The sequence below is a fragment of the Xenia sp. Carnegie-2017 genome, unplaced genomic scaffold, assembly GCF_021976095.1.
Source record: "Xenia sp. Carnegie-2017 unplaced genomic scaffold, XeniaSp_v1 HiC_scaffold_2, whole genome shotgun sequence".
Lineage (NCBI taxonomy): Eukaryota > Metazoa > Cnidaria > Anthozoa > Malacalcyonacea > Xeniidae > Xenia > Xenia sp. Carnegie-2017.
Window position 1 is genome coordinate 6,719,564 of NW_025813482.1, and position 232,540 is coordinate 6,952,103.

At 34.2% G+C, this 232,540-nt stretch overlaps 21 protein-coding genes, 6 long non-coding RNA genes and 1 pseudogene across 32 annotated transcripts; 16 read left to right on the top strand and 12 right to left on the bottom strand.

Moving 5' to 3' along the window:
• Positions 1-6,631: 6,631 nt before the first annotated feature.
• LOC124440835 (peroxisomal carnitine O-octanoyltransferase-like) lies at positions 6,632-37,469 on the bottom strand. Its single transcript, XM_046991277.1, has 18 exons — positions 37,222-37,469; positions 35,670-35,794; positions 27,715-27,896; positions 26,908-27,029; positions 26,520-26,628; positions 26,042-26,135; positions 25,835-25,948; positions 24,149-24,250; positions 18,298-18,393; positions 17,436-17,552; positions 16,837-16,967; positions 16,156-16,216; positions 15,727-15,789; positions 15,064-15,142; positions 14,928-14,975; positions 14,782-14,827; positions 14,363-14,482; positions 6,632-6,847 (listed from the first exon to the last, which is right to left on the bottom strand). The coding sequence occupies exons 1-18, from the start codon at positions 37,331-37,333 to the stop codon at positions 6,727-6,729; spliced, it is 1,842 nt and encodes a 613-aa protein (XP_046847233.1). The 5' UTR covers positions 37,334-37,469; the 3' UTR covers positions 6,632-6,726.
• A 25-nt stretch (positions 37,470-37,494) lies between these two features.
• LOC124440836 (exosome complex component RRP41-like) lies at positions 37,495-39,278 on the top strand. The gene is made up of 2 exons (XM_046991278.1): positions 37,495-37,869; positions 38,289-39,278. Exons 1-2 carry the CDS (start codon positions 37,495-37,497, stop codon positions 38,646-38,648), a joined length of 735 nt encoding a protein of 244 aa, XP_046847234.1. The 3' UTR covers positions 38,649-39,278.
• A 406-nt stretch (positions 39,279-39,684) lies between these two features.
• Positions 39,685-42,484, bottom strand: LOC124440840. Its single transcript, XR_006946779.1, has 2 exons — positions 41,733-42,484; positions 39,685-40,262 (listed from the first exon to the last, which is right to left on the bottom strand). It is a non-coding gene; the product is annotated as an uncharacterized LOC124440840 (long non-coding RNA).
• Positions 42,485-43,001: 517 nt separating this feature from the next.
• LOC124440837 lies at positions 43,002-44,437 on the top strand. The gene is made up of 2 exons (XR_006946776.1): positions 43,002-43,281; positions 44,214-44,437. It is a non-coding gene; the product is annotated as an uncharacterized LOC124440837 (long non-coding RNA).
• Positions 44,438-45,058: 621 nt separating this feature from the next.
• Positions 45,059-46,739, top strand: LOC124440839. Its single transcript, XR_006946778.1, has 2 exons — positions 45,059-46,325; positions 46,413-46,739. It is a non-coding gene; the product is annotated as an uncharacterized LOC124440839 (long non-coding RNA).
• Positions 46,740-47,289: 550 nt separating this feature from the next.
• On the top strand, positions 47,290-49,052 carry LOC124440838. Its single transcript, XR_006946777.1, has 2 exons — positions 47,290-47,331; positions 48,541-49,052. It is a non-coding gene; the product is annotated as an uncharacterized LOC124440838 (long non-coding RNA).
• Positions 49,053-49,748: 696 nt separating this feature from the next.
• On the top strand, positions 49,749-50,435 carry LOC124440539 (senescence-associated carboxylesterase 101-like). The gene has a single exon (XM_046990935.1). It carries the CDS (start codon positions 49,749-49,751, stop codon positions 50,433-50,435), a length of 687 nt encoding a protein of 228 aa, XP_046846891.1.
• A 3,150-nt stretch (positions 50,436-53,585) lies between these two features.
• On the bottom strand, positions 53,586-55,348 carry LOC124439991 (isopentenyl-diphosphate Delta-isomerase 1-like). The gene is made up of 3 exons (XM_046990300.1): positions 54,998-55,348; positions 54,483-54,847; positions 53,586-54,151 (listed from the first exon to the last, which is right to left on the bottom strand). The coding sequence occupies exons 1-3, from the start codon at positions 55,095-55,097 to the stop codon at positions 53,825-53,827; spliced, it is 792 nt and encodes a 263-aa protein (XP_046846256.1). The 5' UTR covers positions 55,098-55,348; the 3' UTR covers positions 53,586-53,824.
• A 359-nt stretch (positions 55,349-55,707) lies between these two features.
• Positions 55,708-72,567, bottom strand: LOC124439990 (sorting nexin-13-like). The gene is given in 33 exon segments (XM_046990299.1): positions 55,708-56,280; positions 56,633-56,684; positions 57,175-57,287; positions 57,865-57,933; positions 58,098-58,175; positions 58,289-58,356; positions 58,902-58,973; positions 59,092-59,199; positions 59,368-59,478; positions 59,650-59,754; positions 60,072-60,211; positions 61,228-61,309; positions 62,336-62,364; positions 63,273-63,299; positions 64,317-64,354; positions 64,435-64,499; positions 64,779-64,883; positions 65,163-65,231; positions 65,319-65,396; positions 65,681-65,703; positions 65,706-65,735; positions 65,828-65,933; positions 66,360-66,478; positions 66,893-66,984; positions 67,090-67,136; positions 67,244-67,327; positions 67,642-67,730; positions 68,757-68,867; positions 68,992-69,119; positions 69,685-69,806; positions 70,125-70,320; positions 70,879-70,984; positions 72,382-72,567. Coding segments are annotated over 32 exon segments (2,820 nt in total). The 5' UTR covers positions 70,983-70,984; positions 72,382-72,567; the 3' UTR covers positions 55,708-56,120.
• Positions 72,568-72,938: 371 nt separating this feature from the next.
• Positions 72,939-80,668, bottom strand: LOC124440540. Its single transcript, XM_046990936.1, is given in 10 exon segments — positions 72,939-73,462; positions 73,791-73,900; positions 75,878-75,967; positions 76,261-76,412; positions 78,392-78,537; positions 78,539-78,595; positions 79,112-79,218; positions 79,661-79,726; positions 79,837-79,926; positions 80,382-80,668. Coding segments are annotated over 10 exon segments (1,095 nt in total). The 5' UTR covers positions 80,461-80,668; the 3' UTR covers positions 72,939-73,264.
• Positions 80,669-80,747: 79 nt separating this feature from the next.
• Positions 80,748-82,026, top strand: LOC124439828. Its single transcript, XR_006946482.1, has 2 exons — positions 80,748-81,114; positions 81,642-82,026. It is a non-coding gene; the product is annotated as an uncharacterized LOC124439828 (long non-coding RNA).
• Positions 82,027-82,794: 768 nt separating this feature from the next.
• Positions 82,795-84,893, bottom strand: LOC124440541 (universal stress protein in QAH/OAS sulfhydrylase 3'region-like). Its single transcript, XM_046990937.1, has 4 exons — positions 84,724-84,893; positions 83,856-83,944; positions 83,391-83,494; positions 82,795-83,070 (listed from the first exon to the last, which is right to left on the bottom strand). Exons 1-4 carry the CDS (start codon positions 84,786-84,788, stop codon positions 82,873-82,875), a joined length of 456 nt encoding a protein of 151 aa, XP_046846893.1. The 5' UTR covers positions 84,789-84,893; the 3' UTR covers positions 82,795-82,872.
• Positions 84,894-88,029: 3,136 nt separating this feature from the next.
• Positions 88,030-93,639, bottom strand: LOC124439826 (kinetochore protein Spc25-like). Of its 2 annotated transcripts, none has more exons than XM_046990084.1 (8): positions 93,418-93,639; positions 93,276-93,341; positions 92,333-92,479; positions 91,438-91,542; positions 91,217-91,318; positions 90,833-90,959; positions 89,143-89,187; positions 88,030-88,230 (listed from the first exon to the last, which is right to left on the bottom strand). In XM_046990084.1, coding segments are annotated over exons 1-7 (717 nt in total). In that variant the 5' UTR covers positions 93,587-93,639; the 3' UTR covers positions 88,030-88,230; positions 89,143-89,186. The 2 variants fall into 2 exon arrangements, with proteins under 2 accessions (XP_046846040.1, XP_046846041.1); XM_046990085.1 differs by having other exon boundaries at positions 90,829-90,959.
• A 529-nt stretch (positions 93,640-94,168) lies between these two features.
• Positions 94,169-104,371, bottom strand: LOC124439870 (activin receptor type-2A-like). Its single transcript, XM_046990145.1, is given in 9 exon segments — positions 94,169-96,156; positions 96,978-97,111; positions 97,351-97,492; positions 97,584-97,671; positions 97,673-97,762; positions 97,764-98,230; positions 98,233-98,303; positions 99,130-99,396; positions 104,252-104,371. Coding segments are annotated over 9 exon segments (1,500 nt in total). The 5' UTR covers positions 104,310-104,371; the 3' UTR covers positions 94,169-95,973.
• A 5,218-nt stretch (positions 104,372-109,589) lies between these two features.
• LOC124439869 (cyclin-dependent kinase 2-like) lies at positions 109,590-123,769 on the bottom strand. Its single transcript, XM_046990144.1, has 8 exons — positions 123,759-123,769; positions 115,981-116,565; positions 114,385-114,462; positions 114,177-114,297; positions 111,310-111,582; positions 110,895-110,956; positions 110,008-110,149; positions 109,590-109,866 (listed from the first exon to the last, which is right to left on the bottom strand). The coding sequence occupies exons 2-8, from the start codon at positions 116,100-116,102 to the stop codon at positions 109,771-109,773; spliced, it is 894 nt and encodes a 297-aa protein (XP_046846100.1). The 5' UTR covers positions 116,103-116,565; positions 123,759-123,769; the 3' UTR covers positions 109,590-109,770.
• Positions 116,321-122,309, bottom strand: LOC124439867 (origin recognition complex subunit 4-like). Of its 2 annotated transcripts, XM_046990139.1 has the most exons (13): positions 122,083-122,309; positions 120,779-120,869; positions 119,763-119,835; positions 119,580-119,665; positions 119,353-119,401; positions 118,903-119,051; positions 118,629-118,732; positions 118,446-118,515; positions 118,261-118,347; positions 117,638-117,746; positions 117,060-117,155; positions 116,871-116,938; positions 116,321-116,785 (listed from the first exon to the last, which is right to left on the bottom strand). In XM_046990139.1, exons 1-13 carry the CDS (start codon positions 122,184-122,186, stop codon positions 116,603-116,605), a joined length of 1,269 nt encoding a protein of 422 aa, XP_046846095.1. In that variant the 5' UTR covers positions 122,187-122,309; the 3' UTR covers positions 116,321-116,602. The 2 variants fall into 2 exon arrangements, with proteins under 2 accessions (XP_046846095.1, XP_046846096.1); XM_046990140.1 differs by lacking the exon at positions 116,321-116,785 and having other exon boundaries at positions 116,884-116,938; positions 117,006-117,155.
• A 4,062-nt stretch (positions 123,770-127,831) lies between the features above and the next one.
• On the top strand, positions 127,832-131,736 carry LOC124439868 (probable methyltransferase-like protein 24). 2 transcript variants are annotated; one of them, XM_046990142.1, is made up of 7 exons: positions 127,832-127,944; positions 128,105-128,250; positions 128,508-128,598; positions 128,726-128,765; positions 128,865-129,177; positions 129,818-130,046; positions 131,369-131,736. In XM_046990142.1, exons 3-7 carry the CDS (start codon positions 128,515-128,517, stop codon positions 131,648-131,650), a joined length of 948 nt encoding a protein of 315 aa, XP_046846098.1. In that variant the 5' UTR covers positions 127,832-127,944; positions 128,105-128,250; positions 128,508-128,514; the 3' UTR covers positions 131,651-131,736. The 2 variants fall into 2 exon arrangements, with proteins under 2 accessions (XP_046846098.1, XP_046846099.1); XM_046990143.1 differs by lacking the exons at positions 127,832-127,944; positions 128,105-128,250 and having other exon boundaries at positions 128,336-128,598.
• Positions 131,737-133,511: 1,775 nt separating this feature from the next.
• On the bottom strand, positions 133,512-133,841 carry LOC124439871. Its single transcript, XR_006946489.1, has 2 exons — positions 133,770-133,841; positions 133,512-133,670 (listed from the first exon to the last, which is right to left on the bottom strand). It is a non-coding gene; the product is annotated as an uncharacterized LOC124439871 (long non-coding RNA).
• A 2,710-nt stretch (positions 133,842-136,551) lies between these two features.
• On the top strand, positions 136,552-147,910 carry LOC124440542 (ultraviolet-B receptor UVR8-like). The gene is made up of 19 exons (XM_046990938.1): positions 136,552-136,665; positions 137,189-137,325; positions 137,922-137,958; positions 138,416-138,469; positions 138,539-138,627; positions 139,221-139,325; positions 140,624-140,740; positions 141,082-141,145; positions 141,317-141,475; positions 141,544-141,623; positions 142,382-142,535; positions 142,667-142,813; positions 143,156-143,326; positions 144,013-144,121; positions 144,705-144,763; positions 145,508-145,672; positions 146,290-146,359; positions 147,067-147,226; positions 147,609-147,910. Exons 2-19 carry the CDS (start codon positions 137,221-137,223, stop codon positions 147,717-147,719), a joined length of 1,956 nt encoding a protein of 651 aa, XP_046846894.1. The 5' UTR covers positions 136,552-136,665; positions 137,189-137,220; the 3' UTR covers positions 147,720-147,910.
• Positions 147,911-149,488: 1,578 nt separating this feature from the next.
• Positions 149,489-151,995, top strand: LOC124440665 (uncharacterized protein C17orf98-like). Of its 2 annotated transcripts, XM_046991078.1 has the most exons (5): positions 149,493-149,534; positions 149,720-149,874; positions 150,600-150,702; positions 150,887-151,018; positions 151,675-151,995. In XM_046991078.1, exons 1-5 carry the CDS (start codon positions 149,504-149,506, stop codon positions 151,704-151,706), a joined length of 453 nt encoding a protein of 150 aa, XP_046847034.1. In that variant the 5' UTR covers positions 149,493-149,503; the 3' UTR covers positions 151,707-151,995. The 2 variants fall into 2 exon arrangements, with proteins under 2 accessions (XP_046847033.1, XP_046847034.1); XM_046991077.1 differs by having other exon boundaries at positions 149,489-149,874.
• A 622-nt stretch (positions 151,996-152,617) lies between these two features.
• LOC124440667 (transcriptional activator GLI3-like) lies at positions 152,618-162,115 on the bottom strand. Its single transcript, XM_046991080.1, is given in 7 exon segments — positions 152,618-154,587; positions 154,895-155,005; positions 155,380-155,544; positions 155,898-156,173; positions 160,351-160,620; positions 160,623-161,634; positions 161,986-162,115. Coding segments are annotated over 6 exon segments (3,462 nt in total). The 5' UTR covers positions 161,511-161,634; positions 161,986-162,115; the 3' UTR covers positions 152,618-152,835.
• A 3,915-nt stretch (positions 162,116-166,030) lies between these two features.
• Positions 166,031-172,196, top strand: LOC124440662 (little elongation complex subunit 2-like). The gene is made up of 9 exons (XM_046991073.1): positions 166,031-166,104; positions 166,176-166,300; positions 166,826-166,989; positions 167,145-167,264; positions 168,250-168,294; positions 168,366-168,464; positions 168,958-169,047; positions 169,314-169,464; positions 170,789-172,196. Exons 1-9 carry the CDS (start codon positions 166,076-166,078, stop codon positions 171,970-171,972), a joined length of 2,007 nt encoding a protein of 668 aa, XP_046847029.1. The 5' UTR covers positions 166,031-166,075; the 3' UTR covers positions 171,973-172,196.
• A 986-nt stretch (positions 172,197-173,182) lies between these two features.
• LOC124440660 (sterile alpha motif domain-containing protein 9-like) lies at positions 173,183-196,848 on the top strand. Its single transcript, XM_046991070.1, has 4 exons — positions 173,183-173,269; positions 173,469-173,505; positions 192,239-192,660; positions 192,850-196,848. The coding sequence occupies exons 1-4, from the start codon at positions 173,209-173,211 to the stop codon at positions 196,335-196,337; spliced, it is 4,008 nt and encodes a 1,335-aa protein (XP_046847026.1). The 5' UTR covers positions 173,183-173,208; the 3' UTR covers positions 196,338-196,848.
• A 1,222-nt stretch (positions 196,849-198,070) lies between these two features.
• LOC124440666 lies at positions 198,071-198,600 on the top strand. Its single transcript, XM_046991079.1, has one exon. The coding sequence runs from the start codon at positions 198,150-198,152 to the stop codon at positions 198,591-198,593; it is 444 nt and encodes a 147-aa protein (XP_046847035.1). The 5' UTR covers positions 198,071-198,149; the 3' UTR covers positions 198,594-198,600.
• Positions 198,601-200,347: 1,747 nt separating this feature from the next.
• LOC124440661 (sterile alpha motif domain-containing protein 9-like) lies at positions 200,348-213,833 on the top strand. Of its 2 annotated transcripts, XM_046991072.1 has the most exons (6): positions 200,348-200,584; positions 201,008-201,094; positions 201,699-201,798; positions 202,019-202,055; positions 211,447-211,868; positions 212,059-213,833. In XM_046991072.1, exons 3-6 carry the CDS (start codon positions 201,741-201,743, stop codon positions 213,711-213,713), a joined length of 2,172 nt encoding a protein of 723 aa, XP_046847028.1. In that variant the 5' UTR covers positions 200,348-200,584; positions 201,008-201,094; positions 201,699-201,740; the 3' UTR covers positions 213,714-213,833. The 2 variants fall into 2 exon arrangements, with proteins under 2 accessions (XP_046847028.1, XP_046847027.1); XM_046991071.1 differs by having other exon boundaries at positions 200,348-201,094.
• Positions 213,834-216,142: 2,309 nt separating this feature from the next.
• Positions 216,143-217,435, top strand: LOC124440664. The gene is given in 3 exon segments (XM_046991075.1): positions 216,143-216,841; positions 216,843-216,882; positions 216,885-217,435. Coding segments are annotated over 3 exon segments (801 nt in total). The 5' UTR covers positions 216,143-216,631.
• A 48-nt stretch (positions 217,436-217,483) lies between these two features.
• LOC124440663 lies at positions 217,484-219,642 on the top strand. The gene is made up of 3 exons (XM_046991074.1): positions 217,484-217,664; positions 217,997-219,237; positions 219,529-219,642. Exons 1-3 carry the CDS (start codon positions 217,592-217,594, stop codon positions 219,592-219,594), a joined length of 1,380 nt encoding a protein of 459 aa, XP_046847030.1. The 5' UTR covers positions 217,484-217,591; the 3' UTR covers positions 219,595-219,642.
• A 2,526-nt stretch (positions 219,643-222,168) lies between these two features.
• LOC124440544 lies at positions 222,169-227,564 on the top strand (annotated as a pseudogene).
• Positions 227,565-232,540: the final 4,976 nt, after the last annotated feature.

Below are 232,540 nucleotides of genomic sequence, written 5' to 3' on the forward strand. Positions count from 1 at the left end.
TTTATAGACACTAACACTCAGATATATGAATACTATAATCAAAGGCACGCAAAGAACGTCTGTGCGTCCCGCCATGTTATTTGCCTTTACCTTGAACTGTTGTTCCCGCGATTTCGTCCAAAATCGTTTAATTGTTTAGATTAATTAGATAAATGCCAAAGTGGTTTGAGTCACCATGTTAAATGCTATTTGCCAACAACTTAGGGTACATAGTGCTTCATATCACCAAACTAGAGCTAGCAAGTTACAAATGTATATAAAGACTTATTTAACATGTGATTTGGTCATAGTAACATCAAATTGTCTGTTTCAATCATAAACGTGGAGCAATACCCTTGATCAGAACATTTGAGCCTGATATAAATATCATATATTGGACATTGAACGTTATTAGCCTAAAAGTTCAAGAATTGTGCAAATGACAAATGATTTACGAGCCTTCCTAACCTTTCTTTCACAAAATATAGAAATTCTACTGCAGTGCAACGAAAATATTGTAGGATATACACCGACGGTCAAACAGAGCTATATTGAGACATATCATTACGCTCAATGAAAGTAATGGGTAAAATTAATCTAAGAAACAATAAATTAAAACGTATGTATAGCTTTTGTAAAGTTTAGTAATTTGTAGGCCATTCGCTCGACGTAATAACTTTATATTTCGAGGTTTTTCGATTATCAGGTGAGAATTTTTCCCAAGCATTGTGAACACTGTCCCACATATCATTCAAGAGATTTTTTTCTGAACCATGGTTTTAACAAGTCACTGACACTTTTTGGCTGCAACCTATCCTACTTTTGACAAAACTAACACCACTTCATTAAGTTTGCAAATTACAAGATCAAACCAGGCCCGGATTAACCACATGGTTGAAGGGGCATATACGACCAGGGTCTGTGTACTTTAAGGGGTCCCGCGCTTGACACGGGTAAAATTTGTTATTTTATAGTCAATCAAGTTACAATTGAGCTTCGGTTGAGAAACAAACAGTGCCAAGTTTCAGGCTTGAACAAATACAAGGCCTCTAAATTCGTACGGCTCCTAAAAGCGCGAGGCCCCTACAAACTTGAAGCTGTTAAAAGCGCAAGGGTCCAACAAGTGATGGCCGTTAAATCGCAAATTTATACTAGATAAAGTGGGGACCCTTTTAAAGATTGAACGAATTGGGCAATTGTGACAGGAAAAGTAAAACTCCAAGAGCTATTATGAAATCACTTGAATTTACTGAATATAATGAATTTACTAACGAAACTGAGGCCATGAAGTTTTATTATGAAATCAATGACTCATTGCCAGAAATGGCAGATAAAGAAGATGGAAACCTGAAACCGAGAGATGAAGCTCGTGAGCTAGCAGCTACAATGAACTAACTCGAAACAGAAATTCTGGCAGTTGTGACATCACGTAATGCATCGTTTTCATATAAACAGACAAATACTGCAGTATAGATTTCCACAGCGTTGTTGCAATCTATGAATCACTAATAGATTTTAAAGGTCAGTATTGCAAAATGCAAAACTGGCAAAGTCAGAGCCTTGGGATAAGAAGCTCAGTCAATGTAACCAATACGTTAGCAAAGACAAACGAAAGCATAAGAGAAGTTGCAGTTATAATGAGCCAGAATCAGTGTGGGATGTACTGCAGATTCCTGTCAATAATTTAAGCACAAATATACGTTCTTTGTCATAATTAAAAGAGGCGGTTGGCGCTGAGTTGCTAGAATGACAGGTGCATACACTAGGATTGCTGCAAGGTTTGGTTTTTGTCAAAAGCCCAAGAATCTTTTAGTTGAAGAAGTGATCGAGAGTGCAAAGATTGACTACAAGAGGCATGCCCAACAGATCTAGAGCAGTTTTCTGGTTCTCTGTAGATTTTGCTTTGAAGCATTAACTGTAATCACTTGTCACATTGAGTGTACATGCATTGGAATTGTTTATGGAAAGGCCTTTTGTGGAGAACAATCTAAAAACTGTCTTTCCAATTGTTATGCATTGCAGATATATCCAAGTCCTAAGAGTTTCCTCTTTAAATGTAAGAACAACGTTAACAAAATCTCCACAGAATGACATTTTAATAAATGATACGCTGCATCCTTTACTTGTGATATTTCCTGACATGCAGAGCATCGTCGCATCGAGAGGGGCCACACGCTGAAAAAAAGCCCCTTACCCCGGGAAAGGTAAACCGGCCCTGTCTCAAACTTCTACCACAATAAAATAAGCAATATTAATTACAGCATTTTTATTTGACCGCCAGTTTATTAAGCATGGTGGTCAACATTGAAATAGATATGATGCAGGAACAGCAGTTAGGGAAGTCAATATGCAAGTATTTTTGTAAATTGCTACCAACCAAACAATTCTTAAAAAGGATCGTGACATTAGCCATATGTTCTGCTGTCGTACGTTTTTCAGTGAAATCCTTTGTTACTGCGTTAATAAATATTATTGTTATATTTATATTTCACTAACAACTATAGATCACATGGGTAAACTAACAAACATTTGAGGAATATTTTCGAATTATACGTGACATATTTACACGATTCTTTGGTGTAGTGGAACTTGTAAAATAATCGTTTGGTATGGCACTTACGTAATACTTTTGTTGACTTTTAATGGAAAACGTGCAATGTAGGATTATTTCGTGTACGAATCGTTTGGTATGGCACTTACGTAATACTTTTGTTGACCTTTTAATGGAAACGTGCAATGTAGGATTATTTCCTGTACGAATCGTTTGGTATCTTTGTCGACGTCAATTATAGTCGACGATATAATCTTTATTACGATAAAATTTTTAAAATTTTTTAATGAACAGTGATAACAGTAAAAGTACATGATTGAATTCTTTACTTAATTCTTGACGTGAGTTTCATTATCCAGTCGAACAGAATTGATCCGTTTGAAATAAATCGCCTACGTTACTAACATATTCCAGCATTTGTGAAAAAAAGACGGCGTTTTTGAGACGCAAATCTTAAAAACATAGACGAGCAAACTTCCTGATGTGAAATTCGAGATTCTAGAAACAATGCAATTTTTAAGAGCATTGCGTAAACGTTGCAAATGCGTATTACGTCACATGAATTATTTATTCAAATTTTCACAAAAAAGCGGATATACCTGCATATACCATACACTTTCATTTTCAATCAATTTTCAATTTTCAACGACAAAGCTATCGTGACAACTCACGACAGTAAAAATCTATCTTTATAAAATGTTCTAGTCAACGGTGGCATTTTGGATCCATGGAGTATTTCTATGTAAACTTCGTTAATATAATGCTGTATCACCAATATGAATAATACAACAACAACGGAATTTTGAAAGCATATATTCAAAAACATATATACAAGCTTTTGACTTTGGCGAAGAAGTCTGTACAGAAATTCAGCTCGCTTCAAGAAAAGACTTATCTAATCGACAGATGTGGTGTTATCACTATTTGAACTCATCATTTTCAAACAGTGATTAGGCGTCGTCTTTGTACTTCCGTCGGATGCATACCAAATATATGATGATAGATAAAACCGATTGAGCGGTACTTTGATTACACAAAGATTTCTTAGAACCCCTTCCATCTGAAGTTGACCGCACTCATTGTAATGGTATGCCATTATACCAATAAAAACATTTATGACTTTTCTTGATGATCAGCAAGATTTATTTAAAGTCACAATCTGCATGATAATTGACATCATGTATGTGACTTTTTTTATTTTTCATTAAATATGGGAAACAAGCACCAATATTTGAAAAAAATACAATAAATAGCACGTAGTTTATTGAAAAATATCTCAAAACAATAGAAATCATCTACTACGCCATGACTATGCTCTCATAGGTGAAGTTGCATTTCTATAATTTGACATGAAGTATTGCGAACGCAGCTTTCTTGTTATGTCTTTCGTCAAATCAACATCACTCTTAAGTCTTAACTCCTAACTAAACACGTGAGTGATGAGTCATGAGATGTTTGTGTTCGCTCTGAGCAAGAGAAACGATATACTTGACTTGCAAATATCTTTCTGGAATGTATCAAAAAATGTTGCTCAACCACAACAGCATTGATAAATTCATTCTCTTGTTTGAGTTCACCAAGATGGCAGATTTTCAGCAAATATCATATTTTTTATGACATAAATACAAATAAATATATACAGTCAGTGTATAATAGACAAATATGATATTCGTGTGCCTTTCGGGTTTCACAAGACACGATAGACATCATCATATGAATAGTTGTTAACGAACTCTAACCTCAACACAAACTGCTTCAGATATACGTCAACGTAGTGTTGATGAAAGATGCAGATTCACGAGTAATCGCGTGAGTGCAATGATGACACATTTTCTTGACTGGTTAGTGTACTGTTAGTTTTCAAACGTCTATTCAATGAAAATGCTAGGTCTTTGAACAATGCACCAGCTTGTTTAGCCAAACATTTTGCCTCTTTCTTGCTTCGACACTTCATGACATGACATTGTAGTACGTCCGCTGTCTTACCGAATTGATAAGTCAAAAAAAATATCTTGGGATCAATTTCGTATACTGCACAGAACAAAATTCTTCTAGTGCGAAATACCAACTTTGAATTATCATCAACAAAAACATTCTGACTACCATCACTTTCAAGAATACACTCTTCACTTGAGAGAGTAAAATAACCTTTGGAAATGCTGTTCTGCTTGGACTTTCTCGATGCTTTTATTGTGGATTGAACAAATTTACACATGTCCTCTAATCCCGGTTTTTGTAGTTCTCCGTAACCAAGATATTTCACTAGAAATTCGTTGCTCCCTCTATTCTCGCGTGCTGAATTCAGTGGTCTCCAACAATTCAAACGTATCGCCTGCATGATAGTTGGCTATATTGTCGACAACATGCAATTGAACAAATTATTTCTCATTCAACTTTACGGAGGAAATTTCACCGCTCTTAAATATCATCGATTATATGTTAATTGTTCATACGTAGCAATTAGTCCGATAATTTATGATAAATCCCCCGACACGCCTTGCCAACGTATATCTTGCCGTAAATCTTTCACGTTAGTTGTTCATCATTTACTATTGTACGTATAAACGGTATAATCCTATCAACGTGATATTGACAATATTATATTTCACTTAACGACGAAAGGTCACTTAAAAGAGAAGAAATATCACTTGCCGTGCTGTAGGTCATTATCATAAGAATTTCTTAGATAAACAAAGACATGTAAATGAAAGAATATAGGTAGGGAGGGTTAGGAAATCACACAAATTATGGATTGTATAATATAAACTCGTGCAGTTTTGATATGAAAAGAAATCAGTCGGCGTTGATCAATATCATGATCAAAATAATTACAATATATATTAACTGCATACATTGCTTTATTCTCGGCTTTATTTTGTATTGTGTGTACTTAAACATACAAAACAATGAACTTTTATACAATTGCAATAAAATACATGCAATTATACAAAACTAACAAATGTTTTCTTTCGAGAAGTCTTTGTTGATACAACTAAAAATAATGTGATGAGTTTTAAAATTGTCCAAATAAAATAGGAATACCAGCTCAATGAATAACTTCTCTGTAGCAAGTACCACAAATATAAGTCTCAAAATTGTTAAAACACTAATTTCGCCTAACGCAGTAAAAAATAGAGCTAAAAACAGCGGAGTGAAAGTAAATTGTGTTTTGAATGAAGAGAGTAAAATGAATATTGGCGTCCAGATAAAATGGTATAACAAACAAATAATGGACTGTAAATTTGAATTTTAATGTTTGAGAAAGTACAGTTAACAATCACTCCACAATGATCACATCAATTGATCACGTTTTGTGATCACTGAATGTTTTTTACTGTTACTATCAGTAAAACAAGCAGCTACACATAAGTCTTGATGATTTTATTCGGACAACTCATCTTGTTTATCAATTTTACTGACATTTTGTAAATATTTCGATGAAAACACAATTTTCCCTTCTGTAGTTTAATGTATAATTTTAACAATGAAGATTCACTGAACATAACTAACTAAACTCTACTCTTCTGCTTTTCCCCACTTATCACTTCGCTTTATCTTCCGTTCTGGTTGCCGACTGTCCCATTTCATTTCCTTCAAAGACAAGATTCCCAAACTCCTGAGATCTCGTTTGGTTTAGAAACTTACGTGTCAAAGCAGAGCATTGTATGTAGGCCAAACATGGCACCACATTCATTCACGAGTCTCAGAACATTTGGGAGTTTCGCCTTAGACGGGAGAAAAATGCAAAACAGCTCCGTTATGCACAACGTGAAAAACAGCTCCGTTATCTCACAACGTGAGATAATATCTTATAGAGTAATACCAAAGTACCAAACACAGAATTTTTGGTCATTTCTGCATCTAGCTATGTATGAAGCATCAAAATTACGTCTTGTAGAATAACTTATAGGATATATGGTGCGACTCTGTTGGTAGTTTGAAAAAACGATTAACCTTTAATATGTTTATTTGAAAGTGGTGTTCCACGTTTAAATTTGAGAAAAATTTCCCAACAGGTTGGTATTTTAATTTTGGGTGGAGAGCTACCATAACCCCTCCCCCAAATGCCCCAGACTCAAAAATAAATATTTGTTTTCATGATGATAACTGTATAAAAATATATAATCATTATGATGTATTAAATAACTTTCAAAACTCTATTAAATAAAAATCCAAAGTATACATGACTCTATAGATCACAGTTTACTACCCGTCAAAATCATTTGAATATCGGTTAAGCTTTCTTCCAAACTCTTTAAAAATCTTTCACAATTTGTTACCTTTGAATTTTTGTACCCAGAGCTGGAGATATAAATGCTGTAAAAATAAAGAATTATCTTTGATGTAAATAAATTCATATATACATTTATTGTATTCATAAATATATATAAATATGTTTAAAGATTGGTAATCCAGGCATTATATTGTTTAAAAATAAAAGTTTCTCCGGATTTTATAAATAATTTTATTGAGCTTTCGACTCGTTGCTTCGAGCCTTCATCAGAATGAGCCCTCAGAATGAAATAAAATCGACAAGTTCTTGCTGTTGCTACTCGGAGTTTTACGACGTCGGGCGATCTTCAGGCAACTGACAGATTATTTATTATTCGCTGACTATATACAATTGATCAAAAGGTGTTAGGTTACATGACGACATGTACTAAAGATGTCGGAACGTTTATTTAAAATGTTCTTTTTACGTCCTTTTAGGATAAGTAGTCTTTCTCCAAGGCAAAGACGGCAGGTTAAGCCATAAGTACGCGGTCTTTGTGTGCGAATGGCGTCGTCAGTGTGGCGGAGAAAGAAGTAGGCTTTCCATCTTATACGTTGTACGAGGTCGTGGGTTTTGGTGATGAGGTTTCTGAGATAACTGTCTTTAGTTGGTAGGGCAATGTTTTTCAGCGAATAGTTAAAGTTAATCTGTTGCATAATTGTCTCGAGTTTTCTGGTTTATAACAGCGCTCAACTTCAGAAAGGAGCGAATATATTAATGAAGAATATTCCTGGATAAAAGAGCGCTCGATATCCTATATATTAGAAGAGCGTAAGATAAAATGAAATAAAATCGACAAGTTTTAGAGTCAATAATCTGTCAGTTGCCTTAAGATCGCCCTACGGCGTGAAACTCCGAGTAGCGACAGCAAAACTTGTAGATTTTATTTCATTATATATATATATATATATATAGGAAGTTTATAATTTATGATTTTCCGTATAAAACAGTGCTCGATGCCCGAGAGCAGAGCGTAAATATTGGTAAGGAGAAGAAAATACACAAAACTACAATTTCATCCCGACAAGCCTGTTTCGTGATTGCTCACTCTTCAGGGATTTAATGAATAAAATACTTAAATGCTTAAATATATATACAAGATGATGACGGAAGCTAGTGTATTAATCAAGGTGTATAGTTTCAAGTTAGATGACGGAAGTTAGAGTATTAATTACGGTGTATGGTTACAAATTACATAGGAGTGTTTTGGATCTATGGCGACAAGAGGAAATAAGTTCGTTGCGTTTATTGAGGGATGATTTGGATGGTTGGTACAGGATGAAGAATTTTTCTTTAAGGCAAAGGTTGCATCTTTACTGGTGCTGTTGTATGGTTTGCTGTGTGTGATGATGTTCCATGAGATGTCGTGGTCGATATTGCTGTCTTTAAGGGTCCAAATGTGCTTACTGAGCTCGGTCGAGTTTCGTAGTTTTTGTGGCGGAAAGAGGCAGTGTGATTTCTATGTCTAGTCTTAAATTCGTTTTCTGTAAGTCCAATGTACGTCTCAGTTGTGTTATTGTCTTTGCGTTTTACAGTAGCTTGGTAAACAACGGATGACTGCAGGCAATTTCCGTTAAGTGGGCAGTTTTGTTTTGTCGGCAGTTGCATGTTTTGTAAGTGTCTTTTGTTCGCGGTGTTGTCGTTAGTTTTGTCTGATGTTCTCAGTATATGTTTGTTATGGTTGTTGATTATTTGTTCGATATTGTTCATGCAGCTGTAGCTGAGTTTGATGGTGTTACGGTTGAATATTTTCCTGAGTTTATGGTCTATGGGGAAGTGTTTGTCGATTAATGAAAGGAATTTGTGGCCGATGTTCGTGTAGACGTTTTGCTGAATGGAGGGTTGTACCAAAGTATATTTTGTCGAAGTCTGTTTTTCCGTTTGGTAGTAGCGTCTGAGTCGAATTTTAGTGTGTATCGGTATCCGTTTTCGTCGAGTGCTTTTTGGTATGGTGCAGTTATTTGGTCAAATGATGCTTTGTCGGATGATAGTGAAGATAGACGTTTGTTGATGGCGTCGGGTATGTTCTTCGTTATGGTTGGTGGATGGTTGCTTTCGCTGTGGACGTATTGCAGAGAAGAGTTGGGTTTTGTGTAAGGGCGATATGAAAATTGTTAAGATTGAAGGTGATGTCGAGGAAGTTGATGATTTTTGTTTGCTTCAATAGTTATGCGTAGTCCATTGTTGTTGAATATCCGGCATATTTCCTTTTTAATGTTCTCTGTTTCTCGTGGTGTGGTGTTTGAAATGGCAAGTCCGTCGTCTCGATAAAGTCCTATGTCTGTTGTGATGTTTTGTAGTTGAGAAAGGAGGTAGCTTCCTACGAGTTCGCATGTCTCAGCTCCGTCGAAGCTACCCATTGTGACGTCGAATGTAGAGTTATGTTTTTTTTGCCAGGGTTGTTTGTTGTGTATAAGGAATGAATTCTTAGCGTGTATAATGATGTTTTTTTCGGCGTTTGTGATGTTGTCGTAGGTTGAGGCGAAATCCAGTGCTTTGTTTAGTAGGTCTTGATTAATGGATGGATAAAAGTCTACGATGTCGAAGGATATGAAGGTGACGTTTTTTTTGTGTTTGATAGATTTGAACCACTGGATCACAGATGATGAGTTTTTCCATTGGTTGTATGAGGTTGTTTTTATGATGTTGCTGTTAATTCTGTCCAGTATTTTCTTGCTAATTTTACCAACTTCAGATTTTGTTGGGTTGATAAGTCGGCAGGTTGGTTTATTCGTAAAGTTTGGTTTATGGTCTTTGAGTGTTATGAATGCATTTTTATGGGCAGTGGCTTCTACTCTGTCAGATATACCAAGTCGTGATGTGATGTTTTTGTCTTCGGTGTGGATGGCTTTTATTGTGTCGGCGTTCGATTTCTTGTATGATTTTGTGATGTTTTGTTCAAGGAGGTCGTAGTATGCTGGCTTGTCTAGTTTGTAGAAATTTGTTGTTTTGTCGGCAGCGATTAGAAGCTTCGTTTCGTGTTTCATGGTAGTGGTGTGGTCTTTCATTTTGTTAAGGAATGTGCTGTTCACGTCTTTAAACTTTATCGATTGTATCATTTTCGTCATGTCTTTCTCGAAATCTTTTAGGTCGTCGATCGGTGGAGGGTTTTTAGTACTCTTTGAAGCCATAGGTATCTTTATAATCGGTGGTAGTATTCGGGTTGAGGAAGAAGTAAGCTTTCCAGCGCATATTACGAAGGAAGGTCTCAGATTTTTCAATAAGTCGTTGTAAGTATTCATTCGGTGATGGTAGAGGAATGTTCTTGATGCTGTAGTTGAAGTTGAATTTCTCCATTGCGGATTATCGTAGAGTGCTCAACAAAAAATTATCTTGGAGCGTAATAGAACAATATCGAACAAATAATCAACAACCATAACAAACATATACTGAGAACATCAGACAAAACTAACGACAACACCGCGAACAAAAAGACACTTACAAAAGCTGCATGAACAATATCGAACAAATAATCAACAACCATAACAAACATATACTGAGAACATCAGACAAAACTAACGACAACACCGCGAACAAAAGACACTTACAAAACATGCAACTGCCGACAAAACAAAACTGCCCACTTAACGGAAATTGCCTGCAGTCATCCGTTGTTTACCAAGCTACTGTAAAACGCAAAGACAATAACACAACTGAGACGTACATTGGACTTACAGAAAACGAATTTAAGACTAGACATAGAAATCACACTGCCTCTTTCCGCCACAAAAAACTACGAAACTCGACCGAGCTCAGTAAGCACATTTGGACCCTTAAAGACAGCAATATCGACCACGACATCTCATGGAACATCATTACACACAGCAAACCATACAACAGCACCAGTAAAAGATGCAACCTTTGCCTTAAAGAAAAATTCTTCATCCTGTACCAACCATCCAAATCATCCCTCAATAAACGCAACGAACTTATTTCCTCTTGTCGCCATAGATCCAAAACACTCCTATGTAATTTGTAACCATACACCGTAATTAATACTCTAACTTCCGTCATCTAACTTGAAACTATACACCTTGATTAATACACTAGCTTCCGTCATCATCTTGTATATATATTTAAGCATTTAAGTATTTTATTCATTAAATCCCCTGAAGAGTGAGCAATCACGAAACAGGCTTGTCGGGATGAAATTGTAGTTTTTGTGTATTTTCTTCTCCTTACCAATATTTACGCTCTGCTCTCGGGCATCGAGCACTGTTTTATACGGAAAATCATAAATTATAAACTTCCTATTACGCTCCAAGATAATTTTTTGTTGAGCACTCTACGATAATCCGCAATGGAGAAATTCAACTTCAACTACAGCATCAAGAACATTCCTCTACCATCACCGAATGAATACTTACAACGACTTATTGAAAAATCTGAGACCTTCCTTCGTAATATGCGCTGGAAAGCTTACTTCTTCCTCAACCCGAATACTACCACCGATTATAAAGATACCTATGGCTTCAAGAGTACTAAAAACCCTCCACCGATCGACGACCTAAAAGATTTCGAGAAAGACATGACGAAAATGATACAATCGATAAAGTTTAAAGACGTGAACAGCACATTCCTTAACAAAATGAAAGACCACACCACTACCATGAAACACGAAACGAAGCTTCTAATCGCTGCCGACAAAACAACAAATTTCTACAAACTAGACAAGCCAGCATACTACGACCTCCTTGAACAAAACATCACAAAATCATACAAGAAATCGAACGCCGACACAATAAAAGCCATCCACACCGAAGACAAAACATCACATCACGACTTGGTATATCTGACAGAGTAGAAGCCACTGCCCATAAAAATGCATTCATAACACTCAAAGACCATAAACCAAACTTTACGAATAAACCAACCTGCCGACTTATCAACCCAACAAAATCTGAAGTTGGTAAAATTAGCAAGAAAATACTGGACAGAATTAACAGCAACATCATAAAAACAACCTCATACAACCAATGGAAAAACTCATCATCTGTGATCCAGTGGTTCAAATCTATCAAACACAAAAACGTCACCTTCATATCCTTCGACATCGTAGACTTTATCCATCCATTAATCAAGACCTACTAAACAAAGCACTGGATTTCGCCTCAACCTACGACAACATCACAAACGCCGAAAAACATCATTATACACGCTAAGAATTCATTCCTTATACACAACAAACAACCCTGGCAAAAAATAACTCTACATTCGACGTCACAATGGGTAGCTTCGACGGAGCTGAGACATGCGAACTCGTAGGAAGCTACCTCCTTTCTCAACTACAAAACATCACAACAGACATAGGACTTTATCGAGACGACGGACTTGCCATTTCAAACACCACACCACGAGAAACAGAGAACATTAAAAGAAATATGCCGGATATTCAACAACAATGGACTACGCATAACTATTGAAGCAAACAAAAAAATCATCAACTTCCTCGACATCACCTTCAATCTTAACAATTTTTCATATCGCCCTTACACAAAACCCAACTCTTCTCTGCAATACGTCCACAGCGAAAGCAACCATCCACCAACCATAACGAAGAACATACCCGACGCCATCAACAAACGTCTATCTTCACTATCATCCGACAAAGCATCATTTGACCAAATAACTGCACCATACCAAAAAGCACTCGACGAAAACGGATACCGATACACACTAAAATTCGACTCAGACGCTACTACCAAACGGAAAACAGACTTCGACAAAATATACTTTGGTACAACCCTCCATTCAGCAAAACGTCTACACGAACATCGGCCACAAATTCCTTTCATTAATCGACAAACACTTCCCCATAGACCATAAACTCAGGAAAATATTCAACCGTAACACCATCAAACTCAGCTACAGCTGCATGAACAATATCGAACAAATAATCAACAACCATAACAAACATATACTGAGAACATCAGACAAAACTAACGACAACACCGCGAACAAAAGACACTTACAAAACATGCAACTGCCGACAAAACAAAACTGCCCACTTAACGGAAATTGCCTGCAGTCATCCGTTGTTTACCAAGCTACTGTAAAACGCAAAGACAATAACACAACTGAGACGTACATTGGACTTACAGAAAACGAATTTAAGACTAGACATAGAAATCACACTGCCTCTTTCCGCCACAAAAAACTACGAAACTCGACCGAGCTCAGTAAGCACATTTGGACCCTTAAAGACAGCAATATCGACCACGACATCTCATGGAACATCATTACACACAGCAAACCATACAACAGCACCAGTAAAGATGCAACCTTTGCCTTAAAGAAAAATTCTTCATCCTGTACCAACCATCCAAATCATCCCTCAATAAACGCAACGAACTTATTTCCTCTTGTCGCCATAGATCCAAAACACTCCTATGTAATTTGTAACCATACACCGTAATTAATACTCTAACTTCCGTCATCTAACTTGAAACTATACACCTTGATTAATACACTAGCTTCCGTCATCATCTTGTATATATATTTAAGCATTTAAGTATTTTATTCATTAAATCCCTGAAGAGTGAGCAATCACGAAACAGGCTTGTCGGGATGAAATTGTAGTTTTGTGTATTTTCTTCTCCTTACCAATATATATATATATATATATATATATATATATAGGAAGTTTATAATTTATGATTTTCCGTATAAAACAGTGCTCGATGCCCGAGAGCAGAGCGTAAATATTGGTAAGGAGAAAATACACAAAACTACAATTTCATCCCGACAAGCCTGTTTCGTGATTGCTCACTCTTCAGGGGATTTAAATATATATATAGGAAGTTTTGTTTATTTGAATCTCCGTAAGTACAGTGCTCGATGCTTAAGAGCAGAGCGTAAATATTGATGAGAAGAAGAAAATACACAAAAACTACAATTTCATCCCGACAAGCCTGTTTCGTGATTGCTCACTCTTCAGGGGATAATATTATCTCACTCTTCAGGGGATAACATTAGGATGAAATTGTAGTTTTGTGTATTTTCTTCTTCTCATCAATATATATATATATATATATATATAAAAGTTTCTCTGGATTTATATAAAGAGGTTTATAATTTAATAATTTAATAAATTTATTGTATTTTTATTTTTTATTTTTAAAAACAACACTTGTTTCATGCCTATTGACGATCTTCAGGTGAATGAAGACAAAAAAATTTTATCTAATTTAATTTATTTTAATTTAATTCCACTTAATTAACATATATAATCATACATATGTACATAGTTATTTTCATGAAAGGTTTCTAAGGTTGTGCGTTAAGTTTTGAAAAGATAACACGACATACAGCACGTTGTTTCCTTGACATTTATCACATTTACCACATGATCATTAACTATCACACATAAATAAATGTAAATCATATTTCTACTAAATGTAAGGTAGAACTTCACATTGTAGACTTCCTTATGCAAAACCCAAAGCCTCTAGTCGTTCCTCCTTTCCAAAAAAATCACGTCATGGACTTCGTTTAAGCCCCTTCACACTTATAACAAAAACTATGTAATAAAAAAGTGCAGTGATTATATTATTACGTACCTATCCTTTTTTATGGTATAAAAAGCACCATAACCATCTTCAACCATTGGCCAGGCGAGAGCAAAGACTGAGTTATATCCAAGACAGCTCGTTGAAAGTATAAAATTACCATCACTGCCACTATAAAGGATTGTGTTATCAATAATTGCTTAAGTTTGACGAGTGAGCTGGTTTAGCAATGATCAGCAAGGTTTTGTTCACAATCAATGTCATGCAGTGTTTGATCTTTTGTCGAAAATTCCTTTTTACATTTATAATTAGAAGCGTCAAAGATGAACTTCCATTGATTTACACATTTGACGCTCACAACTTATGGACATATTGAATGAAATCGTTATTGTGACCATTCATATTGAATAAGCAGAAGCATCACAAAAAATGAAAAAAGATAACTTATAGCATCTTGTAAGTCCACAAACCTTTTTTTCCAGGCAGCATCAGTAAAAATTTTGGGCATTGGAATTCCTAGAAAAAAGAGCCATTAGAGTCATTATCACTGGCCTTGGACGAAAATCCACCAAAATGGTACTTTCACATTATCAAAGGGTAAAATAGCATTGAATACCTGCATCTTCTGCAAGTATTTTTAAGCCAAAAAGATGACGATCTATACCTATCAACATACATTTCTTTCAGCAAATTTTGTTTCAATGAAATATCACTAAACTAAAGATTATCTTCAAGTTCATACTGCAAAATACCTAAACCGTTTGAAGCTTCCTTCATTAGTTCGTCATGCTTTACACAAGCAACTCTGAAAAGTTTTTCTTTACTTTGTCTCTACATTAATGACAGAAATTATATTTCGTTGTACCATTATACAATTTCCAAACTTCAAAACACCATTGGCCGGTTGTACGAAGCCTGGACGACGTTATCCGGGCTTTGCGCAAACGGTCCCATGTCTTCAAAGCAGAATCATCGATGAAATAATATAATAACAGTGATTAAAGTCCAAAAACAGAAAGGTATAAAATGTGAAAAAAAATAGGTTAAAACGACCCATGGTTATAGGTCGTAAACCAGTTTAAATAAGAGAAATGAGATATTTTGGGGGGTTATTTCACCTAACTGTTTTTAAGAGTGATTCACAATGCTAATGTACATATTAAAGTCACATAAGCCTAATTTCTCAATGAACACCAACACGACATTGATGAAAATTTTGCGTGAAGGAAAAGTGAAGACCATTTGAAAAGAATGAATGAAACAATCAGTTAAATCTTTTATTGTTTGCTTTATCGTTGCGCTTACGTCGTTGAACTGAAACCAAATATCTCAACAAACTTTTTCTTTAAAAAAGTATAGAGACGAAAAAAGTTGATCGAATTCATTTCATGATTGTCACAATTTCCATGCATTACCGTGGATAAAGAATGCTCCATTGTTTTACACCATCTCTGAACTTCGCATGTGTGTGAACGAACCTAAATAATTAAAGGAAGAAATGAAATGCAACTTGACAGACAAAATTAAAGACATTCTTATGATTAAAGCATATTTTAACATCTATACTAAGGGGGGCTGCAGTTGGCCTCCCAGGCCATCTTGCTGGTCCCGCATCGTTTCGTGTTTTTTGTAATTGGTATTTCAAATAGTAAGAATGCTTATTTCATAACAGATCTGTAACATTGTTATTAAATTGTTCTACAAATGCATTAAATAGCATTTACAAAATTGTAGTTTTTATAAAATTTCACTGCCAAATGGTATTTCCGGACCATCCGCCAAAATATCTCTTGCATAGGATCAATTGAAAAAGTAAAAGTTAAGAAACTTTGAGCAAAAATTACCGTTTCTGTACGACCATGATAAAATTGCCTTACTGAAGCACTTTCATAAGTTGAACTTGCTCTGTAATTAATGTGAATAGTCAAAAATATGTTTCATTAAACAAAGACAAATGTAAATCAGTTCAAAAAAACTACAAAAAAGAAAATTTTACACCAGCAACACTGATTAACTTTTCACCACAGCTCGTACAGTGATGCAGCAAAAGATAAAAAATAACATCAAGAAAAGTTACATGTAGAAAAGTTATATACGTTTACAGAATATAGTCGACATTTCTTTTATGCGTAAATATAAATATTGACCACGATGTATAGTTAAGTTGTAAAGAAAGTTTGATTCTTCCAAGTAGAAAATATAGGTAGGAAAAAGTTTGATATATTACACTCAATTGATTTTTTGCATCAAGATTAAACAATTGGATTCCTGAAATCATGATTGAAGACTTTTGGTAATAATTCATTTCTGCATGAGCGCGTCTGTGATATATGTTTTAACTTCTGTTGCTGCATGGTTTAAAAAATTCATCGAACATTAAGGCTCAAGTGAACAACAAGGCTTAAACATTCGAGCATAAAAATTTTTTGAAGATATAATGAGGACATAAATTTACGATCGCCATTAAAGAATAAAAGCAGGATCTCAAGAGGAATAAAGCAAAGAACGTAAAATTTAGAGCCTACCTTCTGTGTAATTTGTAATCAGCAAGTTGAATAGCCATTTGAACGTATGTGTCAGGATTTAATCTATGCTTTTTGATGAATGCTTTACCGTATTTCGTCCATAAAAAGCATCTGATTACGATTAGGGAAGACTAAAAAATTTAGATCAAACTTTCTATAATCAAACAGCCATTAACAGTTTTGATCTTGGCATGAACAATGACTGATCAACAAAAGCTGTCAAAAATTGTCTTTTTTGCTGAAATTACTATAAACTAAACCAAAACTTCTATATGTTTTGAAATTTATATTGCTGAATCAACTCAGGCCCTTCTCAGAATGATAATTCGACTGTTTTCATTGCAGCCTACATATGCAATATCCATTTTGATAGACTGATTCAAAGGATGCACATGCACATCTGTATATTCTTAAATTGATTCTTAAATTGATTAAATTGATTCAAAGGATGCACATGCACATCTGTATATTCTTAAATTGATTCTTAAATTGATTAAATTGATTCAAAGTATGCACATTCACATCTGTATTTTAATATAAAATAATAAATATGAAGAAAATAATTGAAACAAGAAATCAAGTACCCTTAAGCATCTTACCATTTTCTGAAAATAAAGTGAAGCACTCTCGATAGAAAGACGAATACGATCATCAATTTTGAAATCAAGCTCAACAGGAGTAGGAACAGTAATGTTGAAAGTATTCATTTCTACACTCTACAAAGTTCACCACATATATATACATTTGTTTATCATACCGATACAAATAAAACAAGTCGTAAAATTTTACAGTCATCTAATCATACTTTTCTAAATTTTACTGTAACTCACCATGCAGCCCAAACATAAGTTATAGTTTTAATAATTTCATGTTTGAGGAAAAATAAATACGCTTGTTTTTAATTTGTTTGTTTTCGCATTTGTCGGTTATTTCAAAGAAATAAAAGCAGTTTTTCGTGTTTTCACTGGCTTATGCAAGTCTCTGAGACATTTGTGAGAAATCTCTAGCAGGTGCAACCTCGAACTTTGGTCTCGGGTTTCTCAATTTCTCCCAAAGGTCTCCTGGGTTTGCATAGACCCCATAAGCCTGTGCCAACACAGTAAACACCTTTTATTAATATTAAATGTTTACAACATAAACAGTCATAGTCTGATCGACTCATCAAAAAGTTTTGTTGTCAAAAAATAATGTAAAACAATATGAACTGAACAAAGACATAAAATGTTGTATAAAGATGTTATATAAATCTAAATGTCTCATGAAAAAAATACTAAAATATAAAATCTACAGAAAAACTCTTAGATTAACCAACGAGAGATAGACTACATGGAAGAGTAGCTACATCGCTATAATTATAGCTATATGCGAAAATCATGGAATAATGAACATGTATATTGCTAATTTACTTGTACATTCTTAAATAATACATTCTATACCCTCAATAACGTAGCCATCATTTACCTTTTCTTCATTTAGTTGATTACTCCAGTACTTTCGAACATTTTCTACGGCTCCAGCAACGTAAGTTATGTGAACAATTCCATCAAATGCTAAATGCTAAAAAATAAAGTAGAGTGAATTTTCTACCAGATGTAAGTCATTAAATTTATAAAAAATATTTTTAAAAAGGTGATGACGTAATACTTGTAGAACATGACATAACGTATTGACACAGAATAATGATTTTACAGAAGGGTGACTCAGGTGTACAACCTGTCCTCATGTCGGCCATTATTCCAGCCAGGAAGATCAAGATTTCTCACTTGTTTCCAACCATTAAAATTACATGACGTCAATACTTAATAATGAATTCAAGTATATTTTGACTTAAGAAATGTCTTCGGATCATTTTAAAGGTTTGGAAACAGTCAAAAACCCTCATCATCTGGCTGGAATAATGGCAGCCACCATGCGCGGCACGGCATGCGCGAGAACAAAACATCAAAGGCTCCGACATGAGTGACTCTTCTGTATATTCTTATTCTGTCGTAAAAAACATCATGACGCAATGATGACGTAGTGGTCGCAACAGGCGTTAAAACGTCCATAGTTATAGATCTCACATATGATTATTTGTGAATAAGAAACACTGAAGGCGAAAGGTTTTTTTAAAAATAAACATGTTTCAACATCCCATGATGCCATCTTCATTATAAGTGACAATATTATGTATATGATAAATTTATATAGTGATAATATGATAAAGTGATAGTTTATACAAATACGAGTAGGTTTTTTACAATGAATGATTGGTTTGAATTAATGATGAGTGTGTTTACAGAATGAATATAGTGTTAAAACAAAAAACTTGAACGTTGAGATGAGGGTTAGTGTTGTTAATGTGAAGTGCTTCTTTGATTTTAAGTGCGAATGTAGTTCGTGCAGTGTCAACGATTTTAAAGCAAGAGGGCGAAAGTTAGTTTTGCATGAAGGTGATTTTAAAAGGTGTCGATAGATATGTGAGTTTTTGTCAGTTGTGGTGTGTTCCCTGATTCTGATGGACAAATGACTGGAAATTTCACACAAGAAACGTGAAGCAGAACAACCACCTCCACTACGACCAATAATCTCATCCACAAACTCCTTTACAATTATATAATCTATAGCTAAGTATCTCAGTTCACCCACAAACAATGCTTAAACAAGACGACCAATCTACTAGATATTGGGGTTAGTTTTGTGAAAGTGACTGAATCTTAACGTTCAAGTTTTTCCTTCAAACACCATATTCAGCCTGTAAATACACTCGTCCATAATTCAAATCAATATTTCATGGTAAATTATCTACTCATATTTGTATAAACTCTCACTTTATCTTATTACTACTACATATATTTATCATATACGTAATATTCTCGCTTATACTGAAAATGCAATCATCAGATGTTGAATTGTTGAAACATGTTCATTTTTAAAAAACTTGTCGTATTTATTAAATGCGCATTATCAAAAGAGTTTAACGCAGTTACGGAAGCGCTGAATGGTTATAAAAATAAAGTATATTTGAAATTTCTTGTAATTCATCCTTGTCACGCAATAGATAATGGTGAAACAAAACTTGTTGACCATTTTTACAAACAAAATTCCATTCTTTGTTTTTTTTTCAGTAACTTCATAAAACTCTTAAACTTTAGAAATTCAATTTCATACAACATAAAAGTGTTTAGAGTTTACATAATCTCTTACAGTAAAACACTATGTACACCATCTACCACAGTAAAATACCACAACATCTATTATTGTATTTTATAAAATAAACACAATGAAACGCGTGCGCTGATTGGTCTAAAGCTGTGTTTGCATTAGCCTGTGCAAAACACATCTGAACTCAACCAATCAAATCAATTAAAACAATCAACCAGTCAAAGAGAATTTGCAAATCGATCATGAATACATTTCAGAGAAAAAATTAAAATTTTTGTCTTTTTCGCATTATTGTTATTTTATAAAAGAAATAAAAGATGTTTCTCGTGTTTGCACTGGCTTATGCAAACCTCGGAGACGTTTGTGAGAACTCTCGAGCATGTGCAACCCTCAACCTTCGGGTCTCAGGCTTGCACTGATCTGCTCTCGAGTTCTCCCAAAGGTCTCATCGGTTTGCATAAGCCCGTGCAAACACAGTAAACATCTTTTATTTCTTAAAAATAAAGTAGTGCACTCTAGTGGCACTGCGGTATATGTTCACTGTAGACACTACGGTATAAAGTAGTGCACTCTAGTGGCACTGCGGTATATGTTCACTGTAGACACTACGGTATAAAGCAGTGCACTCTAGTGGCACTGCGGTATATGTTCACTGTAGACACTACGGTATAAAGTCGTGCACTCTAGCGGCACTGCGGTATATGTTCACTGTAGACACTACGGTATATGTTCATTGTAGACACTACGGTATAAAGTAGTGCACTCTAGTGGCACTGCGGTATATGTTCACTGTAGACACTACGGTATACATTCACTGGTCATTCAGCACACAATCTAGTACAGTACAACTTACACGATACCATATATTATAGTTCTACATTGCCTTACACCATCATATACAGTGATAAAGTACACCATCTATCACAGTAAAACTTTATACCATCATCTTAAACTACTATTCAATACAATGTTTTGCCAATCGTGATAAAATCAACGGTGTCAAGTGTTTATATAGAATAATATAGTACTGATTCCATGTAGTTTTGTTTGGTTTCAACTTTCAATCTCAAACAGCGAGCCAGCATAGGTTTTAAAAACTACGTTTATTTACGTTATTTGTGGCGGCTGACATGCAATGAATAAACAATAAAATTACTTCTTCTAGAAAAATTAACTTGAAACTTGAAAAAAGTAATTTAAGACAAAATAGAACTTAATTTACATGACAATTAAATGATGACGCATGCATAAATGCGCAGGAATGAAGAAGTGTAATGGTGAAAAATAATGTTTTGTAGAGAATATTTTAGGCAGCAATAGACATAGATAAACATAGAGACAACAACATTTACACTGCTATTTGATCTACAAGGTTTAATGAAAAAAATGCATTGAAAATTCATAGTTGAATTATCAGTGAAGTCTTGAAAACGTTTAGGGTGCCATTTCAAACAGCTTTTTATATGAGCACAAGTACAATTAGTCTTGAGGAAATGGAGGATCGACTACACGAAACAACAGGTCAGGATCCACTCGATCGTTGCTGTTTGGAGGAGGTGGCACCTTTGGGTTCCAGGTTTTCAACTTCATTTTCCCTTTACCATTACTGCTCAGATATAATGGAGTTTTATCATCTGGATATGTTCTGAACACAAAATATGGACGGTTTGGGGAACGCATTTGTATTGATTCAAACAATGATGGTCTTTCCAGCTCAGGAACGGCAACAGCCTCTTCTGGTGTAACCTTGAGATAGTACTGAAATAAATCACCTAACACAAGCGCAAATGCTTTTGGATGGGCCACCATCTGCACAAACTTAATGTCAACGTTATCCTGCCCGCTTCCAGACGAATTCACAAGAAACTCCTCATTTCTTACTTTATGATTTGTTAGACGCAGGTATTTTCCTGTATTTACACAACCCACAGACCAAAGTCTAACAACTTCTCCATGTTGTATGTTATACAGGTTAAGATCGTCGCCAGAACCAAAGTGAAGATGTATTCCTGCCATTTTTGAACTTTCGTTTATCGATGAGATGATGTAAGAATAACAAACAAAGGTTTTTTATACCTTTGCGAAGAATTTATATACAATGTGAGGAACAAACAAAACGTAATTTTATGAAACAATGCTCTTTATGTTAAAATAATCTTAATGTAGCGATAAGTTATTGCCATGTTTTCCGTATAACATAAAATCACATAGGAAGATATTGAAAGGAAGACAAAAATTAAATTTTGTTGATAAAATAACGACTTCCTGTGAAGAATTGTGAAGAATGATGAAATACTTTAAAAATGCATTCGATGTTTCAGCATGCTTTAGAGATCAAGGAATGCAAATTATGCCTGTAATTGCCAATTTTATTAGTTAATTCAAATTCAAATGGCACAAATAAAGCAATTATATTTTTTTGGACAAAATGTGTTTGAAAATATGATTCAAATAGACGATAAACATACGACCGAAAAATATCAATAGCAACATAAGTGTCCTGGTATTTACATGACAGCCGGGAAAATTTGGGTGAGAAGGAACTACAAAAACGGAAGAAATTTGAATGTACTATGTATCTTCCAGAGAATATTCCGTGAGGCAGAGCCAAGTTTCGTGTGTTAAAGAGCTGTTTCAAAAAGCAATTTTACGATTCCAGTTATTAGCTTGCAATATTTTGGTCATATTTTGTATCTCAATTATTCATTCGTGCTTTGTGATCGAAATGTTACATATCACACAGATATTATTTACAATCGGAACAAAATCGTCGGAGGCATAGTCTCTAGTGCATAGTCAAAATGTTATTTACAAAAAATATTAACTGCAAAACAACACCTATGTGTTATTGTCCGTTGCCATTTATTTATTCATACTGAAGTAAAGAGCAAGCTTAATTTGTCAGTTTGGCTAATGAATTATCGTAGTCTTAACAAAACTTTGTTATACTTCAACATTTTTATTCGCATTGTTTACATATTACTCAGTTTACAACTAGTCATATCAGAAGTCACCATTGCCAAACACTAGATATTATTGTTAGTGAGAAAATCTGATGCTTATAAAGTTCTTGGTTCTGACTAGTTGTTAAAAACTATTTTCGTGACTTTATAAGTGAGGAAGATGATACAAAACAATGCCTGAACATTGTCTTGTAACTTGACGGATGTCTTACTAAAATAGATCAATTTGATGAACATAAAAGAAGAAAGACAATATATAAACAAGAGGCTTTTGAAGCGTTTAGTCGTTTACCAATTAGAAGAAACAAAGGCCTTTTTTACGATTTACGTATAACTTAGCCAGGAAGACAAAACAAATCTCACCAGGAAAATGTCAACGGACGTTTTACAATAAATTTAATCTTGTCCATCATGGGATATAAGAAATTAAAAAAATCTTAAAAGAAATATTAAAAGCAGATAAGACAATACCTATTTTTCACGAAAATAAAATTTTCCAGCTAGTTCAACGCTAAATAATTCAACTACACAAAAACAAGAATTATGAACCCAAGGTCGTGGGGTTGTGACACTCTAAATGACATCTCAGAGCATGCGCATTAAGCATATGATGAATTTCAAAATATTTGCGAACATTAGGATGAAAATGTCTTATATTTATATTATTTTCTAATCAGTTCGTCATCAAGGTCAAGTTCACAACATTAATATAACTACAAGTACATCATATCTATGAAACCAAGATGTTTTTGTTATTACAATGGGAGCGTTTTCGCATAAAAAGCATCAAACTGAAATGCTTCTCTACAAGAGTCTAACAGAGCTTTATCAACACTGCTTTGGTTAAATAGACTAAGCAAAATCGAGGTAAACATGACGTGTCATGGATAAGATCGACCCAGGCTTTGTTCCAGAATAATCTAATATTTACACATAATTGCGAAGCATTACTCATGAAACCCATCTCAGTCAGTTAAGCGCAAAGTAGCCCCCTGCTCTATGTGAAGCACACAAAGTAGCCTCCTTGCTCTATGTGAAACACGGAAATGAATGCTCCTATACGTGTCACCCCAATGCTTTATGTGAAGCGCACAAATTATTTCGCTCGGACTATTTTCGGCTCAACGATTTGCATATAAGCGTGAACTTCAAAATTTTCATAATTAAATCGTCATTCGTGGTAATGATAAAAATTATTGACATACTTCAGTATTGAATCCAATTAAGCCATTTTTGAAGACGATCAATTGGGAGGATTTGTCGAACCATCTGTTCTTGAAGTCACCACAGTTCAAAGCTAACATCAACTAAAATGATGAAATCAATTTTTTAAGTAGCTATATATATATATCAGAATAAATACAATATAATATTTTAGTTGTATGACAAAATTGATGAAACTTTTCGTTAAACAACTTGAACCAACTCACCTCATACGCAGTAAAATAAAATACACTTTGACTTAACAATAAAAAATTCACTTTATAAAGATACAAAAAGCAGCAGCAGCAGAAGCAGAGTTTAGATTCAATGGTAAAGCACATCACAACACATAACCGATATTGTTGTTAAGATTTAGATGGCCTCCTTATTCAGGGTGTATCAAAAAAAACTGAAGGTTAAGAAAACGTCGCTGCGCTGCGTCGCTGTTGTCATGCATGGATGATCTGAAAAAACCTTTGATTGAAGAGGCAGTTGATCTTCCATTGGTTCATGTGGAAATTGTGTTTCCGAGATCTCATTCTAGGAAATTTGGCCAAACCAAGCACGAACGCTGGGCATCCAAATTGCGGACTATTTGCATTTTCCCTTTTTTATTGCCATTTTCGTAAAACCTTCACCAATCGTTCAAAATTGGATCAATTTAAGCTCAACATTACGCATAATTGAAGAGGATTATAACAAGATGGCATTTAAAAAAGAAAATTCAAAACAATCCGCAATTTGAAAGCTAAACGTTCGTCAACGTATCACTGAGTCAAATTTCATAAAACATTGTCAGCTGGAACAACATGTGCCATAATTTAACCCTATGTTTTCCAATTGCTTTTCAGCTGCGTTATGTTTTTGCGCAAGCTATTTTTAAAGTGCCTCTCGGTAACACAATTTTACTCTAAAAATTTTACTGTTTGCAAAAATTTTACTGTTAGATGAACCATTTGAGGTCCAACTAACTATTTCCACCAAAGGTTTTTGCATTGCTCGCTAACGACTTTAACGGCGTTTTCTAAACTGTTCAGTTTTCTTATAAACCCTATATGTCATAGTGACGAAAATAGAAAGACTGGTAATGTCCACTGGAATAATTTATTTCACGGGTAACTTAACGAGCAGAGTTCTCAGACGACATACGGAGATTGGGACGTATACATAGAAGAAAGAAATGGTTAAATTTTCATGGTTGCATGTCAATCATATTAAGTCTGTTTGTATTGTTTGAAGTTGTAAGGATAACGAAACGATGACTTAATAATAAGCAAGGAAGACCATACGTAAATTTTATTAAAATGCACAATATTCTCCATTTCCCATTTGCACTTGCCCGCAAGTTCAGGTTCTGCTGTACAGATCTCAGAGATTGTCAATATTCACCTCTTCAGAAATCTTTTGCTTTTGAAGTGAGTGAACACAGAAAAATTTGCATTGCTGGAGCAGGTTGTCTACGCTACAGTTGCTCGTTTGTGTCAACATATGCATAAAACTACTTCTTCATTTCAACTTGCAGAATCAAGCGGTTTTAAGTGTTCTTTTAAGGTTGTCTATACTCGTTTGAATTAGTACAGAATCATGTTTAATTTTTTCTAAAATTTTAATAAAGCCGACATCCTTGAAATTTTGGTCATTCTTAATATTTTGTCGCGGTTTAATCAATATAGTTGAAAAAATCAAACCTCGTCAACATGCTTTGGACTGCTATCATCGAGAACAAGAGTCAAAAGACTTTCTTCTATTGTCGTAAATATTCTTGAATTATTGGGATGAATTAACAGCATATGATCACGTTCCTGCAAAAAATAAAATTTTCACAACAGTACGAATGACAACGTTTTATCAATTTGTAGCTTAATTCTTCGGCTCAAATTAAATCGCACGCTGACCTTAGCCCATACATCTCTATTGAGACTTGTCAAACTTCCAACAGCAGAACCATAGGGCTTTCCCCCTACATCTTCAACGATCCATCGCAGTTGCCTTCAGTAAGAAGTAAACTGCATGAAGAACACATTTTTCAATTGCCTTTAAATGTAAGCTTAAATTAAAAATTATTTGACTGAAATGTCACAGAAAACAATACAAGAGATAATGAATTAGCCGAGTCGAAAATTGCTTTAAAATAACGTTATATAACCCGCTGAGCGCTTAATTTTAAGATTGCTTTGTTATAGCATGTAACTTGAAGGCTGAAGAATTACTTTTTTAAAGCAAAAGTGGCAAAATCAGCATCAATTCTTACTCCTGCAAAATAATTTTTAAGTTAAAATCAAAGTAATCTGAAGCCTTGTTTACTCGTGTATAGCAAGTAGCCTGAACATAAGACTGCCCTGCCATCACGGTTTGTTTTTATAATCAACTCACGTGATCATGTCCGGAATAGGAATGGGTTCCAAGTTTGAATTCAGCACATCACATTTGTAAATTCTTCCTTTTATCATAACTGTTATAAATGTTTTACACAGGTTTGGAGCTGCAAAATGTTCATTCATTAATGTGCATAAAGATTCACTAATGTGACAGCACACCATACTTCAAGATCAAAATTTCTTATTTTTGCAAATGCATAACTTTCTACGTAAATACATATCAACTCCAGCAAATAATTCCTTTATCTAATCTCCCTTCTATGAGCATGGTAACATATGACAATTCCACATGCAGATAATAACATCATTACATGATAACAAACAAAATGATTCTACATTTAAAACAAGTAAAAACGAAACAGAAAAATCAAATAGCTCCATACCAGGTTTAAAATATGCAACATAACAGTCAGCATCATTTTGAGGTATCCGACACCATGAAACGATATTGTAGTACTGTGACATACTTATGGGGTCATGTTTACCATCAATAGGAAATTCCTGTCTACATAATAGAATACGAGCTTACAAAAATAGTTCAATTGAACGGTGAAAAGTATCGTCAACCTCCAATTATAAACCTTCGCCGAAATACGTTCGGAAGTATTCTTTGGCATTTACAAAAAACAGATTATGTGCTGGACGGGGGGAGGTTATACAATTGCAATCGTTTGTGCTGTTAATGAACAAGTTAATCAAAACAGAAAAATGAATATATATAATAATAAAACGTTTGCTAACATGACAAAAACTTCTCATTGTGAGGGAACGAGGTTATTATTAATGGAAAGTGGACATATTTACAGAGGCTTGTGTTTGGAGGTGTGTGGAGTGTGTGAAAACTAAAATCCACAAAATTTTGGAAATATAATAGCGTGCGAATTAGTTCAGAAAAAAAGATGTGCAATTTTTTGACAAAAGTGTTTCTTTAGAGGCATAATCAAATCGATACTACGTTAATTATTATATAGCGCTAATTGCTAAATTAATATTTTTAAGCGTGAACAAATTCATATGATTTACGACAGTGTTTTTCGTTAAAACCGCTGATTTTTGCACATCGTTTGAAAAAGTGATGTGCAATTGTTTTCATTTTAGCTAAAACGATGTGCAAATTGCACATTGCACACCGTTAATTCGAGCATTGTATAATTTTTTCTAGATAAATAAAAAGATAAAATACTAAATACCTATACAGTAAAGTCCATTGTTTCAGAAAAAAATATAAAATAATAGCAGAACGGCTAATCTGTGAACCTTCCAATGGTGGCCAGATGTCTTCAAAGGTATTTACTGAACCACACGTGTTAACTAAGGGTGCTATGGGATATCGAGGCTTTAGATATCTATACATCTCCCACCATTTTTCAACCTAAAAATATGAAAGAAAAGTTGACAAAATCAGTGAATTAAAAGTACGCAGGCTATCAATCAGTAGGGAAGAAAGCCCATTTTTTACTCCTACAATGCAAATCTTTTTGTATTTAATCACTGAAAAAACAATAAATGGAATTAATTTTCCAAAGAAATGAATAATAATTTTGCTGAAAACTTTGCATCGTAGAAGTAAATAGTCGGGCTGTTTTCGCCACTACTATCAATATATTACGAGGATTACGATTCTTTGATGCTTCAAATATGTACGCTAAAATGATAAATATGTCTTACAGAAAGCCTGAATAATGTGTTGACCAGTAGAGTAAGAATAGATGGTGAGTATAGTCACTATAGTATGTGTAACATGTATAATGTGTTAGCTAGTGGAGTGTGTATAGTCTGTAAAATGGGTATTACTCGTATGGTGAGTATAGTCAGTATAGTATGTGTAGCATGTATAATGTGTTAGCTAGTGGAGTGTGTGTATAGTCTGTAAAATGGGTATTGCTTGTATGGTGAGTATAGTCAGTATAGTGTGTGTAACATGTATAATGTGTTAGCTAGTGGAGTGTGTATAGTCTGTAAAATGGGTAATGCTTGTATGGTGTGTATAGTCAGTATAGTGTGTGTAGCATGTTGTAGTGATTATTACATGAAGTATACCCACCTTAGTAACCGCGCCTAGTTTAAGATAATTACTTATAAAGAGCAGAAGTTTGAATTCAAGTAAACACCAAAGGACAACCTTTCAAAATAAGGCTTTGCTCAACACTAAATTAAAATTTACAAAATGTCTCTTTATAAGTAATTATCTTAAACTAGGCGCGGTTACTAAGGTGGGTGCACTTCATGTAATAATCACTACAATCACCCTCTCCTATTTGAAATAACTATATAATCTATACTAAATAATCTAAATTAGACTGGTCCTGCCCGATTGTCTTTTTTTCTTTTAGTTTAATGTCATGTATATGTCAGGCGGTCGGGTTGTTTCTTTTCTCTCTGCGAGCGGCGTAACGGTAGTGTCTGTTGTGAAGACGACTGATCAGGTAGAGCGGGATCCTCTAGTAGTGAGTTCCCTTCTCTTTCCTTCTTTGGCGAACTATTATTTAGTTTCCTAGCGTCTTTTGTGGCCAAAGGAGATTGACGTGGGTCGTCTACAGTATTATCTTTATAAGGCGATAGTGGTAGCGGTTTCTCGCATAACTTCTCTTTTTCCTCAGCTTGTGGAGCGAGGAACTTAGTGGCTACGGTATCTTCTCTTCCATCAGGAAATTTTACATGCGCATACTGAGGATTTGCTTCGATTAGCTCTACTTCATCGACGGATGGATCATACTTAGATTGTTTTACTTGACGCTTCAACAGTACCAGTCCAGGTTTGGATAGCCACGTTGGTATGGAAGTTCCACTCGTCGATCTTCGTTGGTGAATAAAGAGGCGTTCATGCGGTGTTACATTAGTAGCAGTGCACAACAGAGATCTGATGGAATGAAGAGCATCATGCAAAACTTCTTGCCAGCAGCTGACCGGTAGTCCTCGCGTCTTCATCGCGAGGGAAATAGTCTTCCATAGAGTGCCGTTCAAACGTTCTACTTGGCCGTTCCCTTCTGGGTTATATGGTGTGGTTCGGCTTGACGAGATTCCTTTCTGGAGGAGAAAGTCGTTAACTTTTGCACTCATAAAGCCAGAACCTCTATCCGAATGTATGTAAGCAGGCATACCGAAAATCGAAAACAATTCGCAGAGACAACTTATAATTGACTCCGCGCTAACGTCTTTACAAGCGAAAGCAAAAGGAAATCTAGAATATTCATCTATTATAGTAAGAAGAAACTTATTATGATTAATCGTCGGCAATGGTCCTCTGAAGTCCAAACTAAGTCTCTCGAAGGGTTGAGTCGCTTTTACTAAATGGAAATTTTCTGCTTTGTAATATTGAGGTTTACTTTCCCTGCATATCTTGCAGGACTGTGTCATGAGCTTAATTTCATCCATAGAGAAAGGGAGATTACGGTTTTTAACAAAATGTGCCATCCGCGTTATTCCTGGGTGACACAAAGATTCATGAAGCTCTATCAGCTTATCGGAGGTCATGCTCATTGCTCTTATCCTAGAAAATGTATCCGCTGGTACATTCTCTTCTCCTGCTCTGTAGATTATATCAAAATCATAAGTGGATAGTTCCATCCTCCATCTCATTATCTTATCGTTCTTAATTTTGCTCTTTTTAAGTGGAGACACTACCTTACCCGTAAGGTAGTGTCTCCACTTCCTCACGGCTTCTACAATAGCCGCTGCTTCTTTCTCCACTGAAGCGTGCTTAAGTTCTGATCCGCTTAACGTCCTCGAAAAGAACGCAACTGGGCGACCGTTTTGGTTGAGAGTGGCTGAAAGAGCAAACTCGGAAGCGTCTGTTTCCACCTGAAAGGGCTGTGCTTCGTCAACAGCTTGGACCACAGATTTTTCGACATCGGACTTAAGTAGATTAAACGAAGTAAGAGCATCGCCTACCATTGGAAATACAGTACTCTGTGTCAGTGGTCTTACTTTTGCTGCAAAGTCTTTGATCCATTGAGAATAGTAGGAAAAGAGACCCACAATCCGTTTCTGTTCTTTTAAATCACGGGGGACAGGTAACTCGCAATCGTGCCGGGTCCGGCTTTATTTCTCCATTAGCGATTATACTACCGAGGATGCAAATACTGGTTGTTGAGAAGGAGCATTTGTCTTGATTAAACGTCAAATTTCGCTTTCTAGCTGCTTGAAGGAACTTTTCGAGATTTATGTCATGCTGGGCTTGGTCCCGGCCACAAATCGTGATGTTGTCAAGATACACAAACGTGTCTTCTAGACATTCTTTAGCGATAAAGTTGTCCATCATTCTTTGGAAAGCTGCTGCTCCATTTGTTACTCCAAATGGTACTCGACGGAATTGGTACAAACGCTGGTTAGCTTCGAAAGCAGTATATTTCTTTTCTTCTTTTTGAATTGGGACTTGGTGATACGCACTTTTCAAATCAACGGTGCTGAAAACTTTGTACTGAGCGATTTTAGAGACGATATCATCTATTCTAGGCAAAGGATAAGCATTCAGGTGTGTGAATCTATTTATAGTTTGCGAATTGTCAATCACTAATCTTTTTTTTTGTCGATCGTTTCTAGTTACGACCACTTGTGCTCTCCTCGGTGATTCACTCGGTTCAATTATACCTTCATCTAGAAGCCTTTGTACTTCAGTTGTAATAAATTCTTTGTCTTCTCGGCTATATTTCCTTGATTTAATAGCTATCGGTTTACAACCCTCTGTTAAATGTTGGAACAAGAGTGGGGGGTCTAGGTTCAAAGCTGTTAAACTGCAAAGTTTCAAAGGAGGGGCAGAACCACCGTACTGGATAGTGACACTTTCGTGCAGGGCTTGCCAAGTTTGCCCTAGAATAACATGAGTACACAGATTGGGCAGAATATATAGCTTAACCTGAGAATACAACCGGCCTTTTAACGTTATATCACTAAGACAATATCCTTGCATTTTTGTGGAATAATTACATGTAGCCATCGTAACTTTTTCTTTGGTCTGATGAACTGTCAATGAGAGTTGCTCAACCAAATCAGGATGTATGAAGCAATGAATACTTCCTGAATCTACCAGAGCTGTAACAGTTCTTTCTTTTAAACGAATGTCAATACATGAACTTAGCAATGACTCCCCCATTGCAGCTAGAGTTATGTAAGCTGATTGCGTTAAATTAGAGACTACTGCTGAAGAACGGCAAACTCTTTGGTAGTGCCCTCTTTTTTTACATTTATTACAAATAGCTTCTTTCGCAGGGCATAATGACCGGGGATGTTGCTTATTACCACAAAAGAAGCACTTAGCGGAACGTGAAGTGGAGGCTAAATACCTCTCGCTTAGTCCTTCTTCATTATTTTCGTCATGTCCGTTAGATGCCGTAACAGCAGCGCTTGTGAAGGGATTCGAATTGTATGTCTCCAATGATTTTTGTGCCAAATCCCAAGCTCGAGCTTGATCAAATGCCGTTTGTAAATCCAACTGTTTATTGGTCAGTGAGTATAGTCAGTATAGTGTGTGTAACATGTATAATGTGTTAGCTAGTGGAGTGTGTATAGTCTGTAAAGTGGGTATTGCTTGTATGGTGAGTATAGTCAGTATAGTGTGTGTAGCATGTATAATGTGTTAGCTAGTGGAGTGTGTATAGTCTGTAAAATGGGTAATGCTTGTATGGTGAGTATAGTCAGTATAGTGTGTGTAACATGTATAATGTGTTAGCTAGTGGAGTGTGTATAGTCTGTAAAATGGGTATTGCTTGTATGGTGAGTATAGTCACTATAGTGTGTGTAACATGTATAATGTGTTAGCTAGTGGAGTGTGTATAGTCTGTAAAATGGATATTGCTTGCATGGTGAGTATAGTCACTATAGTAAGTGTAGCATGTATAATGTGTTAGCTAGTGGAGTGTGTATAACCTGTAAAATGGGTATTGCTTGTATGGTGAGTATAGTCAGCATAGTGTGTGTAGCATGTATAATGTGTTAGCTAGTGGAGTGTGTATAGTCTGTAAAATGGGTATTGCTTGTATGGTGAGTATAGTCAGTATAGTGTGTGCAGCATGTATAATGTGTTAGCTAGTGGAGTGTGTATAGTCTGTAAAATGGGTATTGCATGTATGGTGAGTATAGTCAGTATAGTGTGTGTAGCATGTATAATGTGTTAGCTAGTGGAGTGTGTATAGTCTGTAAAATGGGTAATGCTTGTATGGTGAGTATAGTCAGTATAGTGTGTGTAACATGTATAATGTGTTAGCTAGTGGAGTGTGTATAGTCTGTAAAATGGATATTGCTTGTATGGTGAGTATAGTCACTATAGTGTGTGTAACATGTATAATGTGTTAGCTAGTGGAGTGTGTGTAGTCTGTAAAATGGGTAATGCTTGTATGGTGAGTATAGTCAGTATAGTGTGTGTAACATGTATAATGTGTTAGCTAGTGGAGTGTGTACAGTCTGTAAAATGGATATTGCTTGTATGGTGAGTATAGTCAGTATAGTGTGTGTAGCATGTATAATGTGTTAGCTAGTGGAGTGTGTATAGTCTGTAAAATGGGTATTGCTTGTATGGTGAGTATAGTCAGTATAGTGTGTAACATGTATAATATGTTAGCTAGTGGAGTGTGTATAGTCTGTAAAATGGGTATTGCTTGCATGGTGAGTATAGTCACTACAGTGTGTGTAGCATGTATAATGTGTTAGCTAGTGGAGTGTGTATAGTCTGTAAAATGGGTATTGCTTGTAAGGTGAGTATAGTCAGTATAGTGTGTGTAGCATGTATAATGTGTTAGCTAGTGGAGTGTGTATAGTCTGTAAAATGGGTATTGCTTGTATGGTGAGTATAGTCAGTATAGTGTGTGTAGCATGTATAATGTGTTAGCTAGTGGAGTGTGTATAGTCTGTAAAATGGATATTGCTTGTATGGTGAGTATAGTCACTATAGTGTGTGTAGCATGTATAATATGTTAGCTAGTGGAGTGTGTATAGTCTGTAAAATGGGTATTGCTTGCATGGTGAGTATAGTCACTACAGTGTGTGTAGCATGTATAATGTGTTAGCTAGTGGAGTGTGTATAACCTGTAAAATGGGTATTGCTTGTATGGTGAGTATAGTCAGCATAGTGTGTGTAGCATGTATAATGTGTTAGCTAGTGGAGTGTGTATAGTCTGTAAAATGGGTATTGCTTGTATGGTGAGTATAGTCAGTATAGTGTGTGTAGCATGTATAATGTGTTAGCTAGTGGAGTGTGTATAGTCTGTAAAATGGGTATTGCTTGTATGGTGAGTATAGTCAGTATAGTGTGTGTAGCATGTATAATGTGTTAGCTAGTGGAGTGTGTATAGTCTGTAAAATGGGTATTGCATGTATGGTGAGTATAGTCAGCATAGTGTGTGCAGCATGTATAATGTGTTAGCTAGTGGAGTGTGTGTATAGTCTGTAAAATGGGTATTGCTTGTATGGTGAGTATAGTCACTACAGTGTGTGTAACATGTATAATGTGTTAGCTAGTGGAGTGTCTATAGTCTGTAAAATGGGTATTGCTTGCATGGTGAGTATAGTCACTACAGTGTGTGTAACATGTATAATGTGTTAGCTAGTGGAGTGTGTATAGTCTGTAAAATGGGTATTGCTTGCATGGTGAGTATAGTCACTACAGTATGTGTAACATGTATAATGTGTTAGCTAGTGGAGTGTGTATAGTCTGTAAAATGGGTATTGCTTGTATGGTGAGTATAGTCACTACAGTGTGTGTAGCATGTATAATGTGTTAGCTAGTGGAGTGTGTATAGTCTGTAAAATGGATATTGCTTGTATGGTGAGTATAGTCAGTATAGTATGTGTAGCATGTATAATGTGTTAGCTAGTGGAGTGTGTATAACCTGTAAAATGGGTATTGCTTGCATGGTGAGTTAAGTGTGTATATTGTGTATAAAGAGTCAGGTTAGTATCCAAATGAACATTTGAATCTTCAAATAAACGTTCAAAACTTTTTTTGTAAAAGCAAGCTGAAATGAGGTAAAAGCTCTCACAAATTCATCTTAAAGCTATTTGTTTGGCTCTCGTTTTTGTTGTGTCTATTCGAAAAATAAAGGCGTAGCGTTAAAGTAGAGCAAAATATTATTGATGATAACAGTGACAATTCTGTAGTGAAGCAAAATATTATTGATGATAGCAGTGACAATTCTGTAGTGAAGCAAAATATTATTGATGATAGCAGTGACAATTCTGTAGTGAAGCAAAATATTATTGATGATAGCAGTGACAATTCTGTAGTGAAGCAAAATATTATTGATGATAGCAGTGACAATTCTGTAGTGAAGCAAAATATTATTGATGATAGCAGTGACAATTCTGTAGTGAAGCAAAATATTATTGATGATAGCAGTGACAATTCTGTAGTGAAGCAAAATATTATTGATGATAGCAGTGACAATTCTCTAGTGAAGCAAAATATTATTGATGATAGCAGTGACAATTCTGTAGTGAAGCAAAATATTATTGATGATAGCAGTGACAGTTCTGTAGTGAGGCAAAATATTATTGATGATAGCAGTGACAGTTCTGTAGTGAGGCAAAATATTATTGATGATAGCAGTGATAATTCTGTAGTGAAGCAAAATATTATTGATGATAGCAGTGACAGTTCTCTAGTGAAGCAAAATATTATTGATGATAGCAGTGACAATTCTCTAGTGAAGCAAAATATTATTGATGATAGCAGTGACAGTTCTGTAGTGAGGCAAAATATTATTGATGATAGCAGTGACAGTTCTGTAGTGAAGCAAAATATTATTGATGATAGCAGGGACAATTCTGTAGTGAAGCCAGAATGTTTATTTAGTCCTGTTCCACGCTGCTAAAGCTACCAATTTATGTGTATTCACTCACGGTAAAAATAAAGAATACCAAAAAAAATGAATGATGCTAGTATTCTTAAATTTAAATAAATGGACTAAAACATGCTTCCAAGCTACTCCATTATTTCTTCGTAAAAAAAAACATTAAGTTAGTGACTTCAAATGTCCCAAATGTTACCCAGATAGTAATGGAAACACAAAATACATACAAGACACAAATTTTTTAGCCAAAAAAATTATTATCTCTGCACACAGTCTTTCAATTCTTAACTCTGCAACTACAAGATTCCGCTAAAAATTGACAATTTTTAATTCATACAGCATACAATGTGCAGTTAACATACCCAGTTTTTGGACTGAGATGCCCTTTCTTCCAGTTTTTTCTGTAGATCAGGTCCCACTACTCGACAAAATTCTTTAACATTTCTCTGGGCAACTGCAAATTCCTCATCACTCACACATGGTCTCACTATGAAAAAAATGGAATCATTATGAAAGAATCGAACACAAATCAACAAAAATTAAATGAACATAAGCTACAACATTAATATATCATTCAAAATATGTCAATCATGCTTTTCTTTCGATAGTTTTTTTCTGAGATCATATCTACAGTGGTGAGTCATAAAATAAAAAGATGCAAAGAGTAGGAAAAGCTAGAGCAGAAGTGGGCAAATATGATCAGCATGCTGCTATTGAATATGGAGGATTAGCCAAGGAAAGAATACATGTGTGTTGTTGGGGGCAGTGAGATTACAAAAAAAGATAAAGGTGGAGAATTTCAGTTGCTTAATACAGTTGATGGTTTAAAGACAAAGCTAGAGGTCAGGTTACATGTCCAATGTACAATGAAAGGATTGTGATTGTGTTTATAGAAAGATGTTAAATTTGAAGATGCCAAATAAGATGCAAGGAGAAATCTGCTTTGCTGAACCCTGAGAAAAAATTATTCTGGTGAGCCAGGTTACATATCCAATGTTCAGTGAAAAGAATTGTAATTATATCGGTACAAAGATGCTGAATTTGGAAATACCAAGCAAGCTGAGGAAAAAATAATTAGCTGAGCAAACCAAGAGATAAATATTATCTAAGGAACCATTAATATTGATATAAGTCATTGTGCTATGTTTAATGCTAAATTGTTGTGTACCTAGACAATGACATGTGAATCATCAAAATTGACTGCAATGGTTTTTTTTGTAATGATTTAATTTATTTTATTAGTTTGATAAATTTATGTAAATTATTTGGAATTATTGGCTCATTATAAGACATATGTTCAGATCGTGAGGTGCCTTAGCATGGGTAGTTTGTATTTCAAAAATCTCTTTCATACTTCTACAGTTTGGGATTTGGTAGTATTGTTATTTTTTTGTTATGATTCAGTGATTGACCTTAATGTTTCTTCAGATTTGCAATAACATATTAAAAATTTGAAAGATAACAATGGGGAGCAAAGTACAAAAATGACAAGTAAATTCATATAAAACCTGTAAAATTGTCAAAAATACATTACAAATGGAGAAAATCTAAAACATACACCACCTTTTAAATTCATTAATTCTATGGTTTTAAGCTATTTTAATTCTATTTGATGTTTATAAAACTTATCACGCAAATTTTTGTTTTGATTACTTCCAACAGTTTGTGGTTGAACCTATAACCTAGACTGGAACTCAGCGCCATAAATACAATATAAAAATGTATAAACAAATTATAACCTACAAAAACGAATTATAACCTACAAACACTTTTTAAACTGCAACAAACTAGGAAATTTAGCCTTAAACATGTAAATTGTCATAATCTTGTATTCTGAAATGTTTGTAATGATAATATCACATCAACAACAATGTTACAAGTATAAAGAGTGAATATTGATATTTTTCAACCCACCAGAGTCAAGATATTTAGCACAAGTTTCTTCAATCTTTGGTACCGGCAAACTTGGCAATTTATCTTCGTACTGAAAAGTCTTTCCAGCAATTCTTCTAGACATTATAGGCATTGATCACTGCCATGTAGACAAGTTATCTTTATCAATCATTTTATAGATTTTAGTCTGATATGCATATTTTAATGGTAGACAACAACACCAACACCAACACATGATTACATGAAGTAAAACATTGCTCATTGCCGTCTGGCAGTGTCTTTATTGCTTTTATCATGGCTGGACTTGAAATTCTCTCACCAGAAGGATTTCGGTTGGATGGCCGTCGACCAGGTGAATTGCGTCGTTTTGTGTGTCGTATGGGTGTTTTTGGACAGGCTGATGGATCAGCCTACGTTGAAATGGGAAACACAAAAACCTTGGCAGCAGTGTATGGTCCACACGAGGTCACAAACAAAGCGAAGGCACTTCATGACAAAGTTTTATTGAACTGCGAGTTTAGCATGGCAACATTTAGTACTTCTGAGAGAAAGACTAGAGCTAAAGGAGATAGAAAGTCTTTAGAAATATCAATGGCAATTAGACGAACTTTCGAATCATGTATTATGACCTCATTATATCCAAGATCACAAATTGACATTTTTGTTCAGGTACGTTTTTCCACAATCCAACATGTTATTCAGAGATCTTTACTCTTACTTGTTCGGTACTTGAAAAGTATGAATAATAGCACAATTTTGTATCTGTTTGTGTATATATTGTTTTGCATTTTATTATAGTATTTCGTTCATTATAACTGAGATGTTTTCTTTGAGCTACATTATTGAAATTAAACTATTTACTTATTAAACTTATTCCAAAATACATGAAAATCAAATCTGATGTGAATCTTTACACATTTTTAAACATTTTTGCAAGCACTCAAAATTTCAAAACTTGTTGCTTAACTTGAGATTGTCTTACATTGAAATGCATTGTAACCTAGTCGTTTTTCAAGGTGTTTAACAGTTGAGAATATGTATCTTGCAGAAAATGAAATAAATATACATCTATCATTTACATATTTTAGATCCTACAAGCAGATGGTGGAACATACAGTGCTTGTATAAATGCTGCAACTCTTGCTTTGCTAGATGCTGGCATTCCTATGAAAGATTATGTTTGTTCATGTGCCGTAAGCTTGATTGATGATTCGCCCCTTTTGGATGTTAACTATATTGAAGAATCAACAAGTGCTCCTCAGTTGACCATGGCAATTTTACCTAAAACAGATAAAATTGTGCTGTTCAGGCTTGATTCAAAGTTACATGAAGATAATTTAGAAAAAGTCATTGACCTTGCTAAACAGGGCTGCAAAGATGTCTATGCACTTTTGCGAAGACATGTTCATGAATTTGCAAAAGAATCTTTAGCTGCCATGTATACCTGAGATAAAAAAACAACCTTTGGTTGAACATAAATTTGCTGCTAAATCCACCATAGACCAATCCATTTATTATTTGACAGTCTTCGCCTCACTATCGTGTTTTAAGGGAATCCTCTCATAAGGCAAATTTGGCTTACACACAAAACAATTTAGGTGTTGATGGATGGGCCAAAGTGCCAAACATTAAATCTGAACACTTTATGAAAACGAAATCAATTTTGAGCCATCTGTCCAAGTTCACCCAGAACAAAACCAAACACGGTTTTTGAGCAAAACCAGCAAAAGTTGATGTTCAATATTTCAAAGTAGCATTGAAAGAAAAACCGATTTATAAGTGCTGTGGAGAATGTGGAAATGTTGAAAATGACCGGCAAAGTAAAAGGAATTCTGGTCAATAAGCATTTTTGGCTGATCATTGTTCGTTCACCATTATTTTGAGCCCTGTTTAAGTATGCAAAATATCACTAGTCATAGGCTTTACTATACATTGCATTTGTATTCAAAGTTGTGTAAGGGATACTCTAAAAAATCATAGAACGTTTTTGAAATATGAAAACTGGAAAGTAGTTTTTAGTTAGTTACCTCATTTTGAATGATAATATAAGTTAATTAAAGCAACAAAACTTGTTTTAAGTGAGTCACTAATCTGTGTAAAGAAACACAACGTTCATGGTTTGTTTGTTTTCTACAACTGGCAAACTTTATTTTGGAATTTTTTGCCATCCACTCTGACCGCGAAGATTGATAATTGGGAGGGAGGGGGGATGATATTAATTTATTTATAATCTGTATCTAATCACAATTGATTTATAAAAGGAACTGAAAAAGTACAACATTCATGTATGAACATTTGCCCTCGCAATTATCAGTCAGACGCCGTGCCTTTAGCATTTATCTATTGTCGTCGTTGTAAAGTAGAACGGAACAGTAAAAATTCTCTCTATATCACAATTGTTCGACTTAGCCTAAAGTACTTAAGCACATCGAAAAACTGAATGGAGTCTTAAATCTTTTTCTGAATGAATGCTATATCTGAATGTATGAAAAATAAATGAAGGAACTTTATTTACACACGCTATTGTTATCCAAGAATAACAGTGATATACTATAGAAAAATTGAAATTATTTACATGACTTTAGAAGTTTTTATGAATAGAAATTTGAATATAACATTAACTACAAGCTAGAAAATACTACACTTTTTAGAAAACACGAGAGGCATTTTAGTCCGAAAGCTCACCATGGATAATATTGCCTCTCCTGTATTTGGTTTCGAATAAGATTCCAGAATTAAGTACCAACGTACGTGAAAGTGATGAAACTATTTTTTTATGCCATTGATCCGCTATTATTTTACTATTCAACAAAACATAACATCTACCATACTACGTTTGCCAGAAGCTAATGTTGTCAAGCCTGATAATCTTTTTGAAGATGAATGTCTTGTTTTTATTGTATCCAAAGGTATCCAGTAACATATTGTATTTATATTTCTTATGAGGATCTGATAAATCGACAGGATACCTGTTGAACACATGAAGTAGTCTTCCAGAAACTGTCAACAACACTGCCAAATCACTACAAATCCATACCAGTTCTTTTTTCATGATTCTTCGTCTGAAAAGTGAAAATGACAAGTGCCATTTTACTTCATGTCGGACACTGAATTCGAGCTGCAGAGCCATTTATGGCGTCATTTTTTCATGGTGAATTACGCAATGCAGTGACTTAATTTAAGTCATTATGGTAAAATATTGACTATGTATACATATTTGTGGAAGTTTATTTTTATCCCAAAATACTGTGCTTATGTATCTCTGCCTCGTTGAGAATATTTTTTTCAGCTGCGGACAGCGATCTTGGAAAGATTTCAAAAGCTGTTGGTGCTCTTTAGTCCACATTCTAACATTGGTGCAGCGGTAATAAGATAGTTGACAAATTTGATAACTACTTTTAGGCAATAGTTGTGATCGAACACTCTACAGCTCATACGTATTCCCTTTATCCTTGACTCAGTTGACTGATCAACTTCTGAATGTTAAGAAAGAGCGCTTTTTCAGACGTAAGCCGTTCATAAACAGCCGTTTTAGATCATTTAAATTTACCATTTACTTCTAATTAAAATGTCACACACTCGCACAAGGGAGGAGATTTTTGTTAAAATTATATTTTAACGAACTGCTAATAAATTATTGCAAACACTGCCGTATATAGTAACTTATATCATAAAAAATTTCCAATTTGCCATAATTTATTACTATCATTTTTGTGAATTGGTAAATAGTAATTTATATTCTTGCCAATTATAGTAATTGCAACTCGTTTTCACGCGTTATTTTCAAACCATGGCATTGAGCTTTAATCTAACCAATCGTTTTGATATAGTGAATACTTTAAGATAAATTAATGAAATTATTATATAATAGAGAGATATATAGGTTTAACACATTTACTGTTTTACTACACAATTGAACCTTGAAGTTACTCAGTCAGCATTACTCAGCGAAATTTTCTCTCAGTGAGACGTGTTATTGTAATATTATTGTGAACCGCGTCCTCGTAAATCAATCTTACGTAACATCACAAGCGGCGGTGACCGGATAACCTTTGGAATGAATAAGACATCATGAACATCGCGATAATTTATTCCTTGAGATTCCTAGTTTATTTTTTAAATTATATTTTTCTAGAACATGTACAAATGTACTTTACTGAAATACGTTATTGAAATAACATTATTCACAGTGAACTCATAATCTATGACGCAACTTTTAGTCATGGTTTAAACCTTGCATGTATAAAATGAGTTTATTTGATACTCCTGTCATGAAACGTCTCATATTTCAAGTAACGTTTGTCCACATTATTATGCCCGTTATCAGGAAAATTAATCGATCATACTATCCTATTCCTATGCTAAAGTTCCTAATTCGTAAAGTCAACATTAATAAATACTGCTTTCATTTTCAGACTTCAACGAATCGAGATTTAAACAGTTAGAAAGGTTTTATCTATCATTAGGGCAAAGTCCATCTAGTCTTGACTCTTGGCACAACATTCGGACAGAGTTAAAGAAATAATGCATACCAAAATCAGTCTATTGATCAGTTCTTATGTAACCACCAATGACAGTTTTCCTTGTTATTTTTCAAAACCATAACGTGCCTTGCTGTTCCGTGTAATTTAAATAAAAATGTTATGTGTTTGAAAACACGTTACAACTTTCATACTTGGATTAAGCGATCAAAAATATAGTTATTATTTTCCAGTCGAAAGTGCCAGAAGAAAGCCGGCCCTGCAATGAAATACATAAGATGCACGTGTTTCATCACAGGACGCTCCCACCACGACTATACACGTTACTATCACCACAGTGCCATAACTCATGTCTGATTGTTCACAGGCTTTGCCAACGTAGAGGGTAAACTTTTCTACGATGAATATGAATAAATTTTAAATCGAAAAAAACTCGGTTCATCGATCGTTCCCGTACCATTGCTTCAAATGATTGGCATCGTTTAAAGCCTTTCTATATTGATTAAAAAATAAATTTGTAAATCATAAGATAAAATGTGTAAATATTTTGGTATTTTAACTACTTTGCAAGGCTGTGTCATGATTAAAAATCATGATGTAATTCAAGACATGTACACTTGCCTCATTGTTTACTACTTTTTATACAAATATACAAATATTATAATTAATGTGGGTCTACAAGTTTAATGTGGCTATCAATTTATAAAGTGAATCTTTGTTAACAATTTTTTGTCAAATCTAAAAGATACAACAATTACTATGAAAAAAGTGAGTTATATATCGCTTTGCAGAACATATATTGCCTTAATAGCTATTCTCGAGGAAATTTTCCAAGCAAGCTGCATAATTCAGCCCTGTTGAAATTTTAATCACACAGCCTCTTCAGTGTTCTCAAGCAGGTTAAATAAGATCAAGCTGCAATCATTTTCAGTATTCATCGTGATGGAAAAACATTTTACTTTAAAATTAAAGAAAATTCTTACTGAGCAGATAATTATTACATTTAAGGATTTTGTAATAAAAAAATCAATTTCAGAAAATTTACGATGAAAAATACTCATACAAAGACATCTTCCAAACTGAAGATATAAATTATATCGAATAGAAAACAAGACTCAGTTATTAAATTACTGATGTTTTGACTCCATTCAGAATCATTGCCAATACGATAGGAGGTTGCAAGTTATTATTCCACAGGACAGTATTATACAAAACAACAAAACAAGAGCATGAGAATAGATATAAGTAAGAAAATTAAGTATTGATATCTTTTGAATAATGCATGCATGTTTGATTTATTCGTGTCCAGCACGTGTACAGTCCGCGTGACTTAAACTGTACAAAAATGCATGTGTTTTTTAATGGCCCGTCCACACTTTAAAGTTACCTTATGGAGCGGATATGAGTAAGTTTTTGTCTATTATCGCTTAGCACACAAACAAGAAACACCGTCCATTTTTCGCCTACCTTAGAGAGCTATACCATTGCTCTAGAAACATTGATACAAGTGGCAAGTTTTACATTACCTTCCTAAGAGACCGGTGACCGAGAGACCTTTATGGTTAACTCTTCCGAGAAAATTTTAATAAACACACTGAGCGTAAGTATATTTTGAAATTTCATTTACGTTGTTTTTTAATGTTTTGGTTGTGTATGATGCTTATGGCAATTGACTTTAAATGGCTATAAGCACCCTTGCGTTTAGTATGTGTAGCGCATTACCATTCGAGCAATAAATTCACGGGGCATTTACACGCTTTTATCGTTATTGTTAAAAGATATTTATATGTGCATGAACATTTATGGTTTTTACACTCAATTATTTTTTATATCGAACGCTTATTTAAACATAAACTAGGCAGTTTTGTTCTATATGCAGACTTGTTAGTTTGAGCTGATATTGCAATTTGAGAAATTTACTGAAATTTATATAAAAATATAAAAAAAATTGTGAGATATGCACTTTAATAGCTAAATTGGTTACAAAAACACCTAAATAGACAAAACCATATTAAAATTGTGGTCTATTGAGTCATTTCTACGTTCAAAAATTAGAATTTAAATCGATTTGCATCGGTCTTGTTACTACTTTCAAGAGGAAAGAAATTTATAATTATTATTTAAAAGTTCAAACCACTTCTGTCAGCATATGAGCTTTGGTTTGTGCAAGCTTCAACATTTGATTATGCGCTAACAGCGCTGTAAGGTTATGTTTGGATTTAAAGTTGCAAACGTAGCTGCGAAAATGAGAAATATTGCAAATATTATCGAGTAGATATAGGCATGTATGCAAGTAAGCAAAGTTAGACTGTTTGAGCTTTATCATCTGACAGACACAGCTAAAAAAGTTTGTGTAAATCTTTGCTAGTATCTTTACATGATGCTTCCCTGGACTGAAGCTCCTTGCGTTTGTCAAATATAAATAAAGTTTACTGGAGAGTGTCACAAAGAATTTAACTTTAACATTACAAACATGCTAGGGTGTAAAGGAACATTCAAAATTTTAACACGTCAAATGTCTTTTTTATTTAGTAAATTATGGAAGATAGTATATTTGACAATCAACCCAATGTTCTACATGGGTTTGGCAGGAATGTCTTAATGAACGAAGAGTTGCTTGGTATTCAAGATAATAGTACAGTCGGGGAAGAAGAAATGCAATATGTTAATGATTTGCTGCAGTTTAGTTACAAAGAACACGACAACAATCCTAAAAGTTTACTTGAATCAATTTATTGTTCAGCGTTAGGTGAAAATCAAAATAGCGTTATAGAAAGCGACGAAAGTACAGAAAGTACGGAATCAAAACCTACACAAGATCTCGATGAAGTTACTTGAAAATTTGCAGAAAAACAATTTGAACTTGTTACTGCTGGCAACTTCGCTGAGCGAAGATTTGATACGTAAAAAACTCCATGAAAGTTTGGATTCTGATTCGTTTAGTCTTATTCCCATACCATTAGACAATAACTCAAAATCGAAGACCAATAGCAAAATAGATGTTTGTCTCAACTTAGCATCTTTAATTGATGGAAAGTGTAAAAGCAAAAGTAACAGTCGATTTTTAAATTTATGTGCCAAGCAGCTTAAATCAAAACGAAAATCAGAATCTGAAAAAGATGAAAAATATTGGAAGCGAAGAAGAAGTAATAACGAAGCAGCGAGGCGGTCACGTGAAGCAAAACGCGCTCGATTGTGTTGGATTCAAGATAGACAAAAGAACTTGAAGTTGAGAACGAATTATTGAGAAGAGCTTCTGAAGTTGGAAGAAAAAGTGTTGGCTGTAGAAAACAAAAAAGTTCGTAGTTTCCTCGTAGTTAGGCACTGATATATCTTTTATTAAACTCTTGATTTTTTAATGAAATTGAACAGTTAAATGAATGTCGAAAAGCCAGGGCATTGTCTATGTTTCGTAAATAGTTGAAACTTGTGTATGTAATACAGGTATTAATAAATATGCTAGCTACGACTGAAGACTATTCAGTATTCTCTTTTTCTCTCTTGAATTTATCTACACCCATTTTAAAATATCTCTATTCTAGATATGTCATGCACACATAATTATTGCTACCATGTAATTATTTTAGGAAATAAGAACATATTCTCACTCTATTTCATATGACGTCCAATAACTACGATGGACATTAATCATCAAAAGAAAATCAATTTATTACATTCGTCGGCTAAAAATAGTATTGGTATTTGTGTCTATTTCTGTATTTTGAAATGGTTTTGACGTTTTGTATCAGGACTATAGATAAATGTGTATGCATTTGCATCGTACTTTCGAAATATTAAACGTTTGAATCTGCTAAAGGTGGCCGGGAAAGTGGGATGAATATATATGTACCGTTGGATCGTGCTAACGTCATGTGCTATTAAACAAAATAGGAAGAACATAACATTACGTAATTCATGGAGAGTGAGCGAGCAAAATAGCACATCTTAAATGTAAAGTCTAGGTACACCGCCTTGTTACGTCAACGAATACTTCTAAGGCGCCACGTGACTTGTTATGCAATCACATTCACAATACACGCTTCACGCTTTTTCCTTTGAATGGAGAATTCTTGAAACTGTCACCGGCGTATCCAGTCATTTATAAATGTACTGTGAAATTTTTTATGTTTCTCTTCACTTTCAAAACACAGTAGATTTCTAAGTAAATTAATTTATAATGATTGTAATCGGAGATCTACAAAACATGCCTAAAACTTTTCGGCCTTGCTACGCAACTAGGAATTACTGAAAAGAAATACGTCATCCAATTGATATAATATGTTTTAGACGATAGTTTAAATTTGAAGAAAGAAGTTTCATATCAATGTTGATGAAGTAATTTGTGAGTGTTCACTTAAAATAGAAATGGAGAGGCAGCAGCTCCTAGCATTAGTAAGTCTAGTAAAGGATATATATTTCATTCTCTCGAAGAAGTTCAACAAACTTGAGCCAAATTAAAGTTGCATCTTGCGTATGTAAATTATGAAAAAACCATATGAGGTAGCCACATAACATAAATTTTTACATGAACGACATATGTAGGAATAAAGAGTGATTTTCAGATTTTGTCGTGTAAGCTTGATTGCACATCAGATACAAGGATTTTTAACTACATAGAACTACTGGAGCATTTCTCATGAGCAGGTACTAAGCTTAATAGAATGGCACCTATTGCAAATGTGAAGGTCTTGGCTTTCGATTCTTGACTTACCATCTGTCATATGTTTGTAGTTTTATAGAAAAGAACAATTTATGAGTGTTAGTATGAGCACCAATCGACGTGATGGTGCAAGAGAATTGTTACATTCAAGAATATGAGAGAGCGAGTTTTTCTTAACAAATGCGAGTTCAATGTAAACAAAAGATGTTTGGCTCTGGGATTTGAGAAGCAAGCATTTGTCATTTTTAATTAGCACTTCAACTTTACGAATACGATAACAAGCATTTTAAATTCCTGGAGAACTAAAATCTCTTGTATTTAAGAGCAATATATACACTATAAAATATTAATTAAAATCTCTTGTATTTAAGAGCAATATATACACTATAAAATATTAATTGATTGCCTTCTATGATACACTCTCCCCTAAATACTGCAATCTTTGACAAAACCAAACGTTTAGAATTTGCATGAACCGTGGTAATTGATCTTCAGGTTTTCTACAAGTAATTGAAAATAACTTTATGTTTAGGATTTCATGTTCACGTTCTTCTATTGTTAATTGAGCCATTTGTATAAAACGTTACACAGGTAATGTTACATTAACTATTGGCAGTAGCTGCTATAAAATCGAGTTGCAGTTTTTTATACACTCCGATAGAAATTGTCTTAAAGTGAATGAACTCGGGAGTATCTTTACATGTTGGTAGATGTAGATCGTCCATGTTAGTAGAGTCCCGAGAAGGACTGTTGATGTTGATGTTGAGTGTTGACTGACGTTTCGTCAACCTTAGCGGTAGTCATCTTAAGAGTCAAAAACAAAACGTCAGTCAACATCAACACCAACAGTCCTTCTCAGGACTCTACTAACCTTCAAGATCTACTTCTACTTGCAAACATGTAGAAATTATCTTATTGTTCATGAGCCACTGTCAAACACACGTGAGACACGAGGGCTATTTAGAAGCTATTTTTCTAAAATTTATACAAGTACGTAAAGGTTATTGAATTCCTTGTATTTATTCTCACGCCTTTAACAACGGTTTGTGAGAATGAAAACAATATTTGTATTCAAAATGCATGTTATAATTGTTGTTTAAAGTGTTTGTATGTATCAATGAATTATTTTTTAAGAAAAAGACTATAATATATTTCTTCCAAGATTTATATTCATCCAGTTAATATCATTTCACGGGTAATAAAATGGAATTTGGAAGGGGATTTTTTATTTTCGAAATATTTCACGTGCTTTCGTGCGACCAGGTATCATGCAAAAATTCTGTAAGACTGATAGCTTCGTAGAAATAACTATCTAGTGAAGACAGAGAACCAGATGTTTTTCCTGTGCATGACATTAATGATATGTAAGAGGTCAGAGGAAGTTTAACGTAATGCATGGTAGGAAAATAATACTATAAAACAAAGTTCATGTTTGCTCGAGAGATTGTCTCAACTAATTCACTTATCCTGCGGTCTGTTGGTTATGATCAGCGATATTATTTGAACCACTTCTCTGAAAACATTTAGTACTAACGCATTTGCGCAATAAAGTTATTGAGGATATTATAACTATGTCCCATTATGTCTCATGGATATTTTGTTACGCAACCTATTGCGTAATAATCACAAGACATACAATAATTAATACATAGAAATTTAGTTTACTAATAAATAATTTAAGTTGTGTATTTATAGAAATTAGATGTTCTCATTTGAAATTGAAGTATATGTACAAAATCATTCGACAACTTTGAGTCATTAATAAGCTTACAATTTGCGTCGTGCAATAAGACTATGTGCTTTGGTTGGAAAGTGCATTTTAACTTATTTAACCGTAGGCTATTTTCAAATTTTTCAACCACATAAAAAGAATTTTTTATTATTGTCTGTAAGAGAAAACTTTCTTTATTATCTCTATTTATGTCTGGGTTTGAAGTATTTGCATAAAATTCATGTCAGTGTTATTCAACAATAAATTTTGAATGTCTTCACAAGCTGATAATAACACTTGTCTCGAGCATGAGGCCAACAATTTACATCGGTATAATAATTGTCAAAACAAATTTTTCAGTTTTTTCTGCAGAATTATTTTTTAAATAGGTCTTGCTAAGAATTCCTGCGCGGTTTGCCAGGCTAAAATATGAAGAAATTAAATGTCATTTATGTCAAGCTGGCGTTTTATTGTTGTTTGTATTTCAGATATGTTGGAAATCGAATGTAAATCAATATTACATCAAAGATAATTTAATCACCTGCCAATATGCGAGGTCGACGTAGGCAAACAACATTGTATCATACAACTCTAGCTGTAGGTTGGTTGCTAACAAAGAATATGGCATTGATCCCAGCCTGTGTAATAGCTTTGTGTTTTACAAACTTCTTCGATGCTCCCATAACACTCACGTTCACCAGTATATGTTACTATATAGTATATATGAATATAATATTATATCCTTATATTTAGAAATATTGAATTGTTGATCAAATTTATAGAGCTCCTGCTTACCAACCTCTATCATGTTTTAAGTTATATTGGAACCAACTCATCGGATACATGATTAATACTCTCGTCTGCTGAAAAATTATTGTTGTGTAATTCCGTGTTCTCTTTTCAAACAAAAGCTATAAAATAAGCTTTAAAGCTGATAGAAACAATGTGAAATTTATTTATTTAAACGAAACAGTAATAGCGATTAAAGAAACTGCACGAATGCTTTGCGTATGGTGATTATAAATTTCTAAATCATAAACTTCGGCCTTTTTGTGGATCAGATGAGATATTTAATCGTTCGTTCACGGCCACGGTAATCAATGGTTGATGACGTGTTAAACACATTTGCATTGCTGTACATAATGTCCCAAAAAACCAAAACGTCAGAAGTCCTTGACAGCGATTCCATTGTCGAAATTTGAAAACCTCGGAAGAAAACTTTTACTTCCATAAAATGCTCTGTGAATTAATTTTATAACTTTGTCAATATTATCAGACGTCCATTCTTTTCGCAGTGAGTGAAGATGATTAAATTTGCAAAGCTTCAGATGAAAAATGCTACATCGTTTCATAAATGCTTTAAGCTAAGGAGTCAAGAATGATGAATGGAATTCCTCGATCACAGTTATTTGATATCAATGTAATCAAATTATATGACGTTTTTCCACTGCATGACCTTTGTTAGCAGCAGTTAACGGGTTTAAAGTCTAATAAACAGCTAACCTGTGACATTCGTCCACTGCATCTTGTTGATTTGGTCAACAATCTAAAAACGACTATGAAAAATCTCGTTTTTTTCACATTACTCTGCGCAATCTTAAAAGTCAATATAATAGAAGAAACTTATGGAAGCCGTGTGGTAACACCACTGACAAAACTAATCAAATTGTCACTCGCAGTGTCTAAAGCTTCATACATGCCTATACCAGGAAAACGCTATCTTCAAAACACTACAATCATGGAAAATCCAACGACAGTTTTACCCAGGCGAATTTTTGGATTTATCCTTTTAAATCCAAAGTACGATTCTACTTATGACCGTGCAGCTTGCAAAATCAGGAGATGGGAAACTATTTATCACCAAATAGAAACCACTGAAATATTTCTCTTTGTGCATAAAGAACAGAAGATTGCTGTCTTTGGATTTCGCGGCACTGAGGCGCTAAATATTCGAGACTGGATACAAAATTTAAACATATTTCCAATTCAAAAAAATATAAATGGCAGCGCATTTAAAATACACAAGGGATTCATGGAACGTTATTTGAGTATTTCATCCTGGTTTGAAAATCAATATCTTAACATACCAAAGAATTTTACTATAATCATAACAGGCTACAGTTTAGGCGGTTCAATGGCTCAAATTGCTGCAATTTTTGCCGCTGGAAAGTTGAATAAAAAACCAGATGCTGTTGTTACATTTGGTTCACCTTTGGTTGGTGATGACAGTTTCAAATCATACTTCAGTACAGTGGTTGGTTGTGATCGAACTTTAAGATTTGTCGCTAAACGAGATCTATTCACTCAAATCCCTGCGTTCTTAGGGTACAAACATCCTTGTCTAGAGATGAAAGTAGATGGGAAACAGGATTTGATCTTTTGAACGCTCATGGTCTTTATATCGCTTACGAAAAAGGAATTGAAAGACGATACAATAAAGATAATGTGGATTTTGGCTGTGACCAAATCTTGTCATAACACAAAAAAATGTATTTTAATTGGATAAACTTACACGAGACTTAAAAACATGCAAATGTATTGAAGGGAAATATGCGATCAATTTACGCAATGCATGAAAATAACATACCTATCAAGGCTATCATAATAGACCTTTTCAAGGTTATCGCAGCCATATTGCTGGGGTGCAAAAACATTGGGCCGAGCGCGCGGTCACGCATGGCGTCCATATAAATAACTAATAAATGCGCAAAAATTACCCTTATACATATTGGCCATTTCTTTCAAATATATTTCTCAAACTCGTCCATTTTAATAGTCGAATTATTATTTGCGACTTTTTATACACGTGACTCCAATTTTGTGGTAATCAAAAAGCGGATAGTTAAAGAAAACATTTGTTTTCTTTGAACAACTTGAACGTCATTTGAGCGATGTTCTTGAGTTCGTAACACACGCACATGTCTACAGCAAAGTCAGCAAGTATCACGAGGAACTATTCTACGGCAAACTCTTATTAGTATTTCCAATTATTTGTAAAGTGACATTGCTATTTTTATTATTATGTATGGCGACTAAACAGCCAGAAGAAGAAACAGCCAAGTATTCAAATACACACTTAAAACTGTTAGTCGATGGCAGGCCGGTGTGAAACCTTACATCATACTCTCTCGTCAACTGTTCAAATTCCTAAGGGGCAGGGAGTAAAGATGCCTCAGATTTTGCTGGATTTCCATCAAAACTTAAATCAGAATCCTCGGTGTCATAGGCTTGATGAGGACGCTTTGATGTCGTCCATGTTTCTCTTCCTTTACGTTTAAGCGGAGTCCTCGATTGCTCGTACTCTGATAGCGTAATAAAAACCGAAGGATAATCCGTTCCGCAGTTATTTGGGGTTCTTCTTCTCAAGGGAAAATAATTTGAGCAAACGAAAGTACCTTGTGCACCAGGCTTTGGGTTAAAGTCATCGGCTCTGCTGTTTGCAATTTGTTTTCGCCAAATCTTTGGGCCACTTATGAAAAACTAACTTTTCTACGTGAGACCTCTTAACTTGATAATCAGGATAGCGTTTATCATTATCGCAATATCCAACTGCACAACGCGCATTTTTTACCATTTCGGCTATGATTGCTCACGGCTACTCGGCTAGTTTAGGGTTTAGTTCGTTTGACTTGGCTTATGAGTTCCGCACATTTGCGAACTCAAGAACATCGCTCAAACGACGGTCAAGTTGTTCAAAGAAAACAAATGTTTTCTTTAACTTTTCGCTTTTTGATTACCACAAAGTTGGACTCACGTGTATAAAAAATCGCAAATAATAATTCGACTATTAAAATGGACGAGTTTGAGAAATATATTTGAAAGAAATGGCCAATATGTATAAGGGTAATTTTTGCGCAATTATTAGTTATTTATATGGACGCCATGCGTGACCGCGCGCTCGACCCAATGTTTTTGCACCCCCTGCAATATGGCTGCGATAACCTTGAAAAGTCTATTATTCGCAAGGAAGATTTTTAGATATGTTTATTATTCGTTATTTATGTACACAACCACTATATTAATAGGACAAATGATTGATTTAAATTTTGAACATGTCATTTATTCAACAAGCCATTCAAAATGCAGCGTCTTCAAACCGAAATCCCGCTTTGTTTTTAGAGTTAGATTGAACTATTAAACGATGCTTCAGCACCCAAACTATAGCACAAATCTAGAAGATGCTTTGCTAAATTTATAGCCTTGTAGAATTTCAATCTTGTGGAATCTACTTTCATTTAATCTTCATTGAAATCCTAAACAACGTCGTTCACTAGGAGTCCCATCACTATTTGCTCAGATGTTTTCACCATACACAAGATACATAATTTTCATTATTTCACGGCTCATCTTGCAGAGAGAACCCTCAGCTGTTCAGAAGTTCATCAAGTCGGTAGCAATACTGACAATATAAGCATCAGCTATATCTCAAATACCTGATTGATTCTTCAAAAAAGACCATCAAGTTTTCTCAAAAAGTCCATCAAAAAGATATATATAGTTCTTATCATCTTTGTCATGCAGTGGTAATGCTAATCCATCTGGATGCACATGTAACTTTAACAGTGCCTACGATGTGATACATTTGTTCAGCCCACATTTATTGAACAACTTTAGTCTCTTTAAAGTCTCAAGTCGTTGATTTGCAATCAAATGCAATGCTAAATTCTCTTGGGTCAATTTTGTCATGACAAGGATCGGTTGACTCTTCGAAAATAACACGATAAAAAGTTTAAAAATCGGCTGCAATGTCCAGTAAATTACAAGACGAAATATAAATTTAGAGCGGTGCAAGATGAAGAAATCATCGAGTAAGGAACTGTTTTGGACACCACGAAAACGAGTATGAGATGTTCAAACATCACCCTATTCACGTCAAATTCACGAATCTCAATGTCGTCAACGAGTTTATTCTTCTTTAAGTCAGAAACATGATTGCTAAAATCAATGTTACATACTATCGTATTTGTACAAAAAATGATAAATATTTTACTCCAGGTTTTATTATACCTTTCCCTGCATCTCTCGAACACAAGCACAGTAAAGTATCATTTTTTACTAAGTCATTCTATTATTGACTCATGACTCCTGGATCAACAACATTATGATAAAATTTTGACTTGATTTACCATGTCCTATCAACAATAACGTGACACGAAACTATTCAACTCGGGCAATGGGCTGGATAAATATTGTCTCCAGAGTTTGTACTTACTAGTCGCTATACTTGGCCTTTTTTGAGATCAAATCATTTGTGCATGTTGTACTTTGTCAGTTTCTATTGAAATCAATTTCTGCTCTCCAAATGTCCTCTATTTAAGAAACATGTGATGGTAACTACGTTAGTTACCTTTCCTAAATCTTCCATTACAGTAACCACCCATTCATTACATATCATAGCTAATGCAGGCTCAAGAACAAGTTTGGTTAAATGGTTTGGCATTTGGCCAGCTGGCCTTAGCCTCTATAGTAGAAACTTTAAACTTGAGTTACTTGACCACTTTTAAACGATAGTTTTAGAGCTATACAACACATGTACAAGAGAATACTGGAGCCAAACAAACTTGCCTGGCAACCACATCGCCATACGTTTATTTAAAACTATGCTTTTACTTCCCTAGGTCATATGTTCATCAAATTTAAAGTTGTGAGATTTTTTAAAATAGTAATCATAAATAACTACTACAATGTTTACCTTAAAAGTTTACAATTACTGACATTTTATAAGACTACAACATTAATTACTCAAAAATATAAACACAAAATTGTCAGTTTTTACTCTTTTATCATCTTATGAATGGTTTCCACATCTTTGATTTTGTCCAAGTTACCTAAATAATTCCACCATTTAAACAGAAAGTTTTTGCATAGTAATTCAAACCATGGAGTTATTTCTATCTTCTTCTCATTAGCATCTTGAAGAATTTTTTTCATTTCTTTTTGATCAACAAAACAAAAACTTTTTACTTCATTTGGATTTGCATTGATATTCACATCTTTCTGAATGAACAAAACATAATCAATCTCATGTTCTCCCCACTTATCATCTGATGGAGCTTTGTAATGGATTCTTGTTATAAAATGGATGTTCTCCAAAGGGACCTTAAAAATGTCAGAGACAAATTCTTTAATTAATGCACACAAAGCAAACACATAAGACAAATAGTCTCTTAAAGACATACTTCAATAAACACAAAGAAATAACCATCTTTTTTTACACTTATTCAAAAATTTCCTGAAATAATTGGGCAACTAACTAGCAATCTTAACAGAAAAGTCACAATAGTTATGAAACACAGAAACTTTTCATTTATAGAACTGGTTCATATATAGAAATCATTCTTAAATGCCACAACTTTTTAAAATATCATTTAAACAACTAGTTTATATTAAAATGGCAATTTGTACAAGCGTGGAAGAGAAATGGTCATACCTCATGTGCTTTTATTCCTAATTCATGATCAAGTTTACGTTGGGCTGCTTTCCTCACTCCAATAGATTCTTTTTCTTCGATCTCTTGAGGAAAATTCAAAGGATGGCTACAACAAGTATTGGTAAAGCAACCTGGGAATGTTATTTTGGCATCAGATCTCTGTTGAAGCAGCAACTCATTTTTACTATTAAACAAAAAGACACTGAATGCTCGATGTAGCATTCCAGATTTAATGTTGTCATTTAAATGGCATTCTCTCTTTGTTGCCTCCCCAATAGCTTTATCCATTTCATCAACTAAAATGCATTTTTCTTCCAAAAGTTGCTCTTGAACTTTGTCTAAAACCATAGTTGCTTCTTTTTTACCTTGAAAAATATTCAAATTTGATAGTTTTATTACAAAACAGAAAAAAATTAAAATGCAGTTAATTCATAGTGTATGAAATATAATGAAAAAAATATTTTTTATTGACTGTATTGTTTGGATGGTAAATTAACTAACGAAATCAAACATACCTGTAAGAGTTGAGTATGAAATTACGTTAGCAAAGCTTGTGAATGAGCGACGTAGAGGAAAAGTAAAGGTCCTTAGCAATGAAGCATTCAACACAGCCATACACTACTCTTCTTGCTCAATATTGACGTACATGCACCGCTTGCAAAGTTCAATGGAACCAGTTTGTACCAGGTACGATAGAATACAACTTTATCCCGAAAAATATCACGTAATGTAATGATTTTATTTCATCCATACAGTAAAAGAAGGCAATTACTACCATCGCTGTGCTGAACCATTTTTCTAAGAAGAATCTGAAGTCGAAACTGCAAATGCTCAACTCAACTAATAATTAATTATGATTAATTCATTAGATCATCAAAGTACACAGGAAGCGTCAATCTTTTCAAAATTTCTTTATTAGGACTTCAGAGAAGTTTCAAAACCGTTCAATTAAAGCATGCGCGCTCAATTTTACAAAATCATGCAATCTTTCTCTCACAGATTTGATCAGGACGCTTGTTTGTAGAATGGTTTGTTGTAGAAATGGAATCAAGACAATCAACTAGTGTAAAACTGGTACGCATGCGTACATACATCTAATACAACATTGGTGTTGGGCTTTCCGGGATGAATTGAATGATGCATTGTTTTCAGGTCTATTGACTGACCTGTGCAACTAATACATGATTATAGTTTTTCAATGAGATTATGATTACATGAAACAATATATCAAGAAAAAAATTTAATCTCGTTAAGTTATGCATATTATAGCATAAAGATGATGAGTTGAACTTTTTGAGCTCATTTGCCATTCAACCCCGATAACATAATAAGCTCGCCTTGTGTAATTAGACGAATAGACCACTTGCATCAGCTGCATGAATCAGTACCAACTTTTCACGAGTTTGAGCTTTGCCAAACAAAAACATGGATACTGTCATACCATTAATGGCAAATTTGCAGTGAATATTTTGAACAATTTGTTCAGAACCCCATTTGATACATGTCATTGTCGTACCAACAATGGAAATTTTGTATTAAACATTTTAACAACTTCTTGAACTTCAGCTAAAACCAACATAAAAATTGTTAATTTTTCGTGCTGAGACTTGCTGAGACCGAGAGTTTACCTCGTGCAAATTATGGGGAATTCTTTTTGGTGTTCATACGACTCTTGGCATGGAGCTTGGAAAATATTTGGGGAAATTCATTATTAGGAAACAAATGTTCAAGGAAACCTTCCATGACAACATACAACAATCTTTTATTCAATTCAGGATATTGAAAGGTGTAAAACACTCTAAAATGTAATAATAAAAAGAAAGCAAATGTAAAAAAATAGTCATTTTCATTTCTCTTTAACAAAGTTCCTAAAATTTGTCCCTTCATATCACTTTAAACTGTCATCACAAATTTTATATGATCAAACTTTATTGTCAAGTCAATTTTTTTGTATTTTGCAAAAAAACCAAAGACTACTTTCATTCTTGAAAAGTGAAAAATATTTTTAAAATAGGAGTAAAAACATTGGCTGTCTTTACAAGTGTTTATTTTACATGACTTAACTATAACTCATTCATTTCAATTAAACTCTATCTTGTACTCCACTCAACGATAAAATTTCAGATCATAAATCAAAAACAAATTAATACCTGAAAACACCATCCCTGCTTACTTCATTTCCAAGAAATCTCTTCAAGTCATCTAAAAATAAAATCAGACAACATGCTTTATCGAGTCGCCTGACATAATTTCAAGTAAATAGCAAGTAACTTTTCTTTGCATTTTAGATAAAATTTGAGTCGAATGTTAAAATTCAAATTGAATGTTACCCGTTGCTTAAACTTAAAATTCATGCAAAATCTGGATGAATTCCAGTCTACAGTTACAAATACATAACAATACAATAATGTCAATACAATGCATATAGTGTGAATCATAAGCAGAAAACGATGGAAAGCATTCACAAATGACCAAGTCGATTTTCTTTTTATAGCAGGATGAGAAATTATTTTCCCTCAGGTCTCAAAAAGAGCACGAGGAGGGATATTTTTCAATCCGAACATACGAACCGACATAAACGGTAAAAAAGTATTTATTTTTTTACCAAGGCAACAATCTTATTGGATAAATGAAATCACGTGAGATAATGTCGGTATTCTACAGATCTATAAAGAAAAATCGTTGCTATAACCTGGAAGGCTACCAAACAACATGGTTTTTGCTGTCACACGAGTGCGTGATTTTACAGATTCAGATCTCTCAGGGTACTCCTCAGCAAGAACACCACCAGGCCAATATGCATCTCTATATGAGTATCAAATTCATAGTTAATTTATAGAAGAATTGACGGAATGAGGTCCGTACATACAACTGACGAATCAGCAAGCGTTAAGAGGATCACGTGACTATGCTTCAATAATTGTTTCATTATTTGAAACAATGAACATGAGTTTCATTAAAGCATTAAAGCTTTTCGCTATTTTATGGACCATCTCTATTCTTTCTAGTTTAGGCTCGGCTTTTGTGCTTTTGTAGCTCTGGAAACCTTTCCCTCAAGGAGACATAACTGGCATTTGATATTGGTGTTGTTTCAACTTCATAATATGAAGTATTAGCACGTAGAAAAAGTCGGATCGTTACATTACAATATTGACTATACACTTAAACACCAATTGACCTTAAGCCTTGACTTATTATTCCACAATTGTCAAGCAACTGGGTAAAAGATTTGCCTTTTATAAAATCACTTCTCATTCTTTCGACATGTGACGTGGTGCACTAAAGCATCGCGACGCTAACCACAGAAAAACCAATTCATGGATTGTTTTAAAGGGCAGCAAAAAAAACCAAACAAATGAGAGAAATTATTTTTTGAATGCACCTGAAAATACGAACATATTCTGCAAGCTGCTCAGTGGAAGTCATCAGTTCTATCGAATCAACAATCTTGCTAAAAAAAATGAAAGGAATGACATATTTTGTCAATCACAACTTATACAAGTCTTGGGATGTAAGAGGCGTGTTTAAACGTTTTATAAAATATATAACTTGACAGTGGGTTTACTGAACTCTTTGGAGAAATTTTTTGTTTAAGAATTGTGAAAAAATACTTACCGATTGATCCGGTCTCCAAATGTTGTCTTTATAATTTGCTTGAGCAAAATAATTATCCTTCTTCTGAGCCACAAATTTCTATAAGAAGAATCAAACAGATCAACAGATCATAGAAATCAAAAGTTAGAGAACAAAACTGGTATGTAAGATTCGAAAAAATGAAATATAAATGGCATTTTTTCATTACAAACCTATGTTTGAGATCAAAAACTTCATCCATCAGTAAGAGAAGAATTCGAAGAGGTATATTGTCATCGTCCTACAAAACAAAGATATAAGTAATATGTATGTCTAAATACATAAATAATGGTCTTGTATGATGGTTTATGCATATGTTGAACAAATCCTTGAATAATGGTTCTTGCGTTCAAGCAGTTCTTGCATGGTACATGTAACGTTGAACTAATGGAATTGTATATTATTGTAAAATCACTATGACTAGTCACATTAGATACTCATGTTTAACTATAATCAAAGGAGTTATAAAACGTACTATAACAAGACCAAATCAACCTAAGAACTTCTTTCATGCGAGATGAAGAGGTTTACAGCTCTGAACTTTGGTGTATAAAAAATTGGGGGAAAAGTCGAACTACAAGTATATACCATGTTTATCGCCAACCACAGTTCTTAGATAATGTTCGTGTTAGACACGTGGAAAAGCTTGTTTGCTTACTTGAGCTCATATAAATAATGCATTTAAAGCAAGATACACACGCGAAGAATTTCTACTTTCTCGAACGGAAAGTAAATCTTGTAAGCACTACATTTCTACAATATATTCATCTTCGTAAGTATAACTACCTCATTATCAAAGTTTGCAGAAATTTTACTATATTCTTCAGAAGAGCGATCCGATTTCACAGCAGACTTACTCTGAGAATTCGAAACAAGAAAATCCAAAAGTCAAACTGTTAGCCAATATGGCAAATTGAATAAGCAAATGAAATCATAGATGGCTTGTTGAACACTATTGCGATATTATATTTCTTACTATAGCCCGAACTTTTTGTAATCCCTTTTGAAAACCTTCTGAAATACCATCAGGAACATTTCGAATGACATTAGAAACATTATGGACGGAAGATCGAAGCGGAGCAGTCTATAAATGATAAACAAATATACTTATGAATGAAAACTATATTTTGAAAAAGCACTTTAAGCTCCAGGTATGGAGACGAGGCTAATGTGTTGAGCGAAATAAATCTCCACACAAGTTGTTATTTTTATTTATATTATATTTCATTAAATCATCTATTATAATTTGAACCTTTCTAGCAAATTGTCCTTTTTCCTGTGTGTATTTTCCAGCTTCCAAAAAGTGGGACACAATTTCGAACATCCCAGGTTTGGAATCAAGAAGCTCTGGTTTTAACAGTCCCTAAAATTTAGAAATAACAACATCAAAAAACAATAAGAACAAAGTCACCCAAAAAAGAAAAAATACATTATACAATGGGAAAAAAGATTGATTATTTTATAAAGCAATACTTCCTAAACAATATCTAACAATCATTGACAATACATATGAAGTAATCCACTTTAAAATTACTTGTAAATAAACGTTTAAATCTTGTTTGCGTCTTTTTAAAAAACTTTTATCTGTATTTCGGAATGATTTTTTTCTTGGCAAATGCAAATCTCCCAAGGACCCATACTATAAAGAAAAATATCACAGGACAATGTTAGTGAATGAAAAACGAAATGAGTATGAAATGAGAAGTCAAGGGACTGATGATATTGCTGTTAATTACCAACATCCTTATCTTTTGCTTTGGTCAAACCTTTTCATGCAAACAGTCAGTCGAAAGTTCTTTCATGTATCAAGCACAATGTTCTCATTTATTCCTACATGTATCAAGCACAATGTTCCCATTTATTCCTGTGTTACAATGTTAAATGTAGAAAGTACATGTTCCTTTCGTGAGTACGATCTAAAAGCAAAATGTTACAACTATGGCCAGTGATGCAAACCTTTTCTATTAGCTTCACATGAAGATCGTCAAAATCACTGTATCTTCGGAGGACCGTCCATAAAACTGTGCCTTGAGTAGTCGCACGATAAACTGTTATTTTATAAATACCGTAAGATTTATTATCCTCGTGACAAACACCTACAAACAGCACAATGTAAACCAGAAAATTATCAATGTGTTGTTTTCTATTCAAAATTTACAGTTGCATAGTTATTTTCTCTTGGCCTTTTCACACTCGTTTTAAGTGAGATGCTAAGGGAAAACCATAATAAATATTTGTAATCGTTCTTACATCAGTTGGATTCTTCCTAATGATCTATAAAACGGGTTTGCGTTCATGACTTTCAAACCAGTTACAAGAATTTCTTTTTAAATCACACAGGAAAATACTTTTTTATGAACACATGCAGTATAGCACAAAAACGCGAAGCATAGTATAAAAAAGATGTTTGGCAGTTGGCACTTCTTTCGGCATACGGCCGGAGAAGCTTCAAAAAAAGGAGACAGAAGAAAAGATGGTGACGTAGGGAAGCAAAAATCGATAACATCACCATTATTCTCACGTCTAGCCCCAGCCTTTCGTCTGCCATATTGGGATGGCAATTATTTACAACAAGGAACCATTTTATATACTGTGTTCACTTGCATGCAACCTGTAGCAGAAATTACATGACATGCTCACACTCTCAGGAGGAAATGTGCGTGAATAGTGTGAACAATTAAATACAAAATTAACACTGCTTCGTGACGTGTCAACGAAGTAAAACTAGAATTTGACGTAGAATTTGTCTTTTTGTAGAAACAAATAGCAAACCAAAAGTCGTTGGTCTAACTTCTCTGAGCAGTCATGATTGACTAAATTCTTTAATACCCCCTCTTATCAACTCATGCACGAAACAATCTAAAAAGGAATATTTGCCAAGGAAAACTGTTTTTGACCAACAAAAAATGAAGAGGAGTTTGTACTTTTCATTGATATCGCAGTTGGCAAATTGATGATCAGGGGCTCTCATCTAGTGTGAATGTGTGAATTTTATCGTTACGACAAACCTGTACGTCATATAACATTGGTAAACCTGTTCGTAATATATCATGAACAAACCTGTTCGTAATATATCATGAACAAACCTGTTCGTAATATAACATTGGCAAACCTGTACGCGATATATTGGCTGTAAGTCGAATTTCCTCATCACGACTCCACAATGAATTTAAACTGTCCACACTTGAATGGCTCTAAAACAAAGTTAAATTCTTATCAGTGATTCATTCATTCATTCATTTTTAATACTTAACAAATGAAGAAAAATGCTGCAACATTGCAAAAGAAGTCCATACTATTTAAAGTCTCATTTATTGTGCTTTCAATCTGACTGTTTTTGAGATGAGTTCTAATAAAAAAGTGCACCACGCACATGTTCGGTTAAAATGGGCTTCCTCGTTTTTAATTCTTTATCATATTTATTATTTTTTCGCTTTGATCCTACCATGTAGTCAGTTTTATTTTTCCTTACAGTCAAGCCTTTAAGCAGCAAAAAAATAATAAACTCCTTCTACCCAAATTTTGCCACAAATTCATGAGTAAAATTACAACTTGAAGTTATGTTTGTACCTTTGGAAACTATGCAAAAAGTCGAATATCCCTCGGGAAATCGACCTCTAAGGTGAACTAATTATGATAAGATCTGTTCTGCTCAATGAAAATTTGAATACAATCATTGCAAAGTCATTGTTACCGTTGAGCTAGCAATCTGAATAAACAACCTAGTTTGGCTCACCAGTAACAACTATGTTGTTCGTACAAACAACTGCTTCAGCTATAACAAATACGTTGTTCATACAAACAACTGGTTCATCTAAAACTACGTTTTTCATTCAGACTGTTGGCTCAGGGCTAACAACTAAGTTGTTAAATATCCAGTTATCCAGTACATTGCCGTTGAGTAAGCAGTCTGAAAGAACAACGTAGTTTTTATCGTGAAGTAAGGAGTCAAAATATTGCCGTTTTTCATTCAGACTGCTGGCTCAGGGTTAACAACTAAGTTGTTAAATAACCAGTACATTACCGCTGAGCAAGCAGTCTGAAAGAACAACGTAGTTTTTATCGTGAAGTAAGGAGACAAAATACTGCCGTTGTAGTAATTTCACATTTAGTAATTCAAGTTTTTTGATGTAGGAAAAATGTTTTAAAATGAACTTATTCAATAAATGATATACCACTGAAGAACCAAAGCCAATAAAATTACAATGTTCCTTACTTACATTTGATCTGGTCAGAGAATCTTGAGATCCTATCGTAAAATATAAATGACAGTTATAAATTAACTAAAAGACGTTTAAAAGAAGTAATGCGTGCTGAAAATAATTGATTTTTTATATTTTTGTTTATGTACTGTTTGAAAGAAGCACCGAAGTTATGTCTCCTAAATGGAAATTTATGACAAAAATTTCCTCACTAGTTTCCTCGAAATTTTCGGGCATGTGCTCCAAGTTTAAACAACTGAATCATTTCCTTGCAACAACAATTCACTATATGTACTTGCATAAAATGTTGGTCAAGTTATATAAAAAGTGATATTAACAGGTAAAACAATTAAACAGTAAAATAGAGACTATGCCGTGGTGACAAATCTAAAGATTCTCCCCTTTTTGGAGATGACGTACACTCTTTCTTGACATTACAAATATCGGTAAATTGTAAATTTTTATTTAGCAGACGTTGACACCTGAGGAGTAGTCTGCCGAAATGCATCGTGTCGTTTAATTTAGAACTATTGGGTTAGTGCTCTTTACTTAAAACAGTTCTTTTAAGAACTATCAACTTATTATATTACTTTTACCATTCACTATGGTATTTGCGATATTTAGAACTATTTTCAGATTTGTCACTACGACAAAGTCTCTAATTTATTAATCTAAAGATTGTGTTAAAAATAGCAATTCCCACGGTGAATGGCCAAAATAACCTAATACTTCGAAAAAGACCTGTCTTGTAAACAAAAAGACACGTTGTATTTTTTTAGTTTTTCTTCACAGTTTTTCATTTCATAACTATTTAGTTGGTGTTTAAGTTGACAGTTCCGTTTAGATAACGGCTATTCACAATGGCAGTTGCTGATTTCGGAACATTTTTTAAAACATTGCACATTTATAAAGTTATAGGTGTCACATGTAATTCGTCATGTTTAGTGAGACTCACCTGGTCGCACTAATGACTCACTATCGTCTAAAAAAAAAGAAAATACATCCTATGTTTAACAAACATTGTGCGTACTACTTGTACGTGAGTAAATAGAACATTATCAATAAAACAATTACCTGTTTACGTAAACATAATTTGAATACACTAGGCATTGAAATAAAAATTGTTTATCTATGGCTTGTTTCAAATAGCTTCTGCCTTTTTGACTTACATAAATCTTTTTCGAAGAAACTATGCTCTGAAAACTTTTTACTTTGTGACTATATAGAAATACCGAACGACTTCATTTTCAAATTTACCGAACGGATTTTCATTTTACGACAGGACGTTTCGACAGTGTCGATGGTGTCGTTAATTCGCGAGGATCAAATCTCTTTTTCACACTCGCATCGACAGTTTTGAGGCTTCACTCAGAGTATGTAAATAACAATATTGAAACAGTTAGGAAAAGGGGTGTTCTATGTGAAATATTATTGAACGTAATCACCCAACATAAACAATATTGAAACAGTTAGGAAAAGGGGTGTTCTATGTGAAATATTATTGAACGTAATCACCCAACATAAACAATATTGAAACAGTTAGGAAAAGGGGGTGTTCTATGTGAAATATGATTGAACGTAATCACCCAACATAAACAATATTGAAACAGTTAGGAAAAGGGGGTGTTCTATGTGAAATATTATTGAACGTAATCACCCAACATAAACAATATTGAAACAGTTAGGAAAAGGGGGATGTTCTATGTGAAATATGATTGAACGTAATCACCCAACATAAACAATATTGAAACAGTTAGGAAAAGGGGGATGTTCTATGTGAAATATGATTGAACGTAATCACCCAACATAAACAATATTGAAACAGTTAGGAAAAGGGGGGGATGTTCTATGTGAAATATTATTGAACGTAATCACCCAACATAAACAATATTGAAACAGTTAGGAAAAGGGGGGGATGTTCTATGTGAAATATTATTGAACGTAATCACCCAACATAAGACTCGAAACATGTCTAAGATTGATGGTGGCTTCTACTAACCTGATTTTTCTTTAAAAAAACCTAAATCAATGAGGCATCTACCACAGAAATGAAAAAATACAAATTTAGAAAACTTGTACTTGTGAAAGTTACAGGACATTCAAAATAAAAGTCTTACTTTATGTAAGTGTGACTTTGAAGAAAGCAGCCATATATTTTTTTTTCTGCTAGTTTATTGAAGGACTATGAAAAATAGAATTGTGATGAAAATTTCAGTAAATATTTCTTCAGTGATATTCAAACGAGAATATAACATTTGTAGAAATCATCGAATCGAAATGACTTTTATAGCTAATGGTGGTTTGTTCAATACTCAAATGTTAAACATAATATGCACAGAACTAAATACTTGATGACGTATAAATAGCCCGGATTTTTGTTTATTCAACTTATCACATCATTGTAATTGTTTTTGTTAAAAGTTGATGCAAATGGACGATCAAAATGAAGACTTGTACGAACCAGTTTCTGTAAAGAGTCAAAGCAATCAGCTGATGGTGCTTGGCTTTTTATCTGCGATAAGGTTTGTTTCACGACTTTTTCGTCAAGATCTACTCTTGGATCCGCCTAAGGAAAAAAATAGCTATTTTTTCGTTTAAAGACAACTACATATACTTATTATGTTTAACACATGCAGTTCGAATCAAAAATCAGAATTATTAATAAACGTATGGAATTGGTTTAGGCAAACTTACGAAGTTGCAACTATTTGAATCAGATTCCAGTCGAATGATTGTTAGTTTTGGTGAATATTTGTTAAATAGCCAGTACATTACCAAAAAACGATATTATTATGTAGCGACATTATCAAAATACAAGACAACATAAATATTTATTATTATTTGCCTTTGGCGAGAGATATTGATCATAAATACAAAGGGCTGCCTCTCGAACTGATTCAACATCTGAGAACCTCTATAGACAGAACACAATCAATTGATCACTGCATTTCCTAGACGTTCGACGCTTGTATTTATAGAAAGTTATTATCTAAACATTTACCAGTTGTCCTAAGCCTTTGCTACGCAATTCTTTTTCAGCATGAATCGATAACTGCTGTTCAGCAGTGACACGGAAACTCTGAAGATATCAATGAAAAACAAACTTATCGACAGAATATACTTCTTACATTGAACCCTTACAATTTTACCTGTTTTTATGCATTAATATATTTCTACATCATTGATATCATTGTCTTAAGCTGATCAAGTGCAGTAAGTGTGATCAAAAATACACTAACCAAATACTCTATACTATACTCTATTGTTACTTGCAATATACGTAGAAAGCTTTATCAATGATTAATGCATTTAATGATATTCAAAAAAGGAAACAAGGAAAAGGAAACCATGAACAATACATACTTCAATTGCTAACCAGAAAAACAATAATTCTTGCCTCCAATCGATCCAATAAATTCTATAGAAGAATATTTTTAGCCAGAATACATCAAATCCACCCCAGATACGAATTTCATATAATTTTCCATGATTATTTTGAGCTCAACTTACCAATAAAATAAGATAAAGCTTTGTTGTTGTCCAAAATACCCTGCAATGGCAAGACTGGGATGTTTTGATCGATAGGGACAAAACGATGTGGTATCTCTGGGTTTTCCTGTGAACAAATTAAATGTGTGTTCAAAAATGGAAACACACAAACCAGCCATTTTTTTTATTTATTTACTTTATTTTTTCAACTATGCAAAGGAAGAATGAAAGTACATGCAAATTACAAAAACCAAGTACAATTTTATGTTTTCTAGCTAATACGAATATGAAGTGGACAGGAAAGTAACTTCTCATAATGTGTTTCTTGTGATTAACAACAATTCAAAAATGTAGTTAAAAAACAAAATTGAAGACAAACTAGAAGAAACTATCAGTATTTACGCACATTTAACTATAAACAACATTAAGAGCTTTTAATTCGTACAAAGACTACATAAAGAGTTCTTAATTCTATATAAGCTTGTAAATTGTGGAATATTTGAAGGTAAAGGTAAGAGAAGTTTAGAAATATAATAATGTCAAGTGTAAGGACCTGGTTGAGTACGGAAATATCCACGTCTCCAGAGTTAAGACTTTCAATTCGAGCTTCACAAATCTTGTTTAAAAACAGCATGCTACTAAGTTGTTGTTGAACAGTCACAGTGGCTTCATCTGAATTAAAATAAAAAAAAACCCCAAAAAAGTTATCTAAATTAAAATTCTTACATAAATAAATCAACAAAGGAGTTAAACAAACGAATTTTTACAAATGAAGCGATGTATATGACTGAAGGAAAGAAAGCAATAACATAGTTATGTTACATAAAATATCTAGAAAGCATGAACCCGACTACGAAAAAGTTAATGTAGTCTGACATGTACGTATCCTTCACACACTAATCGCTGTACCATAACAATAGTAGAAAGTTGCATTTGCACCAAAAAGACAAGAAACTTAAAATACTGAAAACTGTTGTTGCAGACAAAGCTTATGGCTTGAAATGTAGTCGTCTCTCACAACAATACTCCCACAAGATGAACATTATTCTCTAGAAAACCGCGGCAAAAGTGTTCTACAGCCCAAACCTGTTGATTCGGAATCATGAGAACGAAGTTTTACAATTTCTTCACGAACACGAGCCTCGATTTCTTCGAGATCATTAACATCATCAGTGGATCTATAATGAAAATTAATAATTAATAACGATAAGATACACGTCAATTATTTTACATAACGGAACATATATGGACAATAATTAAAACAAATAATAACAATTCTATACCTTATGATTGTGAGAAATGATTCAACGTTGAATGCATTTTCTTGACACTACAATAAAAAAAAACCACTTAAGTGATGCAAAAACCATGCTCAAGACACGCTATGTACTTGAAGATCTATTTCTCAGCTTCTGTAACATCCATTTTGTTACTCACCCACACAATTATTGTTTGATTAATGTAATCCGGATCGCAAACCATCTCAATAGTAGGGAGAAAAACATTACAAGCGATAACTTCCTATAAACAATGTACTTAAATACTAGTTAACTTTTCATTAGTCATTTTAATTACGTAGGTACACAAATGAAACTTGATAAGGATGATCATTGTCAGGTCATCTAGCTAGAAATGATTTCTAAAAATTAAAAAAATATTATTTTATATCTGTGCAGCACGACCATTTAAAATCAACTTAAAGACAGATATTCTTTAATATAGAATTTATTTAAGTTTACATATGCTAAGACACGTGTTTAATATTCAATTTTATTCATGACATAAGCTATGAACGTCGTAAAAAACCCCCCAAAACAAGATAATTTCAGACTTACCCTAAGGAAATAGCGAAAAGGTTTATTATGAAAGTCACCGGCCGGTAACAGAATATAGAGCAATATATCACTGACTGTCCTCAAATATTCTAGGATAAAAAACATGTAGAGACACTGATGTAAAGTTTTGAACTTTTGATGGGTGGGGTGAGTTTTGAAGTGGTAAGTGAGGGGTTTTGACTAGATTCACGCTTTGTAATGTAAATGAGTGTTTACTATAGTTCCACAGTATTGGTACGTAAATGTGCAGTATTGACTACGTAGTTTCATACTTTGGTATGATGGTGAATGATGTTGACTAGTTTCATACTTTGGTATGATGATGAATGATGTTGACTAGTTTCATACTTTAGTATGTTGGTGAATGATGTTGACTAGTTTCATATTTTGGTACATTGGTGAATGGTGTTGACTAGTTTCATACTTTAGTACATTGGTGAATGGTGTTGACTAGTTTCATACTTTGGTACATTGGTGAATGGTGTTGACTAGTTTCATATTTTGGTATGTTGGTGAATGGTGTTAACTAGTTTCATATTTTGGTACATTGGTGAATGGTGTAGACTAGTTTCATACTTTGGTACATTGGTGAATGGTGTTGACTAGTTTCATATTTTGGTATGTTGGTGAATGGTGTTAACTAGTTTCATACTTTAGTATGTTGGTGAATGGTGTTGACTAGTTTCATATTTTGGTACATTGGTGAATGGTGTAGACTAGTTTCATATTTTGGTACATTGGTGAATGGTGTTGACTAGTTTCATATTTTGGTACATTGGTGAATGGTGTTGACTAGTTTCATACTTTGGTACATTGGTGAATGGTGTTGACTAGTTTCATACTTTGGTACATTGGTGAATGGTGTTGACTAGTTTCATACTTCGGTACATTGGTGAATGGTGTTGACTAGTTTCATACTTTGGTACATTGGTGAATGGTGTTGACTAGTTTCATACTTTGGTATGTTGGTGAATGGTGTTGACTAGTTTCATACTTTGGTACATTGGTGAATGGTGTTGACTAGTTTCATACTTTGGTATGTTGGTGAATGGTGTTGACTAGTTTCATACTTCACTTTGAGGTATATTACTAAACATTTGTATCTCAATTGACACCTTTTTCTTTTATTTGATCCAAACAAATATCCTTATGACATGTACTCCGCAGCATTTCATGTTCTTTTTGAAAAAACACAGACTTCATCTGTTGAAGATCTTCAACCTTATCTGGAAAAAATTTTTAGTTTTTAAATGAATGAAATTATTTCGATCAATAAACCGTGAAATAAGAGCTATAGTAAAATGGTTCTTCAAAGTCCTACAAAGCAGGACCGAATCGGTTTGAAATCACCTTTATTATTACCCTCTTCATTAAATTTTTGACATTGTTCTGTAGCTAGACCAAAAAGTTTTAAATGCGCAGCGAAATCATCTACTAGTTTTACAGTCAAAAACGACATCCAATCAACATCTTTTGACCTGAAACAATTCAACAAAGTAAATAAAAATTAAAATTATCTTTTAATGGAAAAAATTCGTTAAACGTATTTCTATCTTCTCAAATATTTTACTGGCTGCAATTCATAATTTAACACAAATTTACAAATAACGTAATTTCACGCAAAATTTGTTTCGTTCCAACAAAAATTTTCGAAAATTTTTTCACCATAACTTAAGTACCAGAATTCAAAACTTTTATGAAAAATTAATGAAAATACTTCTATAGATACAGGTCTATTCTTGAGTAGTGTCATGCAATGCAATTTAGTAATTTACAGTTATTCAAGTTTAACCAGGCTTTGCAGTGTGGGACGTAAATTTTGCGGAACAGTTCATATGAGAAAAACAAACTATTCATAACTTATTGCGATTTTCACGTGACAAATCATTCGTTTCTACTCATCTAGAGCTTCATGCAAAATTATCAGACTAAAGGTCATGCGTACGGAGTACATGTAGTGTAAGTTGTAACTATAGAAACTAGCTACGCTTCACACTAGTTTTACATCAAAAGTATTCGGTAAAGTTTTGTTGTTGTACGAACCTGCTAAATAAAGAAACCAGAACTTTTTGCAAAGTTTGTCGGATATCATACAAAAATTCTTCATGCGTACTGATGTCATTGTACCAATATCGTATATAATCACGAAAAAAATACTCAATCACCTAAAATAAGTATAAAATACTTTCACGACCAAGTCGTAATTTCTAAAAAAAGAAACTATATTAGATTCATTAAAATACTAAAAACAAAGAATGGACAATTTTGACGTTCAATTCTTAGTTTTGAAGTCAATTATACGAATATTTTAGGAGGTATATACAGCAGCTGTTGAGTTTTAAATATCTACTTTATCACGCCAGTGTATGAATTTACGGCTGTAGCTTTTTACTAATAAAATATTTATTTGAATAAATTAATCGTTTACGTCCATAGTACTAAAATCAAATGCATCAATTTTTTTACGTTTATAGTAACGCTACCTTTTGTAATGGTTCATCTATAATACTAGATCCCGTCAAACGCTTGTCCATTTTATAACTTCGAAATTGCTCTTTTTCAACTTTTTGAATTATTGATGGCAGGCCATTTCTAGGTGAACCCAAATCACCTTTCGATGTTCGTGCTAAACAACGTTTGGCCGCTCGTGAACCAACATACCACAAGACAAAGCAAAACCTTCAATGGAAAAACAACCTTCAACAAAAGAACAGCATCGAAATACAGTTTGGTAAATTTGCTTCTGGCCTTCTACAATCATCAACCATAACTTTAAGATGCTAGCTAATTACAGGGTGTATAAAAATACAAAAGGAAATCTAACCTATAGATACCTAAACATTATCAGCTATTCCGCTAAGTGCATATAATTCATAACTTTGTACAAAATCTTTTCCACTTTTGAACATTCCACAAAACGTCTTATAGCAAAACATGTAAAAAAATGCATCCTTGGTAATAGCACAGTGATCAGGCATTGAAATTTAGGTAAAAAAAAATGGCCATAAAAATGGCCAATAGGCAGCTAGCAACCCTTCATCAAGAAGTCAAAGGACAAAGAGATTTTCACCATCTTGGTTGAAATTTAGTTAAATTCAACCAACTTGACATAAAAAACAACAAAACTATTTGTGACGGTCTTCTTTGATACACTGACTGGTTACAAATAAACCTCATAATACAACATTTAAATGTATCATGAAAAAAGTGTGATCACTACTATCAGCTCGTCCTTACCCAACTAGACAGAAAAATATGTTCATAAAATTAGGAAAGACCACCATACTCCAAATGTTCCAATGGTCAAAATGATGACCAAACCAATCCATCCAAGAATCCATAACTATATAAACATAAAATTTCAATACAAGTCAGTTAACACTAAGTCTTTGTTTTTCTTGGTCTCCAGCAGTGTGCGAATTAGTTCAGAAAAAACAATTTTTTTGACAAAAGTGTTTCTTTAGAGGCATAATCAAATCGATATAACGTTAATTATTATATAGCGCTAATTGCTAAATTAATATTTTTAAACGTGAACAAATTCATATGATTTACGACAGTGTTTTTCATTAAGACCGCTGATTTTTGCTCATCGTTTGAAAAAGTGATGTGCAATTGTTTTCATTCTAGCTAAAATGATGTGCAAATTGCACATTGCACACCGTTAATTCGCACACTGGTCTCCAGTATTCAAACTTTATGGTTTAGGTTGCTATGTAGCTACATACAAAAATTTAACATTAACTACACATATAACTTTTATCAAATAGACTTATTTTTATTAAACTAATCCAGAAACTAAGGTTAATGAAAAGGTATGATGGATTAAATTTATTGTTATGAGTTGTAGTAGATGCTGATTGTTGAGTCAAATCCTGAGAAAGACGGACAAGATGTACGATGACAGTGGTATACCAGCATGCAAGTTTGGTTGTGCACATGTAAAAATTGATTGCTTTTACAGTGAGTGTATGCTGAAGTATTTACATAGCACAAGCAAACTTGCAGACTGGCTACATCACTGGAAGATCACAACTGATAAATATGTGGATATGCATTTGTCAACATCAACATCAACAATTCCTTGAAGGATTTCACTACTTTGGAGGACCTACATCTATGAATATGTTATAATACTCCCAGGTTCAAAAATTTACTTCCCTATTACATAATTATCATTTGAATCAAACAATGAATTAATTTTAATTGTTATTAATCAACAGACAAAATCTATTGTCATGAAGGGCTTTAGAAGTTCCATACAATGAAAAATGTGGTTCATAGATAAAAGGATTCCAATGAGTTTATTATCATCTTGCTTCTAGATACAATTGTGGGCAGAAAATTTATTTTTAAATGTTTCAATTGAAATGTATTTAGAGAAAGGTTACTTGTTGTACAAAAAATTGTATAGTGTTAGTGTTAGGAGAATATTTGAACGATAGAAAATCACCATTAACTTTCATGAATTTAGGCAAACTCGTTATTCATAAATTTCTGCAATGTAAAGTTTGCGTTTAAATATGTGTAAAAATCTAGCTAAAATTTTGAACAGTAACAAGGATGAATGAATAATGCAAATATGAAACAAGCAGAAAGTGAATATTTTGGCAATAGATGGTCAAAAATATTTAAATCAAGTTCTTTTTCCTCTTTCAAAATCAAAATTGGTTTTTTGACAGACGACAGGTTAACTGGTTAATTACACAAATTAGGCAAGTAAGGACTAACAAACCTTACCGTGATATCGTTGTCCATAACCATTATCTCATGATTTTCACTAAATCAGAAAATCTTCTTGTTTCAATGAAAATTGGAATCATACTTGCGATCTGCAAGGTGATAGGACACAAACCACTGAAATGAATATAACACAAATCAATGACTTAAACTATAAACTACAAAAGTGTAAGTGTGTCCGCCATACTGTTACGCACAACTTATTTCCATTCACTAAAATGAGCTTCATGTCCTTCATGTGCTATACAAGACAAAAAGAATGAAAAGAAAAGGACAAATCTGTCAATAAACTGAATTTTCAATTAAAAGAAACTTTATCATTGTGAAGTAAATTTAGGCTTTAGGCCTTAAACACGCTTGAAAAGACAACTATATTATCCAGTGTTTGTGCTACTGGCCCCTGGTCTTCATTGAATTACGTTATTTGAATATAGGGATTTACTCTGGAATAATCTCCGTCATCACTGCTGTTCCAACCGTTTTTCGCTAAATTATATCTGGCTATTAGGCGGTAATAGGACCAAGGCGGCACTAAGGCAAACACAAACAAGACAACATTCAAAGATTACATGATACACCATTACTTTCTACAGGCATTGAGAATACTCTTTACTTTCAAATTGCTTGATTTTTTTATTAGTTTGTAAATAGTTTTTAGTTAGTCTTTAGTCAAGGCCATGGTCATGCCAGGTGCGCAAAGTTATAGGTGCTATTTGTAATCTATGTGCTTTGCAAATAATGAATGAATGAATGAACGAACGAACGAACGATCGAGCAAACGAACGAACGAACGATCGAGCAAACGAACGAACGAACGAATGAATAATGAAATCGTATTTTCAGGATTAAAACAAATATTAAAGTTGAATTGCAAAACGGAAAACTATGGAACCACGAGTGTTGCACTGATTATGGAATGTCTCACGACATAGTTCGACACGCTGCCCATTATTGTACGACAAAGAAGGGATCGACCACGGATTCCCAAAACTATTAGAATTGCCTTTTGTTGCTGAGCAACTGAGCAAATTGCCTTTCCTGGTTCTTTGGCATGTTCAAGAAATTCCTTCACATGTCGAACCTAAAAATGGAACTGACATACATGAGAGTGGTGATATCTATGAAAACAAACGAAAGAAAAAATTGATATAGACCGGGCTTTATTTATCTTTACAAATTCTAACAAAAATGTTCAAGTTCTTTCTCAATGATACAATGATACAAGTGACAAAAAACAGTATTTTACCGCAATAGCTTCATAAATTTAATACTCGATTGATTCTTTAACGTTATTTAACAAAGAAATCATTTTATCTGCGTGAAATAAATGTTATAGCTGCTAAATTTTAAAAATGTGTTACTAAAACTTGTACTTTATGATTATTATTTGCTAAATAACCTTAACTTACTTCATATTCTTCACAGATTTTTTTGGACTGCTCCATTACATAATCGGCTCTATCCCAAGAACGTCTAAAAGCCTTTTCAATTTCATCCATATCCCATTTCGCGCTGTTCACTGTGTGAAAGTAGAATTTTTACGAATATTATCTTAAACTTTGAGCTTTTGGCAGAATTACAAAAACCAAAGAAGAGTTGCACTAATAAGGAAATTTTATGGTTTTCGTGGAGAATTAGTCAACAGTTTTTTGGTAGAAACAAGAGTCCCCCACAATTATATAATAAACCTATGCATTTTGTAATTTCAACTTTCCATCTATGAAAGTCTTCTAATCTCGATGACTCGTTGATCAACTTTCCATCTATGAAAGTTTTCTAATCTCGATGATCAACTTTCCATTTATAAAAGTCTTCTAACTCCAAGCTCAATTTCAGTGTCAACATCCAGAGCAGGTCCGTCACAATAAGCCTCATCTAACTCTATAGCGCATCAAATTCAACCGCACTGTCATCAATATATCTTGTAACTTTGCACCAAGAAAATATCTTAATGATAAAATGTCTGTATTTCAGACTTCCTAAAAAATTATTTCGTCTGAAAATGTCATTGGTGATAATAATTATTGTTAACAACGTCGAATAATAAAATAATGTCTGTTAACGTTAATATAAAATTTGATAATAACGTTGCATTCAATAAAAATTTTATTCAAAGTTTTATGTTGGATGTTTGTAGTCTTTATAAAATAAAGATATTTTGTCGAGGTTTCAGTTCAAAATTGTAGGCAAGCACCCCCCTTAACGCCCGTATCGAATGCATTTTTGAAGTCAGCCTTCCCAAATTAACTGAAAAGTTGGTCTCATATATATTGTCCTTATAGGCTACCTTCTTCCCTTGCGTCCTGTGGTATATTACTGGTTTAATTATTAACAACGTACGTTATGTTTCATTTACACTGCGTAATGATAAAAATGAATACAATATTATACAAGCAACCTTCGTCGACCAGGTTTGTGACTCAGTTAAGGCAGATTTCCATTCAGTGCGAATTGTCGCGCGATCGACTTTTTGAGATCACTTTCTTTACAATTGAAAGCTCTGAACCGGAACAGTTTGCCCTGAATGGAAATCAGCCTTAAAAAAACAATTTTTTAATTACTTTGTCAACGTCAGTAAATTTTCTAATTACAAATTGCTTTCGTCTAACAAATAAAAAAAAGGTCTTCACACAACACGGGGTCGTCAGAAGCAAATAATGATAGTGGAAGCTGAATGTCCAAACATGTAACTACGTTTACAGGGAATAGGAAAGAAAATAAGAATGTTAGATTTCATGCAGTGGCGTCACCCCTTAAAATTTTTTTGTGCACCCCACCAAAATGCTCTCCCATTTGAATTTTAAGAAAAAGGCCCAAAAAGGGTCATAAGATGCAGCATTGGTTGCATTGCATTAACGCTTTCTGTGTCGTAAGCCGGGTGGGTGCTGAAGTTTATTATCGCTTAAAATGCAAAACAAAAATATTTCTTTAGAAATTAAGTTGGGGGAGGAAGAACAAGTAAAATAGTGGTATTCCTTGCCATAAATCATATTATACCATTATTTGATTAGAATGAATAATCAATTCCCACAACGTTATAACATGGAGAATGTTTGGCAAATTTTGATGTGCCTCCCACCAAAAACTAGCATTTAGCTTGTGCCACCCTCCCCCACACACACAAAATCCTGGCGACTCCGCTAATTCTAAAACTGAGCAGTTTTGATATATTATTTGTGTAACTGCAACCTGCTCACCTGCGTAACATAAAGTTAAATGTCATCAATCAATATTTAAACTCGAAATATTTTTTTCGCCTCGTTGTGTCATTGGCTCATGAAATTATGATTTAACAACCAATGCATAATTAGCACCTGCAATATCAGTCTATGGCTCGTTTCAAACTTCGTACTTTATATGAGCCGAATGCATTTAAAACAAAAGATGACGAGGAAGTCTATCTCATTTTCTTTAGTCTTTAATGCATTCGGCGCATGTAATGTTCGACGATCATAACAGGCCTATCATTATTAGTCAAGTTGTCGGACATACTCACATGAAGACGCACGGATGACAATATCTGGATTTTCATAACAATGAACCAAACCAACTGTATAAGTTTCCTTGTGTAAAGAACTCAAGTAAACTAAAAAAATAGAATCATGCGTCATTGAGGAGATGCACATGAATGCTCATGATATATTGTCTTTATCTGTCAACATCGTCAAGTCCTTGACAACGTAAGTTTTGACGTTGTAATTTCGATCCACATAAGCCTGCATTTATATTTAAATAAGGTCATATTTTACCAATTTACCTTTACATTGTTAAAGTTAACAACTTTGAGTGTATATACATTGTGTTATACTAATGTTGAACTAAAATGTAGCCTAGCAACTGAAATTACACGCACATTTATTGATCAACAACTATTCTTACATCGCAAAACTCGATCACTATATTCACTTCCATCGATAGCCACTAGCACAAGGGAGCTGGGTTCCCTTCTGGACGCCATTGCTGAGAGTGAATAATGAATTAAATGATAATGAGTATATTTATTATGATTATGCCTCGTCCCCAGGCACGTGCTCATAAAAGTGGATAAAAAAGATTAAATCCATAAGTAATAGTAATCAACAACTCTATGAAAACCAAAATTGATAAAAACGTTTACAAACCCATCTCTCTTAGCGCGCTTACAATGTCGCTGGAGTTATGTTTTATTCGTGAATTTATTCTTCTTATGTACTTTTTATGAGCAAGGGCCCGGGGACGAGGCAGTATTATTTGTACTTTGGTAACTGGCATGAATGACGAATGTTTCATATCTCGGGGTAGCACATGATGTGGAAACAGATGTTCCTGAAAACGCGGTTACTCGGAGACTAGAAACATGGACAAGAAACAAAGTTCTAAAATGAGTCGTCTGTACTTCGTAGAATTGGCGACATCATAATATTTCAATGGTTTACCCTAAAAACTCATCACATACAACCAGTGCTGTAGAACTAAATTTATCAGATGGGGGCTCTTGACGTTTTTGTCAATAGTGCCCTTTAAAATTACCCATTTCAAAGGTAGAAGGAGGGCTCCTCCCCGAGTGCCCACCCCCACTTTACATCACTGCATACAACTTTGGTGAGCCACGTACCTTCTATAAGTACACATGTTGGATATCGTTAGGTTTGATGGGAAGTTTTATCTTATTGTTCAATTATTGGCATCACAAAGCGCTATAAGAAACTGAATATGAAGCCATTGGCGTATATTTTATTGGACAATAGATTGATCATACATTAAAGCACAGAGGATATGAAACATTTATTTTAAAATTAGTTAAATGTATGTGCTTTTTCACGTTTTATAGATGTTTGAAAGGATTAAAATTACATTGCAGTGCAGGCACCTCTCTAAATCCCACAATATTCGAGAGTACCCCATTTGCAGTAATTTCAACTCTGCTATTGTCTTGTTATTCAACTTCTGCACAATCTTGTTATTATGACAAAATAGATCTAAGCACACTTCTGTGCAGAATTGGGAGTAATGAGCAATTGGCCAGATTTTCCAGTAAAGTACAATCTACCAAACATTTCACACTATAGAATAGTTGAGATTACAGAACTAAAAGATGGTTATGGAATCAATTATTTCAATCAGACAATCGTCAGTGTCTCATATAATTAATATCGGGCGTTAATAAAACAACAACAAAAGATAAATTTTGCTGTATTTCTTTAGTAAAAGACTTTTCATTAGTACATATTCAAGATTTCAACATCTTACTTTTAAAGTAATTTTTAAAAAATGCCATGGTTTGACACATGACAATCTTGAATAACAGAGACTTTATGGATCTCTTCTCGTTGCACAATTCAGGTTTTTGGGAGAGATTGAAAGAAAGAAAATGTCTGCATGTTTGAGTCCAATATAATTACACAGAAGACAGTACTTCATGAGAAGCTAACATTCTTAACAACGCTATCTGATTTGACGTGTAAATCAACGCGCGTTACTGGGTCTAAAAAGGCCAAATTCAGCATAATGAAGTAGCATTATATCGAGATAAAGCCAATAAAGAGCCAAATTTAACCAAAATTTCCAGCATGTTCTATTCAATCTCTTGCCCCAAGCATTGTATCGATCAAACAGAAAAAATTCTCACTGATTGGATTGGATGTCAACATAACTAGTTTTTCTATTGACAAGGAATTACACATCACAATGACGTAATAAGGTGCGTTTTCCCATTTCTGGATGCATCCACACGGCAGTATTACGTCATCATCAATGGTCGATTTGGTTTAGTAACAAACATTACAGTCAAAATGAAAAAAACCAAAATGAAGCCAAAGGCCAAACGAAAAAAAAACAAAAGCCAAAAATCAAGTCCCCACTATCATTTATTGAATTCAAAACAAATTGCTCATCTCAAGCAAAGAACAGTTGTAGCAATTATTGTCTAATGTCCGTGCGGATATTACCAAAATTATTGTATTGTACGAGTTTAAATTAATAGTAATATACGTATACATGCTTTAATTCATTGTGATATACGTTCGTATGTTAATGACGCTTTTCAGGTGGAACAACACAAATAGCACAATGAGCATGATGAGCAACGTAATCGCTGACACTTCCAAGAAACGTGCGGCGGACAGCACCTTGACCACGTGACCCTAATACAATCATACGAGCATTCTCATCTTCAGCATTTTTTTACAATTAGCTCTCCTGGTTTTCCACCTTCCTTCACCAACTTGAATTTGATCTGAAACATATTAAAGAGACAAAGTACATAAGAACACTTAGTGAGCACAACCATCAGGTTTATAAGTTTCACAGGACAGTTATAGAAAGTAAAAATGTGTCGTGTGTTACTACAACAAAATTTTGTTAAACTACTGACATTAAGTTTTCAAACCAGTCTTGCATGTTAAAAACATTTTTTGTAGTTCCATAAGAAAAAGTATATAATTTAAAAATACAAACACTATAAATGTATAAATGGAAATGTATAAAATGTTTAAAAAAAATAATGGATGCCAAATACTAGATGTCCAGAGATCTCATCGATATTAAGGGAAAATGGTACCTAACCTAGTTAAAAGAAATATGAAGCAGGCAAAAAAAAATGCTAAACAAATGTGCCTGCATCAAGTAGATGATCATGTTAATCCAAACTAACATAGAACAATATTTTGCTCCACAAGCAATAGAACAACACATACATCTCACACATTTCATTACAACTATCAAAACGATTAATTTTTGCCACTTTACATACATCCTCTCTTTTTTTCAGGACATCACCATAATGGCGAAGTAGAGCCTTAGCCTCTTCATCAACTTTTTTCATTACATCCTGCCATTCTTCATAATATGCAAAACCATCTGTTGAGTGCATAAATAATACATCAAAGTGTGTCATAACAGTAAATAAAGACAAAAAGGTTTAGAAGCCAATTGATTGAATGATTTTCAAAGATTGTAGGGCAAGATGTACACAATTTCTTATTATTTAGTTTTGTTTCTTGTTATTTAAATTATTATTATAATTATTTTAACTCTGAAAACAAACCTGTTAAAAATGTTGTGTTATGAAATCATGAACTCACTAACAATGACTCATGAAAACACTAACAACAAATGCCAGACAATCACATACAAAAACTACTTTTAATTTGGAAATACACATTGAAAATCAGCCTTCAAAATTCATTGTCTTGGATCATTAATAAAAATCAAATTTTTGTACACAAAGAATCAACAGGTAAAATTAGGTTGCAAAGGAAATAGATGTTGAGGATTTGTTTTCATCCACCCTTGAACAAACCTATATCGACTGATGGGTCATTTTGTGATGAGCTGAAACCTGAAGGCTGTACACTCATGCTAAAATCTATAATTTTAACATCAAATTGTCAGTATAGTCATTTCAAACAAATTCAAGCTTGGAAGACTGATTTTCTTTATCATAAATTGGCAACATGAAGGTATAGTTCAACTTACAAGGATATGGAGCTGCAGGAAGAGTAGGCATTTCTTGGGCATGAAATACAATCAAATGGTCACCACTTTTGCAGAGATCACTGAGATAAACTATTGAATAAAATCAAGATTAATGGCAAAAAAACACTTTAATTAACTGATGTGAAAAATAGGATTTTAATTATGAAGGAAGCTAATTGTTATCTCCTTCAGTCGTAGGGAACGCTGACTCCACCCACAGATATGATGCAATTAAGGTACTTTTCATGAGCAGGTTAACAGGAGCAATAAAAAATTACTGCATTAAAAAACCCATTTCATTGTAAAACTATGTATTAATGATACAGATTAAATTTATTTTCAAAACTTGCAAGCTAAAATAACAAATATTAATTTTTCACAGTCAATACGATCGTAAATTATCTTTCATATTGATATTTCAGAGATCATTAAGCAAGTCACTTTAAACTTATTACTAACAAATAATTACTTTTTTATAAATGACCATTGGAATTTCACAAGTACAATAAAGCTAGAAGTAAAAAATATAGCACAAATTTACTTACAATCAAAAGCTCTCTGAGAGTGTTCACTGCCGTCCACAGCAAGTAAAACATTCCTTTCGGCACTCGCTTGTTCGCTCATGATAAAATGTTTGACAAACTACGCTCAACTTCTTACGGTTTCTGCGTTATAACTTATAAGTGATAGGAAAACTACTTATATGAGCTCCAACAAGTTCAATAAACAATCCAATGCAGGAAAAACGTGCAGTTTTTCACGCTTTTGATAGTGCCTCATTAGTCATATGACGTCATCAAGTTTCGATCGAATGTTTTCCCCATAACAAATGACGTAAAATAAGATGTGCAGGCTTTGGTCATGAGACACAGATACAAACCAGAAACAAGTCACATTTCGTGACAGGTATTCATTGAATGACATATGTCATCTCCACTGGCGTTCATATACTTCAATGCAAAAACAAACGATTTCTGCAGATATTTATAACGACCATGTCATTGTACAATTTGCATAGCAGGTAGCTAAATTTGCGGGCTTGCTATGCAAAAGGAGAGCTTCGAATGACTTGATATGTCGTGCTTTTAAACTATTCTTGACTGAACTTGAACTTACAAGAAATGACTTGTCACTCATGAGGGCCGCCATCAAAACGGAAAAACAATGTGTTTTTTTTTGAAAACACACATATTATAAATATTTGGCACCCAAGCAATCGGTTAGCAAGGGCGACACCCTGAACGGTGCTATTTATGACAATACAGATAAGATAATAAAGTAAGTTAAATGTATTTTTTGAACAAGTTGATATGCACTGAATATTTCTCATTGAAAGTCATTCGTGTTCCAGGTAGTAAATTGATAGCCCTATTTTGTATTTTTCGGTTTATACATTGAGAACCAGCTAATATTGTGGTTTATTAACGATTTTTAAGAATATGTTTATGTTGTCCGATTTCGGTGGAGGGGCCACCCGATCCTTGAAGGACCACGAGCAGCCTGCCCGGTTTAAACTTACGTAACTGCTTTGTCATAAATAAAACTATAATCCTTGGATACTGCAAAGGTTCGATCCACTATTGTTTCTTGACGTATAATTTAAGCCAATTTTAAACATTTTTATACGTTTAAAATATATATCTTTACATTATACAACTCTGAGCGTTATACATTCATAGGGAGGGCTTCGTGGCAAAAAAGGGCTATCTACATTCGTTTTGTTTTTTAATGTTGAAATAAATAATCGAGTTCATGAATTTAAAGTATTACGATGATAACCTTTAATAAGGCAACTCATTGTATAGTCAAAATTGAGTCGACTTATGTCATGAAAATTTACATCTCTGGTGCAAGATCTACGATGTTATACAAAGTGGAACGTATTGTTTGAGGGAATATGAAATGGGATTTCTGAGAAAAGCCGAAAAACCATGGTATGAGAAATGTTTGTTGCGAAAATGGAGAAACAGAGAATAGACGTGCGATCTGGTGGGGAGAAGTTGGGATTCAAGGAAACGTTTGTTCATATGACACATGGCAACGTTCTAAGAATATTTTGAAGGTTATTGCTTTGACTTGTTATATAGATAGTTCAGTTTTACTCTGTCAGTCAGTCTTCTATTAAAACGACGATTTTCCCATTATTACAGTTATATTTGCCCATTAAATTTAGCTGCATCAGAATAGAAACTATAGATTTTGTCTACATTGGACTTATCTGAAGCTATAATTTCGAACTTTTGAAATAAACGTTTCTCTTTGAAAAACGCCTCTCAAATAAGCGTTTTATCCCTCAAAGAATTTAAAAAACTTCCCAAGCTTGCAGAGTTTGCTACATACACAAGTTACACTAAATACCATTACTTAATTGGAAAAGGCAACGAAGTCTGTACGATTTATTTGAATTGGTAACTGACCACAGAAACTAACAAGCAGAACTCAATCTTGAAATAATTCATCAAACTTTTAAATAACTTATTTATTTGTTTAAATGATGATCGTCCGAGTTGAGAAGGATTGTTGTTGTTGATTATGGTAGTCATCTTCAGAGTCAAATGAATTTAGTCATTTGACTCTGAAGATGACTACCGCTAAGGTTGTCGAAACGTCAGTCAACAACAACAAAAACAGTCCTTCTCAGGACTTTATTAACCTGGACGATCATCATTTACAAACATATAACGATACTCCCGGGTTCAAACCATTTACTTTATAACTTATTTACCGTAACTAAAAAAGGATTTATTGGACTTTGTAACATAAAATGAACAAAGCAATAATACAAAAAGACAGAATATTATTTGCAATTTTCACAATTATTTTAATTGATTACCAGTCGAGATACTCTAATCAGAATCTCTTCAAATAGAAAAGTAGCTAGATATCACTTATACTTAAAGATCTTGTTGTTGAATGCTGCTGGTATGTGCGGTTGTTTTGTAAGAAATTTCAGAACAATTTTACTTGGAAACTTGTAACATTATAGTTAAGTAGCTGATACAAAAGTAGAAGAAAGAAATAACAAAAAAAAGTGATCTAGTGTGTGGGAACTACCGATACAGGACGTTCAGCATGATGAAGAACATAATCACTAACACTACCAAGTACTGTGCGACGTAATGAACCAAGTCCTCGAGTTCCCATCAGAATCAAGTCAACCTCTTGAGCTTTAGCACACTTGCAAATTGCCTCACCAGGCTTGTTGCAATTCTCTGAGATGAACTTAGGCTTAACCTAAAATGTACATAAGTAGGACAATAAAACAGTACGAGTTAAAATATCCAAGAAATTTTGATATAAATGCATGTTAGATCAACAATACTAAAAGTCAAGAACATTTCACAATTGATATATAAACAAAATTCATGCATAAATTGTAAATGTGCAAAGCAGTTGCTATGTAGTGTAATATGTCAAGCTAAATTAAATTTGCAACATCTCTGTTTGTAAAAAAACTTTTTATATCTATGATCATGATGCTGTAATTCATTTTAGTTTTGAAAAACACTGTCACAGGTCAAAAGCAGTGAAAGCAAGAATAAAAATGAAATTACTTTGCTTTGGTATTTAGTTATATAGTGATTTTCCAATTTTTGCACTTCTTTCACACTGGCCTCCATTTTTTGCTGCCATTCTTCAGCAGGGACATGCATGAAATCTGTGAAATTTTTAAAACAAAATAGTAAATTAATAATTATGAGTGATAGAATTTTTTAAGTGACTATAAACATTCCTTGTACATAGCTTAGCTAAATGCACGCAAAGTATTGTTTTAATCATGAATTATAGAATGATAACATTTTTTACAAAATTGAAAAATTTTAAAACACTAGACAGAAATGCCCATTACTTGTAACAAATATTTTCTCACCATGAAAGTGCCTAAGACAATGAGTCATTTCCATGTATGCAAGCATGCAAGCTTGTAAATTTGAGAAAGTACAAACTCTAAACTAAGATGGAAGTAAGTCCATCTATATCATGGATACTGAGATACAAAGAAGTAAATCATAAATAACCTTTAAAAGAAAATGTAGACAGATGTGGGGGCACATGAGCATGGAAAATTATCACTTCATGACTTGGCTGATACATATTTTTACATACCCTATAAAAAGAAATATGACATTGATTGCAAAAATGATTATTGCATAAAATAAAGAATAAATATTTAATATTAGTTATGTATAGCAGTTCATACGAAAAGATAATCCATACTGCAGAAATATTTTAAGATCATATTGTAGCTCGATATTATTCATGAGCAATGAAAGGTGTAATCTAAAACAATCAATGAAGTTTTTTTCCTCCTTATCTTTTACTTAATTCACTAGCATAACGTTTACATGGGAATGCAAGCATATGAAAAGCAATGCACAAGTTGCTGACTGTTATTACCATTATTTATCTACATATTGCGCAAGCAGGTCATATTGATTAATAAATATAGCGCAAGCGAAAATGTTAAAATGTTCAAGGCAACTAGTCACAAATTCGTCATTAAAATCCGGGCGAGCGGAGTGGACAGCCATACAAAAAGCTCATCAAAGATGAAATTTATGTAGCGGATTATTTTTAACACATACATATTAGCTAAGAATGAATCAACTTTCAACATATCGCATCCCTCGTCTTTTAGATATCTATAAATGATTTCACTATGGTATAAGACAGGAAGTATCCTATGAAATAGTCACAAAATCTCCACAATCAAAGTTGTCTTTTGAAGAAAGTAAGGAATTATTTGACGTTATTTTGCGCTGAATGTAAAAAGTACAATCAATTCAATCAACTCAATAACATTCTGTCATTTCATTATCATGCGCAATCTTTATTTCCAAAGCTGTTATCGTCAGCATTCATAGCAGCAATAGATGATCGTTTTACTTACAATCGTAGGCTTTCTCGCTATTTTCGCTGCCATCAACGGGAATCAATACTTTGAAAGACATGTTGACTTTTCAAGCACTTTTTAAGCTCGTTGAGTAAACGCTATGAAATAATGCTTTATCTGTGAGGCTGAGAAAGCGGCAACACAATAAAACATTAATAAAATCAATATATAATATACGCCCACTCTCTGCTTTCCGTAAACAAAAAATGGATTTATATATTCCCCTCCCGCCGGGGGATTAATAAGTTTCGACCAAACTTTACGGATTGATTTTAACTAAAACATTCGTTGTTGTAAATAAATATAATATAAAATACAACTGTAAGTAACAACGAATAAATTAATAATACAATAAAGCTAAATATCTGCTTAGTTAGACTTTGAAAGAATTAGACAACACGGGGGAGAAAAGGAAAAAACCAAAATAGTACTTGGCTTTCGAAATAATATACAAATCAGACCGATTACAAATATGTCATTATTGTGAAATATGTTGAATTTACATGTTATGAAAGATGATGAATATTTTTGCGATCTTTTTCAGAACGCCAACGCTTTATATAAAATCAATGAATAAAACATTTGCCCAACCACTTTTCATACCACTTATATAGATGTTCTTAATTAGTCGCTAGGTGCAACATAAATAGAGCTGTCAACGTTATAATAACTTTGCTCACTTTACATTGCAATTTTTATTACCTTTCTCTCTTATAAGCAGCGGGCGCCGCGAATCAAATTTTTTGGCGTATAACTTGAAATTGCCTGTCGACTAACCAATTGAAAATCTTGATATCTGCCTAAAAAGATGGCTGCAGAAGAAAACAAGCCTACGGAGCGTGTGGTATTGATTGCCGTTGATGGAAGTCAAAACAGTGAAAAAGCATTTGAATGTAAGTTTACATACTTTTATGTAATACGTATAAACAAACCGAAAGTTTGATTTATTAAAATCTAGGAATAGGATATTTAGAAGAAGTACTGGTTTCCAGATGACGATGAGCATAGTAGAAATGAGACTATACTCGTTAATTTATACGCATTTTCATTATTGCGGTGGATACGTTCACGCTCATTATTAAACTTTGTAAAGTAGACTTTTGTATGACATTATCTGGACACTTTTACAACAATATGGAAACCATGCTTTTGCTTCTGTCAACTAAGATTTAATAATATTCGTCTTAAGTATTTTTCTTCGTCAGTACTTCTATTACCCTTGCAAGCATGCTTGTCAAGAAGGAAATAGCAAAATTAGGTAAATTTAGCAGGGCTTGCTTTATTTCAAAATAAGCTCTAAAAAATTCTGGGGCATTAATATATGGGGTGTTGGGGGTGTTACAATCCCCCCATCCCCCTGCAATATAACACAGTAGGTTCAAAAAACCTGTGTCATAGTGAAGATTTACATAGACCCAACAGTGAAAACTACATAGTTATACATAGTGTCAGTTTCAAAGTAAAATTTACAAATAACCACCACTCTCAACTATATATAGTTGTACATAGTGTCAGTGTCAAAGTAAAGTTGCCAAATAAACACCACTCTCAACTATATATAGTTATACATAGTGTCAGTGTCAAAGTAAAGTTGCCAAATAAACACCACTCTCAAGTACATATGCTCTAAGAAAGAAATTTTAATTGTTTAAAGTTAGCTTCGCAAATGCCATATTTGACATTGTTTGAGGTTCATGACTCAAGACTATGTTTGTTTTGGTACTGTTGAATTTTTGTAGGCAATTAGTCTGTCTCATTTGGGACTACACACCACAACAAAATTGATATGTACCCTGCTGCTAATTGGTAAATAACCTACATTTACTTGGTGTTACATCAATAATTGTTCAAAATAAACCATGTTAATTGTTTAAAGATTAGAGGAAAATTTCTCTCGTGAGTCATTGAAAGGAATGGTGGTGGGGGCTTTATATTTTAAGATTTACTAAAGCATGATTCCTGAACTTTGTCCTGGATCCATTAATAGCTACCAACTTCCGCATCTTTGGGGGTTTGTAGCCCACTCCCCCCCCCAGTCAAAAGCTTCACAACAATCTATAAGGAAGACAGCATTGGTAGATCATACAGATAATGCAAAGAGACATGGTATATTCCGAGGATATTAGTAATTATAGTTTTTATATGTAATTTCAATTAATTGTTGAAATTTACAAAAATTACTTGTACATAAACAGTATGCAGGAGTGGATTTAGAGAGAGGTTTAAAGGGTGCAAACACCTCTTCAGTTAGGATAATTTGATTGATAATTCATCAATTAAAATGTTATTACGTTTTGACATCTCAAAAAAAACAGCCTTACCTGGATGAAATCATGGATTTGCCTGTGTTGTGGTTGAAACTTTCCATTTTCAAAACAATTGGGTTTTATATACACTATTTTAATGGTTTCATGGCAACTAAGTTCATTTATGGGAAATACAGTTGTTTTATCAGTAATGCAACCTTATGACTATGTTAGAATTTGTACTATTTGAAACATTCTGCAAGTTGGATTGATTTAAAGTCTTCATGCATGCTAACTGTTGTGTATCAAAATAAAATACACATCATATGTGCTGCTGTTCTTGCTGTGCATGTGTACAACTCATATTAAAATAGCTACAAAGTTCTTTTGCTTTTCAACAAGTAAATTTCTAAGTGCTACTTACTGACGATTTTCTTTACATCAACATGTTTAGTGGTTACTTTTCTGAAGTAACTCAGCCATAACTGGTAAACAAGTTGTTGGAATTTAGTTCACGTGCGACAAAAATCAACATGTGTTGTTTGATTGTTTGTTCAACGTGCAGTGTTCCGGCAATGGGTTTTTTCAACGTTTATTGACATGTGTTGTTGCGTGTATTTTTCAAAGTATATTGTTCAATATGTGTTCTTCAATATGTACTGTTATACTTTTTATTAATAAGTCCAATGTTTTTAGGTTAAGCCAAATAATTTTCGGGTTGAGTAAAGGACTTCGGTCGTTTCACAAAGTGTAAATTTTAATATCTTTTAATCGCATAGATGAAACCCTGATTGTTATCGGCAATATATATTGAAATTAGAAATCACTACAAATGCCAGATGAAAACATTTGCAGATACAGGTGCAGACTCTATAGGCAGTCCAGTATTTTTTGTGATGAGAGTGTTTTGTGTAAAGTGGTACATCATTCATTTATATACGGCGAAATCTTGTTTATACACCCTCAAAAAATATTTACTCTCGTTGCAAACACTACCATTTGCTGAACAAACACGTTCTATACGTTTTTATATTAAATACATATTCTGAATGCACAGGTTAAGCAACTTTTTTTTTTTACCTCAAAGAAAAATATAAATGCACGCAGGTCATATGTAAGTACAATAATTATCAAAAGCAATCAATAGAGCTATACATGAAACGAAACTTCAACTACCTACCTACTGATTTACATACTCAAAACATCGAATAATGTTTTTCATGACAGTGATTAATGGCGTTCTCTTTACGAGTCCTACAAGACAAACAAATCGATGTTGTTCATTTGCTTTATTTCTACAGGGTATGTAACGCATATACACACAAGAGAAACTAAAGTTATTCTTGTTCATGTATTTGAAGTACCAACTTTACAAAGTGGTCGATACCAAGGTGAGCTGTCTGTTGAACAGTATGCGTTTTTCACAATAACATATTATTATTATTGTCATTATGAATTAATGACTACAAATACACTGCTTCGGACAGGAAGGAACGACTAGACATAATGGCTATGAATAGTAGTTTCGGGAATTTTATCAGCTTTCCCTGTTTTTCATTGTTTCCTTAAATACTAAGTGGCTCAAAAAATGTGTACAGAGTATTATTAAAAAAAACATTTACATTCACGAGTACTTAGATTATCAAATACCAGTAAATACTAATACAAATCTATACGTTGAACTATATACGTTGTTATAGAGTTCACTGTCAAATACTCACTGGGCGTAGCATGATGTCAAAGTCAATATGTTTTAAATAGTTAATAATTTTGTAAGTACACTATTACGGCTGTGCAAAAGATGCTAAAATGCTTGAATCGTTGTGAATGAAAAATAAATTGTTTAAAATGGGACTTGCTTGTGATGTCAAGATTTTGGTATTTGATTAAATATATGAATCGCTTTTTTATATGAATACTTATACCCTGAATTATTTTTAGTTGAGCCTGAATCAGACTTTTATCATGGAAAGCTAGCATGACTGAAGCAAAATTGGGAGCTGAAATAGTTATGCAGAGATTTCTAGATAAATGCGCTGCATACGAGGTAAAAATTACTATAATGAAGACTGACAAACAGTTTGTTTGAAATTATAAATTACGATGTTTCAAGGTGTAATGAATGAGACAGTTAAACTAAGTGCTATTTACTATGTTTAAACCCACCTATAAATATAGTCTTGGTGAAAGATAGTAGATATTTTGGTTCGTCTAAAATAAGAGAAAAATCAATTACAAGTGTGCTTATACTCACAGTCTGATAATGAAAGTTATTTTAAGGAGTGTAGAAGAATGGTATTGTTCTGTTAAAGAATGAGAAGGTTCAACAAAAGTTATTGTACTTTCTTTTTGAAGATTCTAGAGCATTATACGCCAGTTACAGTACCGGGACGCGCTGGACAAACAATCTGCGATGAGGCACTCAAACGCAACGTAAACTTTATTATAATTGGCACTCGTGGTTTGGGGAAAATTTCTCGGTCATTATTCGGCAGCGTTAGTGATTATGTTGTTCGTCGAGCGAATATTCCAGTTATTGTTGTTCCAAAAGAAAAGTAAAAATTTTAAGTAATTTAGTATGTAAAAATAAATGAACCTTCGTATTGTTGAGTTCTGATGTATTGTTTTATTTGTAGAATATCGAATTTCAATATTTATGAAATTTTTTAGAATCAATTTGCGTAATGTGAAAACGTTTTATTTTAGCATATCATAGCTAATGATTTTAATACCCATACTATTTTTTACTGACACTGATCCAATATCCTATCTTAATACTAGATTTAATTACGTAAACCTTTACAGCTCAAACTAAGCAAATATTTACAATTCAAGTATTCTTAGTAGGGTTTGCAATTGAGACAACCTTGTCGTTTCATGCTTCTGTTAAGATTGGGTTTTTAATGTACAATTTACATCGTTACAACGAAATGATTTTAGAAATATAGTAATACAAAACACGTAATATCCTATTCAGTTATGTCAAAGAACTAAGATTTAAGTAGCAACGTCAACAACGACGACCTCAAGCATTTCTACAGTTCTTTCGTGAGCATTGGAGTGGTACTTAAAGTAAAATAGATTTAGACAAGCTTATTATATGTATTTCAATAAGTTTTAAGCTATCATTATTAGATTGATGAAGTTTCATTGACCAACTTAGTGAGCTTGTATAAATAGTTTTCAACTTATTTTAAGATTGCTTTAATGCTTGCTTGTCTCCCTTTATCTAGTGCCTTTTTTTATCAAAATCTCGTGGTTTACACACTCTTTCTACCTAAACACACAAATACGTACAAACTAGTGAAAATCAATATTATAGTTATTCGATTGATACCACTGGTTTATACCAGGTCTCTGGTAAAAAGAAAAAGAGCCCACGATCAATGCGTGACGTGTACAACAAATACAACGATTGTAATTTGATTGGAAATGCAATTTGTGCAATGACTAATTTTCACACAATTTGTATTTGCATTGCACTTGATTTTGCAATTGGACTGTTTGTTTCCACGGAGTTGCTCGTATCTTTATGAACTTGGGCACAGAAATTATGGCCAATCCAAGATGGCTTTGGGCCAGCATGAAAGCTCTTGTACAATGATAATTAATATTTTGGCAACAAAGTATTATTTTACATTTTGGACGTTTCAGCCTAATTGCAACGTCACATTTTGTCAAAAGGCAGTGGAAAGATAATTTTTTTGCCAATAGCAACTTGCAAATACGTAGTGCATATATCAGCTAACATTAAAGCATACATATTGCACCGTGATTACCTACTGAGACTATATACGTTATGCACAAAAGCAATATTCAATAATTCTTTAAATACGTATGAAAAAATCATACATACTACACTTTGCATGCCATTTGCTTGAAGCTTTGACGTATTCTGACGATAAAAAGTGAAAAATCGTTTGTTTTATTCAGTTTTCCAACGAAATCGTCCAGTTGGTCAATCATGGGAGAGCAATCAGTGACTACCAAAAATAGAATGCAAAATCAATGGATGTGATAATGTTTGATAAAATATATATGACGTAAGGAAAACGATGATGTTGACAGACGTTTTGACATCCTTAGCGATAGTCATCTTCAGAGTAAAGTGAAACGTCACTCAACATCAATATCAACAGTCATTCTCAGGATTGCATTATAAACTAAAAAGTCAACATCTACGAACAATATTTCCCTACTTCTATCAAACAGCAAAGCATTATAAAGAGCAAACACAAACCGCTATACACTCCTGTTATTTCATCCACGTGAACCGTGAACGAATAAGGCGCTTCAGGATCGTCGGGATTGATAAATTTGAAAATAAACTTTAGCAAGTCTTCTGAAGGAAACAAAAAGGGCATAGTCTTATCAACACGAATAATAGATAACACGTGGACTTATGTTTTAGAGATCTTTATAACAAGCAAAATGCGTGTAAATATATCTTTTTTTACTTACTTTCAATTTTTTCAAATGTAAAACCAAGATATTTTTGAAACAGTGTTAAGCCCTTGCTAAATTGATTCATCTTTAACTGCATTTTTTCAGATGCTTTTCGACATGCTATAAGATCAAATGAACTACACTTGGCAATGATTTCGATAGTAAAAACACATTGGAACATCAGAAACATGTTTAGGTGAAAGCAACAACACAACGACGCATAAAGAAAAAATAGTAGTAATTCTTGCGTTCCCTCTACTAAACTGTTACCCGAAACACAATCATCGCACTCTATGTTGTTTTCTTTTGTTTCGTAAAAAAAATAATGCGCTTGTCAACCCGAACATCTTACTGCGTTTTTGCTTTAATCGGGAGAAAATCTTTGGTGATCAATTGATGCTGATCTTATATTTTCAGCAAGATTTACTCCTGCGTATAGAGATAAAAAAAGCAACGCGTTGGTTTGGTGAATGTGATAATAGTGAGCTTGATTGCTCAGCTAATGCACCATATCTCAATCCCAGTAAGAACATTTAGTCCTAAGGGAAGAAAAAGGTAAAACTCGTACATCTCAACAATGTTGATGAGTTAAAAACAACATCCAAAGATAAACTGCATGGGATTCAATAAGAAGTGGACCTACCATGTACTTTCTATCTGAATGTGGCTTGTTTTTTGTATAGCTTGAATTCTAACTATTCCTTGATTGTACCATTTATGTAATCATACATAGTGTCAACATATTGATTAAAGTACTAAAATTAAATCAGATCAAATGTGTTACAGTTGTTTGTTCTTCATTAGCATCATTTCTAAAATGTATTTGACTCGATTCCTAAGTAAGCAACATTTTTGAGTTTTACAAGCATTTATGTTGCAAATTACAAACCAAAACATCACATGACTTCACCTTGTTGTTCTTGAATATTTTGCTGTTTGGAATCATTCAAATGCTTCTCTTTCAAAACTCTTTTCTCCGAGAGTTCCTTAGTCTGAACAGTTAACTTCTCAAACTCTTTGTTCACAGACACCAAAGTAGCTTCTTGCTCTTTTTTAGCTATCAAAAAAATTAAGAGCAGTTTTATTGGTTATATTTTCATGGAAGGAGAGGGGGGTGGTCAATAAAATTTTCCTTCAGTTAGGATTGTGCAGAACAACTATTTATGTGCAATTACATGGTTATGAGTGTGCTCAAAAAATGACACTTTGAAAATAATATACAGTGAGTTGATTGCATTGAGCATTTTTTTATAAGTGCAATGCACTTGGCAACATTGGAGCAAGGCATCAAATGATACACAGCTTGTTAGGATTAAGCACAAAACTTAGATTGCGAAATGCCCTCACTTTTAATGTGTTTTGTTTGAACAAATATCCCCAGGAATCTGATGAATAAATACCTTTGGTGTTTACTGGTTGAATAAAAGTAAAATAAGGTATCTTAAGTCGTCATAGTAAGCAAGTCTCAAAAAAAATCATAAGCAATCATAAATTGTCTTTTTCAAAGATGATTTCAAAAGATCACAAATCATTTGCAAATCTTAAATAGTATGTTCTAGTAGTTACGGGAAATAAGGTCAGGATAAAGAAAAATTTTTGTGCCCAAACTATCAACATGATTGTTAGTTAATGATAAGCAATTTCTCAATTATGAGTTCAAACATTTTTATTGAATATGATTCAAATTTAATAATATGTGTAAATACTATACTACAGCATCACATCTTTTGAATTTCCCTTCCTTAATCTGCATCAAAAAGTTGTGCCCTCTCTTCCAATAAAATCCTTAAATCAAATTGCTGACGAATTGAAGAAAATGCTACAAAAACAGTGCTATGTAACGATTTTTGTACCTGAACAAATTTGTTCAACCTTAGCGCGATCTTGCAGAATCTTGTTATTAATTTCCTCGATTCTTGCTTTAAAACACAAATTAAAAGACTCTTAGTCTGAGATGTTTCATCTTTTATAAGAACAAATTGACTATGAATTCACCTTTCCGACTTTCAAAGTTTGCTTCCACATTCTCATGTGAAAGTTTATTTAGATTATGAAGCGTTTCGCCTGTCCATTCGTTTAAAAACTTTTCCTCAATTTGATCGAGCTTACAAATAAACACGTCCAGTTCTTCTTGACGCTTTTGCTGGGAATTATTTTGTTCCATAATGACAGAAATTTTCTTTTGAATATCTTTAAAACAATTTTATAAATGGCGCGTCGAATATCACTGACCTGACATATATCTGGAGCGATATTTGAGTTAATTTTCAAGCTGTCTCAATTATCGAAGTGGTGTCACAAACACAGTGGTCAGTGGTCACACCAGGTCAAAACATGGTCACAGCTGGCAAACTTCAAAAACAGACCACCGTCATTGAGTCGATTATAAGATGAACAAAATTAAAAATGCACATTTAGCACAGGCCATAAAATGAGCACGGCCTCAGCAGCACAGTTCAATTCCGGGAACAGACAACAGTTTTTCCACGTCACGCAAGTCCCATTACGTAAAGGCCGCCAACAATTGCACTTTTTGAAAAATAGAAAAAGCAGCAAGGTACCTCTGTTTATTTATTATAAGGTATTGTTATTCTCAATAGCTCAACAAAATGCATTTATTTAAAAAAGAGGTAGTCGCGCTTTTGATGGTGTGAAAAATTTCCAGAAATAGCATGCCATAGTTCTAGAAAGTAAACCAGGGAAATGCTGACATTAGCACTTACTTAGACAATCACTAACTTCAATATACATGTAATTTATATTTATTCAATGAACACATAAAAGTTATTACAATGATGAAATTTGTTAAAACATCAAAAATTCGTAATGATATAATAAAACAGACTAATCTACAAATAATTATAATATTTTATATATTTTAAGAAACAATCCCTCACATATTCATTTTATCATTCCCGAGAAATATTGGCGATTGCGTATGCGATATATACCCATCAATTAGCTTGTAGTTGATTTATCGACTAATATATGATAGGCTAAGTGATCAAATTGTATACGTCTATTTTCACTTCATGAATAGACAGGAAACGCTAACTTAAATAACTTTCGTAGGCTCACAAAGCTTTCCTTCCAAATGCTTTTTGTATTTTGCGTTGGTATCTTTAATTGCTTTGATGGTCAAGCGGTATGAGTACCACCTACACAAGTTGAACTAGTCGTAAAATAGTATAACATTGTAAACTCTCGTTTAATCTGGCATTTACGTCCATACCACGAAGAGATATTTTACTTATTAATAAACACAATTTTTTGCCTCAGATGCAAAAGTTTGCAGCAAGCTATGAGCAACCTTTAAATGATCGATATATTACTTAAAATAGTAGACAAATACAAGAAAACGATCATGGCAATTTTCTATTCATTTTCAATGTGTAAGAGATGCATTTTTTTTTAAAATCTAGGATGTGTTTTAATGATTGCACCAGAGCTTGCGTATATCACCTGTATCATCGGTAACGAAGAATTTGCTATGAAATAGCTTTGATTGACTATGGTACTAAAATAATTATAAGTAATGCAACTAAAAATGTACATACTATGTACATACTGTGTACATCATCTGGGAAGAAACAATATACTTCCCTGTAACAGTTAGCTTAGTTGATCAGCAGTTTTTGACTTTTTTTGCAGTCAAACCAGATGTTCTGTTATGCTGTAAGCAACACCGGAGTTGCGATGATGATTAAAGACTTGTAGATCAGTTTTGGTGGGAAAAAATATCCGGTTAAAATGTAACGACTTAGTAAACTCGATAAACTATGTTCATTTTGGTTTACGAAGTACGAATTCGTTTTCACGAACTTTGTTCATGACATATACAGTTATGCGCATATGTGAATGACACACACACATAAAGCTTAAATTTCTATGCTTGGCAGATTTGCCTTAACTATATACATGACACCTAGACCACAGTATAGAAATAAAATGTAGTCCCACTCTACTTAATTTTTTATGAGTAGGGCATATCTTGCGCATGGGATTACCATAGTGGCAGCTAGTTGATTGATTATTGATTGATTAAACTTTATTAAAAGAGGGTAACACGTGACACAACAAGTGTGAAAAACTTGTGGCCCTCAATTGCATGTTCTGACCAATAGGAACGCTGAGGTGACCAGCCGTAGCCAGTAATCAAATTAAATATGCAGCACTACGTCGTACAGCGAAGTGGGACTATTGTTTGTTTCCATACTGTGCCTAGACCTAGGAGAATAACTAAATAAAATTTTCATGAAAAAAATGGTACCCAGTAGCATTGACAGCTTGAGAAACGTTCATTGTCGAACAAACCAATCAAAAATGTTCTAAAAGAACATTTAAAGGGCAAGAGAAATAAAAATTGCGTTTCCTGCGCAACAGTTAGCCTGTTTCAAACGTCGCGTTTTACATGAGCCGAACACTTTAAAGACAAAAGAAAATGAGATAAAATGCCTCATCATCTTTTGTGTTAATTGCACTCAGCTCATGTAAAATGCAACGTTTGAAACAGGCCTTTATTCATAATATAAAATCAAGATCTGTGTTTTACTATGCCAACAGTTCGTTCTCTTTCTCAAGCTGTATATGCATGCCAGTAAAAATAGTGTTAGCCTGCCGTTTTCCATTTTCGAAGTACTGTTTTATTCTTTCAGCCACACAATCAGCAGTAAGACGAGCGTCGGCATCGTGATCCCAGCATTCTTCTATTGTGACTAACATGCCATCAATAGCCTTAAAAAAAATAAGTTGAAATTCTTGTTGAGACATTTGCTAATAAAGATATAAAATGGGTAAAATGCAGGCTCGGGCTGGCCTATGTGCCAATGTGTTGTACGCAATGGTCAAAAACAAGGGCAGATTTATTGCAAAATATTAATATACAAAGAAATCAAGCATAAAAGCAATTATGATTCGTGTGCCCCAACCCCAACTAGAAGATCAAAATGAGCCCTTTATTAAGGTGACACATCTATATGATATCAAATATAACTGAAATTGAAGGAATAATTTAATTATCGTACTTGTGAAATGAGTTACAATTATAGCAAACAGTAAAACAATTTTAAAGCAAGACAAAGTACAGGTAGTAAAAACAATATTTAAAACGACGAAGAACAAAGGAATGTATAGTAATTTGGACCATCGTTAAAGTAATCGGAAATGGAACTTCTGTTTTGTAAAACACTTTAGTAGAACTATTTTACTCAATAAGCAACGGCTCTGAAACGTAAATTGTTGCATGTTGATGATATAAATCCTTCAATAATTTATGCTTCAGAATTACAATAAAAACTTTTATCTTAAATGTGAGAAATGCCTTTCAGAGAATCTGAAGTCTAAATTTCAAATTGTGCAGGGTTAGTTTTCAGGGCCTTCTAAGAGTTGAAATGTCAAGGCCTCTAAATTGGAGCCAGTCCAAGCATGGCAAAATGCATCATTTATGCATCCATAGTTTGCATAATTTATTAAACGAATACCCTTACAATGTCTCTATTTAAGGGCCATATGTCGATTTTTTCAAAAAGGATTTAATATTGCACTTTTAGACTTACTTGATCTTTGTTCTTCATTTCATACGAAATACTAGGTCGTAATTTTTTATTAACGACATAATCTTGAAGTTCCTCCAACGTAGGATGGATGCCTACTTCTTCTTCAAACGGCAATTTATACTCAGGCGTTCGATCTAAAAACATATGTTGTATAATAATAATATACTATCGAAACTAATTGCACGAAATAAATAAAATCAACCCAAAAATAATAAAAAGATTTTGACATCAGTACAACAGACGTTGCTTTATAAAAAAAGGAAAAAATAATTCTAATTTTTTATAATTTCAATGTAAAATAAACTTTTAATAATTTTTCCTCAGCCATTGATCTCACTAAACGAGTTGAAAGCTTACTATAAAACAAACAAACCTCCTTGCAATGCGGTACATCTTGTGAGTAGCTCCCAAAGGCAAAGTGCAAATGCATACATATCAATACGAAGAAACGCTTCTCGTGAAAAATTGATTGCACCTTCAAGGACTTCTGGGGCCATATACCTGCGAGTTCCAACCTTAGGAGAATAAAAATATGCATTTTGATGATAAGAACCACTGCCAATATAAAATTAATCGAATATAGCATCGAAAGAAAAAAATACTTACCTGACCGTGAGTATCACCGGGTCCATCTTTGTTATCAAACTTCATTGAAAGACCAAAGTCAGATATACAACATGTAAGATTATTTTTACAAGGATGTTTTGCTCTTTATATCACGATGAGCTATGGAAGGCTTTACTTTTGGAATTTCAGAGTGCAAATACGCCATACCCAAGGCCATGAGCCATGTGAAACAGGTTTTCCCAGTTGATTGTGTTGCGCTTCAGGAAATCAGACAAAGAGCCTTGTTCGATGTATTCTGTGACAAGCCAAAGCTCTTGCTGGTTTGCTTCCTCATGAACGCGTCTTCCAACAAATTTAAGAATATTTTCATGATTAAGTTTACACACGACGTATATATCTTCTTCTGTCAAAGCCGATGGTGTTGGTTTGGAGAATTGGGCAAAGGGAAAGATTTTGACAGCGACATCTTTGTATCCCATGCGACCTTTTCTCACAGTGCAAAATTGACCCTGAGATAATACTTCCTTTGGATCAATCGGAGGTAAGTCGGCAAAATCCGGCGACATCAAGGTTTCAATCTCACTGGCTTTGCTGATGTTTTCTGTTTCTGGTTTTCTAAGAACACGTCTTTTCAAGAAAATAATAAAGAACAAAATACCAAAATTGCAAGAACAACAACAGCCAATACGACGTATATGATATGATCATTGCTTTTGGAGGGCTGTCCAACTGTGGAAGAAATGTTCGTGATGGTGGAAGCTGAAACACAGGAAACAATATAAATAATAACCGCTGACCAATAGTAAGAATTAAAAATTTGACGCATGCTCAGTGCGAGAATATTTAGTAATATTTCCTGAACTCGAGAGCAAACTATCGTTCTGCTGACATAAAATAAGTCAAAATTAAGCATGAAGTCAGCGTTTTAATAAGCCCTTTATAGCCGAGCGCGAGATCTTTACGGAGAAATATCGGACGGAAGTTTTCTTGTACAGACCGAGCCTGTAGGTCGAGGTTTGTACAAAAAGACAGAGGTCCGATATTTCTCAGTAAAGACCGAGAAAGCGAGGTTATTAAAAGGTTTATTATAAGGCATTGTTTGACCTGAAACGAAGCTAGCTTTCTGTCTCGTCCTTTGCTGTGTTTTTTTACAGGTTGGCTTTCACTTTACTAGTTGTCGTCCATAAAAAATAAATCGTTTCAAATTGTATCGTCTGGATAGTTAAACTGTTTTCCAAGTGTTTTTCCTTTGAATCACATTTGTAAATGATTTCGTTTATTTTGCGTTTTGCTGTTTGCTTTACGAAGTTTGTTTACATTAGACAGTAAAATTACGCGTTTTGGACCGTGGTCGATTACGGGAAAATAATTGACAGGCAAAACTGTTTCTGAGCCAATCAAAGCGCGCCATTTTTCCGGAAGTGACGCTTGCCATATAATAATTTATATTAATGTGCCTGCAAACATCGTCATGAGATAAATGAAGAAATTTAAAAGAGCGGTATGATTATGTGTTGACGAGTTTAACTTAAACACCGAGGTTAATGGTAAAGTACTGTAAAAATCATCTCATTAATACACTAACCTCTTTTTCTTCCATCCCAAGATAAATTTCTATTACAAAAATCGGTGCCACAGTCGCAGAATATTAAATTAGACGATTGAGACATGCCTTGACATTTATCTGGCATTTTTTCATTTCCCTTCGTCCAGCAACCTTTGTGGTGTACTGTTATATTTCCACTGACATTTTTCCATAAAGCAAAACAACCACCACGATCACACTTGATTTGAGTAAGTGGATTTTTGTTAAGTGTAAACTCTTCACATAGAGTTGCGTTAACGCTCATACCTAGAGACAATGAATAACATGATGTTAATTAAGAATCATTTCTTTGCTGCATGTTTCTGGATCGTCACCAAAATTGATTGTTTTAGAAATTCTGGCTTTTGGTTTTCCTAGTCCCGTTGACCAGTGTGACCAGACTTGGTGATTTTAATTACTTTCACGAATTTGTGACTTTTTTGGTATGTTTTTGGTAATTAGAAAGTTTTAGTAATTACTTAAGTAATTTTTTTGAAATAGTAACTTTCGCAACTTTTAAACTTTTTGTTTTTCACGACGATGAAGTTTTGATATTTCCATAGGTCAAAGTTGCACGTTTTGAGAACAGTGTCGCTATTTATAAATAATAGTAAAAAAATTCTGTTCGTACGGAAAAACAGAAGGCTTATTTTTAAGCTATGGAAGCACAAAACCAAAACCAATAAAATATCTCGATATCTGGTTAGGTTATGGGTGGTTGTAGTTGTTCAACATTTCGCATTATTTAGCTATGTTAGTAATTTGTTATACCGAAAATGACGTTTATTGATAGGAGGCGTTTATTAGAGAGAGACGTTTATGTCATTCCATCACCTTGGTGTGAGCAAATGAAGAAAAACCTAAGTCTTGTTTCATTCTGAGCCAAATCGAAAAATAAGTGTAATCATGATATTATCGTAATGATTTATTAGATGGTGGTCAGTGGTGCAATTTCCATTTTAAGGGGGCGTTTTAGATATGAGGCGTTTATTTGATTGAAGGCATGGGAACGAATTTGGGTAACTTTTTGTAATTTTGGGGGCTTGGTTTGGGAATTAACTCTCAGAAAGTCTGGTCACACTGTGTGTCCCATTCTCCACTTTGTTCTTCACAAAATTGTCGCCTACCTATATGTATGAAAAACTTTTCGCGTTTCACCATGGTTTAACGCAACAATGGAGTCTATCTTCAAAAACTTAGCGTCTTGACAATAGGAAAAATCGAGAAAAAACAAGCCAGCGATTGAACGATCGCTAAAATTACAACGCCGAATGCAAGTAAGATGCTATATTCATTAAAGTTTACTATTAAAGTGATTGTATTATCAACACGCCCGATATCCAATAGTGTAATAAGCATTGTACGTCGTAAAACTATGTTTTTAAACATGTGTTATGAATAACAAAACAACGTTCCTTGACATGTTAATTCTTTAGGTATGGACAAATACTACATGTCAACAATACATTGAAAAACATGATTATACTTTAAACACAGGCACGTCGACATTACTTCAAAGTTAGATGTAGGAAAGTTTTATAATAATTAACAATATATCAATAAGTTATTTTTGAAAACCATTTCATAAATATGAAAGTTTTTATCGCAGTCGAATATTCCACGTACAGAAAACAGTCAAAAAAAAATTCGCTTCGGTAATCCCTTTTTTAAAAAACAATTCAAAACTTTTTCTACGACACAATAGGACTGCTTTTAGAAGTGTTAAAGTTGATTTATAAATGAAATCTTACATTAACATATTCGAGCTGCGAAAATAGGCGCTGTAACACAATGCAACTTGTCTTACAACTTTTTTTGTAATTACTTTACTAAACAAATTACACGCAAGATTGAGAGATGTAAATCCTTCGCAACAATAAAGTAAGGCATTATTTTTCTACTATATTATTTTTCGGAATCTGTTTCTACTTTTCGCAGTGATTGCCGCAGCGTTGTAGTAGAAATTAATGGTGCGGCACTCCTTGGCATCCTAACTTTTAGTCTTTTACTGCAATATTTCTTTCAGCTGGCAATAGAAACTCGCCATCTGGCACTCGCCAAGTGCCTATGGTAACAATTAACTCCACAACAAAAAAAAGCTCATTACAAGAAAGTATTGCATTGCGTAGCATTCCTGATCAGGCAGCCAACAATAATGAGTAAAAAGCCATTTTAGGACAAGTAGCAAGACAAGCCGTGTGGGGTAATAGCTCTTTAATTGTGATGACATTTAATCTGAAAAAACATTGTATCTCTGATATGTCATAAATGGTGATCAATTTTTATATATAATAGCATGGTTTCGAGTGCAATTTAGGAAAAACATTGCACGAGTAGCTACGCTATTACTTATTAATAATATGCATAAAAGAATTTCTCAATTCTATTGATTATTAACTTCAGCGTACGTACATTTCAGCGGGCGAGTTATTAATATCTATCCACCGGCTCGTATTTCAATTCCTTCAGATATTTTTTTTCACAACACCATAGCTTCCACACACTTGTAGCAGTGTTCATATTTTCATCCACAAACATCTTGCAAACGGTGAACTGTAAACTTGTTTGCCAAAGAAAATCTACATAAACTTACGCCAGCCATTGTAATTGCTTTGTTTACAATAATTTAACTTTCCCGCCTTCAAAATGTTGCATTTTGATTGGCTCTTATATCACTTCTTTGTTTGACTAACCAATCAGGAGCATATTTTCCAAAAGTAAATTGCACTGTATTTCCTTTTTTTGCACTGTGTTTCGATATTATTTATGATAAATTGCACTGCTCTTAACCAATCAAAATTGAGAAATTTTTTCATGTATATTATTTTTTCATGTATATTATTTTTTCATGTATATTACTAAACAAACTAACACACTGGGAGCTCGAAGGCCTTGACAAATTAAGTTGACTCCTTTGACATCTCTTTCTTACTCTTACTCACAACAACAGCTGAAACCTGTCTGATCATATTCAATATGTTTACTAAACTCAACTCCATTGTGTTGAGTTTATGGCAATAATTTGCAGAAATATTTAAATGTTCAGTGATAGTGAGGAGTGAAAGTGTAAATTTAGAACAAAGCAAACTAAATGAAAGAGTAGATTTCTCTTTATACACTAACTAAACACATGTTTGAATGGCGCTCAAAATGAAAAGGTTTAAGATCATTAAATTTTGTAACATTTAGGTGCAGGGACATACCAAAATTAATGATTGGGATCATGATCTGTCTTATTGAGTTCCTTTGAAATTTAATTTGAATATACTAATATAGCTGCCCCCCAACTATCGTATTCCCGAAGTACATGTTCGTGACCTTAGGTGCAATGTCAATATGTTACATTAAAACACTACATGAAAATGTTGAGAATATGCAATATTTTTAGTTAGCACTAAAGATGGTTTGGAGGAAGACAAGTACAGGATTAAAGGCTACAATGAGAAACCTGTTGTTAGCTGTTCTAAGAATGTGGTCAATTTAAAAATCAATCATGATGGTAAGTTAAGTTAGTACAAGTGTAAACAATACGATTCTCCTGAAAATATTGACATCATTATTTAAGTGAATGATTTCATTACAAAATTGCTGAGACAAAGTAATGGACTCTTGTGGCAAAATCGTAAGTGGAAATTTTCAGACAAAATGATGGACACCATTTAAGAAACATGGCATATTAATTGTGTGAGACACTTAGTATTTTAGCAATTGTTTTGTGATTTTGTTATCATACATGACCATGGAAAAATTGTTCATACTGAACAAATAATGAGCCAGTACATGACAAGTAGAGTGGCATTTGGTCAAAAACAGCACATTTTCATTAAGAACTTTGTTCAATCTTTGCTCCTGACATAGCATACACAGGTCTTGTAGTGACATTATTAACTTACTGTCACCATTTTCATTGTGTTGAAGCTCGCTCATACTCATTTAGTGGAGCCTTGAAATAACCTCATAACAATTTAAAGATGGTTTTCTTGTTTCACTGATTGCTTGATGTAAAATATAGTTGTATAAATCTTGCCATTCATGAAGTAATGACTTTGCCATTGATTAGAGAGTGCGATTTTTGTGCTGCACTCAGTGAGCATGAGTGTTAGTGAGCTTATAGAATACAGGTGTTATAGTGTTAAGCTAAAGCAAGGATTTAAAAAATACTTCTTGTAGTTAACAACCACAAATTAGATTGTGGTAAAATTTTACCATGTTTGTTGTTAGTCTTACATGACTTATGTCAATAATTGTTTACATCATATACTGAGAATAAAATGGACATTTTATTCTTGTACTTAAACAGACAAAGTATATTTCTTGTTTTACAATTTAATGTTTACTTCAAAACATGGAGAAAATTTACAATTTCAGGCATCAACCTACAATAAATTCCATTTTATGCTACACAACATAAAGTATGTGAAACAACATGGTACAAAAATATTGCCTAAGTACAGCTATTACTTTGTTCTTAATTCAATACAGTATGTTCACTATTATCATTTAAGACTATGAAAGCAAGCATGCCTTTCTTAGGTCATATAAATACAATGATGAAACTACAATGAACTATTGTTGATAATGTTGATATAACATTTCCACAAAGTATTGTAGGTTTCTACAATCTTATTTGTAGGGCATTATTAACTAATATCATAATGAATTTATACATTGGTGTAGATAGAAGACGTTGTTGTGAATTGCACACGAGATTGCACTGGGAGTTTTTCAAAAATTTCTTGAACAACCAAAAATTATCAATCACTTCTTTACAACACGATTTTTTAACAAGACAAGCACTGATTTTATTAACGATTTTTATCGAATAACTTTAAACGTGGTTTGTTGTTTCTTTGAAATAACACGTTAAAAGGACATTTTGATTTCATGTATATATCTCAACATGTAGAAAATCGTATTGGGTTCGGATTATATTTATGTTTTATTTAGGAAAAATGGAAACATACACTCAACGAAAGCGCATAAATGTACGTTGTTCCAACTACATAAATAATAAACCTAGAAGTTGACGGCTTGAACATTGTACTACAATGGAACTTGTACCCCCCAAGATATATGTGAATCTTATAGTCTATTAGTCGTTTATTACGTGTTTGCTACTCACCATTATGACAGAGAAAAAGTATAGCGATCACAATGCAGCAAGAATATATATTCAACATCTTCTAAGCGCCAGATTGTCGCGTCTGTTGCGTCTCTCTTTATGGAAGAGCTAAGAGAAAATGGAAATACGAAATTACCCGGATAATTAAGTGTCACAGTTAAAACGTGTCACGTGATTGATTAAAAGCCACTCTGACTCTTTAATATGCTCGTTATTAACACCGCACTCTGAAATCTGGATCAGAAAAAAGTTTAATAAACACCGCTCATTGATTAAGAAATGTTCTTGTTATATGTATGATTACTTTGTCGCATACAAGATCTATCCCTTGGGCGAAAAGTTAATCTTGTAAATCGTGTGACTTGCTCACCATTCTTATTTTCATCATGTGACATTATGACCATTTTCATAATGGTCATTTAGCAATGATCGCTGAGCCTGTTCAAAAGCATAGCATGATGAGAGCATAATCTTAGATAGAAAGCTTAATTCTACCCGATAAATTACTTCTCCATGGAAATATTGGGGTCCATGCCTTCGTCCCCCGTCTTCGCGATCTCCGCGGTTTGGTGAGAATGTTGCTCACAACCGCCACACACGGGAAGAGTTCTTCAAGAGGCGAAAAATGTCAAGTATGTTTAATATTGAGGGGTGCTAAGCAATGGGAACGAGTAACTTATTGGTTGGGAATAGCTCTAGGTGAGAGTAGAATCGTAGACACTATGCATCATGTCAAATTGTAAATTTTATGAAAATATTTTGTTATCAAAACATCGATATAAGCACTCAAAAACTAACAGAATTAATTTCATACAAGCGTAGAATGAAAAAATTCCGTGTTGCAACATTTCGAAACACGTTTTTCAGTAAGATTGTTGAGTATTCTTTCTCGTGGTCATGTATCGTGAGAAACAACTAACACTGTTGTGGTTAGCAATATTTGATACTCGACCAGTACAAATCACATTCAAATGTTTGTGATCTTAGATTATTACGCAAAATACGATTAGTAGGCTGGACCTTGCGACTAAATCTCTTTAGATATCATCTTCACCAATCAGTAACGTACCTTAGTGCAAGTGCATAATATACAACGCGTGCCTATTTTTAAGCACGATGCTTGTGTTGACGTTAACATGAAGTTGGCGAATAGAAATTTTAATTATTTTATACTACGTATATTTTCCAACACGTTCTCATGCAAAGACATTTTTACGTCAATGAATAAATCTTTATAACTAGGCGAGTCATACCCAGGCGATCCGTAACCATGCAATACATACGCAGAGCTTTGATGATAACATAGGACGGGTTTCAAATTTGGGCATGGTCTAGTCTTTGCCCACTCTATCATTTTACCTATTGTGACCGTCTGCTTGCACTATTGTACATTTGTAGTCGAATGAAAGGAATAGAAACTATCGTCAAATACCTAATCGTTCAATGAATATTGCTGATAGCTCTAAGCTGTTACTTCTTGCAGGATGAGCACCTAGTTGGTACCATAGAGTTCTATAAAAACTGGAGCGGCTAAGCGGACTGGGACCTGACGCCAAAAAATGGCGGCCAATGCACCTATTTCCGCTGAAATGATCGCTTTGCAGGAAAATTATATTCTCGACCTCCTCCTGCTTGTTGTTAGATTGATTTTCCCGCCTTTAATGCAAATGCAGTTTGAATTGTTCATAAGCAAAGCTATATTTTTTCCAACGCGAAACAATATTTCTTTTAAAATGCCAACTCGTTGTGCAATTGTTGGATGTCCAAATATTCACAAAAAGAGCACATCGCTTTTCACTGGTGAGGTTTTTTTATTTTGTATGTTCGTGAAACATGGAAAAGTGAGTACAATTGAAAGCCGAAAAATCTTTAAGGCTGTACTTGTTAAAAACATTGTATTGAATATTGCATATACCGATGTTTTCTTTCTACTTATTTGTTGAGTCAACGAAACCATATGAAACCATAAATTTACTAATCTATTTGTACAATAGTTTTCCCGACCAAAAAAAAGATCCAGCAGTTTTCACTGACTGGATAGAGAATATAAAGAAATGGTCGCCTCTTACAGTGCCAACGATGTGGAGCAGAATTTGCTCATATCACTTTGCTGATAATGTGAAGAGAATATCAGGTGAAAAAGTGTATCTAGACTTTGGTGCAGTGCCAACATTATTTCAACAGGTGCAGGATATTGAATGTACGGAGAGCACTGAAAAGGAGGTGAGTGGTCATTTTTTTTTCATGATCACTCATATTGATATAAGTTCTCATTCATATATGATATACACCCGTCAGCTCTCTCATGATACTTTTATCTTTTCACCTGAATCTTTTCACCATGAGTCTTTTAACCTGAAATTTAATCATACACCCAACAAATCAAACAGCACCTAACAAACTATTTGTTTATATAGAAAGCAATGTCAAAGCAAAAAATTCATTTAAAGGTGAGGTATAGTGTATACATGTAATAATTGCCTTTGATGCCAGGCTGATAATTGCTTTTGATGCCAGGCTGATATTTGCCATTGTTTTTTTAATGAAGGAAGATGCTATAATTGTGGCCACAAAGGCCACAAAATGAATGAATGTGAAAAAAGTAATGACAAATAACATACTTTTCATGAACATTGAAATTGACAATTATGTATCTTTTTTTTGTATAGAGTTTAATCGTATGAGAAGAAGTAAGTTTGATTGACCTAGTGATAAAACATCAGCTTGATTAGATGGTTGAAAACTTCAAGTTGCATGCATTATTGTTAACAGAAATAAGCTAATGACACAAACAAATAAAAAGTGTTATGAACTACAACTTTCTTATGAATATTTAACAGGAAGACGTTGCTACATATGCAAAAGAATGGGCCATGTTGCCAAGCAATGTAGGGAAGCAAACCTACCAGTCAAAAACGTGCTGAACAATTGCAGCAACTGTACGATAAACCTTACAAGAAAATAAATTTTAAATATTTGGTTTTTTTGTCATTTAGTTATCTTTATCAGAAATACGAAAAGATTATATATTGTTTTTTTCTCAAAACTTAATTAAAAGAAAATTCTTATTGCAAATATGTTGTGTAACTTAGTCTGATTGCACTAACATACAATACCACATTGACATAGATCGTGACTAAAACACCACACGAGTACATACGAGTACATACAAGTACATACGAGTGACATATGAGTACATACGACTAACATACGAGTACATACGAGTGACATATGAGTACATACGACTAACATACGAGTACATACGAGTGACATATGAGTACATACGACTAACATACGAGTGACATACGACTACATACTGGTCACAAGTATATATATATATATATATAACCCTAACCCTATATAGTCGTATGTCAGTTGTATGTACTTGTATGTACTCGTATGTACTCGTGTGGTGTTTTAGTCACGATCCATTGACATAAATACGACTATAGAGTACTCTATAAGACTTTAGTAAAAAACAAATTCCGAAGGAACAAGACATCTTGAGATGTAAAAATGTGAATCAGAACAAGAAACGAAGTGAACTGTAAATTTTCGACTTTATTTCAAAGTCATCCTCAGACAGAATGATAATAATCAAACCATACATAAACTTATATACTTACAATTCATGAATTAATTAACGGAAGTCACGCAATAGAAATTAAATAGTGTGATATTTCTGAAAGCGGAGTTGGAAGAGCTGTCATATTTTAAAAGGATGAATTGAAACAACAGACCAGACTGGTGGAATGAGTTTATTGTAATTTAAGAGAAGAGTTGTAATTCTTTGCTAGCCTTAGGTCCCGAGTTAACAAATCTTAACAGTTAAGGGGGGAGATAGAAATTGTGAGATTTTCGGAAAAGCAGTCAATTTCGGTAAATCTCAGCGGTAATGGAACAAATCCTCCATCTTTTTGGTGCCAGCCGCTAATTAAAGCCGTGTTGGAGATAGCCGCTCCAGTTATTATAGAACTCAATGGTTGGTACCGTTTGATTTTATCAGTACAGTTGGGCCAAGGGATGGAAAAAACCGACCACAAAAAAAGAATAATTTCTGCTCCTTGTAATGAAATTAATTTTTCCTAGTACATCTGACACCTGTAATATGTATTTAAGGCTAACGATAGTAATTTTCAATTTTTTAACCGCTATAAGGTAATATATTTACTGTGTCGGAACTTATGTAAATAAGTAATAGATAAGTGTTATTTGATACTAGGAAATTATGAAAGAACGGAAATAGGAACTTATGATAATACTTTATAAGTTCTGACTGGTGATGGGCGATACCGCTAGTATCGAATCGATACGATACCGATTACTTTTTCTTAAAAGTATCGAGGTATCGATTACTAAAGCGATTACTTTCTCCAATTTCGAAAATAAACGTCTGAGTCACTTGATAAATATCTGATAATGAAATTGCCAAAGTGTGGCCTTATATACTTCAACAATACGACGAAATTTTTATTTTTCTTGTCTTAAATTACAAGCTGTCATAACATTATTAAGAGTAACGATAAATTTTCAGAAGCTGTATAAATTCGAATAAAAAATTGGTTACATGTTATTATTCTGAAGGCGAGATCTCAAAGTGTATTATTTAGTAAAAGTGAGTAAAATATTAAAATAATAAAACAGAAAAAACAACAACATGTTTGTCAAAACCAATAATGAAAAGAAAGACAAACTTACATAATAATAAAATTTAAAAGTAATCGAAGTCCTTTTGGATACCACGCAGTATTGACTACCGGATTTGGCTCGGTATCGGGCGGTATCGATACCAAGTAATCGGTAATCGCCCATCACTAGTTGTGACACGTTGAAAGTCAGGCTTCTTCTGTCGCTGGCTGTGAATGTAAAAGCTTGAAATGTTTAAGATTATCTGTGATGTGGAATAGTTATATTGAGTAAAATTGAGAATTTTGTGTCGACTGCGCGTAGAGTAGGATAGTATACAGTCCCAAAAACGAATCGACAGACGCAATACTGCTTTGTGCTAACGGGCAAAGGAGAAAATTGCTACATCCTAAAAGCTAAAAACCTGAACTTTCTCCTAGTTGTGTCTCATATTTCTGGGATGGTCCGATACATTTTCAACCCTTGAGTACGCCATTGAATTTCAAATATATTCCTCATAAGTTTCTCTGAAGAAAGTTTCTCTGGGAAGGTGAACATAGTGACTAGTATAACAATGGCTTTGTAAACATGACGATCTAGAAATTTATTGTTTCGAAAATTCATGATCTCGTAATGGTGCGTGTACCTTCCTGCTAACGTTGAACATTTAAGAGTGATGTAATTTAATGAAGAATTAATTTATAACTGCCAATTTTATACGATCAGTAATTATTTCGATTTTCTATATAGCAATTAATAAATATAGAGAAAATCTGTAGAAGCTGAAACATAAGAGGAAACAATTTACGTAAGGAAAGATGTCCTTAAAATGGTGAATCATGTACTTTTAAATAGTAACAAACTGTATGTGCCTTTAAGTAATAAATTTCTTTTTACGACGGACTTTGAATAGCAACATCGTTGAACAGTGGATGCGCCATCGCCATTTTGGCTGAAATTCTTGACTTTGGTTCATATGTCAACATTTTCTATATAAACAAACCGAATTCTTAATATTCAAATATAATGACGAACAACGATAACCACAGCACAACCGCAGGAGACAAGACAACTACAACAACCATAGGACAACTATAGCAACCCTCAAAATATGAAACACATTCACACACCTTCAGTAAATCGATGGCATCGTGTGAAAGTGTTGGAAAAACTTTACTTAAGCCTTGCTCCTTCCACTTTGGAAATGTAGATTTGAAATTTGATAAATTGGTTACACCCGGCCATGTGGTTTCATTAGGCGTACCCAAAGTTCTAAAAAGACAAAAATATTCTTAATTAAATCTTAAGGTACATGTTGGCCTCTCGGACAATATCCCTATTAAAACACATTCACATTCGGGTATCATTAACAAAAGCTGGTGTCTAGTATAGGCAACAAAGATAAAGCAAAATCAACAACAGGATTTGCCGATTGTTATGTGTGCAGGGGCGTAAATGTTGGGGGTGTTACCTCCCCTGAGGTATACGCAGTCGGTCTCAACATTAGTACAGTCGAAAAATCTTCAGAATACCAAAGAATTACAAAGATCCAACAGTGAAAAGTACATAGTTATACATAGTGTCAGTGTCAAAGTAAAGTTGCCAAATAACCACCACTCTCAACTATATATAGTTATACGTAGTGTCAATGTCAAAGTAAAATTGCCAAATAACAAACATTCTCAACTATAGATAGTAATACATAGTGTCAATGTCAAAGTAAAGTTGCCACCACTCTCAACTATATATAGTATACATAATGTCAATGTCAAAGTAAAATTTCCAAATAACCACCACTCTCAACTATATATAGTTATACATAGTGTCAGTGTCAAAGTAAAATTTCCAAATAAGCACCACTCTCAATTATATATGTTTATTACAAATACGTAACGATACTCCGGATTCAAATCATTTACTTTAAAAGTACATATGTATATGGGGTTAATTGTTGACTAATTGTCGACTATAGTGAGTGTGTACTGTACATGTATTTCCTGCAATGATTGCTCCTTACCTGAACACTCTGAACAACTGGTCAATCTCTGAATCCCCTGGAAACAATGCTCGTCGAGTAATCTGAAAAAGTAATAAAGAATAAGCCACAGATTTCTCAAATTGCTTCCCAATCAAATGTAAGTAAATAACAGTAGCGTTGGAAAGAACTAATTTTTGAGTGGGTTTCAATGAATCAATGTAACATCACAACATAATATGGCAAGTATTTCACTTAAAACTTCCTAAGTACTTGTAATAGTATATATATTTAATCTGTGGCAAATTATTACAGGGCAGCCCCTACACCCCCTTCCTGTTCTACGCTTCTGTATAAAAGATAACAGAAAATACAACAAGAAATGACCGAATATTTGATAATTCGTCTTTCTTTACATTAAACTTTACTCGAAGTAAATGACGATTCATACACCTACCAATTCAGAGAAAATACACCCAATGCTCCAGATATCCACAGGAGTTGAATAATAACGGCATCCTAAAAGAATCTCTGGAGCACGATACCACAACGTGACCACTTCATGCGTGTATGTCCTTACTGGCACGCCAAAAGCACGAGCCAAACCGAAATCGGCAAGTTTAATTGCTCCATCGTGACTAACGAGTAAATTCTGAGGTTTTAAATCTCGATGTAAAACTCTGTGTGAGTGACAATAGGCAATGCCACATAAAACTTGGTAGATGTAACTCTAAATTATCATTGAAAATTTCATATTAGGCAAGTAACTGACACTACATTTTTACAAGTAAGATTTTTCGGTCAGTATTGAAAATTTGAATTTAAAATTCTCATGACGCAAATTTTTGTTCTAAATACATGATCCTCTAAACCAGGGGTCTCCAAACTTTACAGCCAGAGGGCCACATGAACTTTCATCCAGCATGTTGAGGGCCGAAGAATATAAAAAATTTCCACGTTATCCTTCAGCTTTTTAAATTTCGCAATGTGCTTGAAACGGAAGTAGGAAGCTGGGAGAAAAATTGACGTAAGCCACTCTTGCTAGTTGGCTTGCGACATAACGTGAACTTTCTGCACAAAGTTTATTTTGTTTAATAATATTATTATTTTTTGCTTAAGTATCTCTGCGGGCCGGATTGAGAGGCCCAACGGGCCGCATCTGGCCCGCGGGCCGTAGTTTGGAGACCCCTGCTCTAAACCTATAATGGTCTTTGGACAATAATCTTTATATCTGAAACTAGAGATTTCTAGTTATTTCATTTCAAACAAACCATTCGTTAATCATGTATTTATTTTCTCTCATTTTAAATAAATCTGACTCATTTTTCAAAACAACTACATATTTTAGATAAAACACCAGCGCAAGTTTGTAGTGCAACAACGAAATAAAACATATTTAAAGTTTGTAAATTAGAAAACGGCAGATCCTAAATTCTTCAATTTACGTATTACAAAAAGTTCCAGAGCTCAAGGGATATAAGTCTGCAAACATTAATGTTAAAAAAGGTCCATTACATTTTTCGGGAGAGCTTTACAGCCATTTGCAATTGACCGTGAGGCGTGCATAAATTAAACGTTTGTTATTGGTTCAAAACTTGACGTTACTATACAGTTAACTTGGCGTTACTATACATCTAACTTGATGTTACTATACAGCTATCTTGACGTTACTATACAGCTATCTTGACGTTACTATACATCTAACTTGACGTTACTATACAGCTATCTTGACGTTACTATACAGCTATCTTGATGTTACTATACAGCTATCTTGACGTTACTATACAGCTATCTTGACGTTACTATACATCTAACTTGACGTTACTATACAGCTATCTTGACGTTACTATACAGCTATCTTGACGTTACTATACAGCTATCTTGACGTTACTATACATCTAACTTGACGTTACTATACAGCTATCTTGACGTTACTATACAGCTATCTTGACGTTACGACAAAGACACACTGTATCTCACCAATACCAATTTAAAGTCTTATATCTAACGACAGAGTTTAACGTTTTCAAACGTCTTTCTATACTTGCTAAATTTTAACACGCCACAGTTGTTTATTAAATAAAAACAACATTTTCCATAACATCACGCGTACGCCTTAGAAAGAATGAGTTAGCCGTTAGTAACGTCAAGTTTTGAAACTATAACAAACGTTTTATTTATGCACGCCGCACGGTCAGTTGCAAATGGCTGTATTTAACTACGACAATATAGAATTCATGTCGTAAGCCCCTTGAAATATGCCAAGTCTAAAATGTGCCGCAATATAAGGAAACACCTGTTAATTTATCAACTGCCAAGAGAGAAATTGAAACAAATGACAAATGAAAATCATTGTTATCACTCACATAAAATCTATTGTCCATTGCTTAAACGTTAAACAGCAATACATCTCAGCCACATTGCTCCCATTTTAAGCAAAGGTTTTTCTGTACAGTAAAATAACTTCCAAGACAAGTTCAAAGAACAAAACTCATATTATATATGAACAGTGCATTGGAATAAGTCCAATCCTTTGGAACTTTCTCAACGGCAGTGCTGTCGCTCTATTTTATTCTTTCTGGTTTTTTCTTTCTCCATTTTTTTCACCAAAAGACATCTTTGAACTTATACTTAGAATTTATAATCACTAAGGCTTGCTGATGCTTTTTGTGCCTGTTAATTTGACTAAATTGCTAGTACATAATTTACTTTAGTGATACTATATTTTGTGCCAAAAACTGTACCAATACTGTAAAGTACACTCAATGTTTGTGAAATAAATTAAAAATCAAAATTTTGGTAAATATGATCTTCATATGTCTCATATATGTACTATATTTTTAATGTTAAGGATTCATAATCAAGCTAATAAAAACCAAACAGAACCTTTCAATGGGCCAAGTGAATGTACTAGCAGGAAAATCACAATCTAGTTGAATTTAGCCTAACGCCCTTTTCAAATGTAAAACTTTACATGTGCTGAATACATTTAAAACAAAAAATAATGAGGAATTTATTCTCATTATGTCAATTATATCAATTAATGACAAATTTTAGTTGACCAGAAAAAGCAGACCGGTTGCTTTCTTTGAAGACATTATCAAAGTTTACTGGTCAAACTACACACTAGCCTAACGCCAGTCCACTTATTTAGTCCTGCTATGTTAATTTTCCTGTGACTATGCCAACAAAACTACTTTCTAAGGAGTACATACATTTAAAAGTGAAACTACTGCCAAAAGGAATACATACCTCTACAAGTGAAACTACTGCCTAAGTGGTACATACCTCTACAAGTGAAACTACTGCCTAAGGGGTACATACCTTTATAAGTGGAAATGATATTCCAGAGGGTGGTGCAGTGTCCATGTATTTCTTAAGATCTTGGTTTAAATATTCGAAAACCAAGAAAAGTTTTTGTTCACCATGAATCACATCCAACAATCTAATTATAAACTTAAATTTACTGACAATTCAGGGGAATGCAAGAATTTCCTTCAATGGTTGTGTAAAGAAATTTTCATATATATACCTGACAACATTAGCATGGTTCATTTCTTTCAACAATGATATTTCCCTTATTGCTGTGCTTGGTACACCCTCTGATTCACTATGAAGTAAAATGTGTGGACATTAGATCAAATCGTTGAGTTTGCATTTCATTCTGCCAATTGCCTAGTTTAACTTGTTTAACGTGTTCATGCATTCTAAGAGATTTTTGAATCCAGTTGATAGCATATCCAGGCTTATTTTAATACAAAGTACGTTTTCTAAAACTTTCAGCCAAAATATGTTTTTCAAAGAGATCTCTAGTAGACAAGTTTGATACTACTTAACTAGTATAGGTGCCAGCCTTTATAAATTTCAATCAAGGCATAACAGATTCAACTGACAAAATGCTCAATAAGACTCAATAAGACACCTTCAGCTAGCAATGCAAATTTAAGTATATAATCAAATAGTTGGAAGTATGTCTTAGCTTTTGTCAGTCTGTAAAATTTTCTAAGGAGAGAACTGCATGCTTATTGTGCCATCAAATGGAACTGTATAAATGTTAAATAACAAATGCTAAATGTAAAATGAGTGATTTGTTCATACATATGTATTATTGTTCTGCAGCAGATTTGAAAAGTGGATTAAACAGTTTGGGCTGAGAAGGAAAAATTCTTAAAAAGAATTAAAAAGGGACTTAAAAAGAATTTTTCCTCCATCATTTTATACTGATCATGTTGAAAACACCAATTACATGGAGTAACCTTGACTTGGTGATTATTTAAATACATGGAAAAAAATAAAAAAAAATTCTTGTTTAAGGGTGATAATGTACCAACTACTCATTTGACTCTGAAGATGACTACCGCCATCTTCAGAGTCAAATGAGTAGTTGGTACATTATCACCCCTTAAGGTTGTCGAAACGTCAGTCAACAACAACAAAAACAGTCCTTCTCAGGACTATACCAACCTGGACGATCTACATTTACAAACATGTAACGATACTCCCGGGTTCAAACCATTTACTTTACAAGTTGGCTTATCAGCCAAGAAATTTTAATTCACACAAATGAGAATGAACTCATTTGGGGATGTGTCAACGCATTGTTCTGTGTTCAACTTAAATAATGGAAAAAATAGCACAGAACATAGATTTTAAAGGGAAATCTTCAAAAAAATGTTGTAAACAAACATAAACAACAACATGCAACAACAAGCAAGACATACAATCACTTATAGTCAATCTTTTATTTAATACTGTACATAACAGGTAAACTAAAGAACAACACAGCAACAAGCAGTTGCTTCTATCCAGAGGATAAATGCTTCAAGCTTGCACGTGGTGCGACATTCAGCATTATGAAAGGCATAAATCAAGTGGTAGCATAAAATAAACCATTACAACCAAAGGTTTGAAATCAAATAATAAACTAATGCCACTCATTGACATTATTGGCATTATTGCGTTAGCTGGACTACATGGTAAGTTAAAATAAAAATGACGACTCATTCGGTCATTCCCAGTTTTTAAACTGAAGAATACTGAAGCTTTAGACAACATATGCAACAAGGAGGGTTATGGCTAGCAAATGAATGATAACCTTGCCACAATAAGAATGATAAAACACACATACGTGTCAAGTCGGATTTTCTTCAAGGCGACCATTTCATTGCTTTCTTTATTTCTTGCTTTATAAACAACACCGTATGTTCCTTCCCCAACTTTTTCAATTTTTTCAAAGTCGTTGATATCCATCTTAATTTTAAACGGTCACTTGACAATCAACATGCTTTCATAACGATGGGAGGAGACAGCAACGGCAACCAAACAATAATGAAGACACTAGTTAGGCAGGAAATATATCCACTATCATTCCCGCGGTTTCATGCAAGTATATTGTTAATTGGTTCATTTTACCGCCAAATTACAGAACTTAACAATGAAAAAATGCCACTGGGACAAAACAAAGCTCATTCAACAAACTGACAATTGATACCAGCGGATGGTTACCTAATTCCATAAACTTCAATTTACGTGAAATATTACGTATAATCTAAATACATGACTATGCATAATGCAATTGCTCCAAAATGCCCTGAAAATAGGAGATGAAATGTAGAAATGATCAACTACCAAAAGGAGGTGGTTGATGCCGTTGAAAACATCTTTCAAGCATTGAAAATGCTTTCAATACGACGGAATAATTCTTTGCCACAGTCTATTTCTGTCGTTAGCTTTTTAACTATATAACTATCCTAATTCTTCCCACTTGTTGCCCATTGAACCAACTCAGTCGGACATTCAGGATACTTTTTTACGACTTCCATTATTTGATATGGCTCGACAAGCAAACTCAAAGGACGGTACTCTTTCGGTGTATTTTTGGCACCACTGTCGACGTTTTTAACAATTTCCAGTGCTAATAAGTGTTCAAACGCCTACAAATAATCAAAGAGCACAAATAAATAAAAACATGTGTAACTATTAATTATATCAATAAATTCGCTATGAAATCTTAAACACCTTCAAAACGACGTTTTTTTCAAAACATTGTAGAGAATGGCCTCTTGTTCTTACAAATTTCTGATATTCTATAAATTGAATAAATCCACCAAAATTATTCAAGTGATGAACGATTTCTTGAAGAAACACAATTACCAATGAAAGCCTCTTTTTAGGTCTCACAAGTCATGAAATGGCAGATCTACGAACCATTAAATACAGTCTGAAAGTTGAAGGTATCATCATCAAACGTTTCAACCAAATATTTCATCGTGACAAGTAAACATAGTTCAAGAACGGACAATCCTTAAAGGCAAAACAAGAAAAAAATTTCTTTTTATAATTGAGTTGTATAGTAAACAAACACAACCGATGCAGTTATTGGGAGAAGTCTTTCCAACGTAAATAGAAAACATAAAATTTCTATTCATTTTATATTCAAAGTCAATGTCACACCTCCACGACCACGTTCACTGTTCACAACGACTTTGATAACAAATACACATCAACACAAACATTAAATATTGTGAAGTGAAACTTTTTACATATATTTTCAACTGAAAACTGTTATTAATACGGTCATAAAGGGTGTACAAAAGTCTACACACGCGATGTGTAAGGGGATTTTGTGCCAAGCCAAACACGTCTTCTGTACACGTGATATCGCGTGTGCCTCGCTGTCATTGATTGGCGATTGAAGAAAACTTGTTGTGTATACGCTCAACTTTATAACCATTTTCAATAAGGCTTGTACTGTCGGATGAAAAACAAATAACAATTTGACTTACCAAGTAGCATGACACATTTGTGATCCACGTTCAAACCCTTTCTTGCCTCTTCAAAGTCTTCCGTCAGCAGGATAGGGTTTTCACGAGAGAGAAACAAAACTGGCGAATTCTAAGAAATATGTTATCGCTCATTTACTTTCACAGAAATGATTAATTATAATTCAGCGTAGAAATCGATGTCTCATAATTGCCTTAATAACGCCTCAATGATGCCTCATGGGTGCCATAAGGACGCTCATGGATGCCTTATGGATGCCTTAAAGACGCTCATGGATGCCTTATGGATCTTCATAAATTAAGACTCAGGTTTGTTTTTTTTTACATAGAAGGTTTAACATTCACTATGGCAAAATATATAAGCCAAAGTCATAATTGATTTGCAAAACACGTGATAGAATAGCAAAATAAAATAGTGCTAGAAACAAGGTCCCTTTGCTGTTTCGTTGTATAGATGTCCCTATTCCGAGTTCAGGGAAGCAAAGATCCGCTTATCCATTTTCATAAAGCACAATATCCTTGTTTTACCCCCTTTTCCTAGTCTTTTAACGCCCCTGTCCCTATAACACTTATTTTGTCAATGACATGAGACAATATGACATTAAATATGAAGGAATTGCTGTTACCATCAACAAATGTAATCCTTGAATGCTTTTGTCGTAAGTATAATTTTCGTATAATACATCACGAAAACGACTGTCTGTACACAGAGTCTACAAAACATACAAAATATTCAACACAATAGCTAAGTCAGTGTGACAATAAAAAAAGAATTATAACACAACACATATAAGAGTTTGAAAACGAGAACCTCGATGCTTTTGTTCCAAGCTTTAGCAGTTGCTTTATTAGAAAAATTTGGAGGCACAGCAACGATCGACCTTACAAACACATAAGATGATACTTCATGTAAGTCAATATTGATGAATCAAAATCTACTTTTCATAATAAGTATGGAAGAGTGTAAATTGACGGTAAAGAATAAAATTAAAACCTAAATATATCAATGTAGTCACCAAACATAAAATCGTTGAAAAACTGTATTTGTCGATGAGAAAATCTCGATTTTACTCTTTTTTCCAGATGTTCAACAACATCCTACAAAAATCCAGAAAGCAACGTACAACAAATGTCGTTATTATAGTTCACTGACATAGTCCACATAAAATAACAACATATAAATATATGCGCACGCGCAGTCATTGTGAAACTCCACATGGCTAATCATTTCATGATGCGAACGAAGGTTTTCTGAAGTGATAACTTACCAAACGACAAGTGAGTCCAATGACAAGAACCGGGTTTTGAGCGGATTGAGAAATATCAAATAAATTATACAATAATGTTTGATTTTTATGAAAAACGAAAAGATCAAATTCATCCAGTATAAACAAAATGGGTTGACATTCCTTGTCGCCTAAAAGTAGAAAAAAATTTACACTGCAAATGAGTTGGTCATGAGGCAGAGACGAACAACTTTAAAATGACCAGAAATTAGAACAAAAACCTTTTAATTTACATAACTAAAATTGTATAATCATAGTAAAGTTAGAACATTTTAAATACATAGGCTCAAAATGATCGCTGTTCACTTTTGCGATGTTCACTTTTAAACATGTGACAACTAATTTCTTCCAAGGTAAGATAGATAAAAAATTAATGTGGCTACGTTTGTACATTTATAAAAATCAAAGATGTCTTATTTTCTACGTGCTCACCAGTTTTTAAAGCTTCGAGAAGAAAAGACAAATTTTCCGCGAACGATCCCTGAAAAAATAATTCATTTCCATGGATTTTTTATAATATATATCAAAGGCATTCGCGTTTTCATCGTTCTACGTTTGTGAATTACATGATACATAAATAAATACAACATTGTTTTGCACAAGCAAGATATTTAACTATTTTCGTTCATACAAAAAATAAAATGAAGGATGTAGCTTACGAATATCTTATCACCAACAGTATTTTCAAGCTTCAGCTGAATAGTTATCTCTTTTAAAGCCAGCTTATCATCAGTTTGAAGGAGACCTGGCAAATGTGAGGACAGAACCATGCATGAAATACACGAATGTCTACAATACTTGGATAAATTTACCATACATGTTAAGGGCTTGTATAAAATTACCATTTAAATGAACTTGCAAGAGATTTTTCAATTTCTTTTTTTCATCCAAAACTTTGAAAACATGATTTAAGGCCTGAAGAAAGAAATTCAAATGAATGCGTAACACTAGAAGTACCTAAGTACATTAAAAAATATACGACCAACTATGATAGTGCAAAGTTTGGGCCGATCAGCTTTAGATTATACGTACTGCATGCATACGAACGAATACAAACTTAGTTTATGGCAAAAAGTTCTTTGGGTTGGTGCAGGGTGCACTATGTTGGTGCAGGGTGCATTATATTGGTGCAGGATCCATTGTGTTGGTGTAGAGTACATTGTGTTGGTGGAGGGGCATTGTGTTGGTGGAGGGTGCATTGTGTTGGTGGAGGGTGCATTATGTTGGCGTAGAGTACACTGTGTTGGTTCAGGGTACACTATGTTGGTGCAGGGTGCATTGTGTTGGTGCAGGGTGCACTGTGTTGGAGCAGGGTGCATTGTGTTGGTGGAGGGTGCACTGTGTTGGTGCAGGGTGCATTGTGTTGGTGTAGAGTACACTGTGTTGGTTCAGGGTACACTATGTTGGTGCAGGGTGCATTATATTGGTGCAGGATCCATTGTGTTGGTGTAGAGTACATTGTGTTGGTGGAGGGTGCATTGCGTTGGTGTAGAGTACATTGTGTTGGTGGAGGTGCATTGCGTTGGTGGAGGGTGCATTGTGTTGGTGGAGGGTACAATATGTTGTTGCAAAGTGCATAATTTGCATAGAAATAATGGAAGACCCAAAACATAACACAACAGCTTAAACTTGATATTAAGTTTACAAAACTCTGCAGCATTTTAGGTAAGGCCACTCCTGAAATACCCACTTCATGACAAAAACATTTGACAATCAAAAGACTTTATGTTCTGCAGTTATATACCCAACATAATATGACTATTCTACACTTTTATTATTGATCAGCAACTGGTCAATAAAGAATAAAAAATAATTTACATTCACAAGAATATTACTTATACAAAACATACTGACATACGCATGACTTCCCACTTCCTCTTGCTCCAACCAATAAAACAGAATTACTTTCTCCAAACTGACAGCATCTCAGAATTAGTTCTTGCAGCTCTCTATGTTGAAAACATACATACAACATTGGATGCCATTGAAAAATTAACAAAAGCAAATTTTAATGGGGAAACTTATCCAGAGTGAAGTTTCTTTTCAGTGATTGCTTATTGTACTAAAATTGTATCATTATCACAGTTGAAACATTTCAACAATACCAGGTTTATTTCAAAAATCATGAAATGTTATTACTATACAAAAATTTGACCCAATGGTCATTAGTCTGTTGTTGTATGGATTGATTTATAAAGCAATCATTACATGATAACTCTTCATATGGTATATCCATTGATTTTTCAACGTAAAGTCTTTTTAACACAAAAGTTATGTAATATATTAGTCAAAATGAAATATTCCTTGAAATATATCATTGCTGCTTATGTGACAATGAAATATGTGTTGTATAATAGAACATATTCTACAACAATTTCTGTAGCAGATCCATGGTTAAGCCAAATAAATTATAACTGCTCATTTTAAATTTAAAATACTATTGGTTGTTGCTTTCCAAAGAATAAAAATTAACCAATCGATAGGCTGTATCAAATTATTTTGCCAATAGCCAGATCCGCTCGTGAAAAAAATATAATGGAAATTTGAAAAGTCACAGAAAACTTTTCACCATTCAATGGGAAAGGGTATGTATTCTCACTCATGTAATGGCCATTGGTGCCAAAAATGGAGAGGAAAGGGGGGGAAGCATGTTTTCCAGACCATAATCTTTACTTGCACCCATAGCAATTATAATATGTAAGAGCGTTTTTGCTCACCCCCACCCAACAATAAAATCTTGCCGCTACAGCTCTTGATGGAGAGTGGTGTAATTAGCAGTGGTACATCACTTGTTATATTTTGTGAAAATTACAAGTCGAAAAATATAATGATATTTGCTATAAAACATACGTACTAAAAAAAGAAAATTTATACTCTAGATCAAAATACATATTGGAACACATGATTTCTTGCAATGCTAATTTTAAATTGTGATAAATGTGTGCCCTAGACAGGTATCCACCTAAACTTTGGTGTTTTCATAATACGCACACTGCACACATGACCCAAGCTGAAATGTTAACTATTACAAATATTAACTATTTTTAAGTTAAATAAATTATAAAAGAATTTGAGTCTTGAATAGTACATGTAATATAATTTATCAAAATATGTTCGACCGACATAAGACTAACAACAACCTTTTTGACGCATACTAGCTACCTGATTTGATTGTCAAGGCCAAATAATTTTGGTACACATTCATCAAAGAATACTCTTCGCTTTAGAGCAGCATGAATCGTCTCGATGGACTTGTCTTTAGCCATTATATTTTTGACTTATAATAAACTAAATGTACCATAAAGCAATAAAAGCATGATGTATTATAATTATTTAACGATCATTCAATGAGCCTTTCCATTATGTCCTCATACTTCATGGTGGCCATAGTGAAGAATTGGTGATGGTTAGATATATAAAAATAGGTGCGCAGTGCGTACATCTAGAAGGGAAGTCAGAAGGACAAATTTCAAATAATGATTTTATACTTGAAAGATTTAATTTCAGAAACATAAGACTTTCATAAAATATCTATGTAAAGACTTTTTTAGAAATATTATGTCACAGACTAAATACGTCCCAGTCCTGAGAAAGGTCAAATTGGCATATTTATCTAGACATGACGTATTAGTTATTACAACGTAAATACGAATTTTTCCCGCCCGTTTATAACTGAACGCATTATGATAAACGCAGCATGTCGTAAGCAAGGGTGAAGCCAGCAATTTTTTCACAAATATTTTTTAGTTTATTATCGGAAGACATTGAATAAAATTTTTAAGGAAATGAATAATAAGTTTGCTGAAAAAAGACAAAGTTTTTGAGTAAAAGCTCAGACTGGCTTCGCTGGTAATGACTAGACACTTTTTATCTCAAATTAATCTCACTTGGACATCTTTTGATTTAAATGATAGCCGTAAAAACTAAGCTCGTTTAACCTACTGATGTAAAAACATAAAAATTGTTGCCATTTTTCAATAATTCAGCATAAAAAAATATTGAATGTCAATTAAAAAAGTGGAAATGAGACTGAACTATTTATGCATTATGTATATTCAACCGAATTGTATGAAAACATATGAAAGCATTGTTTTTCTATTTTCTCAATGATGCCATTATTTTACAATATAGTACTGTTGTTTATTTATCAATTTGCTATCGAAAAACTGCTATATTAAAGTGAAAGTGCATTTGATACAATTCCCTTATTTCAGCAACTTGCCATTTTTAAGCATAATAAAATCTATGTTTTTATTATTCTAAGCATTTTAAGGCATTGTTTTCTTATGTGAAACATTTTTATTATTGAGAATTGACTATTATCTTTATATAAAATATTCTTTAGTGTTTACAGTCGGCTTACAAAAAAAGGTCCTTAAATAAATACTTTTACACTTCAATCAAGATATTTGTCTTACACGAGTATCTGAACATGTTGCATGTAATCCGTTCTTCAGTTTCCGATATTTAAAAACCATACCTATAAATTTCTGAATTCCATGCTAGTTTACCTACTGGGCTTTCACACTCAGTATTTTATGTGTGTAGATTGGAAGATACATATATTTTCATTTATTTCAAATGAAGTGAAGACTTCCATGATTTTGTAAAAATGTGAATATAAACTCACTGTCTCTTTCAATCTCAAGTACGAGTTTTATTTACATGGATAGACGGTCGTGAGTATAGTTTTTCCCGCTTATTTAATTTGAGCCTAGTTGCAACAGTTTTCCCTCCAGCTTTTTCTTTTTGGTTCTACGGTTTTGAAACCAGATTTTCACTTGTTCTTCGCTTATTCCTGTTGCCATGGCAATATGGTAACGTTCTCCTTTCGTTACGTACTCGCGTTCTTGATAATGAAGTTCCAGTATATTTCGTTGGACATGAGAAAACACTGAACGCGTTCCATTTTTTCTACGCACTTTTCCAACACTCTTTGGCAAATTGTGCTCATACTTTTGGTCTATTTCAGAAACCATTGTTTGTTCTAAATATAATTCAAAACTTGAAGTATGACAATATGCTTTGGAAACTACGCAAAAATAATTACAAAAAAATGACACCATTATACACTAAATTTGACAAATCGAATGCGTTGTATTCATTATTTGAATTCGTTCAATAACTCCAACAACTCAAACTTTAAAGGAAAACAGAAAGTTAATCAAGCTAGCGAGAGTTTTTTTCAATTTCGTTTGAAAAATCTGAGGTTCTTATAATTACTAACTGCATTAGCTAAATCATTAACATCAAGTTTGTAACGCTATTGAGTATTGAGATAAATTGCTATAAACACCATTAAAGCTAAGTATAATGCATCGTGCATGTATAAATGAGCTAATTTCTTGTTGTATGAGCAACATTTACTTTGAGTTTCGATTTATAAAATTCAAGCCTTTGAGGCTATCGTTTAGCGTCAGGAAATGATCCGGACAAATTTGATGGAGGGAAAATGAAATTTTCACGTTTGCAAGGCATTCGTGTTAAGGAAGTTAGAGGTATTGGCGTTATACAGTAGCTGTTTGTGAATGTAAAATGCAACAAATCTTAAATGCATTGCACCTTACATAGTTTTTGCAGATGTAATCTTGCTTAGAAATTGGAGCAATTAAGCACATTACAAATAGGATAATTGTTGCTATATCATGAGTCTAGAAGGCGTGCACTATCTATCAATTTAAAGAATGCCACCGATTCAGTAGAAAACCATTTCAGGATTTTTTTATTGTTTCTTTATTTCAGCAAACAGTCTTTAACATTTTTTGTGGTCAATGAAGCTTATCTTTAACATAGACGCCCTATACTATACACATTTTTAAAAAATGTAACAGTAAAATGACTGGAATTCGATTTGAAACTCTGAAGCTTATTAATTTATAATTAATACGACAAAAAATCTAAATGCTTATTGATATAATAAAGTCTGGTAAACAAAGCAGTTAATAATATTTGTTTGAAGGAACTTTTACCTTGATATTTTTCCTTGTCGTCTGGTTCTTTTAAAATCCGGTCAATTCCAAATGTTAAATTGTTGCTGGTTGATGAAGCGCTTTTTCATGCAGCCTGGAAACTTTGTCTTTGAAGATGGGTTCTTGTCGGACTTTGTAGAAATTTTGCTGCAGTTAACATCTTCAATAATTCGGTTATCAAAACACGAACAATACTGAATATGGGCAGGGTACGTCAGATTACAAAACGGTAAATACGACCACGGTGACGCCATTGACTCTGTATGCATACACTTTGAATTCATCACCTAATGTTAGCTATTTGTAAACTTGATTGAACCAATAAAGTAGCAAAGACTTTCGTAATGATCAAAGGCTACCCATATGAATTTGAATTGCCTCACCTCTCAAAACAAACTCTAGCGATTACAAACTCTAGCAATTGTAAAGTTGCTTGAGACAAATTTCAGAAAACGGTGGCCAAATTTGTATATCACTTGAGCTCAGGCGTTATTACGACTGCTGAAAAACTATCTAAAGACTACATTACTTGCTCTCGTCGGTCTCGTGTCCGCAACAGCTTTTAACGACTGAATTAATTGCCAAAATGGTTCGATGTCAATTATGATAAAACATTTCAGTGTGGGTTTATCATGACACCTATATCACAGTCTTTTCCATTCTATGTTTTTGTTTTAAGTGCAAATTGATACATAATTGCAGCCATAAAATTTAAAATATCGTTGTCAATAATTGTTTGAAACCAAAGACACGAAATTTTAAAGGAATAGTTGTTAATTTTCTGTCTCTTTTTTAGATATTTTTACATTAGTATTATTTGGTATATTTATGGAAGATGTGTATCAAAAGTCAATGGTTATGTCAATAGAATTCATTAAAGTAAACAAGCCAACTTGCTTTACACATCTGCCTTGTTAATAAACAATTATAACACTGATTCTTTAATCCCCAGATGTGTTAGACAACATGAACTAATATTTAAAAAAATTTTACGAGCATTCGGTTTCAATTAATGCAAAATAACAATTTCTGAAGAGCAAAAACGCTTCAAACTATTGTTAATTGTCCTTGATGAAACTCTCTTGTGCTATCACTGCTTATCAGTGCTTGAAGAATGTGTAAGCCCACCATGAAAGTTACTATAAAGTGTCAAAATGGTTCGAAACGAAAATACGTATATTTGTCTACTTTATGTTGAATAGAACACTTTATAAGTTATAAATCTTTCAACGAACTCAAGTGCCGTCTCGCATGCTCGTTTAGTGTAGTCGTACATCTTTTCGATTTTGTCTTCACAGAATGCTGTCATTTTCTCATTTTTTCTTTGAGCTCACAGATATATCTGCAGGCAGAGGTTTCATTTCAATCTGGGACATTTTGACTGATATGTTTTTGCAAAGTATGTCAAGGAAAGCTTTATCAAAATTGCTGCTATATTTTCTCAGCTGTTTTACTGATGTCTGATAAAACTACATTATGTCTCGAATGATTTCCCTCAGATATTAGTAAAAGATAGCGTCACGCTGTGTTATATGACTAAAAGATGTGAGTCGTCAAGTTTAACTTCATAATTGATGTATATCATAGTTTTTATCTTGAAATCATTTTTTCCAAAAAATATATTCTTTCGACAACTAATGCAAGGAAGGTACAATCTTGGTCTTACCGTGTGGGAAAATGTGTATAGGATGAAAGAGAAGTCAATATAAGATCTATTAATAGGAGAACGCTTATCACTTGGCGTACAATTTTGGGTTTTTTTGTGGCTTTTTGAATTAAACATTCTTGGCTTTATCTTTTTTGTTAGTGTCACCATGATAAATGTATCCGTGGTGCTGGTGGTACCATAGCTTTCGTTCTGTTGAAGATAGAACAAACATGGTGCTGCATTACACGTTCAATCTAACCATTGACAATTACAGCATACATGCATTAGAGCATAGTAGGTGAATGAGATTAGGTAAGGTGTATATTATATATAGGTAGGAAAAGATAATTTTACATACAAAGTAGAACTATAAAACGGAATTATTATTCTTTTTACTTTTAAGCAAAACGTTATGAGTTATAGCTAAACATGAGTAGTTCGTTTTGTGTTGAAGTTACCATACAAGACACAATAGACACATTGAATCGTTGATATGTACTTACTTTTGTGCTTTCAAAGTGAAAAAATCGACTGTATCAATAATTCGTATCGTGTGTCATGACTGTCATCTTTATCGATCCGATAAATTACATCCTGTCGCAGCTCTTGTGCATTTTATCAATTTATACTATGGCTTCTTTCTTTCAATGACAGAGAAAATGGTGTCTTCCATTTATTTCTTGGTATTTAAGTTGAGAGATAAAGCCAAAATACAATGTTTGTTTGAATATGTTAACCGTATCAACGTAACCACTTTTTTATCGAAATAGAAAGAACTAATTCTGTTATTCGTAAAGCAAACGCTGATGTACACATTGATATTTTTATTGTTGGACAAAAAAATCTGTTCGCTTCCCATGTTCTTCGCATTTATTTTTTGTTTTATTATTTTTCATTGCACATCTTTGTTGTCTAGGCTGCAAAAATGTAAAGTGCAATTGCAACGGAAGACGGTCTTAATTGGTTCAATGAGTTGATCAATTTCCTTTATATATACATGTAGCTACAAGACATTTAATTTGTTGGATCTTGCTTCAAAATGTTATTTATAGATTTATGAACAAAACAGCAGGATATGGTAGTTGTGTACGCACAAAATATATAGGTTTACGATGATGACGTTCTCTGGTTGGCACATATAGGAAAAAAATGACAAGCGACTATTGAGTCATCTTTCAGTAATGTGAAAAGTGATTGATAAATGTGTGATGTCCACGATACGAAACTAATTGTCACTCAGCTTATCCTACAAAAATATCTTTAAAAGGTTTTAATAATCATAATGATAGTAATAATAATAATAATGATATGTAGGAACAAAAACTGAATGCAAACATTAGACTTCAAGCCACAAAGCAGCTAGAGCCCAGCTGCAAGAGACCAGAAGCGCTCAAAAACAAAGAACAGGTATCCTTAACTATTATTGTTATGTCAATGCAATCATCAGACGGGTACCGTGCATAATCTTGACAGGGACGTAAATGAAAGTCTCTCATTCCAAATAAATATTATATAATTGTATGCATTTTGCATGATACATATCGTAAATTTGATTAAATTTCGATAGCACGTGCAAGGTGCAAGTTATGGTACAATTATTTACCAGCTACAATAATGGTCATATAATCATTAAACTTGAGTCAATTACGAAGATAAAAGTTGCAAATTGTATTTGAAGCCGTCTTATTGTTGCAAATCAAAATCAACAGACAGGTAAGTTGAGATCATGTGATTTGCATTGCATGGGGGCAAATCTTACAGCTTTTTAGACTTAGTTTGTACACTGGACAGACAATGATAACAGCATATTACATTTGTTAAATTCCATTTTAAATTTTGATGTATAGATATGTATGCTAGGGACATTGTTCCAGCTGGATCTTTGGCCATGGCCTTTCAATGCAAGTTTACCTTCAAAAGTAAACTTGCCCATCCAACTAGCTCAATGTAAATAGTTTGAATTTTTTCAGACAACAGATGCTTCGAAATATCAGGAAAATATCTTATAGTATTTTAGCTTTAGCAACCTTTATGTGCGTTGTCTGGACATATAAAAAATTGGTGAGTTGAAAATGAGTGTGAAGGTCTTGGTCGGGCTGTCGTTCCATTCACTGTTGATCATAAATATTTTGTTCAACCTATTGTCTTGGTGTTGAAATCAAATCAGTAACTTTTCATTTGTTTACAGCGGTTTCAAAATATCATCTTCACTAAGTTAATGAGTGATGGTAAGTAATTACAGCATATGTTTGGCATTATCATTTGTTTTTAGTACGTATAAAAGAATGAATGCAAAAATCAAAGGAATTTTTTTAATATTTTAACAGCCCTCAAAAACTCAAAGTCACGGTCAATCACAGGAGATGATACTAACTTGACAAGGAGTTCCCGAGATACAACTAGCATTTTTACATACAAAGAACCGGAAGTCGCAGGTCAGGGTACTTTTGATGAAGAGATGACACGCTATAAATTACACATGTCTAGTCAAGGAGTTGTGTGTAAAAATATACGTCACTTTGGAGGAGTTTATAGGAAAGATAAAAATCCACCAGAATTTGATCCCGACGGAATGTGGTACCTCTGCCTTGATCCTGAAGTTAAACTGAAGAGAGGATCTTGCATTGTCTACTCCATCGGGTTAGATGCAGTTGTAGCTATGTACAGAAGTCATCATAAATCCAAAAAATATGCTAAATTTTTAATGTTCAGTCTGCATAGAGGAATTTTTGGAAATAAATGCCATTTCTTACTTGAATGCACTTTGGAGACCATCGTGCTGTATGTTACACGAATTCATAATATCCATGTTCGCTTTGCCAAACGAAGATTTGCATGCATAAATACATTTTCTACACTGTAGTTTTTTAAACATAACTGACCATTATAGCAAAGTCAGCCTTCCTGTTTTAGTCATGCTATAAAAATTTCAGAGCATTAACATTATTCATTTCTTTAAAAATATATATTGTTTTTCCAGTGCGGGAACCTAGAAAAAGTTGCATAGCAGGATCAATTGCCAGTACATAAAATTATCAATAAGCATTTGACTTTAGGTACTATATAATTCGTAAAAAGTCTGAAAACTTAACTAGGCAAGTAAGTAACTTTCTTTGATATTAGCATTAAGTACCACAATTAGCATTTCTCAATCCTGGTTGGAACAAAATAACAATATACATAAAATTTCTCTAACATTGCTACATTTATGTCAATGAGCGATTTCTGTGAGTTACTATATCACTGCATTAACTAATGAAATTTATGATCTTTCTCAAAGAATTGCCAACGAATGGTCCTTTGATGATAGCATTGCAAACTATGGATGCCAGGTGTTTTCTTTTGATCCATCCATGCAGCAAAAAGACCATTTTCATTCGCCATACGTACAGTTTTTTCGACTTGGCTTGGCACATGTTGATTCCGAAGGAAAACCCAGAGAATTTGGAAAACTTGCATGGAAAACAAGAACATTGAAGAGCATCATCAAGGATCTTCGTCATGAGAAAGTATTAAATTTTATTTTTTGTTTCCTATGTAGATTTCATCAAGGGGCAGCCACATGCATGGCTGTCAAACAAATTAAGAATGTCGATAAATTGACGTAAATGAAGAAATGATTTATAGTACTTCCTTGGCACAACAATTACATTATTTTGTAATTTGCCTCAACTTGGATAACGACAGTAAATTTTATATTGCTCATTCCCCTCTCATTCCCCTCACCCAAACTCAGAAAATGTAAGAACATTTATGAAAATTAGGCCTAAGTCCTCCAAATTTACAAAGCCCATTGAATGTTAAAGAATGAGCATGAAGCATCTCTACTATAAATTTGTTGTGATTTCTACAGCATTGGAAAGTGTGAAGATAAATTGTTTTCAGTTTGAGGATAATTTTATAATCACCCACCTTACGTAGATTGCCTAGATGATGTTATTTTTGCAATTTTATTAACAAGGCGTAATATGTTTTCTTAATTCCTTATAAATTATTGAAACAGAGACTTTGTCGTGGTGACAAACTTAAAGATGGATTTTAAAATAGCAAATACCTTAGTGAATGGTGATAAGAACAATGTATTAGTTCTTAAAAGAACTGTTTTAACCAGAGCTCTAACCCAACAATTCAAAGGAACCGTTATTTACAGCTAGAAAGAGACACTATGAATTTCGGCAGACTACTCGTCAGGTGTCAACGTCTGCTAAACCAGAACTTCCAAATCATGCTATATTTATGTTACAAAAGGTCAATGTCATCCCTATTTTTAGAGATGCCACTTAAAACAGAGACAGAATCAACACGTAATCCTTTTGTCGGCAAAGGACAGGATTAGTCAATTTAATTAATACCGACTCCATGACGCGTAGCTGGAATAACGAGCGACATTTTTTAATAATTTTAAAGTTTTCATCAGAATAAGCATTGGCACAGCGAGTGTTGCGTAAAAGATGTTTTACAATAAATCAAAGGAACCGTTATTTACAGCTAGAAAGAGACACTATGCATTTCGGCAGACTACTCGTCAGGTGTCGTCTGCTAAATGAGAACTTCCAAACCATGCTATAGCATGGTTCCTTTGAATTGTTGGGTTAGTGTTCTGGTTAAAACAGTTCTTTTAAGAACTATTACATTATTATCACCATTCACCATGGTATTTGCTATTTTGAAATCCATCTTTATAAATTATTGTTCACTAGTGTATAATCGATATGCTAATTTACAATATTTGCGATTGTTTTTGCACAAATTAAATGGGCTTTTTTGCGGTTGAATTTCGTACTAAAACCTCATAGTATTCCATTCTGAAAATTCAAACAATGTTTTATAGAATTTGATTGACGTTTTAAAGATGGACATAGAGTGCGATGAATGGCAATGTCTACCACAAATGTTGTCTGAAGGAACCTTAAAAAAATACGTTAAACAATTGAATGTAGAATTTCATGTTGTGAGTGATACTGCGTCAGGCATTCGTCGTTATTATGGTATAGTCAAGTGGCTTGACAGACAAGGGTTCAAAATTGCCCACATGCACAAAAACATGTTCTGTTGGCAATGTTATGAAATAACGTATATAAATACAAATCTTATTAATCTTCCATTAAGATAAATGCCACTTGCTTATGGACATGAATATTTCCCTGTCATTTAATAATTTTTATTTAGAGAAGTAATATAATGGTTACAATGCTTTTACGCATTTCTTGCAACTATGCTATTATCGGGGGGGGGGGCTGTTGCACGAAATCTGGATAGCGCGTGAGCCAACGAGTTTCCAAACTGTATATGCGATTCATCGATATTTGTTTTGGCCATATCTTAATTAGGCTCCGTGTTGTTAATGGATTGTTTTTGTATTGGAGCCTCGTCCTCGCTACAGCTTTTATCGTCGTCAACATGCTTGGAATCATTCGTGTTTTTATTGATCAACGAGTCCTCATCAAAAACTCTCGAACGTACGCTGGGTGCTTGAACTACGTTCAATTTCATCAAGCTGTCTTCAACCTGCGCGTCGTTGTTTCTCCTCTGTCAAGCTTGATTTTTTTTCACTGTTTCACTGTTTCATTTTCAAGTATTTCTTCTACCTCAGTCCACGAATTACAATGTTTGTCATAAATATTGGAGCATTGCTTATGCACAAAATATGCACATACAAAGTTAAAAACTAAAAAATAAAAACATCTCCAACATTGTCACAGATATTATGAGTGGCGTAACAAAGTGTTGATGAGTTTGATATGCATTTGTCAAAACAAGCTTAAGAAGACAAAGAGCGGGCCAAAAATATATGATTGAAAATTTGCTAAGCGCAAATACAAGCTCAAATATCAGAGGTCGCTCCCTCACAAATTAATGGAGAAAAAATCTGAGCATCATTATTCAACTCCACCAACTCTCCAAGTTCATGGTCATGGAAACGACCAACTGAATGTACTAGTACCAATTATGGAGTAATTACCTCACTCAGTGACAAATTTTCAGATAAATCATCTGCGCATGCGCAGTCGACTTTACCAGCTGCCCAAGTTTATGGTCATGGCCATGACCAACTGCATCTACTAGCACCGATTATGAAGTAAATTTCCTGCTCAGTAGCAATTTAATAGAGAAATTATCTGCGCATGCGCTCGAGCATGCGCAGTCCATTCGACTAATTGCTCATAGTCATGGAAACGACTAACTATATGTACTTGCACTACATTCGTCGCAATTAACTCAGTTAGTCGCGAATTATCATTGAAATCATTTGGGCATGCGCAGTAACAATGTCAATTATACCAAAACTTTCGTAAGCCTTTGAATTTGTACATATATATATATAAAGTAAATACTTTATATAGTAGATGTCAACTAGCAGTGGAAGCTGGGTGTGATATAGTATGCAGTGGCTTAGGGGCCCTGACCACGGTCGCGACCGCACTCTCCCTGCGTACCCCGAGCAAAGACTATCCCAGGCAATCTCGGGGTCTGATGGGCGGAAGCTTGCTATTGCATCTCCCAAGTAAGATAGCGTGGAGGGGTCGAAATCTCCTACCGAAACGTTAACATGTGGCGTTCTAGTGCCTTGCGCTTAAGAAGGTATCGGGAAGCATGGACCGATAACGGGGTTTTATGCTTTCGAATTTTATCTTTTTGTTTACAAGAAGAAGTTCTCTCGTAAAAGATATTAAAACATCCAAGGATGCTTCAAACGTTCAAACAGCTTCTGCCTTTTTGACTTTGAACTCAAACCAACTCTAAACATGTTTATACGTTTTTTACTTGTTCGCTTTTACAATGTAACGTTTTCATAACCCTCTCTTGATGAACAAGAGCCTCCTTATACAATATAACTCATAATGATTGAAAGCATCCATGGCTTCGTGGAAAAAAGGGATTATCTACTTTGTTATAATAGTTTTAAGCCAAGCAATTTGTATCATCTAAACTAAACCTCGCTTTCAACCCTTATGTTCTAGAATTTTATTTCATTTTGAATGGTAAATTTCTTTTTACCTTACAATATTTTCATGATTCAATCTAGAAAGTAACTTCTTTTCTCGAGTAATTTCGCGATTAAACCATACACTTTTCGGATTCAAAGGAATTCTTTTGATCGCATAGAGACAGCCGTCCAATTTTTTATGTACCTAAGGTTATATAAAGCATTTCCAAATCAGGTACAAAATTTCCTTCACATGACTAAATTACTTAATTCTATTTAAACGAAGTATATAATAAAAAGTAACCATGACAACTGAAGCAAACCCTCCTTTTTCCAAGCATTTGCAACACCTCAAATTCATTTTGAATAATTGAATTTCTCGCAGCGTAGCCGAAAGGAATAGGTGTCGAACCAGGAGAATCATCTCCGTAATCACAGCCATTTTGACTTCTCCCTTGATTTGATTTTTTTTCAGCGTCAAGCTAATCTGAAATCGCATTTTTTTAACCAGGCGACATGTGATTTGGAGATATCAAAGGATGTCCAAGAAGCTACTGTACTGACCATTGGTTACCTTTTTCTGGTTATAGACATCTGTATATTGTACAAAGTATATGACATTAAAAAAACAGTAACCCAATTCTTTGTCCTTTTAGTGCTTTTTATAAGGGGCATATGACGTAAAAATATTACTACTCAAATTATAGTTTCATTTAATCGAACTTTGAAAATGACAGTGTATTTTCTAAAACAGTTTGTGAACATCTCTTTTCATTCTCGAAATCTTGAAGTTTTTGTAATGTCCGATCTATACAGCTTTCTACGTCATTTTGCGTAACGAGGCCCTGCAAAGTTTCCAACATCTATTATATTCAAGTCAACTTTTGGTTGAAATGATCATGCAATTGTTTATACGATTAACTCTTCACAATTAAGGGAACTCTGCTATGTTGAGGTAATATATCGGCAAATATACCTGCTATTTCAAATTTTCAAAGTTCTGTTAAGTGAAACTATAATTTAAATAGTAAAATTTTTAAGTCAGATGCCCTTTAAAGAATTTTGTCATAAGCTTTGTAAAGGTTAGAGCATGATCACGTGTGTTCTATGGGATTAAGAGTCTCGAGAAGTAGAGAGAAATTCACGAGGGTGCATTCCCAAGTGAGTTTTTATCTAATGCGAGGGACTCTTAATCCCATAGGACACACGTGATCATGCTCTAACCGTCTTAGAACATGACCAAAGCCACGAAGGATTATTTATGGCATTGAACTTAATTGCCCTGCTTTCATTTAAGTGATTATCAGTTAGTCATGATTGTTTCATTATAAGAAAAGTAATTAAAATTCCAAAATGAAAGGATTTAATATCCTTACGCAGTAGTTTTAACGTCGTTCATTTTAATCTGTGCACATAACGAGATGAGTGAATTTAGTGAGTTGGAATTGTTAGAATGGCAGATCGGAACTTAAGATTTGTTCAAGGGTGAAGGAAAGTGTGACATAAATTTATTCTTAAGTCAGATTGAAGAGAAGGAACAACGTGTCCACAGATTTCGAGATGCAATACAAGTAGAAAAAATTGAAAAGAGTGAGAAACAAAGATTAAAAAAAACAAGGATAATACGGAATGAGCATTGAGTATTTTAAAATCATGGGCAGAATTTTGACATGAAAGGACGAAGATTTTCAAATCATTCTGGAAAGGTGACGTGCGCAACAACGCTGTATGAGAGTGGGCATGAGATATAGAACATCAAAATACCGGATGCTGATTGGCCGAGTGGCTTTGGTCATGTTCTAATCTTGGATACAAATTTTAAGGTCGGAACATATCTTAGCACAGTATTGTACAAAGTAGTTTTTTATCTTGGTTTTTTATGTATTAACTTGTTTACTATGACAATATATAATTCATTTACAGAAACACCAGATAGCATTGTGTATGAAGCGAACATCCATTGAGTCTAAGGGGCTGATTACATGAGCCCGGGTAGCCGGGACTCAGTCTAGCGATAAATGATTTTGGAAAATGGAAACGATTCAATACTCATCATCAGATAAATCTTCTCTAGCCATTTCAGAATATTCTGGTTTGATAACTACACCAAACATTTAAAATTACAACAACAAATTTGGTTTAATTTGAGAATTACAACAGGAATGACTTGTGGTGCTTAAACAAACAGTTGTAATTTTTAAGCTTGAAGTTTTGACTCCTTTCAATACCTCGAAATCATTTCACGCCTCACTGAAACTCGGTTTGTCGGGATCATGTAAAAGCCCCTAAACTTATAGTATGTAATTTTTGTTTCTTGTCATTGTTATTCAATTAACTCATCACTATTGGAGGTTTCACCTTGACAATTGACATTGTGTTGAGTATCGTTTATCATTTTCTAAAATCATTTAAAATCAGGTAATTATAATATTCCATAGGCCCAAGGGAGCTATAATTTCCTGGGAAGGCTGGCATTAAATATATTTTTATTTACTTACAATGAAATGCCAGACTTGTGGACTGCAACGTGCACTTCATAATTTTATTCTCCTGTATTTTTTGCCAACTGACGTTGGAAATTTTCAAACTTTCCAATCTTCAAATTTTCTTGTAGGGGCATATGCCTTCCTAAACCCGCTACTCCCGCACTTCTACGTATGTATAATTACAGCACTTCAATTGCTTTTGTATGCATAATCATGATATGAAAATTTCAAATTTGAATTTTACAATCACATTTCTGTTTTTTTCACTATTTAAGCATTAATATATGTATATACAAACTACAAACTGGTAAAATGATCTTTGCCCTCAATATTTGACGTTCTCGTCGTTTTCACGTTTCGTTTGCCAAAGCTGTCCAATACAGCTGCTTAGAAAGCTGGAATAATATTCTAATATCGTGTAGACAAAGAAAGGCCGAACATCAGTGTGAAAAATTAGCATCTGCACGAGAACAACTATTACTCAAAGAGCCGGAAACTACATTTCCAACTATTGTAAAACTTCAAAAGTTGCACTCCGAAAATAAAGCATGAACACTATAATAACCAAAATAACCTTTGAACCCGGAAATATTTCAATTGGTTAAGTGTACATCCATACTTGCCCAAAGACATGAGTATTTCAAAGAGAATTTGTTCTTTGGTTTAAAATGTAAAATGACATTTTGAATGCAGAAAAGAACTTACTCGATTAAGGTAAGACTTTGTTTGAACGAAACTTGAAAGTGAAAGTTGTGAACATACAAAGCAAATTATATTTTGATGAGGAAGTTTCGCATCATTTTAATTTCTGAGTCTTAAATTTATCGCTATTTCAACAGCTTCGGAGAGAAACTCTGTTCACTCTTTTCGTTGATATATTCGGTTTCTGTTCTTCATTTGAGTCTCGTGAACCAACCAAAATTATTCTAATAAATCATAAATGGTTAAATTTAAAGAACATCTCATAAATAAAAATTGCTCTCTACATTCATGTAGCAATTAACCAGAAAATTATGTATTCAAATTTAGGCTACAAATATTTGCCGATAGCCATTTATAATTTGCATTATTCAATGTTGTGATATTTTAGAATTATTGACTTATCACTATGAATTTCATTGGACAAAGGCTCGAACCCTACTTCGTTTGTGATTTTGTCACACATTATGAGCCTGCTTAAGTGACAATTTCCGGTAGCGAGACATTTTTATTTGTATCGATATTTTATTGTTATCAGGCACAGTATATGACAACTACTTCCATTCAGTCATGATAAATGGGAGCAATGGGAATTTATGCCAAGTATCTGGTGATGTCGTTAATGCTCTTTCTGAAATGTCGAAAGGGGCATACATGCTTATGGTAGAGAAAGAGGTATGTACTTTGCCATCAGAAATTTGCAAGTAACATCACGAAATAAACACATGTCTGAAATATCAATACTTAATTTCCATTATGATGACGGCCATGTCAAAGATTTAACGAAAAGCTGCTTAAACATCGAGTTCTATACTAACTGCTGACAAAATAATCATGTACATTTTTGGCATTTAAAGTGAATTCCTGAATAATTTGTAATAAGACAGAGACTGCAAGTTATATTATTATTTTGCATAATATATAATTCTGTGCTTTACAATTAAGTTCTAAGAAAAAAGACGAAGAGTTTCTGGGTTTTTTCTTCAGTTTTCTTAAACTTTGTGTGTCAGATTTTATCATCATCAAAAGACGTCGTTTTTTCAGCACTCAAGGAAAAATACCTTTATATGCTTGAGTGCATGCGAGTATAAAGCCAAAAGAGGTCTTTGTCTTCACAAGAATGATTGTGACGTTTTATGATGTAGCCGCGTATAGAATTGGGAAGTTGTAATTGGTCCAAAACTATTTTCTGTGGTGTATGTTCAGCATTAGTTTATATGTTTTATATTATTGTCGATTATTTTATTTCACCTTATTTGCATTTTATTTAGAATGAACGTCGCTTCAGAAATATCTTCCTTGCTAAAGGTATCCACTATACAGCCAGCAATCTATTCATTTATAGCATTTTTAATAATACTTTTTCTAGCTATACTAAATTAAACAATATTAGGAAAAGACTTTTTTATAATTTGGCATTATTTTCGAGATATTACAAAATACAATAAGAATTTTAGCGTTGTTCGTGAATTCTATTGATATCACAAGGCAGTATCGTTACATGTTTGTAGATGTAGATCGTCCAGGTTAGTAGAGTCCTGAGAAGGACTGAATGACTCTGAAGATGACTACCGCTCAGGTTGTCGAAACGTCAGTCAACAACAACAACAACAGTCCTTCTCAGGACTCTACTAACCTGGACGATCTACATCTACAAACATTTAATTTGTGTTTATGCATAACATAATGTTAACTATCTCCCAGGCACACCTGCCGTCTTCTACAAAATCTTTAGAAAATAAGCTGGGGTATATTTTCATTTTAGATTTAAAATCTATACATTGGCATGCTTCGAAAATATTGAGAGAAGAATCAAGTGGTGGGTTTTTGTTAATCTTGTCACTGTTTTTTAACTCTTTATTTTCATTTCTTGTCTTTGCCTAACTAGATCAAGTTTCTGTCTCAGCAATCTCGAAAGTTCTTGAAGGAAAGCAATCTTCGAATGTTAGATATATAAAAATTCCTGATGACTACAAGGTAAGTATAATTTTTCTTTCCATCTGAGCATTTGCGTAGGAAAGCATTTGGGGACTGGAGGACACTCTTCCACCACCCCTAACCAACTCAAAATTCGTGAAAATTTACTTGGTTTCTAATTGAAGAAATTAGAAGGACAGTTGTCCAATAAAAAATTTTACGCATAGTCATTTTAAGAACAAATAATAAATTTTATCTTCGTACGTATCTACACAAGACATCATTGTAACGTATCTACACAAAGTAGAAGGATTGCAGTGTGAGTCTCCTTATATAAATTTAGATCATGTTTTGTGTGAAGACGGAACGTTACTCGAAATAAATAAAATTGTTATTTGTTATTATGTTTGAAATTTTATTTGTGGCAAAGGTCTTATAACTAAGAATCCGTTTCCTGCCTGGCAAGTCACTAGCAATTATTCTGAAGAAATTAGAAAACATCAACCATTACTTTCAACCAATTTTTTGAAAATTTTTTTTTGCACATTCCTTTGTCAACTCCTTAGCGCAACTTCCCTGTCTTCAGTAAGAACCAGTAAAGTATGTCATAACTAAACTTCAACTTAAACGTAACATTTTACATCTTTATACAGGCACTGTCCATACTTCTGTTGTGTAATGTAAATAATGAAGAACGAAGCATAGTATTTGTTTGCGAGGATAGAAAACAATATGAATTATGGCTTGCAGGTTTCCAGGTAAGTTTAATTTAACGTAACATAAGCTAAGTTTATGATAACCATAAATTTTGATGGAAGGGTGGAAATATAACACTTAGAAATTAGACGGCTTACGTTTACATAGAACTGTTTAGTTAAAATTTGAGGTATTACCTTCTATAATTTGTAGGTGACGCAACGTGTAATTTTTCATTAAAACACTCCAATTTGATTTGATTTGTTCAATGCTCTAATGGCCACAACCGAAGCGATGCTTGCAAACTGCAAAATTATAAGCTTTTGTATCCTCCATCGTAAAATGTCATTTACACGGCGCATATGACGTATATATGAGAAATATTATTTCGAAAAGAAATAAAAAAAACAATTTGTACCTATTTAAAGATTTCAAAACATTTAATCTTAACGTAGAAGTGCTGTGGTGAGCTGTTCAAATTTAGCTATAAAACTACATAAAATAAAAGGGTACACTTTCAAAATAGTGTTCCCAAAAAGAAACTCTTTTTGTCTGTAAAACGTCCCAAGATTCTAAATAAATAAATCTAGTCGCATTAATACAACACGTGATGTCTCAGCGTCAATGTGAAGGCAAAGCGTTTTGCTACTAGTGCACAATGATTGCGTTTCGTCATATTGTCCCACCATTATGACGTGAGGAGTTTCTATGTAACAAACTTACAAGGAAAAAATAAAGAAAAGCGAAGCGCCTAAAAATACGCATGCACAACTTTTAACAAATGGGACAAACCTAATTGTAGACCACTTACTTGTCGCAAATTTGCTAAAAACTATGTATGTATGTTGGCTATGTTCAAATTTGCTAAAAACTATGTATGTATGTTGGCTATGTTCAAATTTGCTAAAAACTATGTATGTATTTGCTAAAACTATGTATGTATGTTGGCTATGTTCAAATTTACTAAAACTATGTATGTATGTTGGCTATGTTCAAATTTGCTAAAACTATGTATGTATGTTGGCTATGTTCAAATTTACTAAAACTATGTATGTATGTTGGCTATGTTCAAATTTACTAAAACTATGTATGTATGTTGGCTATGTTCAAATTTACTAAAACTATGTATGTATGTTGGCTATGTTCAAATTTACTAAAACTATGTATGTATGTTGGCTATGTTCAAATTTACTAAAAACTATGTATGTATGTTGGCTATGTTCAAATTTACTAAAAACTATGTATGTATGTTGGCTATGTTCAAATTTACTAAAAACTATGTATGTATGTTGGCTATGTTCAAACTCAACATTGAAAGGAATGACCCTCCCATAAAATAATTTTAACCAATATTCTGTAGGCGCTAAAAAAAGGAATTGAAAACAGCGAACTTTTACACGAAATCCTCAACGATGAAGAGGAACACAGTGTATCAGTTAAAAGTATTGTGTCGAACTTGGAAAGAAATTCAAGCCAGGTTAGTCAAAGCAAATTTTATGGTTTTACAATAGCTACAAAAAATAACGACCAGGTTTCTATAATTGTCTTTTACATTTATGCTTCCTGAACAGCTTGTTCTTTTATGAAAATTACATATATTCTTATCAAATCAAAATCAAAGTCTTGGGTATTCATTATCAATAGTGCTTCTACGCAGTCAAATTATATATCAACGTGAAATCATAATCTGACCCACTGATCGAAACAAAAATTACAGCGCGTTGAAAAGTATTTCCATAAGATAATTCACAATAATTTAACTTTTAGGGTTTACTAAATATAAATACATAATTATAAAACTTATGGTGGTTTTTGCAGAAGGACTCCGATAATAATGCTGTTGTTAACGCTGGTTCTTCAATGACGTTTACACAACAAAGCGGTAAGTTTATTTGAATAAAATTTAAGTATATTGTTTACAATCTGGTGATATAAAAATACTTTTCAAAAATAGCACACGATAGTTTTAAAATGGAAGTTGAACTGTCATTGTATCTTTTCCCCTTTCTTCTAAAATGCACATAACAATAAAAACGATCATGTCGTTTTCCAGCTAAAATTTGTGATCTTTATACATGGGGTAATGGCAAGCACAGCAAACTTGGGCATGGTGAAGAAACTGAGGAGTATAAACCAAAAATTGTTAATGCATTAAGTCGTTTGAGAATTAAACTGGTTGCTTGTGGCACGAATCACATGCTTTGTGTTACAGGTAAGTACAACACATTACATTTATAAATGCATTTGATTGTTTTTTTATGAATATGTAGTAACATACAGTTCTAATTATCATCAGTTTAATACTTGAGCTTTTTAATCTAAACTCTAACACTACTAACTGCATGTGGGAGAAAACTTGGGTGCCTAGTCACTAGCCTGCACATAGGCTACCTACAATATCAACATCCCACATATCTGACCTTCGTTAACAGTTAGAAAGTGCCTATGGCGAATAATTTTTATTTCCTTTATTTGAAAATCCACGAAAACTTTTTATGAACTTTCTTTTCAACATCTATATTTGTATGCTTACTTCTTGAACTACATTGAAGCGTTTGTGATAGAGACAAGATAGGTAGTTCGTGGAAAATCATTTTCTTATTCACATTTCTCCAAAGTATGTTTATTTTCGTTGTTACTCTGCAAACCTGGGCCGTTTGCACGAAGCCTGGATAGCGTTATCCACTGGATAGCAAATTTTTCTGAACGTTCATAAAATCACAAAAGAGAAAAGTGTACGATTTGAACTGTGCAATAGCTGAAATAAAATATTGTTTCGAAGATTACAAAATTTCTTTGTTGTGAGAAAATTATAAACACCTTTTTTACAAGTTTGAAAATTTTCGCTATCCAATGGATAGCGCTATCCAGGCTTCGTGCAACCAGCCCCAGACTTTATTTTTTATCTGAAAGTTTTGATTGTTATGAAAATAATCACATACATTTCATCCATCAAATTTCTCTGATATTGACGAGTATAAATTACCTATTTTACAGTTTCAATAAACCAAAAAATCAAGCCAGCACACATGCAAAATATTCATTTTTAAAAGAAAATCCATTATATTAATGCAAGATCGACAAATTAAAATCGAAAAAACTTTCATGTTCTGCATAGATAAGGGTGAGACGCTTTTGGGGAGCTGGATCAAAAGGTCAACTTGGTCAAGGTCACCTTCGCGACAGATTTACACCATTACGTATAGAAGAGTTGCAGCAACATAACGTTATACAGATATCTTGCAATACTTTTCACTCTACTGCAGTTACAGGTAGAATTAATATATTTTGATTAACTCCTACACTTGAGCACAGAATGTAAAGTTATATCACATTTGGGGGGTGAAAGCTTGATAGTTTTAAATTTGACTCAATTATTAAATTTTGATATGCATATTTATAGACGAAGGTAAATTGTTCACATGGGGATATGGGAGTTTGGAACTTGGTTATGAAACTGTAAATAAGAAACAATTAACACCCAAACTTGTCCAAAGTCTTTCTTCGGTCACTGTCGTACGAGCGTCGTGCGGTAAAGATTTTACATTGGGTAAGACCTTGCATAGCAATAAATGTAGTATTAAATCCATCACAGACGTGATCACCCGCTTATTTTATCATGTTACGATAAATTTCTTTTATAAATTTACTTAATTTTTTGTTGTTTATAATAATAGTGAATTGAATTGTGTGAAACAGTTGAAATCAATCCATCATTCCTCATTTCTTTCCATTAAGTATAAATAAAACTAATATATATAAATTGGTTTTAATTGTGTTTATTTTTACGTGCATTTGATGTATATTTATGGCTGTCTTAAATTTTTGTCTATAAAATACCATAAATGTCATGACATTATCGACATTCAAATGTAAATGCATTTACCTACAGCTTGCACAAACGAAGGACAGTTGTATGCATTTGGTAATAACAGATATTATCAACTTGGTCTTGGGGATAACGATTCTCATCGTGAACCCACAATTATTCAGTTTAACAACATGAAAAATGAAAGCATCGTGAAAATGGATTGTGGTGACTACCATTCTGCGGCTATATCAGGTAAGTCACGCATATGAGCAACATACAGTTCAATCAACTCAGTTATCACAAAGTTTTATCATTGGCAAAATTATGAACATAAATGTAGCTAGCTGTCTTCATTGTTACTTTAAGACTAAAATCATGCACAAAATCATGGGAAAGATATATTTACTAAACTGTTATGACTACCTGTACTGATGATGTTTTTGTTCAAAGATTAAGGCTTTCAGCTAAATTGCAACATTTAATTTGATCTAAATGAGGATCTGTAACCGAATCTATAATGTAATCACACAAATTGGCTGTGATTTCAACACATAAACAATAGAAAATTACAAAAATTTTTGAAAGTTTCACTGAGATGGAAGCTATCCTTTATTGAGCTAATGAAAGCCTTGCGAAAGATTAGTTTGAAATTTCGAACGCCAGACAAGTTTGTTGGGCCAAAAACCCAACTACATTTCAAAACCAAAACCCTTTTTCATTTTTTGCATTGTAGCTTTGGAAAGCATTGCTCACTAGCAAGTTGAATAGGCTTTCTTCTGCTGTTAATAAATAGATATACATTACTTTTGCTTCACTTGTTCCAGCAGTTCGTGGTCACTTTTTTCGTTTGATAAAGAGTATTTATGATGTGAATTTTTAATTGATTACGTCTCTATAACATGTAGATCGTTACAATTTATATAAGTTCAACATTATAGACGGTGGAAACATTTGGTTATGGGGAGAGAATCGATTTGGACAACTTGGGACTGAAGATTTTTTTACCGTTGGCAAACCATTCAATCTGCAGTTACATGAAAACGACAAGTATGTAAACCTTTTATTGCATCTAAATGCAGGCTTACAACGATGAAACTTGTACTTGAAGGCAGTACTTGTTGTATGGCATGATGTAATATGACTTTATCGGACAAGCACTTTCTGCTGCTCATTTTAAACGAGAAACCTATTGAACAGATCAATTAGCTATTCAAATGATGTGTGCAACAAGCATTTCAATAGTTTTATGTCAAGTGTTTTAAAAGAGTAGTTTCCTTTCCGATGACTTTGACGTTTGTTTAACGTACTAATACATTTTTTTGCACTTTTCGTTGCTTTAAAATGTTGTGTTTTTTGCCCGTTGGCCTGCTTTATCTTCTTTGACTGTTTGCCTGTATTGTCACTCATTTCACAGGATTGATAAAAGAAAGGACAGAATAGGATACAGTGATATTTCGAATTTATTACAAATTAATGGTCAGACTAAGTGACAAGCTAATACTTTCTCCAATTTATAATACATGTGCGATTTTTGATGCATGTGTTGATATTAACAATACGATATTAAGAAATACATGATTGTAATATTTTTTGTGATTTTAATGATATAATGATACCAAAATTATTTTAGCTCGAACGATTTTTTAACTGACGTCAGTTGTGGAAGTCGACATACAGCCATAGTTACATGTAAGTATACTCCGATGTCCGAGCTTCTTGGTTGTGTATGCATTATTTAATATTTAGCTTCTTGTTTGCCTTTTCACTAATGTCAAATATTTTTATACTTCAATTAATAATCGAACATGTTAATGGATGTAAATCATCCAGGTTAGTAGAGTCCTGATAAGGACTGTTGCTGACTGACGTTTCGACAACCTTAGCGGTAGTCATCTTCAGAGTCAACCTTAGAAGGACTGTTGTAGTTGATATTGACTGACGTTTCGACAACCTTAGCGGCAGTCATCGTCAGAGTCAACCTTAAAAGGGCTGTTGTTGATATTGACTGAAGTTTCGACAACCTTAGCGGTAGTCATCTTCAGAGTCAAGTAATTTTTGTTGTATCAAAATGGGTACTTTGTATCATTGTATGCACTTTGCGTGTTGATCAAGTTTTCGACATAAACTGTACTAAAAAGACATAATTAACATAAAATCAATTGTTAAGTTGAGACTATCGCCTGTATTCTAAAAGCTCACTGCATTCACTACTATTTCAAGACGGTATTTTCCTTCCACTGGTTGCTTGATTAGAAACATTATAGCAAAAATCTTGCCGTCGTTGGCGTTGATTAATGGGAGAGCGATTTCCAAGTCGCCTGTACTCATTGAGTGTGAGTTTTAGAATGCAGGCGCGTAAGTGTGTCAAAGTTACGTATACATTTGTATGCATGGCTGCCCCCTAAGAACCTTCATTTATATTGTCACTTAAAGTTCGAGGAGCTGTGTACTGTTTTGGAGACAATGCGTTAAGCCAACTTGGTAGAAAGAATGCAACAGATGTTACATCATACAATAAACCAGAGAAAGTAAAATTTTCATCTAAAGTAAAAATCAAAACAGTTTCTTGTGGTGTTTCTCATACTGCAGCTTTAACAGGTTGGTTTGCTTATACAATTGTCATTACCGTTCTCTATACATGTAATGTTTAAAACTAAATTGCAAGCCCTGAAATCTTAGAGAGTTTTAAGTCTTCTATCTAATAAATAATTTTCTTTGTTGCAAGACAGAGAAAAGTGTGTTTTGTTCATTTATGTAATCGGGGCTCTTTTCTCAATGACAGTTAGCATAATGTTTTTCGATCTGTATACGTGGTATAATTTTCAACAGGAAAATCAATCTTCGAGAAATACAAAATAGCTAATAACACCCAATTTTTAGCCCCTTTTGGCGTTTGTTGTAATTCATATTTCAAATATTTTACAGCGGATGATAAATTGCTCGCTTGAAGTATAAGTAGGCTTATTTTACAACACATCTATTATGTTGTTATTGCTCTACAAAATGCATGCATAAAATAGCATTTACGAGATTGCAGTTTTCAAAAGCTCACTGGGGAAGGGTGTTTTCAGACCCTCTGCTACATTGCTCCTGCTTCAGAGGCCCCTTTTAGGTTAATACCCCCCCCCTCTCGATGTAAAATCCTTAAAATATCCCATGACCCCAAACAAGGCCGTAAAATGCGTTTATAAATCTTATAATTTACATTAATCTAGCTAAAGGTGATATTTTTACGTGGGGTTATGGTTATGCTGGTATGCTTGGGCATGGCGATGTTTTACCTAGGTAAGCTTCTCATTCTCTTATATTATAATTGGTCAATTTACCAAACTATTTGCAATGCTTGGCATGGTGATGTTTTACCAAGTAATTCCTCATTCTCTATAAAATAATTAGTCGAATTACCAAATCATTCACAAATTGCACAAGTCACCTTTTTTTGTTGAATAAACTTGCATAGTTGTGGTGATGCGAAAAGCTAGCGAAATTCTTCAAATATAGTTTCTACATAATCGTAGTCTTTCTTTTTCAATAGATGTAAATGCATTTTTTCCTTGTGTTATAATTTACAAAATAAATAACTTCATAAAGGCATCTTAATATAATTTTTTTTTTATAAAGTAGTTTTTTATTATTAAAAATGTAGGGTTGCCAATGGGCACGAAAAGATAGGGCTTGTTTATAAATCCATGGCAAAAAAAGTTGAATTAAGACAAAAATCCCACACAAAACGAGTTGCATAAGAATATTAACAGTATGATTTTATAATTGATGCAAGTTTAATTTGTTGGGAAGGAAAACTAGAAATATATAATAAATTTAAGTAAACTTTAAGATAAATGAACTTTACCTTAAGATAATAGTAATTAATAGTTTGCTCATGTGTGTATACTTTGCAGCTAATTTTAATTGTTTAACTCTTTCAATTTATCAAAGTGCAATGACACAACAAATATTTTATACACTTATGATATCTACATTTGCATTCTCAGGGCTCAACCAACTCAGATATTTGAATGTTTCGAAGGAAAACGAGTTTTAACTGTTTCGTGCGGTGCATACCATACAGCATGCACTGCCGAAATTCGTCCTCCCGGAAGTCTTGTAAGAAATTGTATGGGGTGTTTAAGAAGATTCCCTCGTATTATGCCGGTATGATTTCATAAAATTTCAGAATTTATTTCGAGCACGAAATTGCATGAAATAAGGTAGCGAAACAGGTTGGGACTGGATCCAGTTTATGGGCATTGCAATTTCAACTGTTGGAAGCCGATAAAAAGTATTCCCACAAACTTTGTAAATTTAGACTTCGGATTTCAAAAACGCATTTTTTGCATTCCAAGGTTTTTATTGAAAGATTAATATCGACATACGTAAGCAACAATTTACACAAAAAAGTTTTCAGAACAATGTCATCTTATAGAGCAATTGCTACCTGAGTTAAGAATTTTAATAAATAGTTGTAACAGCCTGTTGTTGTTGTTGTGCGTTTGAATGAATATTCTGCAAGTTTTCATTGTTTTATTTAATATAGGCTCGATGTACTTGTAGTAATTGCGGTGGTACCTTTTGCGCCACGTGTGCACCAAAACGACCTCAGCGTCTTTGTGATAAATGCTACAGGAACATTCAAGAAGAAACATAAGATAGTGAAGTGATTTTTTCCTCAATCTAATTTATATTTAAATATAAAGGCGAATTCTATCTGCAGCAGTGTTAATAAGAAGATAGATTACTGTACAAATTTGCACTTAATCACGATGAAAGAATGAATTAAGTAATGTATAGCAAATAACAAAGGTTAGTTACTGGTTGGCATAAAGTTTTCTTTTAAAACGCGTAGTTAACATGATAGTTTATTTATAACACATCACCAAGGCATTCCCAATTTAGATTGGCTAGAAACTCAGGTTTTGTCACCTATAGACATTGCTATCTTCCTTGTTTAACTATTGAAAGAAACCACATATCACATTGTTGTCTTTTGCCAGACCTTTACATTCTGTTTAATGACCACATATGTTGGAAAACAAAACTTATAACTCTACTCTTTACCAAGAGAAGATCCAGTGTCGGGCAAAACAAATTACAACAGCTCATCGATTGGTTAGATTTTATTCTCTGGTAATTCATAGACAATAACATTATTTTAAAATATTTTTACTTTCAAATTAGCAGCTATAATTGATTTTGCCCAATCCTGAATCCTCTACAGCTGTTTACTTCAGTATGACCTAACACAACACCACAAAACAGTTATCTTAGATGTCAATACTGCTCGTTCTGTTCATTGGAAGCATGACAGAGGCAGAGTTATAACTTATAACAAAGTACATTTGTATGTGATAGTGTTTGCATGGCACCAGCCTTGCTGTGCCATTGGTTTCATTGTTTTGTAATTGGTTAAGGTGGTTTGGGTTGTGAAGAGTTGTATTGAGTTGCGTAGTGTTGTGTGCTGTGTTGTGTTGCATGTAGTGTTGTGTTGCATGTAGTGTTGTGTTGCATGTAGTGTTGTGTTGTGTTGCATGTAGTGTTGTGTTGCATGTAGTGTTGTGTTGTATATTGTGTAATGTCATGTTGAGTTCTGTTGTATATCGTGTTGTGTTGTTCGGTTGACACATTAAGATTCACCAAAAATAAAAAGTTGCCGTGGTTAAACCCTGTTTGCTTTAAAAAATATTATGCTATAAACTGCAATTGAAAATGCAAGAAAAAGATTTTTGAGATCCTCAATTGAACATTTTGTTTTCTGGCATTTGAGATTTTACACCTTCAGCATTTGCCCCCCCCCCCTGCAAAGCTACTGAATCACTGATAACAATTAAATAAAAAACTGCAAGGCTGCATCTCAAGAATCATTTGACCTGAGATTTAATGGAAAATGAAAACATTGACTCATTGTTTGCACAATCGGATGGCTTGATTAACTCAAAATTTTGCTTCATTTCATCATTTGTATGTTTATAAAAGATAGCTTTTTAGTTCTCAATTTGCACATTTCCCACAACTGTCGTAGATTTCTTGACAAGGCCAAATACCTTCGAGTGTAGGTAAAATCTTTATAGAAACTTTTTTTCTTTCCCTGACTGTTTCTGTTTATGTCTAGGATTTTGCTGGCATATCACACGTAGAACTCCTCGCCTTTTAACGAAACGACAATTGCCACAGCGTAATCGTAACGACGAGCGAACTTTATAAGTTCTTAAAGCCATCCAATACACAAATAAGCTTCTCTCGGAAGCAAGTTTCAGCCAGCTTCTGCCGAACGTAAACGCAAACATGATGTTAATATAAATTTCGAGGACTTTAATATTAAGACGAAATGACTTTTGATTACCAAGAAGTGGAAGGGGGGGGGGAGTAAATACCTAATGAAAACGAGAGGGGGCAGTCGAGATTCTTAATTTTGCGTCGATCATCTGCAAGTCAATGAAATGGAGAGGTGATTTATTTGTGATAGGTATTTGTGGTTACCATAGACTATTAACGTCAACAAATAGGTATTTCTTCTCGTATGAAAAATAGCTAAAAACTAAACAATGCCACAGTCTGCGACTAAATTTCAACTTGCAAGATGTGTGAAGTATGGTCCTCCCGAGAGGTCTGACGCAGAGTTAAGAAAACTGGAAAAATCTTTTATACTAGATTGTGTTTTTGTTGGAACTCTCTCCGATGATTCGGGTCGCGCCAATCCTAAAATGGCTACAGCAATTCCTCCATACAATGGTCAAAAGGACAAGTACGCTCGAAACTATTTTGAATGCCCTTCAGTGCACAAGGTTTTAAGGAAAACTGGACAGGTATGATTAAGAAATATTACCTTTTTGGGGGCTAAACCAGAAAAAAACTCCAGGAATGCAAAACAAGCCTTTTTCCACAAAGGATCTACAGTTTTTGATCATGTGGAGAGCTTTGCCCCGGTGATGCGTGGCCGTGGAAAACCATGAACATTTGCCTATATGGTGGAAATTTGATTTTATAACAACAAGGTTCTACCATCTGTATCTGTAAGGACTTTATAGCACCTTATATGCATTTCTGCAAGTGGTATAAAAAAGTGAGATTGCTTAGCTGTCGTCAATGAGTAAATGAGAAGCAATCAGTCACCATATTTACTCATTTGAGGCACCCTTTATTTTTTCAAAGTTTAGATGTGACGCTCATTTGAGGGGAGTGCTCCATCAAGGGCTCTCTACAAAAAGTATTTTGATTGTGAATTGTAACAAGAACTGTTAATAATAAATAAACAAGTTGATCTTAAAGGTTTATTTAGTATTTGTTTTTGTTTTAAATCAACGTCTTCTAATGATGTGTCAAATAAGCATATAAGCAATGATTTGAAAATCAAGCAGTTGCTCTTTAAAAATAATTGATGCCAAAGTACATGCTCAAAATAGTAAATATCAAGTATCATTGTGCTAGATGCCTTTCATTTTGTTTCTCAGTGATTTTTTTAAGAAGAGCATGCTCATTGTTTGTGATTCATACATTATGATTTTGTTGTCTGTTTGAAACACATACATAGGATGCAAATCAAGGAGATTCCTTGTGTGGCAAACAAATGGACAGATTCTATCTTACAGGAAGTATGGGGAGAAATATTCAATTAAGAAATCAAAATGGAGCAGGTTTGCTTTTTAAATTACACATAATTACTGTTAGACTTACTATTCCACCAGTCCAGCTAACGTAATTATGTACAATCCATGATAAATTGAGACAATGAGTGATTCATTTAAATCTTTAAATTATGTTTATGATATCAGAAAGTGTACAAGTGTTACATACAAATGTTTTTTACTTTATGTGTAGGAAATTCAAAAGAAATGGTCCGAGGTCATGGTCTGTTTATGGAAAACCCTAAACCTATCATTGGCTGCTATGGCTTGTATGGTTTTAGAAGAAATACACCATGGCTTCGTCAAAAACCTTCTGTCTTTATTGGTAAGGGTTTATGTTTCTTCATCAAACTTATAAATTGTTGTGACTAGGACCTGGTCAATATTAATGAAATGTCATGTCCAAAGAAAAATAGTTACGTATAGTAAAAACAATAGTGTTTCAGTGGTGGAAAGTTCTGTTGGTGCAAGCGTAAAGCGTCTCATTTTTCGGGGTGTTTTTAATTTTACATAAAGTCACAGACAAACACGAAATGTTTCTACAAAACGATTTTTACAAACACAACACAGAAAATAATTCATAGAAATAGGTTTTTAGTGATAATTGAAATTTAGAAAATTATTGATTTCAAACAAAATTCTATGATGAATCCTATCTATGGTAGCAAGCGACAACAGCAAGCTAGTAGCTTGAAGATAATCAGATTTACACATGAATTACCGACTGGAATTAGCTAAAGTTTCTTTTTTTCTAATATTTAATTGTTTTCACAATTTCTACTGAACGGAAGATTTCCACCAAACTATAGTTAAGTTGCGTGACTAAATGTAAAAGCTGGTCAGTCAATTTTGTCAATATCAACATTGACCACATCAGTGACAAATTTTATTTAACTACTTTTTAGTTTGTCTGCAAAACTTATGCAATTTTTTTTATGTTTGGTGAAGTAGTAAATAGCAATCTTTAAATTCGTTATTTAGGTAAAGTTGACAATCGATCATTAGTTCCTTGATGGATTAACATTTTGTTGTGTGATCTTGGTGAATTTTGTGGATTTAATCGTACTTATCTACGTACAATTGTTTCAAGGCATGTTTTACTATAAAAGATATACGTATCTTTTGACAGAGCTGCTCTTTTTAAAAAGATTTCGTCTATTTTTTGTTGCTATAAGATTGTAGCATTACAGTCACATAATTTGCTCCTTAACAAGTTAGTTGAGATATTAGAAGCTATGAATGAATGACTTGTGTGTTGATGTGGCCCTTCAAGCTGATTAAATATATGATTGTTTGCCAAAATTATGGTTCGAGTCATGACCACATCAGAGAGGGTTTGAGTTCAAGCTGCCTTAGCTATAAACTGAAACCTGAGACAGCCGAAAAACTTATATCGTAATGCTTCCTATTATTTTGAAATACATCAAAGAATTAAAAAACCAAAATATTCCAATGCAGTTAAACACACGCCCCTCCCCATCTCCCAAACCACGCATACAAAGTTTTGCATAATGGCTATTTCTGTCGAGCCCCTCTGATTTCAATAATGTTCCTTACTGATTGAGGGTTTGATGCTAAGGACTTGAACTGAAACTAATGGAAAAGTTGGCATACAAATGGCAAAAAAATATTAAATTTATCCTATAAGAACAGTTGTTTAAAATATCATTTTAAGCATTATGCCTCGTATTTTTCGAACATTCCTATGTTGTTATGGGTATGTGACATGCGTGCTTATCCGTGTGAAAAAAACTGCCATATTATCGTAGTCTTCGCTTCAAATTGTTAGACTTAATTTAAATAAGATACAGATCATGGATAAAGACCATTTATTCTGTTTAGTTATTTTTGCTGAGTGATTTGCTTCTGGTTTACGCTGTAAACGTTTGGTTAAGGGAGTTCTATTGAACTAGTTTGACCATGATTGTAGAGAGTGTGTTTTTTTTACTCAAAATATAGTGTTTATATAGTATTAGTATTTACAGTAATGATGCCAAGGTATTTTCTATCTTTTGATAATGAAAAGGCATCTCCGAGAACTAACTACGTACTACTGTTTAAATTATTGCAAGTAAAGGACATCTTAAAGTAAAATAAAATATGCATGACTTTACAGCTTTTGGAATGCGTCTTTATGTTGCATTAAAAAATATGCGAAAGCATACTGGTCATATTGTTTTGCGCTTGATTTTTATCTAAGTACCTTTCTTCTTCTATTAATGAATTCAACAAAGTGTTCATATCATTTATAACCATGTTTGATGGTATGTTTTGTAAACCAGGATCGTGTGCCATGTCGTTGGTATTTAAATTGTTTATCCCGTTTAACATGGATTCGTAAGAGCCCTCTGCTCCGTGATTATTCACGATCTGATCACACTCAACTCCTGGTTGCTGATTCATAGTATTTCCGTTGACGTCATTTTGATAGATTTGCCCAGGTAAAATAGTACATTGACTCTCTCGATCTCTCACTTTTAGTAGTTGTTGATTTATATGGTGTTCGTGTTGCCACAAGTTTGTTGTTTGCTGCAAGTTTGGCTGAGGTGGCTTACATCTTACGTTGTGATTAGGTGGATTTGGTTGATACGGCGAGTTTCTTTCTTCAATGGAGTAAGGATAGTGTGAGAGTTTTTGTCCTCTATCTAAGGGCTGTGGTCGTGAATGTGCTCGATGGTTGTTTATCATGTTATGTGGTCCATAATTGCTTTCTAATGTATGCTGTATGTTTTGCATACTTTGTGGGTAATATTGAGAGTGTAAATCACTTGATCCATTTTGCCTAATTTGTGGGTAATATTGAGAATGTAAATCACTTGATCCATTGGAATAGTAATTAGTAACTGGCTCGCTACTTCGACGTGAACCCATATTGTTATTCTTTATCGGTAGATATCTGTTGGAACTATCCGCTTCACATATGATGCTATCACTCATGCGTCTGTTTGGTAAAGGCTCTGTAGAGTTCTGCATTGGTACTTTATGGAATACCGGGCTTCGAATAACTGCAAGATTATGATGGCTTCCGTATCCACTACTGGAGCGTCTTTGTTCTATGTGGAGTGCATCAGGTGCAGGAGAATGTCTTGGATTCCATTGGTTGATTGGCGGAAATTGCTGTTGCTTTTGTGCATCATTGGTATGTTTATTTGGTGAGAATATATCATTTACAGTCTCTTCAACAACTGTTGGTACAGTAGTGTATGGTTGCTTAGTTACTGTACTCATTTCACTTGATCTTCGGCTACTTATATATGATGATACTCCACTTTCGCTTGATCGTCTACTACTATAATCTACTGCATAGTTTTCTCTGAGCTCGTTTGGATACCTGTTGACGTGGTTCATACTCTGAGTTACGTCTGCAACCCATTTACCTACATCATTTTGTTTATTGATTGTGGGTAGTGACAGCCGATTTGGTACAATTAGATTTTCAACAAGAACATCACCACCTCCACCAAGACCAAGTTCTGGCATTTCACGGCGATCTTGGAACGAGCGCATCTCATTTGCTTTAGGTGATTTTGACGACGTATTACTTTTATTTTGAGTTCCAACTGTCGCGGGACTTATGGGATTTTCGTCCGTTTCTTCACAAGCTACATGTGTTGAATGTGGACTATCGACACAGCTAGAAGATGACGTCAACTCACCGCTAAAGCTTTGTGGTGAAAACTCGGCTGGTTGAAGGTTTAGCATATTCTTTCCTTGTCCACTATCCTTTGGATCTTTACTACCTTTGCTTGACTGATCACCTGTTCTATTTGATTGATTTGAAATTTGCGTCTTTCTCTTTATTGAGCTGTTATTTGTCGTCGAGCTTTTAGTCTCTCCAGCAACATTCTTAGTCTCTTCATTTGGTTGTTTGCGTTTCCCTTCGTCAACTTTCGGCTAAAATGAGTTAAACATATTTTGGTAAACGTGTAATATGTGGTCTACAAAAGCAATAACACCAGCGTTCCCGCGTCTTACGAGATAATCATTTCGCTTTGTTAAGAAAGAAAAAGAATCATAAATAATTTTAGGGATTTTGCAGTTGTGTAGACTAAATAACGTAAAAAACCATAAAATAACATCCTGACAACATGGGATGACCGTTATTTGTATACTTTCTTATCCATGTCGAGTCTATTGTTGACTTCATTAACTTAAACAAGAATCTAAGTTTGCTGGGGACTTGAGTCAAACTTTTACTCACCTTTTTGGCTCCATTGAAATGTTCTGGGTGACATGTTTTCTTGTGTTTTCTGAGAGAACTTGGATCCGTATAACGTTTAGTGCACCCTTCAACAGTGCAAATGTATGGTTTCTGTAACAAGAGAGCGAAAACTAGCAGAAATTCATACATAATTGTTGGCTAAAACAATCATTATTCTTTGAGGATTTACAAGTCTACACATTGTGTAGATATTTATACAATTTGCGTCTTGTGAATGCCAGTCAAGATTTATGAGACGTGCATGATCTGTTTTTTTACGCGCTTATGAAAACTATGACTAAATCAGTGTTAACTCTGGTTTATATAACCAAGCTACATGTGTATCTGTGTAAATAACAAAAAATGTTACATTGTGACAGTCTGCTCCCCTATAGTGTTACCATGCATATAGCTAATTGTAAACCTCTCAAGTAATTATTATGAGGTACATTATTTAATTGTAGAAATTGTTCGCAAACACTTACCACCGATGAATGTGTCCTGTTTTGATGTTTAGCCCGATCAGATGCGTTTGTAAATGCCTTGGTACAATTTTCAAACTCGCACACGTATGGTCTTTCTCCCGTATGAGATCTCTCATGAGTTTTCAAGTTTTCAAGTCTCGAGTAAGCTTTGTTACAACCTTTAAACTACAACGAGAATCATGTTGGTCGATATAAAATTATAAAGGTCAGTAGCCTACCAGTAAGTTACAACCTTTAAACTACAATAACTATTTTACCAGTGAGCTTTGTTACAATATTTAAATAATGGAAGGAGAGTCGTATTGTTCATGTAAATCCCTCTGAAATCAAATTTAAAATTGTCCCAACTCAAATTTGCGCAGAGTAATTGCTCCGAGTTGAATGGGAAATCATATAAATTGGTCGTTTAAAAATTTTTACTGAAAACATTGTAAATATCGTACATTATGTTTCTAGACTATAGCTTGGAAATTAAAATGTTTCGAGGAGTAGAAATTGAGGATGTTTTAGTTACTTACTGAGCATTTATTAGGTTTTTCTCCCGTATGTCGCCTCATGTGAACAACTAGCATATATTGAGCTTTGAATGGTTTCTGTTCACGTTGACAGTCAATCCAATGACAAGTAAAGTCTCTTTTTTCTTTTTTGATGTGATCTGTGTTCACATGTTTGACCAAGTCTTCTTGTGTTTGAAACAAAATATTGCAGTCTTTCCATTGACATAAAAACTTGTTGTTGTTTTTATCTTTTCCTACTCCTTCGTTGTTCTCCTCGTTTTCTGCATCAGACTCTCGCTGAAGAATAGTAAAAAAATTGAAATTACTTTGTGTCTATTTGGCTAGTCTCACTTGTGAAGAATGGTCCATATTTTAAGCCCCTTGCGCATATTGGAAGAAACTCTCTACAAAAGTCGGAACTAAATGCTAAATATTTTATTCTTCTCCTTGACAATGATATGATTAAATTTGACAATGTCTAGTGAGGTTATCTTGAAAAGTTTTGCTGAAAAGTAATTGCCGTATAGTATATGTTTTTAGAAGATTTCTCAGTAATACATGGCACTGAATAAACAGCAGTTTGGTTGGTTGAATAAAACATTTGTTTAGAAAATGATCAAACAATCTTCCTCCACTGGTAAAAAATTTCGCCAAAAGGTGCCCGCTTCTACACCAACAAATGATGTGTAAGTTTTGTTCAAAATGAATTCCTTTCGTCCTAAATAAATATTTTATTATATGATCGTATCATTAAGAAGTTAATCATTGCAAAAAGTTTTGATTAATGACAAAATTATCTCGTAGTAATTGTAGCTAATAGACAATTTTTCGTAAACCTGCTTAAACCGCTCGAAAAGAAATCAACTATTAATTGCCTTTTTCTAAATATTTCATGCGGCTTGTTTGCTACATATACCTGCAGGCGTTTGCAGTGCTGTTCCATTAATTGTAAATTCTCTATTAAGAAATTAATCGTGAGTATTCGGCCGAGCTTCGTTATGTAAAATTGCAAGAAAATATAGTTCTTAAAACGCGAATCTCGTTTCTTGCATAATACACAAAAGTCAAAATAACATTCCTAAATTTTGTTAAAAGCCATATCTAATGAGGAAAAGTAAGGATTTGAACAACTGATGTATATTCATGAATTTAGTAACAAGTGGCGATAAAAAAGGATAATGAGAGCTAAGTAGATCCGGTTTGAATTGTGTCACCCAAGGTCTTTGGGAATTTATTCGCCAAGTTCACGAGTTTGTTAATTGTGCTTGTGTAAATACTGTGCCGCATGCGGTATTTTTATGGAGGGCCTTAAAACTAACCTTGCTAAGCCACATGCCATTTTAAAAGCATTATTATTTATAGGTATTTCAAAATTAACAGGATTATAACAAAAGCTTGACATCGATTAATTTTGAAAACACCCAAAGATGTCACAAACAAACGCCCTATTTTGCCGAAAATTTGGTCCTAATTTCATAGAAGTAGTGAATTTACTGTAGGAAATTGTTTGATGTTCTTCAAAAGTATCTGATGTTCTTCAAGAGTATCATGGGAAGGTTATGACCACATACGGTAAACATGTGTTTGATTTGACCTGCTTTGCATTCTGTACGACTATACGGTCAAAACTTGGACTCTGCCTAACAGGGACGTGAAGAAAATCATCCAGACTCCACATAAACAAACCGAGACTAACTAAACAAAGTGTATTTGGAGCTGGAACCCGTATATTATCCAGCATCTGAAACCGACCCGTCCCAGCTCTCATTGAACAGGCTATTATTTCTATTAAATAGGTCGTTATTATGAGGTGAAACAACCGCGTTCTTTTATCAATTTCCCTGCCTAAAATACTGAAAATGAAAATATTCTGTGGTGGCAATGGGCCAATGGCGACATTTTTTTTGTCAAATTAAGAAGTACTTGCTGGTCACTTGTCAATATGATACGGAAAGTGCTGAAGCAGATGTTATAAAAATTAGCTATGTTTTTCATTATACTGACTTTCAAAATTCATGATATGAATTGATAGGTGTATATTATTAACTCAGAAGAACAATAAAGAGATAAAGATTTACGAAAATGGCAATGTAGCAAATCTGACATGACAAGTAAAATTAGGCCATTTGATCACCTTAATCATTGTGAATTACTTAATTAACACCGACAGTAGTGGCAGATTGAGTTCATGTTTTGAATTTTGATCGTGAAAGAAATAAATTGAATACCAAATCGTCATTTCTGATGAACGATATGAAAATGTACTATAGCTCAAAACGAGACTGTTTTATACAGTTCGAAACATACTCTTGCGCAAAACATGCAGTAGTTATGTTTTTTCAATAACAAATGATAGAACTCAAGTTGATATTCTTAATATAAATGAACGCTTTGATGTGCATGCTCAAAGATAATTGCTAGTGACAACACACAAGTGTTCTTTGAGAACAAATGGTATGCACGTATCTAAAGTACTGCCCATCTGTGCACATCGAGTTGATGGTTCTTCAGTAATCTTATGGACAATGACCGAAGATAAGTCATCTTTCAACTATTGAGGTTTTAATCTCTTTATCGATTCATTCAAATTGTTTTTTATAAACAAATATCTGGCATTGTCCTTTTTTTGACACTTGAGAAACTTGACTGAAAACTAATCTCTGCATTACACGACGTGATCATCATTTGTTCGAAATACGTTTTCGTTTTGTTTTCATCTCGAGTTTGTTTCTGTGTAGATTCTGTAGAATGCGTGGAATTGAGCTGTTACTGATATTTTAATGACTTCGGGGGGCTTAGTTGAGGTAGATATTGATCAAATAACATTTGTGGACGTTGTTAAGAAAAAAAATTAAATCCTTTCACCAAACACTTGAGACAGTTGATTTAACCTCTATGCATGGTTAGGTTTCTGTAAACAATACGCTTTCTTGTCGCAATAGCAAATTATCAATGATAGCAAATATGATTCAATGCAGGCAGAATTCTCAAAGTTTCAGAGATTTCATTTGAAAAATTAGGAAAATCGTAAGAACAATTAATTGCTCGAACAGTGTCAATATAGCGACATTATTGTCAAGAAATATTTCATTGAAGAGTCAAATTGCTGAATAAATAGTTTAACAAACGTACTTCTCAGTTTCTGAGATGGCTAGACTGATTAAATCTCTAATGGCGTCACAAACTCTACAATAATTAACTACAAATTTTCCTAAGGCAGTAATTAAGCTATCATTTTTCTTTTACGTTTAGTGACCAGTCAAATTAAATTGATCAATTACTATAATAAGTTTTACTTTCTGCCAGGATTTCTTGAATAGTTCAAATCCAGCTAACGGTCAACTAGTTTTCTGCATGCGTAACTAACATAGCTAAATTTTATGGGTAGAAGTTATATTAAAAATGTGCGTTTGTAACTTCTTCCAAATTATTAATGTGGTGAACGCCTTAGTGTATAATTAACAATTAGTCATATGAATTAATTGAATTTGTGTTTCTGAAAGGCGTTTCTTGGTCTCATAATATCCTTGTCTTAAAACTTTGACATTTACCTCATACTTGATACTTGTCTTTGGACTTGGCAATGTTTAGTGATGCACTCGATTTTAAACAAGAATTTATACTTATCTTTCTGCCTTCATCACTAAAAATACAGTCTACATTGCAATTATATTTTGTCAGTGTGACAATTTGTTTTTCCATTTGTTGAATAATTGACGATGGTGATTTAGCTATAACTGCTTGAAAAATAATCACGTAATATTGTATTCAACACAAAAGACCAATAAATTCAATGTTTTATGATCTGAATGGTAAAGGACGTTGGTAAAAGAGGCTATGTGTAGAATGCGTATGTGCGACTTTCATAGACTACGGGGGAGAGAAAATTTACTCTTTAGTTCGTTTTTGTAAATCAGAAAAGGTTACAAATTGCGTTTTAAAAAATGCATAAATTACTTCAATGAAGCTCATCAATTTTATATATAAATAACTCAACCATTACGTTTAAAAATGTTGCTGAACCAATGGTTTTGTTCTTATTTCACGTTAAATAAAAAAGTTTGAAAATCAAAGTGCGAATATGGAATGTCATAATACAATCATCTATAGGCTATCAAAATACTCGAAAAATCAGCATTCCATGCAAAGTAATTTTGAACAATATTTGTATTAACTTTAACGCGAAAGAAAGCTTTTTCATCATCCTATGATTTTCAAAGTTTAACAAGAGTTGAAACTCATAAAGCTTTATTATTTAAAATTGTTGCCATATCTGTAACTATAGGAAGTTCACCAGTCTTACTTGTAAATCTAGGAACTTCGCCACTTTTCTTCAATAAAAAATTTGTGATTTTAAAAAAATAATGTCTATTAAAGATTTGACGATTGAAAGTAATTCAAGTAAACAAATTCACACCAATGAAAAGCAAATAAAAAATATGACAGACAAATTAACTGTCATAAGTAAACTAACCTTGTCCGTTTCCGTATAAGAAGTGAATGAAGGCAATTTTTCGTCAACAATCATGTTATCCTCTTTCTCGTTCTTTTCATGTTTAATATCTTTGTCACTACAGGTATTTTCTTCCTTAACAATTGTCTGCTTCACCTCAGGTTCTTTGTCTTTCTGATCACTATGTTGCGACGACATTGGTCTCACACCTAATGTTGGTGTTGTTTGCCAGCAGCCGAACATTGGTGAACGCATTAAAGATGACCGTGGTGGCTTTGGCGAGGACTTATACCACTGGCGCTAAGATGACCGTACGAGCCAGCCGAAGATAATCTAGGAGCATTTATGTAAGCAATCAGGGAGTCGGGAGATGTACGAATCAAACTGTTTATATCAATTGAATCAATGGACAAGGCTGGCGAAGTAGACATTGCACGTTTTCGCGTTAGTCGCGCGGATTGTCTTGGACTGGGAAAATTTGACGGATGCATAAACGGTTCCAGATTACTTGATCTTAATGATGTTGCCGTTGAAGGAGGTATGCTAGTATTGTCTTTACTATTGAATATTGTTGCCAAATGCTGGGCAGGAGTTGTTGGTGTCGGTGGATCCGTCATTATATGATTTGATCTGTAAGCAATCGGCCATTCATGTTTTGGTCTTAATACATCATCTTCTACTCTTGATTTTATGGCATTTTGATTCAGCAACAAGGGAGATTTGCGGCATACTTGACGCGGAAAAGAGCAATCGTGCATAAATGGACTTGAAGGCATTGGTACTGAAGAACTGATGTATGGATTCATCTGATGTTCATAGCAATATTGTGTTTCTCTACACATTGGGTTTGTACAACTGTACCTATTATCATAATATGGAGGTGTAATGGGGAAACGAAAATATCCTTGTTGTGTAGATCTCTTGAATGTCATGTTGCTGTGAGAGACATTTTGTTGCTCCATGCCATGATGATTTGAATACATATAAGCTGGTCTGTATTTATGATCAGTTGAAGAATCCACCACAGCACTCGATTCTTCTTCAACTCGTTCTAAGCCACCCGAATGAGATGGATGTGGTGAGCGCGCAAACATCTGGTTTCTTTGCCCTATTCTAACGTCACTTGTTGAAGACACACGATTTGTATGTTGCCGGTGGTAATGTTCGCCCTGGTCTGACATTTTTAAATAAAATATCACTTTCAGTTTACTCACGATGTTTGGTATTTTTCATTTATTTCAAGTCCCATTCTTCTCTGTAAACGAATATTCAATAAAATTTTATCACATGTACCATATGTAGTTTCTGTTTAATTGAAATACGAACAATGATTAACATTAAGTGCGTGCGTACACAAATTAAACATGCTATTTTGACTAAATAGTTTATAAAGCGTTTGCGCTAAATGTTTAATCAAACAATTGTATTGCTTGAACGATTTCACCTCTTGAGAGAAAAATATTTATTTTGTACAGTCGATGCAATAAACCGAATAGTCATTAAAATAGTTAAGATAAATAAGATTGTGAAAAAGACACGCCGACTAAATTTCTTACTGCGCCAAGCGGGAAGTGGCATATGTACCTACTATAAAGTGTAGAATATAAGTCAGTGAAAACTTCTTGAAATTGTTGCACAATTAGTTCTTAACCTTACCTAGAACGCTCTTTAGCTTTCACACAATTGTCCCAATCCCCAGACGACAAATGGCGATATGTACCATCAACGATTAATAAGACATGCACTTGTGAGCAATAAATTGTATAACAGCGTTACGTCGCAGCAGTCGCGGGACAACTCACTAGTGAATTATGATACCAAAATGAGGCATAGATGCTGTAATTTGATTGGTTATTCACAAGATGACTTCAAGGTGATTTTGCGTCGTCGCACAAAATTGTTGAGCAGGAGATTTTGCACTACGCATATATCATTGATTAAATGCACACATTTGAATATTAAGTATAATGTTCATAATACATAAAGCAAAGTTTCAATAAAGATAGGTTTTCTATAAATGTTTTAAAGATAATTTGTTATTCTATAAACAGTGATTTGATTAACAAAGCCGATAGGTCAAATAGTGCTGGCCTTTCAGACCAAATTCTTTCTGAAATACGAGCATCCAAGTTGGCAGCGATGTCGGAAATCTTAAATATAAAGCAAATGTACACTAATAATGAAAAAGTATTTATCATTAAAAGCTTTTTTAACCATATGATTACTTTTTTTGCAACATGCATAAAGTGAAGCAGAGACGAACATCTGAGACAACAATAATCATTTTTAAGCTGCAAAAAGTCTGCTACGATGCTACCATTATTTTACCAACTTTTATGAATATACGAAATAAATCCATAAATCAAAAACGACCTCGCTCTAAATGAAAAATTCGTTTATTATTTCTGGTTCAATATGAATTTTTTGTTACTTTTATGAAATTATCGTAAATGTGCGACTTTATTTTGCACTTCCTGTCATCACATGATGTCTCGTCAATGCAATTTCATACTGGCCTTAAATATCAACAATGTTAAAATAATGAAATTGAGCTTTTATTTCACCACACTTTGTTCACTATGGCAAACTTTGCCATACAAAAAAAAACTCCAAAAGTTTTCCATCACCGTATTTTTTTAAACTATATTTGAGGAAACTTCGCGGAGAATAAAGATTAAGAATTAAAACAACAGGGAGTACGAGATTTTCGCCGTAGCTTTAAAACATAGCAGGAGATAAGCGGAAGACTTAGATAGAAAATTAACTTATACGCACTATGTGGTGCAATAAGCCAAATATAATCTTGTTATTAAAGTCCAAGTTGCATACTTTACAGAATTAGCCATTAACCAACACTGATCCTGGGATTTCAATGTACCAGCAATCCTATTAATATAGTATTCTAAAAACAACGTGAAGTTAGCCTTTATAACATATGATGTTAAATGTAAAACTTAAGTTCTAAGGTAAGACTTTTGCATTTGTTGAGGTAATGGTACATCTGAACTGTATATAGATTTTCTTGTAAAAATGACTTATTTTTTCATAATGTGGTCTTGCTCTGGTAAAAATTTCATGCCCAGTATAGTGATTTTTTCGAAGAGTTGCTATGAAGTGAAACGCGCATATCTCTCATTTGAGTTTAAAGCTTCAATCAACCACCCTAGGATTGGCGGAAACAAGACCATAGCAGATTAGTCTTAAGCTAAAGTTAGCTTGTTGACTTTAATTTTTGGATATAAATGCCACAGACAATAACAAACCGCAGTCTTTGTTGAATGAATTAATTGAAGAACAAAGTTTAACAATCGTACATCTCAATAAATCTTTCGTAGTTATATAATAATTGGAAAAAAGAGGTCGTTTGGGTCAAATCATACTACTTCTTAATAATTAATTGGAATTCATTCTTAAAATGCATCTGTCATCTGGAATCAATTTTTCAAACTTTCCATCTTGTTTTATTGTTTGAAGAATTTATTCCATATAACAACTTACGCTTAAATATTGCAAGTTTTCCTCGCAAGATTTTCTTGCTACATGTTCTCGTACTAAGTTCATAAAATCATTATGATTTTAAGTTATAAAATTGAAAAAATTCGGAACACCAACGACACACAAAGACCTTTCAGCAAGGCACCATAAAACCCTTTTAGCAAGGAACACGCAAAACTCCCCTGTTTATTAAACCTATTACCACATTCAAAACTATGAAATATCCTGATGTTTGTTGGTCAAAAAAATGAGTATGGCTGTATAAAAGAGTGGTATGAAACAACAAAGACACTGTAATTGAAAACTGTTACACTGTGAAAAGGAAAGAAAAACACACTAAATGTATTGCGGAGGAAAACGGTTACGCAAAAGATATCAATTTTAGTTCTGCCGCGAAAGGATGTCATCATGATTCTTTGCTTGAGAAATCTATTGTTTCTACCGAGAATAAAGATAGAAAAATTGTCATAGCAGGAATAAATAAACTGGCTGACCACACCACTGCCTCCCTGATTTTGTTACTATTTCTTCACAGGATGTATCAAGCCACCACTGCGATAACGACCGCACCAAAAATAGTTTGTATTCTCTTGCTGTGAATAAGTGAGAGATTTCTTAATGCATGAATGCAGCTAATTATAGAGCAAAATTTTTTAACTGCTTCCACATGAAACGTGACTATAGTCACAATTTCTTTGACCTACTCTATTTTTTTCGAGGTTTAGTTTCTGTTTCGAATGTAAAAATTATAAGATTTCGGGCAGGTTCAGTATAAACTTCATATAAGAATAATAAAAGCAAAAGCCGTGCAATAGTTAATAATTGTGAGCATTTGAAGTTTAGTAAATGGTCACCCTTCAAGAAGCCACCTCAATTCTTACAAAGGTCATTGAAATCAACTTATGAAATATTTTGAAATATTAAACATATTTTCTACCAATTTCATATGCTTAAAGTGGAATAGGATTTATATTGATGACGTTTCAATCGCCTCTCTCGTAAATACAACACAATCTCTTAACTAAGCAGTTTGTCTTGATACTAGCGTGTAGGTCCAGTCGTTCCTCAATGGTTTCCACTCCTCTTTTATACACAGAGGGTAAATCTGGTCGTCCTCCAATGTTCCCCATTATTTCTGTAATACATTGTCTTCCTTCTCTGACAGGAAATTAACTTTGAAAACGAGAAAGAGAGAGGTAATCAAATGACATTAACGACGAACGAGAAATAGAAAAGGGGAGATACATTAAAACTTCTTTTTAAAAGAATAAATGTCTGATTGATGTTTCAGTATGTTATGATGTCATCTTCATCATAAAAATGATTTTAGGTACGATAAACGCTTTATATCGATGATTAATATCATATATTATCATGTATTATCAAAATTAGCATATATTATCTTTTACCCGAACATTACTAGGGTACCAAAGTTTTGTGCCAACACAACTGTAATAAGTCTGCCAAAGCAATATATCGCGTCATTTACTCAAATCAGTGTTATAAAATTTTAAAAAAGGACAGGACCCAGAAAAACTCAAATTTATTGTCTCTCGTCTCATATTAATTAATTTATGCTGATTTTCATTTTTAGAAAGCTTGAACATTTCCAAAATGTTTTACTGGGATGTTTCAAATGAGCTGACTTGAACTTTGGGCTTCAGCAATACTAAGAATTTAAGAAATGCTACGTAAACTTAAAATTACGTATTAGCACAGCAGTAAAATGTTTTATTTCAGAAAACCGTATACATAGTGATTGGTTTTAACCCAGGAGTATTTTTTCATCTACAAATATGTAACAATACCGTATTTGCAAGTTAAGTGGAAAAAAATTTTCATGATAACTATTCGAAATCAACGGCCAAAATAAAAATTGGAAAATAGATACTAATAAAACAAATAAGTGATAATATATATGAAAGAACATGGTTTGAATATTTTTTAGTATTGATAAATTAATATAATGCCCAGCAACTAAGCATTTTCTTTCTGCGCGTACCCAATGGAACAACTTGCAATTTTGATGCTGCCTCGCTTTATCGTTTTACGTTTCCCTCCAAATGTTTGTAGTTTTTCTTACATAAAGTAATGTCAAATTAAAGTTTGTGAGATGTCCAATGGAACAACTTGCAATTTTGATGCTGCCTCGCTTTATCGTTTTACGTTTCTCTCCAAATGTATGTAGTTTTTCTTACATAAAGTAATGTCAAATTAAAGTTTGCAAAATGTCCAATCTCTGAGTCTCAAAATGATGAACCTTTCAGAAGAAATAGATTGGTAGGAAATAATTTGATAATCTTTTTAGAATTATTAGGAAAGAGAATATAGAGAAATCATTTATATGATAGGAAGCAACTTGACGCTGAAAGCAAGCTGACAAGCTGGACATTGACTGAAGAGTTGTTTAAAAGCAATTCTATTGAAAGACATTTTGTTGATAAGAAAGGAAAAAATAATGAAGAAAAGATCGGAAGTACGAGCACAATGATGAATTGTACAATATTTACTCAAAGCATACTCTAATTTCCTTCCTTGCTTAACTTAATGTATGATACTTTTTGTGAATGAGTCATTCCTCTCTCTGTGTGGAGTGGCCGAATCTTCACTGGGATCGTTTGTAATACAGGTCTTGACACAATTTTTTATGCATAATTGCAATGTACGACAAAAGCTCCTCTGCTCTATAGAGCTTTACCCTATTTATTATGTGTCATGTTTTAACTGATCAGATGGCTAAACAAATATTTGTAACGAAGATGGAGGACTGAAATTAATAAATACTTTAAACAGTAAAATCAGGTTATTGCCTTATTTTAGCACACTTCGAAAAACATTGTGATAAGGTGCCTTTGTTACAAGTGCCTCTCTTTCTCAGAAACTGTTGAAATTAATTGTGACTATTCAGTAGCAAGGTGGGGGATAGCTGGACAATTCCCCCCCTGTATTCATCGAAGGTTGTGATCAATGTCATAATTAATAAAATTGTTTGTTGTGATAGAAACACAGAGACTGGACAAGCAAAGTGTGAAGATACCAGAACCAAAGATTCCTTATCCTAAGCAATCAGTGTTGTCAATTGAAGATCAAAAATACTTTCTTGAAATTTATAATGATCACATTTCTGGGAAAGATATTGGAGCAATAAATCTTGACAATTTTCAGGTATATATATAGCTTTGTGATAGCTTTGAAAGTTTTACATTTAAAATATTTTAATGTTCATTTGTGGAGGACTTGTGATTTTGAAGCCCCACTCATTGAGTGTGAGTGAGCTTTTACAATACGGGCTTTCTTCTTTCATAGTATGTTTGTTGTAGACTCTCATGTGGAAACTTTCTTCTGAAAGAGAACAGTTTTTGCGATTTCTGCAACAAAACTCAATGACAGCAAAGGATGATTACAATTTCATACATTCTTGTGTGCTCAATTATGTCAAAGTAAGTTATAGAAATATTTTTTCTACTTTACCCTGTTTTTAGTTTTTCATAAATGAAAAGTAGCTTCATTACAAGTTGTTGTTATACAGTCTTATCAGTGTGCGAATTAGTTCAGAAAAAAAGATGTGCAATTTTTTTGATAAAAGTGTTTCTTTATAGACATAATCAAATCGATATTATGTTAATTATTATACAGCGCTAATTGCTAAATTAATATTTTCAAACGTGAACAAATTCATATGATTTACGACAGTGTTTTTCGTTAAAACCGCTGATTTTTGCACATCGTTTGAAAAAGTGATGTGCAATTGTTTCCATTTTAGCTAAAACGATGTGCAAATTGCATATTGCACACCGTTAATTCGCATACTGGTCTTATATGTGTGAGTACAGCACTCCTACAAATGAATAGTGAATTAGACTGAATATCCAGCCTTAAGCATCCATATTTGTAATTTTTTTGCTGATATTTTTTTTCCAACTGTGGATGCAAGGAAAGTATCATTCTTGCTCGTTTCTTTGCGTGTGTGTGGGGAAATGAAGGAAGATGAGATGCTTGATATTTGAGTATTGGTCGCATAAAATGCACCCATAGCATTTATTTTCTGGCATCTCTAAAAATATTACGATTATGTAGAACATTTATCGCAAGAAATGATGAAAATAATCAGTAGCGGATTCGGAGTAGGTTAGAATACATTACTGAAATATAGTTCCATTTTAAAAGACTTTAGAGAAAATCCTTTATGAGCTTCTATAACTTATTTTGACTTACCCCAGATCTGCCATCTGGGGTAAGTCAAAATTTTTTAAACTTTTCTCTATCTTTGTATGTATCTATAGTTTGTGTATCGTTGCTTGTGGTATTGTCTATCAATAGTCTGTGTGCTGGAATTTTTATCTGTTTTTGCTACACTGCCTTACTGATGTTATGGTATTTTATACGTTATCACAAACAATTGCTTATTTGTATTTTTAACTTTAGCAAAAAATTCAATTGCAACGAAACGAGGCACTAGAAAAAATTGATGTTAGTATATTTTGTTTTTATTTAATATTTTTAAGTAGTGGATGAATCAGCTGATAATTTGTTTCTTTTAGTCTCATTACTCATTGTTTCAAACAATTGGTCTTTCTTCTTGCGCTGTTTTCCCAAATGATCCTATTCTATCCTTCAAAAAAACTCTTAAACGAAACGAGGTGAGTTAATGTATGCGTATATAGAGGGAGGGAGGGGGGTAGTGGAGGATGATAATGTATTAACATGGTTTTATCGCTAGGTTTAATCCTGGTTTAATCAGTGATGTTCATTGATTTAAATTTCCTCGAATTTCAACGTAAATTTAACTGTCTAGAAATTGGACAATTGCCGCATAAATACACGAAGGTTGTTCAAAAGATAAAACTAAATCTCCTGAAGCTTTTACTACACAGTCTATGGTAGTCTTGCATAATCTCACAATATAGAATATCAATGTGTATGAGTTAACTGAAATTTTATATATTGCTTTCATGTACATTTAATCTTCGTCGCCATATTGTTTGATTTTACAGCACTGTACAAAACAGTACTCAGGTGATTATTCTTAGGATAACTGTCGGTGAACATATGTGATTATTCTTATTGGGATGACTGTGAACGTATGTGATTAATTTTAGGATTACTGTGAACATTCATCAGATGTATTTTTAGGGTCAATGTTTACTTTGGCTTCCTGATATGAAATTCAAGCCTAACTGTTTCAACAAAAAAACTAAACCTGATTTATCTGCTCCTATTCAGGTAAAGACTAAACGTCCTGTAATGTTGCTGGTATTTTCGCATACCAAAGTGTTGCTTGTAATCCTTTGTAAACCGAGCTGTTTATCATTCATTTTTTTTGTCTTAGCCTGTTATACTTCAATTTACCTGACCAGCTTCCATTCTGTCAACCAATAACAAATGATATTTTCTATGCCGCTAACTTTTAATCTTTCTTTGCCGCTAACTTTTTTTCTAAATTGGTTCTGCTTTCGGTGACTTTGATTATTGACTATATTCATTGACAGATACAGCAGGATACTACTGCTTGTGAATTTGTCGAAGATAATGCTGTTCATTTTGTGTTGACCGGCGAAGCATTACAAATGCTGATTGACAATCATTCGCCTGATTATGAAAAAGATTGGGAACTGCCAGTGACGGTTGCAAAACGGAAAGGTTTGTCAATTATTTATTAATACAAGACTGAATAAGCAAATATGCTGTTGCCATGCCATCATTTCGATGCTTTTTAAACTGAAATATATAAAAACATCCGTAAATTTGCTAATATATTGAATAAGGTGTTTTTGAAAAGTTTTTGTGGGTGTTTGTTTGGGAACAATTCATGGTAAAAATGTCTCGCACCAGACCTCTCTCACTGTTATATCTTTTGCCAGTGACTGTTGTAAAACGGAAAGGTTTGTCAATTATTTATTAATACAAGACTGAATAAGCAAATATGCTGTTGCCATGCCATCATTTCGATGCTTTTTAAACTGAAATATATAAAAAAATCGTACAGCTCTAAAATTCCCCGAACGACATCCGTAAATTTGCTAATATATTGAATAAGGTGTTTTTGAAAAGTTTTTGTGGGTGTTTGTTTGGGAACAATTCATGGTAAAAATGTCTCGCACCAGACCTCTCTCACTGTTATATCTTTTGCCAGTGACGGTTGTAAAACGGAAAGGTTTGTCAATTATTTATTAATACAAGACTGAATAAGCAAATATGCTGTTGCCATGCCATCATTTCGATGCTTTTTAAACTGAAATATATAACGACATCCGTAAATTTGCTAATATATTGAATAAGGTGTTTTTGAAAAGTTTTTGTGGGTGTTTGTTTGGGAACAATTCATGGTAAAAATGTCTCGCACCAGACCTCTCTCACTGTTATATCTTTTGCCAGTGACTGTTGTAAAACGGAAAGGTTTGTCAATTATTTATTAATACAAGACTGAATAAGCAAATATGCTGTTGCCATGCCATCATTTCGATGCTTTTAAACTGAAATATATAAAAATCGTACAGCTCTAAAATTCCCCGAACGACATCCGTAAATTTGCTAATATATTGAATAAGGTGTTTTTGAAAAGTTTTTGTGGGTGTTTGTTTGGGAACAATTCATGGTAAAAATGTCTCGCACCAGACCTCTCTCACTGTTATATCTTTTGCCAGTGACGGTTGTAAAACGGAAAGGTTTGTCAATTATTTATTAATACAAGACTGAATAAGCAAATATGCTGTTGCCATGCCATCATTTCGATGCTTTTTAAACTGAAATATATAACGACATCCGTAAATTTGCTAATATATTGAATAAGGTGTTTTTGAAAAGTTTTTGTGGGTGTTTGTTTGGGAACAATTCATGGTAAAAATGTCTCGCACCAGACCTCTCTCACTGTTATATCTTTTATCAGACCTCTCTCAATATTGTAACCATTGGTTGTATTTCGAACCAGACCTCTCTCGATGTGATTAATTATTACCATTTTTAGATAAAGATGAAGCAACGTTGAATGGAAGTCGAACTATATTCATAGACAATCCTTTACCATCAAAAACGATGACACCAAGAGAAGTGAATGTGATGTATTTTGGCGATGAGCTGTGCCGAATGTTAAAGAAGCCTTTAAACAGTAATAACGACAGTGGAAACCAAACATATGCAACAAAGACTCAAAAAAATTACATAGAAGAAAGAGATTGCCGTGAATCGGTGAAAAATTATTGTAATTTAGTAAAGGAAGCCATGAAACACGATAATGATTTGACTATTTGTGAAGAAAATATTCCAATAGGAAATCGAAACGACTTGTTTCCTGATTCTTCCCTAAAAGATGCTTTTATTGTTGACGACAAAATATCTAATGATGGTGATGAGATGTCGCAACGTGAAGATATGGACAAGGAAAAAATTCAGAATTTATCCCAATTCACCTACAGTCTTTGGGCATTTGGCACTTTAAACTTGTTAATAAGAACATCTGATTGTGGCTTGCTTCACCAACCAAATAGAAAATCAGGACGAGGCGCTTTACATCCAGTCAATGTATTTATCAAACCTGAATATCAACTTTGTTATGGATATGAAAAAATAACTATGAGTGAAGCATCAAGATGTTGGATACATACTTACTGCAACCCAGAGTCTGTCTGTGTTTGTGCTCGAGTGTCTTTTTTAACTGGAGAATTGTTGAAATTGGATGTTCTTAATCAATCAGACATTTTAGCTCTTTCTTCCTATGATCCTGCTAAGCCAATGAAGGCAATTCATGGAATTTTCACACGACTGCAAAAACTATTGCTACCAGGCAAATACATTTTGTCTCATTCGGCAAATGATTTACACATTTGTGTTTACAATGTAGCAAAGGACGCGACAAAGAAGTCCGTATATGACCTTCATCTTGCTCACTCAAACAATTTCTTGGTACAGTACGATAAAAATGTCCCTTGGGTTCCTGTTGATCCCAACATTTTTCTGGACTGGCATATTGCTTTTAATCGCATTCCCTTGACGTTTCCGCCAGTGTCCACGGACAAATCAAGAAAGGTTCATTTGCAAAATGCTGGTCAAGGAAAGAAAAATAGTAAGACAAGCAAAAAGAAGAAAAAGGAGGAAAGCATGTTAATAATTTTAATGTTGGAATACAATCAAAGAACAATACATTTCAAATAAGTGATGAACAAGAGATAGCTGGCATAGCTGAACGTTTGCGTAGCAAAGCAAGACCAGTTACGTATGATGATATCGATTTCAATTTCTAAATAAAATGTTGGTCTTAAAATGGAGCAACAATGTTAATAGTTCAGTTAAGAAGTGATAATTCAACTGTTTTTTACACTGATAAAAATTGTCATTTTAGTTATGTTAATGAAAAAAAGACGATTTAAACTTGATCCCTATAATGTTTTGTACATCAATATCAGTATAGGTTAGTTTGCAAATTGTATCAAATTGTGTTAGCTAGATTCCTCTGTCTTTCCCACGTTAAATACGTCATTTATATACCTTTATAGCTTAGTATCAGGCCGCTGCCGGCTCCTCCGATATTAATTATTAACATCGCGGTTACTATGTAACCTAATAATAACATATCATTGAATGGTCCAATAGATTTTCGTTCTTATTGTTTCCTCATTGTTTCAATTTCGATTATTTTTGGACAATTCCAAGCATTTAGAGCATTGACTGTTGACAAACTGCAGTCTATCGAAAATCAAACGTTTCATTGAGAAAGCCTTGTAAAAAGTAAATTTGAAGGTAAGGGTTTGAATTATTTGTACTAAAATAACTACAATGTGTTTATACTTTTCTAAACTGTGCCTGTATTTAAATTTAATACATGGCGAACCGGTGAAAGCATTTTCGCGACGTCTTTGAAAATTGGAAAGACATAACAAGCACAGACAGTGCGATTACTAAGCTGACGAACTGTAAAATGAAATAATATGATCCCCACAAATTGACAATTTTTTAAATAAGCTTTATTTTTTACTATGTATTGCAATAAAATATAACAAGTGATCATCCACTTCCTTGTAAAGAAAGAGTTTTTGAAGCAAAAACATTTCAGAGTTTTCAAATTTTAAAGAATTTTAACTTTTAAGGTTTCAACGACAAGGAAGAAAAAGCGAAATTCTTTGAACGCATTCGAGTAGTTTAAGGAAGCATCATATTTGTTTTCGTGATACGCAACTTGTTATTTGAAATCACAGCAGGCAATTATAGAACGAACAAATGAGCATGCTCAAAATGAGTTCTTTTCATAAATGTTTGCTCAGTACACAGAAATATGCAAGCGGTTTTTAAAACCGCTATATTATACAGGAATTAGTTATTAGTGTTTACTAATGTTTACCCATTTGGTAGAAATATCAAAAGAAAGAAAGGGAAAGAATAAAAGGAAGAAAAATGTCAACCTCAAATGAATCAACATCATCATCATGTTCTTCCTATGCATCTTTATTTACTGGTAGGTAAAGGCAAAGAACGATCATATTGTTTTAGTAATGGCAATAGACCATAAATTGTTCAGTTAAATTTCTTTTTACTGTTTTATTTTGACTTTTTACGTTTTTTGTTTTTTTCATGTTGCTTGGAAATTGGAGTATGTAATCATATAAAAATTGTGAAGTTTAATTTACATTAATAATTTTTATTTCAAATTGTAGAAAAAGATAAAGCGATTTCTAGTGACGAAAATGAAAGGTAAAAGTGTTGATGTTGTCCAGTGGCATAGCTTGTAAAATAGTAACTCCCGCATGCCCATGTTGGGCCAGAGGCACAACCCCCACTAGGAGGGTCTAGGAGCATGCTCCCCGGGAAAAATTTTGAAATCCAGAGCCTTGGAAACAGCATTTCCTGCGATTTGGAGGGCAAATTATTTGTTAAACAATAAGTTATAAACACACGTTTTTATTAGCTGCATTCTTAATGTGGCAATAGTCGAAACTGCAACTCGTTAAAAAGGTACTAAAAGTGGCTCAGAGAAACGTTACACAGGAGACAATTGTCCCCTGAAACATAATGAATCGAACTTATCACTGCCCCTAAATAAACAGAAGAAATTTAGATTAGCACAAAAAATAACATAGTATACAACCCTTCCTAAAATGCATAGAGAGAGATTGTTCTTAGCACTCCACTTGTTAGTTTATACTTGTTTAGATTGGGGTACGCAGACAGGGATGGCTTTATTCTTTAAAGTCATGCTTAATTTTCTAAATGAAGTACCATGCATTATAAAAACAAATATCAAAACACATACTATACCCATTATTTATAAAGAAAGGCCAGCTGGGTTTTTCTACAAATTTTTAAACCACGTCATTATGCAATACCTCTTATTCCACTTTTTGTTCAATGATATCTTTGTGAATAGATATTCTACACAAAGAGCTAAGCCGACCTTGACCCATTCTATTCCTCACATAGCTTTTTACCCTTTTCAAGCAAGAAAACAACCTCTCTACTGATGCACTTGCCACTGCCAAGGCACCATTCAATTTTAACAAATTTACCACTTGACGTAAACTCGGCTGGAGATTAAATTTGTAGATGTATTTAAGCACCTCATTACTGCACTCTTTGTGAAAGTCCTTGTAATTGTAAATGAAGGAAAGTTTACTCTCCAAAGTTTGGATGTCAAAGAGAGGACTATACTTATCTTTAAGAAGATTGATCTTCTCCTGTGGAACTATGCCTTTCGATGTAGTAAATAGTTTAGGATTTATAAGATCTAAAAACTCAAACTGATTAATATCTTGAAATCGTTCACTTAACATGCCTTTAATGGATCAATAATCTCAAAATAAAGCTGTTTGTAATTGTATCTACTATCTGCTCTGGTTGCTGGTGGGCCTACTTTTTCTAGTGCAGTTTGGTAAATCTCGGTGAAAGCTTGATCTGTGCGAAGTGATACAATAAACTGCTTGAAATTGTCAATCTTGCTTATGTCATAATTAAAATGGGTTTCCCTATTTTGAATAATGGAATACAAAATTGTGGACTGTTCAAAAATCATGTAACCACATTCTAGAAAACAAAAGAGAAAGCTATCAAGATAATGCAGTAAGCCACTTATTTTACTTAATGACTCATCATCCCACCCAGCTGGTTGTTCAAGTACGCCCTCAAAAATATCTAAATGTTTTTCATAGTTTTTTTGCAATACATTGATTAATCAAGAGCGATAATACCATCTTGTTTCACTAGTGGCAGGAAACTCAAGCTTTTCTCTTTGGGGCATTGCTTGTAAATGTGCTGAATGTACCTATATTAATGAAAAAGATTTTAACAGGAGAAATTGATGAGGCTGACTGGCATAGGACCAGGTTCAATCTATGAGCTGCACAATGAACAAAATGGGCAAAAGGATACTCTTGTCGAACCAATGCTTGAAGATCATTGATATGGCCAAACATGACAGAAGCACCATCATATGTTTGCAAAACCAGTTTTTCTTCTATATCAGAATACTCACCAAGTTTGTCTTTGACAACTTGTGATATTGCTGTGGCATTTCTGTTCATACTTACATCCACAAATCCTGATTGCCTCTCAATAATTTCACTTGCTTTGTCAAACCAAGCAATAACACTTAGTTGCTCTTTGGTGGATACATCAGATGCTTCATCAACCTGAATACTCATAAATGTGCAATCATTTATTTCCTTTCTGATTTCATCTTCATTAATTGAATCAAGACAGCTGATAAGATCATTTTGAATTTCTTGGAAGACTTCAGTAAATCTTCTGTCACCAACTATATCAGATTCTGCTTGTCTACTGTGCAGTCGACGCTCGAATACAGAATCAAACTTAGCAAAACATTCGAGCAACTCTCTATAATTACCGTTGTTCAAGCTACCTTCGGACTCATCGTGACCTCTAAATGGCAACTCTTACTTTGACAAATACAGCACTGCCTCAGTAACAGTTTTTAAAATTTCTCGATTTTGTCTCACCTCCTCATTGTCACGCTTAACGTCATTTCTTCTCGCGAGGGACATAAGACAATCAATTCGTTCACTAGCTTCATACATTTTCCATGTCTTAAAAGCAGTCAAATGCGATTTAATTTTTTCATGCTTCTTAGCATTAGACATAATACTCCGCATATCGTTGTAGCCATTCTTAGTACATGATGGCGATGTTTTTGGGGAAAACATTAGACATGGCCAACAAAATACTTTCTGCAAGGTTGTACTGCCACACAGCCTGTCCTTCGTCTCATACCAATCTCTCTGAAATGCTCTTCCCTTATTTTGGATTGTTAAATCAGGAGTAGGCCGTTCATGAACGATAGCATTCTGTTTGACCGACGATCGAGCAGAGAACGGTTTAGCTAATAAGCTATTTACTCTATCAACCTCAGTTTAGCAAGTCGCTGTCGCACTTGAAGCCATTGTGTCATACACAAATACAAAATAGCAATTTGAGAGCAAACACGATAGAAAATTAATACCGACAATGATCTGGTAATTTGATAACCACTAACCGCGAGTGTATCTAACTGTCGCGGGTATAAAAATAATTTTTGCATGGAAAAGTTTAAAAGAAGTCGATGTTAAATTCTCAGGAATTCTTTATTTCTATGTACTTGAATGTGCTCTATGAATCAACGCTCTCTGCTGTCAACATTAAAATATATAACCGGTCTTTGCATATTTAAGATTTGTGTTTGTTATTCCTATCCAAATATACATGTGTTGGATTTAAACTTTGAAGTACTTTATTGTTTTAATCGTGCATATAGTTGTGCACTTAACAACCGCCAACAATACAAGGAATTAATCGTGTACAACTATAGATATTGCGCATTTAATAAAATATGATAAGGAGTATTTATTATACTGAAATGTCATCATGAGATGTTGAAACATTTTTATTTAAAAAAAACAACTTGTCGTATTCATTAAATGCGCGTTATCAATAGTGCTTTTACGCAGTTACGGTAACTACAGATATGTTGTTAACATGACACCCAGAATTAAGATATTGATAATGAAAAGCATTGCCAAATGTAAAAATTTGCATGCATTGGAAATTGAATTATTTATAGTTGTAAGGGAAACGCAACTTTCCAATAGACGGAAAGTGTAAGTTATACTTGTGATGTACACACATGTACCCAGTATGTAAATCTATAATTAGAAGGTGTAAGTTTTGGGGACATTGCCGTTGAGAACTCCGTACATCCACTTCAAGTTGTAAACACATTTCGTTTAGGATCATAAGTTATGGGCAATAAGATCAAGGCAATAAAACCAAATGAATTAAATACCTTTAGTGTACTTTTATGCTAGAAGCTTAAAAGCCTAAAAGCTAGAAATTATAAAGTTATTGGATTATATTACCTCTATATCATGAATCTCATGAAAAGAAATACGAAGCAAAAAATTGTAGAAAAGCTTTGAAAAGTGAAAAAACTTTTCTTTAAAAAAAGCAGCAATAATGCATATGATAAATCTCCATTCTGTACTCTAATAGGTAAATAAGCTCAAACTGTTTCTTAAAGCAAAAATTGTAATAATGAAGAAATATACAGTACAGTAACTTTAAAGGTTTCATCACTGAATTTTAATGCTTCAGTATAGTGCATTAGATATTAGTAACATTCAAACAACACTCAACTAAAATATTTTGATAAAGATATGACATGATTTAAACATTAAGTTATATAAAACCCAATGACTTATACAGTTTGAAGCTTCACATCTGCATCAAGTCATCATCAATCTCAGTACAAATGTTTACACAGACACAAAATTTATGGTCTTCCCATTTTACATGTTTGTTACATGTTTGTGAATTGGCATTTCATTAAGCATCAAAACACACACAACCTTCTTGCCATCTTTCTTTGGATCATGAACTTTAACTTCAAAGCATTCAAGGCATCCTTATTGAAGCCATTGTCTCCATCCATAGAATTTGACCACGATCAAATTAAATTCGAGTCGTACTCATTTTCGCTCAGCTTTAAATTCGCGCGATTTAATTTCGCGCACTTTGTTGACAATTTTTCGCGCAGCTTTAAATTCGCGCAAGTAGTTTTATGTGCTCGTTCTTTTTGGTTTGTTCAAAAGAACTATTAATAGTTGAAGCATTTATATTGAGCTTTCTTTATTAAGAAATACCTCAATATTCATCAAAAAAACGATTGGGTGGCCTCAAAAATGGCTTCAAAATAAAGCGTGAGTTCACTATCCCAACAAGAACTAAAAAATGTAATAAACGATATTGCCTAACAATATACTTTATAAGTCAAACAAAAGTTTAGCTACAGTTCAAATGGATCCTCTTTTCGTTGTGGTTCCTCCAATGCGGCGCTCGCACCTGATCGTTGCCAAACTTTGACGACAATGTCCTTGTTCGATTGCATGTAATCATAGAACTGCACTATCCATTTTGCGTGAAGTGGTTTGAGCACGCTAATTCTCAAATCAACAGAAACTTTATCAGGTTGAATACCTTTCTCTTTGGGCTTGACTTGCTCTGAGTACCATGTTTGCGCCTGGTTTCGAAGGAAAGCTTTGCAAGAGCGATTGACTGTTAAATCTAAGGGCTGCAGGTATGATGTCATATTATTGGGAACAGGTATCATCTTCCCATTATTGTCGGAAATGATCTTCTTTACGGCATCCGTCCAATGTGCTTTAAAAACATCGGCGATCAAAACCCATTGTTTTGTTGCGCGAAAACCAAGCTCTTCTCTAATTTGCTTAACATAGGGGATTAGAATGCGATTGACTAATTCAATTGCTTTCGTTTCATTTGACCAATGATCTTCCGTGTGGGTAACGTGGAATTCTTTTGGAAATCTGAATTTATGGTGACACCGGTCTGTTTTCCCCTGGTAGATTTCCCCTGGTTAATAATAAAACCAGAATCAGGAAACCTATTCGACCCATATGCTATTGGTCTGTTTACCAAAATCAGAGGCAAGATTGAACCATTGTCACTGGTCGGACATTTGCCTCGAAAGATTTCCCGATTTTGCAAGTTCTTTTTTGAATATTGGGGCAATATAGAAGCATGTGTATGTGACATCAAATTTCGTCGATCCCCATTACCACAAGGAGGCTTGGAGATTCCTATTACCCTAACAGTCATGCAGAACAATGCAAGTTTTAGGATATACAGCAAAATGCAGACATTCGTGACGGAATACTACGTAGAACCTGAGAATATCCCGACTGAAATTGTACAGGATGAAAATGAAGACATTTTTGATTTTTAATGTTACCAGGACAACTAAAAACATACGTCAATATGTATATGAGTTAATAAAACAACTGATTTGCATTACCAACAATGAATGTCTCGTATTACACTACTTTGCTTTTCGCGCGGATTATATTTCGCGCAGTACTAAACTTCGCGCACTCAGCGCTGCGCGAATTCTAGTAATGCGCGAATTTTAATACAAGTAAGGTATTTGATTTCGTTGTAATGATTGTGAAATGGCAAAAAGCAAGAAATTAAAATACTTAAATTACATTAGTGTTTATAATACTTGAATACATGAATACACAATTGTGAACTTAATACTTCTCTTCTTTTTCTCTTTTTTATGTGCTAGCCATGTGAGTTCAAAATTTGATTGACTAATACAGCTTTCACCTCAATAATAAATTTTATACCCATATTTAATACTAGTTGCTATGGGATTTTTCCCTCTAAGTATGCAACATCTGGTGTTTTTTATACAAGAATGATGAAGTGCATGTACACATGTAAAAATAAGGCAATAAAACCAAATGAATTAAACACATTTTGTGTTCTTTAATGCTAGAAGCTTAACAGTTATTAAACTGTACTACCTGTATTTCATTCATATTATGAAATGAATTAAGAAGCAAAAAACTGAAGAAAATCTTGGAAAAAACAAAACATTTCCCTGGTTTAATAAAGGGGAAAATAAAGCAAATGGTAAATGTCCATTCTGTACTTTATTAGGTAAATGAGCTCAAAGTATTTTTACAGCATAAACTGAAATTAAGAAGAAATATGTAGCACTGACGTTTTCATCACTGAATCTTTAATGCTTCAATATGGCTTGTATTACATATAAGTAACATTCAAACAACATTCTACTAAAATAATTTAATAAAGAGATGTGACATGATTTTACAATTTAGTTGTAAAAAACCCACTGGATTGTACAGTTGCAGCAAGTCATCATCAATCTCAGTATCAATTTTGACACAAGCACAAACTTTATGACCTTTTTACATGACATTTCATCAAGCATCAAGACACACAAAACCTTGTCATCTTTATTTGGTACTTGACCTTTACTTTCAAAGCATTCAAGGCATCTTAACTAAATCCATTATCTCCATAATAGAATTAGTCCAAGTTCAAATAACTTTTGGACAGGGAAGTTTGTAAATCATTTACCTTTGTTTGTATTCAGCCTTATAATTTTGCAGTTAGACTCAGTCTGGTCAATAGCATCTTCCAATTGTCTTCAGATAGTGATGTATAAAATAGTGTTGGTACTGGTACTGCAGCATATTCCAGAAACATTTTTCTATACGATCATCTCTTCATGCTGTCAGCAAATTGATTAGAACTAACTCTGCTCTACATCATGGGTACTCTTTGGGGTGATCGTTTCTTCATAGTATCTGCCCACTGAGTAAAAAGAGCAGAATCTTTTTCGCGTTAGGGAAACTATTTTGCAAACAGGTTTACGGTTTCACACATTAACAAATAAGTGGAAAGTATGTTGATATTTAAAAACAAATATAGGAAAACATCAGTCGGATTTTATTGCTCAGGCTTCAAGTTCAATTGCTTTTCAATTTTTGATGAACAAACAAAACAAATATCTCACCTGTGAAAGCGACATGTTCCTTTTTGTGGACATTACGATATTCAACAATTGAATGGTTGAAGTATTTTTACTTTAAAAGAAATGCCAAAGAAAGATATCGTGTTTGTTTTTGAAAAATGCTGTGTAATTAGCTATAGACATCAGGGGGAGGTCGAGAATATAATTTTTCTGCAAAGCAATCATTTCAGCGGAAATAGGTCCATTAGCCGCCATTTTTTTGGCGTCAGGTCCATTGAGTTCTATAATAACTAGAGCGGCTATCTCAAGCGCGGCCTTAGATATCTGATGACGCAAAAAAAATGGCGGATTTCGTCCTTTGCCGCTGAGATTTACCGAAATTGACCGCTTTTTCGAAAATTTCACAATTTCCCACTCCCTCCTGAGGAAAGAGTGAGGATGTATGTGTGTATTTGGGATTCGGCAAGCAATTTTTTGATGAAAATCAAGGTAAAAACCTTAAATTCATAACAGCGAGTCAACTGTGGTTGTCAGTTATCTGCTCTTACGAGGATGCATTTATAACTATCGACGAAAGACCTATATGTCGGCTACACATGTATGAATGCAGATGTGCGTCGTTTTCTTACCAGCGTCAAACTTGTTTGATCGATTAAACTCTTTAGTCTATACAAAAAAGTATATCATAGCTCATCTCCACTGTGGTTCACGAGAGAGAAGTTAGCTTATTTGTTATCATTGCTATTTTGCTTCTTTTCATGCAATGGGCAATGGCTTTTTTCGCCACAATTGTAGGATTTTTACTTGTTTCTTTAAAAAAGTACTTATTAAATCTCTGGATATTTACGGATTTTCTGTAATTGAGTTTCATATGAAATTTCAAAAAGACTCAAGTCTGCATAGGTTTGGTAAATGAAAACAAACAATATTGTATAGAAATTACTTTAAGTAACCTTTTGTGATGTTCTGAAGTGCAACTGCATCAAATACTTGTAAAGTTGTAGCACATTTTGATTTTGTTGTATTGATATATGAATTGGGCAAAATGCAAATAATCATCAAAACACTTATGCTTCCAATGGTGTTTATAATTCATTTGTAGTTTTAATACTTCTACCTTTCTTTTTCACTTTGTTTTGTTTTTCCTATATTTGCAATAAAAGTGCACTATAATTTGAATGATTAACACAGTTTTCACCTCAATAATATATTTCATAAGCAGTTGGTAGTGCATTTTGTTCTCTGAGTATCCACATCTGGTGTTTTGTTCATACAAGAATGATGAAGTGCAAGTAGATATGTCATAGCAAGGCAATAGAACCAAATGAATTACATACCTATATAGTGTGCTTTTATGCTAGAAGCTTAAAAGCTTTTTAGAAATTAGAAAGTTATTGGATTATATTACCTCTATATCATCAATCTCATGACAAGAAATAAGAAGCAAAAAATTTGTAGAAAAGCTTTGAAAAGTGAAAAACTTTTCTTTAAAAAAGCAGCAATAATGCATATGATAAATCTCCATTCTGTACTATAATAGGTAAATAAGCTCACACTGTTTCTTAAAAAAATATAAGAAATATATAAGACATATACAGTACAATAACTTTAAAGGTTTCATCACTGAATCTTTAATGCTTCAGTATAGTGCATTAGATATTAGTAACATTTAAACAACACTCAACTAAAGTATTTTGATAAAGATATGACATGATTTAAACATTAAGTTATATAAAACCCAATGACTTATACAGTTTGAAGCTTCACATCTGCATCAAGTCATCATCAATCTTAGTACAAATGTTTACATAGACACAAACTTTATGGCCTTCCATTTTACATGTTTGTGAATTGACATATCATTAAGCATCAAAACACACACAACCTTCTTGCCATCTTTCTTTGGATCATGAACTTTAACTTCAAAGCATTCAAGGCATCCTTAGTGAATCCATTATCTTCATCCATAGAATTTGACCATGATCAAATTAAATAACTCTGGATAGGGCAGACAATAAATCAATTATCTTTACAGCATTATCATTTTTTAAGACTCTGCCTGGTCAATAACATCTTCCAGTCATCTTTACTCCTTGATCTTCCCTGCATGTTGTCAGCAAATAGAACATAACAAGCTCTGCTCCAAATCATGGGTACCGTTTGGGCTGATCATTTCTTTTTGATACTTACTCACAGAGCGAAATGTGTGCAGGGTCATTTTTGCTTTGGGGAAACTAATTTGCAAATAAATGGGTAAATTTACGATTTCATGCATTAACAAATGACAGAAAATATGCAGAATTTTATAAACAAAAACAGGAAAACATCAGTATATTTGGCGTTCAAGTCAGTCTTAAAAAATACGATCTTTAATATGTATTTTATTGCTTTTCAAGTGCATGTATAATTGCTTTTCAATCGTTGACGGACTAACAAAACAAACAACTACCTCACCTGTGAGAAGCGATATGTTCCTTTTTGTGGAAACTACGACATCCAACAATTGAACGATTGAAGTGTTGGCATTATAAAAGAAATGCCAAAAAAGATATCGTCACAGAATATGGAACTAACGATGTCCATATTCTGTGATATCGTGTTTTTGAAAAATTCTTTATAATTTACTATAGACACCAGGGGGAGGTCGAGAATATTATTTTTCTGCAAAGCGATCATTTCAGCGGAAATACGTCCTTTGGCCGCCATTTTTTTGGCGTCCTCGCCCCAGTAAAGTTAGCTGCTCCAGGTATATAGAACCAGTGAACTCGACATTTGAATAACTGGAATGATAACCGAAGCCAAAAATTGAAGCCAAAAAATATTTGTCGTCATCATTCGTCATCACACGTCAGGCTCTAGTCTCTCGCATGTTCATTTCAATTTTTTTAAATCATTTGTCCCTTGGTAATGATAGAGTTCGGATCTTGATCAGAGCGTAAAATAACGAAATTGAATGAAAGGTTCACGGAAAGTGAATCAAAGTGATAAATCGAAGCAAGGTGAGGTGAACTTAGTCGATCTGCTCTTACGCTGCGGTTTTCCTTTAAAACAAATCAAAGTCTTTAAGGATATTCAATTACTGATATCGAGATGACAACCATTTAGTATTTCAAGCACTATCAAAATCGATGAAAATACAACCGCTCTGTAAAAGTAAAATGCGAGTTATAGACTCAATATTTTTATGAAACTGGATATTCAAGTTTTTTTCTTCGGAAAAACAGATCTTTAAATCCACTGAATTGACAAAAAGACAAACACTGTCGACACCGTTTGAAAATTTACCTTCCGATGTAAGAAAAATGTTTGCAATATTTTCTCGTCATATTTTCTTGTGTATTGTCTTTTTAGCATACAGTGTAATTTTCAGTTGGCTTTTCCTCGTTTAAGTTGTAAGTAACAACGAACTCACTGTAGTAAAGTTTCAGCTGTAAAATAACCTTTTGCGAAGAGTTGGCCTCGTGTGTTGTTTGTCGTGATGTTGTTTATATGTTTATGCTTTGCAATTTGTATTCAAATTTATATGCCGTGTATGTTTGGCACTCAGGGATGATACTGACGTACAAACCGTGAATATTCGACTTTGAAGGACTGGAACTGACGTACAAACCGCGCAGAGACTAGGACTTTGGCTTCAACTTTTTATCTATAAAATGTATTGTCGTTATCATTCCAGATATATATATATATGGAGTTCACTGTATAGAACTCAATGGTCAGGTCCCAGCAGTGAACTCCATATATATATATATATATCTGGAATGATAACGACAATACATTTTATAGATATAAAATTTAGAAGCCAAAGTCCTAGTCTCTTGCGCGTTCCAGTCCTTCAAAGTCGAATACTCACGCGGTTTGTACGTCAGTTTCATCCCCTGAGTGCCAAACATACACGGCCAATATAAATTTGAATACAAATTACAAAAGCATAAACATATAAACAACATCACGACAAACAACACGAGGCCAACTCTTCGCAAAAGGTTATTTTTACAGCCTTTACTACAGTGAGTTCGTTGTTACTACAACTTAAAACTAGGAAAAGCCAACTGAAAATTACACTGTATGCTAAAAAGACAATACAATAAGAAAATATGACGAGAAAATATTCAAGCAAAAATTTTTCTTACATCGGAAGGTAAATTTTCAAACGGTGTCAGACAGTGTTTGTCTTTTTTTGTCATTTCAGTGCATTTAAAGATTTGTTTTTCCGAAGAAAAAAGAAACTTGAATATCCAGTTTCATAAAAAATATTGAGTCTATAACTCGCATTTTTACTTTTTACACAGCCATTGTATTTTTCACCGATTTTGATAGTGCTTGAAACTTGAAATACTAAATGGTTGTCATCTCGATATCAATAATTGAATATCCTTAAAGACTTTGATATGTTTTAAAGGAAAACCGCAGCGTAAAAGCAGATCGACTAAGTTCACCTCACCTTGCTTCTCGATTTATCACTTTGATTCACTTTCCGTGAACCTTTTCCTTCCAAAAATTTCGTTTTTTTTACGTTCTGATCAAGATCCGAACTCTACCTTTAGCAAGGGACAAATGATTTGAAAAAATAAAAATGAACACGCGAGAGACTAGAGCCTGACGTGTGATGACGAATGATGACAACAAATATTTTTTTGGCTTCAATTTTTAGGTTCGGTTATCATTCCAGTTATTCAAATGTCGAGTTCACTGGGTCCCAGTCCACTTAGCTGCTCCAGTTATTATAGAACCAGTGAACTCAAAATTTAAATAACTGGAATGATAACTGAAGCCAAAAAAATATTTGTCGTCATCATTCCAGATATATATATATATGGAGTTCACTGTATAGAACTCAATGGATGATGCCAAAAAAATGGAGGAATTGACCTATTTCCGCTGAGATTTACCAAAGTTGACTGCTTTGCAGAAAATTTTGCAATTTCTTACTACCCTATGATGAAAGAGTGAGAAAAAGTATTCGGCATTTGAACAGCAAATTTATGATGAAAATCAAAGTAAAAAACTGAAATTCATTACAGCGAGTCAACTGTGGTTGCTAGTTGTCGGCTTCTACGAGGATGCGTTTTATAACTATCGACGAAGGACCTTTTTGTTGGCTACAAATCAATGCAGGTGCGCGACGCAGCGATGAGCGAAGTAAACATTCAAACTTGTTTGGCGGATTAAACTTACCGGTTTATACAAAGAAAAAGTACATCATGGTTTTTCTATCCGGTTGCCGTGAAAAGTGCTAGCTCATACTGAGACATTCATTCTCATTACTTTTTGCTTTGTTTCACGTAATGGCGTTTTTTGCCACAATTGTATGATTTGTATTTGTACATGCATGCTACTATGTATAAATGTCTAAATGGTTGGAAAGTTACTGCTTTACTCAATATCATTCATTAGATATTAGTAACAGTCAAACAACACTTTACTGAAATATTTTAATTAAGATATGACATAATTTAACCAAAAAGTGAGTCATCAATCATCAATCTTGATATTAATTTAACACAATCTTAATGACCATTTTACAGCTGTGTAAATTGACATTTCATCAAGTATCCAAGCACACACAACCACCTTGTCTTGTTATTTTTCTTTTGTACCATTACTTTACATTCAAGGCATCCTCAGTAAATCAACTGTCTCTATCCATAAAATTAACCATGATGAAACAACTCTTGTAATAATGTTGAAATAGTGTTGATATTGCATCATATTGCAGAAACACTATGCAACCTGATCATCTCTTCATGTTTTCAGCAAATAGATCAAATCAAATTCTGCTCCATTTTATGGTTATTGTTTGGGGTGGAAGTTTCTTCATGTTATCTATCCACTTAGTAAAGTGTACAGGCTCTATTTTGGCATCAGGGAAACTATTTTGCAAATAGATGGGTAAAATTATTGAATTTCATAACGAAAAACAGGTATCAGTATATTTGTTACGCAAATCAATGTTTTAGATTTTACGACTTTTTTAAGTGTATGTAATTGCTTTTCAATGTTTGATGAACAAAAAAAACAAGCAAATATCTTACCTATGAAAGCGAGATGTTCCTTTTTGTGCACATTACGATATTCAACAATTGAACAATTAAAGTGTTGGCATTATAAAAGAATGCCAAAAAAGATATCGTGTATGTTTTTATAAATTCTATATAATTTCCTGTAGACAACAGGGGGAGGTCGAGAATATTTTTTTCCTGCAAAGCGAACATTTCAGCAGAAATAGGTCAATTGGCATCCATGTTTTTGGCATCATCGCCCCAGTGAACTCAACATTTGAATAACTGGAATGATAACTGAAGCCAAAAATTGAAGCCAAAAAAATATTTGTCGTCATCATTCGTCATCACTCGTGTTTCTCGCGTGTTAACAAACAATTTGTATTTTTTCGGATCCTAGATCTTAAGTTTGACCTCAGTTGACTTCATTTTACTAGTTAGTTTTATCTTCATGAAGAAAATCTTTTATATTTATTTCAATTCAACATCCTCATTACGTTTTTCAAATAAACTAAAAGGATTTGTTGGTATTAATTTTTATTCAACAAAATTTACATATAGAATGAAAACATCTTATAGCTACTATATATTTTCGTCATACACAGTCAATCTGCTCTTAAGCTGCGATTTTTCTTTAAAATCTATTAAAGTTTTTAAGGACATTTAATTATTGATATCGAGACGACAACCATTTAGTATTTCAAGCACTATCAAAATCGATGAAAATGACAATCGTTCTGTAAAAAGTAAAAATGCGAGTTATAGACTCAATATTTTTTATGAAACTGGATATTCAAGTTTCTTTTTTCTTCGGAAAAACAGATCTTTAAATCCATTGAAATGACAAAAAAAAGACAAACACTGTCTGACATCGTTTGAAAATTTACCTTATGATGTAAGAAAAATTTTTTCTTGAGTATTTTCTCGTCATATTTTCTTATTTTATTGTTTTATTAGAATACAGTGTAATTTTCAGTTGGCCTTTTTTCGTTACAAGTTGTAAGTTACAACGAACTCACTTAGTAAAGTTTCAGCTGTAAAAAAACAGCAGATTTGAGCATGCGCCAGGTCCCTTAGCCAACCAGAATTCAAAACTTCTTATATAAAAGTGTATTGTATGTTTCGCCATCTGAAGATAGGCGGAATACGTGGAGAAATCGCGCGAGTAGGCATTGAAATGAGTGAGGAAAGGCAGTTGCTAGGTTACAAGACAAATCTCGAGATTTTGCGGTATTACGATTACGAACCACCGAATAAAAGCGTGCAAATGAACGAATAAAATATAATATTGAAAATTGTTTGTGAAATAATGTATATCTCATCTCCAAATAGAATATTTATTATTTTTGGGGAAATTTTTAGTCCCGCCGGACGGGAGTAGCGGGACCGCTAGCTACGCCACTGATGTTGTCCTTGTATAACTTAAACAATGTTCTATCTTGATCTCCTGCTGCGTGTGTCAAATCACTTACAAATTCATTAATTACAAAATTTTTGTGATTATCTAATTCTTGAATTTATCTTCGCTTGAAAATATTGTCACAATTCAGTTTTAAAGCCGAAAATTATAATAAATATCTCGTTGGTAACCAGATCATTGGAATTTGAACTAATCTGGAATAATGTTGAGTGACTGACTAATAAGTAGGGTGGCATGACTGGTTTAACGTTTAAGAGAGTCCATGAACGCTCATATGATTCGATATGAATCATTTCATAGGTCAATAGCCGGATCAGTTAGACGATTTGACTGATCTGGAATGATCTTGACTGATAAGCGGGATGGTCGGACCGATAAGCAAGTCCAAGTGCTATCGTGTAATTTGTTCGTTTAAATTTTTGTCTTATTGTGATTGGTTTGACAGATTTCAAATGATGGCCTACTGAACGCATACAGTCAAGCTTTCTGTCTTAGTGGAAAGTTTGATCGTTTCATAGTGATTTACATAGAAAACATATTTACTTGTTTCTATTGAGTTATATGAGAAATATGCAGGAAAGTTAGGGCAACAGGAAAAATTGCGTGGCTACGGTGGCTCACAAGGGCCACCACATAAAATAAAAATATTAATACACACACAAAATAAAAATACACACACAAAATAAAAATACACACGCAAAATACATTATACACACACAAAATAAAAATACACACACAAAATAAAAATACACATACAAAATAAAAACACACACACAAAATAAAAATACACACACAAAATAAAAATACACACACAAAATATGATTGCGGGCGCTTGCAGTGTCGGCTTACTCGGAATTGCTCGTAACTGATCGTTTTTGTTTTCAAAGTTCTAATGGTTCCAACTCCAGAGTACATAATAAAATTCATTGATTTCATTGTGATCAATTATTTCAAAGTTGCTTACGATATTGCTCCCCGTATTCTGGTTAAAATCAAGGTTAATGTGTTGTCCTCGTTGCGGCAACAATTCCGGCTCAGTCTCGGAATCAAACACGTACTGTGATGATTGTTTATCAGAGGAAAACATTACACGCTTGATAACAGGTTATTTCAATCGTGGTTATCCGTATGGGGCAATCGTCAGACTTTTGCAAACCTCCGGTATTCTGATGTCTATACGGACGTTGAAGCGCCGCTTCAGATCTTTGGACTTAAGACGAAAAGGACAAGTCGTTGATGAACAAAATTTAATAAATGTTATAGAGTATATAAAAGCCTAGGAGCAAACGCTTGCTGGCACCTCGACGGTAAGATTACATTAATGTAGTTTCTATGAATTTTTAATCAAACTTATAGATAATGGGGAACAGTTACCCAAACCTAGCTTTTTTGTAGCACATTATTGAGTGCAAATGTCTAACAAACTCTTCCCTTTTTAAGGATATGACAAACTCAAACCATATGGGTTTGCAGTACATGGTGCTGTTTGTGGTTACAGCAGAAGAATTCTGTGGCTTGAGGTTGTCAGATCAAGCAAAAATCCAAATGTAATTGCAGAAATATTTCTTAATGCTGTTAAGGAGTTTGGAGGCTGCACATTGTGGGACAGAAAATGTTTTATTGTCTGCAATGCAATGCTACCTGAGAGCTGATGGAGATGATGAATGGGCAGGGGAGAAAGCTCATGTTTATGGATCCTCTCTTTCAAATCAAAGAATTGAAGCATGGTGGTCTTTCCTGAGACGAACTAGGTCAGGCTGGTGGATTGACTTTTTCCAAGATATGGCACAAAAAGGTTTGTTAGAGTTGGGTAATACCTACCACATGGAGACACTGTGGGTTTTTTTTAACATGTTATTTCAAAAAGATTTAACAAAAGTAAAAGATCACTGAAATAGCCACTACATTTGTAGGTCGCAACATGAAACCGTATCAGGAGTTCCAGACATTTTGTTCTTTCTGCCAGAATACTATGTGGGTGAAAACTGCCTAATAGAGATTTCTGCTGATAAGCTGAGTGAAATGGAAGAGAGAATTGACCCATGCATTTGTGAGGACATTTACAAAGAATATTTTGATTATGTCTTGGAAAACAAAAATTTGGCATGTCCTGAAGACATAAATGAAGGATTTGAAATTTTTCAACATTTAATTAATGTACCACAATGAAGTTAGTGTTAATTATATAGATTATCACACAACATAATAAAAGTTAAATAAAGTAAATGGTTTGAACCCAGGAGTATCGTTACATGTTTGTAGATATAGATCGTCCAGGTTAGTAGAGTCTTGAGAAGGACTATTATTGTTGATGTTGACTGACATTTCAACAACCTTAGCAATAAGCATCTTCAGAGTCAAATCGAAACGTCAGTCAACATCAACAACAATAGTCCTTCTCAGGACTCTACTAACCTGGACAATCTACATCTACAAACATGAAAAGTTACTATGTAAGAAGTATTTGGCATAATGATACCCATGCCACAAAGATGAAATAGAAATATACTGTTGCAAAAAGGTTTTTGCAACCAATTGCAAAGCAAATAAAACTATATTATGAAACATGATTTGTTGTAAATTGTTGAATACCATTATGGTAAAATGGTATTCAACGTCCGTATAGACATCAGAATACCGGAGGTTTGCAAAAGTCTGACGATTGCCCCATACGGATAACCACGATTGAAATAACCTGTTATCAAGCGTGTAATGTTTTCCTCTGATAAACAATCATCACAGTACGTGTTTGATTCCGAGACTGAGCCGGAATTGTTGCCGCAACCAGGACAACACATTAACCTTAATTTTAACCAGAATACGGGGAGCAATATCGTAAGCAACTTTGAAATAATTGATCACAGTGAAATCAATGAATTTTATTATGTACTCTGGAAGTTGGAACCATTAGAACTTTGAAAACAAAAACGATCGATTACGAGCAATTCCGAGTAAGCCGACACTGCAAGCGCCCGCAATCATATTTTGTGTGTGTATTTTTATTTGTGTGTTTTATTTTGTATGTGTATTTTTATTTTGTATGTGTATTTTTATTTTGTGTGTGTATTTTTATTTTGTATGTGTATTTTTATTTTTTGTGTGTATTTTTATTTTGTGTGTGTATTTTTATTTTGTATGTGTATTTTTATTTTGTGTGTGTATTTTTATTTTGTGTGTGTATAATGTATTTTGCGTGTGTATTTTTATTTTGTGTGTGTATTAATATTTTTATTTTGTGTGGTGGCCCTTGTGAGCCACCGTACGTGGCAACCTGCAAGTACAAGCACGAAGTGCGAATGTTTCCAAGTAATTTTGAGTTTCCCCCAAATATTCATAAATATAAAAAGTTTTAAAATAGGATTTATTGTGAGATTTTGACGCGTTTATGACGTTGTTATGTTATGACAAATATTGTCAAATGGATATTATGGATTACATAAATTAAAAAGTTATAGGAAGAAAAATATTGTGAAAGTAGAAGGGATCGAGTGGAATAGAAATGCATTGGACGTCAAGAAAGGCTGGTATTTATTGATTAGCAGGCTCTCATAAATGGAGAGTTTGAAGGGATCGTGGGAAGAGGAAATTATTTTAAACTCGTCAAGGTCGACACAAGGAATTGTGTCAAGATGTTTCATGCAAACTTTCCAAAACTTTGTTACCTCGGCTCTCCCTTCGTGACACAGTTCTCACACTTGAAATCGTTGTTGTTTGCAACAATTTTACTGTTAGATAAACCATTGGAAGTCTGACTATCTATTCTACCAAAGATTTTTGTAGATCGTGCGCGCTGATGACTTTAGCGACGTTTTCCTAACTGTTCAGTTTTTTTGATACATGCCCCCCGTAGAGTATTTCCACGCTCACAAATCATTTCCATTTAAAAAACTTAGCCGAATAAGACTTGCTGTTATGGTAGAGATTGTATGAACATTAATTTTGAAAAGAGCCCCAGCTTTCTATGAGTTCTTAAGAAATAAACTAACTTCTTGGTACTGTCCTGTTTGAGGCATACGCAAAACTATATAATCTAATTTACTAGAGCCGACCTCTCATCCTTTTTTAATTTTCAAATTCATGGAATGAAACAAATTTATGATATGAAACAGATAATGCTTGATTCTGTAGTCGTAATATAGATGATGCGCTGTACAGCTGTACAAACATTGTAATTGAGATTGTGTCTTATTCTTTGTACTGCGTTCATCTATTTAGATTGAATTATTCAAGACTTATTCGCTTTGTAATGGGTATTGGTGCTGACACTTTAAGAAAATTTTTCAAAAGTATCCATGTTAACTGGGGGAATCAGCCATCTGACGCCAGTGCTCTTAAGAAAGGTTCCTTACAACTGTTACCTTATCAAGAAAAAGCATTTTATTCTGGTGATATCAATGAATGGGATGTGGCTTTGCTTATTAGGGTATTGAGGTTTACCACCAAATGTGCAGCTAAAGTAAGAAGAGATTCAAATATAGACAATGCTTTACAAGGCATTGCCACTGTACGCAATACGATTTTTCATGCACGTGATGAAAAAATGAGTGATGATGATTTTGAAAAGCAGTGGGAGAAGCTGAAAGCCAACTTTATTGTCTTAGGTTGCTCTGAGACTGAAATTGATGAAGTATCAGTAGGTAATCTTAAAAATAAAGCATATAAATGCAATCTTAAGAGCATCTTACTTGGTATACTATATGCTTTACTTGAACTTATAGATAAAGTTGCTTTATTTTCTTTAAAGCTGTTTATTCGTTTACTACCAAGACAATGCACCTTTATTTTTGTCATATTTCAACTTATTTGCATACCTTTCTTTAATAAAGATCACACTGAAAGAAGTTTACAACAGTACAAAATGCTATTTTTGGAAGAAGTAGCTGCTCTTCAACATTATTACAAAAAAAACTGTTCTGATGCTGAGATAAGGAAGGGTGAAAAACAAGAGGAAGACGTGCAAGATGCTATCCCAAATCCTGAGTGGGATGGCTGGATTCAACTTCTTCGTGGAATGAATAATTTTAACCAATCACAAACAAATTTGGTATTAGTGTCAGACGTGATGACGTCAGACGAATCAGAAAATTTTAAGGTTTTAGCGGCTGTACCATGGAGTATGGTAATTGATTTTGATCCAAATTCTGAAGATGAAGGTTTGTATAAGATTTTCGATTCTCAAGCATTACTCCCACTTATGCTTCAACCTTTCACACCTGGCAGGATAGGAAAAATTAATGTATCTGAATTACAGAGGAAAATTGACTCCAAAAGAATACTGTGGCTGTTTGCGAATGGAAGAAAAATCGACGATAAAGAAAGTCAGCCTAAATTTTTTCCAGCCTGGGAAAGGCAGGATGTAAAAAATATTGCAAAGTTTTTTGTCTGTTGTGCTGATTCGTTCGATAAACAAAAGCCAATAAGATGTCTTGCTCTTCCAATATCACCATCAGCGTTGCCCTTCGTCGAAGTTACAATGAAGCGATTTTTCGAACACTTTTCAGATTTCAATATTTCATCAATTTCCATTGATAACAGTTGCGAAAACTCCAGCTTGAACAAGGACATTCAAGTGTTTGCTATGTCATCTAGTGACTTAAACAAAGGGATGAAACAATTGTTTAATTTTCGTGAAGATTCCCTAAAATATGAGATGCCCTGTTTCCAGTCTGAGCTTCGTGTCTCTTTAACACAGAAAAATTATGTGTACATGAAAGAGTATTTAAAACTGTTCTACATTGGCTGCGAACAAAAGTTCATGTATCCAGATGATGAAAAAAAACAAAAGAAAACTATTGAAGAACATCGAGCAAGCTTTCTCTCTGGTAATTCGATCTCGTTTCTCAGCTTGTACTTCAACCATGATGCCAAGCGTTCCAAGGAAAAAGATATTGAAATCCACATTCAACGCATGATTGATCAGCGTTTGCTAAAGCACAGCAGCATCGTTCAAATTGCTCACTCTCCTGGGACTGGGGGCTCCACAATTGCCAAAAGAGTGCTTTGGAATCTTCACAACAATTTTCCGTGTGCATCGGTAAAGCTTTCTGATGATTTTAATTTCGAAGATGAAACAAATTTTTTGCCAGAGTTATCAAATCGAATTGCTACTTTGGAAGATGAATGTGGGGTATCCCCAGTTATTCTTGTAGATGGTCGACGGCAGTGGAAAGTCGATTTGTTGAGCCATAGTATTGTTCGCTCCTTGAATAGTCTTGGAAAAAGAGCAGTTATTCTTCAGTGCTGTCATGGTAGCAAAGTTTCACCAAACGGAGATGTGCACAAAGTGTTCCAAATTAATTCAAACTTGGAAGATAATCCTGATGATCTAAAAGAATTCAAAGAAAAATATAACGTAAATGATCAAATAGCTCGTCGAGTATTTCATTTTCCGTTACTGTCAATGATGAAGGAATTTTCTGCAAAACTTAAGGAAATTGTGACAAACACGTTGTATGACCTGAGTGATCTAGAGAAAAACATAGCAGGCTTGGTGGCCTTTCTGCAGATATATGCCGATCAACCCACTCCAGCTTTTCTCCTGTACGAAATGTTCAGATCTCAACTTCGTATCGACAAAGGTGTTCAGGTCACATATCAAGATATCAAGAAGTGTTTTTCCAATGATTTACTTAATCTCATGATTCGTCAAGAGAGGGAGAGTAACGCCAGATATACTCTTCAGCATCATGTTGTAGCAACTATTCTTTTTAAAAAATATCTGGAGAAAAGACGACAAAATTTGTACGAATATGTTTTTTGGTTTTTGAACTCTTCTCCTATTAACAATATGAATAAATTTGTTGAATTATATTGCGACCTTTTTCTTTTCAACAAAGGTGGGACGAAAGAACGAAATTTTTCATTTTTGATCGAAGAGTTAGGATCCTTCAGTAAAACGAAAACTGCCAAAATCTTTCGTAAAGCTGCTGAAATCATTCCTGATCCTCGACCTTGTGGACATGCTGCCCGCTATCATGCCAGAATGTCTCCTCCAAAGTTTCAAGAAGCCGAAGAATTAATATCAAAAGGAATTAAATTATCTGAAACTTATGGCAGGGTGAAGAGTATTCACGACAGCAAAGGTATATTGCTTTCCATCATGTTGCGGCACAAGGTTCAATATAATGAAATAAAGGACATAGAATGTTTGGAAAGCTTGGCCAATATTGCAATTTCCGAGTTTCGATTTGCTCGAGATTTCCCTCCAACATTTACTTCTCCTCTACTAGGTGAGGTAGATGTTTGGACTTCCTGTATTCAATGGATCATCCAAGATCATGATTCAGATGTAGAGAAAGCTGTGAAATACATTTTGAACGGAGCACCGTCATTTTTTCGAACATGTATTAGTGATTCGTTTAATCTTCTTGATATTGTTGATGATATTATGTTTTCCACAGTATCAATTCAAGCCGATTTATCTGAGCTTCGACAACGTACACAAAATTTACGGTTGACTTTGATATGCTTTTTGACCAATGAGGGATGGAGAAATCGCAATAGAGTTTTTAAAAGTCATGGTAATGTTTTTGCCTTCATAGGCAATTATAAATTACCAAAAATTAGTTCAAAAGAGGCAAAACGTATAAGAGCCCAGGTGCTACTTAAATCAAATCGGAATCAGCCTTTGAAAAAAAATGAAATGAGTGAGTTGATGAAATTGTTGAATGATCTTGTGATTGATGGAAAGGAAGTTTCTTTTGCTTCCAGTTTCATATCACTGAGTTTGGAGGGAAATGGGCCAAAGTTTCAATCCATGGAGAGACTCTGGAAGGTGTGTCGTGATTGGTTGGAAGTACCAAATTTGCTGGATCCAAAGCGATTTTACTTTACTATGGTAATGGCGTTCATTCACATTTTGAATGGTGAAGATCGCAAGGAATACATTGCTGAGTACAAAAGGATGGTGACTAAACTTAAAGAATTGTCACGTACACATTGTAGAAGTTATCGATTTGTACATTTCTTGAAGAAGAACGGCAAGGGAGAATCGCAACTTGTGCCTGCCTCTGACTACTTAAGCTACAAAACAGAAGATCTGGAAACTGAAAGTTTTTGGAAGGAATATTCTAGACAGAAGCTAAAAGAATGTGCTGGTAGACTTCGTGTTCATACCAAGGGAACAAAAAAGGTCACAAAGATCGAGCTTCTTGAAGGTGGTATTGAACTGCACGTTAACAAAGATGATATTGGTGTTCCAGATAAAGATTTTAATGAAGATTCAAAAGTTTATTTTGTCGTTGGCTTTCAGTTAATTGAGCCTGTTGCAAAGGGAATTACATTCCATCCTTATGAACAGTCTAAGAAAACTTGATTGAATGTTGTGGTAGAATTTTGCAAGATTTTTTCGATTTGTTATGTATCTCTTTAATATAAAAAAGGAAACTCAAAAATATGTCATATATATATACAAGTATAATATCTATAATGAAAGCGTGTGATTAACAGTTAACGATCGTGAGTAGCACTGTTTTAAACCCAATAACATCAGACATTTTTTTAATTTATGCAGTTTTTACTTTGCCAGTCGTGTAGTGATGCTTATGGTTCTTCCACGAACGTTTGTATTTAATGATTTTATGAACAAAACTTTTAATTTTTAGAATTAATATACATAATATAAGTGCTGGTAGCGATGTACATTGTAACTTTTGCTGGTAACGATGTACATTGTAACTTTTAAATTTGATAACTAAAAACATTACTACAGTCAATATCGATGTATGTCTTCTATTTCTATTAGTTTCGCAAGATGAAATGTTCGATAAGCGATGTGCTCTTTGAGTATTATTTTAATATTTTTAATAAACGCGCATTTCCAATGACATTCTGACTTATTAGAGTGCACAAACTTTAAACTCGGAGTTGTTTTACAATAGGGAAGATTCTGGTGGTCCTCTGCGTGAGCAGTACTTGAGCATGGGACCATGGGACCATTGAAGTAAATATATCTGCAATGCTAACTCCTATAGTTTTGTCCCATGATTGGCTGAAGCCAAAATACAACCAAAATTATCTAGTCAAAACAGTAACAATTTTAGTAAAAATCTTTTATAAAGGACTGGGTCTACCTACAAAAATAGCTTCAACATTGGCTTTAATTTCCCCCTCCCCTGAGTTAGCATTCCAGATATATTTACTTCAATGCATGGGACAGCCAATGTTTAGTGAGTAGAGTGATTAGTGATCATTGAGTTCTATTCTATTAGCATCTACCGCAGAAATCCCACGAGATACTACGCATGCGCACATTGGTCATTCTCTACCCTGCTCACCGCCATTACAGATGGCGTGTTTGGTCATATCCGAATAATCCATAAAATAATTTGCCATCCTGCGGTGTAGAACTACAAAAAAGTTTTAAAAAACAATACAGGACAAAAAACCTACATAACCACTGAGTTCGCCCGGCAAACTCTTTCTGTGGTTAGATAATCTATTCAACAACGAATGACACAAGTCTGCGAAGAAATTGAGCAAGGAGACGACTTGACGCTCTTGCATAACCATTCTAATCCGACGCTGTCGGGCTTATTAGGAGACATGAATGTAGACGATGGACCGGAACTGAAACAGTCTCTTCTACAAGGGAAAATGAGCAAATCTGGCGGGGCTGGGTATAAACACCCTGCTAAAGCCAACAACAAGAATCTCCTAGAAGAAGGAAATGACGGGAGAACTACTTTGGACGACCTTAACAGGAAAGTCGATCAACTTACTGGCTTGATGAATACTTTTGCTTCTGTCGTAAAAGAGCTTAAGCAAGGCTTATGATGCTGCACGCCAAATGAACGATGGTGTTGATATGTCTGAAGGTGAAACTGATGACGAACATCAACCAACGGGGCTGCTGCTGTAGTTGCAGATACAGCTCTTGCTCTAGCAAACCAAAGCGATGCTTTGGTAGATGAGCTGATTCACGAAGTGACTGAGAATGAACCGACAGACCAACCATTGCCAACTAAAATTTCTAAAATCCTGACCAGCATTTTGTCCACTGGACTAAACGAACAAACATTATCAAAACAGAAGGAAGGGGTAAAACGCCCGGAAAACTGTGACCTGTTAAGAGTTACAAAGGTGAACCCAGAAATTTGTTACATTGCTAGGAAGTCCACCTGTAGCCATGGATGCACGTCTACAAAAATTACAAGAAGCCTTAGTAAAGAGCCTCATTCCGATTTCCCGAATCGTGGTAACGATTAGTACCTCTCTTGGAACAAACCCTACAGTATCTGCACCAACACCAGAGGTTATCTGGGTTGGGCTGTCCACATCTATTGTGCTTCTCGCTTCAGCTAATCATGATCTGAACATGTTCTGCAGGGACTTGTTCAAAGTTGACCTTGATGAAAATTACAAGGCAATCTGTAGTAACAAAGAATCTGTTGCTGCAGAACTGTTTGGTGATGATTTAAAGGAACGCCTGAAAACAGTAAAAGAAAGTAAAAAGGCTGCACAGCAACTGACAAGCCAAAAACGGAAACGCAACGATCAACGGACGACCAGCTCATATAATTCTAATGTGCCTTTTTTATTCCAACGTTGGGGCGGTCATTTGCAAAGCTGACCCCAACGACGCAACTGTCATTAAAACCAACCCAAAAGGAAAGTCGAGACAAGGGGAAAAACACTAAGAAAGCAGTGACTCCTACTCTCGACCGTGTAAGTTTAATAAACACGAGTGTAGTACTTCTATTATATCTGGGAGAGACAATGATTGTAGTATATTTTCTATGTTTTAATCATTCTTTGCCACTAAATTTTTTTCTAAATTGGTTCTGCTTTCGGTGACTTTGGTTATTGACTATATTCATTGACAGATACAGCAGGATACTACTGCTTGTGAATTTGTCGAAGATAATGCTATTCATTTTGTGTTGACCGGCGAAGCATTACAAATGCTAATTGCAATCATTCGCCTGATTATGAAAAAGATTGGGAACTGCCCGTGACAGTTGTGAATGGAAAGGTTTGTCAATTGATTATTAATACAAGAGTGAATAAGCAAATATGCTGTTGCCATGGCATCATTTCGATGCTTTTTAACTGAAATATATAAAATAATCGTACAGCTCTAAAATTCCTGAACGACATCCATAAATTTGCTAATATATTGAATATATTGAATAAGTTTTTTGAAGGTTTTTGAAAAGTTTTTCTGGGTATTTGTTTTGGGATCAATTCATACTAAAAATGTCTCGCACCAGACTTCTCTCACTGTTATATCTCGTATCAGACCTCTCTCACTGTTATATCTTGTACCTCTCTCAATGTTGTAACCATTGGTTTTATCTTGTACCAAACCTCTCTCAATGTTATTAATTATTACCATTTTTAGATAAAGATGAAGCAGCTTTGAATGGAAATCAAACTATATTCATAGACAATCCTTTACCATCAAAAACGATGACACCAAGAGAAGTGAATGTGATGTATTTTGGCGATGAGCTGTGCCGAATGTTGAAGAAGCCTTTAGAAAGTAATAACGACAGTGGAAACCAAACATATGCAGCAAAGACTCAAAACAATTGCATAGAAGAAAGAGATTGCCGTGAATCGGTTAAAAGTGATTGTAATTTAGTAAAGGAAGCCATGGTAGACGATAATGATTTGACTATTTGTGAAGAAAATATTCCAATAGGAAATGGAAACAACTTGTTTTCTGATTCTTCCCTAAAAGATGCTTTCATTGTTGACGACAAAATATCTAATGATAGTTATGAGATATTGCAACATGAAGATATGGACAAGGAAAAAATTCAGAATTTATCCCAATTCACCTACAGTCTTTGGACATTTGGCACACTTGTTAATAAAAACATGTGATTGTGGCTTGCTTCACCAACCAAATAGAAAATCAGGACGAGGTGCTTTACATCCAGTCAATATATTTATCAAACCTGAATATCAACTTTGTTATGGATATGAAAAAATAACTATGAGTGAAGCATCAAGATGTTGGATAAATACTTACTGCAACCCAGAGTCTGTCTGTGTTTGTGCTCGAGTGTCTTTTTTAACTGGAGAATTGTTGAAATTGGATGTTCTTAATCAATCAGACATTTTAGCTCTTTCTTCCTTTGATCCTGCTAAGCCAATGAAGGCAATTCATGGAATTTTCACACGGTTGCAAAAACTATTGCTGCCAGGCAAATACATTTTGTCTCATTCGGCAAATGATTTACACATTTGTGTTTACAATGTAGCAAAGGACGCGACAAAGAAGTCCGTATATGACCTTCATCTTGCTCACTCAAACAATTTCTTGGTACAGTACGATAAAAATGTCCCTTGGGTTCCTGTTGATCCCAACATTTTTCTGGACTGGCATATTGCTTTTAATCGCATTCCCTTGACGTTTCCGCCAGTGTCCACCGACAAATCAAGAAAGGTTCATTTGCAAAATGCTGGTCAAGGAAAGAAAAATAGTAAGACAAGCAAAAAAAAGGAGAAAACCATGTTAATTTTAATGTTGGAATACAATCAAAGAACAATACATTTCAAATAAGTGATGAACAAGAGATAGCTGGCATAGCTGAGCAAAGCAAGACCAGTTACGTATGATATCGATTTTAATTTCTAAATTAAATGTTGGTCTTGAAATTGAGTAACGATGTTGATAGTTCTGTTAAGAAATGATAATTCAACTGTTTTTTATACTGGTAAAAATTGTCATTTTATTTATGTATATGAAAAAATGACGATTTAAACTTGACCCCTATGTTTTGTACATCAATGTTAGTATAGGTTAGTTTGCAAATTGTATCAAATTGTGTTAGCTAGATTCCTCAGTCTAACCACGTTAAAAACGTCATTTAAATACCTTTTTAGCTTAGTCTCAGGCCGCTCTCGGTTCCTCCGAAAATTAATTATTAACATTGGTTACTATGTAACCTAATAATAACATATTGAATGGTCCAATAGATTTTTGTTATTGTTACGTCATTGTTTCAATTTCCATTATTTTCGGACAATTCCAAGCATTTAGAGCATTGACTGTCGACAACCTGCAGTCTATCGAAAATCAAACGTTTCATTGAGAAAGCTTTGTAAAAAGTAAACTTGAAGGTAAGTTTTTGAATTATTTGTACTAAAATAACTACAATGTGTTTATATTTTTCTATACTGTGCCTGTATTTAAATTTAATACATGGCGAACCGGTGAAAGCATTTTCGCGACGTCTTTGAAAATTGGAAAGACATAACAAGCACAGACAGTGCGATTACTAAGCTGACGAACTGTAAAATGAAATATGATCCCCACAAATTGACAATTTTTTAAATAAGCTTTATTTTTTACTATGTATTGCAATAAAATATAACAGGTGATCATCCACTTCCTTGTAAAGAAAGAGTTTTTGAAGCAAAAACATTTCAGAGTTTTCAAATTTTAAAGAATTTTAACTTTTAAGGTTTCAACGACAAGGAAGAAAAAGCGAAATTCTTTGAACGCATTCGAGTAGTTTAAGGAAGCATCATTTGTTTTCGTGATACGCAACTTGTTATTTGAAATCACAGCAGGCAATTATAGAACGAACAAATGAGCATGCTCAAAATGAGTTCTTTTCATAATTGTTTGCTCTGTACACAGAAATATGCGAGCGGTTTTTAAAACCGCTATGTTATACAGGAATTAGTTATTAGTGTTTATTAATGTTTACCCATTTGGTAGAAATATCAAAAGAAAGAAAGGGAAAGAATAAAAGGAAGAAGAATGTCAACCTCAAATGGATCAAAATCATCATGTTCTTCCTATGCGTCTTTATTTACTGGTAGGTAAAGGCAAAGAACGATCATATTGTTTTAGTAACAGCAGTAGACCATAAATTGTTCAGTCAAATTTCTTTTTACTGTTTTACTTTGACTTTTTACATATTTTGTTTTACTTTTTTGTTTATCTATTGTTTTCATGTTACTTGGAAATTGGAGTATGTAATCATGCAAAAATTGTGAAGTTTAAGTTACATTAATAATTTTTATTTCAAATTGTAGAAAAAGATAAAGCGATTTCTAGTGACGAAAATGAAAGGTAAAAATGATGTTGTCCAGTGGCATAGCCAGGAAAAATAGTAACTCCCACCCCCCAATGTTGTGCCGGAGGTGCGACCCCCACTAGGAGGGTCCGGGAGCATGCTCCCAGGAAAATTTTGACATCCAGAGCCTTGGAAACAGCATTTCCTGTGATTTGGAGGGCAAATTATTTGTTATACAATAAGTTATAAACACCCGTTTTTATTAGCTTCATTCTTAATGTGGCAATCGTCAAAACTGCAACTAGTTAAAAAGGTACTAAAGGTGGCTCAGAGAAACGTTACGCAGGAGACAATTGTCCCCTAAAACATAATGAATCGAACTCATCACTGCTCCTAAATAAACAGAAGAAATTTGGATTAGCACAAAAAATAACATAGTATAGGACACTTCCTAAAATGCTTCTCCTGTGGAACTATGTCCTTCCATGTAGTAAATAGTTTAGGATTTACAAGATCTAAAAACTCAAACTGATTAATATCTTGAAATCATTCACTTTACATGCCTTTAATGGATCAATAATCTCAAAATAAAGCTGTTTGTGATTGTATCTACTATCTGCTCTGGTTGCTGGTGGGCCTACTTTTTCTAGTACAGTTTGGTAAAACTTGGTGAAAGCTTCATCTGTGTGAAGTGATGCAATAAACTGCTTGAAATTGTCAATCTTGCTTATGCCATAGTTAAAATGGGTTTCTCTATATTGAAGAATGAAATATGAAATTGTGGACTGTTCTAAAATCCTGTAAAAAACACATACTAGAAAACAAAAGAGAAAGCTATCAAGATAATGCAGTAAGGCACTTATTTTACTTAATGACTCATCATCCCACCCAGCTGGTTGGTCAAGTACCCCCCCAAAAATATTTAAAAGTTTTTCATAGTTTTTTTGCAATACATTGATTAATCCAGAGCGATAATACCATCTTGTTTCACTAGTGGCATTAAACTCAAGGTTGTTTGATGTGAGAAAAGCTTTTCTCTTTGGGGCATTGCTTGTAAATGTGCTGAATGTACCTATATTAATGAAAAAGATTTTAACAGGAGAAATTGATGAGGCTGACTGGCATAGGACCAGGTTCAATCTATGAGCTGCACAATGAACAAAATGGGCAAAAGGATACTCTTGTCGAACCAATGCTTGAAGATCATTGATATGGCCAAACATGACAGAAGCACCATCATATGTTTGCAAAACCAGTTTTTCTTCTATATCAGAATACTCACCAAGTTTATCTTTGACAACTTGTGATATTGCTGTGGCATTTCTGTTCATACTTACATCCACAAATCCTTGCTTTGTCAAACCGAGCAATAACACTTAGCTGCTCTTTGATGGACACATCAGATGCTTCATCAACCTGAATACTCATAAATGTGCAATCATTTATTTCCTTTCTGATTTCATCTTCATTAATTGAATCAAGATAGCTGATAAGATCATTTTGAATTTCTTGGAAGACTTCAGTAAATCTTCTGTCACCAACTATATCAGATTCTGCTAGTCTACTGTGCAGTCGACGCTCGAATACAGAATCAAACTTAGCAAAACATTCGAGCAACTCTCTATAATTACCGTTGTTCAAGCTACCTTCGGACTCATCGTGACCTCTAAATGGCAACTCTTACTTTGACAAATACAGCACGGCCTCAGTAACAGTTTTTAAAATTTCTCGATTTTGTCTTACCTCCTCATTGTCACGCTTAATCTCATTTCTTCTCGCGAGGGACATAAGACAATCAATTCGTTCACTAGATCCATACATTTTCCATGTCTTAAAAGCAGTCAAATGCGATTTAGATTTTTCATGCTTCTTAGCATCAGACGACATAATACTCCGCATATCGTTGTAGCCATTCTTAGTCCATGATGGCGATGTTTGCGGGGAAAACATTAGACATGTCTGTAATAGTTTTTAATGCTAGATTTTTGAGTTCGGTTTCTTTGTATATATCGTGCGCGTGCTAAATATCTCTATCTAGAATTCATCCCTCACAAGGAGGTCACGTGGAGTGACATTGACATGCAACATCTTCCGTTTTATCAATAACATAAACGTAGTTATAATATGTGTGCTATAGTGCTGTTTTCAAGCAAGGTCTGTTTACTTTTGCGACATATTGTAGTCTGCGTATCGTGATGGAGTACGCATGGGTCGGCCGTATCGGGATGTTTGATGAGGTGCTAATGACTTGTCGGGATTAGGTTTTGACAGCGTTTGCAGGTCATCATAGTTGGCCTTGACTTTGAATGGTTCTTTTGTTGGTAGGAGGTGACGCCTGTTCCTACGGACCATGTGCCCCTTTTCATTCATGACGAGGTAGGCTGTAGGTTCCTTACACTTCTTGACTACTTGTCCGGTTTGTGCCCAGCTGTTGTCGTTGTTAGTTCGAATTCGGACAGTGGTGCCCGGCTCAATATTGGATAGGTCTCAGGCATGATAATCGTACGCTGCCTTGACGTAAGAGTTGGAGGGAGTGACATTGATTGTTTGACCTTTTGCTGCGGAAAGGGTTGTGCGTGTGTTCCTGTGATACATTTTGTAGGCGGGGGAACTGCCATCATTTGCGGGTGTTGTATTCAATATTAGTAGTGAGAGAAATGGATCATTCTTAGCTTCCTGAGCTTTCTTCACTGTTTGCTTGACTGTTTGGATAGATCGTTCAACGAGACCATTTGATTGAGGGAAGTGAGGACTTGAGTTGTCATGTCGAAAGTCCCATTCTCGAGCAAATTGTTTAAAGGATGAGGCACTGTATTGAGGGCCATTATCGCTGACAACAATTTGTGGTATTCCATGTCGGCTGAAGATTTTTTTTATGGCACGTACAACTGAAGGAGAATCCACTGGCCTTAGTATGTGAGCTACCTCGATAAATTTTGAGTGATAGTCAGTGACTATGACGTAGTCTCGGTTGTAGAGTGTAAAAAGATCTGTGCCAACTTTTACCCAAGGCTGGTCTGGGACTTGATGTAGGATCAATGTCTCCCTTTGATGTCGATTACGATGATTGATGCATGTGGCACATTGAGATACGAGGATAGCTAACTTGTGGTTCATCCCTGGCCAATACACGGCATGACGGGCCCGGTTTTTGCATTTTTCGATTCCTTGATGCCCTTCATGTATAATCTCTCGGATTTCACGACGCATCGAGGTAGGTATGATAATTTGCTGTCCTTTTAGAAGGAGGTCGTTGTTGTACATGATTTCATGACGTTGGTTATAGAATGGTTTTACAGTGTTGTTAATTTCGTCTTTGGATGGCCAACCATTGATTGTGTACTGCTTTAAGATCTGTAGATCTGGATCGATCCGCGTTTCACGTTGCAACTGTGAAAGTCTTCATTCGCTAATTGGAAGTGTATTGATGACCGAGTGGACGTGATGAGCCATTTCCTTTGGATCGATCTCTGGTTTACTGTTGAGAGATGCTTGACTGAGCGCATCATCAACTTACATGGTTTTACCAGGTGCATATTCAAACGTGAAGTCGTATTTTTGCAAGCGAAGAAAAAATCGTTGTATTCGTGGGGGACATTGCACAATGCTTTTTGAGAAAACTGCTTTTAATGGTTGGTGATCATTTTGAACCACAAATGCATGACCAAAAAGGTATTCGTGGAATCTTTCACATCCAAAAACGACGGACAGGGTTTCGCGCTCTATTTGTGCATAGTTTTGTTCAGACTTATCTAACGCTCTGGAGGCAAATGCAACGGGATTCCAGGTGCTGTTTATACACTGCTCTAGCATTTCACCTAGGCCAACTGAACTGGAGTCTGTTCGCATGCGAATTGGGAGGTTAGGGTCATAAAATTGCTGAACCGGTACAGAAGATATGTGGCGCTTGAGTTTCTCAAAGGAGTCAAGTTGAGGCTTTTGCATGACGAATTCGGTATCATTCTTTAAGAGGGCTCTGAGTGGTGCTGTTTCGTCTGACAAGTTAGGAATAAATTTTCCCAGATAGTTCACCATGCCCATAAATCGCTGGAGCTCAACTTTTGTAGTTGGAATCGGCATTCGAGTGATTGCCTCAACTTTTTGGGGGTCCGGCTTCACTCCATCTGCTGACATGACATGACCAAGAAATGTTAATTAAGTTGCACCAAAGATGCATTTCGACTGGTTAAATTTCAGTCCACTTTCTTTGATCTGAGCAAGGACTTTCTGTAAGCGCTGATCATGGATTTCTTTAGTTTCCCCCCAAACAATTATATCATCCTGAGAGTTGGCACAACCTTCGCAGCCAGCAATGATCTTGGAGATTTCAAGTTGGATCAAAATCTCACTAGCTGAGTGAATGGCATTCTCTTAAACCTGTATCGCCCGAACGCTGTGCCAAAGGTAAGGAGGTCAGAGGTTGAATCATCTACTGCTATCTGCCAATATCCATTACTTGCATCGAGTTTACTGAAGACTTTGGCGCCACTCATTTGAGATATTATTTCTTCTGTGGTGGGTAATCGATAATGCTGGCGTTTTATAGCTTGATTTAAGGGACGGGGATCAAGGCAAATTATTTATAGTTGTAAGGGAAACGCAACTTTCCAATAGAGGGAAAGTGTAAGATATACTTGTGATATACACACATGTACCCCGTATGTAAATTCTATAATTAGAGGCTGCAAATTTTGGGGACATTGCCGTTGAAAACTAAATACATCCACTTCAAGTTGTAAACACATATCGTTTAGGATCATATTTCATAAGCTATGGATAGATTATATAAGTAAAACCGCTTCCACTTTTCCTTGCGCACGATTGACAAGTTTCTTTTACTTAGCAATAGTATGTTTTATATCCATTACATGAGTTGTATCCAAATAAATTTTGAATTAATGGTTGATATTTGTTATGACTTCTACACTTATAGCCAGGGTGTACACGTTCTCTGTTGTCGATAGAAATACCTCATTAGCGTTGCGTAAAATCGTGACTCATGAGCAAGGTGTGTTTGTTCTATGTATCCAAATATAATATTAACATATATAAGTTATGCACTAATCACTATAAAGTAAATGGTTTCAACCCGGGAGTATCGTTACATGTTTGTGAATGTAGATCGTCCAGGTTGGTATAGTCCTGAGAAGGACTGTTTTTGTTGTTGTTGATTTACGTTTTGACAACCTTAGCGGTAGTCATCTTCAGAGTCAAATGAGGAGTAAACGTCAGGTTAGCCGTATTTGTTATCTGGTTCTTACGTCATTGTATTGTTTGTACAGGAAGTTTGTATTGTCATTGTGAATTAGTGTGAAGTGAAATATTTTTATTTTTAGTTGTGATGTGTGATTTAGGTGTGATGTTTTTAGTTGTAATGTGTGGGTGTCGATTGTGTATTGTCATTGTGAATTAGTGTGAAGTGTAATGTTTTTAGTTGATCGTTTGTTTGTATTGTAAGTCGTTTGTAAGGTGCCGGTAATTGCTGTGATCTGTTCAGGGGGGTTTGTTCCAAGTTGGTATACCAACTTTCTAATGTAAGCCGTTGTCTATAGTCAGTACTGTAAGTAATGCATTTTGCCGAGTCCCAGTCAATGTTGTGCTTTGTGATTCGGTGATGTTCGGCAATGTGATTAGTTTTGTCTTGTTTCTTAGTAGCTCGTTTGTGTTCAGTAAGTCTTATGTTTAAGTTCCTGCCAGTTTCCCCGATATAGGAGGCGTGGCAGTCGGAGCAGTTTATTTTGTAAACTGCACCTTGTCGTTCGTTGGGTTGTTCTTTGTCCTTTATGTTCGTTAGTACTTGTCGTAACGTTGTGATTGGTTTATGTGCGACACGTATGTTGTATGGTCGTAAGATACGCGAGATAGTCTCAGAAGTACCTTTGATGTAAGGTATCGTTGCTGTTGTCACTGAGTTGTTCGTTTCGTTCGGTTCGTTGGGTTTGTAAGTGTTGCGTTTGATAAAGTCAGAGTTATAGTTGTTTTTGTCAAAAACACGTTTGAGATAGTTGTTTTCGTTGTGTAGAGCGTCCGGTGAATCACATATGATTTGTCCACGTCTTGTTAATGTTCTGATTGTGGTGGCTTTGTGTGATGTAGGGTTGTAAGATGATTGGTCTAGTAGTCGGTCAGTATGTGTTGGCTTGCGATTAACTGTTGTTCGTAGTTTTTGATTGTCATGTTTTACCAAACAGTCGAGAAAAGGAACAGTTCCGTTTTCTTCGACATCTGTGGTAAATTGTATGTGGCTGTTCTGTTTGTTGATGTGAGTGTGAAAGTCATCAATCTCGTCTGCATCTAGTGCTGTGATTGTGTCATCTACGTAGCGAAACCAAAAAGGTAGTCACTATCGAAAACATAGTTACCCTTTCATTAATACCAAGCATCACTAACCATTCAAGATTTACTTGGATACATCTCTTTTAATGGTAATGAGCCCTTAGTTGCTAAAGAAAAGCAAATTTATAATCGTGAGAAAGTGCAAGTTATACATACAAATAAACCATATCTAATAATTTATATGAACTAGGTTTTACAATTTCAATTGTATAAGAAATTTAACGGCCCTCAAAACTAATAATAATTCCTCTTTTATTAACAACGCATCGTTTTGTATATTTGGATAGGTATAACATAACAAATCTTAAATATGCAAAGCACCGGTTACATATTTTAATGTTGGCAGCAGAGAACTTTGATTCGTAGAGCACATTCAAGTGGGCATACATAGAAATAAAGAATTCCTGAGAATTTAACATCGACTTCTTTCTAACTTTTTCATGCAAAAAAGTGTTTTTTATACCCGCGACACGCGACTTTTTACCCGCGACTATTAAAAGGTCGAATAATTACAACCTCCGCCAATTTATAATAGCAGGAGTTCGACCACTGATATGTATATTAGACTGGATAACGCATCTATTGCGAAAATTGAAGCCGGAAGATCGATCATTTGCTACTGGCTTCATGGGGGGTATCGCTCCCACTTTACTATACTTTTGTATTACAAAATCACAGTTTTCGCGTTTTTATTCCTTTTTCAAACTTCTGATTAAGGCAAAATTTTTACGACATGTAGAGGAAAACTGGTAGAGAGTTTTAACCCTGAAGCTCTGTTTTTTTGGCTTTGTAACGACTGAAAAATAAGATGGCAAGTTGTATTGAAATATGAAAGTTGAAGGTGACGAGTGACAATCTCCGAGAGCGAGTTCCGATGTTCCTTTTTGTGCACATTACTATATTCGACAATTGAACGATTAAAGTGTTGGCATTATAAAAGAAATGCCAAAAAAGATATCGTGTTTGTTGTTATAAATTCTATATCCTTTCCTGTAGACAACAGGGGGAGGTCGAGAATATTTTTTCCTGCAAAGCGAACATTTCAGCGGAAATAGGTCAATTGGCATCCATGTTTTTGGCATCATCGCCTCAGTGCACTTAGCCTCTCCAGTTATTATAGAACTCAATGGTTCGACTATAAAAACGGCAGATTTGAGCATGCGCCAAGTCCCTTAGCAAACCAGAATTCAAAACTTCTTATATAAAAGTGTATTGTATGTTCCGCCCTCTGAAGATAGGCGGAATACGTGGAGAAATCGCGCGAGTATGCATTGAAATGTGCGAGAAAAGGCGGTTGCCAGGTTATAAGACAAATATTGAGATTTTGCGGTATTACGATTACGAACAAACGAACAAAAGCGTGAAAATGAACGAATAAAACATAATATTGCAAATTGTTTGTGAAATAATGTATATCTCATCTCCAAATACAATATATATTATTTTTTGGGAAATTCCTACTCCCGCCGGGCGGGAGTAGCGGGACCGCTAGCTTACGCCACTGATGTTCTCCTTGTATAACTTAAACAATGTTCTATCTTGATCTCCTGCTGCGTGTGTCAAATCACTTACAAATTCATTAATTACAAAATTTTTGTGATTATCAAATTCTTGAATTTATCTTCGCTTGAAAATATTGTCACAATTCAGTTTTAAAGCCGAAAATTATAATAAATATCTCGTTGGTAACCAGATCATTGGAATTTGAACTAATCTGGAATAATGTTGAGTGACTGACTAATAAGTAGGGTGGCATGACTGGTTTAACGTTTAAGAGAGTCCATGAACGCTCATATGATTCGATATGAATCATTTCATAGGTCAATAGCCAGATCAGTGGGACGATTTGACTGATCTGGAATGATCTTGACTGATAAGCGGGATGGTCGGACCGATAAGCAAGTCCAAGTGCTATCGTGTAATTTGTTCGTTTAAATTTTTGTCTTATTGTGATTGGTTTGACAGATTTCAAATGATGGCCTACTGAACGCATACAGTCAAGCTTTCTGTCTTAGTGGAAAGTTTGATCGTTTCATAGTGATTTACATAGAAAACATATTTACTTGTTTCTATTGAGTTATATGAGAAATATGCAGGAAAGTTAGGGCAACAGGAAAAATTGCGTGGCAACCTGCAAGTACAAGCACGAAGTGCGAATGTTTCCAAGTAATTTTGAGTTTCCCCCAAATATTCATAAATATAAAAAGTTTTAAAATAGGATTTATTGTGAGATTTTGACGCGTTTATGACGTTGTTATGTTATGACAAATATTGTCAAATGGATATTATGGATTACATAAATTAAAAAGTTATAGGAAGAAAAATATTGTGAAAGTAGAAGGGATCGAGTGGAATAGAAATGCATTGGACGTCAAGAAAGGCTTGTATTTATTGATTAGCAGGCTCTCATAAATGGAGAGTTTGAAGGGATCGTGGGAAGAGGAAATTATTTTAAACTCGTCAAGGTCATGGAATTGTGTCAAGATGTTTTATGCAAACTTTCCAAAACTTTGTTACCTTGGTTCTCCCTCTGTGACACAGTTCTCACACTTGAAATCGTTGTTGTTTGCAACAATTTTACTGTTAGATAAACCATTGGAAGTCTGACTATCTATTCTACCAAAGATTTTTGTAGATCTTGCGAGCTGATGACTTTAGCGACGTTTTCCTAACTGTTCAGTTTTTTTGATACATGCCCCCTGTAGAGTATTTCCACGCTCACAAATCATCATTTCCATTTAAAAAATTCAGCCGAATAAGAGTTGCTGTTATGGTCGAGATTTCATGAACATTAATTTTGAAAAGAGCCCCAGCTTTCAATGAGTTCTTAAGAAATAAACTAACTTCTAGGTACTGTCCTGTTTGAGGCATACGCAAAACTATATAATCTAATTTACTAAAGCCGACCTTTTTCATCCTTTTTTACTTTTCAAATTCATGGAATGAAATAAATTTATGATATGAAACAGATAATGCTTGATTTGATATAAAAATATTCGTGAAGAGTGTGTTTCAATTCTGTAGTCGTAATATAGATGATGCGCTGAACAGCTGTACAAACATTGTAAGTTAGGTTCTGTCTTATTCTTTGTACTGCGTCCATCTATTTAGATTGAATTATTCAAGACTTATTCGCTTGCTAATGGGTGTTGGTGTTGACACTTTAAGAAACTTTTTCAAAAGTATCCATGTTAACTGGGAGAATCAGCCATTTGACGCCAGTGCTCTTAAGAAAGGTTCCTTAAAACTGTTACCTCATCAAGAAAAAGCATTTTATTCTGGCAATATCAATGAATGGGATGTGACTTTGCTTATTAGTGTATTGAGGTTTACCACCAAATGTGCAGCTAAAGTAAAAAGAGATTCATATATAGACAATGCTTTACAAGGCATTGCCACTGTACGCAATACGATTGTTCATTTACGTGGTGAAAAAATGAGTGATGATGATTTTGAAAAGCAGTGGGAGAAGCTAAAAGCCAACATTATTGTCTTAGGTTGCTCTGAGACTGAAATTGATGAAGTATTAGAAGGTAATCTTAAAAAATAAAGCATATAAATGCAATCTTAAGAGCATCTTACTTGGTATACTATATGCTATACTTGAACATATAGATAAAATTGCTTTATTTTCCTTAAAGCTGTTTATTCGTTTATTACCACGACAATGCACCTTTATTTTTGTCATATTTCAACTTATTTGCATACCTTTCTTTAATAAAGATCGCACTGAAAGAAGTTTAGAACAGTACAAAATGCTATTTTCGGAAGAAGTAGCTGTTCGTCAACATTATTACAAAAAAAACTGTTCTGATGCTGAGATAAGGAAGGGTGAAAAACAAGAGGAAGACGTGCAAGATGCTATCCCAAATCCTGAGTGGGATGCCTGGACTCAACTTCTTCGTGGAATGAATAATTTTAACCAATCACAAACAAATTTGGTATTAGTGTCAGACGTGATGACGTCAGACGAATCAGAAAATTTTAAGGTTTTAGCGGCTGTACCATGGAGTATGGTAATTGATTTTGATCCAAATTCTGAAGATGAAGGTTTGTATAAGACTTTCAATTCTCAAGCATTACTCCCACTTATGCTTTCACCTTTCACACCTGGCAGGATAGGAAAAATTAATGTATCGGTATTACAGAGGAAAATTGACTCCAAAAGAATACTGTGGCTGTTTGCGAATGGAAGAAAAATCGACGATAAAGAAAGTCAGCCTAAATTTTTTCCAGCCTGGAAAAGGCAGGATGTAAAAAATATTGCAAAGTTTTTTGTCTGTTGTGCTGATTCGTTCGATAAACAAAAGCCAATAAGATGTCTTGCTCTTCCAATATCACCATCAGCGTTGCCCTTCGTCGAAGTTACAATGAAGCGATTTTTCGAACACTTTTCAGATTTCAATATTTCATCAATTTCCATTGATAACAGTTGCGAAAACTCCAGCTTGAACAAGGACATTCAAGTGTTTGCTATGTCATCTAGTGACTTAAACAAAGGGATGAAACAATTGTTTAATTTTCGTGAAGATTCCCTAAAATATGAGATGCCCTGCTTCCAGTCTGAGCTTCGTGTCTCGTTAACACAGAAAAATTATGTGTACATGAAAGAGTATTTAAAACTGTTCTACATTGGCTGCGAACAAAAGTTCATGTATCCAGATGATGAAAAAAAACAAAAGAAAACTATTGAAGAACATCGAGCAAGCTTTCTCTCTGGTAATTCGATCTCGTTTCTCAGCTTGTACTTCAACCATGATGCCAAGCGTTCCAAGGAAAAAGATATTGAAATCCACATTCAACGCATGATTGAGCAGCGTTTGCTAAAGCACAGCAGCATCGTTCAAATTGCTCACTCTCCTGGGACTGGGGGCTCCACAATTGCCAAAAGAGTGCTTTGGAACCTTCACAACAATTTTCCGTGTGCATCGGTAAAGCTTTCTGATGATTTTAATTTCGAAGATGAAACAAATTTTTTGCCAGAGTTATCAAATCGAATTGCTACTTTGGAAGATGAATGTGGGGTATCCCCAGTTATTCTTGTAGATGGTCGACGGCAGTGGAAAGTCGATTTGTTGAGCCATAGTATTGTTCGCTCCTTGAATAGTCTTGGAAAAAGAGCAGTTATTCTTCAGTGCTGTCATGGTAGCAAAGTTTCACCAAACGGAGATGTGCACAAAGTGTTCCAAATTAATTCAAACTTGGAAGATAATCCTGATGATCTAAAAGAATTCAAAGAAAAATATAACGTAAATGATCAAATAGCTCGTCGAGTATTTCATTTTCCGTTACTGTCAATGATGAAGGAATTTTCTGCAAAACTTAAGGAAATTGTGACAAACACGTTGTATGACCTGAGTGATCTAGAGAAAACATAGCAGGCTTGGTGGCCTTTCTGCAGATATATGCCGATCAACCCACTCCAGCTTTTCTCCTGTACGAAATGTTCAGATCTCAACTTCGTATCGACAAAGGTGTTCAGGTCACATATCAAGATATCAAGAAGTGTTTTCCAATGATTTACTTAATCTCATGATTCGTCAAGAGAGGAGAGTAACGCCAGATATACTCTTCAGCATCATGTTGTAGCAACTATTCTTTTTAAAAAATATCTGGAGAAAAGACGACAAAATTTGTACGAATATGTTTTTTGGTTTTTGAACTCTTCCCCTATTAACAATATGAATAAATTTGTTGAATTATATTGCGACCTTTTTCTTTTCAACAAGGGTGGGACGAAAGGACGAAATTTTTCATTTTTGATCGAAGAGTTAGGATCCTTTAGTAAAACGAAAACTGCTAAAATCTTTCGTAAAGCTGCTGAAATCATTCCTGATCCTCGACCTTGTGGACATGCTGCCCGCTATCATGCCAGAATGTCTCCTCCAAAGTTTCAAGAAGCCGAAGAATTAATATCAAAAGGAATTAAATTATCTGAAACTTATGGCAGGGTGAAGAGTATTCACGACAGCAAAGGTATATTGCTTTCCATCATGTTGCGGCACAAGGTTCAATATAATGAAATAAAGGACATAGAATGTTTGGAAAGCTTGGCCAATATTGCAATTTCCGAGTTTCGATTTGCTCGAGATTTCCCTCCAACATTTACTTCTCCTCTACTAGGTGAGGTAGATGTTTGGACTTCTTGTATTCAATGGATCATCCAAGATCATGATTCAGATGTAGAAAGCTGTGAAATACATTTTGAACGGAGCACCGTCATTTTTTCGAACATGTATTAGTGATTCGTTTAATCTTCTTGATATTGTTGATGATATTATGTTTTCCACAGTATCAATTCAAGCCGATTTATCTGAGCTTCGACAACGTACACAAAATTTACGGTTGACTTTGATATGCTTTTTGACCAATGAGGGATGGAGAAATCGCAATAGAGTTTTTAAAAGTCATGGTAATGTTTTTGCCCTCATAGGCAATTATAAATTACCAAAAATTAGTTCAAAAGAGGCAAAACGTATAAGAGCCCAGGTGCTACTTAAATCAAATCGGAATCAGCCTTTGAAAAAAAATGAAATGAGTGAGTTGATGAAATTGTTGAATGATCTTGTGATTGATGAAAAGGAAGTTTCTTTTGCTTCCAGTTTCATATCACTGAGTCTGGAGGGAAATGGGCCAAAGTTTCAATCCATGGAGAGACTCTGGAAGGTGTGCCGTGATTGGTTGGAAGTACCAAATTTGCTGGATCCAAAGCGATTTTACTTTACTATGGTAATGGCGTTCATTCACATTTTGAATGGTGAAGATCGCAATGAATACATTGCTGAGTACAAAAGGATGGTGACTAAACTTAAAGAATTGTCACGTACACATTGTAGAAGTTATCGATTTGTACATTTCTTGAAGAAGAACGGCAAGGGAGAATCGCAACTTGTGCCTGCCTCTGACTACTTAAGCTACAAAACAGAAGATCTGGAAACTGAAAGTTTTTGGAAGGAATATTCTAGACAGAAGCTAAAAGAATGTGCTGGTAGACTTCGTGTTCATACCAAGGGAACAAAAAAGGTCACAAAGATCGAGCTTCTTGAAGGTGGTATTGAACTGCACGTTAACAAAGATGATATTGGTGTTCCAGATAAAGATTTTAATGAAGATTCAAAAGTTTATTTTGTCGTTGGCTTTCAGTTAATTGAGCCTGTTGCAAAGGGAATTACATTCCATCCTTATGAACAGTCTAAGAAAACTTGATTGAATGTTGTGGTAGAATTTGCAAGATTTTTTCGATTTGTTATGTATCTCTTTAATATAAAAAAGGAAACTCAACAATTATGTCATATATATACAAGTATAATATCTATAATGAAAGGGTGTGATTAACATTTCACGATCGTGAGTAGCACTGTTTTAAACCCAATAACATCAGACATTTTTTTTTAATTTATGCAGTTTTTACTTTGCCAGTCGTGTAGTGATGCTTATGGTTCTTCCACGAACGTTTGTATTTAATGATTTTATGAACAAAACTTTTAATTTTTAGAATTAATATACATAATATAATATAAGTGCTGGTAACGATGTACATTGTAACTTTTGCTGGTAACTATGTACATTGAAACTTTTAAATTTTGATAACTAAAAACATTACTATAGTCAATATCGATGTATGTCTTCTATTTCTATTAGTTTCGCAAGATGAAATGTTCGATAAGCGATGTGCTCTTTGAGTATTATTTTAATATTTTTAATAAACGCGCATTTCCAATGACATTCTGACTTATTAGAGTGCACAAACAATACAGGACAAAAAACCTACATAACCACTGAGTTTGCCCGGCAAACTCTTCCTGTGGTTAGATAATCTATTCAACAACGAATGACACAAGTCTGCGAAGAAATTGAGCAAGCAGACGACTTGACGCTCTTGCATAACCATTCTAATCCGACGCTGTCGGGCTTATTAGGAGACGTGAATGTAGACGATGGACCGGAACAGAAACAGTCTCGTCTACAAGGGAAAATGAGCAAATCTGGCGGGGCCGGGTATAAACACCCTTCTAAAGCTAACAACAACAATCTCCTAGAAGAAGGAAATGACGGGAGAACCACTTTGGACGACCTTAACTGGAAAGTCGATCAACTTACTGGCTTGATGAATACTTTTGCTCCTGTCGTAAAAGAGCTCAAGCAAGGTTTATGATGCTGCACGCCAAATGAACGATGGTGTTGATATGTCTGAAGGAGAAACTGATGACGAACATCAACCAACGGGGCTGCTGCTGTAGTTGCAGATACAGCTCTTGCTCTAGCAAACCAAAGCAATGCTTTGGTAGATGAGCTGATGCACGAAGTGACTGAGAATGAACCGACAGACCAACCATTGCCAATTAAAATTTCTAAAATCCTGACCAGCATTTTGTCCACTGGACTAAACGAACAAACATTATCAAAACAGAAGGAAGGGGTAAAACGCCCGGAAAACTGTGACCTGTTAAGAGTTACAAAGGTGAACCCAGAAATTTGTTACATTGCTAGGAAGTCCACCTGTAGCCATGGATGCACGTCTACAAAAATTACAAGAAGCCTTAGTAAAGAGCCGATTTCCCGAACTGTGGGAACGATAAGTACCTCTCTTGTAACTAACCCTACAACACCTGCACCAACACCAGAGGTTATCTGGGTTGGGCTGTCCACATCTATTGTGCTTCTGAACATGTGCCGCAGGGACTTGTTCAAAGTTGACCTTGATGAAAATTACAAGGTAATCTGTAGTAACAAAGAATCTGTTGCTGCAGAACTGTTTGGTGATGATTTAAAGGAACGCCTGAAAACAGTAAAAGAAAGTAAAAAGGCTGCACAGCAAGTGATAAGCCAAAAACGGAAACGCAACGATCAACGGACGACCAGCTCATATAATTCTAATGTGCCTTTTTTTATTCCAACGTCAGGGTGGTCATTTGCAAAGCCAACCCCAACGACGCAACTATCATCAAAACCAACCCAAAAGGAAAGTCGAGACAAGGGGAAGAACACTAAGAAAGCAGTGACTCCTACTCTCGACAGTGTAAGTTCTAGTAAACACGAGTGCAGTTCTTCTATTATATCTGGGAGAGACAATGATTGTAGTATATTTTCTATGTTTTAATCTTTCTTTGCCACTAACTTTTTTTCTAAATTGGTTCTGCTTTCGGTGACTTTGGTTATTGACTATATTCATTGACAGATACAGCAGGATACTACTGCTTGTGAATTTGTCGAAGATAATGCTATTCATTTTGTGTTGACCGGCGAAGCATTACAAATGCTGATTGACAATCATTCGCCTGATTATGAAAAAGATTGGGAACTGCCAGTGACGGTTGTGGAATGGAAAGGTTTGTGAATTATTTATTCATACAAGACTGAATAAGCAAATATGCTGTTGCCATGCCATCATTTCGATGCTTTTTAAACTGAAATATATAAAAAAAAAGTCGTACAGCTCTAAAATTCCCCGAACGACACCCGTAAATTTACTAATATATTGAATAAGGTGTTTTTGCAAAGTTTTTCTGGGTATTTGTTTGGGATCAATTCATGCTAAAACTGTCTCGCACCAGACCTCTCTCACTGTTATATCTTGTATCAGACCTCTCTCAATGTGGTAACCATTGGTTGTATTTCGAACCAGACCTCTCTCGATGTGATTAATTATTACCATTTTTAGATAAAGATGAAGCAACGTTGAATGGAAATCAAACTATATTCATAGACAATCCTTTACCATCAAAAACGATGACACCAAGAGAAGTGAATGTGATGTATTTTGGCGATGAGCTGTGCCGAATTTTGAAGAAGCCTTTAGACAGTAATAACGACAGTGGAAACCAAACATATGCAACAAAGACTCAAAAAAATTACATAGAAGAAAGAGATTGCCGTGAATCGGTGAAAAATGATTGTAATTTAGTAAAGGAAGCCATGAAACACGATAATGATTTGACTATTTGTGAAGAAAATATTCCAATAGGAAATCGAAACGACTTGTCTTCTGATTCTTCCTTAAAAGATGCTTTTGTTGTTGACGACAAAGTATCTAATGATGGTGATGAGATGTCGCAACATGAAGATATGGACAAGGAAAAAATTCAGAATTTATCCCAATTCACCTACAGTCTTTGGACATTTGGCACTTTAAATTTGTTAATAAGAACGTCTGATTGTGGCTTGCTTCACCAACCTAAAAGAAAATCAGGACGAGGCGCTTTACATCCAGTCAATGTATTTATCAAACCTGAATATCAACTTTGTTATGGATATGAAAAAATAACTATGAGTGAAGCATCAAGATGTTGGATACATACTTACTGCAACCTAGAGTCAGTTTGTGTTTGTGCTCGAGTGTCTTTTTTAACTGGAGAATTGTTGAAATTGGATGTTCTTAATCAATCAGACATTTTAGCTCTTTCTTCCTATGATCCTGCTAAGCCAATGAAGGCAATTCATGGAATTTTCACACGACTGCAAAAACTATTGCTACCAGGCAAATACATTTTGTCTCATTCGGCAAATGATTTACACATTTGTGTTTACAATGTAGCAAAGGACGCGACAAAGAAGTCCGTATATGACCTTCATCTTGCTCACTCAAACAATTTCTTGGTACAGTACGATAAAAATGTCCCTTGGGTTCCTGTTGATCCCAACATTTTTCTGGACTGGCATATTGCTTTTAATCGCATTCCCTTGACGTTTCCGCCAGTGTCCACGGACAAATCAAGAAAGGTTCATTTGCAAAATTCTGCTCAAGGAAAGAAAAATAGTAAGGCAAGCAAAAAAAAGAAGAAAAAAGGAGGAAAGCATGTTAATTTTAATGTTGGAATACAATCAAAGAACAATACATTTCAAATAAGTGATGAACAAGAGATAGCTGGCATAGCTGAACGTTTGCGTAGCAAAGCAAGACCAGTTACGTATGATGATATCGATTTTAATTTCTAAATTAAATGTTGGTCTTAAAATGGAGTAACAATGTTAATAGTTCAGTTAAGAAGTGATAACTCAACTGTTTTTTATACTGGTGAAAATTGTCGTTTTATTTATGTATATGAAAAAAAGACAAAGACAATTTAAACTTGATCCCTATAATGTTTTGTACATCAATATGAATATAGTTTAGTTTGCAAATTGTATCAAATTGTGTTAGCTAGATTCCTCAGTCTTGCCCACGTTAAATACGTCATTTATATTCCTTTTTAGCTTAGTCTCTGGCTGCTACCGGTTCCTCCGATATTAGTTATTAACATTGGTTACTATGTAACCTAATAATAACATATCATTGAATGGTCCAATAGATTTTCGTTCTTATTGTTACGTGATTGTTTCAATTTCGATTATTTTCGGACACTTCCAAGCATTTACAATATTGACTGTTGACAACCTGCAGTCTATCGAAAATCAAACGTTTCATTGAGAAAGCCTTGTAAAAAGTAAACTTGAAGGTAAGGGTTTGAATTATTTGTACTAAAATAACTACAATGTGTTTATATTTTTCTATACTGTGCCTGTATTTAAATTTAATACATGGCGAACCGGTGAAAGCATTTTCGCGACGTCTTTGAAAATTGGAAAGACATAACAAGCACAGACAGTGCGATTACTAAGCTGACGAACTGTAAAATGAAATAATATGATCCCCACAAATTGACAATTTTTTAAATAAGCTTTATTTTTTACTATGTATTGCAATAAAATATAACAGGTGTTCATCCACTTCCTTGTATAGAAAGAGTTTTTGAGGCAAAAACATTTCAGAGTTTTCAAATTTTAAAGAATTTTAACTTTTAAGGTTTCAACGACAAGGAAGAAAAAGCGAAATTCTTTGAACGCATTCGAGTAGTTTAAGGAAGCGTCATATTTGTTTTCGTGATATGCAACTTGTTATTCGAAATAACAGCAGGCAATTATAGAACGAACAAATGAGTATGCTCAAAATGAGTTCTTTACATAAATGTTTGCTCAGTACACAGAAATATGAGATCGGTTTCTAAAACCGCTATGTTATACAAGAATTAGTTATTCAGAGTTTATTAATGTACACCCATTTGGTAGAAACATCAAAAGAAAGAAAGGGAAAGAATAAAAGGAAGAAGAATGTCAACCTCAAATGGATCAAAATCATCATCATGTTCTTCCAATGCATCTTCATTTATTGGTAGGTAAAGGCAAAGAACGATCATATTGTTTTAGTAACAGCAGTAGACCATAAATTGTTCACTTAAATTTCTTTTTACTGTTTTACTTTGACTTTTTACGTATTTTGTTTTACTTTTTTGTTTAACTATTGTTTTCATGTTGCTTGGAAATTGGAGTATGTAATCATACAAAAATTGTGAAGTTTAATTTACTTTAATAATTTTTATTTCAAATTGTAGAAAATGATAAAGCGATTTCTAGTGACGAAAATGAAAGGTAAAAGTGTTGATGTTGTCGTTGTATAACTTAAACAATGGTCTTTTTCGATGTACTGCTGCATGTATCAAATCAGTTACAAATTCATTAATTACAAAAATTTTGTGATTATCAAAGTCTTGAATATAGCATCGCTTGAAAATATTGTCAAAATTCAGTTTTAAAGCTGAAAATCGTAATAAATATCTCGTTGGTAGCCAGATCATTGGAATTAGAACTGATCGGGAATAATATTGAGTGACTGACTAATAAGTAGGGTGGCATGACTGGTTTAACGTTTAAGAGAGTCCATGAACGCTCATATGATTCGATATGAATCATTTCATAGGTCAATAGCCAGATCAGTGGGACGATTTTGATTGATTTGAGATGATCTTGACTGATAAGCGGGATGGTTGGACCGATAACAAGTCCAATTGCTATCGTGGAATTTGTTCAAGTTTTTGTCTTATTGTGATTGGTTTGACAGATTTCAAATGATGGCCTACTGAACGCATACAGTCAAGCTTTCTGTCTTAGTGGAATGTTTGATCGTTTCATAGTGATTTACATAGAAAACATATTTACTTGTTTCTATTGAGTTATATGAGAAATATGCAGGAAAGTTAGGGCAACAGGAAATATTACGTGGCAACCTGCAAGTACAAGCACGAAGTGCGAATGTTTCCAAGTAATTTTGAGTTTCTCCCAAATATTCATAAGTATAAAAAGTTTTAAAAATAGGATTTACTGTGAGATTTTGACGCGTTTATGACGTTGTTATGTTATGACAAATATTGTCAAATAGATATTATGGATTACATAAATTAAAAAGTTATAGGAAGAAAAATATTGTGAAAGTAGAAGAGATTGAGTGGAATAGAAATGCATTGGACGTCAAGAAAGGCTTGTATTTATTGATTAGCAGGCTCTCATAAATGGAGAGTTTGAAGGGATCGTGGGAAGAGGAAATTATTTTAAACTCGTCAAGGTCGACACAAGGAATTGTGTCAAGATGTTTCATGCAAACTTTCCAAAACTTTGTTACCTTGGTTCTCCCTTCGTGACACATTTCTCACACTTGAAATCGTTGTTATTTGCAACAATTTTACTGTTAGATAAACCATTGGAAGTCTGACTATATATTCTACCAAATATTTTTACAGATCTTGCGCGCTGATGACATTAGCAACGTTTTCCTAACTGTTCAGTTTTTTTGATACATGCCCCCTGTAGAGTATTTCCACGCTCACAAATCATCATTTCCATTTAAAAAACTCAGCCGAATAAGACTTGTTGTTATGGTCGAGATTGTATGAACATTAATTTTGAAAAGAGCCCCAGCTTTCTATGAGTTCTTAAGAAATAAACTAACTTCTTGGTACTGTCCTGTTTGAGCCATACGCAAAACTATATGATCTAATTTACTAAAGCCGACCTCTCTTATCCTTTTTTTCTTTTCAATATCATGGAATGAAACAAATTTATGATATGAAACAGATAATGCTTGGTTTGATGCAAAAATATTCGTGAAGAGTGTGTTTCAATTTTGTAGTCGTAATATAGATGATGCGCTGTACAGCTGTACAAACATTGTAATTGAGGTTGTGTCTTGTTCTTTGTACTGCGTTCATCTATTTAGATTGAATTATTCAAGACTTATTTGCTTGCTAATGGTTGTTGGTGCTGAAACTTTAAGAAAATTTTTCAAAAGTATCCATGTTAACTGGGAGAATCAGCCATCTGACGCCAGTGCTCTTAAGAAAGGTCCCTTAAAACTGCTTACTGATCAAGAAAAAGCATTTTATTCTGGCAATATCAATGAATGGGATGTGACTTTGCTTTTTAGTGTATTGAGGTTTACCACCAATTGTGCAGCTAAAGTAAGAAGAGATTCAAATATAGACAATGCTTTACAAGACATTGCCACTGTACGCAATACGATTGTTCATGCACGTGATGAAAAAATGAGTGATGATGATTTTGAAAAGCAGTGGGAGAAGCTGAAAGCCAACTTTATTGCCTAGGTTGCTCTGAGACTCAAATTGATGAAGTATCAGTAGGTAATCTTAAAAATAAAGCATATAAATGCAATGTTTAGAGCATCTTACTTGGTATACTATATGCTTTACTTGAACTTATAGATAAAGTTGCTTTATTCTCTTTAAAGCTGTTTATTCGTTCATTACCACGACAATGCACCTTTATTTTTGTCATATTTCAACTTATTTGCATACCTTTCTTTAATAAAGATCACACTGAAAGAAGTTCGCAACAGTACAAAATGCTATTTTTGGAAGAAGTAGCTGTTCGTCAACATTATTAAAAAAAAACTGTTCTGATGCTGAGATAACGAAGGGTGAAAAACAAGAGGAAGACGTGCAAGATGTAATCCCAAATCCTGAGTGGGATGGCTGGATTCAACTTCTTCGTGGAATGAATAATTTTAACCAATCACAAACAAATTTGGTATTAGTGTCAGACGTGATGACGTCAGAAGAATCAGAAAATTTTAAGGTTTTAGCGGCTGTACCATGGAGTATGGTAATTGATTTTGATCCAAATTCTGAAGATGAAGGTTTGTATAAGAGTTTCAATTCTCAAGCATTACTCACACAAGTGCTTTCACCTTTCACACCTGGCAGGATAGGAAAAATTAATGTATTTGAATTACGGAAGAAAATTGACTCCAAAAGAATACTGTGGCTGTTTGCGAATGGAAGAAAAATCGACGATAAAGAAAGTCGGCCCAAACCTCTTCCGGCCTGTGAAAGGCAAGATGTAAAAAATATTGCAAAGTTTTTTGTCTGTTGTGCTGATTCGTTCGATAAACAAAAGCCAATAAGATGTCTTGTTCTTCCAATATCACCTTCAGCGTTGCCCTTCGTCGAAGTTACAATGAAGCGATTTTTTGAACAATTTTCAGATTTCAATGCGTCATCAATTTCCATTGATAACAGTTGCGAAAACTCCAGCTTGAACAAGGACATTCAAGTGTTTGCTATGTCACCTAGTGACTTGGACAAAGGGATGAAACAATTGTTTAATTTTCGTGAAGATTCCGTGAAATATGAGATGCCCTGCTTCCAGTCTGAGCTTCGTGTCTCTTTAACACATAAAAGTTATGTGTACATGAAAGAGTATTTAAAACTGTTCTACATTGGCTGCGAACAAAAGTTCATGTATCCAGATGATAAAGAAAAACAAAAGAAAATTATTGAAGAACATCGAACAAGCTTTCTCTCTGGTAATTCGATCTCGTTTCTCAGCTTGTATTTCAACCATGATGCCAAGCGTTCCAAGGAAAAAGCTATTGAAATCCACATTCAACGCATGATTGATCAGCGTTTGCTAAAGCACAGCGGCATCGTTCAAATTGTTCACTCTCCTGGGACTGGGGGCTCCACAATTGCCAAAGAGTGCTTTGGAACCTTCACAACAATTTTCCGTGTGCATCGGTAAAGCTTTCTGATGATTTTAATTTCGAAGATGAAACAAATTTTTTGCCAGAGTTATCAAATCGAATTGCTACTTTGGAAGATGAATGTGTGGTATCCCCAGTTATTCTTGTAGATGGTCGACGGCAGTGGAAAATCGATATGTTGAGTCATAGTATTGTTCGCTCCTTGAATAGTCTTGGAAAAAGAGCAGTTATTCTTCAGTGCTGTCATCGTAGCAAAGTTTCACCAAACGGAGATGTGCACAAAGTGTTCAAAATTAATGCAAACTTGGAAGATAATCCTGATGATCTAAAAGAATTCAAAGAAAAATATAACGTAAATGATCAAATAGCTCGTCGAGTATTTCATTTTCCGTTACTGTCAATGATGAAGGAATTTTCTGCAAAACTTGAAGAAATTGTGACAAACACGTTGTATGACCTGGGTGATCTAGAGAAAGACATAGCAGGCTTGGTGGCCTTTCTGCAGATATATGCCGATCAACCCACTCCAGCTTTACTCCTTTATGAAATGTTCAGATCTCAACTTCGTATCGACAAAGGTGTTCAGGTCACAAATCAAGATATCAAAGTGTTTTCCAATGATTTACTTAATCTCATGATTCATCAGAGGGAGAGTAACGCCAGATATAAGTGCGAGCCACACTATCGTCGAAATGCAACGAATTTCGTGACGAGTCGCTCGTCAACGAGCCGTCGTGACGAGTACATGTGCCACATTGTAACGATTTTCCGTACAAGCATGGACGATTATCAGCGCAAAAGAAACTTCTATTATTGAGAGAAAAATTCTACTGCTTCTAATTTCTGCAAAACGACGTACATACAAAAGAAGGTTCTGGGTACATCCCATAAATAAAAGGAGAAGAGAAGGGCTTGTATGACACGTTGTTGCAAGAGCTTCGTCAAACTCTATTGGTCGCAACTTTCAGTTCCCGAGCAACATCCTTCCAATTATTTTTCTTTATATTGCGTGTATCTTTATAGTCAGGATGAAATTTGTCCCACAAACATCGCCTCTCTCTCACTAGCTCAATTAATATTTCTTGCCAATCCGCCATTTTGCCACAGCACAGTGAAAGTAAACATTAGTCATGTGATTTTTCTTGTCCAATCAGAGTAGATATGCAACAATCACTCGTCACTCGTTGACGATTTCGGTGTGCATGCTCAACGGCGACGAATTCGTCCATATCGTCATATTTTCTCGTTGACGAGCGACTCGTCACGAAATTCGTTGCATTTCGACGATAGTGTGGTACTCTTCAGCATCATGTTGTAGCAACTATTCTTTTTAAAAAATATCTGGAGAAAAGACGACAAAATTTGTACGAATATGTTTTTTGGTTTTTGAACTCTTCTCCTAATAACAATATGAATAAATTTGTTGAATTATAATGCGACCTTTTCTTTTCAACAAGGGTGGGACGAAAGAACGAAATTTTTCATTTTTGATCGAAGAGTTAGGATGCTTTAGTAAAACAAAAACTGCCAAAATCTTTCATAAAGCTGCTGAAATCATTCCTGATCCTCGACCTTGTGGACATGCTGCCCGCTATCATGCCAGAATGTCTCCTCCAAAGTTTCAGGAAGCCGAAGAATTAATATCTAAAGGAATTAAATTATCTGAAACTTATGGCAGGGTGAAGAGTATTCACGACAGCAAAGGTATATTGCTTTCCATCATGTTGAAGCACAAGGTTCAATATAATGAAATACAGGACATAGAATGTTTGGAAAACTTGGCCAATATTGCAATTTCCGAGTTTCGATTTGCTCGAGATTTTCCCCCAACATTTACTTCTCCTCTACTAGGTGAGGTAGAAGTTTGGACTTCCTGTATTCAATGGATCATCCAATATCATGATTCAGATGTAGAAAGCTGGCAAATACATTCTGAACGGAGCACCGTCATTTTTTCGAACATGTATTAGTGATTCATTTAATCTTCTTGATATTGTTGATGATATTATGTTTTCCACAGTATCAATTCAAGCCGATTTATCTGAGCTTCGACAACGTACACAAAATTTACGGTTCAATTTGATATGCCTTTTGACCAAGGAGGGATGGAAAAGTCGCAATAGAGTTTTTAAAAGTCATGGTAATGTTTTTGCCCTCATAGGCAATTATAAATTACCAAAAGTTAGTTCAAAAGAGGCAAAACGTATAAGAGCCCAAATGCTACTTACATCAAATCGGAATCAGCCTTTGAAAAAAAATGAAATGAGTGAGTTGATGAAATTGTTGAATGATCTTGTGATTGATGAAAAGGAAGTTTCTTTTGCTTCCAGTTTCATATCACTGAGTCTGGAGGGAAATGGGCCAAAGGTTCAATCCATGGAGAGACTCTGGAAGGTGTGTCGTGATTGGTTGGAAGTACCAAATTTGCTGGATCCAAAGCGATTTTACTTTACTATGGTAATGGCGTTCATTCACATTTTGAATGGTGAAGATCGCAATGAATACATTGCTGAGTACAAAAGCATGGTGTTTAAACTTAGGGATTTGTCACGTGGACATTGTAGAAGTTATCGATTTGTACATTTCTTGAAGAAGAACGGCAAGTGAGTATCGCAACTTGTGCCTGCCTCTGACTACTTAAGCCACAAAACGGAAGATCTGGAAACTGAAAGTTTTTGGAAGGAATATTCTAGACAGAAGCTAAAAGAATGTGCTGGTAGACTGCGTGTTCGTACCAAGGGAAAAAAAAAGGTCACAAAGATCGAGCTTCTTGAAGGTGGTATTGAACTGCACGTTAACAAAGATGATATTGGGGTTCCAGATAAAGATTTTAACGAAGATTCAAAAGTTTATTTTGTCGTTGGCTTTCAGTTAATTGAGCCTGTTGCAAAGGGAATTACATTCCATCCTTATGAACAGTCTAAGAAAACTTGATTGAATGTTGTGGTAGAATTTTGCAAGATTTTTCGATTTGTTGATGTATCTCTTTAATATAAAAAAGCAAACTCAACAATCATGCCATATATATACAAGTATAATATCTATAATTAAAGGGTGTGATTAACAGTTTACGATCGTGAGTTGCACTGTTTTAAACCCAATAACATCAGACATTTTTTTTAATTTATGCAGTTTTTACTTTGCCAATCGTGTAGTGATGCATATGGTTCTTTCACGAACGTTTGTATTTAATGATTTTATGAATAAAACTTTTGATTTTTAGAATCAATATATATAATATAATATAAGTGCTGGTAACGAAGTACATTATAACTTTTAAGTTTTGATAACTAAAAACCTTACTATAGTCAATATCGATGTATGTCTTCCATTTCTCTTAGTTTCGCAATATGAAATGTTCGAAAAGCGATGTGCTCTTTGAGTATTATTTTATTATTTTTAATAAACGCGCATCTCTCAATTTTTGTTTCTGTAAAATTCTGGTGCACATAGGCGTACGGCATGGGGGGAGGACCCGAACTGTTTAAAAATTGAAAAATTGGCAAATTTTTAACTTTATTCGGTCGAAAATTCGATGGAGCCTTCTTTGTGAGTTTGGAAAAATACTTATTGCCCTCCGCCAGAAATTGCAGCTCCAGGGTAGTTTAAAACTAGAGAAAATATTGGGATGAAATCTAAATCTCGACACTTCCAATGACATTCTGACTTATTAGAGTGCACAAACTTTAAACTCGGAGTTGTTTTACAATCGTGAAGATTCTGGTGGTCCTCTGCGTGAGCAGTACTTGAGCATGGGACCATGAGAACATTGAAGTAAATATATCTGGAATGCTATAAGCGTTATGTGGATGACACCTTTTCTTTGTTTCAGAACGATAAAAATCGTGAACTTTTTCTTAATAAACTTTGCTCTCTTCACCCTGCACTAAATTACACCTCTGAACTAGAGTCAAACAATCAATTAGCTTTTTTTAGATGTTCTTGTACACAAACGCAATGGTCAGTTCTTAACAAGCATTCATCGCAAGGCAACTTTCACTGGTTTGTACACACGCTTTGACTTTTTCTCTCATAGAGAAAAGATTTCTTTAGTGAAGTGTTTGATAAAGCGAACGCATAGATTGTCCTCAAAAGAGTTTATTGTTAGTGATCTTATCTCACTGAAGAATATTTTTGTGTTAAATGGATATCCGGAAAAGTTGCTAGACAAACTTTTCTTATCCACTAACAATGAACGGAATAAACTTTTCGGACCGGCTAAGTGCCCTGTTTTTCTTAAACTTCCCTGGATGGGTAAGGCCTCTAATGACATCGAGAAGGAAACTAAAAATATAACTGAGAGTTTGTTTTTTGCATGCAATGTGGTCTTTATATTCTCAAAAAGAACTATTCTTCCACCCACTCTCAGAGAGTCTCTCCCTGCTCAAATATCAAGCAATGTAGTCTACGAGTGTAAGTGTGAGTGTGATGCTCGCTATGTAGGTAGGACTTCTCAAAGGTTGAGTGAAAGAATAAAACAGCATGTACCAGCTTCTGTCAGGAATAAAACTGTTCCTTTACGACAACTACCAAAACGTGGGTGTAAAAGTGAAAATTCGATTCTATTTGATTCAGCGATTGGAAAACATCTTTTACGCAACACTCGCTGTGCCAATGCTTATTCTGATGAAAACTTTAAAATTATTAAAAAATGTCGCTCGTTATTCCAGCTACGCGTCATGGAGTCGGTATTAATTAAATTGACAAATCCTGTCCTTTGCCGACAAAAGGATTACGTGTTGATTCTGTCTCTGTTTTAAGTGGCATCTTTAAAAATAGGGATGACATTGACCTTTTGTAACATAAATATAGCATGATTTGGAAGTTCTGGTTTAGCAGACGTTGACACCTGACGAGTAGTCTGCCGAAATTCATAGTGTCTCTTTTTAGCTGTAAATAACGGTTCCTTTGAATTGTTGGGTTAGTGTTCTGGTTAAAACAGTTCTTTTAAGAACTATTACATTGTTATTATCACCATTCACCATGGTATTTGCTATTTTGAAAGAAAAATAGTAAGACAAGCAAGGAAAAGAAGAAAAAAGGAGGAAAGCATGTTAATTTTAATGTTGGAATACAATCAAAGAACAATACATTTCAAATAAGTGATGAACAAGAGATAGCTGGCATAGCTGAACGTTTGCGTAGCAAAGCAAGACCAGTTACGTATGATGATATCGATTTCAATTTCTAAATAAAATGTTGGTCTTAAAATGGAGTAACAATGTTAATAGTTCAGTTAAGAAGTGGTAATTCAACTGTTTTTTACACTGGTAAAAATTGTCATTTTATTTATGTATATGAAAAAAAGACGATTTAAACTTGATCCCTATAATGTTTTGTACATCAATATCAATATAGGTTAGTTTGCAAATTGAATCAAATTATGTTAGCTAGATTCCTCAGTCTTGCCCACGATAAATACGTCATTTTTTATTCCTTTTTAGCTTAGTGTCTCAGGCTGCTGCCGGTTCCTCCGATATTAGTTATTAAATTGGTTACTATGTAACCTAATAATAACATATCATTGAATGGTCCAATAGATTTTCGTTCTTATTGTTACGTCATTGTTTCAATTTCGATTATTTTCGGACACTTCCAAGCATTTAGAATATTGACTGTTGACAACCTGCAGTCTATCGAAAATCAAAGGTTTCATTGAGAAAGCCTTGTAAAAAGTTCGTTTAAAGCTCGTCTTTCTAAGCGTAAGGTGATATTGGGGATATTTTTGTGGCTGCAGTCTAGAATTTCAAAAACCGCGAACGATCTTGTGCAAAAGGTATGACTTGTAATTTTTTGGACTGTGTCTTCTCCGTGTGTTCAGATCTGAGTTGTGTAGCGTGGCATTGGTCCGACGCAGTTGCACAAACTCACGAATATCGTCTTTTTCACAGGATATTTCGTAGGTAATGTGTTTATTATATTTTTCATTTTGATCGCCGTAGCAATAATAATTGTTTGCTAGAAATGATGGGAAAATTTTTAGGTATTTAATTTTTGCTAGTAAAATGAAAACGGTGTTGTTTATAATTATAATTTATTCAAATATTTCTGAAGCGATATGCAAAGTAAGCTTTTTTGAAAAATAATTGTTTTCGTTGAATGTCAATCTTGCTGCATCGAGAATTCAGTTGTGTATGAGTCTCTGTTTGTTTTTATGGCTAGTGTAGTTAAACATTAGCCTGTGATGTTTTACCTAAGCAAAAACTTACAATGAATTTCCGAAACATTTTTAAAAACAAAATTGGAAATTTATGCAAGAGGTTCTTAATATTTTTCAAATACTTAATTGTTTTAGTTTTTCTTTTTGCGCGCAAAAGACTTGCGTAACTCACCTACTGTAATGTCAACCATCGATTTTCTTCTAAAGAATATGAAAATATAACTTGAATATTTGTATTTAGTTGGTGTTAGCATTTGGTATTTGTAGATTAACTTAGCGTTTTTTGTGACATCGACTTTCATGTGACTGTTTCATGATATAGTTTTGTATGAAATTTGATCTTGACTCGATGAACTTTAGATGTGTGCAACTCACATGAGAGAATTGGTTGTCCTTTCTTTGAATAGACCTTTTCAAGGTTATCGTAGCCATATTGCAGGGGGTGCAAAAACATTGGGCCGAGCGCGCGGTCACGCATGGCGTCCATATAAATTACTAATAAATGCGCAAAAATTACCCTTATACATATTGGCCATTTCTTTCAAAAATATTTCTCAAACTCATCCATTTTAATAGTCAAATTATTATTTGCGATTTTTTATACACGTGAGTCCAATTTTGTGGTAATCAAAAAGCGGAAAGTTAAAGAAAACATTTGTTTTTTTTGAACAACTTGACCGTCGTTTGAGCGATGTTCTTGAGTTTGCAAATGTGCGGATCTTATAAGCCAAGTCAAACGAACTAAACCCTAAACTAGCCGAGTAGCCGTGAGCAGTCATAGCCGAAATGGTAAAAAATGCGCGTTGTGCAGTTGGATATTGCGATAATGATAAACGCTATCCCTATTATTAAGTTAAGAGGTCTCACGTAGAAAATTCAGTTTTTCATTAGTGGCCCAAAGATCAAGCACTTGCTGAAATTTGGCGAAAACAAATTGCAAACAGCAGAGCCGATGACTTTAACCTAAAGCCTGGTGCCCAAGGTACTTTAGTTTGCTCAAATTATTTTCCCTTGGTAAGAAGAACCCCAAATAACCGCGGAACGGATTATCCTTCGGTTTTTATTACGCTATCAGAGTACGAGCAATCGAGGACTCCGCTTAAACGTAAAGGAGGAGAAACATGGACGACATCAAAGCGTCCTCATCAATCCTATGACACTGAGTATTCTGATTCAAGTTTTAATGGAAATCCAGCAAAATCTGAGGCATCTTTACTCCCTGTCCCTTAGGAATTTGAACAGTTGACGAGGGAGTATGATGTAAGGTTGCACACCGGCCTGCCATCGACTAACAGTTTTAAGTGTGTATTTGAATACTTGGCTGTTTCTTCTTCTGGCTGTTAAGACGCCATACATAATAATAAAAATAGCAATGTCACTTTAAAAATAATTGGAAATACTAATAAGAGTTTGCCGTAGAATAGTTCCTCGTGATACTTGCTGACTTTGCTGTAGACATGTGCGTGTGTTGCGAACTCAAGAACATCGCTCAAACGACGGTCAAGTTGTTCAAAGAAAACAAATGTTTTCTTTAACTTTCCGCTTTTTGATTACCACAAAATTGGACTCACGTGTATAAAAAATCGCAAATAATAATTTAACTATTAAAATGGACGAGTTTGAGAAATATTTTTGAAAGAACTGGCCAATATGTATAAGGGTAATTTTTGCGCATTTATTAGTAATTTATATGGACGCCATGCGTGACCGCGCGCTCGGCCCAATGTTTTTGCACCCCCTGCAATATGGCTGCGATAACCTTGAAAAGGTCTATTATTTCCATAATAGATGCTGTTTATCTTTCAAAAACAGGCTTTAAACTGCATTTTTTGTTAACTTTAACAAGTTGTTTGATTCCTGTATACTTAGCTGGAATCATAGGCGTACGGGACAGGGGGCAGCCCCCCCCAAAAAAGTTTGAAAATCGAAAAGTTGGACAAATTTTTAACGTCAGTCGGGCAAAAATATGGCGCAAAGTTCATTGTGAATTGGGGAAATTATTTACCCTCCAGAAATGATGGCTCCCGTAGGCCTATGGCTGGAATTGACTCGTTCAGGAAATGACATGATTCGTTGGGTGCAATGTTACAGGGTATGAAACGATTTTTATGTGCTTGTACTAATGTAAAGATGTACTTAAAAGTGCGATATAAACAAACTTGTAATCATATATAATAGAATCACGTGACATTCACAAGAAAATTTTCATAAGTTTCATAACATAGACGTTAATACCA

Bases quoted from the DNA above. Each gene is read 5' to 3' on its own strand.
- LOC124440835 (XM_046991277.1), bottom strand. From the start codon at position 37,333: ATGCCTATAATGTCTAGAAGAATTGCTGGAAAGACTTTTCAGTACGAA. The intron at 26,136-26,519 runs GTGAGTTGATTA...TTCTTACTGAAG, and splicing joins CCTATTCCGGACATGATCAC to GCAACTGCGATGGATCGTTG. The intron at 25,949-26,041 runs GTCAGCGTGCGA...TATTTTTTGCAG, and splicing joins ATAGAGATGTATGGGCTAAG to GAACGTGATCATATGCTGTT.
- LOC124440836 (XM_046991278.1), top strand. From the start codon at position 37,495: ATGGCTGGACTTGAAATTCTCTCACCAGAAGGATTTCGGTTGGATGGC. The intron at 37,870-38,288 runs GTACGTTTTTCC...TACATATTTTAG, and splicing joins AAATTGACATTTTTGTTCAG to ATCCTACAAGCAGATGGTGG.
- LOC124440539 (XM_046990935.1), top strand. From the start codon at position 49,749: ATGCCTATACCAGGAAAACGCTATCTTCAAAACACTACAATCATGGAA.
- LOC124439991 (XM_046990300.1), bottom strand. From the start codon at position 55,097: ATGGCTGTGTTGAATGCTTCATTGCTAAGGACCTTTACTTTTCCTCTA. The intron at 54,848-54,997 runs GTATGTTTGATT...ATATTTTTCAAG, and splicing joins TTCATACTCAACTCTTACAG to GTAAAAAAGAAGCAACTATG. The intron at 54,152-54,482 runs GTATGACCATTT...GACATTTTTAAG, and splicing joins TAGGAATAAAAGCACATGAG to GTCCCTTTGGAGAACATCCA.
- LOC124440541 (XM_046990937.1), bottom strand. From the start codon at position 84,788: ATGTCTTTCAAAGTATTGATTCCCGTTGATGGCAGCGAAAATAGCGAG. The intron at 83,945-84,723 runs GTAAAACGATCA...TTCTTTTTATAG, and splicing joins GAGAAAGCCTACGATTGTAA to GGTATGTAAAAATATGTATC. The intron at 83,495-83,855 runs GTTATTTATGAT...AAAATTTCACAG, and splicing joins GTCTACATTTTCTTTTAAAG to ATTTCATGCATGTCCCTGCT.
- LOC124439826 (XM_046990084.1), bottom strand. From the start codon at position 93,586: ATGGAACAAAATAATTCCCAGCAAAAGCGTCAAGAAGAACTGGACGTG. The intron at 91,543-92,332 runs GTGAAGTCATGT...TTGATCTTATAG, and splicing joins AAATATTCAAGAACAACAAG to CATGTCGAAAAGCATCTGAA. The intron at 90,960-91,216 runs GTTTGTGTTTGC...TATTTTTGGTAG, and splicing joins AATAACAGGAGTGTATAGCG to TCACTGATTGCTCTCCCATG.
- LOC124439869 (XM_046990144.1), bottom strand. From the start codon at position 116,102: ATGGATATCAACGACTTTGAAAAAATTGAAAAAGTTGGGGAAGGAACA. The intron at 114,463-115,980 runs GTATGTGTGTTT...TTTACTTCATAG, and splicing joins AAGAAAATCCGACTTGACAC to TGAATCAGAGGGTGTACCAA. The intron at 110,957-111,309 runs GTAGGTGTATGA...TTACTTTTTCAG, and splicing joins GGTGTATTTTCTCTGAATTG to ATTACTCGACGAGCATTGTT.
- LOC124439867 (XM_046990139.1), bottom strand. From the start codon at position 122,186: ATGGCTAAAGACAAGTCCATCGAGACGATTCATGCTGCTCTAAAGCGA. The intron at 119,666-119,762 runs GTAATTTTATAC...CACATTTGCCAG, and splicing joins CTTGCAAGTTCATTTAAATG to GTCTCCTTCAAACTGATGAT. The intron at 117,747-118,260 runs GTAACAGCAATT...CATATTTCTTAG, and splicing joins AAGGATTACATTTGTTGATG to AATTCGCCAGTTTTGTTTCT.
- LOC124439868 (XM_046990142.1), top strand. From the start codon at position 128,515: ATGCTTCGAAATATCAGGAAAATATCTTATAGTATTTTAGCTTTAGCA. The intron at 128,766-128,864 runs GTAAGTAATTAC...ATATTTTAACAG, and splicing joins CACTAAGTTAATGAGTGATG to CCCTCAAAAACTCAAAGTCA. The intron at 129,178-129,817 runs GTTAGATGCAGT...TCTTTCTCAAAG, and splicing joins TGCATTGTCTACTCCATCGG to AATTGCCAACGAATGGTCCT.
- LOC124440542 (XM_046990938.1), top strand. From the start codon at position 137,221: ATGATAAATGGGAGCAATGGGAATTTATGCCAAGTATCTGGTGATGTC. The intron at 144,122-144,704 runs GTATGTAAACCT...AAATTATTTTAG, and splicing joins CAGTTACATGAAAACGACAA to CTCGAACGATTTTTTAACTG. The intron at 147,227-147,608 runs GTATGATTTCAT...TATTTAATATAG, and splicing joins GATTCCCTCGTATTATGCCG to GCTCGATGTACTTGTAGTAA.
- LOC124440665 (XM_046991077.1), top strand. From the start codon at position 149,614: ATGCCACAGTCTGCGACTAAATTTCAACTTGCAAGATGTGTGAAGTAT. The intron at 149,875-150,599 runs GTATGATTAAGA...ACACATACATAG, and splicing joins TTTTAAGGAAAACTGGACAG to GATGCAAATCAAGGAGATTC. The intron at 151,019-151,674 runs GTAAGGGTTTAT...TTCGTTATTTAG, and splicing joins AAAACCTTCTGTCTTTATTG to GTAAAGTTGACAATCGATCA.
- LOC124440662 (XM_046991073.1), top strand. From the start codon at position 166,076: ATGATGAACCTTTCAGAAGAAATAGATTG. The intron at 166,301-166,825 runs GTACGAGCACAA...TTGTTGTGATAG, and splicing joins TAATGAAGAAAAGATCGGAA to AAACACAGAGACTGGACAAG. The intron at 166,990-167,144 runs GTATATATATAG...TGTTTGTTGTAG, and splicing joins TAAATCTTGACAATTTTCAG to ACTCTCATGTGGAAACTTTC.
- LOC124440660 (XM_046991070.1), top strand. From the start codon at position 173,209: ATGTCAACCTCAAATGAATCAACATCATCATCATGTTCTTCCTATGCA. The intron at 173,270-173,468 runs GTAGGTAAAGGC...TTCAAATTGTAG, and splicing joins CTATGCATCTTTATTTACTG to AAAAAGATAAAGCGATTTCT. The intron at 173,506-192,238 runs GTAAAAGTGTTG...TCATCTATTTAG, and splicing joins TCTAGTGACGAAAATGAAAG to ATTGAATTATTCAAGACTTA.
- LOC124440666 (XM_046991079.1), top strand. From the start codon at position 198,150: ATGGATGCACGTCTACAAAAATTACAAGAAGCCTTAGTAAAGAGCCTC.
- LOC124440661 (XM_046991071.1), top strand. From the start codon at position 201,741: ATGTCAACCTCAAATGGATCAAAATCATCATGTTCTTCCTATGCGTCT. The intron at 201,799-202,018 runs GTAGGTAAAGGC...TTCAAATTGTAG, and splicing joins CTATGCGTCTTTATTTACTG to AAAAAGATAAAGCGATTTCT. The intron at 211,869-212,058 runs GTAATCTTAAAA...TCTTTAATAAAG, and splicing joins AATTGATGAAGTATTAGAAG to ATCGCACTGAAAGAAGTTTA.
- LOC124440663 (XM_046991074.1), top strand. From the start codon at position 217,592: ATGCTGATTGACAATCATTCGCCTGATTATGAAAAAGATTGGGAACTG. The intron at 217,665-217,996 runs GTTTGTGAATTA...TACCATTTTTAG, and splicing joins GACGGTTGTGGAATGGAAAG to ATAAAGATGAAGCAACGTTG. The intron at 219,238-219,528 runs GTTACGTATGAT...ATTCCTTTTTAG, and splicing joins TGCGTAGCAAAGCAAGACCA to CTTAGTCTCTGGCTGCTACC.